Genomic DNA, 288,358 nt, shown 5'->3' with positions numbered 1-288,358 from the left:
ACAGTGCCTGGTGTATCTAGGTGCTAAGTAAGCATTTGCTGATTTGTTGACTTTTCCAGGATACCAAACTAGCTCATCTAAGCTCTCCCCATCCCTTCTTCTTTCCAGCACTACCTCTCTTGTGCTCAGTTGTCTAATCTGTCAAAGGAAGTTAATAACATCTGCCCTACTAATGGAATTAATAATACCTATTATACCTCCGTCTGAATATTCTCAAGAAATTAGAACTAGGAAGCCCCCCCTTTAAATATGAGATGATAAGTAGTTTACCCTAAGATAGCTTTAAATCTAGTTAAAATGCAAATACTACCTCAAGAGGTCAATTGAACTTTTCTTCACTTAATTGTTCACTTCTGTGAATGTATTTCTCAGACGTTTTCTGTAGAAAGGATTTCTGAGAGGACAGAAGAAAGTCTAAGACACTAGGTCTGTTGAGTAAGAAGCAGGGGAGAGGGGCTGGCTGAAATGCTAGATTGAGTTTCTTTCCTAGTTGTCCTAGGGTTGTCCATGCCGATAACCACTTTACCCCTATAACATGGAGGAAGTGAATCCTTGGATTATTTAGACAGTCAGTAAAAAGTCTTCTAGATGTAATGGTTAAAGCATTCTAGGTCATTAACTATTAAATTTTCTTAAATAATTAAAAAATATTAGCCAATCTACCTCCAGAGAAAGAATTATTGGATGGTGTTGGATAGATGGGGATCAAAGCATACTGTTTCACATCAGTGTATTTATGGTTTTATTTGGGTTTTTGGTTTTGTATGAGTATGCTTAGTGTGTTTTGTATGATAATAAAAAATAATATTAGCCATATGCCTGTCTTCCCATAGGTAATTTTAACGTGTGCAGCATATGTACCTTCTTCTGTTGAGGTGGCAGATACCCTCTTTTTCTGCAAGCTTGTCTTCAACTTAGCAAATTCTGACACACACAATTGCTACCAAGAGCTTCACATCCTGTTACCTATCTCATAGTAAGATGAAAGCAGCCTCCAACCTTTGCAGAGCCCTGGCTGTAAATTATTTGGCACATAAGCAACGTGTCCTTTGTAACAAATCCCAGAGCTGGTTAACTTGATTAATAAACAATCAAAACTGCTTCCGGCTGCAATGAATTAAAACCTCATCCTCATTCACAACCATCACCTATCACCATCAAGGATTTCCCCTGGCTCCTACAGTCACTGACAGGGGCTCTTACATCCTCTGTCATCCAGTGCTGGTGAATTAAAAGGGGCATTTATTTGGTAGATAAAGGAAAAGCCAAGTTAAAGCCTCTCCATGGGCAGAGGAGACCATCTGTGTGGTATACCATAATCTATGTCTGAAAGGCCCCTCAGCCTCCCCAATCTTTACCTCCATATAATATGGCCAAATGGTTAGAAATTTCAAATGTATGTATTTAAAGATCTTTTGGATGACTATATATATATGCACATATATATATATGGCATTATCAATGGATATATAAAATATATATAGTCATCCAAAAGACCCCAGTTACAAGGCATATAAAATGAGGTAAGATTACCAAGACATTGGAAATTTCAAACATGTGTATGTATATATATATATATATATCCATATTTTTATATATGTATGTATATATATATCCCCATCCAAAAGACACCCACTAATTTCAAGTCTATATATCCATCCGAAAAACCCCAATTACAATGCATATATGAGTTAGGATTCCTGAGGCATGGTGCTTTTGTAGAGACATGGCCTTTGTCAAGAAGAATCAGAAGGAGCTAGGTTCAAGGGTGACCTTTGCCACATCCTGTGGGCAAGCCATTTAAACTCTCAGTGACTGGGGCCATTTTCTAAGATTAGAAATTGCAGAGAAGGGGCAGATCTGCGTTGGTAAAGGTATAATAAACAAAATGGAAACCTGGATTCAAATCTCTGCTCTGACCCTTAGTGGTTGTCTGATCCTAATGAATCATCGAATTTCTGCAAGCCTCAATTTTCTCATCTATTAAATGAGGATAACAATACTTCCATTATTACCTACCTTGAAGGGTAATAAGGATATTGATTTTGCAAACTATAAAGTCCTCTGTTAGTGCAAGCTGTTAGCAAGTTCATTATTATTAATTATCATTAAGTTAAGGCATTATTTTTACTAAATTAAGTCACTGGCAAAGATAAACCTGCTGACAGTCTCCCATTGATTGGAATAGCTAGCTGTCACCTTGGAGAGCAAAGGTTGGGATGCTGAGGGAACTGGACACGATCAATCAAAAAGCAAGCATACACAAGGTAAGGAACCTTTGACAGTGAGAAAGAAGGAGGGAGGGCTCTCCCGTGAAAGTCCTTTCCTGGTCCCCCTGGCTCCTAGAACCTTCTTGTGTTATCCTATATCTTACATATTTGAGTCACTACCCTATGTGGGGTTTTCTTGCCAAGATACTGGAATGGTCTGCCATGTCCCTCTCCAGCTCATTTTACAAATGAGGAAACTAAGGCAGGGTCACATAGCTAGTAAGTGTCCGGGGCCAGATTTGAACTTGGGTCTTTGTGACACTGTTTCTGGTACTCTATCCACTGTTGTTAGGAGCTTAATTAATGCTAGTTGACTGACTATTCATGTTTTTTTCCTCCTGTTAGAATGGAAGCTCCTCAAAGGTCTTAAAGGCTACTTTTCCTTTTCTTTGTATCCCCAGCATCTAGGCCAGCAACTGGGACTTCATAATTGGCTAATTACTGCTTGTTGATGGATTGCTCTGAAAAATGGAATCGTAATGGGAATATGTCTGATTTCACTTACCTTTCCTCTCCTCAGGCTCCTGGTGAGATCCATGTGATGTGGTGGAGTTTTCCCTTGGGCTAGATCCTCCTCGTCTATTGAATGGCTTCTCATCCTTTGCCCTTTCAGGTACTCCTTCAGTAGCCAGTCTGGAGGGGCTGCTCTGGGAGTTTCTGCTGTCTGTGACCTCAGCCCAGCAGGACAGGATTGAGCCCGAGGAACCACTGGCTCAGTGAGAACGGCAGCTGCATTCAGGATGCTAACCAACCCCCATCAAGATAGAATGACATCTGGGGGCCTCAGAAAGGTCATCCCTGTCCCTCACTCTAATCCCAAATTGGGCAGTATGTGAGGCCTTTCCTGATTCCCTCAGATGTCAAGTGTTTTCCACAGATCTCTAATTTACTTTGTATTTATTGGTATTTATTTATTGGTGCCCATGTTCTCCCCTCCCCTCCCCATGTAGCCCCACGTACATTTAAAATGTAAGGTCTTTGAGGAGAGGGACTTCCATTTTTGTTTTTTATCTTCACTGCCTAGCACAGTACCTGGCATATGTGAGGAACTCAAGAAATGCTCATTACATTGAGACAATACTATTCTGCTGGATATTCTTCATGCCCTCCCCAAACCAAGGTCATTTGGGGGGAAGATAGCTAGAGTGACCCCCTGCCCCAAATGAAGACATTTGACATCGAGCTGGATTCAGAAGGCTAAAAACTGGGAAATAGTATTATTGGTCTCATAGCTAGCCTCCTCCCGTGAAAAGAACTCAGGACATGAGTACACTAGCACTCCTTCTGGGCACAATGTGTTCCCTGAAGAAAGGCTGCTGGGAATCAGGTCAGGCACCTTCCCTCTACCCCAAAGTCATCACTTCTATATGGACCAGCACAAAGCATCTTCTATCTCCTGCTGCCAGTCCAATCTCCCAACTGGCATGTGGAGAACTTTTTGTACCAAAAAAAAAAAAAAAGCAACCCTCCCTTTGACTTAAGTTTTTCTCTTGCTCCACCTGTCCTTTGAGGGTAAAGGAATGGTGCCCCTTCACTCAATGACGAATGTCCTTACACCTTTTCATACCCTTCACATCCCAGGAACTCTGAACTCCTGCAGATAATTATCCAAATCACACCCTTTACTCCCTACCATCTGATTTTGCATTCCTATCTTCTCAACCCACCCTCCCTCCAAAGTTTCATTTAACTCTACCTAGTCCTTTTACCTCACCTTCTGGAATGCTTGTTTTATAGGCAACAAACTGCCCTTCACCTTAAATCTTTTTCTCTCCCATTCTTTCCATTGACTAGCTCTTCCTGACATTTGATTTCCCCCTGATGACACAGACTCACTGGTTACTCTTCAAAAAATGACTGTACATTCACTTATTCTCTTTGACTCAATAGTCCAGATAGAGGACTTAGAATGTTTCTTGTTCTCCTTTATCATTTTCAGTTTCTTCCACTACCTCCATCACTTGGTAATCTCTCTTCCTTTGAAGTTCATGCTATTCATTTCTGCCACCCAATCAAAATCCTAGTAGCCATTGTCTGCAGATCCATAGGTCACTCCCCTTCCTTCTTCAATGAGTGATATCTGACTTAGAATTTTTCTCTTTTCCAACTCTTGTCCTGATACTAAGGAACTTCAACATGCATATTGATTTTCCCTCGCTCAATTCCTCAACCTACTTGTCTCTCATAAGCTACTCTTCCATCCTCCTTCAGTCACACACAAAGATGGTCATACTTTTGATCTTGCTATCATCCACAAATGCACCACTTTCTAGTTCAAGAATTCTGAAATACATTTAAACTATAATCTATTGGCTTTTTACCTATCCCTCTGACTTCTATATCATCCTACTCTTTATCTGCATTGTGACCTCCAAAACCTTGACCTTCAATTCTCTCCCAGATGATCTCTTCCTCTCCCCACTGCAACTAGTTATTCTCTTCTCTTGTCATGTCAACTCCTAGTGAAACAATTCATTTTTATACTGTCCTCCTATCTTGAATACCTAGCCCCCTTATCATAGCACTGATTCTACCTAGCAAAACCTCCATGTTGGATCACTCCCCACATTTGTTACCTTCTTTTCTACATATACTGCTGAAAAAAGGTGGAGAAGATCATTCGACCTTTCAGAGTCCACTACAAAATCATGTTGTATAACCTCAACTAGACCTTCATTGCTGCTAGGTAATCCTACCCTCATCTACACCTTCTCACTAACCCACTCTCCACAGCATCTCTTCTGAACCTGTTCATTCCTCCTCAAGTCTCCTATGGTTCCCTTTTTTTTTTCTTTTTAATTTTATAATTTTTTCTTTATTTTATTCCAGGAACATATTTATACATAAGTTTTCCAAGGTTGCATGACTCATATTGTCTTCCTCCCTTCTTCCCTCTCCCTTCCTGGAGTAGACAAGCAATTCCATTGGGTTATACATGTATTAGCACTCAAAACCTATTTCTATATTATTCATTTTTATAAGAGAGTAATCTTATAAAACCAAAACCCCAAATCATATACCCAAATAAATAAGTGATAAATCATATTTTCTTCTGGATTTCTACTCCCACAGTTCTTTCTCTAGATGTGAATATCATTCTTTTTCATAAGTCCCTCAGAATTGTCCTGGATCGTTGTATTGCTGTTAGTAGCAAAGTATATTACATTTGATCATCCCACAATATTGTATGTCTTTTCCTCCTTTACCCCTTTTCCCCCACTGCAGGAAGCCTTCCCCCAACCTTTTTAATTCTCATGACTTCCTCCTGTTAATTATTTTCTGTTTATCTTATATATAGCTTGCTTTACATACACATGTATTTACATACAGTGTCTATTTGTTTACATGTTGTCTATCCTATTAAATTGTAAAATCCATGATAGTAAAAACTGACTTTTGCCTCATTTTGTATTCTTAACATATAGCATAGTACCTGGGGTATGAAAGGCACTGTATAAATGCTTCTTTCTGCCTTCCCCTATCTCTTGACTTTAGGTGTTCCTTGCATAGCCTAAGGCATAACCATAAGACACAATTTTAATTTTTTCTTTTAAATTAAAAAAATTCTGCTTTCTTTAAAATTGAATAATAGGAATTTCAAGGGGAAATGGTTCTAAATAAATTGAAAAGTTTTCCTGATTTCAATTCCTTTCTAAACCCATCCCTACAACTTACAAAATTTCTGTTACAAGCACCAGCAACCTCCTAGTCACCAAAGCTCAAAACCTCAGAATGATTTTTTTCTTTTTCCTCTTACTTTATGTCCCCAGGTTCAATCAGTCACCTCCTATAAGTTTTACCTCCAGAGAAATCTATTCTCCATTCACTAATATCAAAGTTCAGGATTTTGTAAGGTCTTTTGTGAACTATTTACTAGCATTTTTATGACTTTTTCTGTCTCTCATCCTATCCTCCTCCAGACTATCTTTTACACAGGTGCTAAAATAATTTTCCTGAGGCATTCATCATATCACTCTCCTGCTCAAAAAACTTCAGTGGCTCCTCATTGCTTCTTGTCATCCCACTCTGTCCTTTTAAACTTGTTTCACCTTATTCCTCTTTGCCCACTCTATATTCCAGCCAAACTCAGTTACTAGATGCCTGCTGAACTTGACATTCCATCTTCAACTTCTGTATAATTTTACAGAGCAGGTGGGACAATATCTTCTAAGGTCCCCCTCCCAATCAGCTAGTCAAAAAATAATTATTAAATGTTTATTATTCCAGTTCCAAATCTATGCTCCTATAATCATCCTCTATAAACTAGTCAGCTACCAAGTCATTTCATCACAGAATTTTTACTTAAAAGGGACCTTACAATCATCTAGACCTTTAATTTGTCTCTCCAATGACTTGCCTCATTCTATTCTCACTCTAAATCCTAGCCCAGACCCTCATCACCTAATTGCACTAGCATCTCAGCTGGACTCTTTGAATCTAGCATCTTTTATCAATTCTGTATTCCATTTTGACCACATAAAAAGCTGATTTCACCTGTTTCTCTGCTCAGAAATGGCTCACTATTGTCTAGTCGTCCAGTGGATACACAACATGGCCAAGCAGCTAGAGAGTTGGATGTGGAACAAGAAGTCTAGGATGACATTATCCTCAGACACTTGTATGACCCTACACAAAGTTAGTTCAACTCTTTGGGACTTTCTTTTCTCACTTGAAAAATAGAGATTATATTATTATTCTTACATATCTTACACAATGTGTGGAAAGTTCTTTCTAAATGTGATAAATGTTATTATTACTAAGTTGTAGCATAGTGGAAAGAGAATTTGGGTAGATGTTTGCCTAGACCTGGGTTCTAGTTATACCCCTACTACTATCTAGTTCTATGATTGCAAAGAAGTCATAATTTCTCTTATAAAGATGAGCTTTAAGAGGTTGTTGTGGTACAGTGGATAGAGAGCCAGACTTGAATTCAGAAAGACCTTGGCTTAAGCCCTGGCTCTGATATCTGATACCATTGGTATGACCCAATACAAGTTGCTTGACCCTTCCAGAGCCTAGGAAACTTTCAAATTGTACAACAGGAGCTGTTTTTTTTTTATTGTTGTTGTTGGTAGTGGTGGTTTTTTGTTTTTTTTTTTTTACTCCCTGAGTCTCCCTAATGTCCATAAAATCAGAGAATTTCCATCCTATAGCACTAAAAACTTTTACCATGTTTGAAGGTCTCAAATCATCTGTCTCTCCTCTATATCCTTTGTGGGCATTTAAGGAAACTATTGTCCAGTATGAACTTTATAGTTAGACAAGTCTCTTCATTGAACCATATCCATATCATGTTCATTATTTGCCTTTAATATCTTTTGTTATGACAGCGTTGATCTTCCCCAAGATACCTCCTGGTTATACATGTGAGCAAATATGTGAGTTGTGTTACTAGCCAAAGGGCATGTGGATGGTGGTTAGCAAAGGTATGATTATAATTCAGGTCTATTTTCTCTTGACTCAGTGTATTTTCCTATAGGGGCACTGGAAGGAACCTTGTACTTGGAAGGAGGCATTCAAAATCACAGGACTTGACTTAAAATTCTAGCTCTGCTACTTACTACCTGTGTGACTTTGGACAAATTCCTTAAATTTCCTAGACTTTGGCTTTCTCCTCTGAAACATGATATTTAGAAGCATACCAATATCTCTGTTGAGGAAGGCTCCCCCATCAAGAAATGGTATTTTTTGATTCATTTTTTAAAATTTTATTTAATTGATTAATTGAGTGTGATCCATTTTTTAAAAATCAGTGGATTTCTATGGCACATGAGAATTCTGTAAGGATGGGCATCAGGTCCTCTTAGTAATAAGAATAGGTTTATAACCATGTAATAAAGAATAGTGCCAACATATAAAGAAGCCAACAAAATAAGGTGGGTTATTTCAGAGGGCAGATAACCCAAACCATCACTCAAGCAGAAAGCAGACCTTAGATCAGGGTGAAAGGCTTTAGAATCTTTCTTCCCTTTAGATTCTGTCCTGTTTCAAGGTTGGGCAGCGTCATTCCCGTGTTTCAGATCACAAGCTGGCATGCTCTCGTTGCCCATGGCAACCCAGCTGCACCAGAACGTTAGCATTTGTAAACGTGTGGAGGCTTAAAATTATATTGTTGATTCCGTCTGGAGGGCGATAGTCTGATTTGTACACAGCTCTGAATAAATTACTCATTATCCTTTACAACTATCCAGAGAGAGAGAAAGAGAGAGTGCTCTTCTTTCTCTTTTCTCTTCCTCCTTTTTTAAAAAGAGGCAGCAAATTGTGTCAGCAGGTGTGGAAATAAATGTTAACTAAAACAACCAGACCTGAGTAATCAACATCCCTGTCACTAGCTTGAGAAACATCCAGAGGAGACAGGCAGGCAAAGTCTAACAGATTATTCCAAGGAGAATTTAGGAAGAGTGGTTGAATTAATAATAATTTCTCCCATTTTTATAGTGCTTTACAATTTGCAGGGTGCTTCCCCCCCCCTCTCTGTGGGACATATATGTCTTATTATCCTTAATCTGTCAATAAGGAAACAAGTTCACAGGACTGGAGAGAGAGAGAGAGAGAGAGGGAGAGGGAGAGGGAGAGGAAGAGGGGGGGGGAGAGGGGGGGAGAGAGAGAGAGGGAGAGAGAGAGAGAGAGACGAGAGAGAGAGAGAGAGGAGGAGAGAGAGAGAGAGAGAGAGAGAGAGAGAGAGAGAGAGAGGGAGAGAGGGAGTGAGAGAGAGAGAGAGAGAGAGAGAGAGAGAGGGAGAGAGAGAGAGAGAGAGAGAGAGAGAGAGAGAGAGAGAGAGAGAGGAGAGAGAGAGAGAGAGAGAGAGAGCAGAGAGAGAGAGAGAGAGAGAGAGAGAGAGAGAGAGAGAGAGGAGAGAGAGAGAGAGAGAGAGAGAGAGAGAGAGAGAGAGAGAGAGAGAGAGGAGAGAGAGAAAGAGAGAGAAAGATAGATCTTCTGGTCTAGATCACTGGTATGATGTGTGAGTGATATATCTATTGGTTTTTACCCATATAAATTAAAATGTCTTAGTGTGATTATGAAAATAGCTTTGGCTTCAGAGATCCCCTGAAAGAGTTCAGGGACCCCCCAGGATTTCCAGTCATAAGTCTCCTACACTTTGAGGAATCAGTGCTGTAAGCAAAATTTAGCATTTTCTTCATCAAGAAATGTAGGCAATAAACTTCAGTAGTATTAGGCCTCCCTGACTGCCAAAGGGGGTTCATGACAACTGTGCCAAGCTACTTCTCAGGCATAAAAAGTCAAAAGTGAGACAAGTCCTATCTTCAAGTTACTTACATTCCAATGAGGGCAACAGCAGGTATGTGTGTCACAGGACTGGCACATATAGAGTGCCTCTGATAGAGTCTCCTCACTTGGAAGAAGCTAAGAGTCAGTTCTAGGAAGATTCTGATAACATAATGGAAATACTTTTGAGAAATATTGGATATTCTGTAATTGTTTCTAACCAGCTAACCAAATGGACTTTTTGATTGACTGTGAAGGCATTTAGAAAGGATGAAGGAGAGAAGGCTTCATCAGTTTTCTGTTTGGCTGTGCTCTGCTGGGTTTGATTCCATTGCTGATAGCATCCTTTGAGAAAGAAAAATACTTCAAGGGTGGACCTTCTCACCTCTGAAACCACAGGGTCCCAAGAACGGACCTCTGGCCTTTTTGCCTGCTTAGGACATGGAGCCAATGCATACTCAGTATACATAGATAGAAATATATGTGTCATGTACACAGTAGACATAACGCAGCCTTGCATGGGAATGCCCTAGCAGATGTGGGATGGAGAGAAGAGGGAGGAGAAAGGTCTCCTGTGGAAAGTGATATTGGAACCAAGTCTTGAACGAAACTTGGAAATCCATCCATGAGGCAGAGCTAGGACTACTGAAATAAAGGCATGGGGGAGCACCCAGTGCAAAGTCACAGAGAGAGGAGATTGAGAGATATGTCATAGAAACAGCAGGTTGTCAAGTCAAATTAAGTCATAAAATCCATGAAAGGGTAAAATGTTGGAGAGGGAAGAAGAGGCTAAGTTTCAGAGGTCTTAATTGGGCACCAAACAGAGGGTTTCATATTTTATCCTAGAAGTAATAGAGAGCCATTGAAGTTTATTGAATAAGATAGGGAGTAACATGATCAGATTTGTGTTTTAGAAAAACCACTTTAACAGATACATGGAAAATGGATTAGAGAGACCTAAAGCAAAGAGACCATTTTTGTTGTTATTCAGTTGTGTCCAAACTCTTCACAATCCCATTTGGGGTTTTCTTGACAAAACAGTTCATCATTTCCTTCTCCAGTTCATTTCACACATGGGGAAACTGAGGCAAACAAGGTTAAATGATTTGCCCATGGTCATACAACTAGTAAGTATCTGAGGTTGGATTTGAATTCAGGTCTTCTGAACTCCAGACCCAGTGCTTTATGCACTGTACCACTTAACTTCCTCTAAGAGACCTTTTTGGCTATTTTAATAGTTTACGTGAGGAGTGGTAAAGGTTTGAACTAGAGATTATCAAAAATCCTATGGAGGCTGAAGGTTTGATAGAGCAGGGGAAATGATAACAGTATATTGCCTCTCAGAATTAAAAATCTTTTAAATGGATCCATTCTTTATGGGTTGTCTCCTCTAAAATGATTTCCCTTCCCCAACTCAGTCATAAGTCGCCTCAGCTTTCTCCACAGCCATCTCTTTGCTTCTAGCTTCAAGATTCTAGATCTCAACTCCCACTGTGTACCTGACTCATGCACTGTGTGAGCCACCAACATCTCTGTGGCACAGAGGGTCGCTAGCCTCTTAAATACAAAGGATGAGGATAGTGGGGTGCAAATGGAACCAGAAGGAAGCCTTTTTTTTTTCTTTTGAAGTTGGTCTTGACTTTTCAAACGGGTTAAATTGGATAAGACTTCACAGAACCACATCTGCGCTATCTTTAATCTATCTGTCACAGCTGAAGGCCAGTCACTAGCTTATTAGTATAACAGATCTGCAACTGACACTTCATTTTTGACTTAATGGCTTATTCGTTGTAATTAGAAGTCTTTAGTGTATCAAAAAGTCACTCTTATCTTCAACTACAGGTCTGCTCTCATCTAACATTTTTATTCAAACTAACTAATCAGTTCAATGATTGCAACAAACCCTTCTAGGGAAATTAAATTTCTATTTGCAAGGCATTGATAAAGAAATACAAAAGAATCTTAACAGGTCATCTTTGCTAGAGACCATAGAGTTTTAGCCCAGGTGGAATGTATCTGAAGCCAGATGGACTGAATTCCAAGCCTAGCTCTGCCAAGCTATGGATTCTTGATCAAGACATTTGATCTAAAAGAACTTCTTCACCCCCAAAGCTCACTCACCCTGGGCTATTCTCACATTGGAAGTTCCCTCCCACTCCTTAAGCTTCTTCCTCGGATGGGTTGGTTCTTCCCAGAACTTCCATTTTAAGGAGGAGACCCTAGCCAACCATGTCTTTGTTCCTCTCCAGGCTGCTCTGGACTTTCTAGACTTTCTCTATAATAGCCAAGTACCTTCTGCTACCCTGCAATTGTCCTTTTTCAGATCCCTTTTATGCCTTTTATGTATTATCTCCCACCTCCGGAATGTGAGCTCCTTGAGGGCAAGGACTGTCTTTCTATTTATTTGTATTCCTAGCCATAGCAAAATGCCTGGCACATAGTAAATTTTTTATAGATCCATGTTGAATTGACTTGACTTAATCTCTCTGAGCCTCAGTTTCCTCATCTTTAAAGAGGATGATACTATTTAGAGAAACTCTGAAAAGGGATATGAGAGTTATTAGAAGGGAGGAATCTCCTTATTGTTTTGTCCATTCAAGATACACTTGCATCAATCCTTGCTACTCTACCTTCCAAAGAAGAAACTATATAGAGACCCTATTTAACTTCCCATCTGAAATTGGCATATTTACTACAACTATATTTGGTAATAAATAAGCATTTACTACCAAATACACCTTAGGAAACATAGCAAAGAGGAGTGCAATGGCTCAATTGATATAATTACAATGCATTAAAAACAAACAAACAACTTTCTTCTTCAGCTATAGGTCTACTTTATCTAACCATATAATTTTAGGAACCTAATCAAATCAATCCATTTCAACAAACTTTTGAGGCAAACCTTCTATTTTCTAGGGGAATCAGGCCAGGAAAAGGTATGGTTGCTATTTACAGAAATACTAACTACTCAGACTTTTTTAATAGGTTGAGAAATAATCTCATTATTGCACAGATAGCCAGTTTAGAGTCAAAATTCCTTTCAGGATTCAGAAAAGAAGTGTAGCAAGACTAAATGGGTTGGAGGAGAGGAGGCACACAGTTAGATAACTCAGTAGACAGCCAGGCCCAGGTTCAAATCCTACCTCAAATGCTTCTTGGCTCTGTGACCCTGGGCAAGTCACTTAACCTTCATTAACTGGCTCTTGCCCCTCTTCAGCTTTGGAAAGGATACCTAGTATCCATTAATCATAAGGGTTTTGTTTTGTTTTGTTTTTTAACTAAATAAGCTTTTGATCTCAGCCATCTCAGAAAAACTGGAAGCATTTTAAATTAAGGTTTTTTTTTTTATTTGCACCAAGGGCAATTACTAGGAGGAAGTTAAAAACTGAATTGAAAATGTGAGGCGATGCTCAATTTTATACTAAAAGAGAGAAAGCATGATAGGATAACCATGAGAGGAAAGGACAAGCCCCCAACCATTCCTACAGGAATTTAGGAAGCAAAAACAGGAATCTCAAAGTGTTTCTTACATACTAAATGTCAAATGGAATCATATTAAGTATTCAGAAATACTTAACTTTTTAGGTTCTAAATACTCTGAAATAGAATTTTTAATTTATATTTAATTACATGTTATATAAACATAATATACATTTATCATATATTATATTTATATATTGGATTTATGTACTAAATTCAAAGGGTCTTATTATTCTGAAACAGAAATTTTTATAGCTTAGGTGCTAAGAACTCTGTTTCTTTGGGGACAGCTAGGTGGCTCAGTGGATTGAGAGCCAGGTCTAGAGAAGGGAGGTCCTAAGTTCCAATCTGACCTCAGACACTTCTTCGCTGTGTGACCCTGGGCAAGTCACTTAACCCCTATTGCTTAGCTCCTACTGCTCTTCTGCCTTAAAACCAAAATACAGTATTGATTCTAAGAGAGAAGGTAAAAGCTATTAAAAAAAAAACAAACAAACAACTCAATTACTTTGAATCATCCAGGGTGTTCCTTAGGGTACTCTCTGCCCACAACTTAGTAACCAACTTTAAGTTTTCCTTTCTCTCTTTTATAACTAAGATTTTTCTCAATGTATATACTAGCCTTTTCTGTAGCAACACTCACTAAGGGAGACGCTCCAAAGACGAGCTTACAAATTCCATGGCAACGGCCAGTTCAGCCTCTACCCTGGAGGTACCGATTCGCCCCTGTCCATCAGTGTACAGGTCACGCGGACGGGGAGTGTGGGCACGCTCTGTGAACAAGTGGAACAAACAGGTCTCTCCCTTTCTGTGGGGAACAAGGTCTACTTCCTTGACAGCAGTCAACAGTCCTCTGCTATCCCTCCCCTCACGCCAGGCACCCGTTTCCACAGCAAAGGACTGTGGACCTCTCCTGTCCCCTGACCCTTTCCAGCACTCTGCAGAATTCGAGGAGCCGGGACTCGATTCGGAACGCGGCATCCTTACCTCCGGTCATCGGAGGTCTCTAATCTGCCCAGCGCAGAACTTGATCGCATTTTGTTTCTTGGAGTGAGTCAAGGTACAAAATTAGGACGCTTCGGTCTCACCCTAGCATCCAGGTGCCGCTGAGACCCTGGAGCAAAAGCAAGGGAGCAGAACTCTGGAAGGGGAAGAAGAGTTAGAGGCTTGCTCGCCGGGGTCGGGAGAGAGGAGCCTTGGGGATCTGTGACTCCGTGTAATTGGAGTGACGTGCCCCATCACCTCCCCCGGGGCATCGTAAGCATCACACGTGAAGGGGTGGGGGAAGAAATGCCAGCAGGAGGGCAAAGGAACCTTTGAACCAACCTGTTCTCATCTCCCCAGGGCACATCACCTGATCTCTAGCCTCACTCGCCCATGTTCACCCACCCTACCCTCCGTGCTTCTCACCTATGTCAATGCAATCTTAGAATTGTCTCAAAGAAGGCGGATTGGATTTATTCTGCTTACCTCCGGAGTACAAAGCTAGAACAAGGAAGGAGGAAGGACCAGTGTTTATTTAGTGCCTCCTCTGTGCCAGGCATTGTGCTGACTGCTTTACAAATATTGTCTCATTTACGCCCTGACAACAACCCTGAGAGGTAGGAGCTGTGATTATTTCCATTTTACAGTTGAGGAAACGAAGGCAAAAAGAAGTCAAATGAATTGCCCAGGGTCCCATAGCTAGTAAGTGTCTATTTGAACTCAGGTCTTCCTGACCCCCAGCACTATCCATTTGAGCCAGCTAGCCATAAATGAGCAGATTTTAGCTCAATATGAGAACAATTTAACTGTATGAAAATGGATTCAACTGACACCTTAGATAATGAGCTCCTCATCACTACAAGTGTTTCAGAAACATTGGCTTTTCCCTGAATGATAAATAATAGCTTTGGTTTATACAGCCTCTTTTTAGCAGACCTGTGATTTTATGAAGATAGGAAGCTCCCTGTGGGAGGAATTCTTTCTACCATTTCAGAACAGCATTCATTCTACATTCAATCATTTTAAAAAGTTGCCTGAGACCCTACAAAGTTAAATGACTTGCCCAGGGTCATCTAGCTGAGATACATCAGAGGCTAGGCTCCTGTGTTTATTAATAATAGCAACTACTTCTACATATATATCTACATATATGTGCATATATATATATATAGCTTTAAAGTTTGAAAATTATTTTACAAATGCTAATTCATTCGATCTTCAAAAACCTGGGAGGTAGGTGCTAATATTATCTCTATTTTACAGATGAGGAAACTGAGGCAGACAGAGGTTAAATGACTTGCTTACGTTTACACAGCTAGAAAATGTCTGACTGGATATGACCTCATCTTTCTGATCCCAGTGCTCTATGCATTGAGCTACCTGGCTCCCTTCTTCAAAGTCAAGTCTCTTCTCTATGCTGCCTCATACATAGCTCATTTATGTTTTCCAGATTCTTTTCTTTTATCTCATTTGATTATCATTAACCTTGTGAATTTAGGGGCATGCTTATTGTCTCCATTTTACAGATGAGGAAACTGAGTCTCCTAGAAGTTGTAACATGTCAAAAGTAACACAGTTAGCTAGTAAGCCAAGTTTTGAAGCTAGTTATCTCAGAACTCCAAATCTAGTATTTTTTTTTTACCGTAACATTCTATATACCTTCTCAGGGATACCATAGAAAGGATTCACCCATCAGGCAGAAAGCTAAATCAGGGGATCTCAAAGATAACCTCTAACAACAGAATTCTATAAGTTTAATTTAATTAATTTAATTTAATCAGTTTTTAATTTAATTAATCAGTTCTAGGATGGTGTCAATGTAAATTTTTGGATGACTCAGTTTACCTTTACTTTGGAGAAACCCCCAGTACTAAAAAGCATACCTATTTGTTATTTAAATGTTAAGCACCTTTTTTGTTATGGAGGCTTCTCTATTGGTTGAAAGTTTCCTCTCCAGAAGCTGGGCTCCAGAGTTTGACCTTTATCTTGAATTTGTTACAGCTGACCATTTTCTAATGTCATAGTTGTTGAGTGTTTCGAGGTTTCCGCACCTGTTTGTAGTTAGCCTTTGTAGGCTTCCCAAAGGTATAAAGAGACTCTCAGGTCCAGCATCTCTTTGGAGTTGACTCTTAGCACAGTGTTCTCTCCTAGGGGGGAGCTGGCGCTAAGAGCTGTGTCTTCTCCCAGGGATACAGTTTTTAGAACCTTTGGTTCCGTATGGAGTTTGATTTATGACTCTGTGTGGTGCCCAGATTAATGAGCCTATCCCTTTATTTGCTTAAAAAGTGGGTTTTCTGACTACTTGGAAGTTCTGTCTTTATTTCCAAGTTAATCATGGGTATTTGATGTTTGTTCTCATTTAAAAAGACTGGATTTGAAAGGTATCCTGGTCTAGACCCAGCTTCCTCTGAAGCCCTATTCTTGCAATTCTGGTAACTGTCAACAGGTGCCTTCAATTATTATGGCCCCACGATCTCATCCTACTCCCTCCATCTTAAGCATTTGTATTCCTGTATCCGATGACTTGGACAATCCTTTCCCCCCCTCCATCTCCAGTTATTGAAATCCTTCTTTTCTTTCAAAGCTGAGGCTCAGAGAGGGGGTCCTGTCTTCTGTGCAACCTTTCCTGATTCCCCACAAAAGGAAACCTCCCCTTCCATCAGTCAACTTGAATTTACTAGGTGTTTACGATATATAGTATGCTTCCCATCTTTCATGTCCTTCTTCATATTCTCTATCTTGAATCATATTCTAAATAGTATTCTAATAAATTCAGATATTTTCTTATCTCTCTGATATAGGTTTCTCGATGGCATCATCTTTAGTACTAAATATAATGCCTTAGACTTAAAAGTGTAGGTAATATCAGTTGATAAGACTAAGTGATTGAGTTGGGGTGAGATTTCTATATTTGTTTCTTTTGGGGAAAGGGCTGTGAGATTCCTACATATCTCAAGTTCCAATAGCTTCTTCCCACGTTGAGATCCTTGCACTGGGTCTCTGGAGTTTCATTCAGCCACTTGTGAAAATTGAGTGAACCACATCAACTCCATACTGTTACCATACTGTTACCATTCTGGAGTTAGCTCAGTTCCCTTTCTATCCAATTGTGAGTCTAATCAGTTTCTGTCTTGAGAGAACATTTTATTTACTTATGGGAACTCTGAGAAATTTTGTTGCATTGTTCAAATCTGACCTTGTGTAGCTGGGAAGCTGGACCCCCCCACACACACACCTCTATCCATTGTTTAGAGACCTTCAACTACAGCCTGATGAGAACCTCAGCTGGATTCAAAGATTAATGCAAAGAGCTTTCTCACAATTATACATTTCATGTACACCATATGTCTTACCTGGAAAATGGTCCCATACTGGTCAGTAAGTTATCATTTCCAAGTTCCTTTGAATACAGTCACTTGGGAGGAATGGAACATCTTTTTTTCTGATATTTAGGAAATTTGCACCTGTTCATTCTCCTCCCTCTCAACCAAGAAAGTTTCTAATCTTTCCTCCAATTAGAAATTAGATCTCCTAATTTTATATCCTGGTTTATGCTCCATTGATTGTTTTCTTTTAATTAATTGGTCCTATTAGATTGTTTTTAATACATAAAAAATCTATCTCCCCCTTCACTAGAAGTTCATTATCAAAGCTGAGGAGGCTTGCTCCTGATTTATTATGTGATTGTCAGGCATTATTTATTAAATTGATATGTTTAGAAATTTGAACCTTTGTTTCCTTAGTCACTTCATCTTTTACCCACCACACACTCCAAGGATAAGTTTTGATTATTCTTCTGGTGCTAAGAGAGTTCTTATTTGTGTATCTATTTCACAAAGTAAGAATAATTCACATTGGCTCAGTGCTTTAATTATAAAGTACTTTCTCCACAACCCTGGATAGAGAATATTGTAAATATTGTTATCTCCATTTGGGGTTTTCTTGGCAAGGATATTGGAGTGGTTTTCCATTTCTTACTCTAGCTCATTTTACAGATGAGGAAACTGAAGCAGAGAGTGTTAAATGCCTTGTCCAGGATCACACAACTAGTATCTGAGACCAGATAACTCAGGAAGACTCATCTTCCTACTGCTCTATCTATTGTGCCACCTAACTGCCTCTTGTTGCAGATAGGGAGACTGAGGCCAAGCATGGTTAAGTGACCTGCTCAGGCTCACACAACTAGTAAGTTTAAGAGCCAGAGGTCAGGTTTTTCGGAACTCCAGGTTGATTCCTCTACCCTATCCTGCTTTTTTTTAACTCTTGCCTTCTGTCTTAGAATCAATACTAAGTATTGTTTCCAAAAAATAAATAAAAGAACAGTAGGGACTAGGCAATTAGGTTTAAGTGGCTTGACCAGGGTCATACAGCTAGAAAGTATCTGAGGTTAAATTTGAACCCAGGCCCTCCCATCTCTAGACTGGGTTTTCTATCCATTAAGCCACCTAACTGCCCTATCATACAACTTAAAAAAACAACAGCAACAACATCTCACTTTCAATCTCAGAATCAATACCATGTGTTGGTTCCAAGTCAGAGAGGTAAGGGCTGGGTAATGGGATTCAAGTGTCTTGCCCAGGGTCACACAGCTAGAAAATGTCAGAGGTCAGATTGGAATCAGGACCTCCTGTCTCTAGGTCTGACTCTCCATCCACTGAGCCATCCAGCTGCCCCACCATACTGCCTTTAAGAGGAATTTTCAAAGGTCCCAAGGTTCTGCAATGATCAGGAGTCAAGAGCTCCCTAAATTAACTGGGTCGATCTTTCAATTCTTTATGGCTAGTACTGGGAGAAAGGACTTAGTGACTGCCCTACAGTGAGCCTTAAGTAGTCAAATTTAATCCTTGAGGAGATAGGGCAGCTGATTAACCCTCAGGCCCCTTAAAATAACCAGTAACTATTGGTCTTAAGAAAATCCTTGAAGTATTCAATTCTATTTATTTTTCTGTTCTCTCCACAGCATGGCATATTTTAAAATCCAAGCGAACACAATAAAAACCATAATTATGTTTGTTTCCTAGAGTCTGAAAACAGCTTTGAAGTCATCTAGCACAATTCACGACTTGATAGATGATTCCATCCAATAGTATCCCCAACGGATGCTCCTCAAGCCTTTATTTTTATACTTTCAGATAAACAAGTCAGAGTACACTGACTAAGTGGGTCCCACTCCCTCTGCCACTGGTATAAGGCAACTGATCTCATTACAAGGTGGAAGGAAAAGAGGCACCAGAAATTAAGTCAAAATCCAAATTTAAGAAATCTAGTCTTCTGCCAGGAGAAGCAGAGTGACCTTGGGTTCTCAAAGACTATGACACTGGAGAAGAAGCCTTTACAGATCCTTCTAGCATGGAAACACTGAGTATGAGCTTGGTAATCAACAAACTGTGTCCATTGAACAGAGAGAAACCTGGCTAAGTTTAGAGGGACTTATCACCCATTAGACTATCCACTAATTTATTTTTCAATCAAAGCAACTCACCTACTAAGGTTGCTATCTGCATTAATAGATGGAGCATCTAAATGGTTAAACTCATTGACTAAAAACAATAAAATAGTCATCTATTGAACAAAGAAATAACCACACACACCAGTACCCTCTTCTACCTACATAGGTCTTGCTTTTTTTTCCCCTCACTTTTCCTACTAAATAACAAATTAAATTTCTTTAGATGCCTGGCGATAGCCAGCCAGTGTGTCCATTTTGACTATCTTGGTTAATGCTTATTCAACTGAATTCAAGTCAACAAGCATTTATTAAGCACCTCCTATGTGCCAAGTACTAAAGACAGAAATGAAAACAGTCTCTACCCTCAAGGAGCTTTTATATATATATATATATATATATATATATATATATATATATATATATATATAATTCTTCTAGCCAAGTTGCCTGGGTAACCATCCACATTGACTATACTACTGCTTATATGTCAGACTTAGCTAAGGTGGGATCCTGGCATTTTAAGCTATTGATCTGACTATGCTATGAGCTTTTGTTAGATATGAATGCAAAATATGAAGGATACTAATTAACACATTTTTTGTCTTAACAACTGAATTCTAAGGGAAATAGGTTTAAGATGTTTGTTTATGTTTTGATAATGATATAAAAGACAAACTATTGTTTTGAGATTTATCAGAACATTCACCACAAGAGATAATCTAGATCTGTGCTTTCAGATTTCATATTAAGAAAGAAAAATCTAATTTATAATCTATCTTCAATACAATAGTATTGAAAGGAGATCTCTTTAGTTTCTTTATTGTTGTTTTATTTTATTTTGTATTTTTTTTAATTTAAACTTAATTTTTTCCACAATTACTTGTAAATGGTTTCCAATATAATTTTTTTAATTTAGAGTTTCAAATTCTCTCCCTCCCTCTCCCTACCCCCCCAGAAATGGTAAGCAATATAATATAGATTTTACATGTGTAATCATGTAAGGCATTTACCACTATTAATCCTTTTGTAGAAGAAACTAGAACAAAAAATTAAGAAAGTAAAAAAAAGTTTGGTTTGGGACAGAGTGAGATTGCATCAGTTCTTCCTCTGGAAGCAGTTGGCATTTTTCATTATGAGTCCTTTGGATCATTGTATTGCTGAGAATAGCTGTCATTCATAGTTGTTCATTGTACAAAGTAACTGTAACTATGTACAATATTCTTCTGGTTCTGCCCTTTTCACTCTACTTCCTTTTGTGTAAGTTTTTGCAGGTAAAGGAAGTCTTGACTGCCTCCTGCTCATCATTTCTTACAGCACAATAAATGTCCCATTACAATAAAAAAAAACTATAATTTTCTCAACCATTCCTCAATTGATGGTCATCTCTTCACTTTCCAATTCTTTGCTCCCATAAAAAGAACTGCTTAAAATTTTTTATACATATAGGTGCTTCCTATTTTTGTTTTTTAATCTCTTTGGGATAAAAACCTAGTAATGATTTTACTAGGTCAAATGGTATATACTGTTTTATAGTCTTTTGGGTATAGAGGTCCAAATTACGCTACAGAATGGTCGAATCAGTTCATAACTCTCCCAACAGTATCTTAGTGTCTCAATTTTCCCACATCCCCTCCAATGACATGTCCTATCTCCTTTCTTCCTTCTAGAAGGCAACAAGGGAAATTGCCTCTAGGTGCTACTTCTGTTACTTGTTACTCTTTCCCTTTTAGGGAAGAGGAGAATGCAAGCACTTAGTCTGGCCCCTCTCCTGACCAGACACAAGGGAATGGTATTACCCAACCTTGTGTATTTCCTTACTGGCCTAGAACTTTGCACTGACCTGGAACTGTAAAGAAGCAAACATCTGATTTTATCTTCTCTCTCTCTCTCTCTCTCTCTCTCTCTCTCTCTCTCTCTCTCTCTCTCTCTCTCTCTCTCTCTCTCTCTCTCTCTCTCTCTCTCTCTCTCCCCCTCTCTCTCTGTCTGTCTCTGTCTCTCTTTCTATCTGTCTCTGTCTCTCTCTGTCCCTCCTCTGTCATCATCCAGGTGATGCCTGCTAACTATGAGTGTCCAAGGGTCTGCTCTGAAGCCTGTTCTCTTCTCCTTTATATTCATTTGCTGCTTTCATCAACTCCCACAGCTTCAATGATCATCTCTATGCAAATGATTTTCATTTCTGTTTATGCTGTTCTAATCTCTCCACCAACCCCCAGCCTCCCATCTCCTACTGCCTATTAGACACCTTGAACTGGATGCCCTATGGATATCTTAAACTCAACATGTCCAGAACTGAGCTCATTATCATTCTCCCCTCAAGCCCACTTCTTTTCCAAACTTCCCAACTACTTTGGAGGACATCACCATCCTCTTAGTCACCTAGTCTCACAACCTAGCTGTCTTCCTTGATTCCTTACTCTCCCCCAACCCGTACATCTAGTCAGTGACCAAGTCCGGTCAGTTCCACCTTCACAATATCTCTCATGTTTTCCCTTTTCTCTTCCCTGATGCTATTACACGACTCTGGTGCAGGTCGCTCATGCCTGAACTATTGCAATATAACCTGTTTGGTCTCCCTTCCTTGTCAAATCTCTCCCCACACTGATACACCTTCCACTCTGCTGTCAAATTGATGTTCTTAAAATTTGGGTCTTACCAAATCACTCCTCTATTCAATGAGTTCCAGTAGCTCCCTATTATCTCCAAGATCAAATGCAGGGTGTCCCAAAAGATTAGTGCAGTTTTAAGCTTTAAAAGCTTTCTTTGGCTTTTATAGTCCTTTATAACTTGGCCATTTCCCATCTTTAGTGACTTCCCTCTGAGATTATCTCCAATTTACCCTTATATATCTTGTTTATACAGAATTGTTTGCATGATGTCTTCCCCAATTAAACTGCTCCTTGAAGGCAAGAGATGTTTTTGCCTTTCTTTGTATTTCCCAGGACTGAATGAATATCTGGCAAATGGAAGGTACTTAATAAATGCTTGTTGACTTGATTTGACTTTCTCTTCTCTTAGAAGCTGAGAAATCTATATGACCTCGTGTCCTAGTTTAGCTAACTGGACCTAGGAGAGTAGATCATTTATGTTTCTTTTCACAGAAAAAATTATGAGCCTTATTTCTTTAGGATTATTGTTTAAAAATTTTATCACATTATATAGAAGTAATTTTTGATAGTGTTAAATGTGTGCCACTAATCTAAGACTTCTCTTATACTGTATTTACTAATAAAGTAAACAAGAATTTATTAGATATTACATATGTGTCAGGCACTCTAAAACATCTTATTTAATCCTCACAACAACTGTAGAAAGTAGATGCTATATTATCCCTATTTCATAGTTGAGAAACTGAGGAAGAATTTAAGTGACTTGCCCAGGGTCACTGAGCTAGTAAGAATCTGAAGCCAAATTTGAACTCATCTTCCTGACTCCCAGTTCAGTATCGTATCCACTGTGACACTTTGCTGCTTCCTTTTCTAGAAATTCATTAACTATTTCTTTAATGACACATTTTAGAATTTTGCCAGATATCAATGTCAATTGCACTAGATTATGTAATTTAGAGACTCCATTCTCTTCACTTTTTTGAAAATAGAACATATTACCTTCTACAGACCTGAGGTACTTCTCCCAAATGCCACAGTCTTTCAAATATCACTAGTAGTGTCTCAGTAATTACATCTGCCAGTTCCTTCAGTACCAAAAATATAGTTCATGTGGTCTAGGTCACTTGAATTCTTCAGGCAGGTATTCTCTTACTAGCTCCTTGTTTACATTATCAATTCCCTATCAGCCATTTTTGTTCTATCCCTCCAGTTCAAGGATCCTTTGTTATTTTTGGCAGAGAAGACAGTGGCAAACAGGTACTATTTTGTAGAATTGGTCCAACTTCCAAATTGAGTGCTTTTTTATTGGACAAAATACAATGAGTACAACACACATAAGAGGCACCATAAAAGGTACTTTAAAATAATATTTTCTAAAAATGTCGTCTTTCTGTAACATGCATGTATTCCTTTTGCGTTAAGTCGTCACATGTGAACAGTGAAGCTTCATCATAGAACCACTTTCCCAGCCACAGAACCATGAAGAAAAACAGACTTTATCCAAATTTCCCTCTATTGAATGCTTTAAAAAAAAATGACCACATGCAAAGCATCCAATAAATTGAACCTTGCTACTTTATATTTCGTGTGGGAAAAGAGAAGCCAACAGTTCCATTCAGCAGAATGTAGTGAACATAAGCAACAAATTTGACCAAGACTGTGGTATATTACCTTGATTAAAGGACTAAAGTATTTATGATGTTCATATATGTACAAGTGATGCTGCTCTGCATTTTCTTCCCTCCTCTTCAAATTCCAAGCAACAGAGGATGTCAAATATTGGGGAGTAGGAAAAACACCTTTTAAAACATTAAGGCTACCACTAATTTGATATCACTGATTGTCCCCCATCATTACTGGTAGAAATAAGGGGTCCCAGGAAATAAATCCAGATACTCATTATTGGCCATCAAATGATAAATGACATTCTTGATCAAGTTCCTATGGAAATGGAAAAGGTGCTAAATCAGGATGGGCTATTTTCATACAAAATCTTTGCATTCTAAAGAATTTATATAAGAGAGATGATATAATCTCTTTTTATATATGTAAGTTGAACCTTCTTATTGGTTTCTTCCGTCTGTTCCGCCGAAGCAGTCTTCACATGCTGGGTGAGCAAAGCCTTAGTTCACCAGGGGTCGATGACCCGATGGCTACCCTCACAAGGTTTAGCTGGCCTGTCAAAGCCGTTGCCCGGGGTGTGGCCGCTGCCACATGCTAGTAGCTACTGGGAACCACAAGTGAGAGCTGGGTGTCAGGTGGGGTCAGAGGCTGGAGAGCTGCCCTAGGAGGGCACGACAAGCCCTCCATACCAGAGATACTACCCCTCCCTGAGCACCCCAGCAAAGCACTGTGGAGTGCTCAGGGCGTGTTGGAGCACAAAGGACAACACGGCCACCCAATGCAGCTGAGGACGTCTCCAGGTCTTTTCGTGCCATTGGATCCAGGCTTCCAACGCAGAGAGAGTGGGGATGTCTCTGTGCACCGACTTTTCCACTTAGATCTCCTTCATGCACAAGTATCCTTGTGCACACTCATCTATCCTAACCCCGTCCACCCTCTTCAAGACCTGAGGCGATGGCGGAGTGGCGACGCAACAGGTGGAGGTGACCACTGGCAGTTGTAGTCACTATCCTGCATGTAGGCAGCCCATGGACCAGTGGTCGCTCGGCCCTGTGGGCAGCAGGGACGCTCGGCAGCATCCTGGGCGACTGAGCAGCCCTCTCTAGGACAGCACTGCTCACCCTAATCAAGGGAGGGGACTAGAAAAGGTGTCCCAAACATTGCCTGCCCTACAAACACCCGGTCAGCACACTGCGGCTGGCGGGTCATCCCTTTAAGCAGTTGAAACCAAAGAAAACATAATACAAAGAACTCCTACCAGGAGCATGGAACATCAGGACATTACTTGATAGAGAGAATATATGTAAGTAAACCTCCTGGGTATAAAATATGGCATCCAAATGAATGTCAATTGCCAAAGTTTCCTCTAGGAGGAAAGAGGAATGGGTGATGAGGAGAGGGAGAAGCCAAAGGAGTAAGAAGTATTCATTGTAGTCCAAATGGTTAACCACTGTATTATCTCTTTGGGGTACAAACCCAACAGTGCTATGGCTGGATCAAAGGGCAGGCATTCTTTTAGCACCCTCTGAGCATCCTTTTTCTGTTTTCAACTAATTTTTAAGTGTCTATTCCGTGGCTGTTGACTTTATGTTAGGACCAGGCTCTGCTCCTGGGGTATAGGAGATGATGTCTTGGGCTTCAGACTTTTTGTCTGTTTCCTTCTGAGCTCTCAGAGGGCCATTCCTCCAGCTCACACTTTAGTCTACAAGTGGCCTCAGCTACTTCTCTCTACCCCTGAGCCATAACCAGGGACACTGCCACCACAAATACCCTTAGCCCTTAGAGTCCTTCGGGAGGCTGCAAGTGTCAGCTTGTTCTTCTGCCCTGGAACTGAAACCAGGGATTCCATTCTTCTCCAAGTGACAGCAAGATCCCCAGCGCTTTGCAACAGCACTCACTGGCATGTATCTTCTCCTCATCTGTAGCTACAGTCTGGAACAGTGTTTGGTCAACAGGCTGAGACCCTGCTTCCAGAGCCAGCAGAGGATTTCCACCATCTTCCCTTGATCAGCCACCTGACCCCCTACACCATACATGGGACAAAAACTCCTGAAGCTAAGGTTATCACTAACACTACTACATCCGGGGCTTGCTGTTGATTCAGGGTATTTGCCCAGAAGTATCAGCACTTCAGTCAGACCATATCACTACTCCCAAGATGTCAGCTCATTCCTAATGTCTTCCCAAATTGTCTTAGATAGTATAACTGCTTTACCTGAACTTTTCATTATTTCTGCTCCTCTGGAATTCACTTGGCAACATAATGTTACTTATGGGGGAATTTGGGAGAATTAAGTAACTTTCTGCCTTATTCCACCATTGTCCCACGATTCCCTTAGTCTGCTTTCTGTATTGCAAATTGGATTTTTCCCCCCTTGCAATGTCTTCAGCAAATAAAACAACTTTTTATCAAATCCCCTCAAAAAAGAATCTGACTGGAAAAGTTTGCATTCACTAATAAGACATCCCAGACTTTTTCATTCATGGTTTGAAGTGGAAGCCATGAATGAAAGAATGCTTGATGGATGAATTCTAATAATTAATAAATCTTCATCTGGCTCAAAAAGCTATCTAGTAGAGTTACACTGATAAAATTGGATGCCTTCATAGTGGGATCTTTTTGATCATCTTGGATCTAGTAAACAACCATAACACAATATTGAAACAGATTATTTAAAAGAATTTCCATTGTTCTATAAATTAGAATGATCTAAATTAGCTGAATGGCTTTCCAGCAATCAAAGTTTATCATGAAATAATTTATAAAACCAAGAAATAAAAATATTAGTTAAGAGCTATACCCCCTGATATTACCCGGCAACACAAGTGAGGCAAATGAGAGAGTATGAGGCGGTAGCTGGATGGTACAATGGATAGAGCCCTGGACCTGGAATGAGGAAAACCCAAGTTCAAATCAGACACTTACTAGCTGTGTCACTTAATGTATATTGCCCTTGTTTTCTCAACTATAAAATGGCAATAATAGCAGTTATTTCCCAGAGTTACTGAGAGGATCAAATGAGATATTTGTAAAGCACTTAGCATAGTGCCTGGCACATAGTACATACTACATAAATTCTGGCTATCCCTATTATGGTACGAAAGCATTCCTGATAGAAAGAAACAGAATAATATGGAATATATTCATGCTTGTGAAAAAAACTTGAAGAGTTGGGGATCCCAAATTATGACTGGATGAAGATTACATTAAAAAGCAAAAGGCTAAGAATGTGACAATGCAGAAAGCATTTCAAGCAAATCAAGAAAACATGCTTCAAGATATATTTGCCCAATATGTACCATGTACCCTAGTAGTCTTAATCTCAGAGGCATCAGCTGAGCCTCCCTAAAAAATGTAGCTCTTGCAGTTTCGGGAACAGAATAAAATCTTTGTACATTTTTTCAAGTTTTACCAGCTTCTGGGAAATGTCAACACACAGAGACAGCTCTTAGAATATGTTGGTTTTTCTGTACAAAAACTCAGAGATCCTTAGGCTCACCAAGAGGAAAAGTACTAAGTGTTAGATGATATAGTTGACAGTATAATGGCAAATCCAAAAAGGATTTCCATGGCCTAAAGTTTTCTCTGTCAAACCGATTTTCCATTTTTGTGCACACTTGTAAGCTAAAATCAAATTCTGAACCATACCAATGAAGTTAGCAAAGTATTGCAGTCTTAGGATGACACAGTCTTCCCAACCTTAAAAATGTTAGGTCCAAGATTGCATTGAGAGTGTCATTTGTAATAAGACAATTGTAGAAGAATTAGAAATTCTCACATTTCCCTCAGAGAAGCAATACAAAATATGAAGTAAAAAAAAAAGTTTGATTTCAGGGGTGCAAAATTTATTTTCATAAACAGATAAAAGGAATTTCTGGTTTTCTTCTCAATGCTGACATAAATTCAGGAAGTGAAGTATTGCAAGAAACTTCAGCAATCTTCCTACCCCTCCCTTATCAACTCACCATCTTGCCCTTCTTGGTGGCTCTTCTGAGCCTTTTTATCCCTCCTCAGACCTCCCATGGCACCCCTTCCCACACTCCTCCATCTGAGAATTTTGCCTCATAGTTGATGGAAAATTTGAGGCCATTTACTGTGAGTTCTCTCTGATCCCCTTCTCATTTAGTATCACTCAGATGCCTTCTACTACTCTCCCCTTCACTCTTCCACCTAAAGAGGTAGCCCCCCTCCTTACCACAGTAAACCCCTCTACCTACATAAGCAATTCCATCCCATCCTGTCTCCTTTAACAGATTACTGCCTGTCATCCCCACTCTGTCATTTATCTGCACCCCTATTGCCTACAAACATCCCCATATCTCCCCAGCACCCCAAAAACTGTTCCTCCTATTCCTATTTATTAGTCTTATATGTCCTTGAGAAGGCAATAGATGCCTTTACTTTCTCTCATTTTCTTAACCCTCTGATGTCATTTCCAGTCTCATCAATTGCATCGCAACTGTTTTCTCCAAAATTACCAATGATCTTCTAATTGACAAATCCAGTGGCCTTTTCTTAATTCTCATTCTTCTTGACCTCTCTGCAGCCTTTAACATTGCTGATCACCCTCTTCTCCTTGCTACTATCTTCTCTCTACGCTTTTGGACAACATTATCTCCTGGTTCTCCTTCCTGACTGCTCCTTCTCAATTTCCTTTGCTGGATTTTCATTCAAGTCAACTCACCAATCATAAATGTCCCACAGGTGAGGATGAGGCAGCAAGTACCACTGGATCAGCACATTGCTCAGGTATCTGCCTCCTGGCTTCCTTCAAGTTCCAATTAACTTCCCACATTCCATAGGAAGTCTTTCCTGACCTCTCTTAATTCTAGTGCCTTCCCTCTATTATTTTCTATTTACTTTTACTAATTTACTTATCTCCCCCCTTTAGATTATAAGCTCTTTGAGGACAAGGTCTGTCTTTTGTCTCCTTTTGTATAACTGCTTAGAACAATGCCTGGCACCCAGTAGTTACTTAGTGCTTATCTGACTGACTTTATTTGCACATATTTCTTTATATATATATATATGTATATATATATATATTAAGCCTCATCACATGAAAGCAACTTTAGCAAACTAAAAATAATTTTAAACTTAAGATTGACTATGGCATAACATTTTCCATGATAGTCCTACTGGTTTGTTCATTCTGGTGGGGAGATGGCTTGGGTTGTCTTTGCAAATTCTGCCAGGAGGACATCCATTGTCGTTAGGAAATAATTGACATTTTTAGAGCACTTTGAGGAAGACCAAGAACTTTCCTAACAACTCCTTGAGGTTAGTTGTGCAATATTAGCCCTACTTTGTAGATGAGGAAAGCGATTCCAAGAGCAGTTAGGACTTGCCCTTGACCACACAACCAATTAGCATGGGAGTCCAAGCCTCTACTGAATCTAAATCCACATTTATCCTACTATACTGAACTGGAAAGCCTCCAAGTCTCTGATGACTAGTCTAGATAAATTCATTGACAAGTTGGTAACAGGGTGCTTGAACTTTCTACATACAGAAATTCTCAAAGCCCATTTACCAAGTCCCTGAAGGACTTGGATCTGCAGCAATATTGAGTGCCTTCATTGACATTATAGATGCTGGATGTATTGTAGTGGGGCATAAACATTGTGAAATTTGTCTTCTAGCAGTGTTCAGAGAAGAAAAAAAAAGGCCTTCAATTTTAAGAATCCTTCTGAAAAAACTGGGAATATTTAATCTGGAGAAGAAAAGAGTAGGGGCAAAGAGAGGCTAAGAGAGTCATGATAATCATCTTCAAGGACTGGAAGAGTTGTCATGTAAAAAATTATTAAGTGTGTCTTATTTGGTTTGATGTCAAGAAAAACTTTCCAATAAGATGTTTCACTCATATCCACTCTTTGTGGGGTTTTCTTGGCAAAGATACTAGCCATTTCCTTCTCCAGCTCATTTTATAGATGAGGAAGCTGAGAAAGTAAGGTTAAGTGACTTGTTCAGGGACACACAAAGCTCGTAAGTATTTGAGGCCAAATTTGGACTTGAGTCTTCCTGACTCCAGACTCAGCATTCCATCCACTCTGCCACCTACCTGCCCCTTTCTCAATAATTAGAGCTACATAAAGATGCTATGAGCTGCCTGAGAAGGTAATGGATTGTTGGACCTATTTGGAAGTCTTCAGAGGGTCGGATGATCACTTGCTAAGAATGCTATAGTAGATGTTTGTTTAGGGGTAATGGCTGAACTAGATGACCATGAGATGTCCTTCTACTCTCAAACTGTGATCCTTTGATATTTTGATGATATCATCTATAACTTCAGAGCCATTAAAGGCAGAAAAACTCTATGGTAATCACTATTAATAGTATGATTATTATTTGCTTGCAACTATGGCCTTTTGTACTGTTCTACCACCAAAGGAGTATAATTGTGCATACTATCTTCATGGTGGAGTTGGAGAGGGACATGGCAGGAGATGCACAATTTTCAAATGTATCTCATGTTTTCAACCTGCAAGCTTTCTAGTACTTTACATAGACTTTCCTTTCTGAGGCAAAGCATCTCCTGCCATGCCTATTGATGCTCTTCTCTGGTATTTATAAACTTTTTTAGAAATTTAGAAACTAAAAGTATTAGAGAAAGCTTTGCAAAATAATATGCTTCTTAATGAGGCTTTGTAGACGTGGTCACCATTTTCTGTGGCACTTTTCAGGTTACTTGGGTAAGAATATATATGGGAGAAATAATCACTTTCTTCTGTTACATAAAAGTTTGTATGAAATAAGAATCATTGTCTTCCTTTAGAAACACCAGTAGAATGAGGTAGCCTATAATTTTGCTAAAGGAAAAAACCAAATTAAGACATTTTTAACTTTTAAGGTGATCTTTAAAAATTTTTATGGATTATTAAATTGATTTTTGCATTAGACAAGCATTTATTAAGCCCCTCCTTTGTGCAAAGTACTATGTTGGGTTGTCAGGGATACAGACTTTTTTTTTAAGTGTCACAGTTCCTGTCCTCAAAGACTTTGCATTTCATTTGTGTGGGAAAATATGATCTGAGCAAAATTAAGTATAATATAAATTGATTGAGGCAGGGACAAAGGAAAGAGCTAGAAAACATGCTTGAAGACAATCTGAGTTTGAAAGAGAGAAGACTTTCAGGTAGGGGGAATTCAAGAAAGATTTCCTGCAGAAGGTGATGCCTAAGATGAACCTTGATGGAAGGGAAGGATTGTGAGAGGCAGGGGTAAGGAGGGAGCATATTCTAAGCAGGGGAGTCTGTGGAAAACCTTTTTTTTATGCAGCAGGCAAAAGGAACCCCCTGAAGGTTTTTGAAGAGACGAGTGACACATGAGGAATTTATGAATGACTCAAGAACATTAAGACAACACAGTCAAATAAACAACATATTATTTTTCAATACTGGCAGAAGAATCTGGTTCCATAAGCATCAGCTGATGTCCACAGATATAGGCAAAGCATTCATCTATGCTTGTTCCCTTTTTTGTAATTTTTATCTAGGAAATTCTGAAGAATTTTTCTTTCTGGAAATAAGCAGGGGAAAAGTTTTGCTTAATTGTTTAGAATGCTAAAAGAAAATCCTAAAATAGAAGCAAGTCATATATACTATTGTTTTACAAAGTTGAATAACACATATAATAACCATATATAGGTAGAGACCAAAATGACTTAAAAGATATGATCACGATATATATGAGGACATAATTATTTACTGACCGGAGGGGTAAACTAAATATTTAGAAGATCAGCTTAGGTCATATGGATCATGGTGGCAAATATCTTAGGCTATTGTCACTAATAATCTGCAGGAAGTAGAATCATTTTTCAGCCCAAACTGGCTAGCCAAATGAATTTATTTTATCTCCTTACAAAACAAAAGAGGAGCAGCTAGGTAGCTCATTGGATTGAGAGCCAGGCTTGGATATGGGAAAACCTAGGTTCAAATCTGGCCTCAGATACTTCCTAGCTGTGTGATCCTGGGCAAGTCACTTAACCCCTATTATCTATCCCCTTATTGCTCTTCAGCCTTGGAACTGATATTTAGCATTAGACCGAAAATAAGGGTTAGAAAAGAGAGAAGAAAAGACAAGTAAAGAAAAAACAAAAATCATTATTTCATTATAAAAATCATTATTTCAATGAATATAACTAGATTGGAAAACCCGACTGATTTTATTCAAATGCCACCTACAAAAACTCTTTAGGGCTTTCTTACACGTTTCCCCTGCTCCAAATACCCCACTTCTTCCCTCTCCTGGAAATCTTTTATGCCTGGAAATTTCTGTCTGCTAAATGGCACCTCACTGCCTGAGTCATCAGAGGATAGAAACCAAGATGTGTCTGAATGAATCTCTACACCCTCCCTAAAAAGTCCCTGGACCCTTTTTAAATTTTTTCCAGGGATTGTTTCCAAAAGGAAGCTGTCCTCTGCTTAGTATACAAATAGTGTACAAACTGTAGCCCTGGTATGAGAAGTCAGCTTGTGGCCCCATATGTGTATCTTGGGGAGGAGACAATTTCGGGAGATCAGTTTACAGACCCCAGTCTTAGAAGTGTTGGCACCTATTTCCAGGATAATAGATTGGCTCCCAGTTCCCTACTTCAAGGATTAGGAGCTGAAACTGATAACCCACATCCACAGATAGTAGAGCTGAACTTATTTCCTGTCTTGATGACCACTCTGGTAGCCTTTCCTTGATGTCCTTTGCCTTTCCTTCTGTGTTCCCATCCTTGAATGACCTCTTAAGTCTACAGCCTTCCCTTGGATTAAATTAAAACACTAAAAAAAATGATCTATTACACTTTTAGCCACAGAAGCTACTCTGACTCTCTTGCAGATGCCTCTGGATTTCTTTCTTGACCTCCACTCTCCAAATGACATTCTAGCTCTAAAATAAGAGTGAAAGAAAGGAATGAGCTTTTCCCTCCATTGGTCTGAATACCTTGTTTTTAATTCCATTCAGCTATGCACTTTCCATCTCCTTCCCCTCCCTATTTTACTCCCTTTCCTCCCTCTCTTGCCTTCTGTTCCTTCCACTTTCAGCTGCATCTCAATTTTCAGGAAGAACACAACTCCCACTTTTGCCCCAATGAAAAGAATTCCTCAGATGTAGCTCCAGAGAAGAGAGCTAGAGGTATGTGAGTAAGAGGAGAAAGCTAGGGAATAAGAACTGTTTTATTTTATTTGAATGGTTTTAAGGAATATAATAAGACTTTAGGAATGCATGTGTTGTTTAATCATTTCATTCATATCTAACTCTGTATGAACCCATTTGGGGTTTTCTTGGCAAAGATACTTGCAATGGTTTTGCCATTTTCTTCCCCATCTCATTTGGCCGTGGAGTTCATTAATGGTTCATTGATTTAGCAAGGATCACATAGACAATAAATGTCTGAGGCCGAATTTGAACTCCCGTCTTGACTCCAGGCACAGAGCTCTATCTTTGGGTTACACCTAGCTGACTGGGTAGGAGACAGCCGATAGGAGAACAGGTCTAGGACTGATGGACAAGAGGGCAGACATGGATATAGATTTCTGAAAGGCAAGTGGCTAGAGAGCTAATAAACCCCTCCTTCACATACCCACAACTACGCTCTTCATTTCCTAAAGCTATTAAGTTAGAAGTGAAGTTTGGGGAATATTGCTTTTTGAAGGTCTTTTTTGTAACTAAATTTCATACACTTAATTTTTGATTGGTATTATTTTTGTTTTTATTTTTAACCAGGAAGGTGATTCAATCAATATAAAGTGTTCAGATAAGGAGCTTCTCTAACAAGGCAGACCTGCAAATGAAGAGTTTTGCCTATAGGACATCTAGTTTAGGTGACATGTCCAAGATCACACAGTCAATATTGTATCAGGAGCTCAATTTAGGTCCTAAGCTTTCCTATCATGCTTTTTCTTTTAGGCAGACTTTGTGATTCTACAAAAGAAGCCCCAATCCTAGTCTCTTGGGTAGAAGGGTTCTTTACTATAGGAGAGTCCCTAGAAATTTATTTTTAATATCACATTATATGAAGATTTTCACCTATCTTTCAAAGACAAAATCTAGGAGGAAAAAAATCACTCAACAAAGTGAGTCAGGTGGGGGACAGTAGAATTTCCTGCTCTTAGGAAAAACTGAGGCAGATTAAACTAAACTAAGATAAAAGGAAACTGAAGACAATACTTTTTTTTAATGCCCAATGCCTAACATAGTGCTAGGCATATAATAAATACCTGATTGATTGACAGAGCCATCTTAAGGGCACTACTAATAGCCAGGACACCAGAAAGAAGAAAAATGGCCATGCAATTCTTCCTATGTGGAAATATTATGAAAAGGGCCTCTTTCAAGGCAAATATCAGTTCAGGGAATTGAGCAGAACATGGTAGGATTCTTGAAGAATTTTTTTTTCTTTTGGGGGGGAATGACCATAAAAGTGAGACAGTTCCTAATTTGGCAAAGACCCATTCATTGTATTCTAACAAGGGAACAAAATTGCATCTTAGTATGTCTATCAACTTACCACTCTCTGGAACTTGCTCAAGGTATTCCTTGATTTCAGATTCACTGAGAGAATTCAGAATTGTTACAAAATCTAAGTATTCCTTTCCATAATGTCTTTCATATGTACTTTGTTTCTTTGAATGTTCTTGATTCCAAATGTGACTAAGTAATAGAGAAGGAACTGTGAAAACAAAGGAGAAAAAAGTCAATGGGAGAAAAGCTTTTGGGGAAGGGAAGAATATTCACCGTCATTTAACATCACTGGAAGGTATGGGTCCCCTATGATGGACTTCATCTGTATCCTCAATGATATAGAGCCAACAGGATTCTCATGTTTATTGTCAGAGAAGAAAGGGACAGGAGACATTGTAAGTAAAATGCAGGTTTGCATTTCCTGACTGCAATCTGGAACAAACGAGTACAGGAGATTGTAAGTTTCTTAAAAATAGAGACTGCTTGTTTTTACATGTAATTTGAAAAACTTTAAAATTGTCACCAAAAAATTTTAGTTAAAAAAGAAAAGAAGAGACTGCTTCATTTTTGTCTTTGTATCCTTTGTACCTAACATAGTATCTGGCACAATAAGATAAATAATATAAATAGGAAATAAGAAGGCACTTAAATGCTTGCTGAATCAAATTGAGTTCTGAAGCCTGATAGTTGGCAGACAAAGACAACCATAGAATCTCAGAAGCAACTTAACTTAGAGTAAGAAGACTTGAATTTGGTTTCAACCATTTTAGAATGTTTATAACCTTGAGCATTTTATTTTTCTGTACCTTGGTTTCTTCATCTGCAAAATGAGGCTTAAAATATTTATCCTGTTGCTATTAAAGGCCAAATGATATAAGGTATATGAAAATTCTTTATAAGTAGCTTGATTTTGGCAAGAACTTTGATTCTTCAAATAGACCATATCTAGACAGAATGAAAACGTTAGGGGTTTGGGAGACAAATATCCAAATAAACAAAATCCAAACAAAAATTCGTACCTGATCCAGATATCTGATTTTATCAACTATAGCAGTAAATAATTTCCTTATTTACTTTAGAGACAAATTCATCCTTCAAAAAGCAGAGGAAGCAAAAAAGAGGGGGTGAGGATTCTATTTCTGGATTTGATTCTCACTAACAGAAAGTGGTGACAAAATGGAAATGATAGGAATCCATGGAGAAAGTCACTACTCTGTTCTAGAGTGTCATAAAGGCAAGTGCAGGAATCTCTGACATCTACTCTCTATTATAAGAAAGCTCATTTTAAAGAGTTCAGAGAGAAACAGCTAGATGAATCAATCAACTGAGAGTCAGGGCCTAGAGACAGGAGGTCCCAGATTTAAATCTGGCCTCAGACACTTCATAGCTGTGTGACCCTGGAAAAGTCATTTAACCTCCATTCCCTAGCCTTTGTTGTTCTTCTTCCTTAGAACCAAAACCTAGTATTGATTCTAAGATGGAAGGTAAGGGTTATTAAAAACAATTTTAAGAGTTCAGAGAAAGGAGGGGTGAGATTTTATGAACTATAGTTCTTCAGGGGAAATCATCCAGGAGGAAGGTAAAATGTTTAGAAATGAAATACTTAAGGCACAAAAGTGAACAATTCCAATTTGGAGGGGAAATGGGGTTTGTTTGTCTAAAGAGAATGATGTGAATACATAAGAGAATTCATCAACTAATTTGATTTTTTAAAAATAAATTTATAAAAGCTAGAAACAAGTCCAGTTATTAATAGATGAATTTTTAAAGGATGGCATTATCCTGTTTAAAATGTAAAGAGTGATAAAAAACATTCAGACTAAGCTGAAGTACAAAAGTAGGTCAAAGTCAACAAGGAAGTATTAAATGCTTACTGTTTTGGAGGCCCTATGCCAAATGCTGGAGATAAAAAGAAAGTCAAAAGACAGGCACTGCCCTCAAAGAGCTCACAATTCAATGGGGAAATTACAACATGCAAACAATTAAGTACAAATAAGCTAAATACAGGATAAATAGGAAATAATCAACAGAGAGAAGCCACTAGAATTAAGAAGGGTTTGGGAAAGGTTTCTTGTAGACAGTTGTACTGTACTGTCTTGAAAATAAAGGAAGCCAGAGAAGATAGAGGAGAGAGGTGATGGGGAGAGTTCTCCAGGTATGGTACACAGCCAGTGAAGATGCCCAATCAGGAGATGGTTCAAGGAATATCCAAGAGGATAATGTCACTCAATCAGTAGTACTTGGTAGAATGTAAGAGGTATAAAATTATTGGAAAGATAGAAATGGAGTAGGGTTTGGAGGGCTTTAAATGCCAGAGGATTTTGTTATTTGATCCTAGGGATAATAGAGAACCTGGAGTTATGACTATGTCCTAGTTAAACCTATACTTTGGGAAACTGATGTTTGCAGCTGTATGGAGGATGGACCAGAGTGGGGCCAGACCACTTGCATCAGGGAGACCAACTAGAAGCCCATTGTAACAATTAGGTGTGAGAAGATGAGGACCTGATCCAGGTTGGCAATAGTATCAGAAGAGAAAAGGAAGTATATTTGAGAGATATTGCAAATGTGAAATCTGTAGATTCTGGCAACATACTTAATATGAGACTTGAGAGAGAGTAGTAGAGAATCCCAGACAACCACTAGGTTGTAATCCCCCCAAGGGGTCTGAGAGGACAGTGGTTTTCTCAACAGTAAAAAGGAAGTCTTGAAGGAGAAAGAGTCAAGGAGGAAAATAATGCATTTTGTTTTGGACTTTAGTGTAGGCTATCTACAATATATCTGGTTTGAGGTTTCTAATAGGCAGTTGGAAAGATGACACTGGAAGTTAGTATAGAGGTAAGAACTAGATAAATAGATTTAATGATCATCAGCATAGAAATGATAAATGATCCATGGGAGCTAAAGAGTGAATAGTCAAGAAGGAAAGAAGAAGACCCAGGACAGGATCCTGTGGAACACCCACCTTTAGAGGCTGTAACCTGGATAAAGATCTAGAGCAATGGATGATGAATAAGAGTTGTCAGATAGGTAGGAGAAATAAATAGGATAGAGTATTATTCTGAAAACCTGGAGAGAAGAGATTATCATGGAGAAGAGGTGATTGACAGTGTCAAAGTTTGCTAAAGAGAGGTTAAGAAGGATGAGAACTGAAAAAAAGCCACTTGATCTGGCAGTTAAGGAATCGCTGGTAGCTTTGGAAAAAGCATTTTCCTTGCAATGATGAGGTCAGAAGCCAGGTTGTAGAGAGTTGAGAAAAGGAAAGGAAGTATTGTAGAAAGTCTTCTCAAAGAGTTTAGCCACAAGAGGCAGAGGAGATTTGGATAGGGATAGGTAGGAGTAGTATCTGATTTGCTAAAGTTCTTTCTAAAGTCAATACAGAGAAATGTGAAGTCAAATAAAAACCAAACAACTTTAGTGTGCATGGTTTTCTTTTTTCATTTTTTCATTTTCTATTTTCTCTCTCTCTCTCTCTCTCTCTCTCTCTCTCTCTCTCTCTCTCTCTCTCTCTCTCTCTCTCTCTCTCTCTCTCTCTCTCTCTCTCTCTCTCTCCCCAGATAAACAATTGTTTCACTGGTATTCAATGTGAATAAAAGTCCTTTAAATTTTCCAGACATTTCCAGAATCTTATTATTCAGAATCCTGGATTCTACTACATATTATCTAATATGTCCAATAACTGAAAGCTATCTGAATTTATCCCCTAAAAATAAAAAGAAAGAACACATCTGAGGAACAATAGAAATCAGGAGCGTAAATGTCATCAGTCTGAAAGTTTGCTTCAGATCAAGCTGTCAAAGGAAGAGAGGAGTTGGAATAAAGACTGGGTTTTTTTTTCCTATTAAAGAAACCCTTTTATCTTCTCCAACCCACAGCCTATCCTATGGTAGTATTCGAAGACATGAGATTTATAGAAATAAAGCAGGAAAAAATCCATTACATTTAGAATTAAACCTAATCCCACAAAGATCAAGGTTGTTCATAGTGTCTCAGTAATGTTCAAGCAGTGAAATCCGCCTTTTTATTTTATTGCATAGTGGTCCTATTGACTTGAAGAAAGAATACTTAATACTGCATTCCTCTGGCTTCCATGTGCTTCCTGTTTCTTCCAGTTTTTGTTGTTCAGTTATTTCAGTAATGTTTGTCTCTCTTCGTGACCCCATCTGGAATTTTCTTGGCAAAGGTACTGGAGTAGTTTGCCATTTCTTTCTCCAGTTCCTTTTACAGATGAAGAAACTGAGGAAAACAGGGTTAAGTGACTTGCCCAGGGTAACATAGCTTAGTAAGTATTTGAGGCTGGATTTGAACTCAGATCTTCTGACTCCCAGCCCAGAACTGCATACATTGGGCCACCTAGATGGCCCTCTTCTTGTAAGGACTAAAAAGTGAATTTTAAATACTTGATAGGGTTATCACAAAAATTGGTATGTGATTGAGATGTGTAATATACAACTGAGTTGAGACATTTGATTCCTACTCCTACCTACTCTCCTCACTTCCATGACTATCCAAATACAGATTTAATTTCTATGCTTGTTAGTGATTTTTGATGAGAAAGTACTTCCAGACCTGAGAAGAAAAAATCTACAACACTAATTTAAATACCACACATCCATCCTTACCAGGTCCATAAGCAGGAACTGGTAGCGATGCATTACATCCATATCTGAAATTCATGTTTTGTAATTCAGGTATCTTCATAGGGACTTGGAAATTACGTCTAAACTCAGTTTCTAGACGTCGAGGAAGCAATTTTTTCCAGTCAAGTGGCACATGTATAGTGTGTTTCAGGTGTATTACTAGAAAAAAAATAGAAAGCAACCAATTATATTTAATTGAATTAATGAAATTACATTTTAAGCCCATTTTACACTGCCTTTTGCTATTTCATTACCTGCACTGACATATGACTCCCCTATTTAGATGTGCCTTCTTTTTTCTAAACCCTTATCAGATACTGTCTTTGTATTAGTTCTGACATAAGAGCAGTAAGGCCTAGGCAATTGGAGTTAAGTGACTTATTTAGGATCATATAGGAAATGTCTGAGATCAGATCTGAACCCAGGACCTCCCATCTCAAGGTCCGAGTCACAATTTCCTGAGCCAACAACCCTCTTTTCCATTTTTAGAAATGAAGCTAATGTATCTGATTTACAAATACTATGCAACCAAAAAGCAATCTGCTCTTTCATTTGAAACAAGGAGTCTAAAGCTGATTGGTAGGACTTGTTAAAAGTATGGTACTAATCAGGCCAAAAGCATGAACTTCTATTATTAAGTGTTAGTACTTTGCCCTCTTTATATGATTCTAGTTTGTAGTGCTTGGCCTAGCAAGCTATGCAGCTAATGTGTACTATTGCTCACAATTTTTTTCCCTCAATGGGGAAAATTTTTGTAGTCCCTTTGAAGCCCAGAAAGTTTATTGTCATTATTTTAGAACAAAGAATTTAAGGTAGAGAGTGGTGGCTTAATAGCTAACTTCTCCCTACTCCTTTTTGTTCTAGATTTCTCCTCAGCCTTTCATTTGCATGGGAGACCCCAAAATTATGCTGTAATCCTTTAGATCCACATATCCATTTGTTGTCTTTGCATTTCTTTTTATCCCTAAAATTTAGCAAGATGTCTAGCATATAGGAGGTGCTTAATAAATGCTTGTTATTTGACTTTGAGAATTCAGTCTCAATCTCACAAAAATAGATCTAAGAGAAAAGCTTATTGACAATTAGAAATTAACTAGAATTTAAAAGTGGGTTCCTAACCCTAATTCAGATAGAGTTTTAGACAAAAATTACTTATTTTCTCTTGCTTATTCAATGAAAATGTTTCATGGGGTTAAGTGAAGCAGGAATAATACTGCTCACAGAGGAGTGTGCAAGCCATCCACCTCCCACCCACCTAATGCACCAGGTTTTAAACCTGGGCACAAGCCAAATTCAAGACATGTAACCCTGCCTAAGTCAATAGCAGAGCATCCCATACACACCCCTTGAAGTCTCATGAGTCTGTAAAGTGTGGCCCCCAAGTCCATGACCACTAAAGCCTATTCAAACCTGTGGTGAAGCCCCTAGACTCGAGGGCAAAGTAGCACTCACAGTGCTCTGAACCAATCAAGCCATCAGCAGTCCTTAGAGGTGATTGAAATCAGTAGCAGGAGGTAGTTTTCAAGAAAATTATATGGAGACAAAGAACAAATCATAGCCTCAGTAGGAAACAGTGAGATCAAAGCAGCCTTAAAATAAAAATAGGAATTGGTCTCAGATGCGGTAAGAGCTCAAAAAGGAATTCAAAAGCCAACTAAGAGAGGTGGAAGAAAAATGGAGAAAATAAATGAAAGTAATTAACAGCTTAAAAGCAGAATTGGTCAACATGGAAAAAGAGGCACAAAAATCCAATAAAGAAAAAGCTTCATGAAAAGTAAAATGGACCAAATAGAAAGGGAGGTTTAAAAGGTCATGGAAGAAAATTGTTCCAGAGAAATCAAGAAACAATAAAACAAAATTAAATATGAACTATCTCATTGAAAAAACAACTAACGTGGAAAACAGATCCAGGAGAGACAATCTAAGAATTATTGGAGTACCTCAAAGTCATGATAAAACAAAAAAATCCTAGATAGCATATTGTAAGAAATTATCAAAGAAAATGACTCCTTGATTTTTTTGAAAAAGAGGGTAAGAATCCATAGATCATCTCCTCTAATTAATTCCCTAAAAGATAACTCCCAGAAGTATTGTAGTCAAATTAAAGAGCTCCCAGGCCAAAGAAAAAAAAAACTTCAAACAACCAGAAAAAAACAATGCAGATATCATGGAGTCCCAAGTCAGAATTACACAGGATCTGGCAGCTTCTACATTAAAGGATCAGAAGGATAAGAATATGATATTCCAAAAGGCAAAGAAACTGTGGTTTACAATCAATATCAACTGTCCATCAAAATTGACTTTATTCCTTCGGGGGAAAATATGGTCATTTAATAAAATATGTTTCCAAGTATTCCTGATGAAAAGACTAGACCATAACAGAAAACTTGATGTGTAACTTGTAAAAATGAAGATTTGAACCCCAGACTTCAATTCCCAGAAGTCCTTAGTAGTTCCCAGAATTCCCTAAAATCTCACCTGAGGTCCTCACCCTGGGGCAAGAACAAAATGGGTATTTAAACTGACTCTCTGCCTGCTTTGGCCCTCTCTCCCTGCTTCCGCTTCTAGGCTCACGCAGCTCTCTACCGAGCAGGAAAGATGTAGGTTGCACATGCTTTTCTTATTTTGTATTATCTTTAATTCTTAATTCTAATAATCTTTAATAAACCTTTAAAATATAATACTTTTAGCAGAGAAACTAAATTTTAATTTTAACAGTTTGGCGAACCACGTCAGTTGTGATGAAATACCCTAAATCTTCTGATTCTTTTCTCTACTGTTACTAAGTTCAGCTTTTAATAGCTACTGCCTAGATTTTTTTAAGCCACATTTCTCTGACCAAGGTTTTTTACCCTTGCAAAGCTGTTGCTGATCAGCTCACTCTCCTGCCTGCTTACTGGCTCCTGGCTCTGGCTCCTGGTTTTTGTTCTCTCCTGGTCCCAGTCCTGCCCTCCCTTCCCACCTGGCCCAGCCTGGCCCGGCTCGGCTTGGCTCAGCTCCTGTTGCCTGCTTCTCAGCTCCAGCAATCCAGGCCTGTGCTCTCACTTACCTGGTCCCAACCCGCCCGGCCCCAGCAACCCTGGCCTCTGAGCAGATGGCTCATCACCCCAGGCCCAGCCCCAGGACCCAGGCTGCTGGTAGCAGACCCAATTTCTTCAGGATCAAAAACCAGCTGGTAAAAAAAAAAACGAGAGTGATTTTTCTTTAGGCTACAATTCACCTCCATGTGGACTGGGGGCAGGGGATAACAGGAGAGGAGAAAGAGGGAAATAAGGAAGAGACTTTTCCAAACAGGTTATAAGCATGGCTTTAAAAGGTTATCTTTTCACTGTACTGATACTTTCATTTATCTCACCTGGGAGAAAATTCAATTCCCTGTAATTCTTTGGCCAAAATTGAGATTCCTAAAATCCACCCTTACTGGTGGGGGAGAGGGGAAGGGCGCAACTCAGTGGCTCAATGGATTGAAAGCCAGGCCTAGAGAAGGGAGGTCCTGGGTTGAAATCTGGCTTCAGACACTTCCTGGCGGTGTGGCCCTGGGCAGGTCATTTAACCCCCATTGCCTACCCCTTATCAATCTTCTGCCTTCTGACAATAGGTGTTCTAAATAGATAATTTTTAAAAAATGGAACTTTAAAGAGACTGGAGGTTATATATATATATATATATTTTTAATTAAAACCCTTACCTTCTATCTTGGAGTCAATATTGTGTATTGGCTCTAAGGCAGAAGAGTGACAAGGGCTAGGCAATGGGGGTCAAGTGACTTGCCCAGGGTCACACAGCTAGGAAGTGTCTGAGGCCAGATTTGAACCTAGGACCTCCCATCTCTAGGGCTGGCTCTCAATACACTGAGCTACCCAGCTGCCCCCTGGAGGTTATATTTTTAAGGCATTTCAGACTCCAATGCTTTATAAAAATCTCTGTATTTTATTGCATTTTGCTGATTGTTTTGTTTAAGATTTAACTTTGTGATTTTAAGTTCATATATTACTGCATTCAATACTATTCTGTTATACTGAATCATTTTAATGTACTAGGTTTTAATTACTGTTATATTCTGTTGCTTTTCCCCTATAACCATACTGAACAAACATTATTGAGAAGGCCCATATAAAAGCAGCTTTTCTAATTTTTACTTTGTAAATTGTCACATAGAGGATAGATGGACTTCATCAGAAAATTGCTACAACAACCTTTGAAAAATTTAATGAGCTAAATATCTCAAATTGATTTTAAGGGTTCTTTAGAAATGATTTTTAGAATTTTTTAACAATCTCTGGTCATTTTGCCTGCCCCTAACAGGAAGTAAGACCCATTTTAGTAGCTGAAGTGAAATATGATTATAACCTCCAACTCCCACATTTATAAAAATGTGAACGGAAGCTGGGAAGTTAATCCCAGGGCATATAGTACCCCCTGGATGGCTCCCCAAAAGGGAGCATCTCTCATTTACAACTCTTCAGCTCACTTTACTTTCACCAGAATGATATCTAGATTTCTTGATGATGTTCTAAACCCAAAATAAGTTTTACTTTGTTCAAAAATATGTTTACCAAGGTTGAAACCTTTGTTATATCTGTAAAAATTGTAACAAATATCCATCAGTTCATAAACTTTTAAAAATGCCATACAGCAACTTATGTAAAAATGATAGTGTGCTTGTTTGTTATTGTAATTAATTGGGCTATTGAGAATTTTGGGGATATTGATTCCTACATATTTGTACTACTGTTCTTTATTTAAAAAAAAAACTGTTACCTTGTAAAATTTGCTTGTACTCACCATGGATCATGGCCAGATATGAAGAGGAAATATAGCTCATTTTTGGTGAGAAAGCCTTGTATTCTATATTTTCTTAACTGACACAGTGTATCAATGATTATAAGCTATATTTTAGAATTTTAAAACTCTTATTATTATATATTTCTTGCATGTGCAATATACTATTTCAATTTTTATTTTTTCTTTCCTTTTTATATTTGAAGCACATATCACCAGTATTAAGTTTTTCTTTAACTTTTTGATTTAGCAGTAATATAAGTTTAAAATTTGCTAATGCATGCCCCAAAAGCTTGAGACTATAAAAATGATGCCACTAATTGTTTAAAAAAAATTATGGGACTTTGCTTAATGATTCTGTCTGATTCCAGGACAAAATACACAAAAGAGCCATTGCACAAGGCCAAAGAAACCAATCCAGGAAGGACTGATGTACTTCTAAACCAATACAAAGGACTTGAACCTAGTGTGAAGACTCAAGGTTGAGATGCTTAACATACGTTAAGAAGTAGGCCTTCCTTGTATCCACACTCTGAAAATATTTACAGACGAGTATCCCAAACTTGACTCCTGACCTGGCTCCTATAATCTAGTCCCTTTTCTGTCTTTCATAGTGTGGCAAACTTTCTGTAGTCCTGGCTACTGACTGGGTAAATGCTTACTTGCTTAGATCATTTTAATTGGGCCCTGATTGAAGGACCTATTATAGATTTATTTTTCCTTTACTTGGAATTTTTACACATCTATATTTTCATCCAGAAATTATCTTTTTTTATTTGGATTTTTCTGATGTCTTTTTAATTTCTCTTGCCAATTACTTCATATACCTCATAACTCAGCCATGCATCCCTAAGTAATCCTGTGTTATTCAATCACCCTCTTCACAGGGAAATGTAAAAATATTATTATTTTAAATTTCAAAGTTTACATTCCTTTAGAGAAGAATTTTAGGTTAAGAAACATGCTACCTCTCCGAATCCAGAAACTGAACAGTTTGGAGAAGACACCATGAAGATGCCTCCAGACCAAAAGCTGCACGAGAAGATCAAGAATGAACTTTGGGTGTGGTTGATTGAACATTTATTTGTATGTATACTTTCATGCCAAAGGGGACTGCCCCCTAACTGTTTTTTTTTTTTTGTCAATACATCTAGCAATTATTGGTTTTGTTCTTTTTTTCCTCTTATCCTCAAATTGTTGTAATCTTTAAGTTGATAATGTTTTCATGATCCTTTTGGGGAAACTTTTCCCTATATGATCAAATGGGAAAATGTAAAAATGGAGACTTGAACCCCAGACTTCAATTCCCAGAAGTCCTTGGTATTCCCAGAATTCCCTAAAATCTCACCTGAGGTCCTCACTTGGGACAAGAACAAAATGGGTATTTAAACTGACTCTCCACCTACTTTGGCCCTCTCTCCCTGCTTCTGCTTCTGCTTCTGCTTCTAGGCTCACGCGGCTCTCTACCGAGCAGGCAAGATTTGCACATGCTTTTCTTATTTTGTATTTTCTTTAATTCTTAATTCTAATAATCTTTAATAAACCACTAAAATATAATATTTTAGCAGAGAAACTAAAATTTAATTTTAACAAAATATAAGATTCAAAAGAAGCATAAAAGGTAAATAAGGAAGAGAACATTAAAGGGACTCAATAAGGTCTAATTATTTATATTCTTGCATGGAAAGATATTAGTAACTCTTAAAATTTTTATCATTATATATAGTTAGAAGATGTATGCATAGACAAAGAGTATTGTGTAATTAGAATATGTATGCATAGACAAAGGGTATGGGAGTAAGGTGTTTAGGATGCCATACCAAAAAAAAAAAATCAAGAGGTGAAAAAAAGAGGATTGCACTGAGAGAAATGGGGAGAGGTAAAATGGGATTAATTATATCACATAAAGAAGCTCAGGAAAAAAATTATTTCTGTGGAGGGGAGGATGAGGGTGGTGATAGGCAATGGTAAAGCTTTACTCTCATTGGAATTGACTTAGAAAGGGAATAAAAAATCAGATTCATTGGGGCATAGAATCCTATCTTACACTATAGCCATGATGGTGAACCTATGGCATGTGGGCCAAAGATGGCACACAGAGACCTCTCTCTGGGGATCTAGGCCCTGCCCCCAAATGTAGGAGGTAGGGCACTGAAGCTTTGTAGCAGAGCTTGGCCCTGGCTTGGCCAGTCAGCAGCCAGGCCCCCACCCCTGAATAAAGGTGGTGAGACACTCTAGTCTCCTTCCACCATATCATGGTGGCAGAATGTGGCCAGCCCAGGGTTGGCAGTCCAGCTATACCCCTGTATGCAGAGGGGTGTGGCACTGCATGCAGTCAGGGTATGGGGCCATGCAGTCAGGGGCAGGGCATGGCTTTCCATGGTGGGGCAGAGCACAGCACACAGTCTGGGGGATGGGTGGGGCATGGCACAGGGTCCCTGAAGAATTCTAAAAGGTTTGCCATCACTACCCTATAGATTAGTAGAAGAGGAATAAGAAAGGTGGTAGTAGGGAAGGAGGTAGTATAAGGAAGGGAGAATTGGGGTGAGGGTTGATTAAAAGACCCTAGAATGGAGTAGGAGGGGAATAAGAAGGGTGATGGTATAAAGGGTAATAAAAGGGAGGAGGAATGAGGAAGGTGATTAAAGGAAAATATTTATGTGGAAGGACAGAATGAAAGGAGAAAGTGCAGGATTAAAAAAGAAAACAAGATAGAGGGGAATACACAAATGGTAATCATAAAAGCGAATGTAAATAGGATGAATTCACTAATAAAACAAAAAAAGAAAGCAAAGTGGCTTAAAAATTAGAATCTTAAAACATGTTTACAAAAAACACATCAGAGGGGGCCCTAGGTTCAAATCTGGCCTCAGACACTTCCCAACTGTGTGACCCTGGGCAAGTCACTTGACTCCCATTGCCTAGCCCTTACCACTCTTCTGCCTTGGAGCCAATACACAGTATTGATTCCAAGATGGAAGGAAAGGGTTTTAAAAAAAAAAACACATCAGAGGCAGATAGACACACACAGAGTAAAGGTAAGGGGATGGACAGAATCCATTGGGCTTCAACTGAGATTAAAGAAAATAAGTAATAGCAATCATGATCTCAGACAAAGCTAAAGCAAAAATAGATTTGATTAAAAGAGATAAGGAAAGTAATTTCATCTTGATAAAAGGTAATATAAACAATGAAGTAATATCAGTACTTAACATATATACACCAAATAGTATAGCCTCCAGATTTATTTTTATTATTTTTATTTTATTTAATTGATTAATTTAGAGTATTTTTGCAGGATTACAAAAATCATGTTCCTTTTCCCCACTCCCCTCAACCCCCTCCCATATATGACACATAATTCCACTGGGTTTCACATGTGTCATTGGTCAAGACCTATTTCCATATTATTGATATTTGCACTAGGATGATCATTTAAGGTTTATAACCCCCATCATATCTCCATTGACCCATGTGATCAAGCAGTTGTTTTTCTTTTGTGTTTCTACTCCCACAGATCTTCCTCTGAATATGGATAGTGTTCTTTCTCATAAGTCCTTCAGAATTGTCCTGGATCATTGCATTGCTACTAATAGAGAAGCCCATTACATTCAATTGTACCACAGGGTATCAGTCTCTGTGTACAATGTTCTCCTGGTTCTGCTCCTCTCACTCTGCATCAATTCCTGGAGGTCATTCCAGCTCACATGGAATTCCTCCAGTTCATTGTTTCTTTGAGCACAATAGTATTCCATCACCAACAGATACCACAATTTGTTCAGCCATTCCCTAATTGAAGGGCATCCCCTCATTTTCCAATTTTTTGCCACCACAAAGAGCTCAGCTATGAATATTCTTGTATAAATCTTTTTCCTTATTATCTCTTTGGGATACAAACCCAGCAGTGTTATGGCTGGATCAAAGGGTAGGCATATTTTTGTACAAGTCTTTTTCATGTGCTTATTGTTCTTTTTGACCTCCTTATCTGAAAATTACCTATTCATATCCCTTGCCCAATTATTAATTGGGAAATGGCTTGATTTTTTTTGTATAATTGATTTAGTTCCTTATAAATTTAAATAATGGGACCTTCGTCAAAGATTTTTGTTATATTTTTTTCCAATTTGTTGCTTCTCTTTTGGCTTTCTTTGCATTGGTTTTATTTGTACAAATCCTTTTTAATTTAATGTAATCAAAATTATTCATTTTACATTTTGTAATATTCTCTGTCTCTTGTTTAGTCTTAAAATCTTTCCCATAGATCTGACAGGTAAACTACTCTATGTTCACCTCAACTTAACCCCCTTTTTTTTTTTTGCATGTATTCCTTTCGCTGTGCAGCAATGCTTTCTAACAATTGTTCTTTATACCAAGATGAATCAAAAGTAATGGTCAGTATGTTGGTATTCCACCAGTCAAGAGAAATGCCACAAGGTACTCAGATGAAGACAGATGGCAGTTTCAAAGAGTTTGAAGGTAATGGTTTTTAGTGTAGACTAGACAGGATTCCCTTCTAACTATAGTGAACACTAATTGATTTTTCTTAAGCCTGGCTATGAAGTGCTATTACACTGCATGACTGACTCTCACCTGAAGTCAAACAATATTAAAAATTCTTTCTCTGCTTTATTTGTTCATGGAAAAATTTTAATGAAGCAAAAACAAACAAACAAACAAACAAAATAAACCCCAGGATACAGTCATAGGTATTTGAAGCCCCTGAAATTTGAATGTGCATAACAAATATGTTCTACTACTTACCTAAGTATCTGTACCCCACCTCAAATTCTAATCACTTTATATTAAGTGAAGAAACCTAAATGATATTCACTCTGTTCCTTTCTTTTGAATTCTTACATCCTCTGACTGCCCTCTGTAAAAATTAAAATAGTTGGTTGTCATAAATTGTAGTGATTAAAATAGTGGAAGATTTAAATTGTGGCAGATAAAAGAGAGGATGAGTAAATTGTGACCACAGAAAATATGTATTTCACTACAGTGTCTTGTTTTTAAATCAATATATAAGATGGTCGCCAGGGAAAAATTCCCAATTATTAAAGTATTCCCAAGTCAACTGGGTTTTATAGATATTTTAATTAATACAAATGTGGAATTAAAGAAAAGGAGAGATTGAGTGAAAAGGGAAATAATAAGAAAAGGATAGGCTGGCCCAGGGCAGCCCTGGCCAACCCAGGCCTAAGCCCTGAAAGAAAGATCAGTCAGTCCTTAATCACTCACCACAAGATCTGTCCAAGCAAGGATTCTAGTGACACCAGGCCAGCTTCATCTCAGCTGCCTTCACCAGCTCAATCCTGAATCTGAATATGAATGTCCCTGAATGAATCTGAGCTCCTATTTAAAGGGAATTTTCTCCTATGTCTCCTCCCCTAACTTCTCCCATCTGCCAATCACAGTAGACATTTTCCAAAGGACAGACCATTCTTAGTTCACACCTAAGAAGTCTTAAAATTTTTATTAAGTTTACACCAGAAAACTTCTGAGTAAGTTTCTCACCTCTTTGCTCCTTGTAAATTCACAAGTTGCCTGACGTTCATAGGTACTTATCACCCTTTTGTATAGGCACAGCTTAAGAACTTTTTGCCTTATTATAAGTATGGGTTTAAGTACTTTTCATTGTTCAGAAAAGAGTTTACAACTTTATCTTCCCCTAAGGCATGCTTAAGTATGGTGAAGTAGAGTTCTCATATTCCTGATCAAGTACCTTCACTGCCCAAATGGGGAATGGTCTTAACCCAACCTTGTGAAGTAGGGTCTGGGAAATTTAAGGTTCACACCTCTCTCCTACTTTACTTCTCCTAGACCTCCAGGACCTTTCAGTTCCTCCTCTCCCTCCATAATATTCTCCTATTGAGATCTTTCCAGAAAACATTAACACCAATCCAGACCAAGGGATGCAGTCAGGACCATGAGAGACCCAAAGACATATCGCCCCTTCTTCAGCAGGAAGCAATTTGATGAGCAAGACTATCGCCCATTTTCCCCTTGGACTCATGGCCCCTTCTCTCCCTCCCCACCCCAGCATCTCCCAATCCCATTTTTTTTCTTTTTATATAAATTGGAAGATGGGAATGATAGATCCTGGGACCAGAGTCCCTCTTTCCCCCAATCCCTGCGGGGACCAAAGCCCCATCCTTCCCCCCCTTTCCCCAACACCTGCCTGAGCCTGAAACTGTCACAATAGTAACACCTGGCAGGACTCTAAGACTTCTTTCTTTGTCGGACCTATACAAATAACCTCCCCACATCACTGACCATCAGGTCTGAGAACTTCCCACCACCAGAGACCAAGGTTCCACATCTCAGACCATTACCTTATAAAAAGGTTGTCCCACCCTTCAGCACCCAGGTGGAGACTCTTAGCCTTCTACAGACCATGGGATCCCCCCTTTCTCTCCCTTCCTCATCCTGCCCCACTCCACTGCCATTTTCCTCCCATTCCCCTCTGCCCACTCCTTTCCTCCAGTAAAACCCTTGCCAAATTGCCCAATCTGTTTCATTAATCTCGGGTTGGACCCCTGTCAGCCAAGTCTGACAAAAGCAAGGATTGTCCATTATCACTGCTATTATTTAATATTATATTGAAAAGCTAGTTTTAGCTATTAGAGAAGAAAAATAAGTTGAAGAAATTAAAGAAAGAAATAAGGAAACTAAAGTACCTCTCTTTGTGGATGATATGATGGTATACTTAGAGAATCCTAGAAAATTAACTAAAAAACTAGTTGAAATAATTAATAGCTTTAGCAAAGTTGCAGGATACAAAATAAATGCACACAAATCATCAGTATTTCTATGTATTTCTAACAAAATTCATCAGCAAGAGTTAGAAAGAGAAACTCCATTTAAAATCACTCTAAACAACATAGAATATTTGGGAATCTGTTTGCCAAGACAAATGCAAGAATTATATAAACACAATTACAAAACACTTTTGATACAAATAAAATTAGATCTAAGCAATTGGAAAAACATTAATTGCTCATGGAGAGGCCAAGCTAATAAAAATAATAATCCTACCCAAATTAATATACTTATTCAGTGCCATACATATTAAATTACCAAAAAATTATTTTATAGAACTAGAAAAAAATTATAACAAAATTCATCTGAAAGAAAAAAATGTCAATATCTAGGGAACTAATGAAAAAATGTGAAGGATGATCTTATACTGTACTATAAAGCAGTGATCATCAAAACAATCTAGTACTGGCTATAGAAAAATCAGGATATTAATGCATTATTGGCAAAGTTATGAACTGAGCCAACCATTCTAGAAGGCAATTTGGAAGTATGCCTGGAGGGCTCTAAAACAATACATACCCTTTGATCCAGTAATATAACTACTAGATCTGTATCCCAAAGAGATTTTTAAAAGGGGGAGAAATTACCTACTTGCACACAAATATTTATAGCTTCTCTTTTTTTGTGTTGGCAAACAATTGAAAATTGAAGGGATGTCCATCAATTGGGGAATAGCTAAACAAATTGTGGCAAATATGGGGAGGGAATACTATTATGTTGTAAAAAATGATGAACAGGATATTTCAGAAAAAGCTGGAAGGACCTACGTGAACTGATGCAGAGTGAAATAAGCAGAACCAGGAGAACATTGAACACAGAAAAAGCAATATTGTGGAAAGATCAACTGTGAAAGAGTTACTCTCAGCAATACAATGATCCAGGACAATTTTGAGAGACATGACAAAGAATGCTATCATGTTATCCACCTCCAAAGAAATAACTGTTGAGAGTCAAAATGCAGATGAAAGCATACAGATTTTCACTTGTTTATTTGGTGTTCTGTTTGGGGGTTTTGGTTTTATATGATTATTCACTTACAAAAATGAACAATATGGAAATTTGTTTTGCATGATAATATATGTATGACCCAGATCAAATTGCTTGCCAAGTTAGCTCCAGGAAGGGGAAGAGAAGAGAAGAGAGGGAAGAAGACAATTTATATCATTTAACTTCAGAAAACTTATGTGTATATTTGTCATTACATGTAATTTATAAAAACTTAAAAAATGTTTTTAAAGAATTCTCCAGGAATAATTTTTCTAAAGGTCTAGTATGTGAAGGAGGAGGTACCCCTGGCACTATACTGTTTGCAAAGGAGTTCTGCTTCCATGTCAGAATTATTAGTCCTAGAAGGAAACTTGGGCTAATTACTGATCTGTTCCCCTACATTTCAGAAGTAGAGCAATCAATTTTCCTATAAGAAGAGAAGATGAAAACTCAACACATGATTTCTCATGTAGGAAACAAGGGAAACCAGAGACCTTACTTTTTGATTTATCCATAAAGTCTTCCTGGGAACGAGATGTATACTGATCTGCTATGGCTTTACGAATTTCTTGTATCGAAGCAGGAATTCTCCATGGAGAATTTTCTTGAATCGCTTTTGTAAGCTGTTGAGGCAATTTCCATATTATAAATTCCTAATAAGATAGACAAAATTTCTAACAACATTATTTTCTAATAAAAATGCTGGTAATAAACCTGATAGAAGTTTCATATTCTTTTTTTTTGTGAATGAAATTTTTATTTACACATTGTATCTATAAGCAGATACATAAGTTCTTATACAATTATTTTCCAAAAATGTGCAAGAAATTACTATAATTTTGTTTACAAACCAAAACACATATTAAAATCAATGGACTTTGGATAATTCTCATTCTATGGTGTGCTTAGTACAAATGGTACACACCTGATTTGAAACATACAGAAAAGTGTAAACTACAGCAATCTGGATTGCAAGTATTAATTTCATGGCACTCCATCACCACTAGATGTTTCATATTCTTATTTATGTACTTATGTATGTACATGTGCAGAATATGTTTTCTAATAGGATTCTGCACATCCAAATAGAAAAAAATCATTAATTTCATTTATACAAGTTGTTATCAATTTACATGACTTTCTATTTTTCACACAATTCTTTGGTATTTATATACACTAGAGAAATTGAGTATAAGAACATTGAATCGGAAGACCTGGGTTTGATTCCCTCCCATCTCTGCCACTAACTTGCTGTGTAATCTTGTTCAAGTTCTCATAACCATTCTAAGCCTCCTTAGTTTCCTTATCTATAAAATGAGGAACTTTGCCCAAGTTGTTAATTAACTCCCTTCAAGCTCTAACATTCTAGGCATTATTCATTGTAATGGTAAGAAAATGGGAGCAATAAGGCAAAATTATATGTGCATCAAGACTAGGACCTTCATAGTGATTTTTTTTCTAGGGGGAAAATGTATGTCCTGTTACCAATATTTTAGAAAAATTCTAAGTCATTCCAGTTCTGGCCTCCCATGCCAGGGCAGCAGAGACGTCCCATGGATTTCTTATGCCCAGCTTTCAAAGGCTATGTGGACAACTCTGGCACTTGAGAAAATCACTGAGTCTTGGATTCCTCGGGGACCCCATGGTAGTGGATGTGAGTTCAAATCTCATGTCTACTCATACGACCTTGGGAAAACTCACTAAACCAGAGCCTTAGTTTCTATTTCTGTAAAACAAGGAGTTTAAACTAGCTGCTCTTCAAAATCTCTTCTGGTTATAAATCTATGATTAAAGGATGATTCTAAGAAAGAAGAGGAAGAGGGATTTCTCAATCTTATGGATCTTTAGGAAATATCCTCCACTTCAATATTATTAATATAATATTCTCAATAAAAGTAATAAAAGATTAAGATTATAAACATATTTTAAATTATTTTCTATGACCAAAAAAGTCCAAAATTCCACAAATATTCCAAATTCATTTTCTATCCATTTCTTATAATTTCATATTCTTTCTTTTCTATTCTATTATTTATCATGTCTAGGTCTCTTGATATGTAGTAGGGGTTACTGCTGGGGTTCCTGACAGCCCCATTTAGTTGAAAGGACTTCAGAAACCAACTCATCCAACACTCTTCCTCCTTTTGTAGTACAAGGAAAAACTGAGGTAGATAGGAAGGTTAAGTGACTTGCATAAAGTCATACATACAGTAAGCACCAGAGGCTGTATTTGAACTCAGGGGATCACTGATTCCAGGACCAGGGCTCTTTTTTATTAGGGTATGAATAATCCAACAAAGGGCACTAAGAAGTTATGGCCAGACAAGATACAGAGGAGATTGAGGAAATTAGGAATAGTAAATGGTTACTGGTGGAACATGAGTGAACCACATTGACTATATCTTGTAATTCAAGTCTGTAGCTAGCTTTGTTATTAAGTTATGGGTCTAGTCCAATTTCTATCTTGTGAGAAAACTTTACTCAATTTTGGGATTAAGGAGAAAGCTTTACTGAATTGTTTTAACCTGGTGCTGAATGGCTGAGAAGCTGGACCAGCTCTACCTGCTGTGCTGCTTAAAGAACCTTAACTGAAATTGTATGCAAATTAATTGGCTTTCTTTTATTATAAATTATAGTATAAAAAGAATACAATAAGAGTACAGGGTGTTATGTGAAATAAGAGGGAGGAAAGACCATTCATATTATATTCCTCCATGTAAATCCACATCTAGGATATGTAATAACACTTGATAGCTCTAGAATTTCAATGTTAGGTGATTTTATTCACAATGGATCCAATGGGATGCTCCTTGATGCTATGTCTTCATAAGGGCATTTGAAGCTTCTCTAAGATATGTATGTTTGTACATTTTCAGGTTCATTATTGCTATACAATGAAATTCTACATATGTTTATCTATTATGCATTTACTTTAGACTTACCCGGCAAGAATGGAGACTTTTGTTTCTAAGGCTCGTAGTTGGAGGTTTTATCATTTCCTCTTTAGAATATGGTTTCCAAGAAAACTGTTCTTTGTATAATGTTTCAGTGTTGATGGGATCGCTGAGTTTGTATGTATATCCTAACTGTCTTATATTATCATGACTATAAGAAAAACATTAGAAATTATATGATAATATGATGCCAGATGTTACAACATTGCAATGCCAAATGCTTCTACCAGAAGTATACTTCTAGAAATAAGTTCTAACTTTTAAAGATAGGCTGGATCATGTAGATAAAAAGCCAAATATAAGTAACTCTAGAGTTCCATGAAGATAAATAATCCTGTGAGATGGCTGTTTGCAAAAATATGCCACTTGAAGAGAAAAAAAAAGAGGGAGGGAAGACATTCTAATAAATTTATTTTCATGTATTTAAAAACTGAATAATAAACTGTTGAGAAGAGTCCAATTATATCTATTGGAAAGTCAAACAAACTAGATATTTTAGAAACTAACTTTTCTGACATCACTTTCTTCAACTTTAAAATGGAAATAACACTTGGGATAACTTTGAAAAAATATTTTGTGATTATATGAATTATCTTATATGCAGCAAAGTCACATACTATAGTAATAGGACCTTTAAAGAAGGTCCATTTAATCTTTCTTGATGTCTTTTTATGAATACCTGGGAAGTGTTTTAGTCTTCCTGGAAACCCCCTTGAGATAGCTCTAATTATCTATGCAAATTTATCTGTTTTGCATCCCCATATATATATATATATGTGTGTGCATATATATATATATTTTTTCCCTATATCAATGGATTATAACTTTTTAAGTAGATTAAATCCTTAGTGATTGACAAGATGATGAAACCAAGTTCCAGATAAGGGAAATAACTGGTCCAGGGTCAAGCAAATGTAAAGTAACAAGCAGAGAGATTTGAATGTAAAGCCTCTGGATCCAAATACAAGACTCTTATATGATGCTACGTTGTGGCTATCCTTTCATTGTTGTTACTTATTTATCTGTCTTCTCCATCTTCCAAATTGTACTCTAAATCTTGGAAGGCAGAAGATGTGTAGCTAGCTCTTCCATTTTTCAATCCCAGTGGCACCATGAACAGCTATAAGTACTGTGAAGATTTAGTTTAACTCTCCCCTGATTATGAAAATGAAGTTAATTAACTCTCCCCTGATTGTGAAGTTTAAATTGTAACCCCTGCCTATTTTTAGATTTAATTATCAAAAGTGTAAACACCCTACTTAAAAGTTGAGTAGAGAGATTTGACCATTTTTAGATTTAATCACCAAAAGTGTAAACATCCCATTCACACTTGAGTGGGGGAGGTCTGTGACCCACGTGTGCAATAGTGGGTGATGAATCAGAATTAAACTGACTTCCCCTGGGCAGTCCTAAAGCAAAGCTTCAACTGTGATTGGTAGACGTAAGATTAGGGGAAGGCACAGGAAGTGATGCAAAAAAAAGTGTCTTTAAAATGGAGTTATAACTTCCTGAGTGCAGTTCTACTTGGAGTTTTTACTTGGAGTTCTTCATGCTTTGGTGTTAAAACTAGAGAAGAGTCTGCTGACTGGACCTGAGACCCTGTTCCTAGTGAGGCTGTTCTAAAATCTCTTCCTTTTGACTGACACATGGTGAGTGAAAATCTGACTCTTAACTGCTGGATTTTCTGAAGAAAAAAAAAAACTAACCTCAGGAGAGACTTACTTCCTGAGAGAGACTTCCTCGGGTCCTTGGCTTTGCCAAGGCCTAAGGACTAACTCTCTCTGCCTGGGTTGAGCCAAGGGCCTGGAGTAAATTACTTAGTGCTTAGGCTAGATATCTAACCCTATTTCTCTCTCTGATTTTCTTACTTCACTCTTGCTATATTTTGTAAATAAATTGTGAATAAATATCTTTGGAATAAACCAAATTCCTGGCAATCCTATTTTAAATATAACCCAGTCAAATTCTTTTGAATAATAACCCCTTTTGCTCCCTTACAGCACACAGTAGATGTTCAGTGATGTTCTTATTGACTGACAATTTTTGTTAGTTTTGATGATATGCAACAAAACACAATGAACTAATCAGAAACAACTCACCGAAATGGATCAAGAACTTCTCCTTTTTTAGGTGTGAATACATGCATCATTGTCGTTTCATAGGAATTCCAACTGGTATCCCCAGCTGAAAGAATAAAATAGCCATTTCAGATTTTATGATCACAGGATAGTCTGTTTGAGACCATTAATTCAACAAGAAAAAAAGTTTTGGCAGAAAAACAGTTTTGCTATAAAGGAACCATTTTAAATGCAAATATAACCTCTTAGCTCTTAGTCATAGGGTCTGAAAGCAGTTAAGAGAAAGAGAGAGAAAACAATAGAAACTTGTTTTGTTTTTGAGTTGTGTAGGGGCTCTGCAAAAAAATTCACTCATTTTCATTGTGTGCTGACTCTTCCTAATGTTATTTGGAGGTTTTCTTGAGCAAAGATACTGGAATGGCTTCTCCAGCTTATTTTACAGATGAGAAAGCGGAGGCAAACAGGGTAAATTGAGCAACCTAGGGTCATACAGCTATGGTAAGGGTCTAAGATCAATTTTGAACTCATGAAGACAAGTCTGCCTGACTTGAGCACCAACCACACCTACTGTACCATCATCTAGCTTGCCCTAATGAACAAATTAGAGAATTAATATTGGAAAGAACCTTAGATATCATGCCTCATGCATGAATTATGTCAATACTCTGAATAATACAATTAATATAATATGAAAAATAATAATACATTAAATTCTATTATTAAGAAAAAGATGGAATGTGGACTTGGATTTTCCAAATTATCTATGCCCATTGAAAGAAATTCCTCCATGGGAATTTGATCAGTTGTTTGACTCTCTAAGTCTTTTTGTCTACATAGGTAGCCATAGAATTACATGTGGTCATATATGGACAACTTATGTGGTCCAGGGTCATTATTCTGCCTCTGTTTGAAACCCTTCAAAAAGAGGGAGCTCACTACCTTCTCCCAATGTAACCCAGATGATTTTTGAATAGACAATTGTTAGGAACTGTTTCCATTATCAGGCCCCAATCTACCATATTATAATCTTTACCCTTTATTCTTAGTCTTGTCCATCTAGGACACAAGCAGGGCAGGTATAATCACTTTTCCACATGACAGTCCTCGAAGAGAGTTATATTTCCTTTACATCTTCTTTTTTCAAAGTTTAACACCCCAAGTTCCTCTTACCAATCTTTAGATGGCATTTAGAGGATTCTCAAGACATTTATCATCCCATAGACTCTTCTGAATGTTCTCCAGCTTAATATATTTCTTAAAATGTTGGGTCCAGAAATGAATACAATATTCCAGATATGATCTGACTGGAGCAGAGTATACTGTCATACTATGCATATTTTATAGAGCCTACAGTTTTATATTAGCTGTTTGGACTGCCATATCACTGTTGATTCACACTGAAATTACAGTCCATTATATCTCCCAGATCTCCCTAGCCACCTCTCTACCCATCTTGAATTTATGAAGTTGATTTTCTGAACCCAAATGCACATTACATTTATCTCTATTAATTTTCATCTTGATAAATTCGTACCAATATTATTCTATTCCAGGGATTGGCAAAATGTAGCCTGATGGCTGAATTCCATCACCAGTCTATTTTTGTATAAGCCATAAGCTAAGAATGGCTGGATTTGGTTCTTAAATGCTAATTTGCCAGTCCTTAAAATCAATCAATATCATTTTGCTCTGTTTTGCTTTTTTAACATGACTTTATTTAATTTTCATCTCTAAATTCTCTTCCTATCTCCTGTCTCCTACCCAATGCAAAGGTAAGAAATATAAACCCCATTACAAATATGCATAGTCATCAGGTAAAGCAAATTCCTGCATTAGCCATATCCAAAAATTACATGTGCCTTAGTTAAACCTTCTAATATCTTTATATCTCTTTCCAGAAGTGGACAACATGTTTTGTCACAAGTCTGATGGAACTCTATTATTTGGTCATTGTATTGATCAGTTTCAAAGCTGATTATCTTTACAAATACTATTATTATATAAATTGTACTAAGTTCTGTTCATTTTATTTTACATCATTTCATACAAGTCTCCTTAGGTCTTTCTGAAACCATTTCCTTCATTATTTCTTACAGTATAGTAGTATTATTCCCTATGATATTCATATGCTACAACTTATTCAGGCATTCCCCAATTGATGGGCATCCCCCATCAATAGTTTCCAAATCTTTGTCACGACCAAAAAGAACTGCAATGAATATTTTTGTATACATGGATCCTTTTTCCCTTTCCTTGATCTCTTTAGGGCATGAACCTAGTAGCAGTATTTATGGGTGAAACAGTATGTATGCATGGTTTTAATTACTTTAGGGGCATAGCTGCAAATTGTTGTCCAGAATGGTTGGACTAGTTCAAAGTTCTGACAAGAGCACATTAGTGTTCTGTTTTCCCACAGGCCCTCTAGCATCTGTAATTTTCCTTTTTTGACATCTTAATCAATCTGATGAATATGAAATGGCACCTTAATTGTTTTCATTTGTATTTATTAATTATTTGGAGCATTTTTTCATATGGCTATTCAATGGCTCAGATTTATTCTTCTGAAAACAATCTATTCATATCCTTTGTTTGCTTATCAGGTGAGCAATGGCTTTTTCTTGTATATTTGGCTCATCTTTCTATACATTTTTAAATAAGAACTTTATCAGAAAAAGTTCATGTTTGGTTACAGTAAGGGAAGGGCTACCAAACTGTACATATCCCTTTGACCTAGCATATACTACTATACTAAAGGGATCAAAGAAAAAAAAAGGTCTATATGTACAAAAATATTTACAGCAGCTCCTTTTGTGGTGTGGTGGCAAAGAACTGGAAATTGATGGGATGCCCTTCAATTAGAGAATGGTTATGGTCTAAGATGTTGTAATACTATTGAAATGATGAGTAGGATTCTTTCAGAAAAACCTGGACTTACATGAATTGATTGAAAGTGAATTCAGCAGAACCAGGAGAGCAGCATACACAGTAACAGCAACACAATGATCTAAGACAATTCCAAGGGACTCAATAAAAAATACTGTCTACATCCAGAGGAAGAATTTATATAGTTTGTTTTTTTTTTTTAATATATTTTATTTGATCATTTCCAAGCATTATTCGTTAAAGACATAGATCATTTTCTTTTCCTCCCCCCCACCCCCCATAGCCGACGCGTAAGTCCACTGGGCATTAGATGTTTTCTTGATTTGAACCCATTGCTTTGTTGATAGTATTTGCATTAGAGTGTTCATTTAAAGTCTATCCTCTGTCATGTCCCCTCAACCTCTGTATTCAGGCAGTTGCTTTTTCTCGGTGTTTCCACTCCCATAGTTTATCCTTTGCTTATGAATGGTGTTTTTTTTCTCCTGGATCCCTGAAAGTTGTTCAGGGACATTACACCGCCCCTAATGGAGAAGTCCATTACGTTCGATTATACCACAGTGTATTAGTCTCTGTGTACAATGTTCTCCTGGTTCTGCTCCTCTCGCTCTGCATCACTTCCTGGAGGTTGTTCCAGTCTCCATGGAACTTCTCCACTTTATTATTCCTTTGAGCACAATAGTATTCCATCACCAACATATACCACAGTTTGTTCAGCCATTCCCCAATTGATGGGCATCCCCTCGTTTTCCAGTTTTGGGCCACCACAAAGAGCGCAGCTATGAATATTTTTGTACAAGTCTTTTTGTCCATTATCTCTTTGGGATACAGACCCAGCAGTGCTATGGCTGGGTCAAAGGGTAGATATTCTTTTGTCGCCCTTTGGGCATAGTTCCAAATTGCCCTCCAGAATGGTTGGATCAGTTCACAACTCCACCAGCAATGAATTAATGTCCCTACTTTGCCACATCCCCTCCAGCATTCATTACTTTCCTCTGCTGTTATGTTAGCCAATCTGCTAGGTGTGAGGTGATACCTCAGAGTTGTTTTGATTTGCATCTCTCTGATTATAAGAGATTTAGAACACTTCTTCATGTGCTTGTTAATAGTTTTGATTTCTTTATCTGAGAACTGCCTATCCATTTCCCTTGCCCATTTATCAATTGGAGAATGGCTTGATTTTTTGTACAATTGATTTAGCTCATTATAAATATGAGTAATTAAACCTTTGTCAGAGGTTTCTATGAAGATTTTTTCCCAATTTGTTGTTTCCCTTCTGATTTTAGTTATATTGGTTTTGTTTGTACAAAAGCTTTTTAGTTTGATGTAGTCAAAATTATTTATTTTACATTTTGTGATTCTTTCTATATCTTGCTTGGTTTTAAAGCCTTTCCCCTCCCAAAGGTCTGACATGTATACTATTCTGTGTTTACCCAATTTACTTATGGTTTCCTTCTTTATGTTTAAGTCACTCACCCATTTTGAATTTATCTTGGTGTAGGGTGTGAGGTGTTGATCTATTCCTAGTCTCTCCCACACTGTCTTCCAATTTTCCCAGCAGTTTTTATCGAATAGTGGATTTTTGTCCCAAAAGCTGGGATCTTTGGGTTTATCGTATACTGTCTTGCTGAGGTCGTTTTCCCCCAGTCTATTCCACTGATCTTCCTTTCTGTTTCTTAGCCAGTACCAAATTGTTTTGATGACTGCTGCTTTGTAATATAGTTTGAGGTCTGGGACTGCAAGGCCCCCATCATATGTGTTTTTTTTCATTATTTCCCTGGATATCCTTGATCTTTTGTTCTTCCAAATGAACTTTGTTATGGTTTTTTCTAAATCAGTGAAGAAGTATTTTGGTAGTTCAATGGGTATGGCACTAAATAGATAAATAAGTTTGGGTAGGATGGTCATTTTTATTATATTGGCTCGTCCTATCCATGAGCAGTTAATGTTTTTCCAATTGTTCAAGTCTAGTTTTAGTTGTGTGGCGAGTGTTTTGTAGTTGTGTTCATATAGTTCCTGTGTTTGTCTTGGGAGATAGATTCCTAGGTATTTTATTTTGTCTAAGGTGATTTTGAATGGGATTTCTCTTTCTAGTTCTTGCTGCTGAGCTGTGTTGGAGATATATAGAAAAGCTGATGATTTATGTGGGTTTATTTTGTATCCTGCAACTTTGCTAAAGTTGTTGATTATTTCAATTAGCTTTTTGGTTGAATCTCTAGGATTCTTTAATTAGACCATCATGTCATCCGCAAAGAGTGATAACTTGGTCTCCTCCTTGCCTATTCTGATGCCTTCAATTTCTTTATCTTCTCTAATTGCTACTGCTAGTGTTTCTAGTACAATGTCAAATAGTAGAGGTGATAATGGGCATCCTTGTTTCACTCCTGATCTTATTGGGAATGCATCTAGTTTATCCCCATTGCAGATGATATTAGCTGTTGGTTTTAGATATATACTATTTATTATTTTTAGGAATGACCCTTCTATTCCTATGCTTTCTAGTGTTTTTAATAGGAATGGGTGTTGTATTTTATCAAAGGCTTTTTCTGCATCTATTGAGATAATCATGTGGTTCTTGCTAGTTTGCTTGTTGATGTGGTCAATTATGTGGATGGTTTTCCTAATGTTGAACCAGCCCTGCATCCCTGGTATGAATCCTACTTGATCATGGTGAATGATCCTTCTGATCACTTGCTGGAGTCTTTTTGCTAGTATCCTATTTAAAATTTTTGCATCTATATTCATTAGGGAGATTGGTCTATAGTTTTCTTTCTCTGTTTTTGACCTGCCTGGTTTTGGAATCAGTACCATGTTTGTGTCGTAAAAGGAGTTTGGTAGAACTCCCTCTTTGCTTATTATGTCAAATAGTTTGTATAGTATTGGGGTTAATTGTTCTCTGAATGTTTGATAGAATTCACAGGTGAATCCATCAGGCCCTGGGGATTTTTTCTTAGGAAGTTCTTTGATGGCTTGATGGATTTCAATTTCTGATATGGGATTATTTAAGAATTCTATTTCCTCTTCTGTTAGTCTAGGCAGTTTGTATTTTTGTATATATTCATCCATTTCTCCTAAATTGGTGTATTTATTGCCATATAATTGGGCAAAGTAATTTCTAATGATTGCCTTAATTTCCTCCTCATTGGAGGTGCTGTCCCCCTTTTCATCTTTAATGCTGTGAATTTGCTTTTCTTCCTTCCTTTTTTTAATTAGATTGACCAGTACTTTGTCTATTTTGTTTGTTTTTTCAAAGTACCAGCTTCTTGTCTTATTTATTAAATCAATAGTTCTATCACTTTCGATTTTATTAATTTCTCCCTTAATTTTTAGGATTTCTAATTTGGTTTTCTGCTGGGGGTTTTTAATTTGATCGCTTTCGAGTTTTTTCAATTGCATTTCCAATTGATTGATCTCTGCTCTCCCTTGTTTGTTAATATGAGCTTTCAGGGATATGAATTTGCCTCTGATTACCGCTTTGGCTGCATCCCAAAAGGTTTGAAAGGATGTTTCGCCATTGTCATTTTCCTTGATGAAATTATTAATTGTTTCTATGATTTCTTCTTTAGCTAAACGGTTTTGGAGTATCATATTGTTTAATTTCCAATGGGTTTTAGATTTGGTTTTCCATGTACCATTACTAATCATTATTTTTATTGCCTTGTGATCTGAGAAGGCTGCATTCATTATTTCTGCTTTTTTGCATTTGTGTGCTATGTTTCTGTGACCTAATGTATGGTCAATTTTTGTGAGTGTGCCATGTGGTGCTGAGAAGAAGGTGTATTCCTTTTTATCCCTATTTATTTTTCTCCATATGTCTATTAATTCTAATTTTTCTAAGATTTCATTCACTTCTTTTACCTCTTTCTTATTTATTTTTTGATTTGATTTATCTAAATTTGATAATGGTTGGTTTAAGTCTCCCACTAGTATGGTTTTATTGTCTATTTCTTCCTTCAATTCTCCTAGTTTCTCCATTAGAAATTTGGGTGCTATATTATTTGGTGCATACATGTTGATTAATGATATTTCCTCATTGTCTAGAGTCCCTTTTAACAAAATATAATTACCTTCCCTATCCCTTTTGATCAGGTCTATTTTTGCACTGGCTTTATCAGATATCATGATTACCACTCCTGCCTTCTTTCTATCAGTTGAGGCCCAGAAGGTCTTACTCCATCCTTTAATTCTGACCTTGTGGGTGTCAACCCGCCTCATGTGTGTTTCTTGAAGACAACATATGGTAGGGTTTTGGATTCTAATCCATTCAGCTATTCGTCTACGTTTTATGGGTGAGTTCATCCCATTCACGTTCAAAGTTATGATTGTCATTTGTGGACTCCCTGGCATTTTGATTGCCTTCCCTAATTCTAACCTTTTCTTCTTCGGCTCTACCTTTTAGTCCAGTGATTTACTTTGAATCAGTCCCCCTTGTCCCCTCCCTTGATGTTTCCCTTTTTAGTCCCTCCCTTTTTGTTCCCTCCCCCTCCCCCCTCTCTTTCCTTCCCTTTTTGTTCTCCCTCTCCCCCTCCCCCCCTTGGTTTTCCCTTCTCCTTACCCTTGTTGGGTAAGATAGAATTCAAGATCCCAATGGATCTGGATGTTTTTCCCTCTCAGAGTTGATTTCCCTGAGATTGAGGTTTAAGTAACCCCCCCCCCTCTCTTCCTCTCCTTCTTATAGGAGTTTTCTTCCCCTCCCCTTCCCCTGTGAATCTTTGTGTGAGAACCATTATTCTATTTGGTCTTTCTTTACCCCCTATTTATACATTACATTTTCCCCACATATTAGTATACATAGGTTGATATAAATGTAGTCCTTATAGAAGAGAGTTTGAGTAAAAGAAGATAACATTTTTCCCCTTTCCTTAATATTTACCTTTTCAGGTATTCCTTGCTCTTTGATTTTCGGTATCAAACTTTCCACAGAGCTCTGGTCTTTTCTTTGCAAAAAGTTGGAAGTCTTCTATTTTGTTGAATGCCCATACTCTCCCTTGGAAGTATATAGTCAGTTTTGCTGGGTAGCTGATTCTTGGTTGGAGACCCAGCTCTCTTGCCTTTCTGAAGATCATGTTCCATGCCTTACGATCATTCAGCGTAGAACTTGCAAGGTCTTGTGTGATCCTGATTGGCATTCCTTTATATCTAAATTGTCTTTTTCTGGCTTCCTGTAGGATTTTTTCTTTTGTTTGATAGCTTTGGAATTTGGCAATTACATTCCTGGGAGTTGTCTTTTGGGGGTTTAGTGTAGAAGGTGTTCTGTGAGCCCTGTCAGTGGATGTATTGCCCCCTTGTTCTAGAATCTCTGGGCAATTTTCTTTGATTATATCTTGTATCACCATGTCCAGTTTGGTGTTTATTTCTGGCTTTTCTGGGAGTCCAATTATTCTTAAATTTTCTCTTCTCCCCCTGTTTTCCAGATCTATCTATCACCTTGTCGGTGAGATATTTTATGTTCTCTTCTAATTTCTTGGTGTTTTGGCTTTGCTTTATTAGTTCTTGCTTTAAAGCCTGGTTTTCTTTTACAGTTTGGTCAAACTGGTTTTGTAGATGCGTGAATTTCTTTTGCATCATTTCCCACTTTTCCTCCCAGAGGGCTTCCATCTTTTTGGTCCTTTCTGATTCAAATTCTTCATGGGTTTGTGGAGAGTTTCTATTTCCTTTGGAAGATTTTGGAGAATTTTCTTGTATATCTTCTTCTATCTGCTCTGTATTTTGTATTTTGGCTCCATAGAATGTGTCCAGAGTCGCCCCTTTCTTCTTATTTTTCTTGGTATTTTGGGGCTTCTGTGCTTCTGTGGAATTTGTCATCTCTGAACGTGGAGGATTGGCTTTTCTTGTCTTTGTCTGGTGATCAGAGGCTTTAGTCCTGGGCAGATGTTGGTTCTATGAGCGTTCCCTGGGTTAAACTGAATATGCCTCACTGGAACTGGAATGGAAGGGTCGGACCACGAGGCCACACTCTCCCCCTGGCTCGATTTCCGGAAGTTGCCCTGGCCGTGAGGCTGTTTCGTCGGCCTGCGGGGGGATGGGCTGCCGCTTCCCCAAGCTCCGAGAGCACAGACTTTCACTGAGACTTGGATAGCAGGATCCAGCCCGTGAGGCTGTCTTGCCCGCCCTGAGGGTTGCTGTTGTTTTGACCAGCTCTCTGCAGCGGAGGCCCCAGGCAGTAACTTTCACCCGACCGACCAGCTCTTTGCAGCGGAGGCCCCAGGCAGTAACTTTCACCCGGACTGGGACTTGGGTAGAAGACCCTGAGGGTTGTTGTTCCTCAGACCCTGCTCTCTGAGCCCGGCGCGGCTGCCGCTTCCGGGAGCCTTGGACTCTGCGCTCCTACCCCTGAGGTCCGAGGGATCTCGGGTTCTGGCTTTTGAGGGGAGCCGTACCTTTTGAACCGGGTCCAGGTCCAGGAGGAGGGTTCCCAGGGTCTGTGCTGTTGATCGTTTTGAATTTCGGCGCCTTAGGAGCTTCTAGTTTGAGATCGGTGGGGAAGGGTTTTCTGGAGATCTGAACTTCAGCTTTCTCTAAGCCGCCATCTTAACCGGAAGTCGAATTTATATAGTTTGAATGAGGATTACAGCATACATTTTAAATTTTTATTTTTATTTTTTAAGGGAGAGAGTTTGTTAAAAGCCTGACTAATATGCAAATGTGTTTTATATAACTGCACATATATAACCTATATCAAATTGCTTGCCTTCTCAATGAAGGGGGAAGGAATGAAAGAAGAGAATTTAGAACTCAAATTTTGAAAAAAACAAATGTTGTTTTAACCTGTAATAAAAAAAATTAAAGAATAAAGAAATGGGAGAAAAAACAATTATTCTTCAAAGGGAACCATAGGCTTTGCCAGACTGTCCAAGTGGTCCATGACCCAAAAAAAGGTTCAGAATCCCTCTTTTAAATCTATGAAGTTATGATTTTACTTCCTGAGATTGTACATAAAACTGTATAATTATATGGCACATGGTAATACTTTAAAGATCTTTTGTTTTCTTGGTTTCACTTCCTTCTAACCAATAAATCAACCCCTCTGTGAACTGGGAAACAGTCTCAGAACTGGGACCACTTCCAGATTTGTCCAATCCATCCCTAAAGCATGAATTTAAAGTGCCCAAAAAGCTCATGCAAAGTTTTTGAGAACCCAGGGTACCATCCACATAATTGTGTATTCTCCCAGCAAAGTTCCATTATACTTTTGTTCCCACTCCTGACCTTCTATAAGCCTAGGGTGTATAATCCCAGCGTTCATCTTGTCACGTTTACCTCTTTTCATATTTGAAAAAGATAAAGATCTAACGTCAGGGCGCTATTTATTGAGCAAAAGGATTTATTACACTATAATACGAATGAGGTAGGTGTTTTGTTACCTCACTGAGGCATTGTTTTTGTGACTTTTCTTTTTAAAGGAGACAAGACTGTAGGAAACTTGGCATCTTGGATTGATTTTCTTTTTTCTTTAAATTACTCTAGTCCTTTCCTTTTTTAATCTCTCATTAGTCAAATTTAACCTTTTGTTTCTTCTCTTAAGGCTGTGGTAGTTAACCTCTACCCCAGGACCATCTATGGCTAATGATACAATTTCAAGAGAATATTAAGAAAAGTATCAAGATTTGTCTTTTTTCAGGAAATAAGGAATATGGAAATGTATATTGTATGACAGCAGCACTGATATAACCTATATAAGACTATTTACTATCTCAGGGAAGGAAGAGAGAAGGGAGGGAGAAAATCTGAATCACAAAATGTCAGATAATTATAAAAAATAATTTCTTCATGTAATAGAAAAAAATTTAAAGTTTTTAAAAAATTAAAGTATTGATAGACACACACTCTCTCACCAAGTGCATCAATTCCATAGGTCAGGGGCTGCACTTCTTTGTTTTGGTCTGGGTTTCCCCATCTCCTGGCACCAGCACATACAGGCACAATAACTATATGTTGAGATGTATTTCCATTTACTCCCAGCCCTCCTTGACCTCCATTAATGAATTCCATGGATCATAAAATCATAAGATAACAGATTTAGAATGCCAGCAATCAGAGAGACTATTTAGTCCAAGACTCTCATTTTATAAATAAGGAAAAAAGTCACAGTGGTATTAAGTGATTTTCCCAATGTCATTCAGATAAGATAAGTAGCAGAGATTTCTCCCATTGTTCCACTGGGCTTCTTAATGGAATCAATTCAATTTTCAAAAATTTATAAAACCAATAAAGAAGCAGTATTGTTAAGATATAGGCAAACCATTCCCCAATTGACAAATGGTCAAGGGACATGACTAGGCAGTTTTCACATGATGAAATCAAAACTATCAATAAACACATGAAAAAGTGCTCTAAATCCCTCCTGATTAGAGAAATGCAAATTAAAACAACTCTGAGGTACCACTCACACCTAGCAGACTGGCCAATATGGCATCAAAGGAAAGTGATAAATGTTGGAAGGGATGTGTCAAAGTTGGGACACTAATGCATTGCTGGTGGAGTTGTGAATTGATCCAACCATTCTGGGGGCCAATTTGGAAATATACCCAAAGGGATTTAAAAGACTGTTTGCCCTTTGGTTCAGCCATACCAATGCTGGGTTTGTACCCCAAAGAGATAATAAGGAAAAAGACTTGTACAAAAATATTTATTGCCACTCTCTTTATGGTGGCAAAAATATTGGAAAATGAGGGAGTGTCCATTGATTGGGGAATGGCTGAACAAATTGTGGTATCTGATGGTGATGGAATATTATTGTGCCCAAAGGAATAATGAACTGGAGGAATTCCATGTGAACTGGAACGACCTCTAGGAACTGAAGCAGAGTGAAAGGAACAGAACCAGGAGAACATTATACACACAGACTGATAAATTATGGGACAATTGAATGTACTAGATTTTTCTACTAGCAGCAATGCAATGACCAGAACAATCCAGAGGAACTTATGAGAAAGAATGTTATCCACATCCATTGAAAGAACTGTGGAAACAGAAATGCAGAAGATATAGGAACAATATTCCTGCTGAGCTGGTCTTGTACAGGTGCCTAGGACAAAAATATATTTCTTTTTGGTCTGTATAGAGATGGAAATAAATAGAGCCAATTGTAAATAAATTATTAAGTTGATGAAAATTTGTATTACTATTATTATATACCCTTTTCTCCATTTCTTCCTGTCTCTTTGGAAGTTCAAGATTCTCCTTCCTCTATTCGAGAGGAAATTTTAACTGGATATTATATTACATAGAATACAGATTGTTTATATTATAATGTAAATGTATCATATATTTGTTACCTCATTCTAGCATTTATTTGCTTTTTAAGACTTTTCTTCTTAGCAGAAATGTTTCACACTGGACATGTGACACCCAGACTTGGTTCTCCTTTGTTTAAAATGCCTCTTTTTTCCACATCCAGAGAGAGAACTGTGGAACCAGAAATGCATTAGAAAAATCTATGCTTGATCATGTAGTGCGATAGGGATCTTATTAGGGTTTTGTTTTTAAGAGATCCCTCTACTACAAATATGAAAAACATAGAAAAATGTTTTGAACAATGATACAAGTATAACCCAGTGGAAAAGCTTGTCAGCTTTGAGAGGAGGGAGGAAAGAGTGAGAGAGGGAGGATTATGAATCATGTAACCATGGGACAATATTCTTTTTTATAACTTAAAATTTTTAATTAATTTAGAATTTTTTTCCATGGTTACATGATTCATGCATGTTCTTTCCCTCCCCTTCCCTCCCCCTTCCATAGCCAATGAGCAGTTCCAATGGGTTTTATGTGTGTCATTGATCAAGACTTATTTCCAGATTATTAATATTTGCACTAGGGTGATCACTTAGAGTCTACATCCCCAGTCATATACCCCATTGAACCATGTAATCAAGCAGTTGTTTTTCTTCTGTGTTTCTACTCCTACATTTCTTTCTCTGGATGTGGACAGTGTTCTTTCTCATAAGTCCCTCAGAATTTTCCTGGATCATTGCATTGCTGTTAGTACAGAAGTCTATTACATTTGATTGTGCCACAGTGTATCCAGCTCTGTGTATAAGGTTCTTCTGCTTCTGCTCCTTTCACTCTGCATCAGAGTTCTAGGAAGTCCTTCCATTTTACATGGAATTCCTCCAGTTCACTATTCCTTTCTGCATAATAGTATTTCATCACCAACCGATACCACAATTTGTTCAGCCATTCCTGATCAATGGATACTCCCTCATTTTTCCAATTTTTGCCATCACAAATAGTGTGGCTATAAATATTTTTGTACAAGTCTTTTTCCTTATTATCTCTTTGAAGTACAAACCCAGCATTGGTATGACTGGATCAAAGGGCAGACAGTCTTTTAAAGCCCTTTGGGCATAGTTCCAAAATGCCAATGGAAACATATTCTAAATTAAAATTAAAAAATAAGTAAATAACATGCCTCTTTTTAAAAAATTTATTTAGAATATTTTTCCATATTTAAATGATTAATGATTTTTCCCACCCATCTTCCCTCCCCACTCCCGGAGATGACAAGCAATTCCACTGAGTTATGCATGTATCATTGTTCAAAACCTATTTCCATGTTATTCATGTTCTCAATAGAGTGATCTTTTCACATCAAAACTCCAATCCCATCCCCATTGAACTACATGATTAGCCATATGTTTTTCTTCCACATTTCTGATCATTGCCTTGCTGCTAGTAGAAAAGCCTAGAATATTCGATTGTGCCACAGTGTATCAGTCTCTGTATATAATGTTCTCCTAGTTCTGCTCCTTTCACTCTGCATCAGTTCTTGGAAGTCTTTCCAGTTCCCATGGAATTCCTCCAGTTTATTATTCCTTTGGGCACAATAGTATTCCAATCACCAACATATACCATAATTTGTTCAGCCATTCCCCAATTGAAGGGCATCCCCTCATTCTCTAATTTTGGCCACCACAAAGAGCACAGCTATGAGCACTCTTGTACATGTCTTTTTCCTTATTATCTCTTTGGGGTACAAATCCAGCAGTGCTATGGCTGGATCAAAGGGCAGACAGTCTTTTAGTGTCCTTTGGGCATAGTTCCAAATTGCTCTCCAGAATGGTTGGATCAGTTCACAACTCCACCAGCAATGCATTAGTGTCCCAATTTTGTCACATCCCCTCCAACCTTTATCACTTTCCTTTGATGCCATATAGGCCAGTCTGCTAGGTATAAGTGGTACCTCAGAGTTGTTTTAATTTGCATTTCTCTAATGAGGAAGGATTTGGAACACTTTTTCAATGTGCTTAGTTATAGTTTTGATTTCATGTGAAAACTTCCTATTCATGTCCCTCAACCATTTGTTGATTGGGGAATGGTCTGATTTTTTGTAAATTTGACCTAGTTCCTTCTACATTTGGAAAATTGAACCTTAAAATGCTTCTTTTCAATAAATCAACAAGTATTAAGTGCCTGTTTAATGCACAGGTACTACAATGAGTGGTTTGGGGAAAGGGAGAGGAGATAGGGAATAATACAAGCAAAAAAAAAAAGAAATACCTGCCTTCATCTGTACGTATATAAACACATGCAAAAGAAAATCGAGGTAATTTGGTCTGGGGTTACTCATAGAAGGACAATCAGAAAAGGCCTTATGTGGTGAGGGAGAATAATATTTGAGCTGAGCTTCAAAGGAAACTGGGAATTCTAAAAGGTGATGAGAGGATTTATTTTTAATACATACTGAATTATTTCTTTATCTGGTTTCTGAATTAGAGGCTTAGATTAGTTCTTTGACCTTTGTATAATTTCTTTGTTCTTAAGAATTCTAGACAAGAGCACAGTAAATAGAAAGGGGAGATAAAAAATGCTCACCTTTTCTTAGTAAATAAGAACTAGTTTAAACTAGGGGTAATTTGCTAATGACCTAACACTAGATTAAAGGACTACCCATTCTCACCCAGGGGGTGAGGAAGGGTTAGAGTTTTGATGGACCACCTCCCTATTGGCTATTTACCAATTAAAGATGTCTTAGGGATGATGTCTTAGGGATGTCTGGAGCTGAATAAGGAGCTCCCACTCTCTATTTATGGGTCTGTGAGAGGGGACTTTGGAGTCTTTGATCACAGAGAGAGATCATTGACCAATCAAATTATTGGTTAAAAATGGGGAAAGATCTACTTGTAAAAAAATATATTAATAGCTTCACTTTTTGTGGTGGCAAGAATTGGAAACTGAAGAAATGTCCTATCAATTGGGGAATGGATAAACAAATCGTGGTGTATGATGGTGATGGAATACTATTGTGCTGGATGAGCAGGATGATTTCACAAAGAGCTGGAAAGACCTACATGGACTGATGCAGAGTGAAATAAGCAGAACCAGGAGAACATTGTATACAGGAACAGCAATATTGTGGATAGACTCTCAATAATACAAAGATCCAAGACAGTTCAAAGGGATTTAGGACAAAGAATGCAATCCACCTCCAGAGAAAAAGCTGTTGGAGTCAAAATGCAGACGAAAACATACAATGTTTCAGTTGGTTATTTGGGTTTATGTTTTGGGGTTTGGGTTTATAATATTACTTATAAAATGAACAATATGGAAAAATATTGGTTAATGATAGCATAGCCAAATAAATGGATATTCTTACTCAGAAGCCAGTCTCTCACAATTTTTAGTCATTACAATGGAAAAGATAAGGGAGTGCATTCGAGGTGAGACTGCTGAGGCAAAGGTATAGGACAAAAGAGATGGAGTCTTGGGAGGGGGAAAGGAAAGAAATAAGCATTTATATAGTACCCACTGTGTTCCAGACAATGTGCTAAGTATTTTTATAAGTATGATCTCATTTGACCTGGACAACAACCACCCTGTGAGGCAGGTGCTATTATTTTTCTTCTCATTTTTCTGTTGAGGAAACTAAAGCAGACAGCAAGGAAGTGACTTGCCCAAGGTCACATGGCTAGTGTCCAAGGCCAGAATTGAACTCAAATCATACTGACTCTCAGCTCCATGCATTTGTGTCACCTGCTGTCTCATCTGTTGGGGGATAAGACTGGGTGTAATAAGGGAGAGTCATTCATAATAAGGCCCAAAATGTTAGCCGAAGTCAGGTTGTGAAGGAATATAGATGCCAAACAGAGGATTTGGTATTTGAATATCAGAGGTCATTGGGAACAAACCATAGGAGTTTTTTTTTGGTTTGTTTTTTTGTTTTTATTTTTTTGAACATTATTTTATTTGGTCATTTCCAAACAATATTCATTGAAAACAAAGATCATTTTCTTTTCCTCCCCCCCCCGCCCCCACCTCTCCCATAGCTGATGCATGATTCCACTGGGTATCATATGTGTCCTTGATTCGAACCCATTTCCATGTTGTTGGTATTTGCATTAGAGTGTTCATTTAGAGTCTCTCCTCAGTCATATCCCCTCAACCCCTATAGTCAGGCAGTTGCTTTTCCTTGGTGTTTTTACTCCCACAGTTTGTCCTCTGCTTGAGGATAGTTTTTTTTCCTCTTATATCCCTGCAGAATGTTCAGGGATATTACATTGACACTAATGGAAAATTTCATTACATTCGATTATACCACAGTGTGTTTGTCTCTGTGTACAATGTTCTCCTGGTTCTGCTCCTCTCGCTCTGCATCACTTCCTGGAGGTTGTTCCAGTCTCCATGGAATTCCTCCACTTTATTATTCCTTTTAGCACAATAGTATTCCATCACCAACATATACCACAATTTGTTCCGCCATTCCCCAATTGATGGGCATCCCCTCATTTTCCAATTTTTGGCCACCACAAAGAGCGCAGCTATGAATATTCTTGTACAAGTCTTTTTCCTTATTATCTCTTTGGGGTACAAACCCAGCAGTGCTATGGCTGGATCAAAGGGCAGACAGTCTTTTATCGCCCTTTGGGCATAGTTCCAAATTGCCCTCCAGAATGGTTGGATCAGTTCACAACCCCACCAGCAGTGAATTAGTGTTCCTACTTTTCCCCATCCCCTCCTGCATTCATTACTTTCCTTTGCTGTTATGTTAGCCAATCTGCTAGGTGTGAGGTGATACCTCAGAGTTGTTTTGATTTGCATCTCTCTGATTATAAGAGATGTAGAACACTTTTTCATGTGCTTATTAATGTTTTGATTTCTTTGGCTGAGAACTGCCTGTTCATGTCCCTTGCCCATTCATGGAGAATGGCTTGATTTTTTGTACAATTGATTTAGCTCTTTATAAATTTGAGTAATTAGACCTTTGTCAGAGGTTTTTATGAAGATTGTTTCCCAATTTGTTACTTTCCTTCTAATTATGGTTCCATTGGCTTTGTTTGTACAAAACCTTTTTAATTTGATGTAGTCAAAATTATTTATTTTACATTTTGTAACTCTTTCTAATTCTTGCTTGGTTTTAAAATCTTTCCCTTCCCAAAGGTCTGACATGTATACTATTCTGTGTTCGCCTAATTTACTTATAGTTTCCTTCTTTATGTTCAAGTCATTCACCCATTCTGAGTTTATCTTGGTGTAGGGTGTGAGGTGTTGATCCAAACCTAATCTCTCCTATACTGTCCTCCAATTTTCCCAGCAGTTTTTATCAAATAGTGGATTTTTGTCCCAAAAGCTGGGATCTTTGGGTTTGTCTTAGACTGTCTTGCTGAGGTCACTTACCTCAAGTCTATTCCACTGATCCTCCTTTCTGTCTCTTAGCCAGTACCAAATTGTTTTCATGACCACTGCTTTATAATATAATTTGAGATCTGGGACTGTAAGTCCTCCTTCCTTTGCATTTTTTTTTCATGATTTCCCTGAATATCCTTGATCTTTTGTTCTTCCAAATGAACTTATTTATGTTTTTTTCTAATTTGGTAAAGAAGTTTTTTGGTAGTTCAATGGCTATGGCACTAAATAAGTAAATTAATTTGGGTAGGATGGTCATTTTTATTATGTTAGCTCGTCCCACCCATGAGCAATCAATGTTTTTCCAATTGTTTAGATCTAGTTTTAACTGTGTGGAAAGTGTTTTGTAGTTGTGTTCATATAGTTCCTGTGTTTGTCTTGGCCAAGATTCCAAAGTATTTTATATTGTCTAGGGTGATTTTAAATGGTATTTCCCTTTCTAATTCTTGCCGCTGAAATGGGTTAGAGATATATAGAAATGCTGATGACTTATGCGGGTTTATTTTGTATCCTGCAATTTTGCTAAAGTTTTTTATTATTTCGAGTAACTTTTTGGTTGATTCTCTAGGATTCTTTAAGTAAATCATCAAATCATATGCAAAGAGTGATAGCTTGGTCTCCTCATTGCCAATTTTAATACCTTCAATTTCTTTTTCTTCTCTAATTGCTACTGCTAGTGTTTCTAGTATAATGTTAAATAATAGAGGTGATAATGGGCATCCTTGTTTCACTCCTGATCTTATAGGGAAGGCTTCTAGTTCATCCCCATTGCAGCAAACTATAGGAGTTTATTGAGCTTCAGGAATGTGACATAGTCAGAGCTCTGCTTTAGGAAGGTCACACCTTGGAAGTTTTAAAATGGAGAAGAAAGTAATTTTAAATAGGAAGATTATCTTGGAGAATATTGCAATAATTCAGACAAGAGGTCCCAGAAATAAAGGTTTGAACTGGGGCAGCGAGGTGTCTCAGTGGATAGAGAGCCAGGCCTGGAGATGAGAGGTCCTGGGTTCAAATATGGTCTCAGACACTTGGCCTCAATTACCTATATTCCTTACTGCTCTTTTGTCTGGAAACTGAGAGATGAAAGAAAAAGGTTTTAAAAAAAGGCTTGAACTAGGGTAGTGGAGGGAACAGATTTATGAGATTTATGCGATGCTGTGCAGATGGAATGTACTAGACTTGACAATTGACTGAATATTCAATGTAAAGAAGACAAATGGACTCAGGATGACTCTGAGGTATCAAATCTGGAGAAGTGAAAGGCTAGTGGGGATAAAATTCAGTTGAGATGGCCAAGAAAAACCCAGTTTGAAGTGTCCAATATGCAGCTCATGAGGACATGAGGTGTGTGTGTGTGTGTGTGTGTGTGTGTGTGTGTGTGTGTGTGTGTGTGTACACATTTATACAGTTGATCTTAATTGATCTATGGATCTGTATTTGAAAATTCTCTTACTGGCTAAAATTTTTTTGTCACTCCAAGAAACAATATTCAAAACATGTTTTTTTAAACCCTCACCTTCTGTCTTAGAATCAATACTAAGTATCAATTCCAAGGCAGAGAAGTCTTATGGACAAGGCAATTGGGGTTAAGTGACTTGAGCAGGGTCACACAAGCTAGGAAGGGTCCATATTTGAACCTAGGACCTCTCATCTCCAGGCCTGACTCTCTATCCACTGAGCCACCTCACTGCCCCTACCCAAAGTACTTTTATGGTCATCTCTTCCCAGATTAAAGTGGAAAATTTTTTTGAGTCACCAGATAAGCAACTTCCTAAGTTTCTCCATATCGAAGATTTTTATCATGACACCAACTGAAGTCAAACAAGGAAAAGTTCTGCTTTCATTGGAAGCCCAAGCACCCTGTCCTTTTTGCATCAATTTAGTGTCAGTTTTTCACATTTCTGTGTTGTTTTTTTTTTTGGTGATTTCACTGTTTAAAATGTCCCCAAGCAAAGTGCTAAAGTGCTGTGTAGTGTTCCACAAGGAGGCTATGAAATGCCTTACAGAGAAATTAGATGAGTTTCATTCAGGCATGAGCTATGGTGCTGTGGCCATGAAGTCAAAGATAATGAATCAACAATACGGTACAGAAAAAAGAAGAGGAAACTTGCCATTCTGTACATGAAGCCATTCCAGAAAGTGCTAAAGTAAATGGGACCAGAGGCTTGCAGGAACCTAACCCTGTATTTCTCCGAAGAGCAAAAAGTTCAACATTCTCTGATTCAGTGTTTGTGGTGACTGAATAGACCAGAATTATAGGGAATGACAAGAATCAATTGTATTCTCTATATATACACACATTTAGAATGAGATCTACCTGTGTGTGTGTGTGTGTGTGTGTGTGTGTGTGTGTGTGTGTGAGAGAGAGAGAGAGAGAGAGAGAGAGAGAGAGAGAGAGAGAGAGAGAGAGAGAGGAGAGAAAAAAGAATAGAAAGGATAGAGGAAAGAAGAGAGAAGAGGAGAGAGGAAAGAGAAGAGAAGAGAGAGGGGAAAGATGATTGGAGAAAGGAGGGAGAGAGGAGGAGGGAGAAGAAGAGAGGAGGGGAGAGGAAGAGAGAGAGAAAGGAGGGGAGAGGAAGAGGGAGGCAGAGAGAGAGGAGGGAGGGAGAGAGAAAATGTGTGTGTTGAGAGATAGGTCATCTGTATAGAAATGAGAATTGAACTGAACTTGTGAGGGCTGATGAGGTCACAGAGAGAAAATGTGAATTGAGGTAGGGAAAGGAGGGTTCTAGTCTTCTACTATTTATGTTTCCAAAGCTAATCACTCCTTTCTTTTACTTCTAAGGTATTCAGCTGAAGACAAGGCTCTGAGGTACCAAAGGATTCCCATCCCCAACTCCCAAACAGGAGGTAAATTCAATGAAGACTAGAAGCAATTTTTTGTCCTAGTTTCTCCAGATCCCACAAACAGTGTGAGACACAGAGCAGGCCTTAATAAATGTTAGTTGAATTGTGTTAAGAAATGTTATCATTGCCTTGAGTTTGTCTCCTCCCAGCAAATTTCCAGCTCTTGCTTCTGACCGGGACTCCCCCAGGCCATACCTTTGCCTGCTCCTGCTTGCTATGAAGCAGAATTCCCTGTGCTTCAAAAAACACAGAATCACTACTTGCCCTAAGGCTGGGCCTAAAGGAAAGGCCATGAACAGTCCATTAACTTGTCTATCTCAAAAGATCTTTCCAGAAATTGATTTTTCTGTTTGGCCCCATTCCTCAATAGTTAACACGCTCCCACCTCATCATATTCTCCTTATCTCAATATTTCTGGAACACTTATTTATTATTATACAAACCTCACTCCTCACCCCCAGCTCCTACTCCCTTATTTTTATCCCCCATCATTTCAAACTTGTTCTCCAAATGTTCATTCTACTAGATCTACCTGCCCTTCCCTGTACTCTATGAAATGCCCACTCTATAGTTAACAAATGTGTTTCCTTTTGAAATCTTTTCCTTTCCCATTCCTCCCTCCATTTTCTAAGTTCCACTGAGCCTCAACTCCTCCCACCCCCAAGACAGGGCTTCATCATTAATTCATCAGCGCCATCATCTCCTCCTTTGAAGTTCATTCAATACAAATTTATTGTTCAATCGAGATTCTGGTAGCTGCTATTTACCTACGATCCTAGCCCAGGATATTCTTCTTTTCTCAATGAATTCAATGACTAGCCCACAGTCTTTCCCTTTACCCCAAACTCCTGTCCTCATACTAGGGGACTTCAACATACATAAAATTGATACTTCTCCTTCAAATACTCTAAACTTCCCAGTTCTCAAATCTACTCAGTTCTCATCATCTCCTCCTCTTCCACTCCAAATCAGCTACATCCAAAGATGGTCATACACTCAAAGATCTTGTCATCATTCATAAGTGTTCCATACTTCCATGCTCATGAACTCTGAAATTCCATGATCATTCTATCTTTGTCTTACCACTCCCTAAATCCTATTCTTTATCCTTACCATTACCTTTAATTCTTCTGTCCCCTCAATTCTTTCCCAGGTCATCACCCCTGCACTGAGTGCATTCTTCTTTCCCTATCTTAACTCTTTGGTGCAACAAACATCTTCTGTATTTCCCTCTGCACTTAAGCCCATTGCCCACCCTTACTCTAAAACCCACGGAGCACGTCTTGGGGCAAATCTAACCTTGGGTTACTGCCATCATCAACCAAAAGCCAGGCAAATCCTCTTAAGCCTCCCTAGTCAATTGATTGTACCAGTCATCATATAGTCTCTTACAAAACTTTTTATCTCTTCTCAAACTTCTCATGGCATTTCCTTCCTCCCACCATACAAGATGAGGACTTTGCCTTATACCTCACCAAAAAAGTTGAGACCATTCTCAAAGAGCTCCCTCTTTTCTCTCCTTTATTTCATCACTCAGATATTTTAATCTTTCCTCACTATCTTTTTCTCCATCCTTATCTCATGTGAAGAGATGATCCTTTTTCAAAAAGCCTTCTCTATATGCAACCTACTCCCAATTCCATCCCATTTTCTTCAACAGATTGCTCTAATATTCATCCTTTCTCACTAATACTAATCTTCAATTTCTGTTCATTTACCAGCAACTTCCTTGCTACCTGCAAACCCCATCACTCCATGTCTCCCTCATCTCTAAAAAATGTCACCGGATCCTACCCTTATCACTACTATCACCTTATATCTACCTCTCTTCCTCTTTGTAACTAAATTCCTTGAGAACGCCATCCAATCAACACTTCCTCTCCACTATTTGGCTTCTAAACTTTTTAAAGTCTAGTTTCCAACTTCAACATTCAACTGAAATTGTTCTCTCTAAAATTACCAATTATCTCCGAATTGCCAAATCTTTCTAGAAGTCTCTTCTCAATCTTCACCCTTTTTGACCTCTCTACAGCCTTTGACACAGCTGATCACCCTTTTCTGGATGCCCTGTTCTCTCTATGTTTTGTGACACTACTCTCACCTGGTTTGTCTTCTATGTGACTGTTATGGATTATTTATCATTTATTAATAATGTTTAAACTGGGGCCAGAACTAAGACGATGGGTTTAAAAGCAACCCAGCTGAACTTTCTCAACATTCCCCTCCAAACAACTTTAAAATAGCACCTCAAATCAAATTTTGGAGTGGCAAAGCCAATAATAACAGTTCAGAAGGAGACATTTTTCTGGCCATTGAAAACTTAGGTTAGCAGTAGAAGTTTGTGACACCAGGGTGGAGGGACTTTCCAGGGACCACACAGGTGACAACAGCAACTGCAGCAGTAGGTTTAGGAGAGAATGTGAGAGATTTGGAGAATTACTCAAAGAGATTATAAGGGACCTTTTGCTGACAGTGCTGGATACAGATGGAACTGATAGGCAACTCTATTGCAGTTCTAAGTCCCAGTTTCAGGGCTGAGCACACTGAGTGGGGTCCATCAAAAGAGAGCAAAGGTCCTAGTCAAATATCTAAAGTAAAAAGAGAACTTGCAGGGCACAAGGGGCTCTGGGTAAAGATCAAGGTGCAGACCAGGAGAGCAGTGAACATGCCTCTCCCAGGATATCACACCCATTTAGAAGCACCAAAAACTTGAAGGCCCCCAGAATTAGCTCCCAAAACAAGTAGAACTTTCACAAAGTCCAAAGATTAGGACATTTACTCTCCAAATGAAGAGAGTAAAATTTTAATATAAATTTCAAAGTCAAGAAATAGGCTGGGAAAGTGAGCAATAAAAAAAAAAGAATCTGACCATAAAAATAAACTACAGTGACATATATAAGCTTGGAAAAAGATAAAAATGTAAAAATATCTATAAATAAAGCTTCCAAGAAAAATGCTCATTGGACCCAAATCTAGCAAGAATTCCTAGAAGAGTTAAAAGATAAGAATGATAGGGGGGGAAAGAAATGGATTTGAATGGTACAAGAAAATTATGAAGCACAAAAATATACTGAAGAAAATAACACTTTAAAAAACAGAATTATCTTAATGGCAAAGGAAATACAAAAATTCACTGAAGAAAAGAACTTCTAAAAAACAGAATTAGTCAAAAGGAAAAAAGATACACAATCTCACTGAAAAAAATAATTCCTTCAAAATTAGAATGGGAGGGGCATCTAGGTGACTCAATGGACTGACAACCAAGCCTACAGACAGAGGATTTTGAATTCAACTCTGACTGCAGACACTTCCTAGCTGTGTGATCCTGGGCAAATCATCTACCACAATTGCCTAGCCCTTACATCTCTTCTGCCTTGGAACCAATACTTAGTATTGATTCCAAGACAAGATATGGGTTAAAAAAAAGAAAAAAATTAGTATGGGGCAAGTGGAAGCTGATTCCATGAGACATCAAAGACAATAAGCAGTCAAAAGAATGAAAAAATAAAGTGTTAAATATCTCATCAGAAAAACAGCTGATCTGGAAAATAGATCAAGGAGAGAATTTAAGAATTATTGGACTCCCTGAATATCATGATCAAAGAGAGCCTAAAATCATATTTCAAGAAATTATCAAGGAAAAATGCCCAGATATCTGAGATGCAGAGAATAAAATAGAAATCAAAAGAATCTACCAGCCACCACTGAAAGAGATTCCTAAAATGAAAAATTCCAAGAGTATTATAGTCAAATTCCAGAGCTTCCAAATAAAAAGAAAGAAACAATTCAAATATTCTGGAGTCACAATCAGAATCCCATAAGATTTAGTGGCTTCCACATTAAAGGAGTAGAGGACTCAGAATATGGCATTCTGTAAGGCAAAGGAGCTGGGATTAAATCCAAGAATAGCCTAGCTAACAAAACTAGATGTAATCCTTCGAGGGAAATAGCAAAGTCACCTAAATTGAAACAGAATTGAGTAAAAGCATAGCAATTAGTTGGTATTATATAAGGAAATCTGTACAGGAGTGATTCAATGGAATATTAAAGTATAATATGTTTGGGAAATAAGATGAATTTAAGAATAGTAGCAATGGTTAAATGAAGTGAAGAATCAGAGCCTATCATAAAAAGGCTGGTTTCAAAGTTATGGTAGGCTTTATCCAAGTCCACTGAAAGGGGTGAGGGGTGGAATTGGCAGAGAGAAGGTTTAAATAATTAGAGATGGGAGAAAATGGGTAAAAAGGTAAAGAAACTGGCAGTGTGAATGGAGTGTTTGAAAGTCAAGGATTTAGAGTTTTGGAAGAAGGTTTGAGAAAGTGTTTTATTCCATTGAGATAAGAAGGATTTGAGAAAATTTTTTGAAGAAATGTCAATTAATAATTTCAGACAAATAATATTCTCTTCATGTCATTTTTATCAAATGGAAGCTATAAAAATAAATCTGCAGCATAAAACTGAGTATAGCATTACTAAAAATCTGTCCTTGAAGGACCATTAGAAGGGTATGTTCCAATCCTTAGAGTTTCATGGGCTTCAAAAAGGGGGAATGGGAATGGGAGACTGCCATCACGTGTCTTTGAAAGTGAGCTAACTGAAAGCAGTTGACTCTAAAATTTGAAGTGCTGGCAGCTTTTAAGCATTTAATGGCCCTTAAGAAAACGAAGGTTTTCAATGCTACTATTTGTGATTAAAAAATTCAAATTTGATTTGGCTGAAGTTTGGCCTGAAACAAAATCATGTGATATCGTTTACAATGAGACACGTTTTCCTATTAGGATAATTGTGGTAAATCAGAGCTTATTGTGAAATACATTCACTATCTGGAATTAAGACAATATACTTGGAAACTGCATGGATCAGGAGGAGCTGAGTTCAAATTCACTCAGAAATTTCTTAACTCGTGACCTGAGCAAATCATTTCACTTCTGTTTGTTCCAGCTCCCTCATCTTATAAATTGAGATAATAATAACCCCTGTCTCCCAAGGTGGTTGTGAGGAATTTGGAAATGCTCCTGAAACTAATATGTTTATTTTCCATGAGCTACCTTACTATACGGATTTACTGGAAATAGAATAAGACTATTTGTAGGAAAGAGCCATTTAGGGGTCTACAGTCCAGACACCTTCATAGTGTTTTCCCTGGCTGACTGCTGAGCTGGCCATCACAAACTCTACCTGAAGCAGCCTGGTTTAATCCAGCCTTGTGGTCAGCTTTTGCTACCAAACCTCCTAAAACATCCTGCTTCTGGGTTCCACCTGTCCCTGGAAGAGACTGCCCATTCTCCATCCCCCAACCACCTTGTCTTGGGGGATGCAAGCCCAAATTTTCCCTCCCCCTCTCAGGCTATGGAGGCTTAATTCTGGATGTCCTCTGACACATTGTCTAACACTTTCCCTTTTAATAAATGACCTTTTTAACTCAATGAGGACTCCTTATATTTGAGAAATGGATTATTCATTATTGAAAATATCAAATGACTAACTGTAGAGTGCTCAATACAGTGCCTAGCATGGTAAGGGGGATATAAATTTTTTGTTATTTTTGTAAAGTGTATATTTACTCTATGCTTTGTTTTCAATGTAATGTAGAATAATACCAGATTGATAGATGGTGATTTTCCATGTAAAAGGATTCAGAAATGCCTTCAAATAAGTGGATATTATTTGGCAAAAAAAAGTATTATTTTTTAAAAATCCATTTATTATTTGTTGTTAGGCTTCTAATTTTTCTTGATTGAGAATTTGGGGAAACAATTGTATAAGAAATGCTGTTAACATGAAAAATGATACCAAGAGGGTCGTAATTATATTAGGAAAGTAATTTCTCTTTTCATTTGGATACAATTAAATGATTAATTGAGCTGCTAAGGAATATAGTCATAGTGTTTAAAACTGCTAAGTATTTAATTGAGTCTATTTTGCTTTCAAATGGATAACAATAACAGCTTACTATTGATGGAGGAAACTACAACAGACCTCTTAAGTTATCCCCATCAGTGAGCTTCCTTGGGACTTTCTATTTGAGAAAGGTAAGATCTTTTCAACTATGAAAGGATACTAAAATAACAAAGTGGTTTGATGAGAAACAAAGATCACTCCCAGTCAAAGTGAGGACACTTAAAGGTTTGCTTATAGTAAAGGATGTGTTTTATCTAATAGGTTATTTTGCCACTGATTGTGAAAAATATGAACTTATACCTGTAATAGTATGTATTGAAGATACATCTTTGAGCCAAGTCAGTAACAAAAGATGTTAATTACAATGATTTCATTTTGCCTTAAAATTGATAGGCAATAATAGATATCACTATGTGTTAGTCTAGGGACTTAACGGTAGCTAGCATTTTTCTGGAGTTTTCTAGTTAATTAACTATCATATAAACTTACTGTATATGTGAAATTCCAGAATGTGGTTATTCTTAAATGTACAAATGAAAGATAAATAAGATGCCCTTATATATGCTTATTGTTAAATATTATTGTAATATGAAAAAAATAATATCCTAGCCTTAAGCTGTGTTTAGTAAAAGTCTGCTATTTCAGATAAAGTCTCTTGGGACTATAATAATTTGATGTTTTTCTAAGTTTTCATTTCAGATATGATTATCTGAATTATCATTAAATCAACAATCACATGATTCAAGGGGAATGCCGTGCATTAATCAAGGGAAATTCAGTCTAAGATATGTGGCAGGTAGATAGATGTGTGTGCTGAGTTGGAGATGACCTTGTGAAGGCAAAGGGAAGAGTTTCTAAACTCAGTTTCCCCATTGTGCCATTTCTTTTCTGAACAAGAAATTTGCCCATCTGGTTAATTCTGAGCCTTTGAATAACGTGGAATTTTATTGTATGATTGGTTATTAACTAGGCCTCTTAGATAGAATCAAACTGAGCTAAGGGAGTTTTCCCCCTGTTATACTTATGCCAGGTCAATCTGTGTCCTTGAAGGGATAGTCCTGATATTATTAAAACCATGTCCCTCTTTTTCCTTTCATAAAAACATTTCTATAATCAGGGCCAGTAAATTGTAGAAGTTTTTGTTGTTTTCATCTAAATTAATTAGTTTAATTTTTAAATTTAATTTAGAAACTAGATTAATACTAAAGTATTTGACTTAGTATAGAAGTATGCAAGATCTGTTTTTTGTCTGAACCTAAGGACCACTCCATATCCTAAGCATGAGTTTTTAGGCTTGCCCTATGAAAGATTAATTAGGCCCTTAAAGTATCTCATTCTTTCAGGATAATATGAGGATAACATATACCCTCAAAGAGGAATATGTGATAAAGACGTAAACTTTTTTTAAAATTTTAATGAAGTAAACAACTTTGAGAAAGCAACAAAATTAGACTATTTTCTCTAAGAACTAGGAAGTATATATAATGATGGACTTTCAAATGTTTCTAATGGTTTTGAGTATATTTTACTAATAAGTTCTGAAAATTAGAATAATAATTTTACCTTTAGAATTGGATTAATAATTGTAAAGAAATGTTAACATCATTTTTTTTAGAAGGCTCATTTTTACTTGTCACACTCTCCTGGATCTGTTAAAGATTCTTTCTTTATGTCATATCTTGGATATCATATTATTGTCCACATTAGATACAGATTTCAGTAAAGATAGAAAGAGCAAGAAAGAGGCATGTAAAAACTGAAATTTCCATAGTTTCAGGTTAATATGGATTCCTAATTTGTGTTCTTCTTATATCTCTGTTGTTAATAAGATTAGCTCCATAAGATTTGAACTAGTTTTTATCACATGAACTAGTATTAGAAAAGCAAATTTAGGAGATTGTGCTTAGCATTAAGCCCTTGTTACCTGCAGATTTTAACAGAATTTTCTAAGGAGTCTCTACAAGTGATTTGAAACCCAGAGAAACAGATCTCCTAGTAGGAGCCCTTGCAAACCTGCCCTGAGAATGAGACCTATTCCAGATTTTCTAAGAGAACAAATAACTACATAAAACCCAATTGGGATTAAAAATGTAGCTTTGATTAAAAAGAAATTGGGAGTGAGTTAAAGGACACTTGTTGTTATTTAATATTGATGATTGCTGTTACACTTTATACAAGAGGGGTGTGCCCAAAGTTCTTTTAGTTCTTATTTGGAGATCAGTAGCAATTCCTCCTACAAACCTTTGTTTAATTGAAAGCCTGACTTCTGTTTTTATTAACCTCATCAAAACCTGATGGAATAATAATGTTCACTGTTTGACATTTCTCAGGTAGAAGACAAGGAAGTTTGAAGCTCCCCCAAATGATTTAGCTATTATCCTAGTTAACCATACAATAGAATTATTTCTCTGACCCTGGTTTTCTTGGTTACCTTAATGATATGTAAATTCCCCATCCATTGTGAACCTGATTTAGTTTACCTATTTTTTCAGTCATTTCAGTTCCATCCAACTTTTTATGACCCCATTTAGGGTTTTCTTAACAAAGATACTGGAATGACTTGCCATTTCCTTCTCCATCTCTTTTTACAGATGAGAAACTGAGGCAGAGTTAGGTGACTTACCCAGGATCATGCAGCTAAGAAGTGTCTGAGGCTAGATTTGAACTCAGGAAGATGAGTCTTCCTGACTTCAGGCCTGACACTTTATCCATTGCACTACCTAGCTCCCTTCCTGATTTACCTAAAGTATCTGTTTAACAGGGTTTATCTTCTTAAGGGATGTATTTGATTATAACTCTTCTTCACTAAATTTGTTCAATTTTAAGACATTGAAGGAAACATGGGAATATGATATTTTTGTGATACTCATGGCCACAGCACACGTTTTCTTCATAAATTTAAGCCACTAATGATTATTTGATTTGATTCTTCTGATCATGAGACATTGGGAGAAATTTGTCATGGATCCTATTTCTCCCTAAATGAATTAAATCAAACCTTAGACAAGATGGATAATAAGAAGGATGTTGCCATTGATTCAGGTTATTTTAATGAACTCCCTTTGATTCATAACCCAGCTTTTCTGCTTCTATAATTATAACTTCACTAGTAAGAGGATGTTGGGCTTTAAGCCCAAAAGGGAGGATTTGGGATTATTTATCATTTATTAATAATGTTATCAATAATAATATTTATCAATAAAAATTAATAATATAATGAATAATTAATATTATACTATAATAATTTGGTGATAATCATTAATAACCATTTAAAAACAATAACAATTATTATTTGAATTCAACTTTATAAGATTAGAGGTTGCTTGCACCAAAATGTCTAATCTCAGTAAATTTGGGTCCCTACACCCAGGTCTTGTTTCAGGTCTACTCAAGCTTGTGTTTTGGGTTCCCTTCATGTGACTCATATGTAGAAACCTTTGTCAAAATCCTATATAATGTAACCCTACCAGAACCTGGGAGAGAGAGTCACTCTTTTTTCCCCCTCTCTACCAAATGTAACCTAATTTCCTTCTAAAATTATTTCAGGTTTTGGCATTTGTTCTCACCAACAACACTCTCCACATTCTCCTTTGCTGAATTTTTCTCTAGGTCATTCATACCTACAAGCTATAGTTGACCCTCAAGGTGTGCATTTCTGAGCTCTTTTCTCTTTTCCCTCTATATTTTACTTGAACGCATGATGATTTCCACCATCTGTGTATTTAGCCCTAACCACTCTCTTGCCAACTGACTCTTGAATAACTTGAACTGAATATCCAGGAAACATTTCAAAGTCAATATAACCAAATTAGAGGTAATTATCTAGGGAGCACAGTGAGTTTAGTGGCACTGCTGGCCATGGGATCAATAATAACCTGATTTCAAATCAGACCTCAGATATGACTCTGTATCAATCACCTAAGCTGTACCTCAGTTTCTTCAATTCTAAAATGAAGATAATAATAGCACTTACCTCTCAGGATTGCTGTGAGGATAAAATGAAATAATTTTTAAAGGCACTTAGCACTGTTCCTGGAACATAGGTACTTAATAAATGCTTATTTTCTTCCTTTCTGCCTCTCTAAACCCTCCCCTCTTCCCATCTTTCCTATTCCCTGTCCAGGACAAACCATCCAGATAATGACAACTTCTATGTCATAATACACTGCTTACTCTTTCTTACTCACTTCACATATCATATCCAATCTAGTGCAGTCTCGTCAATTCTTCACCACATCTCTCCTAACAGACTCCCTTCTCCCCTCTCCCACAGCCCACCCCCTCTCATCAGGCCCTCCATCACCTCACATCTGGACTACCTTCAAAAGACTTCTGGTTGACTTTCCTGCCTCAAGTCTTTCAGCACTGCAGTTCAGCTACCAAAGCAGTCTTCCTTTAAGGAGTTTGATCATTCATCCTCTCCTCTCTATTTAGTATGTTACAGTGGCTCCCAATTTCTTCCAAGATCAGATATAAAATCCTTCTCCCTTTGGCTCTTAAAGTCTGGGCCCCCTTCCTAACTTTCCAAGTCTTCTTACAATTGATTCCCCTTTCCAAAATTGAGTGCTACTGTTTTTTTGGCTGTTCCTCATACATCACACTATTTCCCGATATCAGCACCTTTTCATTGGCTGCCCTTATACCTAAAATGCTCCCCCCACTCCCCTCTTCTCCAACTCCTGGCCTTCCTTGGCTTTATTCCGGACTCAGCTCAACTCTCACTTTTGGCAGGAGGTCTACCTAGTCACCTTACCTCATCCGCAACCCTCCTAATGATAGTGTCTTTCTTCTGAGATTCCTTTGTATTTGCACTATATTTTAGATGTTCTGGAAAGCACTTTGACACTACAGATATGTGCAAAAACATTTATAGCAGCAGCTCCTGTCCAGGTAGTCAGATATTAGAATTTAAAGGCAAGTCCTCCAATTAGGGAATGACTAAAAAAAAAGTGTTCAGGAAGGTAGGTGCTGTGTGGATGGCGACCTAGGCTTGGGAGTCTGGAAGATCTGAGTTCAAATTTCAGCCTCAGACATTTACTAGCTCCTGAGCAAGTCACTAAACACCTATGTGCCTCAGTTCTCATCTATAAAATGGGACATTTTGGAAAAAGGAAATGGCAAACCACTCTAATATTATTGCTAAGAAAAAAATAAACCCCATAGGCAAATGTCGTTGGAGTCACTGGACACAACTGAATGACTGAACAAGAAAAAAGTGTAAAATATGAATGTAATGAAGTATTATTGTGCCATAATAATGAAATGAATAATTTCAGAGTAAACTGAGAAGACCTTTAAGAACTGATAGGAGAGCAAAGTGAGCAGAACCAGGAGAATAATTTTTATAAAAATAATATTATAAAGAAAAATAATCTTGGAAGACTGTAGAACTCTTAACAGTGCAATGATATACCATGAGTCCAAAAGAATGAAGATGAAACATACTACTCACCTCCTGCCAGTGACCTGATAAACTCAAAATGCAGAAAGAAATTTTTTCAGACATGATTACTGTGGGAATTTAGTTTGCTCAACTCTGTAGATATGTATTGAAATTTTTGTCTATTTCGGAGTTTGTTTCTTTGTTTTTAATTTGCTCAATTAAAGAGGGGGATATGGGAAGGGACAAATTTATTTTTTAAATCTTATTTGGTAAAACAATTAAAAAGGGAAAAATTACTCCATAAATAGTACAAAGTAATGCCAATGGGTTACACAGCTTAGTGACACTTTTTGTTGAGCTGAGTTAGTAACATAGCTTCCTGAGACAAAAATATTGAGTGTCTTTTCCTCTACTCACAGTTGGTCATAAATAAAGCCTACATAAGCAAAATTGTTGAGTCAGTGAAGTTTTTCTCTCAACCTCAGAAGTCCTTAACTAATGTTTTAATATCATAGACCACCCCCCCCTTTGGCAGTCTGGTGAAGCCTGTGGAATAATGTTTTTAAATGCACAAAATAAAGTACAAAGAGTTACAAAAGAAATCAATTATATTGAAATTGTTACCAAGATACATTTTTATTTTAACCTTTACTTTCTGTCTTAGAATCGATGCCATCCCTTCCAAAGGAATTTGTTTACTTTTAATATCTACTAGATATTAATATCCACTAGAGTGATTACACTAATGTGAATGAGTCTTAGTCAATTATATATATATATATACACACATATATATTAGTTACTTCATCCAGTCATTGTTTACATTTCAAGCCTTTTATACCTGTTTGCCTTTGTAATTGCAGATATAGACTTCAACAAAAATAATGCAAAAAGTTTAGAGGAGGAGGAGAGCCCTTGAAATTAAATACTCCAGAGCAAAGAACCCAAAGATAAAAGTTGTTTCCTCCCCCAAATATTTCTACAACCCAAGAATCTAGGAGACTCTGGAAGAGCTCTGAGTTGAAGACCTGAATACAAATTCTAACTTTGTGACTTAACTCCTTAAGAAAGTATTGCTAGTTTCCCCTACCAGTTCTGAATCTATAAAGAGATGGGTTTCTCCATAACCCTACTATTCCTCTCTCTGCCCATGGAAATATATCTTTCATTAATGCTCAGGCCCACAATTCTGTTAACTTAAAGTTTTACAACATCCCACAGCTCCATAGATGTTGGAGCTTCAATTACACAGCTAGACAACTGCAACTGGGTATTTTGGGTCATTAGAATGGCAAGGATGAAGTTGAATGCACAGTAATCAGGCAGCTAGCATCACAGCAGGAGCAGGGACTCTCCTCCCCGACGCCTGTAGATCAAATAGCTGAATTCAGGAAAGCTGCTCACATATGTATGCATCTCTGTACTAAGAACACCACATCTGTTACATACAAATTTACTTTTTAATAACCACGGAGTCTCCCCTCCCCCAGCCAAGGTTACAATTAGAGGCACAACCCTGCCTCCTTACTACTGCAAAACCTTTTGCTTTGGGATTTATTTGTATTCTACCACATAGTATAGTCTCTATGGGTGCCCAAATATAGGTCTGCTTTCAATGACCAGGACCACGGGGATTTCAAGTGCCTCGATTATTATCATTATCTTCCTCCCTCCCATTACTAATTCACCAATGTGGGTCTTATTTCAACTGTTTATACAGTTGCAAATTGACAGAAGGGAGAGAGACACAGCGAGACAGAGACAGAGAGACAAAAACAGAGACGGACAGAAAGAGAGAGAAACAGAGAGAGACAGAGACAGAGACCGAGACACAGACACAGACAGAGAAGTTACGGAAGGGGATGAGATGATCTCTCCCTCTTTAACGCTCTGGTATCCCGGAAGGCTATGCTGTCTTTTCAAAGCTGCCAGATTCTTTTCCTGCTTGCTGGTCGTCTCGTTCTCCTGGCATATTTGATCCTGTCCTCTCCTTTTTAGACTTATCATAAGGGATTGAAAGCAGCTAAATGAACATTTTGGGAAAGAGGATTCCAGCCGGAGGGTAGCTATGAATGGGTCATGTCACACACAGTCATTCTCCGCCTCTCTCTCAGTCAATTCCGCCCTGGCTTGGGAGGAACATTGGCTTAAGCTACTTTCCAGGCAATTTCCCTCATTTTCTACTCCAGGAATGATTCTCTCCACCCCCGACCCCCCATTTCTGTTCTGACGAACAGGGCGCCAGGCTGGAGTTGGGGGCAATTCTCTTACCTGGCCCGAACATGGCTGAAATGGATTTCGGGAAATTCGAAGTTTCCCTATTTCTTTTTGCTGGGTTCAGGAAGTTAGGATCCTTTTCCCGGATTCATCAGCTGCCGGATGAGCTCTAGGGGCCGGCAGCTTTGACCTGAGATGTTATTGTGACCTGTTGCCTTGGATACCCGGCGACATATCCCCAGGACAAGGCTCTACGTGGGCACAAGCGGTCACCATGCATTGTGTCCTAGGGAGCTTGTTTGAGCTGGTGGCACGTGGACTGTTGTGTACAGTTGGGTGGGGAGGGAGCAGCCTGGGGGGGGGGGGGGGACTAGTGAGAATGGAGGTAACAACACTGCTGTCCTCTCTACCTAAGCTCTCAGCCCCGTCCGGGTTTTGAGGTCATTGGTCCTATCGAACTGAACATATTCTAACCTAAACCAAGGCAAAGCTTAGAGATGGGAACATCTCAAGTGTGGTCAATGGAAAAGGTCTGGGGAGAATTTTTTTGGATAAATCCTTGCAGCCATTTCCCATCTCTATGTGCTGCCAGACTCTTCACTGACCCCATTTGGGCTTTTCTTGGCAGAGATACTGGAGTAGTTTAACATTTTCTTCTCCAGCTCATTTTACAGAGGAGGCAATTGAGGCAAACAGGGTTAAGTAACTTGCCCAGGGTCACAAAACTATTAAGTGTCTAAAGACAAATTTTAATTCAAGTCTTCCTGAATCCAGGTCCCACACACTGCCCACCAGCTGCCCTTCCTGCTCTGTAGTTAACAAGTTAAACATCTTGGTGAAAAATCTGTCACAGCCTTCACCCAACAAGAAGCTTCTCCTGGCTGCCCTCCCTCGTGTTTGCAAACATATGGTCCCATCATTTCTGGTGTATGATATAAGAGAGACAGGCACACTAATATTGCCATTGACCACAGAGAAATAAGTTGATTCCCAGGAGATTGTCCATGTCTTAGCCAAAGTTACAAGACTACAAGTGTAATGTGGTATACGAGAGTGAATGAATTTGAATCCTGCCTCTGATGTTGATTAGATGTGTGACTTCAAATCTGTGGCTCAGTCTCCTCATCTAAATAAAATGGGACAATTGCCTCTAGTTCTCACTTTCACAGAATTGATACAAGGATCAAATGAGATAATGTAGGTGAAACTGTGTAATCCTTAAGCTCTCTGTTAGCAGCTACTAGCTAATATTGTGTTATAAATAACATTTGTTAAATGCCTACTATGTGCCAGCACCATGCTAGGCAATAGGAGATACAAATACAAAGAATGAAATAATTCTTAGTTAGAAGGGGCTTAGATTCTAACAAAAGAGGCAACAAATACATATATAAATACAGTGGCATAAATACATATAAAGTAGTTAACTACAAGATAATTTGGGAAGAAGGGCACAGGTGGTTATAAAGACCAAGAAAAGCCTCATGCAAAAGATGATGCTCCAGTTGCACCTTAAAGGAAGAAAGGGCATTCTTAAAGAGAAAAAGAAAAAGAGAAAAAGAGAAAGAGAAAAAGAAAAAGAAATGGAAAAATAGTGAAGAGTGCTGAATGAAAGGAGAAATCTCTTTACCAGCCCTGTCTGCCACTAATTAGTCTGCCACTAATTAGCTATTATGGCTAGTCAGCCTTTTAGGGGTCTCAATTTCATCATCTGTAAAACAAAGGAGTTGGACTAGATCTTCAAGGTTTCTTACATCATAACATTCTAGGATTCTTCTTAATTTGCAGGACGGGCCATGACTAACTCCTCTTGAACACAGCAGTTGCAACATTATGTTACCCTTTGGAATGATCCATCATATGTTTTTTAAAAATTAATTGAATCAGAATGAAAATTTCTGAGGGCAACCTATGTAATTATTACTAAAAGGTGAATCACACACACACAGGATTTAAAATGAACAATGTAACAGACAAGATATTTCTTAAATAGGAGTAAACATCAAAATTAGTATCTCAAGTCTAACGATCACTTTAGGTTGGGCTTTCCAATTTATAAAGAACTTTTCTCACCTTAAACTTATGAGGTAGGGGATGAGAGTGTTGTTATCACCATTTTGTTGGTGAGAAAGCTGAGACTTAGGGGAATGAAGTATTTGTCCATAGGCACATGCCTATCAAAGATAGTCCCAAACCAGGTGTGAGTTCAGAAGCCCAACCTTCTTTCCAGTACACCATATTTCCCCTCAAAAAAACATGCAGTTATAAAAATGGGGCAGAACAAAAATTCCTAAAGGAATCCTCTCCATATTACAGTATTTAGGACATAAAGTATTTATGACACTTCACAAATTTGAATCATTAATGAAAACATTAGCAGAGAAAAATCTTCCTGAGATATTATTAAAAGGAAATTGTAATTCAAATTGGATTCTAGTCCCACTTTTGCTACTGAGTAGTTATGTTAAATTGGCCCCTCTTCCCCATACTGTGTGATCCAATGATAACTATTCTTAAGAGAAGCCACCCTATCTCTCTGTGCTCTTATTTAATTATTTAATATGTGTGCTTATTTAATTAATTAATTTAGAATATTTTCCCATGGTTACAAGATTCATGTTCTTTCCCTGTCCTCCCCCAAACCCTCTCCCTTAGTTGACACACAATTCTGTTGGGTTTTACAAAATGTGTCAATATTCAAGCCCCATTTCCATACCATTAATATTTGCACTAGGGTGATCACTTAGAGTCTATATCCCTAATCATATCCCCATTGACCCTTGTGATCAAGCAGTTATTTTTCTTCTGTGTTTCTACTCTCACAGTTCTTTCTCTGGATGTGGATAGCATTCTTTCTCATAAGTCCCTCAGAATTGTCCTGGATCAATGCATTGCTGCTAGTAGAGAAGTCCATTACATTCAATTGTGCCACAGTGTATCAGTCTCTGTGTACAACATTCTCCTGCTTCTGCTCCTTTCACTCTGCATCAGTTCCTGGAGGTCGTTCCAGTTCCCATGGAATTCCTCCAGTTCATTATTCCTTTCAGCACAATGAAATTCCATCACCAACAGATACCACAATTTGTTCAGCCATTCCCCAATTGAAGGGCATCCCCTCATTTTCCAATTTTTTGCCACCACAAAGAGTACAGCTATAAATATTTTGATACAAGTCTTTTTCCTTATGATCTCTCTTTAGGGTACAAACCCAACAGTATTATGACTGGATTAAAGGGTGCTCTGGGCATTTTCACTGGCTGTTCCCCTATATGTGGAACTCTCTCCTACCTCATGTTCATTTCTTGGCTTCTTTACCAAAGACCTAGCTTTTACAATAAACTTTCCTTAATCTTCCTTAATCTCAATCTTTCTCTTTGGAATAATATTCAATTTATCCTGTCTATATCTTATTTGTGCATCATTATCTGGGTCTACAATTTTATCCACCATTAAGACTGAAAGGTCTTTGAAAGCAGGGACTGCATTTTTTTGTCTTTCTTTGCATCCCTCAGAGCTTAGTAAAGTACCTAGTAGGTACTTAATAGATACTCATTGACTAGACTTGACTTGCTAAAATTCGAAGAGGACAGGAAAAAATATGAGTGACTTAGTCCCACACTGCTTAGTAGAGTTTCTTTGATAGGGTCCCTGTAAAATGATTTTGGGGTCATGAGACAACAATAACAACAATAGTAACTAGCATTTATAATGTACTTTAAGGTTTGAAAAAGCACTTTACATATATTCTATCAGTTTATTTTCATAAAGGAATTAAGTGGGATTTATAAGAGCTTTCTTTTGTTTAAACCTTTATCTTCCATCTTAGAATCAATACTATGTATTGGTTCTAATGCAGAAGTGTGGTAAGGGCCAAGTAATTGGGGTTAAGTGACTTGCCCAGAGCCACACAACCCTAGGCAAGATCTGAGGCCAGATTTGAATCCAGGACCTCCCAACTCCAAGACTGGTTCTCTATCCACTGAGCCATCTAGCTGTCCCCTATAAGAGCTTTCTAACCTTAAGTCAGATAGAAGATAGGAATGAGAAAAAAGACATGGAATCTCCTTAGAAGAAGAAGAAAGTTTAGCCCGGAGTGATCTACTTATTCAACATCAACTGGGTGCTATGAATAGGAGAATTATGAGTTGGCTTTTTAAAGGAGTGGTTGTCTAGCCATTGTAGCCTAGAAGAGCAAAGTCAAAATGTCCAGCAAGTGCTGAGAAGAGAAGAAATGCAGAAAGTAGTCATAGTAAAGAGAAATTCAGCACCCATGAGACCATTAGAGACACAGGAGTGTGAGAGCAGCAGAGCATTCTCTAAACAAGGGCTACTTAAGCCTATTAACAGGGAGAAACCTGGTAGAGGCTCTTTGTCATGCTTTACATGGAGCAGGAAGCCCCGATGAGAATGATGTGGTAGCATTACCAGAAACATGAGTTACCCTCCATCTATATGCCCTATAGATCCTCTACACATGTTCCCTAGGTGTATCCACTTTTCATACTGAAGGTCTGTGCATTTGTGGGAGAGCATGACCTATTTTTTGGAGGAAATGTCCTAGTGCTGCTTTTATTGCATTGATTGTCCTCTCTATCTCATTAGTAAAAGCAACTACATCAATAGGGGCTTTTGAGCTATGGCTCTTGAGTGGATATGGATACAGAGGACACCTGAACCCTAGGTAGCATTTGGGGGGGGGGGCTCAAGTGAAAAAAAGGCATTATATGTTATTACAAAGCTATTAATAGGTCTTGTTGGGGCAGGTAAATAGCACAACTGGCTAGAGTGTCAGTCTTTGGAGTCAGGAAGATTTGAGTCCAAATCTGGCCTTATATACTTCCTAGCTGTGTGACCCTGGGGAAGTCACTTAATCCCAATTATCTAGCACTTGCCACTCTTCTTTCTTAGAATTAATTCTAAGACAGAAGGTATGGGCTTTTCAAAAAATAGATATTGTTTCTAGACCTATTGAGCTATGTGACTGTAGATAAGTCATTTAACCTTTCCAGGCTTTCATTTTCTCATCTCTAAGATAAAGTGATTGGATAGGATTGGATGAAAGGAGATCCCTTCCATTTGTAAATTTTTATTATTGTGGCTCTAAACTATAATTCTGTAATAGCCTCTAAAATAAGATAGCAAGGCTCACAATAGACTTATTTTGAAATTGATAGAGCTAATAAAAATGGCTTCATTCATGAAAAATATATTCTAAAATGAATGGGAAGGTCTATAGAATGTCCAAAGAGCACATGTTAACAATAGCTTGCATTTATAAAGCAGCATTACTATCCTGTGGTTCATTCCTTTGAAGAAGCATTTCTGTTTCAATATTTATTTGAGAGTATCATGTTAGCCCTTGCTATTGTGAACTGAGGACTGTTTCTACATATGTCATCTGGTTGTCCAAGGCAACCCTTTTAAACAATGAAGTTGATTTGTTTTCAAGTTCTGGAAATATCACACCAAGGGATACCGAGTAGCCCAACCATAAATTCCTATTATAGTGGCATTTATTTACATAGCACTTCTACTTCACCAAGTGTCTTTATTCATCAGCCTTCTCTTCTTTTTGTAAGCACTCTGTATTATTTACATGGAGAAATGTATCCGTAACCTCTTATTTTCTATGAAAGAATCCTAGAACTTTATGAGGTTGTGCAGTGTGACCCCCTGCCTCCATATCACTCAATGATGCAAGAGAGAGGAATATTCTTTCTTACCAACTCCAGAATTTCCACAAGCTTCCCAGGTCCAGTCCAAGAGCCTGAGAGACAACCTGGACTCAAAGAGGAAAAAGGGGTTCCAAAGACCCATCTCCAGAAATAGGTTCAACCATTTGCCACACAAAGCTCAAAGCAAACCTGCTTGTTTCTGACATAGAAAATAAACTATTTCTTTGAGCTTGTATGAACCTCCTCTCTCTCTCTCTCAGGAGCCCTTACTGCAACAGCTGTAGCCAAAGAGTCCCTTCCCTTCTCAGCTACCTTTTGTCTCTTCCACTGTGGCTAGTTTCTCCTGTTAGTGAATTTCTCCAAGAACCTCCACGTTAAGGAAGGGACAGACTAGCTATCTTCTAGTCTCTGGTCTTTCACACCATGCCCTCTCCATGGTACCTCCTTTCACACTCCCCTGCCCCACTTTTGCTCCTTCTTCTGTATTGTCTTCCTCAATGAGAACATAAGCTCTTTGAGGACAGGGGCTCTTTTTCTGTTTGTACTTGGATCTCCAATATTTAGTATGATACTTGACAAATTGTGAGCACTTCAATGCTTGTTGACTTGACTTTTCCACCCTACCAATAGCAAGAAATACTATTTATTGGTTTATAATGTTATCTTGCTGTGAGTATACACAGGGTATGACTCTGAGTCTGATTTTTTTAGATACGTACAAAAAAATGGATCCATCCAAAATATTAGAACTAGCAGGTTCCTTGTAAGGCTATATCCCTGTCATCCAGTCATTGATTCAATTTTGTTTTCGAATGCACCTTTCAAAACTGCCTTCAGTGCAGATGTCAATTGTGGAGTCCTTAGACCAGGGAGGTCAAACCACGCTGACCATAAAGCCAAGATTCCCAAGTGACATGGCACTATTAGCCCAGCAGGGGAACTTTGGATTTGATCATTGTTGGGACTCTGCTGTGTAGAAACTGAGTTAAACTGGGAGCCTAACTGCCCCCATTTCCCTTTCCCAGAGATCAAGGTGAGGGAGAGGGATTATGCTTCCCGATACCTTTGAAGTAAGTATTTCTTTGTAAAAGAAAGAGAGGAGGCAGCTAGATGACTCAATGATTGAGAGCCAGGTCTAGTGACCCAGTGATCCTGGGTTCAGATCTGACCTCAGAAACTTCCTAGCTGTGTAACCTTGGGCAAATCATTTACCTCCCATTGCCTAGCCCTTACCATTCTTCTACCTTAGAACCAATGTGTAGTATTGATTCTAAGATGGAAAATAAGGGTTTTTAAAAGAGGGGACGGAAGGGAACCAAAGAGGAATGCTTTCAGAGTTCAGGTCTTTTGAATTTTCTTTTTCACTAGGGCAAATCTTTATCCACTAAAGATGAATTTATGTTTTGAAAATGACCAAAAGCAACTTACTTGAAGCTGGCTAAATGAAGAGGGTGATGAAGCTGAATGAGATGATTCTCTACAGAAAAACCAGGTTCATATACACACCAACTGAGAGCTAGAAGGAACTTTAGAGACCAGGAATTCAATCACACCATTTTGCAGATGAGAATACCAAGGATGGAAGAAATACACATAGCTTGACTAAAGCATAGGCTGTTATAAAGCAATAGAGGGAAACTACAGGTAAAGACAGCTACTCTATCACCAGCCCTGTACACAAGTGGTATAAGTCAGGGACAGCTAGGTGGCTAAATGGATAGAGAGCCACACCCAAAGATGGGAAGTCCTGGGTTCAAATCCAACTCAGACATTGCCTAGCTGTGTGACCCTGGGTAAGTCACTTAATTCTCATTGCCTAGCCCTTACTGTTTTTCTGCCTTGGAACCAATACACAGTATTAATTCTAAGATGGAAGGTAGAGGTTTAAAAAACAAAGAAAGTTTTTGCAGTGAATAGCAGCACTTGTATACTGCTCTTGGTGGCATGATACCTGTAAAAGTAATGACCCAAGAGCATCAAAAAATCTAGGTTCTGCCACTTACTAGTAGCTATCAGTTATACGATGTGTTCAAAAAGCCTTACTACAGTTTTTTGCTTTAATACTATCTCCTAGAGATAAAGATACTACTAATACTTCTTGGAACATCCTGCATAGTTATTTAGGAATTTCAAAGTGCTTTTGGCACATTATTTCTTCTGATCCTCACAACAACTCTGTCAGATTAATATAACAGGCATTTCTGTCCCCATTTTATAAATGTGAAAATTGGTTAAGTTTCAGGATTTGAATTCAGGTCTTCCTACTCCAAGCCCAGAATGCTAACCACTACTTTACCAAACTGTGTACCCTTGAAGATACAAAGGAGGGAATCAAACATTTTTGTTAAATCCTCACTTTAAGGAAACTAGATAGGATATATTTATTTCTACAAGACAAACCCATTTTTCTACTGATATTATATAGCACAGTATTTTGCAAATTTTGCCTGGTTCTCTATCCATTGAGCCACCCAGCTGTTCCTGACTTATACCACTTGTGTACAGGACTGGTGATAGAGTAGCTGTCTTTACCTGTAGCTTCCCTCTATTGCTTTATAATATTTATAACATTTTTAGTGCACTCCATCCGCTAAGTCACCTAGTCATCACTAAGTCACAGTATTTTGCAAATTTCTCATTTGATCATCACAACTTTGGGAGGTAGGTGCTATTATTATCTCCATCTTATATTTGAGGAAACTGAGGCAGACAGAAGGCAAGGTACTTGCTTAGAGTCACACAGCTAGAGAGTGAATCTGAACTCAGATCTTCCTGATTCCAAACCCAGCATCCTATTCACTGTGCTACCTAATGGCTTTTTTTGGTCCATTCTCAAAAACTGAGAATCACCAACCTTATCCTAAAAAATAATTTTCTGATAGGTTAAGAATTACCATGGTATTTCAAATGTTTCTCCTTTTTTTGTTTTGCTTTCCCCCTCTAACCTCCGTAGGTCCCTATTTTAAGAACCCTTCATTGTGCAATATAGAGTATTATAAAGAGTCGATAATTTGGTATGTGGAGGCTGGGGTTCAAATCTCAGCTCTACCATTTACTCCTTGATTGATTTTGAACAAATTGTTTTAGTTCTCCAAGCCTCAGTCTCCTTATATTTTAAAAAGAAGAAGATGATACTAATTAAATTGCTCAGGACTATTGCAGAACCAACTGTGATAGATAATACATCTAAAACACACATTAAACATTTTGCAAAATACCTGGCATAAGCATTAAACAAGGCTGTGCTCCCTTCACTGATATTATTCTTCTGTGCCCACTTAGCCACACTTGGTTTCAGAGAACCCGAAGAGACAGTTCATAGAATGCTAGGTTTCTTTAGAAGATTAAAAAAACTTGTTCTAGGACATTATAATTTGGTTGAAAGCACAGAAGGTCAATAAAATAGAACACTTTCCTAGCTTTTTAGTGGTTTTCTTTTCATTTGACTTTTAATAGAGGTTCAAAGCTTTCTTTATCTCTAGGAAAACAGGGAAGGGAAAACATTTGAGCTTTGAGTGCAAAGGTGTTCCCATTGTTTGGTACCAAGGTTAGTTTTGAATTGAGTGAAAAAGGAATGTGGAATGTTATTTCATTATTTAATCATAAGTAGTACACAAGATACAATATACATTCAAAAATGAACAAATTGGTTACTGAATTCAGTAACAGTCAAATACTATATGGTTGGTAAAGACACAGAAAAAAGTGGGCCATCCAAACTTATCAGTCTAGTCCCATAGCATCTAATGACCTTGGTAAAAGTGATTTAAATGTATTTTGGAAGGTGAATGATACATTGTGCCAGGCCCCATGTATTACAGATTTTTGAGACTAAGGAACCACTTGGGTCACTGTTGATCTATTGTTGTTTTATTGGTTAGCCTTAGTCATGTCCAACTCTTTGTGTTTGGGATTTTCTTGGCAAAATTACTGAAGTAGATTGCCATTTCCTTATCCAGTTCATTTTATAGGTGAGAAAACTGAGGGGGAAAGTTAAGTGACTTGCCCAGGGTCCTACAGCTAGTAAGTATCTGAGCCTAGATTTGAACTAGGGAAGATGAATCTTCCTACTACAGACACAGCACTCCATCCACTAAGTCACCTAGCTGCTTCTTGGTCATTTAGTGAACTGGAATCATTAATGTACTATTCCCTATTTGTCCTTTGAACAAAGCTTACTAATAATGGGGGCCAAGGAAAATCCAGAAGATGTCTAATTTTTGTTATAATTTATTGGTTTTATTTCTTGGAAAAGTTTTGTTTAGAGGTAGAATGGAGGAAGTATTGCAGGTATTGGCTCAGATCATTTGGGAGAGAAAAAATAACTTGATAAAAAGAGGTCTACCAGGTAACCTAATTCATTACTGGGGGCAATTCTTTTGCTCAGTTGGCTAATCAATATAATTCTCATTACTTAGGCATTTTCCTTTGGTTTTCATACTCTCATTTTCATTTTTGTAATTTTCGTTACTCATTTGGAGCAAAATATTTTCTATTAATTGACACTTTTTTGTCATTGTTTAACCAATCTATGAGCTACAATCTACAAATCTTAAGTCAATTCATGTGGTGTGATATAATGGAAAGAGAACTGGGTTGGAGTCATGGCACCTGAGTTCAAATTATACCTCTGCCACTTCCTTTATGACTTGGGACAAGTGATATAACCTCTCTGGGCCTTCATTCCTTTTCTATATGCAGGCAGTGGGTAGAGTTCAGGAAAAGAAGTCAGAAAGACCTAATATTAAATCTGTCTTTGGGCCCTTATTAGCTATGTGACTCTGGGCAAGTCATTAAACCTCTGTCTGCCTCAGACTCTTCAAATGTAAAATAAGAATAATAATAGTAGTTGTTTCACAGGGTTTTTGTAAGAATAAAATGAGATAATACTTATGAAGTTGCCTGGCATATAAGGCTTTTTCACTTTCATTGTAAAATAAAGATCTTTTCACCTTTAATTTTTTTTATCTCCCCACTCTTTTTTTCTACTTTTCTTTAAATTTCTGAAAGGTGATCCTTTTATTGAAGACAAAAGATTTAATAATTGGAAAACTGGACAAATATGTATGTAAACATAACTCATTTAGATTATATTTTGCTCAATACAGTAGAACATAAGCTTCTTGAGGCAGGAATTTTCATTTATGTCTTTGTATCTCCAGTGTCTAAAAGAGTGCCCAACACGTTGTAGTATGTTCTTAATAAATGCTTGTTGAATTAAGTAGAAACTTCTGTTTTTTTCTCAAGTACTCAGGAGTTCAAACTTCAGCACATAAATGCAAGCAAAGAACTCCATTAGAATTCTGTGAAGAGCAATTATCCCCGTTGGTTATTATATACCATTTTCTTTCAGTTTCCCCTAAAGACTCATTGTCATGGAGCTCTGTATTTATTTTGCTTCTATCTCCTAATCGCATCCCAACAAATGTTTCTCCTGGTTGTTCAATTTCCCATCAAGTCAAAAGGGGTCCCCAACTGTTCAAGAAACTCATAGTTTGACCAAGTCACTCACCACAACACACTGACTTGCCCACAGCAGGCTGTCAAGTAGATATTTGCTGAATTATCAATCCACAGTGGGAAGAAAGGCAACCGATTTAATGATTATCATATTAAGTACTAAGAAAAATCATTTAATTGAATGAGGATGAGTGCATTTAAAGTACCAATGGAAAAAAAAACTGCCATTAATGTTATCCAGAGTGTCCAACTTGGCAAAGAAAGCCAATGGGTTATGGAAAAATTTTAAAACAAAATTATTCTCTGATCACAAGTGTTCTTCATTATGAACTTCATTAACAATAACGTATGTAACTGATTGATTGGTTGGGTTTTTTTTTTTATTTTTAGGATGGTTGCATCCTTTGCTTTGCATGGTTTCAAGCCCTCCCAGGATATACTCATCACTTCTAATCTCATCACCATGCCACTAACTCAAGACTTGATTAACACGCTTCCCTCATCTTTCTCTGATTAGAGGGCTAGAGGATTGAGTGCCAAACTTCTCTTACCATCTTCCTCTACAGAAAGAGAAACTGGACTCTCAGCTCACTCTAATTGGCATCTACTGCCCTACCTACTTTCAGCTCTATGAAACAATATGGGGTCCAATGGGTCCATCTCATACCCCAACCTTCCTACCTCCCGGTTGGCTCCCTCTTTAGATTTTAAGTTCCTTGAGGACAGGGACTGTCTTTTTTTTCCCCTTCTCATTGTTACCCCAGGGCTTTGTACAATACTTGGTACATAGTAGGTGCTGAATAAATGTTTATTCGATTGGATTGGATTGATCTTAACTCTTTGAAATTCCAGGGTAGCTAGGAAATGCAGAATTATGGGGAAGGGCTATTTAAAAAAAAAAAGCATTGTGGTAATGATAACTTTGTTCCATTCAATATATACCATTTCAGATTGCTACAAGCTCTTTCAAAGTACAAGAATAACTATTATGAACTGTTGTGAATGAAGGAGGGAATTAAAGTATTGATTGCAGTATTGGATCTCACCCAATTTTGTAGGATTTCAAGATCATTCATTTCAAGCTGGAAGGATTCTTCAAAATCACCTAATCCAACTTCCTCACTTTACAGATGAGGAAATTGAGGTCCAGGTAAGTTCACAACATAAGTAGTAAGAATTTGAACCCAGGCTTTTTTATTCCAAATAAAACATTCCTCTCTTTTTACTATACTACCTCCCAGGCTACCCAGGTCATTTTGAACCTGGGAAGATCTGAGAAGTTCACATTTCAGATAGGATACAGTTACCTTCTACATCAAACTAACCCTTCAGATTTGGAATATCAGCTGGATATTTTACATGAGCAACACAAAAATCAAATTCTAATTTCTTGGTGCTAAAAAGCTTATCACACTCCTGGGTTTATAAGACCAGAGCACCAGTCACCACTGTGGTTACCATAAACCTGCCAGGTTGGGATTAGAATAGGAATGTCTCTCTGATCTTCTTTCTAGCACGGTGATAATGTCCCTCACTTTGATGATTTCCACAAAACAAGTTAGAAAATGTTCCAGGTTGTCCAGCCACAAGGTAGAGAAAGCAGGCTGTGATTGCCAAAAGCAGAAGAATGCCCTCAGGCCTGGTGAGCATGTCCATAAATGTTTTGGCTGTTCAAGCTGCTAGCTTATCACATCTCATAGAAAAAAAAATTTTTTTAAGCCCCTCTCTGAGGGTCTAATGATGGTGGATGAAGAGGGACTGTCTCCTCTTAAGGAGAGAAAGAGTATAAAAAAGAGGGAAAGGTCCTCTCTTGTCACCATCCCCCATTGATGATCACAAAGTTCAGGTTTGTGCTTTTCAGTCTGAAAACAAACTCTGAGAATTTTACACAAATCGGATAAATTTGTTAGGTCTCTCTTCGGCTTCCAGAACTGCAGAAATAGGAAATTCTGCTAGAAGAGGCTCCATCAAAGATGATCTTGGTGACAGATTGCAGGTAAAAACATCATCTATTGAGCCTGAAAAATAGCAAGGGATACATGGTTTTATTGTACAGAGATTGAGGACCCAGGAGCATGTCTTAGCCTCTCATGTGAGAGTAATTTGAAGCAACAGTAGAATGATTCAGACTTGTTGAAAAACTCAGGGGACAAAAAGAAAAAAGATTCTGTCCTTTGTGTACAAAGACGACATGCGTGGCTAAGAGAGTATGTGCGTATCATTATCTTTCCAGAGGCTGAGATGGAATTATAATGAATGAGTTAGATACACTCTGGCACCAGGTTTAGCCAGGTGACCAGAAAGCACTACCTTTTTTGAGAAGAGAAGCTGGGCCTGGGAGCACCTTCAGAGCTGAATCCCAGAGCAATACACCCATCCCCAAAGGTGTTCGCTGAATAATCTGCACTTGGTTTTATACAGTCCTCCAACCAAGGTGAGTGACCTCAAAAAATAGACTTTTGTGGGGGCAGCTGGGTGGCTCAGTGGATTGAGTGCCAGACTCAGGGACAGGAGGTACTAGGTATAAATCTGGCTTCAAACACTTCCTAGCTGTGACCCTGGGCAAGTCACTTAATGCCCATTTCCTAGCCCTTACTGTTTTTCTGCCTTGGAATGAATTAAGAGTATTGATTCTAAGACTGAAGGTAAGGAGACAGAGAGAGAGAAGAGAGAGAGAGAGAGAGAGAGAGAGAGAGAGAGAGAGAGAGAGAGAGAGAGAGAGAGAGACAGAGACAGAGAGAGACAGAGAGAGAGAGACAGAGACAGAGACAGAGACAGAGACAGAGACAGAGACAGAGACAGACAGAGAAGGGTGGGGAAAAGAAAGAAAGAAAGAAAGAAAGAAAGAAAGAAAGAAAGAAAGAAAGAAAGAAAGAAAGAAAGAAAGAAAGAAAGAAAGAAAGAAAGAAAGAAAGAAAGAAAGAAAGAAAGAAAGAAAGAAAGAAAGAAAGAGAAAGAAAGAAAAAGAAAGAAAGAAAGAAAGAAAGAAAGAAAGAGAAAGAGAAAGAAAGAAAGAAAGAAAGAAAGAAAGAAAGAAAGAAAGAAAGAAAGAAAGAAAGAAAGAAAGAAAGAAAGAAAGAAAGAAAGAAAGAAAGAAAGAAAGAAAGAAAGAAAGAAAGAAAGAAAGAAAGAAAGAAAGAAAGAAAGAAAGATATTGATTCTAAAACAGAAGGTAAGGTTTATAAAAAACAAATTAATGAAAAAAATTAAAGTCCTTAGCTCAGAATCTGGCCCATAATAAGCACTACAAAAATGTTGGCTACTATTATTATTACTTGCCTCTGTCTGCCTCAGTGTCCTCAACTGTAAAAAAAAAAATCACAATATTCCAGGACTGCTGAAATTCCAGGATTGTGATGAGAATCAAATGAGATAATATTGATAAAGTCTTTAGCACACTGCCTGACACACAGTAGGCACTGAATAAATGTTTATTCCCTCTTATTCCCCCTTTACAGTCACACTAGTTGCCCAGAGGTGCTCAGGGAGCCCATGTCCTCCTGACTGGAAAACAGATTCTCTTCCTCTCTCCCTTCTTGGTTACATCTATAGTAGCCCTAAATGATAGATGTTGGATCAGATAGATTGGAACAGCTCTTCCAGAGTTGCTCCACTCTGAAGTGGCTCTGAAGATAGCATTTTCCCTACCAGCCAGCCAGTTGCCTGTCTTATCCTGGATATTTGCTCACAATATAATTTCAGGGAAACAGTGAAGGCTTTGTTAAGCCCCACAACAGCCCTACCTCACCTAACTAGATGAGGAAAATTTTACTGTGCCAAAGGGAATAGAACAGAGTCTACATTTTACAAAGAGAAAAGGAAAGAAGGTACATTTCTTTTTTAGAGAGTAAACATTTCCTACTTCTTGTTTTCTGTACCTTATTTTCTATATGATGCTTTTGCTTCCAGCCAATAAATTTTGCTTTTTATTTTTCCCAATGCATTGGTTCCCCACTCCCCACAACAATGGTTTTCTTGTTATGTAATTTTTAGGATCCCAAAAGGTAAAAAATAAAACTGGGTCTTAGAATTACTAACATACCTCTGGAAGTAACACTGAATTTCCTATCTGAGAAACTGCTTCTTCTGATGAGAGGTTCACTCATCTTTTCCAGAAATAATTTTATTGTCTCCTTCTTTTCTGGGCTGGTACTAGACAAATTCAGGATTTTTCCATTAACATTAACTGTGGAATTGCTGAGGCCAAACCAGTAGAAGAAATCAAACAAAGCATCAGCTTTGAATTCATACACAAAATTCAAGTCTCCTCCATTAACCACTTCATTTCCTGGAGGAAAAAATTTCTTGACCACATCTTGAAAATTAAACTGTAAAAAAAGAAGAGAGAAAAACATTTCTTTGACCTTCCAAAATATCTCCCCAAATGCTGACTTTTGTGATGGTTGAAAAATGAAATGATGAGGAAACAAAGGTTCAATCTTCTAAGTGTATCAATTTATTAAGCAAGCATGACAATCGCCCAACAAATTGGGATCAGGCATCTTCTGTATCTTAGGGCTAGACCCCAAATGCAGGGGGAGACAGTTACACATTTAAAAAACTAATCAAATAAAGTTGATTAATTAAAAGGAAAGAATGCAAGCTAGATAATCTAATTTCTGGGAGGAAATATTGGGAACTTCCCAAATTGGAAGGGAGAAAAAGCAAACAGGTTCCAGTCCCTGAATTCAGAAAGAAGTGTCCCACTCTTCCCAAGTGTCCATATCCAAAGGAACATGGAATCAACAGCCAAGTGAAAGAATGGGGCCACTTTTCAGATAAGGCACATGGGTTGCTTGAGATATGCAATCAGGAGAGAGTGCCTTGCATCCATCAATCCTCACAATTCCCACTACCACCTGCTATCTTAATCTCAATTCCCTCATTTTTCCTCATATTGTAGAGATTTAAAAAAAATAGGAAAACAACATCCCATGCAACTGTATTGTCTCTATTCTCCCATAATTGAGAATGTTTCAAATATTGTTCCATGCCTGTGTCCCTATCTAAGCATTTCTTAGGAATGTGGAAGTCGACATTCTTGGGGATGTTTGCATAAAGCAAATAATTCTCTATCAGATCCAGCTACCAGTATGATTTAGGTGTTAGGAGACTAGAGGATTGTATTCATCTAGCTGAACCATCTATTGTGCTATATGACTTAATAGCAATTTATTGAGCCTTTGCAATGTGTGCCACTTTTATTATTACAATTATTCATCCCCAAATGAATTCACATTAAGGTCTATGGTGTAGTGGAAAGAGCAACAGATTTGTAATCTGAAGAACTGAAAGTCAAATGTAACTCCTTAGGTGTTGAAGTGAATAAAGTGCTGGATTCCGAGTCAGAAAGTCCTCAATTCAAATCCTAATTTTCCTGTGCCTTTGTTTTGCCATCTGAGATTGAGGATGATAATGCCTTTCTAACAAATAGAAACAGGGCATCTAAGAGCTGCAATCAATATAGTGAAGGGTCTGGAGTCAAGAAGACTCATATTCTTAAGTTCAAATCTGGTCTCAGATACTTACTAGCTGTGGGACCCTGGGCAAGTTAAGTTACTTAATGATGTTTGCCTCAGTTTCTCCATTCGTAAAATGAGCTGGAAAAGGAAATGGCAAACCACTGCAGGAAAATGGGGGTCACAGAGAGTTGAATATGATGGGAAAAAACTAAACAATCTACTAGAAATTTTAAAAACAAGCAAGATCCTTAAGATCTGTGGGTCTCAGCCTCCTCATCTAGAATAATAGCAACCACCGTACAGGGTTGTTGTGAGGACCAGATGAGGTAATACATGTAAAGCCCATTGCAAATGCTAACTACTAATATTATTAAATTCCCTCCCTACCATTTACTTGCTGTGTAACCTTGGACAAATCATTCAGTGCTTTCTGAGTCTCTATTTCCCCTCTGTAAAACCAGGATAATAACACCACCTAGCCCACCAAACTTACAGTGCTGGTAATAGGAAGATCAAATGAGATCAGTAATAGAAAGTGCTTAGTAAACTATAAAGCCCTGTGGAAATATCCCTTAGAAACTAGCACAGTCAAGTTCTGAAGATAGGATGCTTAATTGAATGATGCTACCCTCCTGGATATTCCTGGCTTTTTATTATCAGAATCAGGTGTGACCTAGAAAGGAAAACTGCATTTTGCTGAAGGAAAGCACATCCCCAAGAATATGTTTTCACTGTACTGATTATAGCACTGTTCTTAAAACTAAGTCTACTGTACAGTACTAGAATTTCTTTTTGCTTTTCACAGTGGCAGATGTTAGTATCCCATCTTCCTTCTGCTCAGCCTTTTAAAAATCTGTTTTTAAAATTCATATCACCTTTCTTCTAAGAAGTACTAAATGCTTAAGATGTCAACATCTCATTTATGCTCATAAATTCCTGTTCAGTAGAAAGGAATTGTTATCCACAATTTTAAGTGGTAAAACAGAAATACAGGAAAATTAAATAACTTAACTAGTCCCACACAATAAGTTAAGGTCCTAGGAAAAGACCCAGGAGTCTATTCTTGATATTTCTACAAGCTGCATTCTCTTGCTAACTATTGTTATTTTGTAAGTTAACCATCTCTAACTCTTCATGACCCAATTTGGGGTTTTCTTGGCAAAGATTTCCTTCTCTGACTCATTTTGCAGATGAGGAAACTGAGGCAAATGGGGTTAAGTGACTTGCCCAGGGTCACACAGTGAGTGTCTGAGGTCAAAGTTGAACTCAGGTCCTCTTCACTCCGGGATCAGCACTCTACCGTACCACCTAGTTGCCTCTAATTCTTAGTAGCATTAAATTCAGTTTAAAACAAACCTGAAGTCTGTAGCTTTCTCCAATCACTGAGGAAATGACTGTATCCATCCCATGCTCAATCTGTCTTCTGATCTTGGGGTGTCGTGTATTCACAAGAAATGCATATGTTTTTTCTAAAAGCAGAAATCATAATTTAGAGAATTGTAATCCTCTGTCTGTTGATTTAATCCCCAGAAATGTAAGCACAATACTTGAAGTTGAGTGGGAAAATCTGCCCATGTTAGATATGATCACCAAGGGTGTAAATCTCCCACTTAATCATGAGGTGGGAGGTCTGTGACCCATGTGTGCAATAGTGGGTAATGAATTAGAATCGACTAATTGCCTTCTGGACAGTCCTAGAGCAGAGTGTCTGCTGTGATTGGTAGATGTGAAATTTAGGGGAGATGACACAAGAGAAAAAGATCTTTAAAAAGAGGACCAGGGAAGGGATTCCAGATGGAAGAACTCTGACTTGGAGTAAAGACTGGAGGACAGACACTTGAGGAGAGATTGAAAGAGGAACTCTACCCTGGAAGAACTCATGTAGGAGACCTCAGACTGACTTCTTATTAGATGGTCACCTTTGGTGAGTGAAAGGCTGACTTAGTGACCCTGCCTTTCTGGAGGCCTGAAGCCTCCAGGAAAAGCCCATCGTCTTGAGACTCTTTTCCCTTGGCTGAGGCTTGGAATTTCTAACTGGTATCAGTGGAAGTCAGAGCTCTCTCTCTCTTTCTCTCTCCCCCCTTCTCTCTCTTCCTTAATATCTTCCCTCTATTGTAAGTAAACTACCATAAATTCCATTTACTTTTAGTAATTCATTTTGGGATTTAGAAATTAAATCCCTGTATATGTAAACCTATATAAATATTCAGAGTCCAACCCTGTAACAAGACTTATAAAGCACCTTCCTTCACAATCTACCAAGCCATTCTTCCCAATGTGATTAGGTGTTGTGTGATTTAATGACACACCTCTTTTGCCCTTACCCCACTGTATATGACAGTGTTAGTGTATTTTAATTAAAAATTAATGTTCCTTTAGAATTCTACATCACCTTTTGAGAATCTTTTCTGGGGCAATATAAAATGAGGTTCAGGAATTACTGTTTTATTTTTTTTATTTACCAATTACATGTAATAACAAATTTCCCCATAAGTTTTCTGAAGTTATATGATCCAAATTGTCTCCCTCTCTCCTTCCCTCCCTTCTTCTAGTGCTGGTAAGCAACACAATCTGGGTTATACATGTGTTATCACACAAATATTGCTCACTTTTGTAAGTGAATAATCTTATAAAACTAAAACCTAAAATATAAACCAAGTAAACAAGTGAAAAATCATACTCTTTCATCTATATCTGACTTCAACAGTTCTTTCTCTGGAGGTAGATCGTGGAATTACTGTTTTAAGGGCTAAAGTCTATAACCTTAGTTAAGAATTTAATTTAAGCTGAATCCTATTCTTAGGAAGTGACATAAGAAAAGCCTAGATCCAGTCACTATTCCACTCTATTTGACAAGTATTTGTTAAGCATCTACTATATGCCAATACTATACTCAGTACTGGGGGTACAACCTAAAAAATGAAAAATTCCCTGCTCTTAAAGAGTTTACTACATCCTACTGAGACATTAAGGTATTAAAGTAAGGGATTGGGGAAAGTCTTCATTTTATAATCTTCATGTATCTTGAAAAAAAAAAACCTTCTTTCTCCTAATCTCTCATATGGATAATAAAGTAAGTCCTGAGTATTCACGGAATTAGTTAAGTGCCCATATCCTTACATCAGCCTATCCCTCCAGTCCTTATGTCTTCCTCCTCTTCTCTTGAATGAAAATGCTCACTTCAAGCAGTGAGATGGCTCAGTGGATAGAGAGCCAAGCCTAGAGATGAGAGATCCTGGGTTCAAATATGACCTTAGACACTTCTTAGCTGTATGATCCTGGGCAAGTCACTTAATCACAGTTGCTGAGCCCCCATTGCTCTTCTACCTTGGAATGGATAATATCAATTCTAAGACAGAAGGGAGAGGTTTAAAAGAAAAAGAAAATGTTCACTCTGAATTCAAGCCATCAGAATTTTTTAAGAAACAAGATTTAGATGATGTTTCAAAGGAGGAAAAAACCTCCAGTATCATATATACCCATATATACATATATAAAAATAAGCTAATATATGTATATATATAAACAAGTAACTATATATAATGTATTTTTAGCAAGTTTCAAATTTTATTTTTATTACTATAGTATGAAGGTTCTTAAAGATCCCACACAACATGATGTGGCATGCAGAAGAAAAACTAACATTCAACATAAACCATTCCCCCAACACAAACTAAAAAAAAAAATGCCTCAATAAGGAAATATTTGCACTATTTTCTATAATGCCAGCCAAGATATGCACAATCAAGAGAAATAGAAAACATTTGCTAAACTATCTGTAACAAATACTTATGTACAAAATATTTATATATTATATATATATATAAACAAATAAACAACAAATAAACAAGTGAAATAATTGTATTCTTGCATCTGCATCTGATTTCTCTGGAGGTAGAGAGTGGAATCACTGTTTTAAAGGCTAAAGTCTATAACCTTAGTTAAGGATTTATTTGTTGTTATTTGTTGACAAATGACAAGTGAATCCATATATATATATATATATATATATATGTGTGTATGTATATGTATCTTGGCAAGTACTTTAAATTGGGTGTTTCTGTCTGGGGCCAGAATTCTTGGGCCAATTCTACTCTTTTGAAATATTTCAAGTTATCCAGTGAATTTGAATGATTAATAGCCTGAGATCTCTTACTCTCCCACAGTGCAGCATCTGTCTCTTTTTCCTTGACCGCTCAGACGAGTCATCTAGGTGGACACAAAGATGTGTCAGCCACGAAGTGCTTTTGCACAGTGCATTAATTTCCTATAGTAACCCTGCAAAAGACCAGCGAGCTCATTCAATACCCTGATTTCTAAATCTCCTCTAACAGGATTTAGCACGGCTATGCATTTTTGACAGGTCCTATGTATTTCTGCCTGTCCTTTGGGGGCTGATGCAAAAGTGGCAAAGGCCTCTTATTTGTTCTTTAGTTCCCTCCTGAGAGAGGTAGGCAGGGGGTGGACTTGATATATCTGTGAATTACAGCTCTATAGAAATGTCTGGCTTTCTGGTCATCATCAAGCCAAAAAGCCTCAGCAACTAAGCTTTGCTAACAGAAATTGCTCTTCGTAGTGGGTTTGTTCCCTGCCTCTGATGTCTTTCCAGCAGAGAGAGCATTATAGTAATGAATTATGAAGTGAAGAGAGAGTTTCAAGAATCTCAATGAAAACGAATGTTTGATGGGTTTTATTTAGAAGAGGTAGATCATCCCTTTCCATCTTGTACCAAACGTAAAATGTGATCAAGGCCTTGAGATAGCCCACCTTGGAATTCTGAACAAGGAAGCTGTGGAAAGTGCTAGGTTTGAAGTCACAGGCCCTAAGGTTGAATCTTATTTCTTATTATTATTATCTGAGGGATTTGGGGAGCTAGGTGGCACATTGCATAGAGCACCAGCCCTGGAGTCAGCAAGATCTGAGTTTAAATCTGGCTTCAGACACTTAGGAGCTATAGGTAAGTCATTTAACCCTATTTGTCTCAATCTTCTCATTGGTAAAATGAGCCAGAGAAGGAAGTGGCAAAACCACTCAAGTATCTTTGCCAGGAAAACCCCAAATGGGGTCAAGAAGAGTCCAATAAAAATAATCAACAAAACAACAACTCTTAATCTCTGGGCCTTGGTTTCCTCATATATAAAATGGCAGTGTTGGCTTTGATAAATGCTTGATTCTCTTCCAAATTTTATCTTTGAGCCTATGTTATTCTCATACCAAGAGACTCTGGGGGACGTGGCAATAGAAGGAAAAAAGTAGATTTTCACATTGAAACTCACTCTTAAGTTGGTTGTCAATTTGGCCTGCAACAAAGACAATATGTAGAAGAACTATTTTTTTAAAAATCTGGAAACCACAACACAGAACCTATCAGAACCCTCCCTGCAGCTGGTTATTCTCTGCCATCTTTCCTTAACCAGTTGTGTCCACTTTCCCTTTGCTCAGAGGTCTAGGCAACTGAGAAAATAGAAGAAAAAAGGAAGAAACAAACAACTCCTATTTTAGGATCACTTCATTGTGTTTTGCTCATGTTTTACCTTCAAGTGGCCCTTCAGTTCTCCTTTTAGGCCTTTCCCTTTGTCACAAGAAAACCTCATTTCCTAGTCCCTGCCTTGATCTCTGGGCCACTTTGTACATCATAATTGTCCCCATGTGAGGCTTGTGTCCAGCACCAGCATCTTCAGGTCTCCTATTTGACCAGCCATGGGATCCACTGAGCTAGTGACCCAGAATGATAGAATCCAAGTTAGGGATAAAGCATAAAGGAAGAAAGCATGGATGAACTATTTTCCCAACCCACCTTTTGAAGTATCTCCTTCTGTTCGGACGAGAATAAAGAACAGCATTGGTCTGCTTAGTATAGTTTCCCGATAGTCTTTATAATCACAATAGTTGGTCAGTTCCACATACCTATTTTAAAAAAAGGCAGAAATGATTTAAAATGTCTTGTCATTTGACCCAGAGTGAAAAACAGTGATGAATAACTTGGCCTAACTCAAAAGTGTCGAAAATAAAACAATAAATTTAATTTGGAAAAAAAGAAAACTTTTTCCTTTTGCCTCTTTCACCCCTGGAAAAAAAAAAGCAGAAATGGAAAAACTTATTGTTGTTTCTAGTAAATGGTGTCACAATCTGAGAAATGGAAATATTGCTTAAGGATTTTAAAAGTTTTGAGAATCATGGAATCTTGGAACTAGAAGGAACTCTACTGTTTTCATCTTTCTTTTCTATCCCCAAAGCTTTGTAAAATATCTATCACATAGGAACATCTTAGTAAAAGCTTGTTTAATGACTGACTGGCCTCTTAGATCATGCCATCCACTGCTAGGATCCTCCCACTCACTTTTGGGTTCTTCTAAGATCTCCCCAACATGTAGTCATCCAGACTCACAGGAGTGGAAAAAAAAAAAACAACAGCCATTTTATTTTCAACCAGCTCTAATTTTTAGGATATTCTTCCTTATATTAGAGTAAAAAAAACTGTATTCCTGTAGTTTCCACCAATTAATCCTCCTTTCAGCTGCCAAAGGGACCAGCCTAAAGCTCAGGGCTCACTACGTCATCCTCTACTCACTAAACTCCAGTAGCTCACTGTTTCTTCTAGGATCCAATATAAAAATACTCTCTTTCGTGTTAGAACTTGACTCCTTTCTACATTTCCAGGTTCTTACACATTATTCCTTTACACTTTGATACAAGGACAAATATGAAAGAGTCTCTCCTCCAATATCTTTGTTTCATACTGGGAAACGACAGTTCAGTATAGGCAGAATAATACAAGGTAATTGGAGGAGGGAAACCAAGAGCTGGGGCAGGGGAGCATCAGGAAAGACTATATGAAGGAAGTGGCGCTGGAGCTGAGCTTTGAGGAAAATGAGGAGTTATAAGCACTGGAGGTGAGGAAGTGCATTCCAGGAATGGGGTCAGCCTTGGCCAAAGGATGGAGATAGGTGAAAGATTGTCAGGTGTGAGGAACAGAAAGGTTAGTTCAGAGAAGCCACAGAGCATCCAAATGGCTTCTAGAGGCACCGACCGAAATAAGGTTGTGAAGGACTTTTAAGTGCCAAACAGAAGAGTTAGCATTTGATCCCCAGTCACAGGAATTCTCTGAAGTTTATTGAGGTGAGTGCTGTCATCTAAGTGATGGACTGGCCAAACAATGATCAGGAGGCGCAAAGTCTAGTCAGGAAGATTCAGTTCAAATCTGGCCTCAGATGCACATGTTGTACTATCCTAGGCAAGGAGACATCCTTTCTCTCTGCCTCTGTTTTCTCAACTGTAAAATGGGGACAGTAACAGCACCTACCTCCTAAGGTTGTAATGAGGATCAAATGAGCTATTCCTAGTGTGTTTAGTACAATGCCAGGCACAGAGTAGATACAAAAGGAATGCTTGTTTGCTCCTTTCCTTTCTTCCTTGATCTGGGTACCATATTTCTGGTAATACAGCCTAAGATTATATTCCTTTTTCCAGCAGCCACGTAAACTATTTGGGGCATACATTAAGTCCATGGTTAATGAAAATCTGTAGGTAGTTTTGGTGGAGGTGATGGTGGGTTATGTTGGGGAGGGATGGAGGACGGGTAAGGGAGGGGACAGTAAGTGTGGGTACAGGGGTGTTTGGGGGGGGTGCATGTCTGTACATGCACATACATGCATGTTTTAATCCAGATGTTTCCCCATCTTGTTTTGTATAACTGGGTTTTAACCTAGACACAAAAGTATCCTTATTGCATGTAATTTTGTTCATTTGAGCGCAACATATCAACCTGTTAAATTCTTATAAAATCTTGATTCTTATAAGGAAACTGGGCTGTAATAGGATAGAAAAGAGACGTCTGGCTACAACATTCCTGGGGAAAAGGTTCTGAGCACAAGTCTCACCCCTGGCTGAATGCTGAGTGGGACCAGCAGTGGGGACTGATTGAAGCTAGTCAGGGAGAATTTAAGGGTGCCAAGCAAGTAAGTAAACTGTTGGTGTGTGGAGAAAGGTAATGGGCATACAATCAATCTTGATGTAAATGTGCTTAAGAATCTAAATACTTAGAGGAAGAGGTCTGAAATATGGGAGCTCTGGAAGAGGAGAGGAGAAAAAAGGAGGGGAAGAGTAAGGGAAGGGAGAGGGAAGGGAGAGGGAAGGGAGAGGGAAGGGAGAGGGAAGGGAAGGGAAGGGAAGGGAAGGGAAGGGAAGGGAAGGGAAGGGAAGGGAAGGGAAGGGAAGGGAAGGGAAGGGAAGGGAAGGGAAGGGAAGGGAAGGGAAGGGAAGGGAAGGGAAGGGAAGGGAAGGGAAGGGAAGGGAAGGGGCTGTCATTTATCTATGATTTCCTCCTATAGTGTCATAAAAATTCACAGGAGCAGGGTCCATGACTTGCTTACACTAGTATCCAGGAAAGTGTATACTAGAGTAGAGCAAGCAAAGATAGGGGAATCTGCAGGAGCAGATTCCATCCGGAGCAATTTCTCTGAAATAAGTATAGCTTGTCTGCTACTCCATTCTAGAAAAAAAAAATGAGTATGAGGGAAAAGCTGTTGGTTGTTGTCTTTTGCCCTTGAAGAGACCCAAAATGACATCCCTGGTGAGGTCTATTAACTCCTGCATAAATTGAATTTAAGTAAGGCAGAGTTGCACAAAGTCACCAGCCTCACTTGCTAGTCAGCCAAACCCAGGGACAAGACAAAAGTCAGGATGTAGTGGATGGCCTTGGTGACTCCAATGTCTGACCAAGTTCTAAGCACTGTACTGTCAGAACAAATTGTTTTCATCTACCCCTTCTGCTAGGGGAAGTCTTTACATGCTTGAGGCACACATCCTCCTGACTCACTGACCAATTTGAGGCCCATCTATTACCCTCACACTGGTTTAGCCCGCCTGCCGAGAAGGCTTACCAGACTGTGGCCACTGAGCATGCTACAGCTTCTTGAAGTCACAGGTAAAAGCTGGGTGGCAAGTGGATACCAAATGAAGAAAGCAGCCCTGAAAAGGGTTCAGCAAGCCCTCACACGAGAGATGCTAGTTTTCCCTGAACACCCCATTAAGCAACCAAACATTTCTGCCATCCAGTATATAGACACATGAATTACCTTTACCACTACCAATGCATTCATCCTTCAACAGATCTGTAATCTTATTAACCTGTCCAAGATCTCAACCCATCTAAGCTATTCATCCTGTGAGACACTTGTCCACATCCTCCCATAAAACCAATATCATTGCACATTTACTTTGCTAGCCAAATTCACTGAAACTTCTTAAGCTTTCTGCTGAAATCAGCCTGCCTTTACTCTCCTACTCTGCACTATATCCTGTTTCAGTGTTCCTTTTGAGAGGGTTCCTTTCCAACTAGATCAGTTCTATTCCTATAGAATGAACTATCCCTTCAATCCTGATGTTCTGTCTGTTATTTTTTCATGGAACCAATGAATAATGTTAAACAGAGCATATGTGTATTTGCAATAGCTTTTCTGTCATCTTTAGATTGGATAAACATGACATTTATCTTCTTTCATCAAATCACTATAGTACCAATGCTTCTGAAATATGCATTAACTTATCATTTCGTCAGTTCTTCAGATCAAAACATCCTTCCCTGATCACCACCCCCTTAAATGTTCTTTTTTCCCTACATCAGAATTTAAGTACCTTGAAAATGAGGATTCTCTCTCTCTCTCTCTCTCTCTCTCTCTCTCTCTCTCTCTCTCTCTCTCTCTCTCTCTCTCTCTCTCTCTCTCTCAACCCTACCTTCTATCTTATAATCAATACTATGTATTGGTTCTAAGGCAGAAGAGCAGTAAGGGCTAAGCAATGAGAGTTAAGTGACTTGCCCAGGGTCCGTCACACAGCTAGGAAGTGTATGAGGTGAAATATGAACCCAGGACCTCCCATCTCTAGGCTTTGCTCTCAATTTGAACCACCCAGCTGCCCCCAATTATCTTTCCTCTTATCTTTGCATCCTTAGCTCTTATGCATAGCACTTATTAAAGGCTTTTTTTTTCATTCATTCACTAATCCAAGTCATTGTAATGAAACAATCCAAATACTAGACAGGACAGGGCCAAGAATAGACTGCTTATATAATAATAGCTATCATTTATTTATTTAGCTCTCTAAAGTTTATGAAACATTTGATCACATTTGATCCCGTAGGATCTGTAAGATCTTAAGGCAGGGTGTTATGATCAGCATTTTATAGATAAGGAAACAGGTTGAGAGAGGTTAAATTGTCTTGCCAAGAGTCATACAGCTAGTAAGTTAAGTGAGACAGGATTTTCACTCAATTCTTCCTTACTCCCAAGCCCTTCACTCTAACTACTATACCACCTAGCTGCCTTTAGAGCTTATATTTTTAAAAGCCCATAGCATTTACTATGGACACAATTCCCTAAATAAACCATGTCTACATGCAACCAAACAGACTGTTCCCCTACACGTTCATGGGCATGGTTGGCCAACATGCATCCCAGCCCACTAAGGAAGTTCCCCATATGGCTGATCTAAGTGCAGTACATATGTATACACGGATTGGGCTGATTGTGGCCAACAGCACTGGCTTTCCTTGGCCCATGATGCAGTCAGTTTGTTTCCTACATGTAAACATGGGCAGAGAAAGCTTGGAATGGCTTGTTTCTTGTTTGCTGCCTTTCCAGGGTTTGACAGGAAAATCATAGCCTTCAATTCTTGTTTGAAGAGATGTCTCCCCTATAGAGGAACCTACAGGTCATAGGTTCCACATTCGGGTAATTCCTCAGCTACCCAGCTCTCAGGGACTATGATAAAGTATGGGTCGGTGAGAAAAATCAGGCCCCTGCTACAGTATTTTCCAGTTTGGTTTAAATTACCCCTTCCTTTCCTTGGAATTCTATTCCATTAATAATTTTTTCTTTATTTTCATAGTGTTTGTGAAATTGATCCTTAGCTATCCTTAAATACCCCTGATTTCCACTCTTTCAGACTTTTGAAATAAAATAATACTCTATTTTGAATTTGTTTGTAATTTGTCTATAAATTGATTGGTTGAAACTCAGAATGCATTTTTCCCAATGTCATGCATAAATGATTAGGTTCTTAAAGTATGACCCTGATATTGTATATATGAGGTTTTGTTCCTCCCATCCTGTAATTTTCACAAGTACTACTTTCTAACTGTGGATGACATGGGGGTACAGGCTTCCCCTAGACACCCCAATACCCCAAATTGTGTAGAGTACATAAAAGACTCATTTTTCCTTGTATTCCTCAAGTACTTGGGAAGGTGATTTTGAGCCCCTCTGGCCTCTCCCTTCATTCTTGATGAGCACAGATAGCATCTCCCAGCTTGCTCCTGATAAGCATTTATTTTATATCCCAGATATCTGATTATCCTCTAAACTGGAGAATTCTCCTCCTTTTGACTTATAGGCATATGACATGACCTTTGGGTTTCAGAGACCCAGTAACTTGCCTCTATCATCCTTTCTCTAGTCACATAGGCCCTGTTGTCAAAAGGGTATAAAATCCTCATACCCCATCTCCTCAGGGAGGCAGTGCTCCAGCTACATACACACTGTCTCCTGACCTCTCAACATGACTTCCAAATTAATATATTTCTCTTTTTATTTTTAAGCTAAATTTTGGAGTCTTGCATTCTTGCAAAGGGTAACCTGTCCAGAACCTGGGTTTTCACCTCAGAGCTCTCCCTCAACATGAGGACTCTGGAAATGAAGACCCCTTGTAATAAGTACACAGTTTAGAAGAAAAAGACAAAAACTGAACCTGTTCTAAAATAAAACATGGTCAGTCTCAATGAAGAACTTATCAAGAGCTGAGAGAATACTAATTTCCTCCTAATCTTTTATGGAATGCTTATTAATAAACAATTTTAAAAAATCCTTACCCTCTGTCTTAGCATGAGTTCTAAGACAGAAGAGTAGCAAGGGCTAGACAAATAAGATTAAGGGACTTGCCCAGGGTCACACAGCTAGGAAGTATCTGAAACCAGATTTAAACCCATGTCTTCCCAACTCTAGACCTGGCTCCCTATGCACTGTGCTGCCTACCTTCCCCACAAATTTATTTATTTTAATGTATACCAGGATATGCCTTCCCTATTTGGGAACTAAATTTAATGGAAAATGGAGCTTTTCTGGCATGTTTGGGAGGAAATGAGGTATTCTAGTTAATCAAATAGTCTGATTAATAGAGTATCTCTCAAAGAATCCAAATACAAATGATCTTCCTGTATAATTGAAAATGTTACCCTAAAAAAAGAACTACATTTCCCCGGGAGCCCACTGACTTCCTGTCATTACATAATTCCTGTAGATAGGGAATAAATATCCAGTGGGCAGTCCTACGTGCCTCTTCCTTTGGCATGTAATGATGGTGGTGATTGGGGATTTTGAAAATAGCTAGCCAGCCATGGGCATGTGGTCTTTATTTTGCATCCTCTTATTCCTTGATTCCTAATGATCATTTAATAAACCTAAAATATAATATTTTTATTATTAAGATATAACTTAAATTTTACATTCCTTTGATGATTCAGAAAGCATTTCTGGGTATTTCAAGGCCTTAGTGAAAATATCCTTGTTATTGGACAGACAAGTTCATTAATGGAAAATTTCTAATTAACAGAACATAGGATCACAGTTTACTGGAAGTAGCTAGCACTAATCCCTACTAAACACATTCCTCATTTAAATTCAGATGAAATGCAACAAAAATCTCCTTAGTTCAAAGGTTTCCAAGCCCTACACAATGGCCTAATTTTCAGCACAATAAAATGACAGTAAAACAAAAGGTTGTAAGCAAGTCCTTAGAGTTCATTATAATGAAATTTGACCTTTAAAAAAAAGTCTGGAACGGAGACCAGAAGAACAAAGAAGTAAGACCTGTAGCAATCTAGGCTTCCTGCATTTATATGCTTTAGGTTATTTTAAATGTGCATTGATTGAATACATTATAGCCTAATTCTTTAATCTTTAATCAGTGAATATTTCTGAATTAAGAATGCAAATATTGCTTCCATGTATTTAATATTTATTATATTTGCTGAAGCTATCATTAGTGATCAAAGTAAAGACCCAAAGAGAAGGACCCATTAAAATGTCTCTTCTTATGTGGCTTTTAACTTGGTCCAAAAGTACTTCTGGGCCATACTTTTCTATGCTTGGCTTAAGTCCAAAGAAAATAACAAGAAACACTTATTAAACACCTAGTACATGTAAAACATTGTTAGATATTAGATTCTATAATATATTTCACTCTTAAATTTGAGAAAAAATCCATATTTTTATTAAAACCTGACTTCAATGGATCTGTGATTTCAGTGATGTGGGTAATAACATCCAATGGTACAGACTATCACAAATCAATCAGTCAACAAGTGTTTATTCAGGATTTATAATACATCAGACACTGTGTTATATACTAAAGATACAAAGAAAAAAGCAAAAATAGTCCCTTCCTTCAAGAAACCTGTATTCTAATGTATATAAATAAGCATATAAACTATACATACAAAGTCCTGCAACAAATGTGTTTGAAGTGAACCTTTAAGGAAGCTGGGGTTTCTGAGACAGATATGAGGAAAGGGAGAAATCCAGACACTGAGGATAACCAGTTGGAAGACATAAAGGCAGTACATGGGGCAGCAGTAGAGAAGAACAAGCACATCAGCATGACTGGACCATAGAGAGAGTAGCGGGGAGTAATGTGTTCAAATACTAGAAAGATGCAAGTTGTAAAGAGCTTTAAATGTCAAAAAGAAAAATTTATATTTGATCCCGAAAGCAAAGGGAGCTTTTGGAGTTCATTGAATAGAAGGCAGAATCAGATCTATATTTTAAGAAAATCATTTTGTAGCTGTGTTAAGATTAATTGAAGTGAGTAGAAATTTAAGACAGGAGACTAGAAGCTGATCATTCAGGTGAGAGATAAGAAAGGCCTGATCTTAGGTAGTGTTTATGTAGATGTAGAAAAGGTGACAGAAGGGGGGAATATCTTGGAGTTAGAAATTACAGGGCTTGGTAAATGTTTGGATATATGGGGAGAGTAAATGAGGAGTTGAGGGTGACGTCTAGGTTGTAAAGCTGGGTGATAGGAGAGATGGTAGTGCCCTCAATAGTAATTAGGAGTCTAGAAGAGAGGGCAGTATTTGGGAGAAAGGCAAAAGTTCTTTTTTATATATGTTGCATTTGAGATGCCTATGAGACATCAAGTTCTAAGATGCCAACATGTAGCTGTAAATGTAAGGCTGGTGCTCAGATGAGAAACTAGGGCTGGACAAATAGATTAATTTGAGAATCGTTAGCATAGAGATAATCATTGAACCCATAGGAGCTGATGAGGTAACCCAGTGAAAGAGTAGTACAGGGAGGAAAGAGAAGAAGACTTTGGAAAGAGCCTTTGGAAATTGCCACAGATAGTAGGCATGACATGAAGATAGCCCAAAAAAGACTTAGGAGTAGTCAGAAAGAAAGAAGGAGAATCAAGAGAAGAGTCATGAAAACCCAGAGAGGAGGAAGTATTCAGGAGAAGAAAATGGCCAATACTATTAAAAAAAAAACTGGAGAAATTTAAAGATCTGACAGCAGAGAACACAACAGTTGCAAGAGCTTCTCAGTTCTACTAGAGAAGACATGCTTTGAGCCTTATGGAATGGGATCATCACTCTTTATCAAGGAAAACCAGACCATGTCTACAGCATTCCCCCAACCTGCCTTCCTGACACTTGTAAATTGTGGGGAATGGGAAGGGAAGGGAAATACATCTATGAACTGCCCCCCCTAACTCTACTCCACCCCCAATGGCTACATAGTCTGTTTGTAAAAAGTACAAAGGACTAACACAGCCCATTTTGTAAGAATTTTTAATGTTTTGTAAATATATTGGTCCATGTGTTATATTTTATAGCCTTTCTAGTTCCTGGGCTTTAGTTCTTTCCCCTCTCGAATATATCTGTATGCTGTAGTTATACATTAAAGTTATGACATGTAAAAAAAATTAGAGATGGGAATTAAGAGATTGCTGGTAACTTTGGAGAGGGGCAATTTCAGTTAAATGATGAGGTTAGAAGCCAAATTTTATAGGGCAGTTGAGGAGAGAGGAAGAGTAGAGGAAGCAAGGGCAGTGAATACAGACCACTTTTTCAAGGAATTTATCAGAGAAAAGGGGAAATTTAGGACACAATAGCTAGAAGGGATGGTCAAATCAAGTGAGGTGTTTTTCTTTTTTTAAAAATGGGGAAAACTCGGGCATGTTTTAAGGCAGGATGAAAGGAACACATACTAAGGAGATATTGAAGATAAGAGGAAATATGAGGATGATAGTGAAGGCATTTAGTTGAAGAAGATGGAAAGAAATTAGTACAAGGGTGTATACAAATTGGCCTTGGCAGGCAGAAAGGACAGCTCATCACTATGGACTAGAAATAAAGCAGATATAGTGGGAAGTCCAAGAACATGAGGTGAGGATGAGGGAAGAAAATGGAGCCCAACATTGAATTCATTGAGAAAGTAAGAAGAATGTTCTGAAAGTTAGTAGAAACCACTACCAGAGTCTGATTTAGTATAGAATGAATCTCCAAAATGAAGAGCAATGAAGAAAGAGTCTGAAAGTGGCAATGAGAAGCAAGAATTATTCCAATTCCCTTATCATGACCAATGAGTGAGCAGGGGTGGGGTGTAGGTGTGAAAGTGCTGTCAGTTCTGGAAAAGGAATGTAATATTATCCTATGAGAACCAGGTCTCAATGAGTGCCAGAAGATGAGAGGAAGAAGAGAAGAAGTGGTATAATATGAAAGGAAGTTTGTGAATTTGGAGCATTGTGTAAGAAGTAAAAAGATCTGGAATTGGACATGAGGGAGGAAAGAGAACATGGAGGAAGGGTTGATATGAATAGGAATAAGGTAGTAGCTAGCTGGGGTTGAAGATGGAAATTGTTCTTCAATGGCCAGGAAATGAGTATCAAAGAGATAGGGAAATAAGAAAGACCAAAAGATGCTAATTTGGGGGGAATGAATCTAGACAAATTGGAGTCTAGGGGCAACTAGGTGGCACAATAGATGGAGCACTGGGCCTGAGGTCAAAGAGACCTGAGTCTGAATCCCACCTCAGATTTTTAGTGGCTATTTGACCCTGGGCAAGTCACTTAACCTCTGTCTACTTCAAGTTTCTCAACTGTAAAATGGGGTTAATAACAGTCCTTATCTAGAGGGATTGCTGCAAGGATCAAATGAGATAATATTTGTAAAACATTAACCACAATGTACATAATAAATACTAAATAAATGTTTTCTTCCTTCCTAGGCAGAGTAACAGCGACCTTCCCATCCTGCGTAACTCTCATCCCCATCTTCTCATTAAAACTTCCATAAGACAGTCTGAGGACATCAATGGACCACATGAACTCTCAATCAGCTCTCTCTAGCCCTTGCTACACAACAGGCACAACCACACAGCATCCCAGCATCCTTATACCACTTTTCTTGAGCAAGTCTCCTTTAGTAATATGTGACAACCTACTAATGACCAACATGTGTCTCTCCATTGACCTTTGGGTAACCCACAACACAAGTACTTTAGAGTCTGTGGTATTGCATGGCTCACTGGAAGAATACCAGTGATACAAAGGAAGGACCTCGGAGCTCCGGGTCATTAAAAAGCATTGCACAATCTCCCAAAGGCTGGCCAGCCTACTGGCAGCATCCTCTTCAATCCTGGCTCAGTTCCCTGCCTCTCCAAGGTGTCTGTTCAAAATTTACTGAGAGAACAATGTTACACATGTATTATTACTCCAAATGCATTTTCTATTCTAAACAACAGGTATTCTTCTTTTGGTACGTATGCCATCAAAGCACACAGAACGATGTTTTCATGATCCACTCGTTTTTCTCTATGTGGAGAGTGTGACAAGAGAATTTCTGGCTCTAGCTCAGGACTCTTGCAGAACTATAACGAGAGAAAGACTGTGATGGAAAAGAAATTCCGGCTCCATTATGATCAGAAGAGAATCCTGACTCAAGGTCCATTCTGAGCTCCCAAAACATTGCTCTTGGAAGTTCAAAGGTCCCATGGCTTTAAAATGAAGGCTAGATAAGAAGCTACAGCTTCTAGTTTGGCCAGTTGGTGAGTGTCTTTATATTCTCCCTTCTGTTACTCATTTCCAGACATATATACCCTTCTCTTTCCCTCATGCTTTCAGGAGAATTCCATTTTTCTATGCTGTTTATGTATTCACATTCTATATAAGGCTACAGAAGTTGATGCTGTAGGCTCTGACTTTTCATACAAATGAGCCTTTGCTCTGAGTGTAAATGAAATCTAAAGAAAACTGTGTGTTGATTCAGTGATTGGCAGCAATACCTTGCTAATAGGTCCCTCTGATCATTTTTATCACAATAGTTAGGTCAAACTCCTTTGAATGAATTTTTAAAACCACACTTGGTAAAAAGTCATGTAATTAAGGATTGACTAAATCACTCCCGCTCACTTGTTCCCTGGTTTAGATGTACTCAATGAGCACCATCACTACAGAGAATATATCCTGTACACAGAGGGACAAGGCACTAGGAATTAAAAAAGGAAGCCAGTCCCAATGCTTCCTTGCCTTCAGGGAGCTAAAAAATTATAGCAAGGTTCACTCATTCAAGGATCAACTAGTATTCAACTCTGCTAGCAGTAAAATGTTCCACTGACCCAAAGTACATGCCAATATTTTGGAGGGCTCCTGACAAAATGTGCTGGTGGCTTAGAGGCCTGTGGAAAGGTAACATCTGGAGGATGAGACGATGAGAGTTTTCCTCCCCCTTTCTATCAGTTCCTGCTTCATCTTGTCATGGTTATAGGAAAACACCTGGGCAAGATGGTGATTAAAAGATACAGATGAATTAAATAAGAAAGTCTCATTATAATTCCAACAAATGAGGAATACTTAACAAGGTCATCTCCTCAAGGCTGTCTTTTTCAGGCTCTGTGACATCTCCAAGATAATCTAGAAATATAAAAGCTACTATGTATTCCCTATGACCCTGAGAAATTAAGAACCATAGCTCATATTTATATAGAACTTAAAGATTTGAATAATATTTCGCATATATCATCTTACACTAACTCTGTAGGAAAGGTGCTATTATTATCTCCATTTTACAGATAAAGAAACTGAGGCTTAAGTGATTTACCCAGGTTTACACATCTAGTAAATATTAGAAATGGGACCTAAACCCAGTTATATCTGGCTCCAAGTTCAACATTCTATCCATAATACCAAAGGAAAAAAAATTACAAAGGGGCTTCTAGGTGGCTAGGCCTGGAGATAAGAGGTCCTCAGTTCAAATCTGACTTCAGACATTTCCTAGTATGACCCTGTGCAAGTCACTTGATCCCAATTGCCTAACCCTTACTGCTCTTCTACCTTGGAACTTACTTAGTATTGATTCTAAGACAGAAATTAAGGGGAAAGAAAGAAAAATGAGGGGAGGGAAGGAACGAGGGAGGTGGAGAGAGAAAGAAAGAAAGAAAGAAAGAAAGAAAGAAAGAAAGAAAGAAAGAAAGAAAGAAAGAAAGAAAGAAAGAAAGAAAGAAAGAAAGAAAGAAAGAAAGAAAGAAAGAAAGAAAGAAAGAAAGAAAGAAAGAAAGAAAGAAAGGAGAGAGAGAGAGAGAAAGGAAGGAAGGAAGGAAGGAAGGAAGGAAGGAAGGAAGGAAGGAAGGAAAGAAAGAAAAGAAAGAAAGAGAAAGAAAGCTACAAATAGGAATTATCCTCATGGAGCTCATTTAAGCTCTCTAAAATATAATGAATAATATTACTAACACATTCCTCTGTGACTATAACCTACCATTTCATCTCTCCCTGTGCTTCACTCCTCCTCAACCTATTTCTAATCCTGACCATGATCACTAGTCCCTCCATTCCTCAAGTTTCTGCTTCTTAAGCCATCACTTCTTCTCTGGCTTCATTTTGCTCTGTTCCTAATCTTGACCCCAGAATTCAGCTATAACCTGTCCTCTGTTCTCAAATCCCCCCACCCCATCAAGCCATCACCAGTCATTCCTTACCAAACCCAACACCCAGCTATCTTAGCTATCTTCCTTCTTGTGTTTACTTACATATTGTTGAACTAGAGGAAATCTCACAACCCTGATGAGAGGACCCCTAAAAAGTCATGATATCTAGTCTCAACTGAGTCCTCACTTCAAAAAGGCAATTCTTTTTTTCTTTGCTAGGACTGCCTCTATTGCCCTAGTTCTAGCAACCATTCCTGAGGGTTCTGACTCTGTAGTCTAAGAACCTAACCAGGCTCAAATTCTACTTCTGACACTTATTACCTTCATGGCCTTCAGCTTAACATCTATAAACCTCAGTTTCTTCATCTGTAAGATGAGGTGGTTGAATCATTTGGCTTTTAAGGTGCCTTATGGTTCTAGATCTACAATCTATGATGGGTTCTATATTCAAGCCTTCCACAACACTGTTTTCTGCCCTCCCTTCAAAGAATCTTGCCTCATCTTTTTCTGAGAAAACTGACACTATTCACCATGAATTCTCTTATCTCCTCTAATTCACATCTCAAAACAGCTTAAAAATATGCTCCATCCTCACCTCCTATGTTCCAGTCTCTGATAAAAAGGTGATCCATCTCCTTACCAAAGCCAACACCAATCATCATTTTTCTGTTATCAGTGTTTCAAGAGACCTGAGCCACAGCCAGAAATTCTCTTGTCACATTATTCACACAAGGAAAAATAAATAATGAAGAAAACTTAAAGAAAATTAAAGAAAGATGGGAGTAAGCTGCCAGAAGAAATAGGAGGCTAATGTCAGGAGAATGCCAGAGTTTGGAAAATAGCAATTTGGATGATCCACTGAGTGTATGAAGCAAAGTAATGTGGCTAGAAAAATGGGTGAAGCCAAATTGTAAAAGGCTTTTTATATACTCTGAATAAAAGTTTATATTTTCCTCTAAAGGTATTAGGGAGCCTCTGAAGCTTCTTGAGCTGGAGAATGACCAGATCACTTTTGTTTTTTAGGAGAATTATTTTTAGAAACTATGTGAAATGTGAATTGGAGAGAGGAGGATTTGGAAGTAAAGAAACCAATCAGGAAGCAACTGCAATAGTCCATGTGATGAAAGCCTGATGAGCATGATGGATGTTTAAGTGGAAAGAGGGAGACAAATATTAAAGAGGTTACAGAAGTAGATTTAGAAACTGACTGGATGGAATTGTAGGGGAGGGTTGAAGAAAAATGTTCCAATTCTTAATTGTATAGCCACTCTACCCCTTTTGTCCTATTTGTGTCCTATGCATTCACACAACACACTCTCTCTACCACCACCATCTCCATGCCCATGATTCTGAATGTCGATTACCTATCTTTCTCTGTCTCTGCCTCTGTCTGTCTCCTCATGACTCTACTTCTATAGAGTTATGGCAGCTGGAAGAAGCTTTTTGTTAGGACTTTCATTCAATAATTGCCCAAAGCTGTCCTGCTCTCTGTCCTGATTATGTTACTCACTAACTCTACGGCATAATTCTTCCACTACTCTTGGCTATAATATGGTAAGGTATTAACATTGCAAATCAATCCAACAAAAATAGTAGAATTTTCTCTCTATTTTAGGCAGACATTACAGCAGTTGCTCTGGCCAAAGAAATTCCCTATCTATGTTTGTAGGTTTAGCAAAGCAAGGCTAAATGGCAATGTTGCTTATGCTAAAGTTGTAGGTATTGCCCAATGAATGCCCTTACATCCAGAGGGGACAGTAGAATATGGGATTAAGTCCAAAGGACTTGAGTTTTAGGTTCAGGTCTATAATCAAACTATCTGGAGTAGCGTGAGCAAGTGCCTACCGTTATTGATTTTGATTTGAAGAGAGCATGATGCAGTGGCTAGAAAGCCAGTTTTGAAGTCAGGAAGACTTTTATTCAAGTCCCACATCTTGCCATGGTACTCTGGGCAAGTCACTTAACTTAGTGTCTCAGGTAATTCTCTAAGGAAGAAGTTCTTAACTTGGGGTCCAGAAACATCTGAAAGGTCTGTTAGACTTCAGGGGACCTATCAACTTGGAAATTTTAGTTTCACCTATATTTCAATATAATTGTTTTCCTTTGTAGTCCAATTTAATTCTGTGCTTTAAAACATGATTCTGAGGAGTCTATATTTCACCATACTGCCAAAGGGGTTCATGACATAAATAAAGTTTTTTAAAACTCTTGCTTTAAGACTATAGGTGTGTCTCTGAATTAGTAGAAGAAGAAGAAGGAAAAGATAAAGGGTAAATTAAAGAAGAGAAAAGGGAAGAGGAGGAAGAAGAGGAGTATATAGTGTGCTTTATTTGTATATCAGTGTAGAAGTTCCTAAGCTAAGAAGAAATTTTTTGGAAAAAAAAAAAGAACTTAGAAGTAAGACAAAAGAACATACTCTGGAGTAATAAAGTACTCATTTGAAAAGACCAATATGATTTCTTTAGAGAGAACATGTACAGATATTTCTTTAGAGACACTAATCATCACAATATCCCTAAGAGATAGGTCAGTGAGAGAAAAATGTTCCTGTATCAGGAAACATTTATCTAGTGAGAAGAGCCAATGCAATCATTCTTTTCTGTCTGTAAGAGTGACTCATGCTGGTAACTCCCTCTAGGAGAAGGGGCTAGCCAAAGTTTATGCACTCCCTGGACCTGTTCCAGACATCTATCTGTGAAGAAAACAACTTTCTTCAAACTATTTCTGAGTCAGAACTCCAACATGGCCCATTTTCATTGCATGGAGGCAAACCAACTCATCACCTCCCTTCATCTTAACTTGAATTTTCTTCCTTACTAGCCTATCCTTAGATGCTCTTCTCTTCCTGGCTCACCAAGCACCCTCTCCTCCATCATTGGGTACTTCAAAATCCTTTCTTTTCATTAAAAATGTTTCCTAAGTGGAAGGAAGCTTGATCTTTGCTCAGTTTGCCCTCTCCTTCTCCCTCATGCCTCTCTTCTTTCAAGTACCAACTACTCAAGCAGTTTAGTGTTCATTCCACATTTTACTGACCATTCATACTTTATTGCTTTTAATCAGGATGGGGAATGAATCTTATATTTCATTGATTCTCAACTCCTCCCCTTTTGAGGAAACCCCTCTACCAAGCTGTTCAGAAGCTTCTCTGCAACTTAGAAAGTTGCTTAGAACACAGAGAGATTAAATGATTTACCTAGGGTCACACAGACCCTATTTGTCAGTCAGGAGCTCTTTCTGTCTTAGAGAAGATCTCTGTCTACTTCTCCATGCTATCTTTGAACAATAACCCCTTTTTTCATTGATCACTCAGTAATCTGTCCAATTTGTTCTTCTCATTGTGATTCCTTGGTTGTTTAAATTGTACCTTTCTAGTGAGCTGACATTTGAGTTTACTATGAAAAGCTTATCTAATAACTAGCTCTTCAGCGTGAAACCAAAATTCCATGTTCATATGCTACCTGCAAAAGCCCCAGTTTACAGAATCAGAATTGATCGCTTCTCCCCTCAGGCCAAATCCTGGGCAATTTAAATTTCTGTAATACTCCCCAGGCCTAAAGCAGAGTGGGCATTTCTCAGCTGCCTATATTCCCCCCAAAGGAACTCACTCCTTTTGATTCCAGCAATCCCAGTTAAAGATCTACTCCCAAAGAGTCTATTTTGTTCAGAGATTTGATTGAGAAAAGCCCCAGCGCAAGGATGCTTATCCACCCAATTTTCCAGACCATTTTATTAGTGCTCTCCCAAAGGACTGCGACCTGCACCTGCAAAAATGTAATGCAAAATACACGAACTGTTATTGGGGAGGAGAGGCAAAGCCGCTGCTGGGCAAAGCAAGAAATCAGGAGATTTAGAAGCTGCAAGTGGGCAAGCTTCAGGAGGGTAGGGGCGGCTCAACCTCGATGGCTGAGAAAAGAGAATAAAGCTGCACGTAAGGGAGGCCGGGGTTCTGGAGAAGCGGAGACGGGATGTGGGCATGGAGCCTGGGTCACCCACCTCTTTATGTAGTTGCTGACTCTGTAGAGCTGCCCGTCCAGGCGCACGAAGCCGTCGCAGAAGACGTTGAAGCCCCCTCGTGTCCTAGGCCCCAGGACTAGGAGCTGGTCTCCCAGCAGCTGGAAGAAACCCGGCTGCATATGCAGGAGCTGCTGCAGGGGCAATAGGGCCAGCTCGCAATCACAGGTCCACAGGCTTCGCAGCTCCCCAGAGGAGATGGAGGTCAAGCTGGGCCGGGTCGGCTGGGAGCCTTCCTCTACCTCGCTGCAGGCGGCCAGCTGCACACACCCCGCTACAGCCATGCTCGCTTTTCACCCCGAGCCCCTCGGTGCCCCTAAAAGAGCTCACCACCGCCCTAACCAAGCACGAGCCCACAGTAGACTCAAAACCCCGGCGGGGATAGGAGTCTCGCTAGTTCACTTTTTACTCTCTAGTTCCCACCCTGACTCTCCTCCCCTTTCTTCTTGACCCTGATCTGAAATGGATGCGCTACCAGTTCCTGCAGGGTGGACTTGGGGATATTTGTCTGTTTCCTCTCTTCCCTTGGCAAGTCCGCTTGGCCACTCTTAGGCTGTCTCCTTGGCCACTGCTGGGATGCTGTCTGCTTCCTCCCCCTCACCTCGCGGAGTAAACTGCCCACTTAGAAGGGGAAAAGGAGACCAGGGTTTGCCGCTGTCCTTTTATCCCCGCTAGGCTCGGCCCCCTTGCCCCTGCCCAGCCCACAGGAAGGACCCTAAATGTTGTGATTCCAGTTATCATGGTCTCATAACTTGGCACGGGCTGACCTCTCAGTACGTGCTCTCAGCCAAGGGTTATTCATCTTGCCCTGTCTGCAGTCGCGTACCGCTAGGCTTTAGGGCCCCACCCCTGGCTGCAGGAGTCTAAACTTCCCCCGGGTCCAATGCACCCGTGCTCCGGCATCTGGACATCTGCGTGTGGGAGGAGGCATCATCTTCCCCTTTGGCCAGAGCCCAAGAAACCACGCCCCCACAATGAAGAATGGTGCAAGGCTCTCCACTACTTGTTTCCTTTCCCCCTTCCCTCCTCAAACTTCTCCAGTCCTCATTTATTTCATTCAGTCCTAACAAGATTTCTGCCTTTTTCCCTTTTCCGAACTCTAGCCTAGTCAGTTCTAGCTAGAAAGTTTGTTTTCCACTCGGCTCCTTTTCTCCAGGACTCTGGCTTCCAGTTCACACCCTGACCCAGATTCAGTTCCCTTCTGCGGACCTTCCTTCCACCAAAAGGAATCACAAGTCACTCTCTCTTTCATTCAACAATCAAAGTGTTTCAGGCTTTGTTCTAAGCTCTAGGGATACAAAAACAGATAGGAAACAATCCCCACCCTCGAGGAGCTTATACTCTATTGAGGAAAACTACTTGTATGCCTAAAATCAAAAGCAAAATAGAATCAAAGTGTCTGCCTGCAATGGGTGGGGAGGGAAAGAGGAGGGCGAGGAAGATCAGGATAGGCTACTTGAAGAAAATGGCATTTGAGCAGAACTTAAAGGAAATAAGGAGTTACAATGGTTTTGGAAGGGGAAGAAAGAGAACATTGTAGGGAGCATTCGCAGAAATGGGGAATGGAATACCCTGTGGAATGAACCTCAAGTAAGCCAATCTGACTGAAATGTGTGAATGAAAAAAAAAATGAAAAGGCATGAAAAAGACTTATTCGAAACCCTTTACAGTTCCAAAGCCCCTCACTAGCAATTTTGCTGGTATGGAAGCAATTCAACAAATATCTATTAAATGCCTAGGCATTGAGGGAGATGGATCAATCAAAAAAGCATTCATACGCTATCCACAGCCAAAGAAGGAACTGTTGGAATCTGATTGTAGATCAAAGCATGCAAGCCTTCACTTTATTTCCTTCATGCATTTTAATTGTATGTCTGATATAGTCAGAACATGGGAAATATGGAAATATGTATTGCATGAAAGCACTGGTACAACCTACATCAAACTCTTTATCCCCTCTGGGAAGGGGGAAAGGAGGGAAAGAGAATATGGATCAGGAAATGTCAGAAAACAATCATCAAAAATTATTCTAAATGTAATTGGAAAAATTACATTTTTAAAAAAGCATTCATAAAGCACCCATGATGCACCAAACATTGTGCTAGTTAATCACTAAAATGAAAGAATCCCTGCCCTCAAGAAACTTATATTCTATTGAGAGAATGGAATGAGAGATAAAGTAAAGTAAAGCCAAGATCTTATATTTTTCACCCTGCAACTCTTTGCACTTTACTTTATCTCTCATTTAATTCTCTCACTATCAAGGGATTCAACATGAACATGAATAACCAGGTCTGATCTCAATGAGCATACAATCTATTGGTAGCAATAGGACATCTGTTCAGCAAAATACAAACTTGAATAGAACAAGTACAAACAAGTAGTTTAAAGTCCTATGAGAACAGATGAGGAAAGGAATCATTTTGTGGGGTCCCCTTTGCTTGACTGGAAATCCCTCTTTCCCATGCAGAAGGAAATCTCTAAAATTGTGCTCTTAAATTTTGCAGAGGATTGTAGATTTAGAGCTGATAGAAATCTTGTTAAGACCCCTCCTTTTTATGGGTGAAGAAATGTAAAAAGGGAATTATTTGAATAGTAAATGATAACTACAGACCAGGCAATTAATCTTCTTCCTTTCTCCCTTCCCCTCTTCTTCCTCCCTTCTTCCCTTCTAACCTCCCTTCACCCTCCTTCTTCTTTTGGTCTTTTAAATCCACTCAGGTTGAGTTTTATGATTTTATATTATCTCAAATAAATATTCTTTCTCTTCTCTAAATTTAGTAAGAGGTTTATTGGGGAAGAAAGGAAAGATCAAAATGGAAAGAGAGAGGGTATGGAATTTCCCTAAAACTAGAATGAATCTTAGGTTGAAGGATGGTCTGATAGGTCTGGAAGTTCATTCACTATCACAACAGAGCAAATCAGAGAGAGCTGGACTTTGTCCTTCTTTCTTCTGTCTTCCAAGCCAAAAGGCTTCAGGCTTCAGTCTCCCAAAGACCAGAGACATCAGACCTCTTTTGTCTTCCAAGCCAAAAGGGACCACACACACCTTTCTGTCTCTCAAACCAAGAGTTCAGACTTCAGTTGGTCTGCTCCCCTTCCTCCAACCACTTCTCCTGGTCACATTCAAAACAGAATGCCCTCATTTGAATGACAGGTCATCAGTCCCAGTTATTCCTGCCTTGTTGCAAGCTTTCCCAATTTCTCTCTTCCACAGAAATTGAAACCCAGTTGATTTGTCCAAGGTAACATACACTGTTAGTAGCAGAACTAGAATTCTGGTTCCAGTTCTTCTGAATCCAAATTCAGTGTTCGTTCCATGGTTCCATGCTTATTATTATGGGGGACAGCAATAGTAAATGTAGTTCTAAGAGCACATGCCCCTCTCCTCCATATTTCATCTTCCTACACAGTGACCAAGCTCAGCTGCAACATCATTGCAATAAATAACTTCCCTATAACTTGCTATTAACATGCTCACTAATATGGATAGAGACTGGGACAGTTCCTAGAGGAAGAGGAAGAAGAAGAGGAGGAGAAGGACTTTAATAACCCCTTAGATATATTCCTTACAAAGCTATAGTATTATAAACTCAGCAAGTATAAAAATGAAAGGCAGAGTTGTAGCTTCTACAGTCACCTGAAATTCAACATAATTAAACTGCCCTCATCAACTTTGGGTCTGGCTCATTCAGTTCTGTATCCACCTATCTCCATTATCATTCAGCCATCTTGACCATAGGGATACACTAAGATTTCTTTCAAATGCTTTTCTGTGATTCAGACATACTCTGTCTGCAGTGTCCAGCTCATCTACCAATTTAGAAACCCTGTCAAAAAAAAAAGGAAATGAGGTTACTCTGGCATGACTCCTTAATGATGGATTCATCCTGGCTCAATCAGATTCCAAAAACTTTAATAATGCATTCTAGAATTTGGCAAAGAATCAACATTAAGTTCACCAGTCTCCAATGTGAAGAATATTCTTCCATTTCTTTTTTGAAAATTGGTAGACTTGACATATGAAAAACTAGGGTATTTTTACTTTGGTGTGGACAGGTCTTTGGGACAAGGGAGTGATTCAAGAAGAGCGTTCTCTCCATCTGGAAACTAGAGCCTACCCTCCGTAAGCATTTTATCTGCCCCCTCCCTATTTGGCCATCTACATTCTCTGCTTTCCACCTATTGCTATTGCTCCCAGGAACTGTAGTCCAACTGGCCATTGCTCCTATATAGGACACAGCAACCACTCAGAGTCCCTGTGACTCCCCAGATCCCAAATTCTCTTCCCCAGCTCCTACTCCTCTATCTAAGTCAGGCCTGGAGATGGGAGGTCCTGGGTTCAAATATGACCCCAGATACTTCCTGACTGTGATCCTGGGCAAGTCACTTGACCCCCATTGCCTAACCCTTACCACTCTTTTGCCTTAGAACCAATGATTAGTATTCATTCTAATACAGAAGGTAAATGTTAATATATATTATATTATATGCATATATGATATACATATAATACATATATATACAATACACAGTCCAAACTTCCTCAGATACCCATTCCTCATGAAAGGAAACCAGAAAAGGAAAAAAACCACCCAAACCAACAGATTCTACTGTTCAGTCATACCTCCAACCTCACTTGGCCTCTGCCCCATGTGAATCTTGAAATTTCTCAGACTTGTGAATGTTAAAAATTTCCCCATTGGGGAATTCTCCATTGGGACAGTTCCCTATTGGGAACATTCTCCATTTGGACAGTGAGAACTCTACTTAGATCAGAAATATGAAGACCTCTACTCCACCCATACTTAAGACTGCTATAGGGGAAAAAACTCCTTGCTAAACAATGAAAAGTACTTAAACCCATACTTAAGCCAGGCCTATTTTTAGATCTAATACAAAAGGTCGATAAGTACCTATAAAGGTCAGGGAACTTGTGAATTTACAAGGAGCAAAGACGTGAGAAACTTACTCAGAGCTTTCCTGGTGTGAATTACTCAAAAATCCACACCTTCTTAGGTGTGGACTAAAAATGGGCTGTCCTTTGGAAAACATGTACTGTGATTGGTAGATGGAAAAACTTACGGGAGGTGACATAGGAGAAAACCCCCTATATAAGAAAAGGACAGGCTGTTGAAAAGGTTATATAGAGTCTCTTGAGAGACAGGCTCTAAGGAGGTTGTTGAGAGAAGGACAATCTCTAAGGAGGTCTCTCAAGGGAGGCTGACTCTGGCTGGAACTCCCTCTGGGGAGACTCTGTCCCCCTGAATCCTCGCTTGAACAGATCTTATGGTGAGTGATTAAGGACTGACTGATCTTTTCTTTTAGAGGCTTAGGCCTGGGCTGGCCAGGGCTGCCTGGGCTGACCTATTCTTTTCCCATTTATTTCCTTTTTCTCTCTCTCTCTCTTTCTTTGATTCCTCATTGTATTATTAACTAAATTCTCTATAAAACCCAGTTGACTTGGGTATATTCATAATTGGGAATATTTCCCTGGCGACCACCTTATATTTGATTTAAAACAAGATACTGTAGTGAAAACATATTTTCTGCGGTCACACATTTACTCACCTACTCTTATATCTACTACAGTTTAAGTCCTCAACCATTTTAATTGCCACACCCACTGTCTCCCAAGGCAACAAATCAGTAAGTATTACTATGTACCAGGAATTGTTCTAAACATTGGAAATACAGATTATAAACAAAACAAAAGATGGTCTTAGCTCTCAAGGAGCTTTTATTTTAAAGGGAGAAGTTAATATTTAAAGGAATCTGAAAGGGAGAGGGGGGAAGGAATCTGAGTGACTTGAAAAATCTATAGTGGAGCCCACAGTGGAATGAAAAAGGAAACATGACTGGGCTTTTTCCCTGGAAGAGAGATTCCAAAAGGAACTGATCAACAGAGGAAAAGGCCACAGTGGCAATGATCTCCCAAGGTTATCTTCCATATACAATCTCTCTACTTTCCCCCTCTCTCCATATTGGCATATGAGGCAATTTTATCAAAGCAAAAGCTACAGCACACATACACACACACACACACACACACACACACACACACACACACAGATTTTTGTATCTGTGGTCTGTAGCACCTCTTTTTCCCCATGCCACTGATAGATACCCCTGTCCTCCAGGCCTGTGACTCCTACACTGCTGTCCATGCCTCCATGATTTTTCACTGGATAACATCAGCTTAGCAATCCCATCTGCTATATGCATCAGCAATTTTAGTATCTTCAGAGGTAGTACATCTGATCCTGATGGCTTCATCTCAACTGGTGTGCTTTCTCCTCTTGGGATCATAGATGGAGAGCCAGGAGAGAATTCTGAGACCACTAGGTCAAGATCCCTCATTTTACAAAAGAGGAAACAAACTCCAGAGAGGTCAGGCAACTTGTCTGAGGTTACTCAAGTCCTAAGAAGTATAGCCACATTTCCAATTCAAATCCTCTGGTTATAAATTCAGCTTTCTTTCTACTGCCCCTCAGGCCTTGGACTATTTTCCTTCCTTCTCTTCAGCTTCAGTTCCCTACTAACTATATGCATTCCCTTGTGAAAATGTGAAGATCAGCCTCTGATATAGAAGAAATACCCAAATGAATCTATGTTCTCATTTATGTGGATATTCCCTTCAACAATTCAGTTTACATCTTCCCCACCCTACCCTCCAACATGCCTGCCCATGCTACTACTACTGAGTCAATGAGTGAGCCTCTACTTTTAGCCTAAGTGAGATAGGGAAACCCAGTCTTAAAAACAGGAAGGTAGGAAGGTAGGAAGGAAGGAAGATAGGAAGGAAGGAAGGAAGTGTTAGATTTAAAATGGTTGAGGTCTTAAACTGTAGTGATTAAAATAGTGGAAGATATAAATTGTGATAGATATAAGAGAGGGTGAGTAAATTTGATCACAGAAATATGTTTCACTACAGTGTCTTGGTTTTTAAATCAAATATAACGTGGTCACCAGGGAAATATTCCCAATTATTCAAATACCCAAGTCAACTGGGTTTATAGAGATTTAATTAATAAAATGTGGAATTAAAGAAAAGAGAGAGAGAAAAAGGAAATAAGTATGAAGGGCCTTAAGCCAACATGGCCTAGACCTGAGTCTTAAGAGAGAGAGAGATCAGTCAGTCAGTCTTTTAACACTCACCACAAGGTCTGTCTAAGCAAGGATTCTAGTGACACCAGGCCAGCTCCATCTCAGCTGACTTCACCAGAGAGAGTTCCAAAGGGCCTCTCTCCAGAGCCTCCAGAGGGACAGAGTCCCCTCAGAGGAGCTCCAGAGAGATCTCCTTAGAGATTGTCCTCCAAGAGCTTCCCTTCTCCAGAGCCTCTCTCAAGAGATTCTTCCCAAGCGATCCTCATCAGAGATCCTCCAAAAGGATCTTTTTTTCTCAAGAGATTCTGCTTCTTATATAGGAGGTTTTTCTCCTATGTCATCTCTCCTAAGTCCTTACATCTACCAATCACTGTAGACATTTTCCAAAGGACTGCCCATCTGAATTCCTGCTAAGTCGACAAATCTCCTCAGTAAGTCTGAACCAGTGAAAACACAGCTGAGTCAACTAATCTCATTAAGAGAAAACTTGCCCGACCCTTTTAGGTACCTAGCATCTCATTGTATCAATTCTAAAAAACAGGCATGGCTCAAAGAACTCCTTGCCTTATTATAAGCATGGGTCCAAGTACTTTCTTTGTTTAGCAAGGAGTGTTCTCCCCTAAAGCAGTCTTAAGTATGGGTGGAGTAGAGGTCCTCCCATAGCAAGGATTTTTCACCCCTAAAGCAGTTTTAAGTACAAGTGGAGTAGAGGTCCTTCCCATAGCAGGCAGTTTTCTCATCAAAATGGGGAATGTTCCCAGTCCAATGGGGAAATTTTTAACATTCACAAGTCTGAGAAATTTCAAGGTTTACAGAAGGAAGGAAGACTTAGAATTTCATTTTCCTTCCTTCTCTAGATCACATTCTTCTACCTTTCAGCTCCTGACCAAGGTTTAGATTTTGAAATTCTTTCTCTTCTCTTGAGCTCCTAAGGAAAATGGAGCTGAAGCAAGGTGTGTATGGGTTGTGGTGGTGGTGTTGGGGTGTAGCTATAGAAGGGTAAGGGAAAATAAGTCAGAGAACTTCTGTCCTACCACATAAGCTTATATGGATTCATATGAGTACATTGTGAATACATTACCTTCTACTCCTTTTGTCCCAACTTAGGCTTTTCTCTGGGAAATTTCTGAATACGAGTTGACATAACTGTTATCTAAGCTTCCACAGATGTGGGTAAAAGGGTCCCCTAGTTCCTGTACAAGTATTCCAGGTAACAATTTCTATAGTATATAGAACTATCTTTATATCTCCAGACTAAACATAGAGGCCATGTAAAAAATTTACTCAAATGTGTGTTTGTATTGATGAAGGTATTCTCTCCAGTGATGCTGATTTTAAATCATCCACTACCCCTTCCCATTCTATAAACTCTTGTCCATATTTTCCTTGAAAGTTCACCATAAGGGATACATCCAATGTTTTGCCTCAAATTCTTTTGTTATCCTGTGAATATTAATGGAATAGGCAGGTTATCCAAAGGTATAACTTACTCCTGCCACATGACTGACCCAACTTCTTTATATTTTTGATAGGCTCACTTACACCTCTTTACCCTTGTTATTTCTGGTTTTTAATATATTTCAGCCTGCTCATTACTATGTTTTACCTCCTGATTCATTCTGCTGTCATTTGAATGTCTCTCAATTTCAGGTCCTTGGAGACTATAGCATACCTTGATCCTCCCGCCCCCCCAAATCAACAATGCCATTGAAAAAATATTCATATTAAAAAGTCTTTGTTTTATGGCTAAAGTTGGAGTCATTAAAAGAATATTACAGTTTCTGTAAGGCAATCTAGGCAACTCTCCAACTCTATAACTCTGGGCCCAATCCATTATGCATCTTTAGTGCCTGCCTAAGATGACCTCTGATATTGATTCAATAGGGTGAGCTCTATTCATTTCTATCTAATTGTACATCACACTCTGGATATTGGCATTATTCATCTACTTAGTTCTTCCTGTGTGAATTTTAGGCCAAACTCTTCTGAAGAATTATGGATCTCATTTAGGAGATTCTGAACATTCTGAGGCTTGATACAATCAGCACCATGTCCCCCTCAAACAGAAACACCTGGAGGATTACGCTTTACAGAGAATTCCTCTTTAACTTGAACTCTGCTCTAGGGCTTTCTCCTAACAGTGACAAACATCTTTGCTATACCTCTCCTTATTTCACACTTCATTTGATATTAGTGACAGACGGTCATCAAACAAGGTTATCCCTTTGTTATATCTTTCAGGGAATCATGTATAATTTTAGCTTATGATAAGAAATACGTCACTGGAGGAGAGGATTTAAGGTCATGTTTTGTCCTGTTGAATCAGATGTTCTTTTATGCTCAATAAATAATAAACCATGGGGAATCTTGTATTTTTAATATTTCTCATTTGTGTTAGGAATAAGATTTGTCCTACTATCAAATCAGGCATATGACAAGTATTCTTGCCTAGAATACTTGTGTAGATTGTTACATGTATAGATTGTTCTCCTAGGGAAGTTAGATGGAGCAGTGGATAGAGAGCTGGGCCTGGAGTCAGGAAGACTCATCTTACTGAGTTTAAATCTGTCCTTAGATTCTTACTGGCTATGTGGACCTGGGCAAGTCACTTAACCCCATTTGCCTCAGGTTTCTCATCTGTAAAATGAAAAGAAAATGTCAAGGCATTCTAGTATTTTTGCCAAGAAAATCCCAAAAAGTCACAAAGAGTAAGACACAACTCAAAAAGAACAGATAATTTTTAAAATCTCATATAAATTGAAAATTAAGTATATAGTTCTGCAATTGTTGGTTTTTTCTCACTTATCTTTTGAGGCAATAATGTCTGAAGTTTTCCTATACTTTTAGTGTCCTCCCCTTCTTCAGATGCTTTAAGAAATCAATTCCTACATAACCTTATAATTGTATTGCCACCTGTACAAACCCTCTAAAAGGATTTAAAACTAGATTTTATGCTAATATGAGAATTCTAAGGTAATATTATGATTGCCAATTTAAAATATTATAGCTCTAGTCAAAATGACTTTAAATAGCATTTATTAATAAAATAATGTAGATAGTCCCTATGATAGTTTAGTAGATATGAGATATCAAGGTTTAATGGCTCTTGAAAACCCACAGTTAGGATAGGGCTTGCAGGCCTACCCCCACAGGCCCAGTGGGCTTATCTGACTCTAAGACCAGTTAAAAAATAAAGATAGGGTTTTATTCGAATCTCAGTAAGCTAGATGGGAGGATTAGGAAATAGGATGCCCTAAATCTAAATTTTCTAGCTAACCCAAACCCCCTTCTAAGAGCCCTGCAAAGAGGTATCTTCTGGTCTTCCGGATGCCTAATTCACTACTCTGACTATCTAAGATTATCCCCAGCTATCTTACTACCTGACTAAAATCCTCCCAGATAAGTTTTGGTAAGGTATATAGTTCTTTAGATCAGGTAAGCTGACCCTTTATTTCAGGGACCAACCCTGGCCAGTTAGGCCCAAGATGGCTATAGATCTTTTGGTCTTCCTTCACTGACTGGCCAGACACAGAACTAAGAGCAGTTGGAAAAACTCTCTCAGAATGCTGGAATCTTGAGTATATGAAATAGTAGACAGACTTTTTCAAACTGGACACCAGGATTGGTAGCTTCATCTCCACAGGGATAAGAAACCAAGCCCCTACTTCCCTCATATAGATGGCAAGCAGCAAGAAGTTGTCGCTTCTAGCTCTCCCAGAAACAGGAAACCAAAAGCTCATAATTCTTTCTCTGTCCACTTTTTATAATGTCTCAGATTCCAGAACTGAGCCTATATTATTCCATGGCATGCAACAAGGTCCCTCTTTGCAAATTCTCCTCTCTGCTGCCTGTTTGTAAACCATTTCTTTTCTTTCCTCATTACACTTACAAAGAGTTGGAAAGGGTGAAAGTAGAGAAATGTAAGAAGAGGGTGGAGAAAATGTCTAGCCTATCACACTAAATGTTGCTCTGGTGTCCAGCTCAGCCCCAACAGGGCACATTAACCCTCAGTCAGAGGACCCAGTGATGTCTTATGCAAGGGTTCCACCTACACAGCAACCTCTTCGAAAGGAAGGCCTCTCTAGAACTAATCTCTCCAGAAGCCAGGAAAGGAAGGCCAGCTACTCCCTCACCCAAGAAGCAGTCCAAGAGCCAAAGTCAAGGTCCAAGCCAAAACTCAAGTCCAAAGCCACCTCCAAAAGTCAAGTCACCAGGAGAAGCTCCAAGCCGAAAATCCAAGCCAAAGGTTCCCTAGACAGGAAGTTCAGGACTTTTTATAGTTCTTTTCTCATATCACTTCCTTGTCCCTTATTCTCTTCACAGGAGCCAATCATAGCTTCCAAATTGCCTAGCACTGCCCAGGGGGGATGTGTCTGTGGAATCCACCTTTCATCCTCTGAGGGAGTAAATTCTTATCAAAGGATTCACAGGTTTATGACTGATTGAGTTAAAAGGGTGGAGCTCTCTAAGTAAGTGACTTGTGAATTCTCTTACTTGATGGCTAATGAGTTGTTAAGTTGGGGTTTCTTGATTGATTAACTAAAAATAAACAAAGAGAATAAAGAATTCCCTTTCAAACCCCTCATTGTACACTTATCTCAGTCTAGCTCCTTTTCTCATCTTGTCATCTTCAATGCCATTTTTCACTTCTCCATGAAGCATTTCTAGGACTGTGATATGATTCCAAAAGGGATTAAGAATGAGTTGAATGATCTGACCAAAGGTCTGACCAAAAGAATAGTCATTAATAGGCCAGTTTCCACTTAGAGGTCCCTAATGGAGGACCACAAAGATATGGCCTTGATCATATGCTGTTAAATATTTTATGGGGGGGAGGGGGGTGGGGGCAGCTGGGTGACTCAGTGGATTGAGAGCCAGGTCTAGAGACAGGAGGGTCCTAGGTTCAAATTTGGCCTCAGACACTTCCTAGCTGTGTGACCCTGGTCAAGTTGCTTAACCCCTATTGCCTATAGAAGGTAAGAGTTTCAAATATATATATATATATATATATATATATATATATATATATATATATATATATATATATATATATATATATATGTGTGTGTGTGTGTGTGTGTGTGTGTGTGTGTGTGTGATTTATGAATGCAAAGATGGTATATTTGTCTAATTTTCATATGAAAAAACTATGAAAGAGATAGTAAAATTTTGTCTGATCTATTTATGAATATGTGTCTGAGTGCTCAATGGAACTTTTCTATTTATTTCCCAAGAGTTCTGCCAAGAGTATTATTTTTGTTGTTGTTGTTTTTTAAACTTTTAATAAAACTTTCCTTTCTTTAATTTCATGAATTGCAAGTTTCCAAAAGGAGTCATCACTCTGGGTGGTATTAAGTAATGGTTTTGCCAGATTTTCTTAACTTCTAGCTTTTAAAAATCCCCTAAAGAGAGCATGGACCTTCCATGTTGTAAGAGCCCATGACACAAAGGTTATATGTAAGATTAACATTACAAAAATAGCTTTTTTAGCATCTAATTAATTTCTAGTAATCTACCTATAGTTCTTTGCAGCCATTTTACACACTGCAAAGAACATAAGGACCCAGAGGAGCAATAGGAATAAGTAGACTTCACTACTAACATTACTGTGACTTCTGGGCATTGGGGAGCTGAGAAAGTATCAGTATTTAAATGGTCATTTACAAACTGAGTCATTGGTAGAAATTACTTTGTGACTTTGTTACTCAGATCATTTCACTCAGTTAAAGAGACATCGAAGTATTCCAAATTGAACTCTTAAACTAGACCCTGAGCCAGAGAATGGGCCAGATCTTCTGTTCCAGGGCTACAACAGAAGCACCTGTATGATCTATCTGAAATTTAACCTTAGAATGAGCTAGAAATAGAACCCCAGAGGTCCAAGGATGTTTTCCCTATCCTGATCGCTTGGCATTACTAAATCCAAACTAAATCCAAACATTTAATCACAACTGAACTAGAATGGAAAAGTTTACTGCTTTCATTTCCTACTTATGTCACTGGACTTATGCTCTTTCCCTCCAAAGCTCTCTACTTCATCTCTGAACAAATTTTTCCCAACCCTTTAGTAGCTTGCAAATTCATTTCCCCATTTGCTGTGTTTTAACTAATTACTGGAATATTCTGTAGAATCAAGATGATTAGAGGTTAGGATGCTTTAACTGAGAGATATGCCATGTGAATTTGGCAGTAGCAGGAGATACACGGGGAGAGAAAAACAAGTAATTTTGCTCATCACAACACAGGATGAGAACATTCATTCATTTTAATAAAGTGGTTCAACTTTATTAGGTGCCTTTTATGTGCAAAGCACTGTGGTACACACTGGAGAAAAACTGACCTCAGGAAGCTTACAGAGATGTGAATACTCTTCATTAATGATGATGATTTACAAAGATATATGGAAGACAGGAAGAGAACAGTTAGAAGGATGATGGAATTTTGAATCTCTGGATAAAAGTTTTTCATTCAATATGGTAAATAATTGAGGTTCACCTCTAAGATTTTAAAGAAATCTCATAATGAAATCTCAAAGCATTATTCAAGAAAGCCCCCAATTTGTCAGGAATATGATTTTTTATATAGTGCTTTAAGGTTTGCAAATCAATTTTAATAAATAGTAATTATATATAGAAATAGAGTATTTCTTTTGGTCCTCACAACACTCTTGTGAAGGAGGTGTTTTCATTATCAACATTTTGCCAATTAGAAAACTGAAACTGAAAGAGTATAAGTAATTTGGTCAAGGCCACACAACTAATAAGTGTCTGGCGGGATATAAACTCATTTTTCTACTCCAAATCTAAGATTCTATTCACTATATTATATAGCTGCTTGAAAGCAGGACAATATAGAAAACTGGGGCATCTATAAAATTCCTTCCATATTGGATATTGTATGGATCTTACTGATGTTTTTGAACTAGATAAGAAATGTTAAACATGGAGGGAGGGGATATTCTCAATATGATTACCTCCCCAAGATGAAATGCAATTAATTATAGCTAGGTCCTGCTATAATTCAATACCTGTCATTTTGCCAGACATGACTTCTTTCCTTCATTCATGTTGTCTTTTCCATTTAAAATACTCTGTCTGGCATAATTCTAAGCTGCCACAGTCTTGCACTAAATGTAAAATTTCCAAAAGAAAGCAATTTCCCAACATGTTTTCTCTCTGGTTTAGTAACCAACAAAGATAGTGCTATTTTGAGGCCTTTTTAGTTCTTGTTTAAATCTCCAGGGCCAGAAATTATTTGAACATTTTCCCAACACTGAGACTACCTCTGGGAATTGTAGAAAAAAAAATGAGCAAAAATGACAATGCTATTTACAATAGATCCATTCTATGAAGTGAAACATCTCCACATGGTGGCTGATGAGTGCCTGGTGTGGCTTCACTTCAGTGGAATGCTGGGCCTCACCCAGTAATCCCTTTAGAAAAATCATCAGGAACAAAAAATTCAGAAGAAATGGGGATTAAAAGCACATGTTATTCCCCTCATCACAAAGAACAACTAAGAATTAGCATTGACTTAATCTTCCAAACAAAGGGTTGGAACTCAGGAAAGCTGAGCCCCAGTCCTATTTGAACTATATTTTGGCACATGAAGTTGTAGGAAAAGAAAAAAGTAAAAAAAAAAATCAGTCTTTCCTTGTTCTTTTCTAGTCACTTACTCCATATGTAAAGGTTATTTGAACCAAATTTTTATTTTCCTTCACACTGTGTTGATATCGTAGAACTTAATAAGGATTATGTCTTATCTATCATCTAAGTAACTATAGTGGAAAAGGTGCTAAACTTAGAATCAGAGGTCAGAAGCTTTATTCTTGACTGCTACTTACTATCTATGTTGTGCCCCTTTATATGAACCCTTGGTCCCACTTGCTTTCTCCAATATATTGCATTATGCATTATATTATCCACTTTGATCCTCACTCTCCCTCTTATTTTTAATCTCTCTCTGTCTACTAGATTCTTCCCTGCTCCCTACAACCATGCCCAAGTCTCCCCCATCCTTAAGCATATCTCTCACTTGATCTAACCATCACTGATGGCCAACCACCTATATCTCTCCTCCCCCTTTCCCTGCTAAACTTCTTGGGAAAGTCCATTTCTTCTTTTGCCGCTCTTCTAAGCCCTGCTCCTGGACCCATGGTGCAACTGAAACTACCCTCTCCCAAGTATTCACTGATTCCTTCATTGCCAATCAAATGGCCTTTTCTCACTCCTTATCTATCTTGACCTCTTTGCAGTATTTGACACTATTCATCCCCTTCTGTCTACAAATTCTCTTCCCTCTAGTGTAACCAGTGACTCATGTGTGCATATACTCCATCAGTTTACTCAGCTAAAGCAACACCCCCACAGGAGAAAATGGAAATCCTGATTCTGGGAAAGTCATGATAGATAACATGTGATGGAAATGCCTTGGAGAGATTGTGGAGCATGTGTAGACATTCTGTAACTGGTTCCAGATGGCTATCTGTGTGGTAAACAGGAGGTTCTTTGATTGGCTTCAGAGGCATTCAAAAAGCAGAGACACTTTCCACTCTTTCTTTCTCTTCAATTGTGTCAGGGATTCCTTTGATCATGGTGTCTGGAGAAAAAAAAAAACATTATAAAGTGAGAAGCCTTTAGTGTCTGCTCTCTCTGAGACTATGTGTTCCTGAGAAACAGACTTTGGTTTTTGGCCTCTGCATTTGTTCTTCTGAATTTTAGGGGAAGGTAATAGAGTCTCTGATCCTGTGAATTTGAAAGGTCTGGAGGGTGTTTTGATGTGGTCCAGTCTTCAGATTCTGGCTTTGCAACCAGTGAAACATTGATGTCCCAAAGGAGGAACAAGGAGTGACCTTCAAGGGTGACTTTTGGAACCCAAGGCAGGAGAAGTTGACACAAGGACCTGTTGGGCTGCATCTGGATAAGAATTTGGTGGGATCACTGTTGTGTAGGAACTAAGTTTTGAGTCTAATCACTCCAGAGACAAACCTGACATGGGGGAGAGATGCTGGAGATATTGGGAATGGTATGATGTTTGTATGTTTGTTTTTGCTATATCTTTGTAGTGGGATATATGAGGTGTTCAGGGAGGACCAGCACCTCTGCGATGAGGGCTCGGGGAATCTTTTTCAGGGCTGCTTATCTTCTTTTGGTGTCCACCTCTCACCTAACTCTCACCGGTTCCTCCAAGAAGCTAGAGCATCCACAGCCATCACACTTGAGTAAAACAGTCACAAAAGACAGGATAAAACAGCTTGAAAGTAACTAAAAGACTTCAGATCCATTGGTGATTTATAAGGATGTCTAACACAGTATCTGAAGACTTCCCCTGGTAGAATGGGTAAATGAGAACAATTTGTTTCCATGGCCATGAAAGCAACTGAAACAGGCCCCGTGGAATGCTTAGAGCTTGGCCAGATGTCAAAGACATCATTGCATCCTGAGCCATTGCCAGTTCTCCTGACTTTTGTCTTACAATTTGAATTTGATGACTGAGAGAAGGAAAAAGGCTAATCACTGTACAACTCTGCCTCACTTAAATTCAATTCCCTACAAGTCAATTCATGGCCTCATTAACCTTCTGGATGGGGGAAAAAAAAAAGAAGGTTGAACAACAATATTTTTGTAGTAAACCCTTTTGTAAAAGTAAATTGGTATTAAAATATTAAAAGGAAGTGGGACATAAGTTATAGAAACCTAACAATAAGGAGAATACAGCCAGTGTGGGACTAGAACCAAAGACAATAGAGAAGAAAAAGTTTACATTTCTCTTACATACCTTAGAAATCCACAGGTAATAGGGAGCCATTGTAGCAAATGTAGCAGCCTGGTGCTAAGAGGGAGGACTCAGAGCTTTTGCTTTTCCAAGTTACCAAGGTACATCTATTTCCTGGAAGGAGGAAAATTAATATTGAATTATATTATTTATGAATAATATTCCTATGTGAAATCATTTTCCCCCAGCCTTCTAAGGTCAGGCTAAAATAGCTTACTTCCAGGTGACTCCCAATACTACTGTCCCCTCCCAGCTACCAAACTGAGCTGGGACCTTTTATCTTTAAGATCTTAAAAGGATTAAAGGCCAGACTGATCAGCCTTGTTGAAATTTGTCCCATTTGAAAGTACAGCAGGGAAAAGGTGTGCTGGCATCTTTCTTATGTAGGCAAAGACCCACCTCTGTTGTGATGAAGTAATGAGGGAGAAGTTGAGGTTTCTAAGTCCCCCTCTTCATTAGCTATTTACCAATTAAAGATGTCATGGAATGTCCAAGGGAAGGGCTGATTAATGAGCACCCAAACTGTATTTATAGATCTGTGTGAAGGAGCTTCCAGGTCTTTGATCATCAAGAGGATCACTGACTTATTAATTTATTGGTTAAATGCTAGCCTAATCAATATATTTATTTTCTTGCCCTCCACCCCCACCCCTTAATACTCTCCCTCTTCACTTCTGCCACATGAGGATCTGGCATTTTGATCATATCCTTATATCTAACTTCACACAGTAGAGACTTTGGGGAATTTTCCCTTGGATGACTTGAGAGATCTGGGAATCTCTCTCCCTCTTTGTCTTTCTGTCTCTGTCTCTTCCCTCTGTCCTCTCCCCTTTCTCCTCTTCTTCTCTTCAGCTTAGATATCTCATTCTCAGTGGGTACGTCCACTCACATTGGGTATTGTCTGGTTTATTCTCATCTAAATAACTTGTCTGGTTTCTGCTTGCCATAGGCTTGGATAAATGGATTTATTTGCCATTTGCTACAGAACTGGCATTTGATAGAAAGGAAATCAAGCTTTGGGTATATAGCTTGGGGGTATTTCTTTCCATGGAGAGATAGTGATCAGGAGTTCTGCTTGAACCTACAAAATGATCTCTCTTAGTCTAACAATATTTAGTGGGGCAGATATATATAATTCTAGCCTATTACCCCATTCTCTTTGAGAAGAGTAGAGGGATCAGCCTTTGGCTCCAATTTTGTGCCTCTTAACCTGGCAGGAATCAGTCTCTCTTAGAGAAGAGTGGGTAGAAGATATTTAAGAAGTATCTATTCATCCTTCTCTGTCAGTCACAACTAGACAGGAAACCCAAAACAGGAAACCATGTGGAAACCCAAAACCTACATGAGCAAAATGTACACATGCATACACATGTGCCCCCTGGTGTGAGGGCTTACTGAACCCTTTTCAAGTCTGCTCATCCACCTTTGATCTCTACCTGTCACCTAAATCTCACCTGTGGCTCCAAGAAGCTGTAACATGGGCAGCAGCCACACTCTAATAAATCATCTGGGCAGAAGGGCTAAACCAGGGTTGAAGGTAACTAATGATCCTCAGTCTTATCAGTGAGTTAGGGATATGTCTACCCCCAAGCAAGTGAAGACTTCTCTTGGGGGAATGAGAAGATGAGAACGATTTGTTCCAGTGGTCATGAAGGTGCCTGAAACAGATATGGAGGGCTTAGAGCTTGGTCAAATATCAAAGAGGCCAAGGTCATCCACTGCAACCTGAGCCATTGCCAGTCATCCTGACTTTTGTCATGCCACTGGACTTGGATGACTGAAAGAGAGAAAAAGGCTGACAATTGTGAGCAACTCTAACTCAATTAAAATCCAACTTGCACATGAGTCAAGACATATCATCCTGTGATGTCGCTGGTTCTCTTTGAAAACAAAGGACAAATGACAACAATAGATTATGGAGAGGTCATGATTCAAATGTGATTCCTGCCACTTTCTTGCTACCTATGTGATTCTGGTCAAATCATTTAACCTCTTTGGGCCTCAGTTTCTTTTGTAAAATGAAGGGATTGAAGGGATTGAACTACATATCCTCTCTTTCTCTAAATCCATATTCCCATGATCTTAGTTTGGTAGATTTTATACTGGACTTGGAGTCATAGTATCCAAGATTTACAAATGGAACTGTGAAACTTACTTCCCCCTCACCTGTTAAATGGAAATAAAAATGCCTGTCATACCTCACAGGGATATCGAATGAATCAATGAAAATATGTATGTGAGATGGATTGCCAACTTTAAAAGTTGTATAAATGTAAGCTATTTTCTGGTCCCAAAGTCCTCCAATCTCTGCTTAGCTGGGAAAGTCCACTTAGAATCATTTGTTCTCACCTGGACCCACCAAGCTTTTTCTGTCTCTGCTAGAGTGTCAGGAGCAAATTATGGTCCATTCTGATGGCTGAGAACCTTTTGCCCCTGCTACCAGAACACACTTGCCATCCTGCTTGCCCTTCATCCTGATGACTAGCTTGGTACTCAATATGACAAATGATGTTGATGCCCAGTGGAGACTGACCCTTGAAACTCAGGAAGATCACATGCGAGAGAAAAGGTACTTCATTTATGAGATAGAAATCAAGAAATTATATGGACATTTAGATGGTGTTTATAAACCTCCTGAAAGGTACTTAGAACCTGCTGAATAAGCCAAGAACAATCCATCTCTTTTATTGTTCATTTGCTCAAGGCCATGAAGGACATTACAGGCAATATGAGACATATGAAATGGCATTCAAAGACTTGCGATGAAGCTTTTCTCATTCCCTGGGATGAAAACCAGTCAATTAAATGAGTAGGGGAAAAATAAAAGAGGGCACCAAATTCCACCCTCATTAAGCAGCAATAATTGAATTTTGAGTGAGAAATCTTGAGTCTCAAAAAAGTACCTCTGTTCTACATATCCCTTCTTTCTTTTGGGTTAGTCAATTCTTTTCTTCAGTTATATTTGTTATTAGAAGATTTGGGAGAGAGTGCCAAATGGTTCAGTAGATAAAGAGCAAGGCCTGGAGATGGGAGGTCCTGGGTTCAAATTTGACCTGGTCAAGTCACTTACCTCCAGTTTACCTAACTTTTAACCACTCTTCTGCCTTGGAACTGATACCTAGTATTGATTCTAAGAAAGTAAGGGTTAAAAAAAATATTGAGAAGTAAATGTGACCAGCACATAATGAGTCACATCGTCCCTCATTTCTCCATCATTCTGTCTTACAATAGAATATCAAAACTTTCCCAAAATGACCCAATAAACCTTTTTTATTTTAATTCAATTTTTAATAAATTATAATTTTCAGATGATTAGTTATTATTATGCAGTTATGTTCTAGGGCATAGGGGTGATACATAGTCTCTGTCTTGTAGTTTAGGAGAAAAAGGATGATAAGATCCTATATAAATGCAAAAATTACCTAAGTATATGAAATTTTCAAATCATATAAGATTCTTTGAAATATGTAACGGCAGATTTTATTCTATCCAATGGCCTTTTAGTTATTCATAGTGAGACACAAAACAGGAAGATTAAGTTGCTGGCCACATTTGTTCCCATCATGGGGGAAGTCCAGAAGAGTTCAAATGAAGGAGAGATTTCCTATAGATGGTAAAGCCATCTAGATTTTCTTATGGGCAGATGACAATGTACTACTCACATTGAGCTCCAAAACAGTAGAGCCTCCTAAATAAAATCTATAATCACACAGAAGAATTTGACCTAACTATTTACTTGGGAAAAATGGAAAAGCTCAGGAATACCTATTGCTCATACTATGACATATAGTTGGATAAACAGCTTATCAGATAGTCCATTGGTACATTTATCTAAGATACACACTGTGGATGGACAATGAACTAGACCCAAAATTGAACAAAAGGGTGAGAGCAAGCTAGCTTGCCTTTGAGAAATTGCATAGTACTTTTAATGACTCTTTGTTTCTTCCAAAGACCCTCCTAAAGACAAAGGTTCTTCTGATGATATTGTTTGGCCTCAAGTCATAAAATAACATAATCTCTGAAGAATTAAAATAATGGGTTACCCAACATGTAATGGAAAAGCACATGGTGGGCACATGAAAGCTGCAATATATTGCCAATTCCTTATTCAGGAGAAACAGTATAAAGAATGATGTCACAGATAGATCTAGGCCTGGAAAAGGAAGTAAGTCAATCATATTGCAAGAATTTTGGGAGTCCATGTATTCTACTAATATGTATAGAATGGTAAGAGGTCTAGAGGAAGGCCCCAGTTCTTGGGATGGACCCCTTATGAATAAAGATGAAAAAATAAAATTGATAATGATGATAATTTACCTGATATTTGAATAAAAATATTTTAAAGTTTACCAAAAGGAGTTTGATAACTCCACTGATGGTGCCCAATGAGAGACAGTACTCTAAGAGGAAAGGCTTCAAGACTTTCTTCCCCTCTAAAAACATGTGGCCCTGAAAAATAATCTTCTGTCCTTGACACTCTCTTTCTTCTTTTCTATTATAGGTTCAAGAAGAATCTCTGAGTTGGTTAGGAGTTGGAATCCAGGCCAGATGTTGCTGCCCAACCAGCATTAATGGCTCAACCCAAGGAACAAAGAACCATCTTCACAAGCCTTCAGCCCAGCAAAAGATTTATCCATGCTACATCTTGATGTGAAGTTGGTGGGACCAATGCTTTATAAAAGGCAAGCTAAGTTTTGAGTCAACTCTGCTAGAGACAGAGATGGTGTTATGAAATGTATACCCAGAGTTATTAGGAAAAATGTTGGCAGGTTTATTTTCATGATATCTTTGAAGTAAAAAGATCTCTTCTTAAAAGCTAATTGATGGTAAGCAGTTAAGTGGAGCTGGATGCTAGTTACAGGCCACCTGATATAATCAGTGAAGCATCCCACTGATGGCAAGAAAGAAGAGACACCCACCTAAAAGGGCAATGTAGTAATAGGTTTGACCTTAAGAAAATAGAGACAGGGCATTCTTGCTAACTACCTTGTCTTGGTTTTTTCCTGGTAACCACACTGCCCAAAAGTACTGTGATCTCTATTTTATGCATAACACTTTTTGAGAATACTAAGAAGTTGGGGTGGATATTAAGATAGATATCAGTGGGTTAGGATCCTTGATGTGCTCTACCTAAAAGGGGGTTGTGATTATGTCTGAGAAAATCTTCTTCCCCTTATCCTAAAGGAAAGAGGAGAGAAGAAATCTCTTAAGAAATAAGGAGTGAGTAAACTGAAGGGAGGCTGCCAAGAGCTTGATCAGTAAAGAGAAAGTTCATCTCCATCACAATGAGAAAGCAGAGGAGATGAAGTGAGAAAGCAGCCACTGCCATTCACTCCTGACAGGACCTTTATGCCCATAGTTTAAATGATGATGCAATGTGGATAGAGGAGAGAAATTAGTGACTCAGGTAGTGGAACTCTGTGACAGAGGCTGAACAGAAGTCCAACAGGGATCCCAAGTACCCATTGTGTTATGGAGACTATACTTCCATCCTCTATCCCTGCCCTCTACCCCTCTCATTCTCTCCCTAGGGAAAGACAAATATGCTTTCCAAATCCCTATTCAGTAAGGATCTGGTTGCTTTCTGTTTCACCACATGATTTAAAAGAAATTCTTTTCTCAAAGACCATGTGTTCATTCATGACTATATTAATTTGTGTGCATTAGGGTTGAGGGATGGAGTGAATGGAGCAAAGAGGGAAGCAAATGCATTGGTGAAATAGTCAGGGAGAGAGATTAATAAAATTTATTAAAGCTAGGAGGTATCCCCTGGCAAGATTTGGAGTCTGGGAGCAATAATATATATTATTGATGTATATTTTATAGCTTCCCAAAGGCAGAGAAAGATCAAGTGAGCATAGACCAAAACCCAGGCACAAAAAAGCCTAAACCAATCCCTGTGGGGCAAAGGCAAGAGTTAGTCCTTCCATGGTCAGTTGCTTCAAGTACCTTCCATCCCTTTGTTCTCACAAAGAAACTCAACCTCCAGTTGGGGTGGAGCTGAGGGCCTTAACTGAGAATTAATCCTGTTATCCACCCTCCAGGGAGGCTATTTAAGACTGTGTAACTAGTTTTCTTGTTTACCAAACATTCACTTTCTGGTTCCTCCTCCTCTCCACGCACTACCTACCATTGCTAGAAGTATATACTCTGAGAGGTACTAAATGTAGATAAGAAAGCTGAGGTTTGGAGATCATGTCTTGAATGTCTAAAAATGATCTCTAAACCAAGTCTTTCAGACCCTATCCACTACAGCACATTTGAGGTAGTAACTAATTCAATTTAACAAAAATTTGCTAATACACCTGGAACTGTCTTGGGCAATGTTAAATTTATGGTTAGACTGAATATATTTAATAGGTTGCCAGGGATTTAATTTACTAAATCCCCAAAATGAATTATTAAAGTCAGAAAGGAATTTATGGTATTTTATTTACAATAGAGGGGAAATGTTAAGGAAGAGAAAGAGAGAGAGAGAGGAGAGAGAGAGAGAGAGAAAGAGAGAGAGAGAGAGAGAGAGAGAAAGAGAGAAAGAGAGAGAGAGAGAGAGAGAGAGAGAGAGAGAGAGAGAGAGAGAGAGAGAGAGAGAGAGAGAGAGAGAGAGAGAGAGAGAGATTTGTATCTGTGGTCTATAGCACCTCTTTTTCCCCATGACACTGATACCCCTGTATCCAAAAGCTTCTAACTACAGATGTATACAATATTTCACTTTCTAAGAGGAAATTAAAATAGTTAGAGATAAGAGGGAAATAGAAAAGAGAGAAAGCAAAACCAATGTTTTGCTAGGCGTATTGAAAAAAGCCAAATTAGGCAGCAGTCACCTTTGGTATAAAAGTATACATTTACAATATATGTTCAATCCCTTTCTGCTCAATCGATTGCACCCAAAAGTTCATTCTGGATCTTTTTGATGCAGTGTATGTTTATGCAAGCATCTTTCTTCAAAGAGTTCATTCTCTGGATTCAAGGAGTTAGCAAACTTCTTTTCCTGAAATTTCTTCTCAAACAAAATTCTAAATCTTGGATTTATTTTTTATAAAAATACAATACAATCTCCCCTAAAGAGGGTGTTTATCAACACCTGGATCAACTCAAAGTGGTTGAGTTATGGGTGTATAAGCTAATTATCAAAAGAAAAAAACAAAAGCATAAAAGAAAAATAGAGGGAAAAAATTAAGCTTTTGAGAGAAATAAAAAAGTCAAAATCAGAATCAAAATATCAGAAACTATGTATATAAAATTTCTGAATTAAAAAAGAATAAATTCATAAGAGGTCCTTGTTATTAGGATCCAATTAAAGTAAATTTCTGTCCTACAAATCTGTAGGGGGAAAAACTACAGTAATGTTATATTTACCCATTATAAGTCAGGACTGCAGGAAGTTGCCATATCTTAAGAGAGAAAAATACAAAACAAAACCTAAATTTTTGTGTAAAAAGGTAAGTGTCAAAAAAAAAAGGTAAGTGTCATTTCCTGCTCTGATATTTCGTTTCTCAGGGATAGGGGAGCCAGAATATCCAATTGTTAGGTACTTTCATAGAAAGTATTTTATAAGGAGTGTAGTTCAAGGAGTCCTGCGACTTAACATTTGTCAAGCACCATAATCTTGAGTCTCACACTAGGTTCAAGTCCTTTCATATTGGCCTAGAAGTCCATCAATCCCACATGAATTGGTTTCTTTTTGACCAGTGTGCTCTTTTGGTACTTTTCAAGTGAAATCCGTGCTTTTAAGGCACTATGTAGATATAGTCTCTGCTCTTTTTTTATCCCATTTCCTAGAATCAGACACAATTATTAATCATAGTCCCATAACATTTATCAATAAATGGCAGGTTTCCATAGTCTGAAGCTTTTGGGTATGCATTTATATGCTAAGCCAATGATGCAAAAATAAAAAATTAGCTAAAAGAAAATCTTTTTAATATAATTACATTGCTTCAAATGCAAAAATTAGAGAAAGAAAAAAATAAAATACTGTATGGCACAAATAAAGCGCAACAAAATAGTACAGATCCATCAATAGGGAAGTCTTATCATAATCAATACTTAAATACAATCTATATATTCAATTATTCATTATCAACAAAGGCTATTCATTTTACATGGCTATAATGAATCCATGAGTCCCTCTCCCCAATTTTAATAGCTGTCGGTGTAGTTAATAGGACTTGGAATAGTCCATCATAAGCAGGTTCAGTCAACCCAGTATGTTTGAAATTCTTTATAAACACACTATCACCAGGGTTTAAATCATGAAGCGAGAAGTCTATGGGGCCTGCTTGAACAGCAGATCCAGAGTTATGGAGTTCTCACAATTTTGTTTTTAATTGTCTGATATATGTAGCAATGGTTGTATCCCCTCCAAACAATGAGGTATAGACAGGGGTAAATGGTTGTGCCTGAATAGGTGGATGTCCAAATAGCATTTCAAATGGTGAGATGTATTAATCACCTCTGAGTCTGCTTCTGAGATAAAATAAGATCAGAGGTAGAATTTCAGGCCATTTTAAATGAGCCTCCATGCACAATTTTCCAATCATAGTTTTAAATTCTTTATTCATTCATTCAACTTGGCCAGAGCTCTGGGGCTGATATGGTGTATGAAATTTAGGAGTTATCCCCAAACATGAATAAATTTGTGATAAGACTGAATTGGTAAAACGAATTCTTCTATCCTAGTCAATATGAGCTGGTAGGCCAAAATGGGGAATAATTTCTTTCAAAAGGACTTTGACAAAAAACACAGATGTGGTCCAAGCAGTAGAGAACATTTCAGTCCATCTGGTCAGCTGATCAGCTATGACCAGACAAAATTTATACTGTCCAACTTTTGGCATAGAGATAAAACTGATTTGTAAATGTTCAAATGGTGTGTAAGTGAGAGGACATCTACCAAAGGCTTTGCCATGAAAGGCATGTTGATTAAAGACCTGGCAGGTAGGGCATGCTATACATACTTTAAAGGCTATAGTAGTTATACCAGGGGCTATCCATACTCTTTTAACATAGTCCACAATGTCATGGGTGCCAAAATGACCATTTTTATGAATAAGTTGGCAAATTTGTCGATAAAAACTTCTAGGGAGTAGGGGTTTTCCTTCAGATGACACCCATACTCCATTAATCTGTTTTTCTTTAAATTTTTGTTTTCATTTTCCCACTTCCTTGTCATTATAGGAAAGGGATAGAACAAAATCATCAGTAAATGTTAGAGGCAAAATTAATTCAGGTTCTTCGAAGGCTAATAGTTTGGCTGTGATATCTGCTTTGTTATTTCCCCTGGAGACATGGTCATTGCCACCTGTATGTGCAGAGCAATGAACTACAACTATGGCTTCAGGCAGCTAGAGAGCAGAAAGAACTTCATTAATAGTTTCTGCATTAGCTATAGATTTTCCAGTTGAGGATAAAAATCCTCTTTGGAGCCATAGCATTCCAACAGCGTGACATAAGCTAAAGGCATAGTGGGAGTCTATGTAAATTGTGACTCTTTTATCCTTTGCAATGATACAGGTGTATTTCAATACTGTGAGTTCTGCACCTTGTGCTCTTATATTTGAGGGTAAGGAAGCTGACCAGAGAGTATCAAATTCATTAACTACTGCAACTCCTGTATAGCACCTGCCATCTCTCATTAAATTAAGAACCCTTTGTAAACAATATGAAATCTGAATTATCCAATGGGGCGTCCAGTAAATCATTACAAGGTTTATTAGCAATAGACACTAAAGATGTACAGTTGTGTAAAGGTTCTCCAGAAGTTGGCAAATTGGGAAGTAAGGTTGCAGGATTAAGTGATCCACAGTGTTTTAGTGTGATGTGTTCATTGTTTAGTAGTGTTATTTCATACCTAGTAATCATTTGGTCAGTAATGTAAACCTTAAAATTTCCCAGACCCTACTTTATAAGATTGGATTAAGACCATTCCCCATTTGGGCAGTGAACTCTACTTAAAGCAGGAATGTGAGAATTCTATTTTACCTACTTGGGTCTGCCCTAGGGGAAGATAAAGTTGTAAACTCTTTTCTGAACAATGAAAAGTACTTAAACCCATACTTTTCTTAAGCTAAGTACCTATAAAGGTCAAGCAACTTGTGAATTTACAAGGAACAAAGAACTGGAAAACTTACTCAGAGCTTTCCTGGTGTGAATTACTCAAAAATCCACACCTTCTTAGGTGTGGACTAAGAATGGGCGGTCCTTTAGAAACATCTACAGTGATTGGTAGATGTAAGGACTTAGGGGAGGTGACAAAGGAGATTTTGCCCTTAAAAATAAGAGCTCAGGGAAGAGTGGGGAGGTCATTCTGAATCATTCAGATTGGAGAGACTCATTCTGAGGAGACTGATTCTGAAACATTCAGATGGAGGAGGGAGCTGGTGAAAGCAGCTGAGATGCTGCTGGCCTGGTGTCATTAGAAATCCTTACTTAGACAGACCTTGTGGTGAGTGTTAAAAAACTGATTCTTTTCTTAATCTCTCTCTCCTTCTTTGATTACTCATTGTATTGTTAATTAAAAATCTCTATAAAACCCAATTGACTTGGGTATTTGAATAATTGGGAATATTTCCCTGGCAACCACCTTATATTTGATTTTAAACCCAAGACACTGTAGTGAAACATATTTCTGTGGTCAAATTTACTCACCCTCTCTTATATCTATCACAATTTATATCTTCCACTATTTTAATCACTACAGTTTAAGACCTCAACCATTTTAAATCTCACAGTAAATGCCTGTGTCCTATGCCTTAATAACAATGCCTCAACCTCGTGTGGGCACATTATGGTCAGAGAGCATCCTGATACCAGATTGGCTGATTTGTTTACTATTAAAACCATGGCAGTTACTCCTTTAAGGCATGGTGGTGCTCCAGCAGCTACTAGATCTAGCTCAGTTGAATAATAGGCTACTGGGCATTGAGCAGGTCCCAAAAGTTGAGTTAGAACACCTGAAGATACCCCTTTCTGTTCATTTATATATAGGGTAAATGGTTTACCATAATTTGGGATGCTTAGAGCAGGGGCAGATAGAATAACCTGTTTTAAATTTGAAAAAAAAAACGCTGCTAGGTGTTCTATTTCAATTTAAGTCCTTCAGGGACTGAATTTTTTTGTAAGTGATACAAGGGGCTTAGTGATTTCCCCACAACAAGGGATTCACTGCCAACAAAATCCTGTTGCTCCAAGAATTGCCCTCAATTGCTTTTTAGTGGTAGGAGATATTAATTTTGGGGTGTTTTTAATGTGCTTAGGAGAAATTACACAGGCACCAGTAGTTAGAATACATCTCAAGTATTCTACTTTTGGGACACACCACTGAACCTTTTCCTTCAAGATCTTGTGCCCTCTTTTATGTAGTTCTAGGAGGAGGTGCTTACTCTCCTATTGGCATGCTTCAGCATTTGTTGAAGCCAAGAGTAGATCATCTACATATTTTATAAATTTGCTGTTTTTAAATTTTATATTGTCAGTATCTTGACTTAGAATTTGTGCAAAAAGTCCTGGAATTTCCACATAACCTTGAGGCAGACAAGCCCATGTCCATGAAGCTCTTCCATGTGAAGGCAAAAATATGCCTGGAATTTTCATGTACAGATATGGAAAAGAAGGCAGAGCACAAGTCTACTACTGTAAAGTATGTAGCTGTGCTAGGAACGGAAGAAATAATAGTATTTATATACAAAGACAAAAATGAAACTGTCCCTGTACTCAAGGAGTCAATATTTAGCCTACATCAATATATTAAGATAGTGAATTAGTGCCTAAAAGAAATGAAGGAAAGAAACAAACATCTTTTTTTAAAAAACCTTTACCTTCCATCTTTTAATACCAGTTCCAAGGCAGAAAAGCAGTAAGATCTAGGTAACTGGGGGTTAAGTGACTTGCCCAGGGTCACACAGCTAAGAAGTGTCTGATGCTAGATTTGAACCCAGGATTTCCTTTCTCTAAGGCCTGGCTCTCTATCCACTGATTCACCTAACTGCCTCAAAACAAGAATCTATTAAACATTTACCATGTGGCAGGCACTGTGCTAATCACTGGGGTACAAAAAATACAGGCAAAAAGATAGTCCCTGCCTTCAATGAACTTACATTCTAATGAGGGAAATAACAAGCAAAATGAAGCTGGGAATTGATGGAGAGAAGAGCAGACAGGCTTGGGATAAAGGAACCTAGCTCAGAAGCATGGTTTGGAAGAGAGATGAAGTACACAAAAAATTAGAGTCACTAAAAGGAATTCACCAATAAAAGAAAGAGATGGGATTAATAAGAAGGTTAGTCTGGATAGAGAGAGCTTAAAATATAGTTGGATGTTCCACAACAAGGAGGTCCTAGGAGCTAAGGAAAGTTCCAGGATGAGGCAGAATGGAAAATAAAATGCAAAGGGAAATTATATATATTTGGTGCCTACTCTTATATTTAAAACAAAAAAGTACCAAATTAGCTTGGTCCTAAAGCCTGTAGGGGGCATATAGATAGTTCAGTGGATAGGACAGCAGACCTGGAGTCAGGAAGACCTTGGTTCGAATCTGACCTCACATACTTTTTAGCTGTGTGACCCTGGGCAAGTAACTTAACTTTGCCTCAATTTCCTCATCTATAAAATAAGCTGGAAAAGGAAATGGCAAACCCTTGTATCTTTGCTAAGAAAATCCCAAATGCAGTTACAAAACATGACTTGTCTAGGGCCAATCAAACAGGAAGTATAGATTTGCTATCTATTATAATTAAGTACCAAGAATTTACTAATTCAATAATGGTGAACCTTTTAGAGACAGCTCCAAGCCCTATCACTATCCCACCCCCCAGATGGAGTGTTGTGCCTGCTCCCCCCAGACTGCATGCCATGCCTCTCCCCACCATTGAGTGTTGCACCCTGCCCCCACCCCTGCATACACACACACACACACACACACACACACACACACACACACACACACATACACACACACAAGAGAGGGAGAAAGTGCTTCTGTTGTGCTGCTGGGTGGGTGAAGTAAGGAATGTCCTCAGCAAGTGTAGAGAGGGGAAGGAGAGTGGCCCAAGTACTTCACTCCCCTCCAGCTCTGCTGCCTATGAGCCACCCACCTTACCCTCTGTGTATTCCCATTGGCTGCTGGGCAGAGGGGCAGGGATGTGAAAGAATGTCATCAGGCACAGTAGAAAGGGGGAGGGGAGCAACCCCACCCAAGTCCCTCTGCCTTTCTAGTAACAAATTTGGAGGGGGGGAAGCAGTGGCCAAGTGCCCACACAGAGCACTCTGTATGCCATCTTTGGCACCCATGTCATAAATTCACCATCACTATACTAATGTATGCACAATAATCTCCCAGAGAGCTGTGACAAGGAAATCACTTTAAAAGACTGATATATATTAATTTAAGGTCACCAAGGAATTCAGCTATGTAATTCCTAAATGAAACTCAAGTCAGCCGTCAACCTTTTATGGAGGTTTTAATTACAAACAGGAGGAAGAAAGGTATGAGAGAGAGAGAGAGAGAGAGAGAGAGAGAGAGAGAGAGAGAGAGAGAGAGAGAGAGAGAGAGAAGGGAATAGGGCTTAAATACCCCCTTTGTTTAGGCTGGGCCAAAAGGCCCAAGCCCTTAGATAGCTGAGGCAAAGAAAAGAGATCAGTCCCTATCACTCACGTGACCAAAATGGAGAAACAGTCTCAGGGGCCTCCACCTCCAGCCTCCTTCAGAGCAAAACTTCTCAGAGCCAAAACCTCTCCAACCACCTAGTCCTCAGACCCCCTCTATCTTTAAGGAAACCATCCAAGTTCCCTCCCCTCAGTTCTCACATCTACCAATCACTGTCCATGTCTTCCCTGTGCCAATGGTGGCTCTAGCTTAACCCAGGACCACCTAGAGGTCTGTAACTTTGCACATGTCTGTTGAAGGTCATATTCTCAAATAATTAAATCTTGATCCTTGCTGCAGCCCTTCCTAAATCCTGTTAGACTGAGTAGGGTGGAGATTGTAAGTTCCAAGACCTGGTTCTGTCATTCCAAGTATCTCTATTGTATCAATTCTAAAATCAATCATGACTCAAAGAACTTCCTGTTCTATGCTTAAGCATAGGTCAAAGCCCTTTCCATTGTTTAACAAAAGGTCTCTGTCCTAAAGTAGTCTTAGGTAGGGAGGACAAGGATCCTCCCATGCCAAGGGGGTTCACATTCCAATAGAGTTCTTACTATCAGTAGGAAATTTTTTCCAAGTATGAAATTTTCCAATGGTGAAATTTCCAACATTCATAAGTCTAAGAAATTTTAAGGTTTACAGAGCAATGTGCATTCTTTTCCCAATTTAATGTCAAAGCATGTCCTGATGCAGTGACCAAAGCCAAATATACATGCAACATTGTGATCTTGCCCTAGAAAATGGTGGGTAACTCTTTATATCAATGGGACTTATGATGAAAATATGACTGACAAGAGGCATACATACATATATACTACAGCTAATTAATATTTGATAAATAGTAAATAGACCCATATAAGCAAAAATTCATACCCACAAATCTGTCAAGTGATTATCCAACACTCTGGACTAAAGAAAATACAAAGCAGTGGCATGGTGCTTTGAAAAAAGAACTGGGTTCAAATCCCAGTTTTGCTACTTACTTAATGCCTGAGTTACCTTGGGCTTAACTGAACTTCCTTGGAATCTCAACTTCCTCATCTGTAAAAAAATGGAATTGGACTAAGTGATCCTGAAAGTCCCTTTCAGTTCCAAATCTATGTTCCTGATAGGGAACAGGAACATCTAGGACAATACAAATGAGAGGTGTTCTTCAAAGTTCCCTCCTGAAGACAGATTTTGATTAGTCACTCCAGTCATGTCGATTCTTCATGACCCTATTTGGAGTTCTCTTGGAAAAGATAATGGAGTAATTTGCTATTTCCTTCTCCAACTCATTTTACAGATGAGGAAACTGGGGCAAACAGTATTAAGTGACATGCCCAGGGTCACACAGCTAGTAAGTATCTGAACCCAAATCTGAAATTGGGAAGATGGATCTTCATGACTCTGGGACTAGTATTCTATCCACTATGCTACCTAGCTTAAAGATCATAAACATTACAAGCAGGCAATTAAACTAGGCTAAAAGACCAACCACTAATGCCAAGTAGTGAGTCAAGGACTATAATTAAAGTCAGGAAGACCTGAATTTAAATCCCTCATGAAATACTTGCTAGTTATATGTTAAAGCTGCTTTCCTCATTTCTAAAATGTGGACGATAATAACTCTATATAGAAGCAACTGGTGGTGCAATGGATAGAACACTAGGCATGAAGTCAGGGAAGTCCTTAATTCAAATCTAGCCTCAGACACTGAAAAAGTCATTTAATCACTGTCTGCCTCAGCTTCCTTAACTGTAAAATGGTAGTCATAATAGCACCTATTTTACAGGATTGTTGTGAGGATCAAATGAGATAATATTTGTTAAAAAGAATGCCTAGCACAGTGCCTGGCATACAGCAGGGGCTTAATAAATGTTTATTCTCTTCTCTTCCCTGCTTTACAGGGTACCTGCAAGAGCCAAATAAGAGGATAGATGAAAAATACTGGGAAAATTTTGAAGTTTTATATAAAGTTTTAAAAGTGCTATATAAATATGACCTAGTAATATGAGTCTAGCTCTTTCCTCAGTGAGGAATTTCTAACTTTATGTTTATCATGATTGTAGCCTGTTGAGATGCCTTCAGAATCTGACTTTTTTTATCCAATGAATTACATATCCCTTTCCACTTTGTGACATCTACAAATTGGATAAAAATCCAATTCAGAACCAAGGACAGATCCTGGGGGTTCTTCACTAGAGAGCTACCTTCATTTTGACAGAAACCTATCAATGCCTGCTTTTTAAGGCTAACAATTCAATCAGCAACTAAATATACCTAGCTATCATTCTAACCTACATCTCTCCAACTTCTCCATAATGATAGTATGAGAGAATTTGTCTATGTAATAATAATAATAATAATAGCTAGAATTTACATAGCATTTTTAGGTTTGCAAAGCACTTTAAATATAATATTTCATTTGACATTCTCCTGATCTGATCTACCATTAAAGTGACCTAAAGAAAGATCAATTTGATTGGTTTGTGATAAAGCTATGCCAGTTCCTAATGATCACCAATTCCTTTTCCAAATGCTCATAAACCACCCCTTTAATAACACATGGTAGAGGGCAGCTAGGTAGCTCAGTGGATTGAGAACCAAACAGAGTAGGGAAGTCCTGGGTTCAAACTTTGTCTCAGAAACTTCCTAGCTGTGTGACCCCGGGTAAGTTACTTAACCCCAGTTGCCTAGTGTGAAGAGTGAATCAAACTCTATCAATCAGCTAATTTTAAGTTAATCAATCAAAAACTCAAGTAATCCTACTTGGTACCTTACCAGTCACTAAGTATGAGGTTCACAAGTCACTTGCTAGAGTGGGTGACAACTCTAGAGGCCACTGCCACACACACACCATTCCCCACCCACCTCCTTGGCAGTGCTAGGTAAATTGAAAGACTGGAATTGGTTCCTGTAAACGGGAAGGGACAGGAAGTGACATGGAAAAAGGACTATAAAAAGTCCTGAACTTCCTGTCCAAGGGACTTCTCTTTGAGGCTTCTCCTTTGGAGTTCTTCTTTGGAGTCTCAGCTCTTTGGATCTTTTCCTTTGGACTTCTTCTTTGGAGGATGGCTCCTTGAGGCTTTTGGACTTCAGATTCAAGTTGGAGCTTTGGGTCTTTTGACTGGAGTTTTCAACTTCAGGACTTTGACTTTCAGCTTTGGAACTTCTTGGAGTTGGAGACCTTCTTGTTGGGTTCACTGCTGCCTTGGTGAGCTTAGCTCACAAGGGTTTTTCTGCATTGGGACCTTGCCTGGATCCTGCCTGGCTTGCTGGTGAGTGACTAGGATTCCCATGTGGAGACAGGAATTCTGTTCTGGGAGAAAGCTTCACTTCACTGGATCAGCCTTTAGGGTAAACTAGGCAGTCTCTTTACCTCTTTTCCTTTCACATTTCCCTATTTTTACTAATCTTCCAACTAAACAAAACTTTTAATAGTTTGATAGTTTTCCTGATTTAAGGGATAATAATTGGTAACAACTTTTTAAATAACTCTCTTATTTAGTCAAAATTCCAATTTAACCATTATGCTAGCCCTTATTGGTCTTCTGCCTTGGAACCAATACACAGTATTGATTCTAAGATGGAAGGTAAGAGTTTTTTAAAAATAATACATTCTAGTATTTTATAAGGAATTAGAACATACTATGAAAACTCCATCATCTTTTTTTTTAATTGGCATAATCCAGGCCCATATTCATAAGGATACCTCTAAGAAGTTGGAATATGAATCTGTATCACTATTGACTATAGTCTCCACCAAGATGTCCCCTAAGATTATCCATTAAAAATAATTTAATTATGATGTAGTCATTTAGTCATGATGAACCCTGCTGAAAATTCAGCTAATCACAGTCAGCTTACACAGGGTTTTTGTAGGGAAGGTATGAGAAAAAATGTGTAGAAGTACTTATTGACTATGAAAAATGATATATGTAAATTATGAATAATTTTTTATGTGGAGGAAGCCCTCAGGTCAATATTAAGTAGCTTTTAAAAGGAGGCATTTACTAACATAGTACAACATAAACAGGTGGTATAAAACATCACCCCAAAAGTCTGTGTCACACTCTCTCCCAGGCATTTATAGGAGCCAAGAGGAAGTGGACATGGGCTGAGAAAGAACATGTTGCAAAGGGGTAGAACTCAGCTCTTGGATGCAGAAAGGCCTTTACTCCCATTTGTGAGGTGCTTGAAAATTTTCCCTTAAATATGTCTATCTATATCTATTTGTTCTTGACTCCTGATGCAGAAACTGCTGCCAGCTGAAAACACTGAAGATTCAGCTTGTAGTGGAAGTGGAAATAAAGGATCCTTAAAAACTACATCTAGACTACCAATAAATAAAATGGGGACATTAGGGATCAGTTCTCAATGGTTCAGTTACATTTTTTATCCTTTTCATTGATGGTGCAGGCATAGTAATTAACTTTGACTAAGAAGTAAATGAGAGGAAATACAAGATAATGGATGAAGAGTTGGTCTTGGTCAGGAAACCTTGGTTCAAGCCTCCTCTGTGATGTGTAATGGTTATACCCTCCAATAAGTCTTTTAACCTCTATTTTCCTGGACTTCATGATCTCCATCAACTCATCATTACCTAAGATGAAATTAACTCTGAAATTCCCACTACCTCTGCACTCTATGTCCCCAGAGACCTTCTCTCCCTCTGATTAGAGAGGGTGGACATTGGAGAAAATCTCTCAATTATTGTCCCGTCTCAGTCCTGTCTGATTTTTCATGACCTCATTTGGCATTTTGAGGGACAAAGATAATGGAATGGTTTGCCATTTCTTTTTCCAGTTCATTTGTTAATGAGAAAACTGAGCCAAACAGGGTTAAGTGACTTGTCCAAGGTCACACAGCTAGTAAGTCTCTGAGGCCACATTTGAACTCAGTTCTTCCTGCTTCCAGGTCTGGTGCTCTATCCACTGCACCATCCAGCTGCCTATTCCTCTCAGATCCTCCACCATTTGAGGACATCCAGAGATTTCACCTCCTCATTTCCCATACATTTCCTGGCTGTCATGATCTCCAGAAAGTTATCATTACCCAAGATGAAATCAACTTTGAAACTCTCACTTTTCTCACATTATTTCCCAAACGAGCTACAGGACTTTATTATGCTCCAGCTGGGGACCTTCCCCCTCAACCCTTCCCTTTTCAGCTTCTTTTTAATATGTTGTCCTTCTCTCTCCAATAAATTATAAGCTCCCTGAGGGCTGGGACTGTCTTATGCATTGTTTGTATTTCAGTTCTTAGCATAGTGCCTGGCAAACAGTTGTATCATAATAAATGTTTATTGATTCTGGCTCAGACTCTCAATGCTCCAGGCATCTCTTTAAGATTATACTGCAGAGGGTGCAGCTATGTAGCTGGGCCTAGATATGGGAGGTCCTGGATTCAAATCTAGCCTCAGATCCTTTCCAGCTGTGTGACCATGGGCAAGTTGCTTAACTCCCATTGCCTAGCCCTTACTGCTTTTCTTTCTTGAAACCAATACACAGTATTGATTCTAAGATGGAAGGTAAAGTGTTCTTGTTTTTGGTTTGTTTGTTTTTTTTTTAAGATTAAATTGCAAAGTCATTTCAGATTTGGCAGAGGGAGTTTCCACACTATTAATCCATTTCTATCAAAGAAATCACAGGTCTGATTCTTACTCCTCCCATACAAACACAAAAGTATTCATAACTAACATCTGTATCGTATTTTGTAAGTAACAAAGCACTTCTACATAAATGTTCTCATATCATCCCTACAAAATCCCTGTGCAAACTAATTGTTATTAGCTTAATTTTCAGCAGGATTCATAGCACAGAAAGCCTTTCTTTTATCATGCCTTGGAGAAGTACCATTAATTTCCCAAAACTTCTGAATCTGGAGGTCCTGAGAAAAGGAATATACTCTTTCTGTGGTTTAAAAGAAGAAGGTTACACACTTTAAAGAGAATCCTGTAACTAAGTCTTTTATCTAAGGCACTGATACCATATGCCAATGCTGAGGAGAACCACACTGTTCAAGTACATTTTTTACATTTGTTAAATCCATAAAATTCTGTATTGAAACACTGAAATAAGTAATAAAATCATTGAAGGAAACACAGAGTCACTGAACACTCTGATAATGATGTCTGTCTGTGTGATAATGCTTCCCCTTTGAATTCAGGGACTCTCATTTTAGTGCAAGATCTGACAATGATTTTGCATTTCTCAAAAATGAAAAATGGCCACGTCTTTGCTTATACATGTGTTGATTAGTTTTATGGTTGCAGAATAAGTTTCCAGTTAGAATGGTTCTACTATACACAGAGATTTTGTTTCTGGTGGTAGCAGGAAATTCTACAAATCTCTTCCAGCAGACCCTTTGCATGCAATTCAGGGGGAGGTGCTCCTGAAAAACAGGATTCTCTTATTCTCTGATTGTGACAAAAGTACTTTTTCAGCTGCAGACTCACTCCTGCCCAATAATCAATTAATCGCTGTCCAAATGGTGGTCCATGGATATAATGGACAATGATTGTGCCTTAAGGAATGAAATAAGAATTCAGAGATCTATGGGAAAAGCAATGCAGAGGGAAGAAAACAGGACCTAAAGAACCATATATACAATAATGCAACACTTCAGAAGAGGACTTTAAATAACTACACAACTCAGATTTTTTTAAAAGTATTGGCAAATAGTTGCATTAGCCTATGAAACATAGCCTTTTAATTTATGGAAGAGGCAATTAATCCAGCATAAAGTTGCATGTACTATTAATTTGATAACTCTTCCAGGCTGTTTTACTTAATTGTCTTTGGAATTGTCAGCATAGTGTAATAAATCAAAAATTAGCCTCAGAGTCAGGAAGACTTCAGTTCAAGTCCTACCCCTGACACAAACAGCTGTGTGGCCCTAAGGATATCACTTACATTCTCAGGGTTCCAAGTAGCTCTCTAAAATTATAAATTGCAGCAAAGGTACTAAGCTGCATTGGGAAAGGGAATTTCCTCATCAGGGAGTTCCATATGTCAATGAAATCACAGGTCCACTCTAGATGGGGAGAGACTTGATTTGGGGGTATTTTATAAATGTATATAAATACAAAAAAAATTTTTTAACCCAAAATATTTTTAAGGAAGATTTATAATTTGTGATTAAGATTTATGACTTTATGAAAAGAACACAACTAGAAATCAGGTAGGTTGACCTCCTTTCCTAGCTTTGTCAGTGGCTTTGTGATCACTTGTTTTCTTGAGCCCCATTTTCTAGTCTGTAAAAGGCATACAGGAATACTTGTCTTACCAACCTTGAAGGATCATGTGAGATCATAGATACCAAACTCCTTGGACAAAAGTATTTTTTTTTTACCAGAGCAAAATCAAGCTAGAATTGTGAGTTGCTTAGGAACAACCTTGGACAGGTAAGCTGCAGGCTAGGGAGTGGAGTTATCCAGTTCTGGGTCTCTGCCCCTTATCTTGTCCAGACTCTAAGACAATGGAACAATTAGTCCTTTGAGACTGAGCTCTGGTGAAGCTGACTTCAAAGGGGCCACTAGGACAGAGTGAAAGGCAATCAAATAGAAACAGACAATAAAACCTAATTTCCTCCTGGAAGAAGAGTCCCATATGGTCTGAAACAGGGAGAATCTCAAACTCATTTGGGGGGAAAAACACCCATGGACATAAAAGCACTAACTTGATTTCATCTGTGATTTATTTCTGTTATTTCCTGAGCAGACAGACAGAACCAATGCAGAACCATCAGTTAATCCAAGGGAATTGATGATAGGTCCTTAGGAGCATATGAAACCTTCCACGCATTGTCCTACAATGACTATGAGCAGACTGGACAGGATTTTTTTTTAAGCTATTTTCAAAGTTTTTTTCAGTGATGAGTCAAAGTTTTTGTAGAAGAGGGAATTGTTAGCAACAAAAGCTTTTCAGGGACAGTGCCCTGACCTTTGTGTCCTCCCAATTTGTGAGCCCCAAATTTCTATTGACCAGAAGCTGAGCCATGAGACAGGGCCATCTCTAGGCTCAATAAATCATTTTTGATTACTATAGTCTTTGTTAGTTATAAAACACTTTATATCCATTATCTTGTTTGACACTCACAACAACATGTAAGGAAGCAAAGTTAGCCCAGTGACAAAAGTATTGGACTTTGTCAAGAAGACTTGAGTTCAAATCTTATATATCATATTCTTTTTTAAAATTATTTTTAAAAACCCTTACCTTCCATCTTGGAATCAATACTGTGTATTGGTTCCAAGGTAGAAGAGTGGTAAGGGCTAGGCAATGGGGGTCAAGTGACTTGCCCAGGGTCACACAGCTAGGAAGCATCTGAGGTCAGATTTGAACCTAGGACCTCCCTTCTCTAGGCCTGGCTCTCAATCCACTGAGCTACCCATCTGCCCCCTTATATCATATTCTATATATTTAAAACATAAAGAAAATAAGGGAAATATGAAGTGATGGAAAGAAAGTAAGAATAATAATTACAATTAATATATTTTTTAAAAACAGCCACAAAACCAAAAGAAAAAAATTTCCAAGTAAAACAAATCCAAAGAGAACTCAAAAGCAAAGGATGCTTATATTAGCACACATATAATTTACATATTTTAAACAAATTATAAACAATGTGGAATTTATGGTTCTGTACATAATCTTTTTTATGCATTTTTAAAATTTTTTGTTGGTGGTGGTTACTAAGTATAAAATAAAAAATAAATTTATAAAAACAAACACATTTTATATGAGATTCCTAATTAGGTATATGACTCTGGTCAAGTCATTTAAACCCTCCCAGTCTCCATTTCCTCATATTTAAAATGAGAGATTAGAACCAAAATGAGATAATGCACAAATTATTTGACAAAACTTAAAGCACTTTATAAATCCTATTTATTATTCTCATTTTGACATAAAAAACTGAGACTGTGAATGATTCTTTTGGCCATAGCCCAGACCTTTCTGACTCCAAGACCAAAATTCTTTACTCAATCAGCTTTCCTTCCACCTATATTGCCACACAAAGTCTGCTTCTGCTTTCCACATCACTGAGACATGGATAGAAGGCAGGCTGATCCCATTCTGTCTCCATATCCACAGACACAAACTCCCTTATAGCTAGTAGGCTGTGATTGGCTGGAGAATTGCCATGCAGGCTTGACAAAATGGGCATGGATTAGCCATTCTCCAATTGATAAATGGGCAAGGGACATGAACAGGCAGTTCTCAGATAAAGAAATCAAAACTATTAATAAACACATGAAAAAGTGCTCTAAATCTCTTATAATCAGAGAGATGCAAATCAAAACAATTCTGAGGTATCACCTCACACCTAGCAGATTGGCTAACATGACAGCTATGGAAAGTAATGAATGCTGGAGGGGATGTGGCAAAGTTGGGACATTAATTCATTGCTGGTGGAGTTGTGAATTGATCCAACCATTCTGGAGGGCAATTTGGAACTTTGCCCAAAGGGCAATATAAGACTGTCTTCCCTTTGATAGAGCCATAGCACTACTGGGTTTGTACCCCAAAGAGATAATAAGAAAAAACCTTTGTACAAAAATATTTATAGCCACACTCTTTGTGGTGGCAAAAAATTGGAAAATGAGGGGATGCCCTTCAATTGGGGAATGGCTGAGCAAATTGTGGTATATGTTGGTCATGGAATACTATTGTGCTAAAAGGAATAATAAAGTGGAGGAATTCCATGGAGACTGGAACAACCTCCAGGAATTAATGCAGAGTGAGAGGAGCAGAACCAGGAGAACCTTATATATAGAGACTGATATACTATGGCACAATTGAATGTAATGGACTTCTCTACTAGCAGCAACGCAATGATCCAGGACAATTCTGAGGGACTTATGAGAAAGAACGAAACTCCATGTAGAAAAGATCTGTGGGAGCAGAAACACAAAAGAAAATGACTACTTGATCACATGGGTCTATGAAGATATGATTGGGGATGTAGACTGCAAGTGATCACCCTAATGCAAATATTAATAATATGGAAATAAGTCTTGATCAATGACGCATGTAAAACCCTGTGGAATTGCTCATTGGTTATGGGAGGGGAGTGGGAGGAAAGGAGGGAAAGAACATGAATCATGTAACCATGGAAAAATATTCTAAATTAATTAATTAAATAAATAAGCTTACATTTTAAAATGGGCATGGTTTTAAAGAGGAAAATAAATTACAAATGACAAACATATAATTTGTGGGGTGTAAATCAACTGAGAAAAGGTAGTCCCATTGATTTTCTTGGGTGATTAAATAAGAAAAAGGTTACAAAATGAGAAAGTACATACGCATATATAAATACACATTTATATTCATCTAGTCATCTGCATCAGAAAAACCAAATAGAAGAAGAAAGTATATTAATCATATTAAGATAAATGGAACCTGCTCATTAGTATAGATGATAGGCAAGCATTGTCCAATGGACAAGCATTACAGATGAACATGGAGCTGGGCTCAAATTAATATAATAATATAATAATGAATAAGGGAAGGAAACCAGGCTAGATGGCATCTTAGAGATTATGCTATGATCTCCAACTTGCTCATTGTCCTAAAATTACATCATTTTAAGACCAGTATTCCCCAACCAATGTGATGTGGTTAGAAATCATGGGGCAGCATGATACCACAAGACAACCTGAAAAGCAAGGTGCATGCTGGATAAAAGTGGGCTGGAAATTCTTGTGTATCAATCAATTAATCTATTAACAAAGATATATCCGATATGTGTTGTGCTTGTATCTACAGAATTGTGGAGGAACCAGGGGAAAGCCTCTAATATTCTAGTGGATTCTCTATGAAACATTTTTGGAAAGGAATTACTAAGAGTGGCACAGAATGAGCAAGCATCGATGGATTGTGATCCACTCCTGGGCTGATAAGATTACAGACCTCCTGAAGTAATGAAATATATATATATGTGAGCTCCAGGTCTTTTAAGGAACCAGATGAGAGGAATCATCTCCTTCTCCCTACCTCCTACAGCTGTCTTCAAGGATGCACCCAGCAAGTCTTGGTTCAAACCTTCCTGTTTGGTCAAAGCAGTTTAGAAGGGTCCTGGGAAGAGTTTTACCCTACCCTGCTATTTTTCCTTTGTCCAATTTAAATAGATTTCACTTGTTGGAGGCAAGGCAAACCCCCTCTACATTAGGTAGGTCTTTGACTTTAATATACCTCTTCAGAAATGCTCTTGACTGTAGCAACTCAGTGCTCTGAATTTTCCCCGAGCTTAGAGTCAGAGGCATTATATCAAGCATGCAAAGAGCAGAGGACTCCTTGGTAGCCTGGTCTGGGTTTAATAAGCTCTAACCAGTCAGATCACTCCAGTGAGCACATCATACACTCCTTTCTTCCTTTAGCATTGTAGGGGATGGAGGGGAGAGGGGTGAGAAAAGGAGGTGGGACACTGGAATGAGAATGAGCACCATTTTTCAAACTTGACTTTGGTTCCAAGGACATAGAATTTATTTTTTAAATTAGGTCTCAGTGGACATTCAGTCTGCATAGCAAATCCTGGTGTAACACATGACATTGAGCATTAGTCATCTCCCTGCTGGGAAGGAGGTTAGGAGTGCAGCAATATGGTGTCTGCAGAGCTGGATTTGGGTTAAGTGAACTACATAAGAAAACAGAAAGACTGTTGAGTTCAATCTTTCCTTCTCCACAGACCTCCCTTTAAAATCCTCAGGGCTTCCTTGTCTTTAAAACAATTACACTGGGAGGCCGTGTGCCTAGAGGATAGAGCACTGGGCTTGGACTCAGGAAGACCTGAAACAGAGTCCTACTTCAGACACTGACTAATGCTGGAAAGAGCATAATGGGCTTTAGAGTCAGAAGAGTTGCCCTGTCACTTATAGACTGTGTGACTTTGGAGATTTTAATTAACTTCCCCAAGCCTCAGTTCATTCATCTATAAAATGAGAAGGTTAGACTCAGCTACCTCTAAGGTCTCTTTTGGTTCTAATTCTATGATCCCATGACCCTAGGCAAGTTTATCCCCAGTCTTCTTTTCTATAAAAATAAGGTTAATAAATAGCACTTTACCAGATCATGAAGATCAAATGAGGATTATATGCATAAAGTGCTCTGTAAACTTTCAGTCATGTCAGTCTCTTCATGACCCCATTTGGGGTTTTCTTGGCAAAGATACTGGAAGGATTTGCCATTTCCTTTTCCTGCTCATTTTACAGATGAGGAAACTGAGGCAAATGGGATCAAGTAACTTGCCCAGGGTCACATAGCTAATAAATATCTGAGGTCAAATCTGATTTGAAACCCAGTGCTCTATTCATTATACCACCTAGCTTTCCTTTGCAAACTCAAAAGCATTGTATATTATATGAGCTATTATTACCAAAAAGGACTTTCTTGGATGCCCAGACTACAAATCCCTCTCTGCCCTTCCTTTCATTCTTTTTTTTTAAATAATCCTTACCTTCTGTCTTAGAATTGATACTAAGCATTGATTCCAAGGCAGAAGAGTGGTAAGGGCTAGACAATTTGTGGTTAAGTGACTTGCCCAGGATCGCACAACTAGGAAGTGTCTGAGGCCAGATTCAAACCCAGGACCTCCCATCTCCAAGCCTGATTCCATCCACTGAGCCATCTAGCTGCCCCACTGCCCTTCCTTTCACCAACACACATCTAGAAAAATAGCTTACATTTGTCACCTTCACTTCCCCAGCATCCATTCACTCTTTAAATCTTTGTAATCTAGCTTCAGACTCAAAGAACACTAATGAACAAATTTTATTAGTTATGCCAAATCCAATGGCCTTTTCTCCTGTTTCTGGATCTTTCTGAAGCATTTGACACTGCTGTTCGCCTCCTTCCTCCTAGTTAGTCCTAGGTATTAGTTCCAAGGCAGAAGTGGGAAAAGACTAGGAAATTAGGATTAAGTGACTTGCCCAGGGTCACACAGTTGCTGAGACCAGATTTGAACCCAAGTCCCATCTCAAAGACTGGCTCTCTATTCATTGAGTCATCTAGCTGCCCCCTTACTACATCTGAAACACTCCTTTGGAAAAACGAATATAGGTATGTATTTGTATAATATATATGTGGTCATCTTTCTCAGATCTCCCCATACCACCAATCATAACAGTGTGATCACCATATAAAGTCATTTACCTTTCTGGATTTTAGAGACAACTGAAAATGACTTCTAAGATCTCTTCTAGATCTAAATCTATGATCCTTTGATTATATTTATTCAGCACGTACTACATGATAAGCACTGTGCTAGTCACTAGACACACAAAGACAAAAAGAAACAGTTCCTGCACTTAGGGAGCTTGTATTCTAAAAATGGCAGGAATAGGATATACAGTCCATTCTGCTATAATGTTTTTCAAAAACCTGTTTGCTCTAATGTGTAAAGATAGAACTAACTCTCCCTTTGCCTATTTTTAGTTAATTAAATCAAGAACTCAAAATACCCCTACTTAACACTTAAGTAAGAGAATTCACAAGTCACTTACTAGAGAAAACTCTTATGTCCAAATGACACTTCCTAGCCCTGGGCAGTGCTAGGCAAATGAAAGACTGCAATTGGTTTCTGTGAAGAGAGGGAGAGACAGGAAATGACATGGGAAAAGGGGGTATAAAAGAAGAGCCCAATATGGTCTGAGCTCTTTTTCCTTACTTGGTTTTTGGAGAGATTCTTCCCTTGGATTCTTCCTTGGCGAGTAGAGCTGAAGACACCACCAGGACTTCTGGCTGAGGATTACCAGGAAATCCACATGGAGATTACTCTTGGGGAAGCCCCTGCCAAGGGCTGAGCACCAGAGCAGCACTTAGGGTTGGTAGGCTAGACCAGACTTTGTTTCCTTCTTATATTTCCCACTTTCACTATCTCTACCTTGTTGTAAATAAAAGCTGTTATCAATCATTTTTTTTTTACTTAAGGGCTACTATTTTATAAATGGCAACCACAATCTTATATTTTTAACTTTTATATTTAGTCAAATCAATTTTAATTTTTACAAATGTGATTGATATATTAGCTAATATTTTGAACATAATAGTATTTTTGAGTTTGGTTCTATCAAAATTATTCAGGAAATATCAAGAATGTGAAAAGTTTATCACTTCACAATGATCTACCAGTTGCAACCCCAATCCCAATGCCTATTTCCACAAGAAAACTCCAGGCCTTTGTCAAGATAGAGAACCATATTTATTGTATATCTTCTGGTGCAGTAAGAGCTTAGAACACAATAGGGCCTTCCCATAGGGGCTGAGGATGGAGCCTTGGGATATACTCAAAGCTAGGAGGTATGAAATGGATGAAAATCCAGTAAGGACAAAGAAAGAGAAGTCAGAAAAGTAGAAGGAGAACCAAGACTGAGCAATGTCTTAAAACTCAGAGAGAAAAAGGCATTCAAGAGAAAAGGGTGGTCTCTCGTGTCAGATGCTGCTGAGTTTAAGAAGCCAAGGATCCAGAACAGCCATCACATTCATGTCTTCAGAATTCTATTCATTTGCCAAGGCCCAGATTATCTTCTTTTCTTGATTTTCCAGCCAATGATGACCCTATTCTGAGCTCTCTTAGTCCTTTGTATTTCTGTTAAGCACTTATCATATTCTACCTTATAGTATAACTATTTGCATACATGTCTTATCCTTTTTACTAGATCATAAGCTCCTTGATGGCAGAAAGTCTATCTTAGCACTATACCCCTCTCAGTACCTTGTACCTAGTAGACATTTAATAAATAAACATTTAACTCTCTAGTCATTTTCTAGTGAATTTCTAAAGGTTTAGGCAAAATTCTGATAATAAATCACAATTACATCAAGAATAAATCCATTCATTCATTCAACTCACTTTTTAATTCATTCAACTTCTACCTGGATTCATAACAAAGATAGTTTTTAAAAGATAATTTATATTTTTCCTCAAGTAGGTGTAAGAGGAATCATTCCATTTAAACATTCTTCAGAGAGCAGAATTTGACAAAAAGCAAGAAAGATTAATTCTAGATACAAAGGAAAATTTCCTGATGATAAAGATTGGTTTAGGAAAAATTACAAAGAAAAGGTATGATAATAAGAATTTATTTGGGACAGTGGATAAAGGCCTAGGCCTGGAATAAGAAAGACTTAAGTTCAAATCAGGCCTCAGATACTAGTTGTGTGACCTTAGGAAAGTCATTTAACTTCTTTCAGCTTCAGTTTCCTCACCTAAAAAATGAGGATAATAATAGCACTGACATCAATGCTATTGTAAGGTTCAAATAAGATTTTTTTTTCAAAAATCACTTAGCACCCAGGACATAGCAGCCCCTTCACCACACACTTCTCCACCTTGTTATTTCCATGTCTACTAGAAATTTGATCTGAAACTAGATGACATTTTAAGGTCTCTTTCCACATAGTAACTGTAATTCTATGCTGTATGTGTGGTTTTCCTTTGAGGTGTCAAGTAACCTAGAGACATGAAAAAGAATTTAAGAAAGATGGGAAAAAAAGATCCAGAGAAACTATTTTATTCTAGTCTAAATTTACAGGGAGCAACTAGGTGGCATAGTGGATAGAGTGCTGGCCCTGGTGTTAGGAAGACTCATCTCCCTAAGTTCAAATCTGACCTCAGACTATTACTAGATGTGTGACCCTGAGAAAGTCACTTAACCCTATTTGCTTCAGTTTCCTCATCTGTAAAATGGATTGAAAAAGGAAATGGCAACCACACCAGCATCTATACCAAGAAAACCCCCAAAGAGATTCACAGAGTTGGATGGGACTGAAAAATAACACAACAAATTTATAGGATCTAGAGCTGGAAGGGACCTTAACTTATCACCTAAGTATACTGACTCATTTTATGGATGAGGAAACCGAGATGCATAAAATTTAAGGACCTTTCTTGGACCAGACAAGTGGTAGATGACTGAATCAACATTCAAACCCAGGTCTTCTGTTCCTAGTTCACTAAGACACTAGGTTTCAGGATCATAAGGTCATGCAAGGTCTGAAAGGGACCTAAGAGTTTGTCTAGTCCAACCTCCTCATTTTACAGATGAAGAAATTCCAAGGTGTCTTTTATCAAGGTATGACTTCCTTCCTTATCTCTTTTGACTATATCAATTTTTATTTTTACTTTGTCTGAGGTCTTGAATCCTACCTTTCATTTTCCCATTGATCCACTATTCTGCTTCTATTCCAGGTTGTTTTGATGATTGCTACTTTATGATATAGTTTGAGATCTGGCAGGGCTACTAGGTCATCTTCCTTCATTCCCCCCTCCCCCCATTAATTCCCTTAATATTCTTGGTCTTTTGTTCTTCCTGATGAATTTTGTTATTATTTTTTTCTAGTTCTAGGAAATAATTTTTGAGTAGTTTGATTGGTATGGCACTGAATAAGTTAATTTAAGTAAGATGTCATTTTTATTATATTGGTTTGGCCTATCCATTAGCAATGAACATTTTTCACATTATTTAAGTCTGATTTTATTTGTGTGAAAAGTGTTTTTTAATTGTGTTCATATAGTTAATGGGTTTATTTTGGTAAGTATTTAAATTGTCTACAGTTACTTTAAACAGGATTTCCTTTTCTATCTCTTGCTGTTGAACTTTGTTGATGGTAAATAGAAATGCTGAAGGCTTATGTGGGTTTATTTTGTGTCCTATGACTTTGCTAAAATTATTATTTCTATTAGTTTTTTGGTTGATACTCTGGGGTTCTCTATGTATACTATGATATCATCTGCAAAGAATAATAGTATTATTTTCTTATTTCCTATTCTAATTCCCTCAACTTCTTTTTCTGCTCTTATTGATACAGGTAGCATTTCTAGTACAATATTAATGTAATAGTGATAATGGGCATCTTTGCTTTACCCATGATCTTACTGGAAAGGGTTCTCATTTATCTCCATTATAGATAATACTGATTGTTTAAGATAGATGCTTTCTCATTTTAAGAAAATCTCCATTTCCTCCAAAGTTTTCTAATGTTTTTATAAGGAATGAGTATTGTATTTTGTCTAAGGCTTTTTCTGCAACTATTGAGACAATCACCTGGTTTCTGTTAGTTTTGCTACTGATATGGTCAATTATGTTGATACTTTTCCTAATACTGAACTATTCCTGCATTCCTGGTTAAAAAAAAAAAAACGACTTGTTCATGGTATATGGTCCTTGTGATATAATGTTATGATCTTCTTGCTAGTATTTTATTTAAATTTTCTTGTTTCAATATTCATTAGGAAAATTGGTCTATAGTTTTGTTTGCTTTTCCTGGTTTAAGTATCAGTACCATATTTGTGTCATAAAAGGAATTTGGAAGAATCCCTTCTTTTTCTATTTTTCCAAATAATTTAACTAGTATTTGAGTTGTGTTCTTTGAATGTTTGGTAGAATTCACTTGTGAATACATCTGGTCCTGAGACCTTTTACTTAGAGAATCCTTTGAGGGTTTGTTCAATTTCTTCTCCTGCAAAGGGGTTTATTTAAGTATTCTATTGTTCTTTTGCTAATCTGGGCAGTTTATATTTTTTAAAATATTCATCTATTTCACTTAGATTGTCATATTTATTGACATATAATTGGGTAAAATAACCTCTACTAATTCCTTTTTTGATACGTATATTTGGTTTTTGTTTCTTTTTAAAATCAAATTAATCAATTATTTATCTGTTATTTATTTTTTTCATAAAACCAGCTCCTTTTCTTATTTAATAAATATTCAATCATCATCCTACTTTTAGTTTTATTAATCTCCCATTTTATTTTCAAGACTTCCATTTTGGTCTTTAATTGGAGTGTTCTTTTTCTACTTTTTTTAGTTGTATGTCAAATTCATCAATTTACTCTTTTTCTCATTTTTTGATGTAAGCATTTAGAGATATAAATCCCCTCATAAGTACAGAATTGGCTTCATCCCATAAGTTTTGGTGTGTTGTCTTCTTGTCATTCTCTTTAATGAAATTATTATTTCTATGATTTGTTCTTTGACGCATTAATTCTTTAGAATAAGATTATGTCTTCAGTTAATTTTTAGTTTTTTGCTAACCTTTGTTGAATGTAATTTTTATTGCATTATGGTCTGAAAATGATGGATTTAATAGTTCTGATTTTCTACATTTGGTTGTGAGATTTTCATATCCTATTTTATGATGAGTTTTTGTTAAGGTGCCATATACTTCTGAGGAAAAAGTGTATTCTTTTCTATTTGTATTTGATTTTCTCCAGAGATCTATAATATTTAACTTTTCTTAAGTTCTGTTTAGCTCCTTCACTTCTTTCTTATTCATTTTTTGGTTGGATTTATCTACTTCTGAGAGGGGAAGAATTATGTCCCCCCACTAGTAAATTTTTACTGTCTATTTCCTCCTATGACTCATGTAATTTTTCATTTAAGAATCTGGAAGCTATGCCATCTGGTGCAAGTATGTTTATTATTAATATTGTTTCATATTATAAGGCGACTTTTGTCCCGATATAATTTCCTTCCTTATCTCTTTTGACTATATCAATTTTTTACTTTTGCTTTCTCTGAGATCATGAGGGCAACCCTTGATTTTTTTTTATTTTAGCTAAATTGTAATTGATTATGTGCCAGCCCCTTACTTTTACTCTGTGTGTGTCTCCCTGCTTTAAATATATTTCCTATAGATAGCATATTGTGGGATTTGGGGTTTTAATCCACTCTGCTAGTGGAGGACAACAAAAGAATATGAATCATTTAACCATGGAAAAATATTCTAAATTAATTAAATAAAATAAAAAATTTAAAAATAAAATAAAATCTTAAGTACTTGAGCATAGAATAGTATACCTGTAAGATCTGTGTGAAAGTAAGGAATTTAAGACTACTAAGTAAGAGATCAAGAACATTACAAACTGTAAGATGAATGACTATGGTTATATCAAATGAAAAAAAAACATACCTTTTTCCCCCCTGGAGGATTATGCTCAATTTTTCTGGGTATATGATTCTTGGTTGTATTTCTACATTCTTTGCCTTCTAAGGTATCATATTCCATGCCTTCTTGTCCTTTAATATTGTGTGAAATAAAATTATCTAGGGGACCTCTAACTCAGGCCAATCCTGGAAGACTCACCCCAGTGGATTGACATAAGAATCATAGTCATGTACCTGCTGGTCTGATGCCAGCATCCTGACATAGGCCTGGCATAGTGTTGCCACTGAGACCAGGGCAGAGGACATGACATTTGAAAGCCATTGGCCAAAAGAAAGATCCAGGACTGGGAGGAGCTTAGATTTGAAAAGCCAGCAGAGGAAACTGAAGAGGCCTCTTGGGATTTCAACTGGTCTCTGGTCTATCTCTCTCTAGATTTGCTCTCTCTCTGACTGCTTATCTATCTCATCTTGCAATCTCTGACAAGCAGAGGTGTAAAGGGTACCATGCTTGCTGCAATGGGTAACCAGATTTTTACCTAAAGTTAGAATGACTGAAACCTATGTCTCTTTTTTTTCTCTTTCTGAATAAATGCTTATGAATCTAGTAATGTTTCCAAGACTAATTTTTATTTATAACAATACAGAAGCTGCCAGGTCTTGTGTAATTCTGCTTGTGGCTCCACAATAGTTGAATTATTTCTTTCTGGTTGCTTGTACCACTTTTTCCTTGGCTTCAGAGATTTTTTAACTTTGCTATAATAGTCCTTGGATGATATATTTTAGTGTCTTTTTTAAGAAGTGATGAATGGATTCTTTCAGGTTCTATTTACCCTTCTTGTTGAGGATATTAGGGCAATTTTCCTGATGATTTCTTATAATATGGTATTTAGGCTATTTCTTTTATCATAGCTTTCAAATATCCCAATAATCCTTAGATCGTCCCTTCTGGATTTATTTTCTAGGTTGGCTGCTTTTCCTGTGAGGTATTTCAGATTTTCTTCTATTTTTTCCATCCTTTTGATTTTATATTATTTCTTGGTGTCATATGGAATCATTAGCTTCAGTTTGGTAAATTCTAATTTTTATGATGTTATTTTCTTCTTTGATCTTTCCCCATCCTACTCTTTAAGGAGTTATTTTCTTCTGTATTTCATTGAGGAGCAGGTGGAGTTGCCTCCATTTCCATTTGACTCATTCTAGTTTCCAAGTTGCTGAATCTTTCTATCAATTTTTATTATTTATTATTCTATCAATATTTATTATTTAAAATTTCTTTTCAAGTTTTACCAAGTGTTCTTTGGGAACCTGACATCCTTTCTCACTTTCCTCTGGGTATTTACATGTTTTCTTTTTGTCATTATTGTGCTCTTCTGAGTTTATATTCTGATCTCCGTCACTAAAATTACTTTTTAAGGTTAGGTTTTTTCTTTGTCTTTTGCTCATTTTTCTATTTATTAATTTTTCCCTTCATTACCTTGTTCATCTATTGTAGTTCTGCTCTGCTCCTGGGATAAAGGGAGCACTGTTTAAAGCTAGCAGTGTAGCCTTCTCTGGTGCTTGGAGTAAGACCAGCTGTCCTTGGGTATATACTTCAAGGTGATGGGGCACTTGACTTCTTATCGAGAGGCTTACAGTTGTTTTGTCCAGCTGAACCCCACTTCCCCTGCTTCTGGTTCCCCTGTTATGTCCTATATCAACATGTTCCTGTGTCTGCTGGTTCATTACTTCAGGCTAAGTGGACTACTCCCTGGTCTACTATTTTGTGGAAATGTTTTGGTCCAAGTTCTGCCAGTTCCCTTGATGCCACTCTCTGAGCTACTCTCCCTACTCACCTTAGTGAGATATGTCTCTCCTGCTTTCCTTTATTTTAAGGTGTTTTATTTCCTATTTTTGTGTACTTGGAAGGTTTGGGTAAGCTGAGCATCCCTTACTTTGACACCTTAACTCCCAGCAGGCAACCTTAAGTATATCCCAAGCCTTTCTAAAGAGAGGCTTTGGAAGAAGATTTTGCTCCACCTTCCAGCCCGCCAATCAGAAGGAAGAATCAATTGAGAGTATAGCAGAGGTGTAGAATATCAAGGCAAAAGTCATCTCCTTGGTGATAAGATTTCAAGAGGAGGGAACATCTGAGATTATACAAAGCCTGGAGGTGCAGCTAACAAAAGGTACTACAGAGTCAGTATCCAAAGGGACCTTTATGATCTAGAACATTGAGCAGAATTTAATGGCATGAATATAAAGTTTGTGGCTTGGTTATAAAACAAAATCAACTTCACAAGCACAAGATGAGGCAAGACATGGTTTAAGAAGGATGTTGATGAACTTTGTCTAGAAAAGGGCACTTAGGATGACAAAGGGCCTTGAGTCCCTACTATATGAAAATTAGCTGAAGAAACTGGACATGCTTAGCCTGGAGAAAATAAGACTCAGAATAGGCATGATAGCAGTCTTCATGTATTTAGAATTAATCATCATAGAATTATGATGTGGAGGAGGAGTTAGACTTGTTCTGTTTGGTTCTGAAGGACAACATCAGAAGTAATAGGGAGGGGACTTCCGGGTAAACATGGCTGCAATCTAGACGTGAATTGTTTCCTCTCCCTGGCACCAAACTAAATAGACTACCTCAAAAGAACATAAAAATCATCTTTGGAAGAAGAGAGGGACTCTCCAGTGTAAAATTGAGATTTGAACTCTGGACTTCAATCCCCACAAACCCTTGCTCCACTTCCCCAAAATGCTTTGAAATCTCACAGAATTCTGAGGTGGGTGAGATCGAGAAGGTATTTAACCTGATTGCAAGGGCTTTTGAGCTTCTCTTGGACTTCTGTTTTGGGGCAGACATGGCTCTTTCCATAATGTAGGTGAGGTCTTGTCTAGGCCTCTGGCCTAGGCACGTGTTTTTTCTTATCCTGTATTTTCTTTAATCCTTAACTTTAATAAACCTCATAAAATATAATACTCCTTGCAAAGAGAAACTAATTTCTACCTGCCTCAGTCTTCCCTAAATTTTAATCTTTACACCAGTACCCCACAGAAACGAAGGTATGTGAGGTTTGAACATTGCCACACTATAAGGAGGAAAAGCTTGCACAAAAACGTGAACTGAGCCGCCCTTCCCCTTCCTCCCCCACAGAACCAGAGTAGGGGCTCAGTGTGTTCACCGGGAAAGTGAGTGAGTGAGGAACGTCTCTGTCTGGGGGGGAACACCAGGGTCCTTGGGATCTAAAGACGGCTAGGGAACAACCTCTCAGGGAGGTTTCATGGGAGAACCCTGCACACTGCAGAGTGCACAGACCATGGGTCCACTGCAAACTGTGGTCAGTGTAGAGTCTCAAGAATCTGTAAAAACTGCCTAAGGCCAAAGTGTTGCCCCTCGCTGTAGTGAGGGGGGGCCAAGCCAGGCTCCCTGGAAACTGATAGGGAATACCAGAGATCCACCCCTCAGAGAGTTTTTACAGGATATTCCTGTGCACCGGTGAGAAGAGACCACAGAGCATGGGGCGGGAGTACTAATAAACAACAGAGTCTGGGAAGAACTAGTCTGAGGCAACATAAATCCACAGAAAACCTGCCCATATCACCCAGACCTCAGACCAAAAAGAAAAGGGGAAAAAACCACCGAAGGGATGGCTCACACAGCCCAAAATCAAGCCTCCAAGAAGAAAGGGGGGAAAATGACTATTGAAAACTTTTATGGCTGGAATATCCAAGGAAAAGAAGAGAAAGATGATGAAATTCAAACAAAATCAAATCATGCATCCCCCCCAATGGAAATTATCCACAAGCTCTGGAAGAACTCAATTTGGAGCTTATCCAAAAGGTGGAAACCTTCTGGCAAGAAAAATGGGAAAAAAACTCAGAAAGAGGTCAGCAGCCTGACAGACAAGACCTCACTATTGGAGAAAGAGCTGGAAGCCTCTAACAGAAGGGCAGACCAAGCTGAAAAACAAAACCAATCCCTAAAGACCAGAATTAAGCAACTGGAAGACAGTTATCTTGCAAAACAGCAAGAATTAATAAAGCAAAGCCAAAAAATTAATGAATTAGAAGAAAACATAAAATATCTCACTGACAAGGTGACAAACCAGGAAAACAGAGGAAGGGGAGACAACTTGAGAATCATTGGTCTGCCCGAAAAAACAGAGATAAACAAAAACCTCAATGCCATACTACAGGAAATTATAGAAGAGAATTTCCCCAATGGTCTCGAGCAAGAGGGCAAAATAGAAATAGAAAGGGTTCATAGAACACCCTCTATACTAAGTCCCTAAAAAACAACCCCAGGAATGTAATCGCCAAATTCAAGAGCTTCCAAGCTAAGGAGAAAATCTTACAAGGAGCCAAGAAGAGTAGTTTCAGACATAGAGGAGCCCCCATAAGGATCACACATGACTTAGCAGCAAGCACGCTAAGAGACCGCAAGCATGGAACACGATATTTAGAAAGGCAAGAGAGCTGGGTCTCCAACCAAGAATCAACTACCCATCAAAACTGACTATATACTTCCAGGGGAAAGTATGGGCATTCAATAAAATAGAAGATTTCCAAGTATTTACTAAGAAAAGACCAGAACTTAGTGGAAAAACTGACATCCAAACACAGAGAGCAAGAGAAACATGAATAGGTAAATATGAAAGAAAGGGAAAAGGAGAAAAATCTTATCTTTTTCTTTAAGTCAAACTCTCTTCTATAAGGACTACATTTATATCAAATTATATATATTAATATGTGGGGAAAATGTAATGTGTAACTCTCAAAGATTGTATGCATCATAAGAGTAGTTAGAAGAATTACACACAGGGAAAGATTGGGGCATCAAGACGATTTGGTGAAAGGGGGGGAAAAGAAAGAAAAAGGGAGGGGGAATCGTTGATGATACTAAGATTTACTTCAAGAAATAGAGGGGGGAGAAACTAAATAGAATAATCTTTCCCACACAAAGATACACATGGGAAAAGGAGGGGAAGAATTCTCATATGAGAAGGAGAGGAAGAGAGCGTGAAGTGGTATTACTTAAACCTTACTCTCAGTGAAATCATCTCTGAGAGGGAAGAACATCAGATCCATTGGGATCCTGAATTCTATCTTATCCAACAGGGTAAGAGAGAAGGGGAAATTAAGGAGGGGGTAGGGAGTATAAAAAGGGAGGGAAGGAGAGGGGGGAGGGGAAGGGAAAAAAGGGAGGGTCCAGAAAGGGAAGCATATCAAGGGAGGGGACTAGGGGGACTGATCTAAATAAAGTAAATCACTGGTTTAAATGGTTATAGCTAAGGAAGAAAGGTCAGAATTAGGGGAGGATATCAAAATGCCAGGGAATCCACAAGTGACAAGCATAACTTTGAATGTGAATGGGATGAACTTATCCATAAAACTTAGACAAATAGCAGATTGGATTAGAACCCAAAACCCTACCATATGTTGTCTTCAAGAAACACATATGAGGCAGTTTGATACTCACAAGGTTAGAATTAAAGGATGGAGTAAGACCTTTTGTGCCTCAACTGATAGAAAGAAGGCAGGATTTGCAATCATGATATCTGACAAAGCCAAAACAAAAATAGACCAGATCAAAAGGGATAGGGAAGGTAAATATATTCTGTTAAAAGGGAGTAGAGACAATAATGAATTATCACTAATCAACATGTATGCACCAAATGGCATAGCACCCAAATTTCTAATGGAGAAACTTGGAGAATTGAAGGAGAAAATAGTAAAACCATATTAGTGGGAGACTTGAACCAACCAATATCAAATTTATATAAATCAAACCAAAAAATAAATAAGAAAGAGGTAAAAGATGTGAATGAAATCTTAGAAAAATTAGAGTTAATAGACATATGGAGAAACATAAATGGGGAAAAAAGGAATACACCTTCTTCTCAGCACCACATGGCACATTCTCAAAAATAGATCATACACTAGGTCACATAAACATGGCATACAAATGCAGAAAAGCAGAAATAATAAATGCAACCTTTTCAGATCATAATGCAATAAAAATAATAATCAGTAAGGGTACATGGAGAGCCAAATCAAAAATTAATTGGAAATTAAATACTACAATACTCCAAAATTGGTGAGTTTAAGAAGAAATCAAAGAAACAATTAATAATTTCATCAAGGAAAATTACAATGGTGAGGCCTCCTTTCAAACCTTATGGGATGCAGCCAAAGCAGTACTCAGAGGAAAATCCATATCCTTGAGTGCATATATTAACAAATTAGGGAGGGCAGAGATCAATGAATTGGAAATGCAAATAAAAAAACTTGAAAGCAAACAAATTAAACCACCCCAGAAGAAAACCAAACTAGAGATCCTAAAAATTAAGGGAGAAAGTAATGAAATCGAAAGTAATAGAACTATTAAACTAATAAACAAGACTAGAAGCTGGTACTTAAAAAAAACAGACAAAATAGACAAAGTACTGGTCACTCTAATTAAAAAAAGGAAAGAAGAAAGGCAAATTAACATCATCAAAGATGAAAAGGAGGACCTCACCTCCAATGTAGAAGAAATTAAGGCAATCATTAAAAACTTCTTTGCCCAACTATATGGCAATAAATATACCAACCTAGGTGATATGGATGAATATTCAGAAAAATATAAATTGCCTAGACTAACAGAAGAAGAAATAGAATTCTTAAATAATCCCATATCCGAAAATGAAATCCAACAGGCCATCAAAGAACTCCCTAAGAAAAATCCCCGGGGCCTGATGGATTCACAAGTGAATTCTATCAAACATTCACAGAACAGCTAATCCCAATACTATACAAACTATTTGACATAATAAGCAAAGAGGGAGTTCTACCAAATTCCTTTCATGACACAAACATGGTACTGATTCCAAAGCCAGGCAAGTCAAAAATGGAAAAAGAAAACTATAGACCAATCTCCCTAATGAATATAGATGCAAAAATCCTAAATAGGACACTAGCAAAAAGACTCCAGCAAGTGATCAGGAGGGTCATTCACTATGATCAAGTAGGATTTATACCAGGAATGCAGGGCTGGCTCAATATTAGGAAAACCATCCACATAATTGACCATATCAACAAACAAACAGACAAAAATCACATGATTATCTCAATAGATGCAGGAAAAGTCTTTGATAAAATACAACATCCATTCCTATTAAAAACACTCGAAAGCATAGGAATAGAAGGGTCATTCCTAAAAATAATAAACAATATATATCTAAAACCATCAACTAACATCATCTGCAATGGGGATAAACTAGATGCATTCCCAATAAGATCAGGAGTGAAACAAGGATGCCCATTATCACCTCTATTATTTAACATTGTACTAGAAACACTAGCAGTAGCAATTAGAGAAGAAAAAGAAATTGAAGGCATCCAAATAGGCAAGGAGGAGACCAAGTTATCACTCTTTGCAGATGATATGATGGTATACTTAAAGAATCCTAGAGAATTAACCAAAAAGCTAGTTGAAATAATCAACAACTTTAGCAAAGTTGCAGGTTCCAAATAAACCCACATAAGTCATCAGCATTTCTACATATTTCCAACACAGCTCAGCGGCAAGAATTAGAAAGAGAAATCCCATTCAAAATCACCTTAGACAAAATAAAATACTTAGGAATCTATCTCCCAAGACAAACACAGGAACTATATGAACACAACTACAAAACACTCTCCACACAACTAAAACTAGACTTGAGCAATTGGAAAAATATTAACTGCTCATGGGTAGGACGAGCCAATGTAATAAAAATGACCATCCTACCCAAGCTTATTTATCTATTTAGTGCTATGCCCATTGAACTTCCAAAAACAATTTTTACTGACTTAGAAAAAACCATAACAAAGTTCATTTGGAAGAACAAAGGGTCATGGATATCCAGGGAAATAATGAAAAAAAAATACAAAGGAAGGTGGCCTTGCAGTCCCAGATCTCAAACTCTATTATAAAGCAGTGGTCATCAAAACAATTTGATACTGGCTAAGAGACAGAAAGGAGGATCAGTGGAATAGACTTGGGGTAAGTGACCCTAGTAAGACAGTATATGACAAACCCAAAGAGCCCAGCTTCTGGGACAAAAACCCACTATTTGACAAAAACTGCTGGGAAAACTGGAAGACAGTGTGGGAGAGATTAGGTTTGGAGCAACACCTCACACCCTACACCAAGATAAACTCAAAATGGGTGAATGACTTGAACATAAAGAAGGAAACTGTAAGTAAATTAGGGGAACACAGAATAGTATACATGTTAGACCTGTGGGAAGGGAAAGACTTTAAAACCAAGGAAGACATAGAGTCACAAAATGTAAAATAAACAATTTTGATTATATCAAATTAAAAAGGTTTTGTACAAATAAAACCAATGTAACCAAATTGAGAAGGGAAGCAACAAATTGGGAAACAATTTTCATAACAAAATCCTCTGACAAAGATCTAATTACTCAAATTTATAAGGAGCTAAATCAATTGTACAAAAATTCAAGCCATTCTCCAATTGATAAATGGGCAAGGGACATGAACAGGCAGTTTTCAACCAAAGAAATCAAAACTATTAATAAGCACATGAAAAAGTGATCTAAATCTCTGATAATCAGAGAGATGCAAATCAAAACAACTCTGAGGTATCACCTCACACTTAGCAGATTGGCTAATATGACAGCAAAGGAAAGTAATGAATGCTGGAGGGGATGTGGCAAAGTAGGGACATTAATTCATTCCTGGTGGAGTTGTGAATTGATCCAACCATTCTGGAGGGCAATTTGGAACTATGCCCAAAGGGCAATATAAGACTGTCTTCCCTTTGATAGAGCCATGGCACTACTGGGTTTGTACCCCAAAGAGATAATAAGGAAAAAAACTTGTACAAGAATATTCATAGCTGCACTCTTTGTGGTGGCCAAAAATTGGAAAATGAGGGGATGCCCTTCAATTGGAGAATGGCTGAACAAATTGTGGTATATGTTGGTGATGGAATACTATTGTTCCCAAAGGAATAATAAAGTGGAGGAATTCCATGGAGACTGGAACCACCTCCAGGAAGTCATGCAGAGCAAAAGGAGCAGAACCAGGAAAACATTGTACACAGAGACTGAAACACTTTGGTACAAGAGAATGTAATAGACTTCTCCATTAGTGTCAATACAATGTCCCTGAACATTCTACAGGGATCTAGGAGAAAAAAAACACTATCCAAAAGCAAAGGACAAATTGTGGGAGTAAAAACACCGAAGAAAAGCAACTGTTTGACTACAGGGAATGAGGGGACATGAATGAGGAGAGACTCTAAATGAACACTCTTATACAAATACTAACAACATGGAAATGGGTTTGAATCAAGGACACATGTGATACCCAGTGGAATCATGAGTTGGCTAGGGGAGAGGTGGTGGGAGGGGGGAAGAAAAGAAAAGGATCTTTGTTTCCAAGGAATGTTGTTTGAAAATGACCAAATAAAATAATGTTTAAATTGGGGGGGGGGAAGAAGGGGGAAAAAATCAAAACACTTAAAAGTGTACAAAAGAGAACAAAAAGTTGAGAGGAAGACAAAAACAGTTTTGTAAGTTATGTTGACTTTGTTAAATCTCAAAAGAAAAAGTTCTATATAATGAAGCTTCATTGTTTTGTACATAATCTGTGATATATATATATATATGTATGATCATATTCATCATGTAATTCATAATAAAATGGTTTGTTTTTTTAAAAAAAAAGTAATGAGGAGAAATTATCAGAAGACCAGCTTCCTAATAAAGTTGTCCAAAAGCAAAATGGAATAACTAGAAAAGAAATGTTTCCCTTACTTGGAGGTCTTAATGCAGAGACTGAAAAATAATTTCCTGGATATTGTGAAGATGGGATTAACTCTCCCCTGCCCATTTTTATATTTAATCACCAGTGATGTATACACTCTACTTATCCTTAAGTAGGGGAGGTCTGTGACCCATGCATGTGAAAGTGGGTGACAAATCAGAACCCTCTGACTACCCCCTAGGCAGTACTAAGCAAAGCTTTAGCTGTAATTGGTCTATGTAAACTGGAAGGAAGGCACAGGAAGTGACAAAAAGGAAGGGTCTTTAAAAGTGTCAAGAACTTCCTGTTATGAAGTCTTTCCCCTTCAATTTAACCTTGGAGGAGCTCTGGCTGAAGACTGCTTCTATTAGGACTACCATGTGGATGAGTGAGAAAGGCTGACTCCTTTCCCTGGTCTGTTCTGAGAGGCATTGACCTCTGGAGGGGCCCCTCATCTTGGAGGAGGCTTCATGGCTAAAACCCTTGTTTAATTGACCCCTCCAGTGGGGCTTCTGGAACCCTTCCATAGTAAAGCCAGGGCTTGAGCAAATAGTCCATGTGATTGAGAGAAATGGGCAAAGACTGAAGAGATGAAATGCAAAGAAGAGCTCACGAGAGCAGATAGAATCCTCCAGACCCAGACCCATTAGGGGAGGGGAGAGGATTCTATGGAAGGTTGGAAAGGAGGAGCAGTTGGCCAAAGCTGTCTTCTACACACTTCTTCTTTAGTGCTCTGGTCACTTCACCACTTGAACTTCACTTCTCTCTGGCCAACCTCTCCAAAAGAGGAAGACTGAAGAAGTACTTGGCTTTTATACTTCTTGATCTGGCTGAATTGAAAGAGTCTGGCCCAGTGAAGATCTCAGCTGAATATAAACTGTTTTCCCTTAAGGGAGGTTAACTTTATTTCTGTTGAAGGGACTTTGAATTGAAGCCTTCTATCAGAGATAGGGGATTATAGCTTAGGGAAACCTTTTTCCCTCTCTCCTTTTAATTTCCCTATCACCTCTTTCCCAAAAGAGAATAAATTAGACTTTCAACTATAAGAAATTGTTTTTCAACATTTGTAGTAGGAGGGAGAGTTTAAAATATTCAAAGAAGAAGATTAGGGAGGGTTGACTCACGGTCTGTTAAGCAAAGACTCCATTAAGCTGCCTAGGAGGGAGAAAAAAAAGGAAGGTGTGCCTTGGAATTCAGTCCCCTTACCTCAACCTGCTTCCTGGGATAACATATATTCTGTCCCCATCTCTCAGTATTTCCCTCTACTACATCTACCTTGTTAAGCTAAATTTCTTACTCTGCCCTCTTTCTCATTTCTCTACTTTCACTCTGGTGAATTTGGTAAAAAATCATTTGGAATTAATTAATTCCAGATGATCACACTCTGATAAATTTAGTCCAACCCTTTAATTTTAACCCCTTACATTCTGCCCCTTACAGTATGATATAATGGAGATTCATTTTGTGTATGAGTTGGAGTAGCTGACAATTAGACCTTTCCCACTCAAAGTTTGTGATGCTATGATATGGCACTTGCAAGATGTGCCATACTTCTACAGCTAAAAAAAAGAGGAAGATAACATTCCAGCTGTAGTACATAGCACAAGCAAAGACAAGGAAGAAATCAGTAAGAACTGCTTGAACTTGAATAATTCTATAGTCCAGTTTCGAAGAAGCTAGGTAGCCCAGTGGATAGAGTATTGGGCCCAAAGTCAAGAAGGTGCATCTTCCTGAGTTCAAATATCAGCTCCAATACCTCATAGTTGTGTGACCCTAGATAAGTCACTTACTTAATCCTGTTTGTCTTAGTTCCTCATCTGTAAAATGAGCTGGAGAAGGAAATGGAAACCAGTCCAGTATCTGTGCAAGAAAATCCAAAATGGGGTCATGGAGAATTAAACATGGCGGAAATGACAACAGTACTCCAGTTTTTCTGGCACTTTGGGGAATTGGAGGGAAACAGTGGGAGATAAGGCTGAGGCAGAGCTCTGGGGAAAGTATTTGTGCATCCAAGGAAGATTATGAAATGGCATCACACAAAATGTGTCTTACACTGGAGATGTTCAATCTTCATTGAATGGGTGAGCTATCTCAAGAGCTTGGTATGATCCTTCAAGGTCTTCAAGCAGAGGATAGATATTTGCTTATCAGGTATGCTATAATCAGGATTCATTTTGTATATTGATAGGACTAGATGGTTGCTAAGCTCCCTTTTAACTCAAATTCTCTGATTGTAACATATGCAACTTGACATCTCAAAATAAAGACCAGCATATCATGGAGAGCACTCCATTTCTATCATAAAAATATGACTTTATTTTTTTTAAGTATTGGTTTTTAAAATGTTCTTTCTTGCATCTATACTTTTTAAACTACATCTACAATGTTGCATGGGATCATAGAGACCAAAGCCAGAAAGAATCTTAGAAATCATAGGTCCATTGTCTTCAATGTTTAGAAAAGGTATCAGAGATTCAGAGAGTTCAAATAATTTGTTTGAGATTACATAGGTAGCATAGTGGGAACTTGAACCTGGGTCCTATGACTTCCAAATTTAGTGGTCTTCCATTGCATTGCCTATCTTTAGCCCTTGCTTTTGATTAAGGATTGTGGAAAGCATATTTACTTAATATAGCCATATTGGTGAACCTATGACATGCATGACAGAGCCTGCCAGAAGGGGCTGCTCCCTTTCCCTCTCCACATGCATCTGAGGACATTTCTCTGCCCAGCAGCCCAATGGGAATACTTCCTCCTGCCCCTGTCTGGGGTAAGGCAGGGAGCTCACATGTGGCATGAGGGTTGCAGTTTGGGAACTTGGTCTCTAGGGTCTCTAAAATGTTTGCCATCACTGTTATATAGATTATATCTCATGATTACAGCTTCATGACAACCCCTTAAAGCGAGCAATGTAAATATAATTATTGTCATTTTACACACAAAGAAGCTGAGGGCAGTGAACCTGAGTCACTTTCCTGAGGTTATATATGATTAGTAAATAGACCAGCTGGTATTAAAGCCCAAGTTTGCTGACTCTGATGCCAGACCTCATTCTCTGAGACCATAAATTCTCAAACTTTTTGGTCTCAGGACCCTTTCACACTCAAAAATTATTAAGAACCCTCCCCCAAAGAAGCTTTTTTTGTGGATTATATCTATTGATATCTTCCATGTTAGAAATTAAAACAGATTATAAAATATAATTATCAATTAGTAGAATTCTAACTAAACATTCTATTTGAAATATATTATATGTTATATTATAATAAAGCACATTATATATAATATTTTTAAATGTTATTATATAATAGAAAATAGTTCTGACCTCATGGACCATCTAAAAGTACTTAGGAACTCATGGGGGTTTCTGGACTGTTGTTGTTGGGTCATTTTTTAGTCATGTCCAGCTCTTTGTGACCCTATTTGGAATTTTCTTGGTAAACAGATAGGGGTGGTTTGCTATTTCTTTCACCAATGCATTTTACAGCCAAGGAGGCAAATAAGATTAAGTAACTTGCCCAGGATCCCACCACTAGTAAGTGTCTAAGGCCAAATTTGAAGTTAAGGATTGCTAGACTAGACTCTGAGAACCTCCACGCTAGTGCAATATCTCTAAAAGGACAATCAGAAGTTGCATGGTAGGTATAAGAGGCTACCACATATAACAATGAGGACATGCTCAACAGAGGAGGTCAAAGACATCAGGAAAGACATCTGCCACTCATTTGTCCCAAAGAGCCCGTCAACTGCCAAATCTCATCATTTCTACCTCATAGGTCTATTGCCTCCTCTCTGTGCCCATCTCTTACCCTAGTTCACTCATCATTCTTGCCTAGCCTATTACAATAACTTCTCAATTGATCCTTTTGTCTTATGTTTCTCCCTCCTCTAAACCACCCTCAGCATATCTGCCAGTGATTTTCCTCATAGATCAGAACATGTCCGTCCTTACTCTGTGAACTCCAGGGACTCCCTATTGCTTTTCAAATTAAATGTGAATTCCTTTGCTTTGCTTTCAAAATCCTTTACAGCCTGGCTTTGATTGATTTTTACATCCCTATTATTTATTATTCCCTTTACCACATTCCTTTGTTCCTCACACATGAAACTCTTATCTCCAGCCAACATACTTTAGCACTTTCCCCCGAATATGCCTAACTGAGCACTATAACATGTTTAAAAGCATGGGAGCAATACACATGTGCAAAGCAAAATCCCTCAAAAGACCAAACATGAGCTTATGTAGCTGAGTTTTCTGGCCAGACAGCACTCCTGAAACTTCCAAGGCTAGATTGAAAGTAAGACTGTGCTGATGAGCCATCAGAAGCCAGGCTTTTCCCCTTGCTTCACAAGAGCAACTCAGTCTCACCTCACTTCCTGACAAAGATGTGCCATTGCTTCAGATCACTATGGTAGAAGTTTTCACTGTTGCCTGGCCTCCATAAACATGGGAGCTGTCAAGACTTTTAAGATTCCACAGAAACTAAGGAGAACATTGGAGGTGATCATGCTCTAGCACTCTTCTCTATCCTTGCTATGTCTTTCAATAAACCTCATTTGAAAATATGTTTGAGTTCCAAAGGACTTATGATAAAAAATACCATTCATCTCCAGAGAAAGAATTGATGGAATCTCAAGGCAAATTGAGGCATACTTTTAGAAAAGTTTTTCTTTTGTTATTCTTGGGGGGTGGGGTTGGTCTGCATTTTCTTTTGCAATGTGACTAATATGGAAATGTTTTTCATGACTGCACATTCAATTGTTGCCTTTTCAAAGATGGGGAGGAGTGGAAGATAGGGAGAGAATTTGGAACTCAAAAAGAAAACAGGTTAAAAAAATTTTTGCATGTAATTGAGAAAAAATTTAATAACAAAATTAAAAATATATATATTATATATAATGTATTTGACTCTGGTTTGCTTTTGCATGTTTTGGGGGTAATACTTTTACCTGTCATTTGGAGAGCATTTGCTACTAAATGTTGGATAATGAGCAAGAGAGTCTTATTACCTCTCTGACTTCTGAAAATAGGCTCTTAAACCAATGCTAATGATTTTAATTTCTTAAACCTCAATTGCCTCAGCATCTATCAAATGAAATTAATAATACTTGATTTACATGCATCCTAGGATTGCAGTAAGGATCAAATATGTTCTGAAATATGAAAACATTCTATTACCAAAGTATAGTATAAAATTAGTTATTATAATCATCCTACAGAATGTAAACTTCTTGAGGATAGTCACTGTTTCCTTTTGTTTCAGTATCCATTCCACAATTCCCATAATAGGCACTTAATAAATGCTTGTGGGATTATTAACATATGAAGATGGAGGACACAATCATAAATTTGTATGCATAAAAGTGTCTCTTAGCACTTGTATGTGGGGAGACAGGAAGAAGGGTGTGGGAGAAAGAAGATTAGAATGAGAAGCATTTGAAAATTATTCCTTCAACTTTGCAGCTAGACTATTTGTCTATAGGGCACAGGTAGGGATGAAGCACAGGCTCCTTTCTTTTAGTTATGTCTCATTAAACTGATTGATGCTCTCATGTTACTGGATTTTGTTATAGCATAATGATGAAGGGTCTTATGGTCATGCCTCTCAATTTTCAAGAGTTACAAAGCCCTGTCCCATTCTAAACTTGATCAAGTTCAGCAATCTGTTTTGATTGGTAGACTATCCTCCACAGAAAAGTTTCCCTTTTGACTTTTCCTAATACAGCAGTTACACTTGAAGTTTACCTGTCAGGATCCCTCTTTTTCCTTTTTTTAATGTTCTTTTTTATTCTGAATTTAACAAAACAAAAATCTTTCCCTTCAAAAATATTTCCATATAAAAATTAAAGCATAAAAGGAGATTGATTACCTGTGAAATTGTGGATCTCTATTACATCTAGCTTGCTTTTTCTTTTAAAACATGTAATTAAGGGGGCAGCTGTGTAGCTCAATGGATTGAGAGCCAGACCTAGATATGGGAGGTCCTAGGTTCAAATCTGCCCTCAGACACTTCCCAGCTGTGTGACCCTAGGCAAGTCACTTGGCCCCCATTGCCTAGCCCTTACCACTCTTCTGCCTTGGAACCAATCCATAGTATTGATTCTAAGACAGAAGGTAAGGGTTTAAAAAATGTAATTAATTTGACATGCTACTTTCAAAACTATCGTCATTTGTATTTTCTTCTAAATTTCCTTCTGTTTTCTTCTGTGTATTATTTCAAATGATTCAGTGATTCTCTTTTCTTTCTTTTGGCAATACAGTTTTTAATCCTTAATTTCTGTCTTAGAATCAATACCAAATATTGGCTTTAAGGCAGAAGAATAGGCAATAAGAGTAGGTAATTGGGGTTAAGTGATTTATCAAGAAATAAAAATACAATCCTTTTAACAAATAATCTCAGTCAAGTAAAGTAAATATTTTTTTTTTAAATTGCCATGTACAAAAATACACATCTCCTGCACCTGAATTCCTTCACTCCTCTGTCAGGAGATGAGAAGCATGCAGTATCATGTGTCCTCTGGAGTTATATATTGGTCCTTGCATTGATCAGAGTTCTTAAGTCTTTCAAAGATGTTTTTCTTTACAATGTAATTGTGGCTGTAAAAATTGTCCTCCTCCTCATTTCAGCCTTTATTAGTTCGTCTTGCATTTCTTTGAAAATGTTCCTTTTGTTTTTTCTTGGAGTATAATAATATTCCATTACATTAATTTACTGTCATTTGTTCAGTCAGTCTTCCACCGGTGGGCAATCTCTTTATTACCAGTTCTTTACTACAACATAAAAATCTCCTGTAAATTGTATAGGATACTGATGGTGAACCTCTTAGAGACCTTGTGCTGTGCCCCATCCCCCATAGAGTGCTGGGCACACCTCATTCACACACACACACACACACACTCAAGGGAGGTAGAAAGCAATTCCATTGGACTGCTGGACAGAGAAGTGGGTAAGGTGAAAAAATGTCAGGTGCGATGGAGAGGGGGAAGGGAGTGGCTCTGCCCAAGACACACTGCATTGCTATTAACAAATTCTGTGGGGGTTGGGTGGTCAGGCAGTACACATGCCCACAGAGAGCTCTCTGTGTGCCATAGGTTCGCATCACTGGCCTAGGAACTTTTTCATCATTCTTTTATGTTTTTGAGATATAGCAAGTGGTGATGTTTCTGAATTATTACACTCTTTAGTGAATTTTAGACATTGTTTCAAATTACTTTCCAGGATGTCTGAATTATTCACAGCTCTATCAGTAGCAGCAATATACATGACTTCTCTGAGATCCTCCAACAATTGTCAATTTCCTTCTTGCCAGTCTGATAGGGATCTCAGAGTTATTTACATTTGTATTCATCTAATTATCAATGATTTAAAGCATTTCCATATTGCTTACATTTGAAAATTATCAATATCCTTTGATCATTTAACTGTTACAGAATGGCTCTTATTCTCATCTATTTAAATCTATTCCTTATATGTCATCAATGCCAAACCTTTATAAGGGAAATGTATTGCAAAGTGTGGGGATTTTTTTCAGGATAAACTCATACTGACTGGAAGACCTTGTAAATTTCCTAGGGCCAGACACTTTGGCATTTTCATTAGAATCCTAGATATTTCCCCAGACAACAGCTGCTGAAAGCATTGTCTGCTTCGAGAGCTGAAGACAGACTAGATGCAAGAAGAAAAGGCAGATCCAGTCATAACAAGCAACCCAGAAGAAAAGCTATGCCATCCTTAAGAGAACCATTCTGAGGACGCCAGCAAAAGGACTTTTAAGAGTTGTGAATTATCCTTTATTACATGTACATAAAGCTCAAGTTCAATTTCTTCTGTATTCTGTATGCATTTATGACAATATTTGTCACAGAAATGGGGGAGAGGAAATTTTATATCAACTAAGCCTATCACCTAATATAGTTGTATAGCAGCATAATTTTCAAAAAGCTCATTATTTGGCTGGCTAATTGTTATCAACTGATAATCATAAGGGGAGGTACACAAGGAGGGGATTATGAAGTAGAGCATTAAAAAAGGAATACTTTTAGTCTCTCAGGATCTCCTAAAATCCTGCAACTAAAATATAGCAACTGAGTTCTGCTATCCCAGCTTACCAGTAGCAGTGGGGATTGGGAGAATAGCTCCTGAGTATGTGCTATGGTCATTTAATTGGTAAGGAGTGCCTCTTTTTTCAATTCATCAATTCAATTCAGTAAACATATATTAAATGCCTACTATAGGCTAATATTTGGGAAATAGACAGTCATTGCCCTCAAGAAACTTACATTCTGTTTTGGGAAGAGGGAAGTTAATACAACTTGTACATACTTAGGGAATTAGAAAACATATACAAAGTATCTAAATAAATACAAAATAATTTGAGAAGGAAAAGAGAGCTAACAATAGGGACAATATTGGGAAAAACCTGTACAGGAGAGAGTAATTAAGCCATGCTTTGAGGAAGCTCGGAAATGTACAAGACAGGTGAAGAGGGAGTAAATTCCATTGTATGTAATCCCATCTATCCAGAAGCAAGGAGGGAGATGGAATGTCAAGTTATTAGGAACTCTTAGTAAGCTAGTTTGGCTAAAATGAAGAATGTGTGAATATGAAATAAGGCTGAAGAGGAATGTGGGAACCAGGCTGAAGTGTTTTAATGCCAAGTTGAAGATTTTGTATTTTATATTAGAGACAAGGAGCTACTGAAAATTTTTTCTGATTCTTCTTTTTTGTTTCTATTGGAAAAATAAATCTATCCTAAATCTTCATGAGCATGATAGAAACATGCTTAGAATAAATCAAATTGGGTGATATTGCTTAAATTAATTTATGTAATCTGAATATAATAAGAAGAATTTGAACCTTCTTCAACTTCAGGATTGCTGCCCAACTTAAAATATGTAAAATATAGCCAAGTTGGAAACAATTCAATTATCTCTCACTTACATATTTCATAAGGTATATTCCCTCCCCATCCTACCTTCCCCTCACACTCAAATTTTATCTGAGGAAAGGAGTAGTTGCTTTAAAATGGCTAAATCAAGGAGTGGGGCCAACCTGTCACTTTAAAATTCAAAACCCACATAAAGCTTGGATGCTTTTTAAAATTTGAGCTTCCAATTTCACTAACAGACCAGGGTGTCTGCAAATACAATGTTGTCAGTCTAAATTTCCTTTTTTATAAGAAAAAATCTAGCTTCTGTCTTTTTCAGCTGTTAATTTTTCCTAAGCTATATTTGGAGACTACCTCCCACATACCTCTTTGTTGCTGGGTAAATCCCCATTTGATCTTTCCATCACTAGAGAGTCTGTCTTTTGGTGGCATAGGTTGGCAAAGCTGGCAAAAGGCAATGCCATGCCTCTCCTTTCCCACTTCCAGACCCTCTGAATAGTGGCATAACTACAGCTGCAATGGGAAGCACTTATTGGTATATTTGCTTATTTATTTGAATACTGTGGAGTTGAAATGGGATTTCAGGAAACAAGTACATACATTTTTATAAATGAATTCAGGAAAAATAGTTTGCAAATGTGTATCCTATTAACCTCAAAACACTTTATGACTTAAATTTCAGGAATTTATTAGATTGAAGCAATAACTCAAACTATTCCTCAACTTTATTCACAGGACAATGGAAAGAACACTGGTTTTGTCAGATAACCAGAATCCAAATACTCTGCTTCTTACTAATTGTGTCACCTTAGGCGGTTCACTTTTACTTTTTGGGTTTCATTTGTCTCATCCATAAAAATTTACCTGGTGGACTAAATGACCTCTTAGATCCCTTCCAGTTTTACATTTATAATCTTAACTATTCTCAAGTTCCTCATACAAGAGCATTGGACCTAACAGGAAAAAGCAAGTGGATGAAGAATACCTAGAGTCCCAATTATGATATATGGCTGGATGGGCAACCCATAAACCCACAACACAGTATAATATATAATCTTATATAGACACTGCTGATGGGAATAGATTGGCCACAGAACAGAATAAGAGGGAAACTGGTTGGATTAACTTTGGGAAATGACAGGATACATTTAGTGACACTGAAGTTACCTCTGGAAACAAAGATCTATCTTCAAAATGACAATATTTTTCTTACAACACTTTTTCTAAATTAGGCTGGAAATACTTCCTGACTGGAGAACTTAAGGTACATGTACCAAAAAAAAAAAAAAACAGAAATCATATCAATATAATCCACACCACTACATGTGGAAAAGATTTGCAGATTAGTAGGCCAGTTCTATGGCAGAATTTATTTACAGAAGGCAGTGGGAGACAAGAAAAATTTTCCACCCCTAGAAATTATTTCATGGGTGTGTCTGTTCCAGATTACATCAATTTATCCTTGGAGGATTTTCATTGACAGAAAACAAGTAAACTAGACCCCAATTGAAAAATACATGTAGATGCATAGTCATTTTCCAATTATTCCAACAGAGGCAAGTAGAGCCTGGAGTTTATGCAGACTGAGGTTTCTATAAGACGATAAAGGGAGTAAGGGACTTCCCATTTGTCATTTTTTTAAAGCTAAAAAACCTAACATTTGTCTGCATTAAAAAAAATAAAAATAAGAGGCAAAAGAAATGTTTGGAGCTGGAGAAAATGTTGGCTTTCCTAGCAGGTTTCCAGCCCACTCAAATCAGTCACCATGGAGACTTCTGTTTGCTTCAGGAATGACTCAAGGGAGTCAGGGATAGAGCCTTTGAAATAGAAGCAGCCCTGCATAAAGAAGAATTTAGACTCAACTTCTTGAATAAGAAATATTTTACTCTGGTTAACATGTGCTAGATGGGAGCTTTGGATCACTCTTCCTCACAGAAAGTGGTCTTTTTTACCTAAGTAATGGCTTCAGGGGACAAAAGTCAGCTTTGGATCATGGGATACTTCCATTTAGAGAGAAGTATTGCAGCTAGGTGGGCTCAGGGGATAGAGTGCTAGGAGTCAGGAAGACTTGAGTTCAAATTTGACCTTAGACACTTATGAGCTATGTAACTGGTTAAACCACTTAACCTCTGTTTGCCTTAATCCACTGGAGAAGGAAATGGGAAATCACTCTAGTGTCTTTGCCAAGAAAACTCCACAGGGTCACAAAGAGTCAGACACAACTGAATGGCTTGAGCAACATTGATGTATTCGCTGAAACTGTGGATGCTTAAGAATAAAGACTCTAGTGCAAGAGGGTCCTGGAAAGCATTAGAAACCCTAGGGCTCTTGGGAAAGCTAATTTTTCAAGAGTACTAAGCTTGAGATGGGTAGAATCCAGAAGGTTTTTTTTTGTTTGTTTTTTGTTGGGGTTTTTTTTTGTTTGTTTGTTTTTGTTTTTTTTTTTTTTTTTTACAAATTGGGTGGTTTTTTGGGGGGGAAGGGATAGGATTTGAAGTAAAACTAAAATTTAAATGTATACCAATAGAACCTGGCTGCATGGTAGAGTAGGAAAAGCCTTGGTTTTTTTCAGAAGATCTGGGTTCAAATTCCAGCTTAGATGATTGTTACCTATCTAACCATGAGGAAATCAGATAACCCATCTGCACCTCAATTTCATCATCTATAAAAATAAGATAGTTGGATGGTCTAGGAGTTACTAATTCTCTATGTATGATCTCTATTATAATGCTGATTAGTCTTGATGGGAAATAGTGCAATAGAAGTGATTTGAAATTCAGGAAATTTAGACTCATTTGAAATGACCATGGGTCTTATCTCAATGTTACTGGATACCTAAAATTAGACAAAATAGCTCACAGAGGAATTGAGAGAAAGTGATTCTACATACAATACCCTGAATTATATCAGCTGAATAATCCTAAAATTTTTAATTTGGGATAATAGTGGGAATGTGAAAAGATCCAGACAATAGAGGCATGATACAAATACCCTCTCTGTCTACCAGACTAGGGATTCAGAGTACAAACATTGTTCAGGCAGCACAAGCACAGGCAAACCAAAATTATAAAAGGTCATTCCTCCAGCCCAACTCCCCTAGTAAATTGGTCTGTGGTACATAGTTCTTTCTGTGGGGGCCCAAGGTATGCAGGGGCTGCTGGTACACTAGGTACTGTAATAGGGAGGTTTTTGGAGGGAAAGGGAAGGTTAACAGGTGGATCACACTAATAAAATATATTAAAAAGGAGTTTATTAAACCAAATAGGGAAAAGGGGAATCAGGGAACCACCCAGAATTTAACACACTAAGGTACTATGTTTTTTAAATTTAAATTAATTTATATAGTCAATTTAGAACATTATTCCTTGGTTACAAGAATCATCTTATTTCCCTCCCTCCCCTCCACTCACCCTTCCCGTAGCTGACACCCAATTTTACTGGGTATTACATGTGTCCTTGATCAAAACCTATTTCCATGTTGTTGGTGTTTGCATTAGGATGTTCATTTAAAGTCTACATCCCTAGCCATATCCCCTTGACCCATTTATGTTTTTCTTCGGTGTTTCTACTCCCACAGTTTTTCCTCTAATGTGGATAATGTTTTTTCTCGTAGATCCTTCCAAGTTGTTCAGGATCACTGCATTCATTGCCACTAATGGAGAAGTCCATTACATTCAATTGTACCACAGTGTATCAGTCTCTGTGTACAATGTTTTCCTGGTTCTGCTCCTCTCGCTCTGCATCACTTCCTGGAGGTTGTTCCAGTCTCCATGGAACTCCTCCACTTTATTATTCCTTTTAGAACAATAGTATTCCATCACCAACATATACCACAATTTGCTCAGCCATTCCCCAATTGAAGGGCATCCCCTCATTTTCCAATTTTTGGCCACCACAAAGAGTGCAGCTATGAATATTCTTGTACAAGTCTTTTTCCTTATTATCTCATTGGGGTACAAACCCAGCAGTGCTATAGCTGGATCAAAGGGCAGACAGTCTTTTATCACCCTTGGGGCATAGTTCCAAATTGCCCTCCAGAATGGCTGGATCAATTCACAACTCCACCAGCAATGAATTAGTGTCCCCACTTTGCCACATCCCCTCCAGCATTCATTACTTTCCTTTGCAGTCATGTTAGCCAATCTGCTAGGTGTGAGGTGATACCTCAGAGTTGTTTTGATTTGCATCTCTCTGATTATAAGAGATTTAGAGCACTTTTTCATGTGCTTATTAATAGTTTTGATTTCTTTAACTGAGAACTGCCTATCCATGTCCCTTGCCCATTTATCAATTGGAGAATGGCTTGATTTTTTTGTACAATTGGTTTAGCTCTTTATAAATTTGAGTAATTAGACCTTTGTCAGAGGTTTTTGTAATGAAGATTGTTTCCCAATTTGTTGCTTCCCTTTAATTTTGAATGCATTAGGTTTTTTTGTTCAAAAACTTTTTAATTTGATGTAATCAAAATTATTGATTTTACTTTTTGTGATTTTTTTCTAGCTCTTGCTTGGTTTTAAAGTCTTTCATTTCTGAAAGATCTGACAAGTAGACTATTCTGTGTTCACCTAATTTGCTTATGGTTTCCTTCTTTATTTTCAAGACATTCACCCATTCTGAATTTATCCTGGTGTAGGGTGTGAGATGTTGATCCAAACCTAATCTCTCCCATACTGTCTTCCAATTTTCCAAGCAGTTTTTATCAAATAGTGGGTTTTGGGCTTATCATGGACTGTCTTGCTGAGGTCACTTAACACAAGTCTATTCCACTGATCCTCCTTTCTGTCTCTTAGCCAGTACCAAATTGTTTTGATGACCACTGCTTAATAGTATAGTTTGAGATCTGGGACTGCAAGGCCTCCTTCCTTCACATTTTTTTTTCATGATTTCCCTGAATATCCTATATCTTTTCTTCTTCCAAATGAACTTTGTTGTGGTTTTTTCTAATTCAGTAAAAAAAAATTTTGGTAGTTCAATGGATATGGCACTAAATAAGTAAATTAATTTGGGAAGGATTGTCATTTTTATTATGTTAGCTCATCCTACCCATGAGCAATCAATTGTTCTCCAATTGTTTAGATCTAGTTTTAATTGTGTGGAGAGTGTTTTGTAGTTGTGTTCATATAGTTCCTGTGTTTGTCTCAGCAGATAGATTCCTAAGTATTTTATACCATCTAGGGTGATTTTAAATGGAATTTCTCTTTCTAATTCTTGCTGCTGGAATGGGTTGGAGATACATAGAAATGCTAATGACTTAAGCGGGTTTATTTTTTATCCTGCGACTGCTAAAGTTGTTGATTATTTCAACTAGCTTTTTGGTTGATTTGCTAGGATTCTTTAAGTAAACCATCATATCATTCACAAAGAGTCTTGGTCTCATTGCCAATTTTAATACCTTCAATTTTTTTTTCTCTAATTGCTACTGCTAGTGTTTCTAGTACAATGTTAAATAATAAAGGTGATAATGGGCATTCTTGTTTTACTCCTGATCTTATTGGGAAGGCTTCTTTTATCTCCATTGCAGATGATGTTTGTCAATGGTTTTAGATATATGCTATTTATTATTTTTAGGAGAGGCCCTTCTATTCCTATACTTTCTAGTATTCTCAATAGGAATGGGTGTTGTATTTTATCAAAGGCTTTTTCTGCATCTATTGAGATAATCATGTGATTTTGGTCAATTTGCTTGTTAATATGGTCAATTGTGTGGATATTAATATTGAACCATCCTTGCATTCCTGGTATGAATCCTACCTGGTCATAGTGAATAACCCTTGTGATTACTTGCTGGAGTCTTTTTGCTAGTATTCTATTTAAGATTTTTGCATCTATATTCATTAGGGAGATTGGTCTATAGTTTTCTTTCTCTGTTTTTGACCTGTTTTGTTTTGGTTGCAATTTTTTTGTGTGACCATATTTGTGTCGCAAAATGAATTTGGTAGAACTCCTTCTTTGCTTCTTCTGTCAAATAATTTGTACAATATTGGGATTAGTTGTTCTTTGAATGTTTGATAGAATTCATTTGTGAATCCATCTGGACCTGGGGATTTTTTCTTAGGGAGTTCTTTGATGACTTGTTCAATTTCTTTTTCTGATATGGGGTTGTTTAGGTAATCTATTTCTTCCTCTGTTAGTCTAGGCAATTTATATTTTTGTAAATAATCATCCATATCACCTAGATTGCCATATTTGTTGCCATATAATTGGGCAAAATAGTTTTTAATGATTGCCTTAATTTCCTCTTCATTGGAGGTAAGGTTTCCCTTTTCATCTTGGTTACTGTCAATTTGGTTTTCTTCTTTCCATTTTTAATTAGACTGACCAGTATTTTGTTTATTTTATATGTTTTTTCAAAGTACCAGCTTCTAGTCTTATTTATTAAATCAATTGTTCTTTAACTTTCAATTTTATTAATTTCTCCTTTGATTTTTAGGATCTCTAATTTGGGGTTTTTTAATTTGTTAACTTTCTAGTTTTTTAATTGGCATGCCCAATTCATTGACCTCTGCTCTCCCTAATTTGTTAATATATGAACTCAAGGTTATAAATTTCCTCCTGAGTACTGCTTTGGCTGCATCCCATAGGTTTTGAAAGGTTGACTCATCATTGTCATTTTCTTCAACGAAATTATTAATTGTTTCTATGATTTGTTCTTTGAATAACTGGTTTTGGAGAATCATATTGTTTAATTTCCAATTAATTTTTTATTTACCTCTGCATATACCCTTACTAATTAAAGCTTCCTGAGGCGAGAGAAGCTTTAAGGTAGGAAGATAGAGGAAGGATAGAAGTTTTGGATACTGCGAGGGGGGTGGCGGAGCCAAATTAGAGATATGAGGTGGCAGGAATGAGTCAGAAATGCAGGCCTTATTAATTATCAATGAGCCACAGCAAAACTCTGATCAGTGGACTACTCAGAAGGCTTATACCCGTCCAGTGATCCAAATTTAATACCACATAGGTCGGAGAGATGATAGAGAAAAGAAAGTGCCTGGCCAAAGGCCAGGTCCCAGGTGAGAGAGATAGAGAAGAAACGGAATTAAAGATGGAGCTTGGCCTCTGGCCAAGCTCCAGCAAGGACAGACATCAGTGGGAGCTGAGATCCAATAGGAAGAGAGGGAAGAGAGAGGGCAGAGATTTCTGTGGCTGCTTTTAATGTCTTTGATATGCAAATATACACGATACATAGGGATGATTATCATTGGTTAATGACAAGGTATAGGTGTGGTTTCTCTTAGCCAGGTGAGCACAAAGAAACCTGTTTTCCTGCCTAACCTGGGGGAAGCTGGGGTCAAGGGTCAGAGGCTTTCCTAGCCAAGTGCAAGACTGAGCATGCTCAAGACTGAGCATGCTCTCTTCTAAGACAATCTGTACATACTGTTTCCCTTGCCCATATCTAGGGGTGGACTGCTACACTAATTATTTTCATTGCATTGTGATCTGAGAAAGTTGCTTTTATTATTTCTGTTCTTCTGAACTTGTTTGCGATGATTTTATGCCCTAATACATGATCAGTCTTTGTGAATGTACCATGTGCTGCTGAAAAGAAGGTGTATTCCTTTTTGTCCCTATTTATTTTTTTCCACATATCTACTACCTCATTTTTCTAAGATTTCGTTCACTTCTCTTACCTCTTTTCTTATTTATTTTTTGGTTTGATTTATCTAGTTCAGATAGAGGAAGGTTCAGATCTCCCACTTGTATAGTTTTTCTATCTATTTCAACCTTGAGCTCCACTACTTTCTTCTTTAGAAATTTGGATGCTATGTCATTTGGTGCATACATGTTGAGTACTGATATTTCTTCATTGTCTATACTGCCTTTTTATCAGGTAGTTAATTTCCCTATCTCTTTTAATTAGATATATTTTTACTTTGACTTTGTCAGATATCATGATTGCAACTCCTGCCTTCTTTTTATCAGTTGATGCCCAATAGATTTGGTTCCATCCTATTACTTTTACCCTATGCATGTCTACCTTCCTCATGTATGTTTCTTGTAGACAGCATATGGTAGGGTTCTGGTTTCTAATCCACTCTGCTTTTTGCTTTCATTTTATGGGTAAGTTCATTCCATTCACATTCAGAGTTATGATTACCAGCTGTATATTTCCCAGTATTTTGATGGCCACTCCTATTCCTGCCTTTTCTTCTTTCACTATTTCCTTCTACACCAATGTTTTGTTTTTAATCAGTCCCCCTAATTCCCACCCTTATTTTACTTCCTTTCTACCCACCTCCCTTCTTATTCCCCTCTTATTTTCTTTACAGTCTTTTTATACCCCCCACCCTCTCCTTCCCTTGTACTGCTTCCCTCCCCACCAGTCTGTTTGTTACCCTTCTACTTTTCTATAGGGTGCAAATCAATTCTCTGCCCCAATGTATTTGATTGTTCTTCCCTCTTCGAGTCAATTTCAATGTACATAAGATTTGAGTATTTCCTATCTCCTACCTCTTTACCCTTCCAGTATATTGGTGTTCTCCCCCCTCCCACTATGAGCTTCTTTGTGACATATTAATTTACCCCCTTTTGTTTCTTTTCCCATTTCTTTTAGTATTAACCTCTTTTTAAACTCTAGATGTATATATGTGTGTGTATACACATATATATGTATTTATGCATACATATATCTATATACATATTTATGTCTTGGAATATCATCCTATACAGTTTATCACTGTTCCCTCTAAGTGTAATTCTTCTACCTTCCCAGGTGATTATAACAAATTTTAAGAGTTACCAATGACATCTTCTTATAGGGATATATATCATTTTAACTTATTGGGTCTCTTAAAAAAAGTTTTGGGTTTTGTTTTTTGGTTTTGTTTTTCTTTTTTCCCTCTTTCTTAATTGCCTTTTGATGATTCTCTTGAGTTCTGTGCTTGGGCACATCTCTTTGCCTCATCTTTCATTTTCTTTGCCTCATCTTTCATCTCCTTTGGATCATCTTTCATCTCCTTTGGATCATCTTTCATCTCCTTTGCCTCATTTTCAAGCTGGTTAATTTTGGCTTTCAAGACACTATTTTCTTGTTTTAGTTCAAGTGCCTCTGTTTCTAGATGACTTATCTTAGTTTTTAAGTTCTTTTCCCAGTTGTCTTCAGCCTCTCTAAATTGTGTTTTGAATTGTATTTTGAGTTCTTCCAGAGCCTGTATCCAATTCACTGTGGTTTCTTTTCTTTTTTTTTTTTGGCTTGGTGTACCCTCATCCTTCTCTATTCCATTTGCTCTTTGTTCATTGCCTGTATAGAAGCTGTCAAATGTAATTTATTTTTTTCTTTTTCTGTTGTTTGCTCATATTTACCCCTTACTTACTCCCTGCATTTGCCTGAGCTCTTGCTCCTCTCATTTTTTTTTGTGGTTTTGGGCTTTTCTTTCAGCCTTTACCCTTGGAGTTTTGTCAGCAAATCTCTCAGAGCAGTCTGTGGGGGAGGGGTGTTGAAGCTTGAGCTTCCCTGACCTGTGAAGGCTTTGATGGGATAAAGTACAGCTGAGTTGAGCTGGATGTGCTCTGAGGCCAAAACCTCGGGAAGGGTGGAGGGCAATATGGAGTTTCTCCACTGCTGCAACTAGGCTGCCTCCTCTGTGCTCTGTGCTTCTTCTCTAACTGCTTCCCCACCACCTGTATTTGACATTCTGAGCCTAAAGCAGCTTTGCCCACAAGGTACTCCCTCCAGACCAGCACCTTTGCCCATCCAAAGATTCCAGCTGCTGCTAGTGGCTTTGCACTCTATATGGGGGAGGGGTCCTGGGACCTTCCTTCTTCCTTCCCCTTAAACCGGAGTGTTCTCGAATTTGAACTTTTGGGGGTGTACCTTTTAAGTTGAGTTCAGTAGGAGGGTTCCTTGGCTCTGTCTTGTTGTTAGGTTTGATTTTCAGTCCCCTAGGAGCATTTAGTTTGTAATTGGTAAGGAAGGGTTTTCAGAGGTCTAAACTTTCGCTGTCTCTATGCTGCCATTTTGACTCCACCTCCCACACTAAGGTTTCTAATCTAAGCTTAATCTAACTAACTAAAACATAAATAAAAGATAAAGTCCAAAAGGGGTGGATTCTCTCAAATTCCAGAGTCCTTGGTAGGGTCAGACTGAAGAATCCAGATGTAGGGTCCTTACAAGATCTAGGAAGGGAGGAAGTTCATACCCTACTCACAACTATCCACCAACACACTCAACCTTTCCTTGAGGATAATCCAAATCAGACAGCTTCAAAAATGATTTCTTCAGGGATACTCTTTGACACACAGCCTCTCTGTCTGAATCCCAGCTTGATAGAGACAGTTGTCAGTTCCCCCCAACTGTCTTAGAATCCCGACCCAGCCAGCTTTGTAGAATCTTGGTTTGAGGGCTGTCAATCAGCTTTGCAAACTTTCCTTGCTACAATACAATGACAACATGAAAATTTGCCTTATTGCCCAGATTTAATTCTTTACCTTTTCTTTGTGTGCTTTCATACTGCTGGGTCATCACACAGATTGTATTCCTGCTACGTGCACTTTGATAACTGTAAGTACAATTACATCTCTAGCCAACTTGGGATTTGTTTATGCCTCTACATTTCCATCAGTAAGCTCCCCTGGCTTCTGACTAACTACAGCTCTGCTTACCACTCCAAGAAAGGCCAAAATCTGCTCTGTTGATAATTCAAGTAGATAAGTTCATAGAAGGACCCTTTGAGATCCACAGGACCACAGACTTAGAACTAAAAGGGACCTCAGAGGTCATCTGACCTTGAAAAACACAGAACCACTAAAGTAATTTAAAAGTCTTTAATCAGGACAAGGGAGAAGGTTCTTATGGCCACCATGAAGAGTCACACGCACACTCAACACCAATGACACACTGAGCTAAGCTCTGAGACTCTGGAAACAATGTCTCCCTGGGAAAATGCACCACAAGTGGGAGTCTCCACCATGGGAATTTCCAAGGTATTGAAGAACTTGGAGACTTTGGGGAGTAAAGGAAAGGAAGGACAACTGATTGGCTTACATGGAGACTAAGGAAGGAGAAGTTCAACTGAACTAGATGGGAGAGTCTTAGATACAATGGGAGAAACTTCAAAGACAAAAGAATACTTAAGAATAAATTATATTTACTATTCCTGTCTAGGCTGAGATCATTGGGTACTTGAAGGTTTACTGTTCAGTCTAGGACAAACCTACTACCTCTCTAGGATGATTGAGGAGTGCCTCAGTGTTTCATAAACAAAGTTGTCAGACCTTAGGAAAGTCCCTTAATATTTCTGGGCCTCAGTTCCCTCTCTTGTAAATGAGGGCATTAGATCAGATCCCTTGGGGTTCTAGAATGATTCATTATGAAAGCCTTGCCAAGTGAGCTAATTAAATATTCTCTCAACAGATATTCCATAGCACAATGAACAGTTCTGCTAAATTGAAGGCCTGCTATCCCAAAAGTCTTGATGTCATTTTAAGCTTTAGTACCTTAAAATTTTCCCAAGACTTTTTGAATGCCATGTATTTTCCACATTAGACTTGACAGGAGCCCAAAAGGCTTATGAATAAAGAATGAGGAAACAGATCAGAAACAGAGATCCAGGACACAACATATTTCCTCTTTCATCATAACAACAGGTCTAAGCATTTGGCTAAGTCAGATAGCCTTCTCCCCTACTTCTCCAGGGTTGGCTTCCCCTTTCCTTTTCTTTTGCTCCCCTACTCTTTTCCTCTCCTCCTTATCTCTTACTCTCTCTCCACCCCCCCCTTTAAATTATCTTTTCCCTTTTCATCCTTTCTCCTCCCTTCCCTCTTTCTTTCCCTTCCCCTCTTCCCCTCTCCTTTTCTCTTTCCCTTACCCCTTGACCACATGTTTCCTTTTATTTTTAATTACTAATAGGACTTTTGTAGCATTTAAGTTGAAATGAAACTGCAGAGCAAAAAAAGCAATGCTAAGGATTTAAAGCATGCACAAAACATTATCCTCCCTGTTGGGCTTGAAGAACTGTTTTTTTTTTTAAGGGGACTTGCTTTGCATGGGATTTATTTAAGCGTTGGGCAGTCAGGGTTACTGCTGCTGCTGAAGCTGAGCTCAGTCCCCTAGGTGACTGCCCACTCCCCCCCCCCATTCCCATGACCAGAGTGAGCAGCTGGACAGCCATAAGTGCAGAGCCATCTGTTTTGCAGTATAAATGGAAGATGTGGGGGCCCCTCCTCCCCTTAGCCACCACCCTTCATCTCCCAAGACCATATACTTCCATCATTGAACATCTCTGCTATAGCCTTGCTGGCTTCCCCCAAGGGGAGGGGGGGCAACCCTTGTGTTACATACATTGCCCTATCTATCAGATTCTACATACAAACTTACGAAAGGGAGGAGGGGAGAAGAGAGAAATGGAAGCTGGGGAAGGAGATAGGAAAGAAACTGAATAGAAGCTAGCCTCTAGCCATCCATTTTCAACCCTAAGAGCTGTCTTGTGGGCTCCTCTCCCTTTACAGAAAAATTAAACAGCTGCCTTGTTTGATGTAATGATTTCCCCCCTGTGAAATATCTTCCTTTTAATTCTCTGTAGCTTTTCTCAGAGGTTATTTGCTGGGTTTTTTTTTTTTGGTTTTTTTTTTTAGTTTTCAAGTCTTCCCTTCCCCCTTCTGGCAGTCTCCTGTATGGTCTCCCTGAGTCAGTGCTCACTCTGATTCTTTCTGCCTCTACCTCCCTCCTCTTCTCCCTCTATATTCATTGACCTAAAGTGCGGTGAAGGTGAATGGCCTCAGCCCCTAGCTCAGCTTGGCGGCTCCTCCCTCCCTTTCCCCATTCTCGGTAACATGTGCTGTCAGCACTAATACACTGCACCACTGGGAGAATCCCAGCTTCAGGGTCTGACATTCCCTCTCTGGTTCATGTTGTCATCCCGAGGACGTTTAGAAGTGAGCATGTGCTCACTTCGGTGCACCTGCTGGGGACAAAAGCCGAGCACCCTGTAAATCCTGGGTAGGCTGGACTTTATAAGCAGCGGGGCTGCAGCACTCCGTGCTGGTAGCTTCCCAATACCACTGGTATCAAAGCACCGCCCTGGGAGATTATGCTTCACCTACTGAGAAAGACCGGCTTGCGCGAGTCCCGAAGCTGGAGGTGTACGGTCCCACACACTAGTCTTACTAAAGCCAGCTAGCTCGAGCAGAGGCTGGACTCCTTTGCAGAGGACCGATAATCTACCCAGAAGCAAAGGGAAAGGGGCCAAAAATCTGCCTCCCGAAGAATTAAAGGAACAGCAAAGAAAACCAGAAACTTGAACTGGGGACTGAGAACAGAATAGATTGGAGATGCGGCTAATAACAGGAGAAAATCCACTTTTGAAAGAAGTGGGTCCTTAAAAGAGAAAAATACTTTTAGTCAGCCCACTATGATCTATTTACTATCTACTAAGAACGACTTTTTCGTTTATAGGACATCCTGTAGAAAGAGTGATGGATCTGGCAGCAGAATAAATGGGTTCGAGTGCTGGCTTTTCTACTTGCCACCTATGTGATTTGGGGCAAGTTATTTCTCCCTTTACCCCAGTCCTTCATCTGTAAAGTGAGGGGGGTGGACTAATAACAATGGTTGATTGTTGTCCTTCCTAGAAGAGGGCCAAAATGACATCACTGGTGACCTCTTTTAATTAGTGCCTAAATTCGATTTAAGTGAGGGGGAGGTGCACAAGGTTGTCAGCTTCACTCTCTCTCTCTCTCCCAGAGTCATTGAAGTCCAGAGGCAAGACAAAAGTCTAGATAACTAGTGGTAGCCCAGGATGCAATGGATGACTTTGGCTTCTTCAATGTCTGACCAAAATCTCAGCGTTCCACAACACCTACTTCAGCTGCCATTATGGCCATTGGAACAAACTGCTCTCATCTGCCCATTCCATCAAGGGAAGAGTCTTCATATGTCTGGGGTAGACATCCCTCTAACTCACAGGACTGGAGCCTTTCGATTACTCTCACCCTTTAGTCTGCTTGCCAAGACCCATTTACTGGTCTGTGGCTGCTGAGCATGCTGCAGCTTCTTGGAGCTACAAGTGAGAGCTGGGTGGTAGGTGGACACCAGAGGAGGAAGTCAGCCCCCAAAAGGGCTCAGCAAGCTCTGAACACTCATACACCCCATACTAATAGTAATTTATAATAACTAGAATTTCTATGGTGTTTTTAGGTTTTCAAAGGACTTTATTAATATTATCTTATTTGAGCCTCACACCAGCCCTGGGAGGTGAGTGTTATAATTAGTCTCATTTTATAGAGGAGGAAACTGAGTCAGACAAAAATTAAATGACTTGCCCAGAATCACATGGCTAGGAAATGTCTGAGGTTACATTTGAGCTCAGGTGTTCCTGACTCTTCTAAGTTGAATACTCTATCCATTTATGCCACCTAAATTCTGAAGTCTTAACTATATGTTTCCACAAGATAGAGGTGGAAGGCATCTTAAAGGGCATCTAAATTAAGGTTCTTAACCTTTCTTTGTATCATGAACCCACCTTGACAATCTGTGAAGACTATGAACTCGTCAGATGTTTTCAAATGCATAAAACAAATATATAGGATTATAAAAGAAACCAGTTCAATGGAAATGCAGTTATCAAAATATTTAAAAATATATTCACAAACCCAAAATTAAGAACCAATGTTCTAAGTTAACCCCTACATGCAACAAATGAGTAATTAAAGCCCCCAAAGGTTGGATGTTTGTTGAAAGTCACATTTGAACAGAAGGCTTCTCTGCCAGCAGGTTTGGTGTTCTATGCATAACATTACACATTCCTTTTGTTCCTGTGATTGCACCAGCCCACAATGCTTTCTTCTTGACTTCTCATTAGTCACTACTGCTCCAAAAGTCCACCACTCCCTTAAAATAGAGCCAAAAACTGATCTACCTATCCAAAAAGTCAAATTCACTCTCTCTCTCTGACCCAAGTGTGTTGAATTAAATGTCCCTGAAGTTCCTTCCAACTCTAAGATGGTTGGAGTGACTTTGCCCTTTCCCCTCTAATCTCAGCCTCATGGTACAAACAAATAACTGTATCCATGCCATTCCAACTGCTCAGGGTCTAAGATCAGCTCCTGGGGAGACCCTGGCCCCAGAGACATAGAACCTGCTATGTCACTTGGATGACTCAATCATAGGAGGTTGTCCAGTGAAACACAGTAGAGGTTTGTAACTGTATTCTATCCACTTGCCTATTATTTAGGACATCCAACCCTCAGTCTAGAAGGGACTTTAGAGGCCATCTATTCCCTACTCCTCTACAACATGTCTCCATGGAAACACTGCAGAAATGTCTCCCTACCTTAAGTCTTTCCCCAATCTAATCCATCCTCCATTTAATTTTCCTAAAGTTCATATTCAGACCATGTCATCCTCTCTGCTCATTAAGCTCTTGTGGCTCCCCAAGTGCCTCCAATATCAACTATAAAATCCTGTTTGACATTTAAAGTCCTTTTTGCCTGACCCTTTCATCCCTTTCCAGTCTTCTTACTCTTTATCCTTACCATCCAGACACTTTAGGATCCAGCTTCCCAAATTGATTCTCGAACATGACTCATCATCTCCTAATATTCTATTTGCAGTATTTTTATTATATTATTATTTTACAATAATAAATGTTATTAATAGGTTATGATGCTAATTAACCTAATATTATATATTACAGTATATTTTATTTGCAACATATCTATACTAGCTGTCTTCCATGTCTGAAATGTTCTTCCTTATCTACACTAGCTGTCTTCCATGTTCTTACTCCTTGTCTTACCCTCCTAGCTTCCCTGGACTCCATAAAGAGTCAACTTTAATCCCACCACAGTGTCAGAGGTCCTTTTCCAGTTCCGTATGTCTCTTCCTTCAAATATCATCATTCTTTTAGACTCTTTACATCTTGTATATGCCTAGTTATTGGCATGATATTAGAATGTGAACTCCTTGAGAACCAAAAAAACATGTTTTTGCCTTTCTTTGTATTCTTAGTGCTTAACAGTTCTTAATGAATGCTTGTTGACTGACAAAAAATATTTATTCAGCTTTTGCTTGAACTTTTCTAGTGATTCCAGTATCATCCATTAATTGGGAGTTTCTTCCCATCTTATTTTTTTAAATTGTATTGAAGGGATTCATTTGCAAATATTGCAGATAAGGAAAAGGAAGATTAGGTAAAGTGAACCCACAGCAGGCTTTTCTAAAGACTAACTAAATCCTACTCAATTTGACAAAGAGAAAGCTAGTAACTAGAAAGAGGGAGGTAAGAGTTTAGATATACTTTGTCCTGGTTAAATATTATCTGGAATGTTGTGTTGAATTTTGGATACTATGCTTTAGAAAAGATATCAGCATATAATGGAAGGTGACAAGAGGACTAGAAAATATGAGCATATTAAAGAAATTGAGGTTGTTTCTCCTGAAGATATCTTAGGGATGACATAATTAGTTTCTTTGAATATTTGGAAGGTTTTCATGTGGGAAAAGAATTAAACATATTGTACTTGGATTGTGAAAATATAACTACAAGTAATGAATGGAAGTAGGAAAGAACTAGATGGAGGGAGGGGGACTTTTTATTAGATGCTTCATCAGGTAAAGAATTAGCCTTCCAGTGGAAGTTAATGACCAATTGTAGAGGATGTTTAAATGTGCACTAGCTTTCTCCAAAGATATTATACATTGCCAGAATAATGTGATTCAAGTTTATGAGTGGAATGTTAAATATTTATATGTTTGCTTTGCATTTTTAGCAAATGTTTTGGTTAAGGTTAATTGGACATTGTTGTTTTGTTAATAGTAAATACACCGATGGGGGCTCATTAGCTACAGTATTACTTGGAATTGCCATTTAACCCCCCCAGGTCTGAGTTTACTCATCTGTAAAATGAAAATGTTAGTCTCTAGGATCTCCAAAGTTCCTCCCAGACCTACTGAGGTGGTCCTGGGATCCTACACTTTTCTTACAAAGGATTCAAAGGAAGAGGAGAGAGATTAGAATGAGAAGAAACAACTGTGGTATAAAACAAACAAAAAGGAAGTTAGTAGTCATGGATCATTTTTAAATTGTTTCAACACAGAATTTTTAAATTAACGTTTTTTATTGAGCCATTGTCTCCCATGAGTTTCAAACCCACATTGCCAATTGTTGATGGGAAATTTCAAACTGGATGTCCTAGAAACACCTCACATTTAAGATGTCCAGAACAGAACTTATTGTCTGTCTCTGCAAATCTGCCCATTTTACTTTCCATATTTCTGTTGAAGATATTCTTCTAGTCTCCTAGGTTTATAATCTTGGTGTTTTCCTTGACTTATCACTCTACCCTTGTCCAATATAATCAATCATTTGCTAAACGTTGCCATTTCTACCTCCAAGACATCTCTTGAATCCAATCTCTAAGGAGAGACAGACTAGCACAAATTGGAAGTAGGGCAAGTCAAAGCTTATGTGCCAGTCAGAGTGGAACTAAGTCCATGAGTGAGCCAGTACTTTCAGCCTAATTGAGATAGAGAAACACATTCTTAAAACAAGGAAGGAAAGAAGAAAGGAAGGATGGAAGGAAGGATGGAAGGAAGGATGGAAGGAAGGAAGGAAGGAAGGAAGGAAGGAAGGAAGGAAGGAAGGAAGGAAGGAAGGAAGGAAGGAAGGAAGGAAGGAAGGAAGGAAGGAATTATTGAAGCATTTTTTTTTCATCTACAGAAGAGGCCAAATGGAATCACTAGCTTGTGAAAGTTATATATTGAATTTGTTATATACTTAGAAGAAAAGCAAGATCTATGTAATAGAGGGTCAGTTTTATGACTAATCATCTTCTTTTTTTCTATTATATATGTGGAAATTCTCATTTAATTTGGTGTTGTTATGACTGGAATAAAACAAACAACTTTTTAAAAGAACTGATATAAAGTAAAATTAACAGAATCAACAGAACAATTCCCAAAGTGACCAGAGCAATGTAAATTAAAATGATCCTGAGATATTTTAGAACTCAAACCAGTACAGTACCAGAGGATGACTTCAGCTGCCTAATAGTGAAACTTCCCTCTTGCCTATAAGCAAAGAGGTGATGGACAACAGGAGCAGAGAGGCACACATCTTATATAAAGCCAAAGTGTTCATTTGTTTTGACTGAGAATATTTATTTATTGCAAGGGAAAGTTCTAGGGCTTAAGGGGGCTATACTGGAAGCCATATGGATATTTTAAAATATAAAAAGGGAAAGAGCATTAATAATAATCTGTTTAAAATTTTTTAAATATTTAAAAGTGGAGGAATTTTCCTCAAATCAAGCTACACCCTATCTACCATCTCCTGTGTCAAAGAGAGTTCCAGGTTTTTAGTATCTATTGGAAAGAGAAAACCTCCCTGACCATGATTTAAAAACATGTTGGAGTCCTTTTCCTTAAACCTGGTTTTTAAATGGATTGGGGTTCAAGTTCCTTTTTCTGAAATCCTGGTTAGTTTTTCCCCCAGCATTTAGTGCATTTTAGCCTCTCCTTATCTAAAGTGCTCACATTGCAAATATGAGCAGCAGGAACAGGGATTTAAATTCTGGCTTGATGAGAATTTGAACTGAAAAACTCTGCCCACTGCCACTTTATAAGACGGGAATCATCAAGCTAGCTGCAAATACCTCGAGGGGTCTTTGCAGTTGTTCAACATAAATCAGCAAAATGACAGGCAATTGACTTTGAAGACAACTCTTACATGGCTGAGTGGCTGAAGCTGCTAGCAGCAGATGAGGGCATTTTCCTGTAAACATGCTTGTGATTAGGATACTAAATAAACAGTAGATTGGGTTCTCTCTGTCAGACTCCAAAATACTCTGGATTTTTTCATTAGGTGGAAATGAACACAGAGCTCCGTTTAGTAAAGCGTACAACTTGGGAAAATAAATTTGTACTTCAAGGGTGGAGGAATGTGGGGATCTGGGCATGTTTATGTTTCCTCTGATTACTGCAGGGTGCCAGAGGCTGAGCAGGAAGAAGCCCTTACCTTGTATTAGGAATCTGTTGAGGAAAACATAGGACCAGTCAATGCTGTCAGTGCAAAGCTGTCAAACAGCATCTGCCACATCTCGTGCCTCTAAAATCTACTGCACTGACAACATGAAATCATGGGGCTGCCTTCAGGCTGGACCACACCTTCGTATTTCCAGCCAGTTTGAGGCTCCAGCCCATTTAAAAATATTTCAAAGAATGAGATGGTTCAACCTCCCTTGGATAGATAATTTTTATTAAGTGCTTTCTATATACTAGGCACTGTACTAAGTACTTGGGATACAAATATAAGAAAATGAGATTTTGCCTGTTCCTGAGAGGTTTACATTCTAATGGGAGAAGACATAAAAGGGAAAGTGGAAAGGAGCTGAAGGAGAATATTGCAGGATGGGCAAGGCAGCTGCCCCACCAGCTGATGGGAGGTAGAGGAGGCCAGAGAGCAAAACTGATCTGGGAGTGGGCAGAGTGACTCAGGCCATCCAGAGGGACTCACCTGTCAGGAGAGCAAAACTCAGAAGATGTCATTACTGAAGTTGAAAAGACAGCCAGAAAGGAAGTAGAGCAGTCTGATCTCATTCTAGTATCTAAATGTCAAAAATATTTTGTGGTACCAAACCTAAATCTTTCTTGCCCCAACTCAAATCTATTTTTTCTTCTTTTCTTCTTGAAAGAGATGCAGTACAGCTACTCATTCCTGACCTTCTTGTTGTACCAAGCACCCAGTACTCCGTCTTCTCTATTTGTGCCTTCAAATCATGCCTGGAATGATCTGCTTCCTTTTTTGCCACCTTTTAGCTTCCCTGGATTTCTTCAAAACTCAGCTCAATGGGAGAGATTGGGGTTAGATCAACATCTCACACCTTATACCAAGATAAACTCAGAATGGGTGAATGACCTGAATATAACGAAGGAAACTATAAGTAAATTAGATGAAGACAGAGTAGTATACATGTCAGATATTTGGGAAAGGAAAGATTTTAAGACCAAGCAAGAGCTAGAAAAAATCACAAAATGTAAAATCAATAATTTTGATCAACATTAAATTTAAAAGTTTTTGTACAGACAAAACCAATGCAACCAAAATTAGGAGGGAAGCAACAAATTGGGAAATAATCTTCATTACAAAAACCTCTGACAAAGGTCTAATTACTTAAATTTATAAAGAGCTAAATCAATTGTACAAAAAATCAAGCCATTCTCCAATTGATAAATGGCCAAGGGACATGAATGGGCAATTTTCAGTTAAAGAAATCAAAACTATTAATAAGCATATGAAAAAGTGTTCTAAATCTCTTATAATCAGAGAGATGCAAACCAAAACAACTCTGAGGTATCACCTCACACCTAGCAAATTGGCTAACATGACAGCAAAGGAAAGTAATGAATGTTGGAGGGGATGTGGCAGAGTCGGGACATTAATGCATTGTTGGTGGAGTTGTGAATTGATCCAACCATTCTGAAGGGCAATTTGGAACTATGCCCAAAGGTCACTAAAAGACTGTCTGCCTTTTGATCCAGCCATAGCACTGCTGTGGTGGCAAAAAAAAAAAAAACTGGAAAATGAGGGGATGCCCTTCAATTGGGGAATGGCGGAACAAATTGTGGTATATGTTGGTGATGGAATACTATTTTGCTCAAAGGAACAATAAAGTGGAGGAATCCCATGGAGACTGGAACAACCTCCAGGAAGTGATGCAGAGTGAGAGGAGCAGAACCAGGAAAACATTGTACACAGAGACTGATACATTGTGGTACAATCGAATGTAATGGACTTCTCCATTAGTGGCAATGTAGTGATCCTGAACAACTTGGAGGAATCTATGAGAAAAACCACTATCCACATTCAGAGGAAATGTGTGGAAGTAAAAGCACCAAAGAAAAACCACTGCTTGAATACATGGGTCGAAGGGATATAGTTGGGGATGTAGACTCTAAATGAACATCCTAATGCAAACATCAACAACATGGAAATAGGTTCTGATCAAGGACACAAGTAATACCCAGTGGAATTGTGGGTTGGCTACGGGAAGGGTGGGTGGAGGGGAGGGAAAGAATATGATTTTTGTAACCAAAGAATAATGTTCTAAATTGACAAAATAAAATTAAAATAAAAAAACAAAACAACTTAACTCAAAACCCACTTTCTTAAGAGGCTGCCCCACATCTTGCTTCTAGAGCCACAAAGTTTTTGGAATTGGAAGAGATCTTATAGAATCTTGAGTCCAACCCCCTCATTTTATAGATGAGGAAACTGAGGCCCATAGTCCAAAGTCAGACAGGTAGTCAGAAGAGTCAAGATTGGAATTGAAGTCTTCTAATTCTAACTCTAGTGCTCTTTCATACCTACATCAACTTGTATATTTAATTTTTTTTCTTGATTGGAATTCAATAGAGTTATTCATATTGGGTAAATAGATTAAAGGAGTTAACAATACTCATCACTCATCAAACACATTCTTCTACTACTGTACTTGTAACAGTCTAATAATCACTTTGACCAGTAGGGAAATTCTACTAAGCAATGCTGTCCCCCGCAGTCATGTGACTGGTCAAGGGCTATCACTATGAATTCACTCAGCTGACTGGATAAGATCAAACTAATAAGGAGATTGCACAAATACCAGCCAAATTGTGTTTTTTAATAATGGCAAAGTCTGACCTTTGAAAGGTCCAATAAGGTACTTCCAGAGCCTTCAGGAAGCCTAAGAATTTAGCCCCACAACAGCCTAATGAAGCCATGCAGCTCCAGGTTACTGGCTGGTACACAGCTACCTAAAGTTGAGTGCACCTCTAGAAATAGACAGACTAGAGTCCAAGGAGACCAAGTTGGAATCTCAGCTGAGCCCTGTCCTAAAGCCTTCAGTTGAGACACAAGAGTAACCCACCTTATAAAATCACAGGAGCAATTGACATTGAAAATCCTTCACAGCCTCGTTACTTCCTGCCTTTACAATCTTATACTTAACATCAATCTTGTAACCATGGAAAAATATTCTAAATTAATTAAATAAAATTTTCTATAATTTGGAAAAAAATAAAAAAATTAACTTCCCTCCATGCACTCTGTGATCCAAGTATCCTGGCCTTCTTGCTGTACCAAGCACATGGCACCCCATCTTCTCTTTTTGTGCCTTCAAACCATGCCTTGAATGTTTTCCTTCTTTAGTATCATCTCTTAGCTTCCCTAGATTTCTTCAGAACTCAGCTCCAAGCTCACTTTCTCAAGAGGCAATTGTCCCACATCACTCCTGCCCTCTATGCCTTCTCTCTGAGATTACTTTCCATTTACATGTACACATTTTTCATGTATCTAATTACTTACATGATTTCTCCTCCATTCAGAGATGAACTACTTGAGGGTAAGCATTGTTTTCCTCTTTCTTTGGATTACCAAAGCTTAGCACAGTACCTAAAACATAGTAAGTGCTTAAGAAAGAATTGTTTTTGATTTTTAAAAATTCATTCATTTGTATGTTTATTGTTACATCAAAATACCCAGGGAGCCCCCTCCTTCCCCATACCTCTCCTCGTTAGAGAAGGCATCATTTAACAAAAAGATACATGTTTATATAAAACTTTGTCTTACTTATTGACTGACCTCTATCCAGTTTTTTACATCCCTCACTACCCCTTCCTTCTGGTTATTCTCTCCTTCCTAGGTTTTGTTGACACTGATCTCATCTGGCTGACCATTCCTCAGTTTCCTTTGTTAGATGATCATCCATTTCTCACACACTACGTGGGGCTAAATGATGGGGCTCCATCCTGGACCCTCTTCTCTTCTTTCGTTATGCTATCTCTTAGTGACTTCCTCAGTTCCCATGAATTCAACATTAATTTCTCTGTAGATATTTCCCAAATCCACATATCTGAACCTCATTTGTGTCCTAAGTTGTTGTTGTTTTTTCATGATGAAATGGAATGTGATTTTTTTTACTTTATTTTTGTCAAAAATATTTTATTTGGGGGGCAGATGGGTAGCTCAGTGGATTGAGAGCCAGGCCTAGAGACGGGAGGTCCAAGGTTCAAATATGGCCTCAGACACTTCCCAGCTGTGTGACCCTGGGCAAGTCACTTGACCCCCATTGCCTAGCCCTTACCACTCTTCTGCCTTGGAACTAATACACAGTATTGACTCCAAGATGGAAGGTAAGGGTTTAAAAAATATTTTATTTTTTCCCAACTATATGTAAGAACAATTTTTAACATTCATTTTTTAAAATTTTGAGTTCCAAATTCCCTCCCATTCTCTTTCCCCTCCTTCATCCTTGAGATGGTAAGCAATTTGATATAGGTTATATATGTGTGATCATGCAAAACATATTTCCATATTAGTCTTACTGTAGAAGACATAAAAAATGAAGAAAAGAAAGTGAAAAAGAGTGTGCCTTGATCTGCATTCAGATTCTATAAGTTCTTTCATTATGGGTTCTTTGCAATTGTCTTAGATCATTGTATTGCTAAGAATAGCTAAGTCATTTAAAGTTGATCATTGTACAATATTACTGTTATTGTTCAGCTCCCTTCATTTTGCATTTTTCATCTAATTCTTTCCAGTTTTTTCCAGAATAATTCTGCATTTTTTATAGAACAATAGGATACCATTGCAAGCACATTCAACATATACAACAACTTGTTCATCCATTCTTAGTCTTCACTAAAAAAGCTGCTATAGATATTTTTGTACAAATAGGTCCTTTCCCCACTCCAACCTTTTTTTAAAAATTTCTTTGGAAATAAGACCTGGTATTGCTGGATCAAAGTGTAAACATAGTTTTATAGTCCTTTGGGCATAGTTGTGGGACTCATCTCTAAACCAGCTCTCTGTGTGCAGTGAGATCACTGATTTCATAGGATCATAGATTTAGAACTAGTTAGTCTAAGAACCAAAATCGATCCTAGATATTGTTCCCAAGACAGAAGAATGATAAGGGTGAGGCAATTAGGGTGAAGTGTCTGCCCTGAGTTTCAATCATGCATCACCAACTATTTGCTCTATATCTCCAACTGTATGTCCCATAGTCATCTCAAACTCTTCATGTCCAAAATTTAAATTATTATCTTTCTATCTTCCACAGCCTTTCATCCTTCCCTTCCCATAACTCAGGTTCAAGATCTCAGTCATCTTTGTCTTTTCTCTCTTCCTCTTCCCCATATCTAAACCATTGCCAAGTCTTGTGAATTCTACCTGGATAGCATCCCGTGCATCTATTTCCTTCTTTCCAACAACATGACCACCATCAGAACCTAAGCCTTCATCACTTCTCACCTGGACTACTGCAATTGACTCCTAATTGGTCTCCCTGGTCCAATCCATAGCTACCAAATTGATATTCCTAAACTGATTGTGTTACCTGCTCATGAAGTTTTAATGGCTTCCTATTGTCTCTAGAACAAAATGTATTTATTCTACATGGAACTTAAAGGCCTTTATATTCAGGCTTTTTGCAAACCTGGTTCATGTTACTCCTCTTCATGCACCATACTTTCCAACTGAATTGAAGTTCCCCTACATGACATTTCAGACCCTACTTGTATTCCTTTGCCCAGGCTATCTCCAAGGTCTGGAATGTTCTCCCTCCTCATTTCATCCTCTTAGAATCCTCAGCTACTTTCAAGGCTCAGTTTGGGTGCCAAATCTTACTAGAGGTCTTTCTTGTTCCTCTCTGTTGTTAATGCCTCTCTCTCTCCTGTTATGACTCCCCAAAAGTGTTTTATATAAATTTGTTTGCCCCTTTTTTTATATATAGAATTCCCCCCCCCAAAGTTGGTTCTCATAGGGTGCAGACTGGGTCATCTAGAGGGGCAACTATTTACAGGTTGAAAGGTACTTCCTAGATCTACATTCCCAGAACTCTAGATCACAAGTCTCAAATAGCAGGCTTATCTTTAATAGTCAGTCAGGTGACAAAATAAATTCATAGAAAAATCATTTACTAAGATAACAAAAAAAATAGTAGCAGTTCAGGAAAGTGAGAGCCAGACCCAGAGATAGAAGGTCCTGGGTTCTAAGCTGGCCTCAGACATTTCCTAGTTCGGTGACTGTCACTGAACCCCCCTTGCCTAATCCTTATCACTCTTCTGCCTTGGAACCAATACCAAGGTAATACCAACCAAGGTAAGGGGTTGTTTGGGTTGTTTTTTTTTTTTAATAATACCTATATAATATAATACACGCACACACACACTAAACCTGGGTTGTACCCTCTGCCAAAGGTACTCTGTCACTGTGGGAAGACTGGGTACTAACTTGCAACACCCTAGGGAGTGAGGCATATTTGTAGCTTAGACAAAGTCAGCCACCCCATGTCCTTTGGCTTTTAGCGTATCCCCAACCTGGGCAGCACTTTTGTTGGGCAGGCTGCTTCCCTAGACCTGATCTTCTCTGCAACTCAAACATGACTTCCTTAATGAAGGGGCTAAATCTTAGTATTATTGCTACCTAATACAGTGGTTTGTCCATTGTAAGTATTTTTAAATGCTCATTCAATTGAATTTATAGTGAATTGTATTATTATATTAATAGCTTCTCCATGCCATGTGATATGGTCATATGTAGACAGACATATATTTTCAAGTCCCTAATGAATGCCTCCATGATTTAAAAGCCAATGTGTTCATTATTTTTAATATTTGAAACCTAAATGGGAGTTGACAAACCAACATACTATTGAACAGTCTATCTTCTGAAAAATAATCTCTTTCCTAGTAGCCTATTAGTGAAATCAGTATGATAGAAATTCTATCATAGTATCTATCTGTAAAATTGAAAAAGCTGATAAAAAAAAGAATCATTGATGGGGTCAAATTGGATTACCTGCTATTAGTTACTGATTTGGATTACATTTTTAATTTTAAAAATCAAAAGATCATAGTTCAGTTTGACTTTTATTTCTCTCCAAATCTCTCTTCCCAAATAGCCTCTAAATGACAATACTAGAAGACACCAAAATACAAGATGTGGGTCTACATCCAATTTAGTCCTTAGTCCTAATAATGGGGAAACTAACCATATTAGCAAGTGGGGAGAAGTGTAGAGGCCATTTATTAGCAGAATCAGCAAATTTGTGAAGACCTGAACCAAGTCTCGTTCCTACAAAGGTTAGGCTCTCCCAAATGTACAAATGGCAGATACCTTTTAAGTTGCCACCATTTAAGAATTAACAACCTCCCAACAGAGGAACCAAGACAGCTTATTATATGAAATAACCAGTGGGTCAATAGGCTACTTCTGACTGTATCTTTGATAAATTAGCACAGTTGACTGAGCATAATCTGGCTCCTGATTAGCAGCACTAAAAGGCTTACACTGAAGTGTGCTATAATCGAGCCTCATTTTGTGATTTATCCACAATCAGCTGAGCCTTTCTCCCTTGCACTCACTAGTGGGGTGGGACTGTCCCTCCCAGAGATAACTCAGCATAAGGGGGGGGGGGCTTTCTGTGGACATCTGTACCCTTTCCCTGGAGTCATGTGCCTCTCACTACATATCAAAACCAAATGTGACTTATCTGGGGGACTTTCTTTTATTTTGCCCACTTACAGGATAAAAGAATCATGGAATTCTTCGTGGCAGAACCAAGACTGGATTCTAGTTCTCATGACTTGTTGTCGGTGCCCTTGTAAGCACCTCAGTGATCTCTCCAAGACCCCTAAGAATAGACTTGTGTGTGGGGGAGACTGAGTCACCCAAACCCAAGCAGCCAGCAGAAAATATTCCATTGACTCATCTTTCTGTCATCTCTCCCTAGTGCTCTCACTCTCTCTCTCTCTCTCTCTCCTCTCTCTGAGAAATGGCCTAGATTTTTTTCTGTTAGAAAAAGGGCCCAAGATTCAGCATTTAATTATCATTCTACACTATTGTTACTTTCTTTTCTATTCCCATGCTTCCTCTTCCCTTTCTCCCTCAGTTTTCAGTTTTCTGTGTCCTTCCCTTGTGAGCAAGCCCCCCCCCCAAAAACGCTTTCTCTCTGGCCCAGGGCATGCCATCCTACAACCTTGACACCTAGCACCAGTCTCTGGGAACCTTCGCCCCTTGCTATTTGGCTATGCCCGGCTGCAGAAGCCCTCTTTTGTATGCTCTTGTAGCATCCCTACAAGGCCACAGAGTGGCAGCATCTCAGAACATTCCTGTATCAGGGGGCTGCCTCCTCCATAAAATAGGCTGGTGTGTCTGTCTGTGGCCGACTGCACACCACTGGATTAATGGGCAAAGAGGTCCACAGGGATGCACAAGGCTAAGTAATGAATAGGGTTTAGCGCTTATGGAGATGAGGAATAAATAGAGATCTATAGACTTAGATACAGCATGCCTTGGAAACACAGAGCAAGAGATGCTGTACTAACAAAAGCCTCTGGAATCTGACAGCTGCTTTGGCTCTCTCTCTGGAAGGAGTCATCGTGACCCCTCCACCCTCAGTGTTTTGATGTTTCAACCGGCTGTGAGCCCTGATTCACCCCTAACCAAATAACAGCAATCCCCAAGAGCATTCTGCATTTGCTGGCCAGGGTAGTAATGGCCTTGATCCCCCTGAAGGCTTTGGTCTCTCCAGGATATTGGCTATTAGCAGGGTCGTTTAAAAAGGAGAAGGGGGAGGGGATGGGGGCCATCTGCTGATTACACCAGGCCTGAGGAATGGAAAAGAACATTTAAAGGGGAACGGTCCAGCTATTTACGAACCGAATAAATATTTTGTCATCAAAATGCTATGCTTTCAAATCAAACTTTAGTATCTGGGTCCTTTTCATAGGACAGTTGCTAAAATCAGGAAATTTGTTTCAATCTTCACTTTTCTTCTCTTGAGTGTGGCCACCAAGGGAGCTCTGTGGTCAAGTCCCTGCACTTCTCCAGGCCTGGATGATCTCCAAGCTCCCTTCTCACTCTAAATCTATGATGCCTGTAAAAGGAATGTTCCCCGAACAGCTTCCACTTTTATATAATGGCTGAGATCATGTGGAAAGCAAGCCAAATGTTTTGACCACAAACAGGACCAGCCCTAGACAAAAATCATAGGATCATAGATTTATGAAGGGACCAAAGAGGTTATTGAGTCATTTTATAGATGAGGAAATTGAAGCTCAAGGAGGTTAGAAAAGAACTTATAGACCATCTAGTCCAGGGAGGAAACTGGGGCACAGAGGGATTAGTTATCTGTCTAGGTCACACAACTCCAAAATGAAACAGGATTTGAAACCATGTCTTCTTGACTCCCCATCTAGTACCCAGGTCACTATGCCATGCTAAAATTAATCTTTAATTTTAGAACCTTGACTCCCTTCTACTCCACCTGAACTCAGTCCTACCCCTTGTATAATTGGAAATCTGTTACCCTAAAAACTACATTTCCTGGGAACCTGCTGACTTCCTGTCATCACATACTTCCTGTAGACAGAGGATATTAGGCAGTAGGGTTGCTGCTCTTGGGCTCTTTTCTTCCTGTCAGTGACTGTGGCAGTAAGTGGGAATTTTGAACAGGTGATTAGCCATGACCATGTGGCTTTTTATTTTGTTACCTTTTTATTCCTTTACTTCTAATGATCATTAATAAATCTCTTAAAATATATTTTTATTATTTAGATTAATTTTAGTTTTTATACCCTCAACCTCTCTTTGTGACCAAATCAAATGTGACCAAATATTAGGCACCATGCTAAACATTGCAGATACAAAAAAAAAAAAAAAAGATTAGCCCTGCCTTCAAGGAGCTCATAAACTAATGGCCATCTCTTGTTAGTCCTTCTCAATTCAGTTCTTTCTCTGGACCTTCCTTTATTGTATGCCACTGCTATAAGCTGCCTATCTAGATAAAGTGAAACTAACTGAACCATCTCAGGTCTGAAGAGCTGGAAGAGGTTACTTTTGGATAGGAAGAGGACAAAGGACTGAATAGTGGAGAGAGCAGCATGTGACTTTGGTTTCACTCTTGACTAATCTGTTGCTTTACTAGGAAAAGAATTATCACTGGCTCTCAGATTCCTTATTGAAAAGATTAAACTGATTTGACATCTGCCTTCTCCTTCAAAGCACCAAGAATCTCAAGTTGTCATCTCTATCCAGTGTCTATTCTCCACTGTATTGGAAATGCTTCCAGTCCTGTCATAAAAGTGCTTATTAGAAAAAAGGACAAATAAAAGAGTAATGAGTGTAAAAGTAAAGAATAATACAAGGTAATATGAGCTAAATGCTCACTGAACAGTAAGAGCACAGCATCCTTAAGTAAGATAGAGGCTTAGGACAAAGACACTATTCATGGTGAATGGGAGAATGTACATTTCAAAGGCAAGCAAAATATCTGTGAGCTCAAATTTGCCAACTGACCTTGACACAGAAGGTTCCTTATGTTGAAAAATCAACTGAGATAGGCACTTAGGCACTTAAATGATTAAGTAGAAATTGGTAGGTTTTTAGGTGATTCAGTTATTGGGAACTTGGGCACTTAAGTACTTCGAGTTAGAAGTAAAGTTAGGATTAAATTCCATTTGAACTGGATTGCACCAACTTGAATCTCTTTGGGATAAAAGCTTAGACAGAATGCTTTTGAACCAGATGAAAACAGTTTGGACTAGTGTGAATGGCTTTGGACTGGTTTGAACAGGTTTGGACCAGTTCAGATCAAAATGAAATAGTTTGAACCAATTCTAACCAGAGCAAATCTGAATGAACCAGATTGAACAGCTTGACCAATGTAAGCTGGATGGAACTTGAAATAAGGCACATATGAAAGGAAATACTCAGGTACTTGTACTTGGGTAATTAAGTATTTTATTAAATACTTAGGTATTTGGTACATAAATATTTAAGGATATGGTATCCAAATACTTAAGTAATCAAACATTTAGATACTTTTAAATCCTGTAAGCATGTATTAGGGAATTGAAAATACATGTATGTCTTTAGCTTTGAAAATCTATCCATATAAAGAATAATACAATTCAATTTAAATTCAGTTTAGCAAATATTTATTAAAAACTTATATATGCAAATTATTATATTAGGGAACTTTAGTTCAATTATTTTTTTAAAAGATTCTAAGTGCTATAAACCAGTTCAAATCAGTCAAAACAGATCTCCAACTGGCTTAAGCCAGTCAGATCTGGTTTGGGCCAATTTGAGTCAGTTCTGGCTAGTTTTGACTGATTTGTCAGTTCTGATTGGTTTGAAGTAGTTCCAACTGATTTAGTGTGGTTTGACCCCGGTTTTAAAAGCTGGACTGAACATGTCGAAACCTGTTTTGACTGGCTTGAACTGATTCTAAGCAGTTTCAACTCATTATGACTGCTCTGATGTGGTTTCAGCCCATTCTAATTGGTCTGAAACGGTCTGACTAGTTTAAGCCAGTCAGACCCTGTTTGGGTTGGTTTGGGCCTGTTTGAACTGGTTCTGACTGGGTTGAACTGGTTTAGAGTACTTAAAAACCAAACCCGTAGCTGAGCTGAGATTTGAACATGAATCTAATTCTTTTTTCCATTATACCACATTGCCCCTTTACTCTGACCTAAAAACTATCTGAATTATTTTATCTTGTTTTAGTTTCTTTTACACTGCCTTTTCTTAGATTTCATTCTTGGTTCAAAAACCAGATCCTAAGGGGTTAAGAAGCAAGAGGAGAGAACATGGAGAAGGAAGGATAAATTAGGGTTTTTTTTCACACTGGAGACATGGACATGTTTATAGAAAGACCACATTCTACAGACCTAATATGATACCTTCTGTACAGAGTTGGACTCAAAAAGAAAAAATAAATATTTTTCAATTAAAAAAATTTAAAAAAATGTTATCAAGTTTATTTACTCATTATAACTACTAAATGCAAATTATATTTTATCTTTGTAATAGTACAGTAGAAAACTTCACTTTACTCAAATAAGATGCTAAAAATGGTATATGTCAGAGAACTTTTCATTCACTTATATTCAAAATAGAGTAAGAATGTTCAGACATTTATTCACTTATTTAAAAATATAATTATAAGATAATTCTGTTAACAATTCTGGTACAGATGGAATAATAGCAAATATGTCATATTTGTCCATATTTATCCATTGATACTTAGAAACATCTAGATCTTTAAAGTAAAATGAAAGTTGCTTCAGTTGATTAATAATCATACTTTTAAATTCTATTTAATTAAAAGATAGCATTTTAATTGGAAATACATCAAATGGTTGTTTTGTAAAACTATTGTGCATAATTATACTTTTTTGTCTTTTAGGATGAAAGTATGGACTTAAGGACCTTTTGTTGATTTTGAGTAAGTATTTTTAAACTATAGACAAATGGAGTCAACATAGTGGAGTACCAGTCAGAAACCAGCTGGTTCTCTCAACATTCCCCTCCAAACAACTTTAAAATAATGTCTCCAGAGAGGATTGAATGGGAATAGAAAGGAATATACCTTATTTTCAGCAATACTTAAGGCTCCTATACAAAATGCAGTAAGCAGAAATAACAAGTACATCCATAATGCAATAAGAACCATGGAAAGAGAAATCAAAATGAATTGGAGACTAAATAATATAATGCTAAAAAGGGTGGGTCAAAGAACAAATTATAGAAAATTCATCAATAATTTTATTAATGACAATGAGGAGATAACAGAATTTATAGGATACAAAGTAAGACTTAAAAGAAAATGTATATCTCTAAATGCTTACATCAATAAAATAGAGAAAATGCAGAGTAGTGAATTGGGCATGCAACTTAAAAAACTAGAAAAAGAACATATTAAAAATCCTCATTTAAAAACTAAATTGGAAATCCCAAAAATTAAAGGAGAAATTAATAAAATCATGAAAGTAAAAGAACCATTGAACTTATTTTGAACTAATAATAAGTAAGATTAGAAGTTGGTTTTATGGGGTGGGGGGAACAAATAAAATAGACAGTGTTGGTTAATTTGATTCAAAAAAGGAAAGAAAAAATAAAATCAAATATCAAAAATGAAAAGGCTGAACTCACCATCAGTGAAAAAGAAATTAAAGCAATCAGCCACTATACCAATCACTCTGACAATCTAAGTAAAATGGATGTATATTTACAAAAATACAAATTTCTCAGATTAACAAAAGAAAAAATAGAATGCTTAAATAATCCCATATCAGAAAAGGAAATTGAACAAGCCATCAATGAACTCCCTAAGAAAAAATTCCCAGAGTCAGATGGATTCATAACTGAATTCTATGAAACATTTAAAGAACAATTAATCCTAATACCACACAAACTATTTGGGAAAATAGGCAAAGAAGAAATCCTACAAAAAAAAATTTTAATGAAATGATTATGGTCCTGTTACCTAAATCAGGAAGAACAAAAACAAAGAAAGAAAATTATAGGCTAATTTCATTAATATAGATGCAAACGTTTTAAATAAGATACTAGCAAGAAGAATACAGCAATATATCACAAGGATCCTTCACTATGACCAGGTGGGATTTATATCAGGAATGCAGGGCTAGTTTAATATTCATAAAACTATCAGCATAATTGACCATATCAATAACCAAATTAACAGAAATTACATGATTATCTCAATAGATGCAGAAAACACTTTGATACCAAATGGGTGTTAAAAATATTAGAAAGTATAAGAATAAATGTGTCTCTCTCACTTCTATTTCCCTCCTATCTCTATCTCTATTGTAATTTCCTCTTAGAAGATGCAATATTGTATACACCTGTACTTAAAAGATTTTTAGGGATATAAGATGATTATGTCAAATGATCCATTGAGGAGACTAGTCTCCCAAAGGATCACAGGGGAATTGTGAAGATGGGATTAACTCTCTCCTTCCTACTTTTAGATTTAATCACCAGAAGTATTTAAGTGAGGGGAGGTCTACAAACCATGTGCTAAAGTAGGTGACGACTCAGAAATGACTGACTGCCTCCTGAGCAGTTCTAAGAAAATTCTAAAACTGTGATTGGTCCACATAAAATGGAAGGAAGGCATAAGAAGTGACGCAAAGAAGGGTCTTTAAAAGTAGTTTCATCTTCCTGTGACAAGCTATTTCTCCTTCAAACTTGGCCTTGGAGGAGCTCCAGCTTGGGACCTCAGACTGCTTCTGGTAAGACTGCTCTTGGATCTTCTCCCCTTGGACTTTGGATTGGTGAGTGGAAAAAGCTGACCTTCATTTCCTGGCTTCTGGAGAGATTAACAACAGAGAGCCCTCCCTCTTGAGGAGGCCATGTGATTATTCACCACCAGGTCCTCTGGCTAAAAGGCCCTCCAACTAAGGGCCCTGAGGTGGCCCTTAGCCCAGCCTGAGTTGAGCCAAGCACTGGAAAAACATTTAGGGTCATTAAGCTATATTTCTTACTCTACCCCATTTCTCATTTCTCTACCTTACTCTTCCCCTCTATTTTGTAAATGCAACTACTATAAAGTCATTTTGACTTGAGATATATTAATTTCAGTGACCACATTTCTCTTATATTTAGTACAACCTTAATTTTTTAACCCTTACACTTAAAATGATAAGTAGTAATTGCCTAAAACCTTCCCTAAGTACCATCTACAATGGGGATAAGTTAGAAGCCTTCCCAATAAGATCAGGAATGAAGAAAGGATATCCATAAATCGCCATTATTATTTAATATAGTATTAGAAATGCTAGCTTTACCAATAAAGAAGGACTCTTGCCTAAACTGAAAAATCAGAGGAGTCTTTATTACAAAATATAGGATAGTGTTAAGTAACAATTTGTTTAAAAAAAACACTTAAGGTTTTTGTGTACTGCAAAGCTCAATATAAAGTTAATATGTTTAAAAATCTAAAGTTAGTGTCTATTTGGGACATAGAAAAACAAATGGAAGGAAAGCCTTTCTGAACCTTAAAAGATTCCATGGAAAAGCTGCCAAGAGTTAGAGGCACATTATTCAGGTGCTGGGGGAAGGAGAAGGCAAAAGGCTGTAAACAGCCCAGAGTGGAAAATATTCATCAGAACGGACCAAACAGAGTTCCTTTCCACAGCCATCTGAAGAAGCTTTTTGTGTGAAAAGTCCAGTTGTGGATCTGGATATAAAATTTAGCAGATTAAAAAATTCAATACCCCAGAGGCAAGAAGGAACTACCATTGTCAGCTAATCCAGTGGAATTCAGCTACTTGAGATATGGCACCAAGGGGAATAAAATATTGGAGAGCAGTAAAGCTGCTCTTTAGGACAGAAAGAGCAATGAAAACACCCAACCTTGGATCTTTCCAAGACACCTCAAAGAAGAGTGTTGGATTTGGAGTGAGAAGACCTAATATCCATTCTGCATCCATTCTTTTTACTAGAAACCTATAGTTTCTTCATCTGTAAAATGAGATAATAGGATTAGAAGAACTGTAAAATTTTCTCCATATTCCAAAGCTATAAATACCAAGACCCTGAACTAGAAACAGAGGATGGTGACAGCAGAACAATAACAAAAGGAAAGCTGTTAGGGAAATAGAGCCTGACACAAAGTGCTAATGAGTCAGTCAATTCTGGCCTTCCCCTTTGCTGGAACCCCAGCTCAGCTAACATTGAACGTCAAAGAGATTTACACAAGAACAAAATGTCTCTATGAACTTTAAGATAAGTTCTTACTGTGTAAATAATGTCCAATGTCTAGGGACAATGTGAGAATATATAATCTCTTTTATTTTTAAAGGGAAGCAGTGGATACATTTTTTATTTGAAGTTCTTCTTTTATACTAAACTGTTCAGCATATTCTTAACCTTCTCCAAAAATTGAATGGAAAGGGGGAGGAGGAGAGGGAAAATAAAGGAATAAATATTTTTACAAATATTATCTCATTTGATCTTCATTCATTCATTGCCCTGCAATGTAAGTGTTATTGAGGAAACTGAAGAAAACAAAAATCAAGTGACTTGTCCATGCTCATTATTTTGTTCAGCTATTTCAGTTGTATCCACCTCTTCCCCATTTGAAGTTTTCTTGGCCAAGATACTGGAATGGTTTCCTTCTCTAGCCCATTTTACAGATGAGGAAACAGAGGTAAACAGGGTTAGTGATTTGCCCAAGGTCATATAGCTAGAAAGTAACTGGGGCCTTAATGAACTCAGTTCTTCCTGACTCCAAACCTAGCAATCTATCCACTGTGCCTCTATACACACTGTCCACATTCTACTCCAAGTCTTCCACAAAGGGAAAAAAAATGTCAGACTGAGTCTAGTGCTATCTGGCACAGAGAATTCAAAGTATGGTGGACACACCAGGAAATAAAAAAAGGATATAGAGGTTGGATGTCACAGGTGCCATACACATGATATTTTGGCCTCTCTCATAATCTTGTTTCAGAATCACATTTGAGTGTGATTTATATGTTGTTGGGAGTACAAACTGCCACTTTTTGCATATTTTCTCCACAGGTATATAATCCATTTCACAAATTACTATTGATTACCATTGTATCATGTTACACAACAGGAGATCTTTAAAATGTATATTTATAAAACGATATGTTTGGGGAACAAAGATAAATATTTGGGAAAACTCAAACTATTAGTAAGTATGAAGCCTTTCTTCCCCTGTTAGTTTAGTTTGAGGATTTATGGTTGATGAACTTTTTCTAAGATCAAAGAGATGAGGGGGGATAAAAAAGCAAGCAAAATCCCTTCAAAAAATATCATATCCATATTAACCTATCAATGAGAAGAAGCAAATGCAAAATTTAGTTTGGAAAGAAAAGTGGGATAAACATATTCCAAAGGAAAATCTGTTGAATTCTTATTTGTCCTTCTTGAAATCATTTTTTCCTGTTTTGTTGTTGTTGTTGTGTTTTACTGAGCCTTAAAGTCTACCAAAAACTACGTTGTGAGAAAAGCTAAATATAGAGTAAATTTTTTGTCAAGGAGAAATTGGAAAAGTAAACTGAAATGTTTCACAGGCTTGAGGAAAGCCATAGTCCATTTCACATATCACATTCACTATAAAGCAAATGGAGATAATATCTTTAGGCTTCATTTGGGAATACAGTTTTGTTGGTATTGGACAAGATGGACAGAAAGAGACCGATTTACAGAAGAAACAGTTGCTTAGAGTTTGGCCTTGAATTTGACCAATATATTTCACATTCCTATTCATATTCAACAAAACAATGCAAAGCCTCCTGAGTATAATTTTGAGGCCATCGTTGCCCTGTCTGTAGTAGTAGAAATGATAAGGAAAGGGTAGATTCAGAAGACATTAAAAGTAGGTATCAAAAAGACTTGGTGAGTCATTGATGGAAATAGTCAAGTCCAGATGGAGTTATTTGTTTGCAATGGAAAGAGGTGCCAGGAGTAACTCCCAGTATGGACAAGCGGTTTTTGTTCAGTCTTGTTTGACTCTTTGTGACCCTGTTGACCATAGCGTGCCAGTTCCTGTCCATGAAGTCTTCTTGGCAATGATACTGGAATGTTTTGTCATTTCCTTCTCCAATAGAAAGTCAGAGGTTAAATGACTTGTCCAAGGTCACATTTATTATTATATATTAATATATATATTATTATACTATTAAGTGAGGTCAGCTTTGAATTCTTGGTCTTCCTGACTCCAGGTTCTTTCCACTGAACCACATGACTGCCTAGGTATTCAGTGTACTAAATGTCTCCTAATCCCCAGGTACTGAAAAATTTCAAGAAAGGAGCTGCCACACTCCTGGATGATTACAAAACCTTTCCCAGAAAGCAGATGGAGGCCTCAAATTCTCTTTTGTCCTAGGCAAAGACAGACTGATAACAACACCATATATCCAGGAGATGAATAATGATAGTGATTGCTAATTCCTACACTGCCATCCCCAGAAAGGGTCCTGTTACTGACCCTATATGCTAAGACTTGGATGAGCCTCAGTTTCTTCATCTATGAAATGAAAGGGGAGGGGGATACTAAATCGATCTCTTGAATACCATACAATTCTACAACCCAATGACTCTTTGGGGGGTGGTTATTTTGTTTTCTTTCTTTGTTTCAATTTGCTTAATTGCACCTTTTCTCTGATTGCTGGCTGGAGAATTCAGCTCTAGGGGGTACTCTGAGCAAAGTCAAGCTGTTTTGCTCCTCTGACTGGCTGTTGCTGACTCAGCTTCTCCTCCCCATGGCATCTCAATACACTGATCAAAGTACAGGGAAATTATGCACAGGAAGCAGCTAACTCAACCTCTTTCTCTTTCTATGATGATGCTTTCAGGTTTCTAACATTTGGCCTGCCTGTCTCATTTTTTCCTTTTTTCCCAGACAATCTAAGATTCTTCAAATGATTATTTCCTTAAGGATAGAGCCATTAGGACTTGATGAATTCCTAATTGTTTCATTGTTTAATTTGCCCTGGGGAGTGAGAGGGAAAGTGAGCTTCTGAGGCTGCAAGAAGTACTAAATTTCAAAATAAATTTCATCTAAATAATAGAAAAGATAAGTGTCCTGTATTCTCTTTCTCTCTTCTCTTCCTCTTTGATGATTCTGTAAGCGGGAACCAACTCTCTGAGGAAAAGAGAAGTTGAGCCTTTGTTTAGAACTTCGTATCTCCCTATGGAAGGTTAATCTATTTTCAAATCACTGAGAATGAGTGATTAAATCCTAGTAGTTAAGGAGTTTCAATTTGGTAGACAGGGTTATTGTGGGTTTGGAGTCACCCATTTGTGCTGGGCCTAAGAGGAGAAACCAACAAACCTGCAAAAGCTCTTTTTTCTATATGTAATAATTAAAAGTATGAGGTTGATAGTAGCTTAATAACTTTATTAAATCAAAGTAGTAGTAGTAAAGAGTGGGAAAGGTAGGAAAGAGTAAAGAGATACTTAGCTTTCTAATCTATTGGCTGCCATGATGAATCTGTAGCTAAACTCCAAAAAGGGTCCCTTTAGCTCTCCATGCTCCAGTCAGAAGACCACTACTTCCTCCTAGATCTCCTCTTATAAGCTCTTTTCTCCACCCACTAGCTCTCACACATCACATCTAAGGAACCAATCATAGCTTCTTAATTTGCCTAAGCTGCCCAGGTAGCAGTGCCTGTGGAATCAGTTTCCCCTCTTGTTAGTTCCTTGGTTCTTTAACTTCCTTTCTCTGAGGGCTTGTCTATACCTGAATATACTCAGTAGTCTTTGACCTCCAGGTCACTGAGAGATGATGTTTAAAAAGGTGACATAATATAGAGAGAAATTTGCTTCCAACATATAGAGATCCAAAAAGAACCTGGATTGGAAAGCCAAGGTAGATTTTAGTCCCCATGGGGGAGTTTGGGAGGGAGGAGATAGAATTCAAAGAAGAAAAAGGAGAGTTGTGTCAATTATTTACTGGCTACTATGAGTCTCTTATAAGTTTTAAAATGCAAAATGAGGTTATAAAAGCTGTCCCATACTCATAATGAATGTTTCCCCCTAATGCTTTCATAAGAACTAGAGTTATTTGACCAACATCTGTTGAAACCTAGAGGAAATTTTACAGGAGGGTGTTGAAAGGAAAATTCCTGCTTCTGGCTTTTACCCTGGTTAAGGAGGTAAAATTCAGGACAAAGAAAATTAAAAGTTTATTAGAAGAATGGCAAGGTAGCAGCAATACATTGATGTGTTTATCACTGAGGATCCTGAGTGGGATATAATCTGTGCCTTTCTCATAACAAGTGTTTCTTTAAGCCTTTTTAGCCAGCACCCCACTATTTTCAAGAACTTGGAGAAAAGTTATTGTTTCCCCTTAGGCCTTTTGGAACATGAATACTCCATTCTCAAAAACCAAAACCTTTGGGCTACTTTAAATTCCAAAAACCTTAAGGGGTTGAGCAGTTTTCTGGAGGCCAGAAGTCTCCATCCATGGAAATTCCCAAAGTTCTTTATCTCTTGTCTTGAAGGTGAAAAAGGGTTTATGTTCCCTTTGAACAGGTTTACCTTGTTACATCTTTACAAAGGATGGGAGGAGGGAGATAAGGAGGAAGGTTTTTGTGATTGGAAACTCTATAAATTGGTACCCTAAGTTCAATGCATTGGCATTCCCTAAGCATCCAAAGCTGGGAGTGTTCTTTTTCTTGAAAGAATAAACTCCTATTTTATACTCTGGCTTAACTCAAAGTTTGTGAATTTATTATAGTGGTGGGGTCCACTGTTCCCAACCCATTCCACACAATCCCTTTCCCTTGTGGTCAGTTTATGTTGGTAAATTTTGTAATGAGATAAAGACAACTCCAAAAGATTCACATCAACAAAAGAGATTGGGCTCTTGCATCTTATTTCCTCTCTTAGGTGGGTGTAGATGACAATTTCCAAATACAACACTACTGAATGATGACTAATTCTTGAAAAACAACAGAGAGTACAAAACTAAGTCAGCATGATTTTTAATAAGGGCCCACACTTAAGGGTAGCTCTAGTTGAATTACTTTTACTTCCTCTCCTCCTCAATTTCATCACCTTTCCCCATGAGTCAAAAGTATAATATAGTGGAATAACCATGACCTAGATTTAGGGTCAAGAGGCTGAGCTTCAAGCCTTGGGAATGCTAATGACTGCCCAAGCAATCTTTTACAAGCCACTTCTTTCCCTGGGATTCAGTTGTTTTGTTTTGTTTTTCACGATGAAAATGGTAGGAGATTGGGCCAGACAATCACTAAGTAACTTCCAAATCTAAATTCTATAAGCCTAGAATATCTGTTGTTTTCTAGGGATTCAGGGAATAATTAGACTTGGAGTCGGTCCTCAAGTAGGTTTAAGTCTAAATAAACACACTAGAAAAGCTAACAGTGTAAGACAGTATATCATCGGAGGCAGATGAGTGGTACATGTTCAGAAGAGGCCAAGTAGGAAAACACTTTAGTGATCATCCACTCTAATTCTATAATTTTTCAGAGGTCCAAATAGTGAAAGTATTCGAAGTGGAAGCCTTGATCATGGGCACTTTTATTTTAATAGGTCATTTTAATCCAGGTCTTCTAGTTTTCTTTCCATTTCACAATACTCTAACTAACTGAATTAATGCTATGGGATATTGGGGCAGCTAGGTGGCACAATGGATAGAGAGCCAGGCCTGGAATCAGGAAGACCTGGGTTCAAATGTGACTTTAAAAACTGCCTAGCTGGGTGATCCTGGGCAAGTCACTTAACTCTGATTGCCCAGTCCTTGACATTCCTCTGTCTTAGAATTGATACTAAGATAGTAGATAAGAGGTTTTGGAGGTTTTTTTATGCTATTGGAGATCACAGGAAAAAGAGATATCTGTAGACACTAAGGGGTAGTGAAAGAACATTAATTTTAAAAGATGGTCTTGAGCTTGGCTTTGGAATTGAAGCTGAGCAAGGATAGAATTTGACTCAATAGAAAATGGAAGTAGCCTATTTTAAGTGTGATTGGATTGGGTTGATCAAAGGCATAGTCATTTAATATTTCCAGTATTACTACATAATTTTTTTTAAATTTCAGATTGATTTTCATTACCATGGGACTGTTTTCTCTGAGTCAAAATCAATAATTTATTAAATACCTACTAAGTGCTAGGCACTATATTAGATGATGGGAAACAAAACAACAATACTGTGAACCCTGAGCCTAATTCAGTCAGTGTTGATCCACTGCACTGGAGACTGAAAGATATCCAACTGAAACTATTCAAGCAAAATAAAAAAGATTTTGACCAGATTCTCCCTCTTGACTCAACATTAGCTTCAAGTGTTCAATGCCCTGGACTGTAGGGCTAAACTCAAGAAGACTTTCTTAAAATCATAGAAGATACCAGCTAGAAAGGATCTTAGAGATAGTTGAGGGCAACCCTTTGCATAACTTTACAACCTACTACTTTTTTCTCTACAACATTGGCATGAGTGATTAGAATGATATCAGAACCCTATAGAGGAAACAGAGAGGTGAAATGAGGGTGATTGGAACATCAGAGATATTAGAAAGAGTAGAAAGAAACAGAAAGGGAAGAAAGGAATGGACTCAGAGCTGGGAGCCTACCCTACACCTACTCCAATTGCTATCTCAATTCACAGCAACCTTCCCACGGATCCTACCAATGTTCCCTTTTTAGTACTCTGAAATGGCAGTACCCACCTAACCTTGTTCAAGTCACTAAACTCTAAAAATTTTCTAGCAGTCTGATTTATGCTAATAAAAGCATTTCGGAGAACACAGATAATGGAGGTTCATACTTTCTAGACTTAAAAACCATGCCCCACATCCAATACTTTTCCTCCTCTTCTTCATCCCCCTTTTTAAACCTCCGTTTTATTTCTTTATTTCTCAATTAGAATATAAACTCCTTAAAGGCAGTAATTTTTTATTTCCAATGTTGTAAAAATTAAAATTAAATGTTGATATAAAAATGTCATATTTTAGGAGATCATTAGATTTCCTAAAAGATCATTAGAAATGAAGGAATAAAGAGGATACAAAATAAAGCCCATGTGCTCATGGCTGATTAGCCCATTTAAAATCCCTGAGCTTAGTTTACCACCATGCTGGCTGTAAACTCAAGAAAGAGCCCCAAGAGGACCACCCACTCACTAATATCCTCTGAAGTACATAAGGACAGGAAGTCAGTGGGCTCCTGGGAAATGTAGTTCTTTTTTAGTGTAACAAATTTTCAGTTATACATTGTTAAGTAAATGTTTGTTTCCTTCCTTCCTCCTCTTTCTTCTTCTTCTTGAGCCTACAGGTCCAAGAATGCTGGAGTTCCTTCCTTGACTAGGCCCATACTAGGCATGTACAGAAAACCATAACTTCATTCACTCTTGTCTCCCCTACTTCTCTACTGACTAGTGATTCTTCCTTCATCACAAGTGTTGCCATCACAAAAATTCATTAGTAAAGATCTCTGTGGTTTCTATAGGGTAGCTTCTGGATTTTTTATTCTTCAAGTACTTAAAGCCCAGAACAAATTCTTGCTCACTATATTAAAACCATTTTCAGTTTTCATTTTTTAACAAAAAAAAAATCTTATTAGGAATCACATGTGACCTATAAACAATTCAATAACCTTAGATGACATATGAGTCTCCTCCCTATCTAATGAAAGTCTTTTTATCCTTGTATTTTTAGATGCTAAAAAAGCTTTTGGCTGAAGGAGAAAACAGAAGATTAAATATCCAAAATACTAAACACAATTAAAGTAGTGTACTTTGATATAACCTCCAAGAATCATTTACAACTCAAAATTCTCATTTACATAATACTAGATGGATCAGTGGATAGAATTTCAGGTCTGGAGTGCTGAGGACCTAAATTCAAGTCTGGCCTCAGATCCAAGCTATGTGATCCCAGGTAAGTCACTTAACCTTGCATGCTCCAGTTTCCTCATCTGTCAAATGAACTAGAGAAGGAAATGACAAACCACTCCAGAATCTTTGCCAAGATAATTCCAAATGGAGTCACAAAGCATTCAATATAACTGAAATGACAACAATTAGGGTTTTTAAACATTTTCTTCATGACATTGTGAGGTAAATAGGACAAGTTTTATTGTTTTCATTTTGTAGAGGAGTAACCAGAGACTAAGGTCTCACCAATGGCCATAGATCTAGTAAATGATGAAGCAGAAACTTAGTATAGGAGAGAAGTGAAACAACATTGAACTTGGATTCAATCTCTAGGATTTATGAACTTGTGTGACCAACATGATGGCAACTGAACAACAACAAAAGTGAAAATGGTATGGATTTGAGTCAAGGAGTCCCATTTCAAATCCTAACTCCAGCACTTGCTACCTATATGGCCTTGGCAAAAATCATTTCTCTTTTCAGGACCTCAGTTTCCCTTTCTGAAAAAAGGAATGTATGTGGGTTAGATGGCCTATAAGGTGACTTCAAGCTCTAGGACCTATGAATTTAATTCACTCCAACAAACATTCATTCAGCACCTGAGTATAGTACTAGTTTTTTCTAGGGATTTTTGTTGTACAGTCATTACAAACATTCTACTCTTTGTGAGTCCATTTGGAGTTTTCTTGGCAAAGATACTGTTCTAGGTTGCCATTTCCTTCTCCAACTCATTTAAAAGATGAGGAAATTAAGGCTTAACAGGGTTTAATGGCTCAATTCCTCTACTCCTATAAGGCTCTAGGATTGTCCAGACTAGGTCCAGTCCCATATGTGTCAGATCCTCATTTTGGCTCATTGCCCCGACCCCTAGTTGCTTCCAAAAAATCTCCTAAATTTACCACATGGCTCATGTCCAAGTTTCCCCAAATATGGGTTATAGTCTGACCTCCTTTGGTGGCATTCAAGGTTCTAAATGAAGGTTCTATTTCACATACCAACTTCTTACTCCCAACTCCACCCCATCACACATATCCATCTCACAAGCAGAGAAAATACATAAGATACAAAAGATTCGTGGGACCCACCAATGAAGGATTGGATCACAAAGTTATATTTCATCTGGTAGAGATTGTCTCCTTCTAAAAGCTTAGGAACCCCTTGAGGACAGGGATGATTAATTGTAAGCATCTTGAAAGCAAGAACTGCCTTTTGCCTCTTTTTATATCTTTAGGGCTTAGCACAATGCTTGACAACTTAGTAGTAGTAGTGGTAGTGGTGGTGGTGGTGGTAGTCTCTTGGTGACGGAGAATGACTATTGTCTGTGCAGTTTCATCTACGGTGTACCCTCATGTGGCTTTGGAGTCCAAAGGCTGAGGCGCAGAGTTTGTGGCACATGGGGCATGGGACGCCAGTTGTTACGGGAGGTGCGGTTGTGGCCTGGTGTCAGCATTCACGCGCAGCGGCAAGACATCGACGTCGCTCATCTTCAAAGGTGGCGGCAGCATGGTTAATGTGGGTTCGCCAGCTGCTTCTGTCAGAGGCAGCGAGTTCTAGTTGCTTTGGTGTGATGCCAGCCTACTTCAAGTTAGACTTTAGCTGATCCTTGAATCTTTCCTTTGGTCGGCCTTGTTTCCTGAGTCCAGCTGACAGTTCACCATAGAATACCTGTCTTGGTATTCGCTGTGGGTCCATGCGGATGACGTGTCCAGACCATCGTAGCTGGGTCTTGAGGACCATGACTTCGATGCTGGTGGAGTTGGCTCTGTCGAGGACTTCCTGATTGGTGATTCAGTCCTGCCATCGGATCCTCATGATTGACCGGAGGGAGCATTGGTGGAATTGCTCCAGCTGTTTCATGTGCTTCCGGTACAGTGTCCATGTCTCACAACCATACAGGAGCGAGCAGAGGATCACTGCGTTATACACTTTGAGCTTCGTTGCAGTGCTTACACCTCTGTGTTGGAGGACTTTGCAGCGCAGCTGCCCGAGTGCCTGGCTGGCCTTTTGGATCCTGGCATTGAACTCGTGGTCTAGGGACCCGTCGTTGGCGATGGTGCTGCCCAGGTACTTGAAAGTGTTGATGTTAGAAAGCTGCGTGCTGTCGATTGTAATGCACGGCTGGTTCGTTGGCCTCCCTGTGCAGGTTGGAACAGCACCTCTGTTTTGCTGAGGCTGATAGTCAGGCCAAACAGTTTTGTTGCAGTGGAGAATCTGTCCACAATGGTTTGAAGATGATTTTCTTGGTGGGCCATGAGAGCACAGTCATCTGCAAAGAGAGCTTCCAGGATGAGTCTCTCTGTTGTCTTTGTTTTTGCAGTCAGGCGGCAAAGGTCGAATAGTGAGCCATCCAGTCGGTATTTGATATAGACTCCCAGGTCTAGATCTATCACATCATGTCGTAATACTTGGGTGAAAAATAGGTTGAATAGTACCGGAGCGAGGACACAGCCTTGTTTCACGCCATTGGAGATTTTGAAGCAATCAGAAGTCTCTCCACCAGGTAGGACTTCCCTTGTCATGTCGACATGAAAGAGCTGGATCAGTTTGACGAATTTTGCTGAGTAACAGAGCTTGCTAAGGATCACCCACAATGCGTCCCCGTTCACTGTATCCAACGCCTTTGTCAAGTCTATGAAGACAATGTAGAAACTCAGTTTCTGTTCAAGGCATTTTTCCTGCATTTGCCTCACCATGAAGACCACGTCGATGGTGCTGCGATCTGGTCGGAAGCCACATTGTGATTCAGGCAGGTTCTGCTCTGAAACAGATGACAGGAGTCTGTTGAGTATAACACGGGCGAGGATCTTCCCGGCAGTGGAGAGTAGTGAGATGCCTCTGTAGTTGTCACAGGCTGCTCGTGAGCCTTTGTTCTTGTATAGGGCTACGATGGAGGCATCTCTGAGTTCTGGGGGCATGTCTTCCTCCTCCCATATGCTGGTCAGCACTATGTGAAATACCTGGAGTGCCTTTCCATTTAAGGCCTTGTACACCTTGGTTGAGATCCCATCTTTACCGGGTGCCTTGCCTGCACTCATTTGTTTAATGGCTTTTTGGACTTCCTCTATTGAAGGAGGGACATCAAGTTGTTCAATGGTGTGGTTTTGGGGGATCTGGTCAAGGGCGCTTTGGTCGACTGAAGAGGGTCGGTTGAGAAGCTGACTGAAGTGTTCTTTCCACCTGTTGCTGATGCCTTGTTTATCTTTTATGAGAGTGTCACCGTCAGAGGATAGCAAGGGAGTGGTGGTGGGTTTTAATGGCCCATAGACAGTCTTGAGGGCACTGAAAAATTGTTTGTAGTTTTTCATATCAGCAAAACGCTGGATTTCTTCTGCCTTTTTTTCCCACCATCGGTCTTGCATCTTCCTGATCTCACGCTGTGCCGTGGCTTGCAGAGACTTGAATCTGTCCTTTTTAGGAGCAGAGTTTGGGTTATTTTGCCATTCTATAAAGGCTTTGTTCTTTTTGCTCAATAGGTCTTCAATAGGAGTGTTGTTCTCGTTGAACCAGTCCTGGTGGTTGTGTTGTTTTGGGCCTAGGACTGCCTTTGATGTTTCCTTCACTGGGTCTCTGAACTGGTTCCATTTCTCAGTTGAGCTTCCAGTGAGTGGTCCCTTGGCAGACAGCTTGTCGTCCAGGCAGGACTGGAATGTTTGCAAATAAGATGGATCTCTAAGACAACTCATGTTGTAAAGTGTACAAACTGTCTGGGTGCGTTTTGGATGGCGAGGCACAATTTTGGAGCTAAACCCTCAAACTAAGGAACTTCTAAACTTATGGTTATCTACAAAATAGCTCTCAAAACTAGAACAGGTGGACACAAATAGGACTCTTCTGACATGCACTTCTGTACAAACATCTTAATACCCTACTTACTGGCATTTTCTTATTCTGGGAAAGCCAAGTCTCAGGATTTCTCTTTTTAGGCCTCATGAAAACCCATCCATTCCTCTGTCATCTACTTCTGGGGCAAGTCATTATCCATTGCTTCTGAGGTTAGAACAAAGATGAAGACAGTTCCTCTTCCATCTCCCCCATTTCTTCAGTCCACTTTGCTTTATTTTGGAAGAAGACACAAGAGAAAAAGCAGATAGATAGATAGATAGATAGATAGATAGATAGATAGATAGATAGATAGATAGATTAAATACAGACAGATAGAAAGACAAACAGGTTTAGAGATCTAGAGATGATATATATAGGTATCTAACAAAAGTGAAAGCACTAGACCAACTTTGAGTGAGTTAATTCTTAGCCAATCATCAGGAGGCAGTCCAAGTTCATGAAAACCAATTAGTCCAACACCAATGGGTATATTCACATTCCATAAGCATGTACCTCTAAATTGTTGTAAATAATGGCTTATACCCTGTCATCTTACCAAATCAATTGGTGATGAGAGACTTAAATTGATCAGTGACTCTCCTAATCCCTCATAAAATAAATATAAATGAATTCAATACTCAATAAAGAGAAAAAGAATATTCAAGACTAGGAGATGAGGAAAGACATGATGTACAGAACTGTGATTTGAAGGAAATTAGAGATTTTATGAAGGGGAGGTGAGGAGAGAATATTCCAGCTATAGGTCTCCCTTGAGTGAAAAGGCAAAGGATATAGAATGCTGGGTGCAAGAGAACAGGTAGCAGAAGAATTTAATTGGAACAGAGAATGTCTGAAGGGAAGTAATTAAGAAAAAAAAAACGGTAGTAGGAACCAGCCCACTAAAAAGTGAGGCTATTAAATCTTATATTTTATCCTAGAGGCAATGAGGAGCCATTGAGAATTCTTGAGAAGGGAGAAGCATCTGTGTCTTGAGAAATCAATTTGGATGAGCAGCTAGGTGGTTCAGTGGATAGGCAATCAGGCCTAGGAATAGGACATCTTGGGTTCAAATCTAACCTCAGACATTTCCTAGCTTAGGCAAGTCACTTTACCTCCATTGCCTAGCCCTTCCCGCTCTTTGGTCTTGGATTGCTTTTTGTATTGATTTTATACTTTGTATTGATAATATGAAAGATAAGGGTTTTTTTAAGAATATCAATTTGGCAGCCATGTGGAAGATAGATTAGAGAGTGAAGAAACTGGTGAAAGGGTAATTGCACATCCCTTTTAAAAGGACTAACTCTCTATTCATTATTTTGATCTAGTGTCTTAAGAGAGCATTTAAAGAAAGAATGATGTGGCCCTCCTTTTTCTGAGTAGGTTAATAAAATAACAAAGATTTCGGACATCTCATCACATGCTGCAATGAAATGAGCACTAACCAGGGAACTAAGAGACTGAGTTCAAGCCCTAGCTCTGTATGAACCCTTAGCTGAGCTAGAAGGCAAGGCTGGGCTCAGCAAGCAGGAAACCTCAAAGGAATTATGTGGAAACTCTGTGAAATGCCACCTTAATTCCATAAGATTCCTTCCTGACACCAGATAGAGTCTTTATTTATAAATGACACAAATCCTGTATTACCATTCTTCAGGTTTGACACAAGCTGGAACCAGCAGAAGTGGATTCATCTTCATCCTTTTCTCCTTAACTACCTAGAGGTGCCTTTTGGACTTATAAGATCTCTTTCCCTAAATGGAGCCAGGCCCAAGGCATTAACTAGTAATGCAACCTGAACAAGACATTCAATCTCTGAAGTGTCTCTTTCCTTAGCTATTAAATGAGGGGGTTGGACTTAATGATCTCTTAAGTCACTTCTGGATCTAAAATTCTCCAATCTCTGATTTTCTCTCTACATTCAAGTAAATCTCAGCCAAGAAAATCCTCAAAGTACTTTGCTGTCAGAGTGAGAGAAAGTCATCCTGGGAGATGTCCTGCAGAATCTGGGCAGAGAAACGAATGGCCCACATTTCCCATTACTAGAATGAATATCTCTGCTCTTCTCAGAAATGAAGAAAAATCACTTTCCTAGCACTTGGTTTTTCAGGATTCTTGGAGTTTAAAAAGGAATAGATATGCCAAGAATCTAAGTACATTTAAAGTCCCATTATTTGTTTTATTCTAATATAATCTATGCTCTTCAAGGGTAAGGACTATTTAATAATCAATTAACATTTATACCTACGGTGTTCCAGGCACTGAGCTAAGCACTGGGAAGAAAAAAAGAGGCAAAAGATGGTTCCTATCTATCCTCAAGGAGCTCACATTTTACTAGAGGAGACAAATATAAATAAACAAGCTCTACATAGGATAAATAGGAAATAATTAGCAGAAAGAAGGCACTAGAATTAAAAGGAGCTGAGAAAGTTTTTCTGGGAAAGAAGATGAGATTTATGTCAGCTACATCAAGTTTTATCAGTTTGTCTTTGCATCCTCAGAGCCTGCTATTAGGTGTTCGGTGCCTGGTATATAGGTGTTCAAGGAAGATTAGCACATCTGGAACAGGGGCTCCCTAAGCTATTTTCAGGGCTGCTCCTCCACCTTTGATGTTCACCTTCCACCTAGCTCTCACAGGTGACTCCAAGAAGCTGTATCTTGTGTAGTAGCCACGCCCTGGTAAGCCATCTAAGTAGATGGGCTGAATCAAGTTGAGGGTAACCAACAGTGACCCATCAGTGAGTTAGGAGGGTATCTGTCCCAAGCATGTGAAGACTTCCTCTGGCAGAACAGATAGATGAGAACAGTTTATTCCAAGAGCTATGGAGAACTTAGAGCTTGGCTAGAAATTGGAAAAACCAAGGTCATCCACTGCATCCCAAACCATCACCAGACAGCTTGACTTTCATCTTATCCACTGGATTCTGATGACTTTAAAAGAAAGAGAGGCTGACAACTTTGTCAAGGACAAACAACCACCTAGTGTTACTCCCTCCTCAGGGAAAATAATGATAGAAGGCCCAAACAGCTAGAAACCTAACAAAACCTAGAAGGAAACAATTCCTTATAGATTTGGGAATAAAAAAAATGCTTTGATCATTGGATAAAGTCTGGTGACACCTCACCAAAAAAATATCTTGTGATGCCTCTGAGTAGAAATGGCTTAGGGAAGGGAGAGAGGGTGGAAAGGTATGGGGAAAATTATACTGCCCTGCCACTGGAATGCAAAGGCCCACAGCTATATCAATAAGACAACTAACACTTATAAAGTAACTTCTAAGACACTGGCTTAGCCCTAGAGATACAAAAAAAGACAAGAATAAAAAACAAAAACAAAGCCCAGTCCTCACTTTCAAGGAGCTCACAGTCTAATGGAGGAGACAACATGGAAATGAATATGTACAAAAAAGATACAGACCGGGATACTGGACAGAGTCTCTGTGGTGGAATAACTGAGGAAATAATCTGATTTATTAGCAAAACAGTTATAATAAGTGGTTCAGTGGACTCCTTAGTCCAAAGACCTTGATTACAAAGTGAGACTTCTGTATTAAAAACAATTAATAAAATCTAAGAGTAATTAATTAAAAGAAAACAGTTAATCAGGTATAAAATTAAGTAATTTTATTTCTAAGTGGAGGAAAGAATAAGGATTTTCCAAGTTAAGGGGGGAGGGAGAACAAACAGATACAATTCCCCACAGGTACCTGTATTCAATCAAAGGAACATGGAAACCATAGTTGACTAGCATGAAGCCAGTTTTCAGGTAAGATTTATGGGTTGCCTGAGATGTATAATTGTGACAAAACTCCTTACATCAGTCTTAGGAACTTACTGAGTTTCTGGTTGACATAACCTACGTCCTTAGTTAAGGGTCTCTAAGCAACAGGTAGAGGTGGTCTAGCTTTCCAGCCATTCAGGACAAGGTTCAAACAATGCAGTAAAGTTTTCTCACAATTCTCATAATTGAATGAAGTTTTCTCACAATATGAAAATTAGACTAGCCAATAATTGAAAAAATAGAAAGGGAATAGACCCATAATTGAGTCACAAGATGGCGTCAGTGTAGTTCACTCAATTCCCACAATTTCAAGCTCAGAAAGAAGGCACTAAGATTAAGAACTAATCAAGATATTTATTGTGTTCCATCATCTGTCTTTGCCCAATGATCAAAGTACTTTATTCCTGGTGAATTTGATTAAAGAAAAGTTCCCACCTAGTTTACACTTTTGATTAATTGATTCAGCGGAGCTGTGAGGATTGAAGAGGAAAGTCTTTTAGACTACATTAATTGAGGTGGGGGTTTACACTAGCATAGTGCCTTGCACATGGAAGGTTCTTTAATAAATGCTCATTGGACTAGATTGCCTGTTAGACAATTCATATCACTGTACAATCTACTAAGTTTCCCTCTGATGCTTCAGAATCAAGGGAAAATGATCTCAAAGGGATCTCAAAGTCTTCAACTCAAATTCTAATAGGTCTGTCAGGTCTGAAAGTCTTCAGGAATGAATCTGGTTAGGGCAGAACATAAATTCACATAAGGGCAGGAAAGATAATCTCCTTGAAGGCAAGCACTATGACCAAATTTTGTCTTCTGTCTCCAGTGCCTAGCCAGGTGCTTAATAAATTATTGCTGATTGATGAATTGATTGTTTGCACCACTGATTAGTGCAGTCCTAACCCAGAGGGAAAAGGGAAAGAATCCAAAAGAGGATCTAGTAAAGATTTTTTTTATATTAATTTGGGTCAACAACCTGGGTTTCTCATAAGTGCCAAAATCCAGAGAATTGAGATGAATAGGAAGCCAGTAAAAGGTGTGGTGAGTACTAAATATCATTTATATAGCATTGTAAGATTTGCAAATAAAATATGAAGATCAGATATGGGGAGTTTCGAGCCATTGTTTATGACTCAACTTGTCTCCTTCAAGCTTTGGACCAAGAGGGCAACCATGCTCATTCCCTTCTCTGACCTGTTTTATTGCCTGGCTCAGAACTATCAGACTCACTGTAAGCTGATTGATGCCATAAAGGCCATGAATTTGAACACAGGAGATAAATAAAATTTGCCAACTGACCATACTTGAATGATATGACCAGAATATTATCACAGAAACTGGTTCCCAAGTTCAATATTGCTGTTCAGAGCAACAACATCCTACTAAACACAAAGGGTGGTGACATAGATGTCATCCTCAGTCAGCTTCTCATTCTCTCTCTTTCTCTCTCTCTCTCTCTGTCTCTCTCTGTCTCTCTCTCTCTCTCTCTCTCTGTCTCTCTCTCTCTCTCTGTCTCTCTCTGTCTCTCAGTCTCTCTCTCTGTCTCTCCCTCTCTCTGTGTCTCTCTCTCTGTCTCTCTGTCTCTTTCTCTCTCTGTCGGTCTCTCTGTCTTTGTCTCTGTCTCTCTCTCTCCATCTCTGTCTCTGTCTTTCTCTATCTCTGTCTCTCTGTCTCTCTGTCTGTCTCTCCCTCTCTCTCTCTGTCTCTGTCTCTCTCTGTCTCTGTCTGTCTGTCTCTCTCTGTCTTTGTCTCTGTCTCTCCGTCTCTGTCTCTGTCTTTCTCTATCTCTGTCTCTCTGTCTTTCTGTCTGTCTCTCTCTGTCTCTGTCTCTGTGTCTCTCTGTGTCTCTGTCTCTGTCTCTGTCTCTCTCTCTCTCACATACACACACACACACACACACACACACACACACACACACACACATTCACTAAATTCCAGTGGCTCATTATTACCTCCAAGATCAAATATTAAATCCCTTCTTTGGCTTGCAAAGCCCCTTCCTACAGTTCTAGTCATCTTATATCTTACTCCTCTCCACATGTTCTATGGTCTAGAGGCACTGACCACTTTGCTGCTAAGTAATAATTCCTTCCTTTGGAGATTATCTCCAAGGTAGGAGATGATTGTTTAGTTGTTTCAGTCTTGCCTGACTCTTCATGACCCCATTTGGGGTTTTCTTGGCAAACAAACCGGAGTGATTGGCCATTTCCTTCTCCAGCTCATTTTATAGATGAGGAAACCAAGACAAACAATGTTTAGTGACTTGCCCAGAGTCAAACATCAATTAAGTGTCTGAGGCCAGATTTGAACTTAAGAAGATGAGTCTTTCTTTTTTTTTTAAACCCTTACCTTCCATCTTGGAGTCAATACTATGCATTGGCTCCAAGGCAGAAGAGGGTGGTAAGGGCTAGGCAATGGGGTTTAAGTGACTTGCCCAGGGTCACACAGCTGGGAAGTGTCTGAGGCCAGATTTGAACCTAGGACCTCCCATCTCTAGGCCTGGCTCTCAATCCACTGAGCTACCCAGCTGCCCTAAAGATGAGTCTTTCTGACTCTAGAGTAGCACTCTATCCACTGTGCCACCTAACTGCCAAATTAGAAAGCTATAAATACACACACACACACACACACACACACACAGAGTATGTACATAAAAGTTTATTTGAATATAGTTGTTTTTTATGCTGTCTCTTCTATTAGAGTGTAAGCTTTTTTTGTATCTTCGGAAATTAGCACAATCTCTAGCACATAATAATTGCTTAATTTAATAAAATTATTAAGTTGACTACATTTTATAAATAAGAAATACTATTTATTAAATGCTTATTGATTTGAAAAGGAATAAAGCATTTATTAAAGTACCTACTATATGCCAGGCACTGGAATAAAATCTTTACAAATATTATCTCATTTGATCTTCACCCTAGGAGGTAGGTTCTATTATTATCCCCAATTTATAGTTGAGACAACTGAGGCAAAGAGAAGTTAAATGACTTGCCCAGGGTCACACAGCTATTAAGTATCTAAGACCAAGACTTGGCTTTTCCTTTCCTACCTGCCCAAGGACCTAGCACATTATCATTTATTACTACCATTATTTTTTAAATCTACCCTGGATTCAGCCCCCTTAATTTACTCTTTGCTTGGATCTGAGGTTTGCTCCCTGAGATTTTATTTTTCATATATAAGGGAAAGAAGTCTTATTGTTGGCCCCTTTTTAACCTTCCATGCTAATTCAAGGCTCTTTGTTCTTGAGCAAAAGGGAAAAAAAAAGAAAATGCAAGAAAATAAAAAATTTTGATCACAAAATGAAAAAAGATCAAGAAGAGTGACATAGAAATTATCAAGTAACCAATTAAAAAACAGAGAAGGCATACAAGTTATGTAAAGACAGAAACAGGTAGAAATAAAGGCAAATGGAAAAACAGTAAAGACAATTATTAAGAAATAAGAGGCAATGAAATGTGTAAACTAGCAAGATGTAGTTTGTGCTTTCCTATATTTGTATCCTCAACACTTGGCACAGTGCCTGGCGTGAAGTTAATGCTTAATAAGTGCTTTATCATTTATTCAGGCAGGCAATTTTGTAGCAGAATTACCTATCTATCTCTTGTATTATCCTAGAAAGTCTTACTGGAAGAGTAACAATCTTCACTTTCTCAAAATTGCAAGTCTGGTAATGTTAGCTATTATGTAAAGAAGGAACATTACTAGGATTAACATTATTTTACCTCACCAACCAAGAGATTAGAAGAGAGTGATTCTGCATATCACCCCCCCCCCCAACTTACTCGTTGGTCATTTATTCATTGACTGGCCCTCCTTTGAACTTAACAAGTACTTACTTCATCAAATGCTTCCCCTAGAATTTTGGAGAATATTTGAGACATTCAAGAAGAAAGGCTCAACTCATCCTATTATATTAACATTTGAATGATCAGATTCTGAGGATCAAAAGTTGCTCAGAGTAAAAAATGAAAGAAAGAGCAAAGTTAAAGCCAAAATGATCCACAGATGTTCTGAAAATGAGTTAGAAAAATAGACCACTGAGGTAAATAGTCATTGATGGATTTAGTCACCATAGTTAATGAGGACTTAATGGTTAGATAGCATTTCCTCTTATTCAGAAGTCTTTTTATGCTGGTTAGGGGATGTCATGGGAAGCCATTCAGTTTGTGGCCACCATGTTGGCTTAATAGAGTTCTAGACTTTGGAGCCAAGAAGACTTGGATTTAATTCCTCCCAAAAGAGCTAACTAACTTGGTGGTCCTGAGTAAGTCGCTTAATTTCTCTCAACCTCATTTTCTTCAGCTCTATTATCTCATCTTCCTGAGTTCAAATATGACCTCAGACACTTCCTACTTGTGTGATCCTGAGCCAGACATTTAACCCTGTTAGCCTCAGTTTCCTCATCTGTAAAATGCTTTGAAGAAGAAAATGGCAGAACACTCTGACACCCACCTGTGCCAAGAAAATCCTAACTGGGGTCACTGAAACAACTGCACAACAATAGGAACACCCATCTCACTACATTGTTTTAAAGACCAAAAAGGATAATGTATGTTGAGAGCTTTGCAAATCTCACAATGCTATTTAACTGAGATATATTGTCATTATCTGTTAGCACCACCCTTTTTAATAGCCCTCTCCTATCATGGGAGAGACCAAACATTCCCAGAAACCACAAAAATGTCCTGTCAGGTCTTGAAGGTAGGAAGATGACAAAGCTTCATTTGGCTCTTGGAGGGAGGGATGGCCAATTTCCAGATCTGCTAGTGATCTACTGGCAAGCTGTGGCCCAAAGCCTCAACCTGGGAAGGTACAGAGGAAAAAGTCATTCTGCCAGAGGGTGCAGCAATCATCAGGGATTAGGTATGGGTCAGGTGATTCAGGGACATCCACACAGGGTGGGGTCTACCCAGGGAGGGATTGAATCAAGGGCCAAGAACCAAGATGAGCTGAGTGATCTGGCAAGAGATACAGCAAGCTCACCAGAGGTGAGCAAGCATGAGCAGGGCTGAAGGCTTCAGTTAGTGTGTTTGCTGACACACACTTCTTTTTACAGCCCAATTCTGCAGACAGCCCAGGACCCTTCAAGGATGCTGAGTGAAGCTGTTCACACCCAGACAGACACACCAGCTTCTTGATACTGAATTTATCACTAAACTAATCGTTTTTAGATCTCCAATGAATTTGTTCATCTCAGGAGAATTACTTTACAGATATTAACTTTAAGTTTCTTCCTGACTTTCTTACCTTGCGAGCTTTCATCACACATGTGGCAGAGTGGATAAAACATTGGTCTTGGGGATGGGAAGATGCAGATTCAAATACCCCATCAGAGACTAGTCATTCACCCCTGAGCACGTAGCTTAAGCTCTCTGTGCCTCTGCTTCTTCATCTGTAAAAGGAGGGAAGATGTGGGCTCAATGACTTCCATAATTCCATCCAGCTCTAAATCTATGGTGCCAGGATCCCATATTTACATAAAATCATAATGTGTGCCTGTGTGTCTATATACATATGTGTGTGCACATATGAATAGACACCAAGACTTGATCTGAGATTTCACTTATTTTGTTAATAACGAGAAACCTTGTTTGGTTGGTACCTTCCCTGTAATTTATAAATTAGAGAGTTGTCTATATGAATATATATATATACACACACACATATGTATACATGAGCATAAATTGATCTATATGTATATATATGTTCCCACATATAGATGTACATATAAACTAATATTAATATACAATATGTATGTGATTCTATATATATATATATATATGTAATATAAGAGCAAGTAGGTAACTAGAGTCAGAAAGGATTGAGTTCAAATTCAGCTTCAGATATATAATGTAGGGATTAGAAAAAGGGATAAAGATAATAGAGAGGAAGAGGGAATAGGGTTGTGAGAGTGAAGAGATTCTCCTCCTTCTCCTCCCTTCCCTTCTGAGGGGAGATAACCAAATCCTGTCTCCTTGAAAGGGAAGTATGTCTCCCCAGAGAATGATATCTGGGAGATGGATGACAGGAGACTAGAGAGAGAAGCCTCAGTGAGTTGACAAGATACCCTCCTCTGAGGCGCCTTGAGAGGTAAGGTGATTTTCTTATGCCTCTGCTTCCCCCAGGGACATCAACTGTCAGTCCTTTTCAGGATCTTAGGGTTACCCAACTGTCAAGGAGAGATGTCAATTCCTTTGGTTCAGATAATCTTGGATCCCTAAGATCTAGAAGTCAACCCCCTTTTTGGGGAGAGGTATGACCCTCCCCAAATCTTCAGTCCCTCTAAATATGATGTTAGAGATTGGCACAGACCCATATCTTGAACAACAGGTGATTTATTGGGGTTTGGGCAGGGAAGAGGTGTCACAGGTATCAAATAGGAAAGTGGGAAAATAGGGAAGCCCAACAGTTACCCCTTCTGGCAAAACTGGCCCTTCAAAGTCCAGGGGTTCAAGGCTTCTCAGCCTTGATCCCCCTTTTGCCAACTGCCTGTTAGTCCCTACCCTTAAATTGACTAAACTTGAATGTGGGAGTCCAGGGACAAGTAAGGGAGAGACAGAGAGAAAAATCTTTGATGAGGATTTGTGGATAGCTCTCTTCAGAAAGTCCCAATCTACAGCCCCACTGAGGACTTTAGACTGCTGTCAAGAAGAGTTTGGTTGGAGGTATTCAGGGATTCAGGAAAGACAATTGATCTTCAAGGGAATAAGTTTCTTATGAGCTTCTGGGAATCCACCTCACTCCTCTCCTTCCCCAAGCCAGAAGTGATTTGTCCATTGAATCTCACAGCCTCTGTTCCTTCCTTAGAACTCTCACCTTCTTCTTTCCCCTCCCCCGCTCTTTCTTCAGTAGGTCCCTTCCAAGAGATGATCTCTTGTCCATGTAAAGTCTCTCTTCTCTTCTCTTACAGACATTTACTACCTGTGTGACTTTGGGCAAGTCACTTAAACTCTATTTTCATCCATTTCCTCAGCTGTAAAATAGGAATAATAACTGTACCTACCTTGCAAGGTTGTTGTCAGGATAAAGTCAGATAATAATTATAAAATGCAATATGGTACCTGGCATGTAGAAAGAGCTATATAAATGTTAGCTATTAGAATATATATTATATATTTGTTATATATTATATTATATGCTTATGCTATATATTATATATTAGAATATATAACATATCTGTATATATACATATGTGTCTATATATATAAAAGTATGTCTATATGTGTGTGGTAGGTAGAACTTTATATATATATATAAATAAAATAAATTTCTAAATATTACCTAAATTTATAAATATAAACTAAATTTATAAATAAATATTTATATGTATATGCATATATACAAAGTTCTATCTACCACAGTGCCTGATCATGAATGCCATGAAAATATTCCTAAGTTATTGGAGGCTGTGCCAATCAAGTGTATGGCCTATATAAGTGGAAAGGCTTTGAGTAAGGACCCATCAGTGTCTCATATATCTGCATCTGTTGTCTGAGGACTCATCTAATTTTGAAAGGCTAAGTGACACAAAGTGAGAAATTGGGAAAGCAATCATGAAATGCCTCTTAAGGTATGTCAAAGTTATGCTCTGCCTCATTAGAAGGAAAAACTTCACTAATGAAATCATAGCTCTTTTGAGGTCTCATTTCTAGAGATATATCTCGATATAGATAAATATATGATAGTGTGCCAGATCAGGAGTCAAGAAGACTTACCTTCCAGAGTTCAAATCTAGCCTAAAACACTTAGTACCTGTGTGACCCTGACCAAAAAATTTAATCCTATTTGCTTCAGTTTCCTCATCTGAAAAATGAACTGGAGAAAGAAATGGCAAAATACTCCAGTGTCTTTGCCAAGAAAACTACCCAAACAGTGGGTCATGAAGAGTCAGACACAACTGGAAAATAACTAAACAACATACACACAGATAGATAGATAGATAGATAGATAGATAGATAGATAGATAGATAGATAGATAGATAGAAGTTAGGAACTGGATCTGTGACTTCATTTGGATAGGAATCTCCCAGTGAAGAATTCCCTCAACCAAAACAGGTCAGGACCATCTCTACATCTATCTATCTCTATATCTATCTCTATACAAATAGATATATATGTACATATATATATATATATATATATATATATATATTTGTTCTCAACTCTTTCTAGTGAAATGAAGGGCCATCAGGTCTTACCATCTGCCATGACTTCACACCCTCCAGATCTTTGACAATGTCTTACTCACATAACCTAAGGATTCCTGGGCCTTTCCATATACCCCACCCACCCACCCAATCTAATCTTCTCTCATCCTTAACTTTCTGAATCCTGCTGCTGAACTTTCTTTTGTGTGTGGTCTCTCCATATTAGAGTTCAAACAGGGACTATATAAATTGTTTTTATCTTTATCTTTAGTGATTAGCACAGTGTTTGGCTCAAAAGAAGTCCTTAATAAATACTTTTTCATTCATTAATTCATTCAATAAGAACCTAAACTATGAAATGTCCTAGATTTTGAGTCTTCCTTTTAGTATAGTCATTTGATTTTTACACAAATGCTCACCAGTCTAAAATGCTCATACAATGTCTCCTTTGTTAAGAGCTGTCAGCCTTCATCTCAGGGCACCTTTCTCACCTTAGCAGAGGCTCTCTATTCATCAAATTGATAACTTCTTTGTAACAGATACTATTTATAGATCAAGTAAAATCGCCAGACTCTTAAAATATTCAAGTTGTCTTCTCTACTCCATCCACTGTATAATAACTTTTTTCTCCCTTAATGTCATTGTTAGTTTCCAGACAACTGAAATTCTGGCCCAATAAGCACATCTCCAAGGCAACCCACCTCTCTCACAAAAACAGAACACTTATCAGATGAACAAATTAAAATTAAACACAAAACCATGGCTTTCTTGCTGCTTTCAGCTTTGGTCTCAAACACCTTCATACATCCACAAAGCTCCTTCACTCAGAAGACTTGAGGGATGAAAGAGGAAATTGTTAAGGGGTTGCCAAATGCAGTCTTAATCCAATACTATTCCAAAATAGTGCTCTGTACACAGCAGCTAATGCTCAATAAGTGTTTTTATAGTGAGGGATGCAAGCTGCTTCAAGCCTCTTTCTACTCTGGTCCATCCTGCATTGAGCTATCAGAATGATCTTTCTAAAGCATAGGTTTGACAATGTCACTCCTTCCTATTCAATAAACTCCAGTGCTTCCCTCTTATCTCTAGGATCAAATACGAAATCCTCTGTTTGACATTTAAAGCCCTTCATAACTTAGCCCCTTAACTACCTTCCCACTATTCCTTCCTTCCTTTCTTTACTTACTTTCCACCTTCCTTCTGTGCAAGTACTCTACCATCCAATCAATGGTAACACTGGTCTCCTTGCTGCTCCTCAAACACTCCATCTCCCAACTTCATGTATCTACATGGGCTACACCCCATGCCTAGAATTCTCTCCCACCTCACCTCCATCTCTTGACATCATTGGCTTCCTTCAAGTCTCAGCTAAAGTCCTGCCTTCCCCAAGAAGCCCTTCCCTATCCCCTTTAATTAAGATAAATCTGAGATGATCTTCAATTTATCCTGTATATAGCCTGGGTGTACACTGTTGTTTTATTGGTGGTAATAAGGACAACACATTTTCTGCTGATAGAGTGGGTTTCTGTTGAAGTTTAATAAGTGAAAACAGTGTAATTGCTCTCAACTATATTACCTATAATAAACTAGATATACCTCCCTCACTGTTATCTGAAAACATCAGGGGTCTAAGATGGCTGCTTTGGGCTTGCATTAAAAATTCATCACAGTTGACCTAAAGTCCTGCTTTGCATACATTATCATTCTTGAGCCTCCCAACAACCTGGGAGGTCAGCACTGCTGGTCTAATCATTCCCATTTTACTGTAGCACCATTCTGAACTCACTCTCCCAAGCCCAACAGGCATGGCAGGTCTGTCAAAAGCTACTGCTTCTCTCCTCAGGGTTCTTCTGTAGGTAACTTTGATTGCCAGCATCAATTTCTTTTCTTTTTTTAAACTCTTACCTTCCCTCTTAGAATCAATAATGTTTATTGGTTCCAAGGCAGAAGAGCATTAAGAGCTAGTTATTGGGGGGGGGGGAGGTGTTAAGTGACTTGCCCAGGCAGTGTCTGAGACCTCCCATCTCTAGGTCTGGTTCTCAATCCACTGAGCCACCCAGCTTCCCCTTCCAGTATCAATTTCCTATTATTATCTCCTCAATATAATTTGATTAATTAGCATCAATTAGCTTTTACAACAATAGATGGCAATTAAATGGCATTGTAAGGACTTTACATGTTCATTCATTTGATCTTCACAAAAACCCTTTAAGGTAGGTGTTATTATATTCACTATTTTACAGATGAGGAAACTGAGGTTGAGAGCAATTGAGTGATTTGGGGGAGACAGGGTGCAAAGCCAGTGAGTATCTGAGGCAGGGTTTTGTACTGGCATCTTCCTGACTTTAAGTCCTCAAATGGCTGGAGTGCAACAACCTCCCAAACGGGAAGTACTCTTCTTGCCACCATGATCTCTGGGAAAGGGTGGATTCAAACTCATTCTCTCAACCGAGTTCAATTCTGGGCGTGGCTCAGCTGATAGACAAGTAGCTTCTTTGCTTGCAGCATGTCTCAGCAGCCAGGTCAATTCACTGATGGTCTGGGCCAAGTAGGTGGCTCCCCAGGGCTGACCAGCTCTTCACTGGGCTTGGCTGCTGTAGCTCCCAGCTCAGATAACAGAAGGACCTTCGGTGCTTTTCAATTGTTTTGAAGCTCACCAGATGGTCACCCAGTTCATTCACTATCTAATACTCATCAAAGATGAGGGAATAAAAACCAAACACAATAGAAACAGAGCAGAAGCATCATGAGATCACAAGCACATGCTGGCTGAATGAGGAGAGTGGGCTGGAGGCCCTTCGATCCCCAAAGAGGACCAGAGCAATGCTTGCCTCCTACAGCACCAGAGAAGAGAGCACGTTTATCTGTGCAAGTCTTGCAGCTGAGCAGTCGATTAGAAGGCTCTTTTGTCCCCAGTAGTAAATCAATGGGAAACACAAAGGACAGATGTGTATGTCCTCAAGCAAGGAGGGAAAGGGTCACATCATGCATTTTGCAAAGTGAAAGAAATAAAAAGAATTGGGCTGACATCCTGAGCCAAGGTTCTGACTTTATTTTGTGGGCACAAAATACAGAGTCAGAGGAAGCAGGCACACCAAGCCTCCATATTGGACCTTTGTCCCCATTTACACTACAGACAAGTAAACTGAGGCCCAATAACATTAAAGTGATGTATCCATAGTCGCACAATGAACATGTGTCAGAGATGGGATTCAAACTCGTCTCCTGATTATAAATCCCAAATTCTTTGCACTGCATCGCTACATGTTTTGTTCAGTCATTTTCAGTCGCATCCAACTCTCTGTGACCCCATTTGGGGTTTTCTTGGCAAAGATACTGAAATGGTTTGTCATTTCCTTCTCCAGTTCATTTGACAGATGAGGAAACCGAGGCAAACAGGATAAAGTGATTTGCCCAGGGTCACATACAGTCAGTAGATGTCTGAGGCTGGATTTGAACCCATGAAGTTGAGTCTTCTTGATTCTAAATCTAGTGCTCTATCCACTCTACCACCAAGCTGCCCCCACTACATATACTTATACTATTAGATGATTTAACAGGACTTAGTCTGCTTTCTGATATTAAGATATGGAGAGATTTTCCTTCTATCCTGCCTCAGAGGAACTTGAACATGCTTTACCCCCGCTTTGTTGAACAAAGCATGTACCACAATAAAATCTCTTATTGGCTCTGCTTTTTCTCTTTTTTCTTTTCTTAATCTCTTACCCTCTATCTTACAATCAGTACTAAGTGTTGGTTCAAAAGCAGAAGAGTGGCAAGAGTGGTAAGGGCTATGCAATGGGGGCTAAATGACTTTCCTAGGGTCACAATTAGAAAGTGTCTGAGGTCAGATTTGAACCCAGGACCACTTGTCTCTATCCATGGAACCACCTAGCTACAGTCTCTGCATTATCTCTAAATGAAGACAACAGATGAACTTGGGTTCTTGAAAGCACTCTTCTCACTAACACCATAAATAAGTGTTTAGACTTGGGAATTTCACCAACATAATCAGCACCCTGGTGAGGTCCCTGCTGCTCATCCTTTAGAGCCGCACCATCATCTTCTACATCTCAAGTGCATGTGCTTTCATTCTGGGATTTATACATTCTGTTGCATTAAAAAGTCAGGCTTTGGGAGCAGCTAGGTGGCTCAGTGGATTGAGAACCCAACCCAGAAACAGGAGGTCCTGGGTTCAAATCTAGCCTTAGTCACTTCCTAGCTGTGTGACCCTGGACAAGTCATTTAACCCCCATTGCCTAGCCATTATCATTCTTCTGCCTTGGAACCAATACACAACATTGATTCTAAGATGGAAGGTAAGAGTTTTTGGTTTTGTTTTTAAGTTGTGCAGTTGGGTAGCTCAGTGGATAGAGAGCCAGGCCCAGAGATAGAAGAGCCTGGGTTCAAATCTAGCCTCAGATACTTCCTAGCTGTATGACCCTGGGCAAGTCGATTCACCCCCATTACCTAGCTTTTACTGCTCTTCTGCCTTGGAACCAATACATAGTATTGGTTCCAAGGCAGAAGGTGAGGGTTTAAAAAAAAAGTCATGCTTTGTGTTTCAAGCATCAGACACATGAATCAAGATCAATTTTGCTTCTCATTACCAATATTCCCTATGATGTATTTTCTAGTTCCTTCCCAAACCTCAGGGATAAAACTCACTTCAGATTCGAAGGAAAACCTAATCATCCAGGCTTTCGGGGTGTATCATTGCTTGAGGCTTCAACCAATTGAAGTCAGAGGGACGTTGTCTTGCCATCAACAGAAAACCATTCATACACTCTAGTCACATGCTCCCAAGTACACTTTTCTTTGGAAATCTTTTGCTTTGGCTCATTCTACTGCCAATAAAAACCTCATTAAATAGCCAATGTACAAACAAGCGCTTCTTGTTCAATATCTGTCACACTCGAGGTCTAAGTAGGCAGACTCACAATAGACCCATTCCCCACATGTCACTGAAAGAGACAGATCAGTTTCTAACATCAGTCCTGTCCAAAACACACAGAGGGCTCTCGCCAACAGGGTCGGCAGAACACAGGAAATGCACCGTGCACAATATTTGCAGATTAACGCGGGCATCCTCCCCCCGCTCAGGTTTCAGGGGCTTGTACTGATACTCTGCTTGTAACCGCATGGCTGAGGGGGAAAGGTTGGGGGGAAATATGGACCACGATTCGGATTCCGAGTCAAAAGATTAAAAATCATAGCCCAAAGGAGACAGAGCCGAAGGGTTTTCTTGGCAGTCATCCTGATTTTTGTCTGCCTACTAGACATTGATGACTCTGGAAGAGAGAGGGGGGCTGACAACTTTATGTAATTCTGCCTCCTTGAAATCCAGTTTCCTTGCAAGTTAAGACATCATCCGTGATGTCATTGGTCCCCTTCGAATGAAGGACAAACAACAATAAATGTCTACTGACTGACTAACTGACCTCCCAGGATAAAACGAGTGATTCAAAGATAGAGTGGTCTCTAATGTCCCCTCTGGATGCAAATTTGTAATCATATGATTCTTTCAATTCCAAATACAGACAGTTCATTCTTCTTTGGGAAAATTCAAATTATTGGGAAATGGTTTCCTTATTCAAAAGCCAAATTTGTCTCTTTCCAGCTTCTACTCACTTTTCCTCCCTTTACTCTCCTGAGCTAAGCAGAACAGGTCTGATCCTTCATCCATGAGGCAACTCTAGATCTTTCCTTTCCAGCTTAAATATCAAAATTCAATCCGTTTTCATATGATATGAACTTTTGGACTACCAACATCCTGTTTGCTTTGGACAACCAGATGAATCCCTTTTTTTCAAAAATTTTGCCAAGACCTCCACAGAGCCCCTGTCTCTGGCCTGGTCAGTGGTTTATTAGGACATCTAGGAAGGGATTGGAGCTTTCATAATGAGTCTGATCTCACAATCCCACGGACTAAATGGGATCAATCTTGCCCCAACCACATGAAACAAGTTCTACGAGTTCTGGGCTTGGGAAAAAAGCTCAACATTCACCTTTGACTATAAAGGGAGGAGGCCCATATCTGTTCTAAATGAAATTCTAGGCCCCAACATGTCACAGAGGAAGATTATGTCCATATTCCATGTGATGGCTATGTTATATAGGCAGCCAATTCTCAGCACAACTCAGGTGAGAAAAAGAATACTTAGCGGTATATACCCATTTGGACATTAAACATATTCAGGCATGGGTTTACACCAGAGGTATGTTAAAGCTAGCTTGAAATAGCTCTCCAGAGTTTATTATATTATATTATATTATATTATATTATATTATATTATATTATATTATATTATATTATATTATATTATATTATATTATATTATATTATATTATATTAATTATATTGTATTATTATATTTATTATATTATATTATTATATTATATTTATTATATTATATTATTACATTACATTACATTATATTACATTATATTACATTACATTACATTATATTATATTATATTATATTATATTATATTATATTATATTATATTATATTTTATTATATTTTATTATATTATATCGTGTTATATCGTGTTATATCGTGTTATATCATGTTATATCATGTTATATCATATCATATTATATTATATTGTGTTATATTGTGTTATGTTGTAATATTATATTGTTATATTTATTATATTATATTGTTATATTATATTATGTTATGTTATATCATATTATGTTATGTTATATTCTGCTATTATATTATATTCTGTTATGTTATATTGTTATATTGTATTATATTATGTTATGTTTTATTACATTATATTATGCTGTTATATTACATTGCATTACAATATTATATTATATCGTTATATCATATTATATTATATCATATCATATTATATCATATCATATTATGTTATATTATATTATGTTATAATCCTATTATTATATTACATTTTCAGGATGAACATTTAACACCTAGAAATCAGCAGCTGCTACAAATTAGACCTTGAATTATTGTTGTATTAGTTATGTAGACTCAAGAAAATATTAATAACTAAGATGAAATTTTAAAAGGTTTCATGCATCCTTTTTTTTCCAAGAGAGACACCCTGGTGGTTGTTAACCCGCTGGTCTGGACAAAGGTAGATCACTGCCAATTGTTTTGATGACTCCCAGGAGGTCACTGGATTCACTGTCTGAACCCAAACTGTGTTCATAAAGTTCGTAGAGGTTCCAGGTTCTATCACTGAGGAGACCAGAAGAATGAGGGAGTCTAATAGTTTACTCCCAATTTTCAGACGGTATAAACTTGTAGTCCTTCACCATTCTGCTTGTTCTGGAGGGCCAGATGAATCAATGCTCTTTTTCAAAATCTTTTCCAAATAGGTTTTGAGTGATAATACATGTGTTACCCAGTGGAACTGCTTGTCAGCTCTGGCTCCTTGACTTTAAAAAATGTCATCACCGAGTAACAAGAGTGGGCCAGATACAGTATTCTCAAAGCTGCTCTGGCTCCAACCTATTCCTCACCCCCAAATACACCAATACGCGCATGTAAGCTACATCATGGCACAGCAGAGAAATATGGGAAAAACTGGAGGATTCACCACAGCGTTGGCTTTAACTGGTTTCAAATCAGACAAGGTCATCTCTAAGGTCTTGTCTCACTCTAAAGCTATGGCCCTTTGATTTACTGAACATACCTGAAGGCAAGTCATTTGGTAGTGGTCCCTAACATAATGGGTTGAATGTGGCTATTTTCCCAGTAGAATATAATTTCATTTTCCAGTAGAATGGAGGCTCTTTGAAAACAAAGACTTCTAAGATAGGTATGGCGGTATGGGTAGAAAATTGTTGGTTCTGAGAGTATCTTTTTATTCATCAAGCACAAAGTGTTGAATGCAATAAGTACTTTATAAATATCTCTTGAATTGAATTGTGTTGAATCAATCTACACTGATTAATCTCTGGCCAGAGCCAAAAATCTCCAGAAATTTATTGAGCAAGTCACTTGTTTTCCACAGCAAGTTCTGACAGGAGTTTCAAAGGATCTTATATAGTTTGCCTTGATCCTTTAACACTGCAAAAACCAGGACATCTCCAGATTTGCAGTTTGAGAAAGGAAAATATTGCAAAAATCTCCTTGAAGGAAACCCTCTATTTAATCTAATAGACTTATTTCCCCTGGCATAGGAGATGCCTCAGCATGTAGCCTGTCTGAGGAGGAAGATTCCGAGGGAAACTACCTTGCCTAGGGCCATACAAAATTGCTTAAGACATCTTTGGCATCTTTTACTGGGCCAAGAACTTTAGGAGACCCTATGCCAACTCTGTGCAAAAGTCTAGATAATTCTCCATGTTGTCTTTAAGGCAAGACAGCTGTCTCTGACCACTACCAGAGCCAGGGGGAGTTTACTTTCCAAAGAAGAGCACATGCACTTGAAAGCACTGCCAGTCACTCAGAGGTCCATTCCAATTGCAGTTGAAGTTCTGAGGGCTCTAACCTCCTGCTGGATCTTATAGTCCACAATAAATAGTCCTGCCTTTGCTGGTCATAGTAAATATTGGAATGGGGATATAGGGTCCCCTGGACACTCCAAGTCTCTAGAGGAATCTCAGGTCAAAAAAGTATGAGGAATTCCTCCATCCTGGACCCCAAGAATGCTGGTGGTGGAAAAAGGCTGGCCCTGGTGGCAACTACATAAACAAAGGATTCTTGGAGTGATACATTCCCTTCTGTTTGTATTGATTTAGAATCTTGAACCCTAGAGACTACATTTCCCACAATCCCCTTTTCCTGTAGTGCGTCGTCATTGGTTAATTTTGTCTGTTTCTGTTTGGAACATCTTTTCCCTCTGTCTATGGAAGCACTGTCTGGAGGTAGCAGCATGGAGCTAGACGGGGCTTACTTTTTTCTCTAGTTTTACTTTTCCCTTTGCTCTAAGTAAATTATAATAAATAGTATTAAAATAATATTTGGAGTATTGAATTTTAATTTTAATCTTTACATGTTTTAGATGAATTTCCCCTAGTTTTATGATGAGGGTTTTAGCACGGAGGTGTACCTTCTATTGTCACCTCAAATATCACTAGATTCTCTGAGATAAGCAATTCACTCATCTTTATGACCAAGGTTTAATATGTCATAAATAATGTATAATGTGCTTCTATCCCATATGCCAAGGCACCTCACATGAGAATGTCACCTACTTCTCCATGGTTGACCCCCTCCCCACCTTCCTTTCCAGGTCATGTAGTCTCTGTTCTTTTAAGGTATAAAAATCCTGGACCTCTTCTCCTCAGGGAGGCAGACTTCACTGCACCTGCCCCTGACCATTCACTCAATAAATTCCTCTATTTTAAAGATTCCCTGGAGCCTGGTAATTCTTTAAGCAGTGCCTTCCCATGCCAGATAATATCAAGCTCTCCCACAATAATTTGTTTAGAAGGCATCAAACCACATGACGATACGTTCTTCAAGTGTGTTTACACATTCCAGTGATTAAGTCAATCACAAAGAAGTAGGTAAAATCCCCTTCTAAACAACCAATCAATCAAAAAACAAATATTTGCTAAGCACCTACTGTATACCAGACAGGCTGCTAGGCTGGAGATAGAATTAAAAAAAAAAAAAGGTTAATCCCTACCCTCAAAAAATGTACACTCTGCTAGAAAGGGGCAGGAGGAAGTCAAACCAGAATCCAAATAAGTATAAACCAAAGGCGAGATTGTGTCAGCAACCAGGTCTCCTTCCCAACACCACAGTCTGAAAAGTTGAAAGGGTGAGAGGGAAGACAAGGGTAAGAACTGCGATTTAAAGCCAAGGAGATCTGTGAAGGAGGTATACTACCTAGAATGCTAACAAATTACTGTTTATCTGATTCAATCTACCAGGACTCTATAGCAACGGAATGTATTCCTTGTCTTAATGCACTGCCATAATCAGAGGTTAGATCCACCATGCCCTGTTCAGCTCAAAGAGACCACTGACTCAGTCATAGAAATTCCATGATTTCTTTTTAATTTGTAGATAATTAATCTTATGTATTTCTATATTTGTGGATGTATAATTTGCAATCACCTGCTTCTTTCTAAAAATAAATTGTCATTTTGTGTCAAAATGTGGGCAGCACTGAAGCTTATCATAATTATTTTTTAAACTGGAGGGAAGGGGCTGGGAATCGCTTTCTTTGTTAAAGTCTGAAACACTGGTTGTGGTGTCCACTCTGACGAAGTGGATAGGAGGCATAGTCCTGAGCTTCCTTCTTCACCAGCCAGGAGCGTGAAAGCTGGTGGGAATGGAGAGAGAGGGAACAATCACTGCTAGGACAGGAATAATTAATACTGGCCAAAGACTTATGACCCTGGAACAACAGTTGCAAATGGCGCCTTAATCCATCTGCTACTAGGAAGTGAGCCAGCATATATTAAATGCCTACTGTGTGCCAGACATTGTTCTAAGCCCTTTATAAATATTATCTCATTTATTTGTCATCATGGAGGAAGGGAGAGGAGGGGAAGTGTTGTAGGAAAATACATCCAGTTTGTAGCTGGGACTCACCCCAAAAGATAGAAGGCTAAAACAAAATCCAGAAGAAAAGAATTTTATTTGAAGAAGAGATTTTTTAAATAGTATAATAGCTTGGTAGCTGGTGGAATAGCCTGGGAACTAATCAGATAGCCTTAATGCTGATGGATTAGCCCTAGGACTAGTAGAGTAGCCTCTCTGGTGCTGATGGAAGAGCAGCTCTCCAGAGGTGGAGCAGTAGCCCCATGAGGTGGATTAGCAGTTTCCTTGCCCTGGGCTGATGGAGTAGCAGCTCCAGGTGTGGAGTTGCAATCCAACATCCAATGTGTGGATCGGGGTTTGCATATTTATTAGTGTCTGGGGACTAGTCATCCCCCATTCTAGGGAAGTTTCCATCTTTTCCAAAACCCTGAAAAATGAGCATGGCCAAATTCAGGTGGAAGTTGGGTCACAGGTGAGCTGGGGGTACCAGAAAGGGAATAAGGAACATGTGCAGATTTGGGGGATTCTTCTGGAATGTCAGTCTTTAGTTTACGCATTCCATGTTTCCCTATGGTTCCACCTGGCATCATTTGTCAATGTGGGAGACATCTTACTAGCCTTCTGGAATGTAGGGAGGGGATACAGCACAATAGAAGACTACCATAGGTAATTAATGATGCCTAAAAGTTTGGAACTATGTTAAATAAAGAACAATATGAGCAATTAATAATGTAGAACAGGCATAAAGCTGATGTCCAGGTTAGAACATTACAGATCCAGTATAGGCGATTGATGATACAGAATGGATAACTGATCAACAGTACAGATTCTGCAATTCGTGCTTGACTAATGTTGGAACCACAGATCTTGCAGTTCATGTTTAACTAATGCTAACTGGTGAGAAATACAAGATCCCAGAGCATGAGGGTCCCATTTCCATCACCACTTCTCACTACCTGATTCCATCAGAAGGATGAAGAGAATTTGGCTTAAATATTTTTCATATTAAGGTGAAAATTCGTTTGTACATGTAATGGGGGGAGGGAAATAAAATATAAAAATATTTTTTAAAATTATCTCATTTAATTTTCACAGTAAGCCTGTGAAATAGATGTTAATTGGTATCCCCATTTTACAAATTAGGAAACTGAAGCAGAGAGTGGTTAATAGACTTACGTAGGGTCACAAAGTCAATATATTTCAGTGGCAGGACTTGAACCCAGGTCAGTCTGGTTTTGAAGAGAGCACTGTATTCATTAGGCCTTGCTACCTATCAAAACAAAGTAGATACAAAACAAATATAGATAATTTCAAGGGGGAAAATAATAGTTGGAGAGGAGAGGTTCCCAAAAGATTTCATGTAGAAAATGTCATTTGACTTGAACTTTGAAAAGACTCTAAATAAATTTAGTAGATATCAGTTTATTTGTCCTAATATGACAAAAACTGTTTTTTTTTTTCATGATAAGTCAATCAACAAGCAAGTATTGACAATTAAATGTCAACAAAGAACTTAGTGTCTACTGTGAGCTGGGGATACATAGAAAAGCAAAAGGCAATCTTGCTCTCAAAAAACTCCAAATCTATTGGGATACAACATGCAACAACTATGTAGAAATAAGATAAACAAATAATAATCAACAGAGAGACAGCACTAGAATTTGGGAAGATCAGAAAAAAGCTTCCCATAGAAAGTGAGACTAAAAGGAAGTCAGGAGGCAGAGATGAGGAGAGTGCATTCCAGGAAGAGAGAAGAGCCAATCAATGTACCTGGAGTTATGAGTTGGAATATCTTACTTGAGGAATAACTACGAGGCCAGCATCACTGGATTAGAGAATGATAGAGTGCACTGGGAAGATGTAGGGTGTATATGAAGACTAGGAGGGGTTTTGGGGTGAGAAGATCAGGAATGACTTTGAATGTCAAACAAAATACTTTATATTTGATACTGGAGGTGATAGGGAACCATTAGAGTATACTGAAGAAGGAGACATGGTCAGGAAGATTATTTTGATGTCTGAGTAGAGGATGGACTGGAGGGACAAGAGACTTGAAGTATGGGGACAAACTAGCGGGTTATTGAAATAGTCCAGAAGTGAGGAGCTAAAGAGTCTGTACTGGTGTGGTGGCCAAATCAGAGGGGATATGGGGGTTTATGACAGAAGTTAGAAAGATAAAATCAACAGAACTTGGCAATAGATTGAATACAAGGGGTGAGAAAGAATGAGGAAATGAAGAAGAAACCCAGATTTCAAGTCTGGGTAACTGGGAAGATAATGGCATCCCAGACAGTGATAGGAGAGTTTGGAAATGGAGAGAATTGGGGTTGAGTGAGGAATAGGAGATAATGAATTCAGTTTTAGACATACTGAGTTTAAGATGATTATGAGATACTTGATTCTAGATGTCTAATAGGAAATTGGACATGTGTCAGGACATTAGAAGAGAAGTTAAAGATGGGTAAAAAGATCTCAAAATTCTTAGCAGAGATGATAATGAAATCTATGGGAACAGATGAGATCACCAAATGAAAGAGTATATAGAGGTAGAAGAGAAGCAACCATGGGGACACACTGTTACCTGCAGGGTATGACGCTGATGAAGATCCAGCAAAGGAGACTGAGAAGTTGAGAAGGTTGGAGGAAAATTAGAATAGAGTAGTTTCTCAGAAACCTACACAGAAGAAAATAGTAAGAAGAAGAGAGGGATTAACAATGCCAAAGGATACAGAGGAGACAAAAAGGAGGAAAGATGGGGAAAGATCATTAGAATTGACAATTAAGAGATCTACCTGCTTGGGTGATTCCATTCCATCCCATCTTCTCCAGCAGACTGTCCCCTCTATCATCCTTATTCTCTCACTTATCTCTAATCTCTCTGTCTGCTGGTTGCCTTTCTATTGCCAGCAAATATTCCCATGTCTCTCTCATCTTCAAAAACCCTGATTTGATTCATCTACCCCTACTTAGTGTTTTCTCATATCTCTTATCCTTTTTTGGCTTAACTCTTGAGAATGGTGTCTTCAATAAATGCTTCACTTCCTTTCCTCTCACTCTTTTCTTAATTTTCTACAATTTGACTTCCAACTACTTCATGCAGGTAAAATTACTCTCTCCAAAATCACCAAAGATTTCTTAATTGCAAAATCTAATGACCTTTTTCTCAGTTCTCATCTTTCTTGACCTTTCTGCAGTCCTTGATGCTGTCAACCAATCTCTTCTCATTGATTCTCTCTGGATCTCTGAGACACTATTCTGGCCTGGTTCTCCTACTTCTATCTTATCACTTCTCAATCTCCTTTGCTGGACCTTCAAGGTTATACCAGATAACAGTGGGTTTTCCCCAAGGCTCTTAGGTTCTCTTTTCTCCACACTGTCACTTAGAAATCTCATCAGTTCCCATGAATTCAATCATCATTTCCATGCTAATGATTCTCCAATCTATTTATCTAGCCTATCCCAACCCATCCTCCATTTCACTGTCAAATTGGTCTTCCTGACCATTTCACCACCAACCCCTCCAACAAACTGAAATCATTCTCAATCACCTCCAGAATCAAATATAAAATCCTTTGATTGGCAAAGCCCTTTAGTCTCCCCATCTCCTACCTGTCCAAACTTCTTTACTTCTCTCCCCTCCTTACACCACATATTCTTCAATCTTGTAACACTGGCCTCCTCACATAATCACTCCATCTCCAAACTCTAGGAATTTTCACTGGTTGTCCTCCATACCTGAAATTTTCTCTTTCATTATCTCTGCTTCTCTGTCTTTCTTTCAATCCCAGTTAACATCCCATAAGAAGTCTTCTTTGTCCCATTTCATGTTAGTACTGTCCATCTGCTAATTATCTCCATATATATAGATATTGGTATAAATATAGATATGGAATTCTTGCTTGTACATCATTATTTGCAAGCTGTTTCCCCTATTAGACTGTGAGCTCCTTTAGAGAAGGGATTTCCTTTTGCCTTTGTTTCCCCACTACTTGGCTCAGTGCCTGACACACACGAGATACATAATAAATGCTTATTTCCTGATTGATCATTACCTCATCCTCAACACTCATTGATCATCTTCTTCAGTCAGTCTTTTCCAGGAGCTATAGAGCTGAACCTGGGTGGATTCTAGCTACAATAATTAAATTCATACAAATTTTATATTGCAGGTGGATCTGCATGGGATTGCCATGTTTATCAACTGTGCTCAAGTTGAATTGACAATAGCCTAGTATTTAGAAACATCCCTAAAAGATCCAGATAGCATTCGGTTTTTTTGTTTTGTTTTGTTTTGTTTTACTACATCCTCTAAGGACAGACAGCACCACTAAGGAAAAGAAGTAATCATCCTCTGATCGTTGCCAATCATTGCCACTGAAGTAGGTTCACAGTATTTTAATTTAACTAGTCAGTCTACTGGTTCAAAGGCAGTGTTAACTAAATGGGAAAGAGAGGTAAGTATGGCAGTGGAGTGTGGAGTTAACATCAGTTTGGGGGAAAGGAGGCTTTGGGATTTTCTATCATTTTTAGGTGATACTGATATGATGTGAAATAAATTTTCAGCAATAAAAAACTACAATTTTGAAAGTCTGTTGTTTTGAATTTATGTTTTATTTATTTTATTTTTTTTAATGGCACTCTATGCAATAGTCGCCTAATCTTTATCTCCTAACTATGGAGACTAAATCTTTCTAAGTCAAGGAACATATGATTTGATGGTGATATTTTAACTTTGTGGATGGACATTGGGATAACAAGATCTTTTAAGAAATTGGAAAATTTCAGCATAAAGTCATAGATATAAAGCTGGAAATGGCCTTGTTGTCGTTCAGTCATTTTTCAGGTGTGTCCCCCTTGGGGGATTTTTTGGCAGAGGCATTAGAGTGATTTGCCATTTCCTTTTTCCAGTTCATTTTTGAAAGGAAAATTGTTTTGTATTACTTTTACATTATTGATCATAAACCATGTAATCACATATAATCCTTTAGATAAGTAACTGCAATTATAATTTTTAGAGTTTGAGCCAGTTACTAAACTGTGTATATGATATCAATTTTAGGAATATAATGTTAACTATAGAATTAGAAATATAATGGTTGATGTATTGGAATATTATAGCAATTAAATATTAAGGAATAAAACTAGGTTTTTGTAGTTATCTAGGAAAGCTGAAATCTATGCAGAAGGAGCTGGGTTCATTGGTAGTAAAGAGTATACAGCTGGCTTGATAACACAATATGAAAACAAGCTTGGTTTTTTTCAGGTGCTGTTTGATTCTTTAAAGATTTATACCACTATAGGCTTCCTAGAGTATTGTGGCCAAGAAAGGTTACTATGACCTTAAGAAGAATGATAGTTAACCTTGTACTGAACACTTAAGACTTCATAGAAAATGTTCCAAACCCTTGCTATCAAGTACCATTGCATGTTTCTTAACATCCTCTGTACCTTCTTCTGTTGTAATGACTTGTGCTAATTAGCTATCAAAACCCTATAAAACATATTGTTGAACATCTATATGGGGTTTAATCATAGATCTGAGTGTAGTGAGATCTTCAGCTTTAATTTAACACAATTAAAATATGAATCTTCAGCTCAGAATTATGGCCCAGAGATTTCCTTATTTCTAACATTTTACATATAAGAAAACTGAGGCAAATGGGGTTAAATGACTTGCTTAGGGTCATACAGCTAGTAAATGTCTGAGGCCAGACTTGAACTCATGACGATGAGTCTTCCTGACTCTGGGTCTAGAACTATTCACTGCAATCCCTTGTTGCCAGGCTACATTCTATATTCCATTTTTTCCCCTCATAATTCCACATATTTAGTATAGTTTAATCACACCCACCAGGTACCTCTTCATCACCATCTAAGTGATTTTAAATTCTTCATAGACTTTATGGGTTTCTAGCTTGTAGTTATACAATAATACTAGCAGAATATTATTATTAAAAACATGAATGATTGTTTGGGGAGACTTTAAAGTTTTTTCCAAAGGCAATCTAGCCTGCTGTTGTTACCTTATTTCAATCTAGTCACAGTTCACTCATTTGCACTGTCTGTTCAAAATATATAGGTATGTACATATTAAAGACCATCAGTATAGGTTGTCCACCTAACTTGGTGCCATTACCCATATAATGAGCATTTTTCATCCACCTTTTTTTCCAATGTGGATGATTAGGTCAAACTCATTTGAAGAGTAATTGATTTCTTTCCAAAAGCTCTGCAGTATTCTATGGTCTGAAGCAAGCAGCACAATGTCACCTGCAAATAAAAGCATTTGAAGGAACTCATCATCTAAGGTGAGTTTTCTATTTGAATCCTTTGATGATTTTCGATGGTAAACATTTTTGTTGGACATAATTCTCTCCAGTTTGTCTTGCTTGATACTAATAATCAAGGGTGCCGTTGAACAATTTCATTTCTGTTTAGTTTTTTAAAGAATCTTCCACAATTTTGATGTATGATTGGAAATATCTTGTTGGAAGACAGTTGTTAAGATGATGATTTATTCAACCAAATTAAAAGATGCCTCTATACTTAACAAACAATAACTAAGGTGAGATCTTTTGTTCTATACTTTTTTCAATTTATTATCTTAAATGTTATTTCTACTTTCCTACAAGCACCCCTGTACATGAACATAATATTCCAGATAAGATCTAGCCAGAGCAGAGGAAAGTAAGACTCTTCTTTCCTTACTCCTGGATATGATGCTTCTCTGAAAGTAACCCTAGATACCATTTTTTTCTTGGCTCCTGACACATACTGAGCTGCCACTAAAGTGGATCTTTTCAGACAAGCTACATGCCTACAGAATCATAACTAGAAAAGTAAAGTTTTGTCACAGGTGTATTGAATTTAGAGAATTTCAGATTTGGGGCTAAGGTCTCACTAGCCCATGAAAAACATTTGGACTGCTGACACTAGGCTCTGTCATTCAAGAGCAACTGAGGAACTCAGAACCAGGCAACTCTTCTTCACTTATCCACAGTAGCTATAATAGCTAATATTTCTATAATGTTTACTATGTGCCAAGCACTATGCTGAGCATTTAATAATTATTATCTCATTTTAATCTCATAATGATACTGTGGGGTAGGTGCTAATATTGTTCCCATTTGTCAAATGAGGAAACTGAGGCAAATGGATTAAGTGACTTGCATAGAAGCCCCCAGCTAGTAACTATCTAAGGCCATAATTGAACTCAAGTCTTTCTAACTCATTGCCCCAGTTACCTGACCCACTATCTACAATATTCTGGCTATATCCTTCCCAATACAAAGAGAATGAGACTATACCCAAGTCTACGAATCTTCCTGCTGAGAACAAATTGGGTACCTGGAGGAGATCCCGATTGAGAGGATAGAGTTGCCTCTCAAAATTGTGATTCACTATGCTTCTGAAGATCCCTTTCCCAGCTAGCATCTCCACATCCCAAGGTGGAAAGGAGACTTAGATAAGACAAGGAACTGTAAATGGAAGACCCAAGGATCCTCAAGGGGCTTCCTTTCCTTTTTTTTTTTAATCATTCTGTTAATCCATTCTAGGATTTTGTCAAGAATCCAAGCCAAGTTCACTGACTTATAGTTTGAAGTTTCCATGTTCCTTCCCCTCCCTTTTAAAAAAATTAACAATGGGAATATTTGTCCTTCTCTATGGTGCTCCTCCCTTTCTCCAGAAGCTTTCAAAGATCACTGATGTAATTCAGCAATTACAAACTCTGAGTTCTTTCAGTGCCTGAAAATGTAGTTCATCTGGCTCAGGTAAGTTAGGATTTCAAAAATAAAAGTTTTACCAAAAAAAATTAAAAGTGTTACTAGGGACATACACAAACACTTTATTTTTAACCCTCTGCTGCTATCATGGTGTCTGCTACATATGTCATCTCTGCTGATATTATTGTGTCTATGATGACTTCTGGGGCACTTCATTGCTCTGCTGGTCCTAATGACCTGGTGGGAATAGCATGGTATATAGTCTCTCCTGGGCAGTGTTTGATCATACCACATTTTTTTCCCTTCAGAGCCACCCATTAGCCATCACAAGTCCAATTTGCTGAAGTTCAATGCCAACTTTTCCCTGATAAGGAAAGGCTAGCCACTCTTTAAATATAGCCACCATGACTAGCTTCAAAAAAAATAGAAGGTGTTCAACCTAACAATATCTTTTCTTTTTGTCTTCCAAGTCAGATTCCAGCCTTAGAAGTTCCAAACAACTATGTTATTTGGGACTAGAGGTTTCCAAGATCCCCTATGGGTTAGTATACAAATGAATTTGATCCAGAACAAAATATAAACTAAGAAGGCAGACCATTTCCACCATTATTACACATATATAACACAGAAAACATATTGCTTCAGTGCTATATAAATAAACCTCACTGTCTTCCTACAATAAACTGATCATCTGCTTCAAGTCTTTCTTTTTAAAAACCTATTCTATTTTCTTTGAACTGGCATACTCCTGTGTAACTGTATTACAGTCATGAGTCACATTTCATCAAATCTCAATGATACTTCTGTGGTCAAATTAGATTCTTTGCCTTAGGTTTGCTCATTCATCTTGCTTGTCATGCATTCTTTGTTTATATGAATAAATGAATAACACATTTTATGAGAGCTAAGAATTGGAAACAAGGCATACGTCCATCAATTGAGGAATGGCTAAAAAATGTGTGGTACATGAGTCTAATGGAATATACAGTGCTGTAAAAAATGTTGTGTGATGAATACAGAGTAAGATGTAAAGATCTATATGAATAAAGAAGGAATCCTACTAACGTCCTTTTACAACATAAAATACCTAAACCAGGAAGAACAAAGACAGAGAAAGAAAACTATAGACCAATTTCCCTAATAAATATTGATGAAAATTTTTAAAACAAAATACTAGTAGGGATATTATAGCACCATACCACAAAGATCACATATTATGACCAAGTGGGATTTATACCAGGTGTACAAAATTAATATCGAATTGGGAAAGGATTTCCTCTTTGCCCTCCCCCAAAATGTTTTAATTTTAAGACTGAAACAGTTTCCCCCACAATGGTATTGAACTTGGTTGGATCTCCCTGCTTTTGTTAAGATCTTTATAAAGAATAATAGGATTTATGGCAGGGCTGAGCAGCCACTTAACTCACTTGAGAGATTAGGTAATAAAATCAGTAAGCTCTAGACAACCATTTTGGACTATCCATGACCCAGCCATGTGGCAGGCCTTTGGGCATCCTTAAAACCCATTTCTTGCTATGATGAAGTAAGAAGGAGGAATCTGCCTTCTTGGTGACTGTTTATCAATCAGAAATCTCCAGGGAAGGGACTGAATAATGATACCACAAAGAGTATTTTTTTGGGCTGTGTGCCCCCCTCTCTCTGGTCAAGTTCTCTGAACTAGCTCTCTCTTGCCCAGTTGCTCTTATTTGACCTGGTTCTCTGTTGGTCTGCATTGGCTATTACCCAGCTGTACATTCTTGAATATTCTATTAATAATTTTTTTTTAATTCAGAAATACAGGCTCTGGAGAATTTCAGTCATTACATAGGAATTCAGAGATGGTTCAATATTAAGGAAACTATTGGCATAATTGGCCACATCAATAACAAAAACCAGATGATTATCTCAATGGTTATAGAAAATGTTTTTTATAAAATACACCATACATTCTTATTAAAAAACATTGGAAAGCATAGGAACAAATGGAGCTTTCCTTAAAATAGTGAGTCTCTATCTAAAACCATGACCAAGAAAGGAATGATGAACTGGAGGAATTCCATGTGAACTGGAAAGACCTCCAGGACTGATGCAGAGTGAAAGGAGCAGAACCAGGAGAACATTGTACACAGAGACACTGTGGCACAATTGAATGTAATAGACTTTTCTACTAGCAGCAATGCATGATCCAAGACAATGCAGAGGAATTTATGAGAAAGGACACTATCCACATCCAGAGAAAGAATTGTGGAACCCAAACTCCATTAGAAAAATATATGATCCACCACATAGTGTGATAGGGATGTGATTAGGGTTTTGATGTTAAAGAATTGCTCTACTGCAAATATAAATAACATGGAAATAGGTTTTGAACAATGATCCATGGGGAACCCAGGGGAACTGCTTGTCAGCTTTGAGAGAGGGAAAGGAGAAAAGCGAGAGGGAGGGGAGTATCATAAATCATGTAACCATGGGAAAATATTCTAAATGAAAATTTAAAAAATAAAAAAATAAATTTCACTGATCCCAAATAAATAAATAAAGCCATGAACAAGTATTTTCTGTAATGGAGATAAGCTAAAAGCCTTTCCAGTAAGATCAGGGGTAAAACAAGGATGCTCACTATTACCACTATTATTCAACATTGTTCTAGAAATGCTAGCTATAGCAATAAAACAAGAAAAAGGAGTTGAAAGAATTAGAATTGACAATGAAAAAACAAAACTATAACTCTGCAGATGATATGAACTATTCTTAGGGAATCCTAAAGAATCAATTGAAAAACTACCTGAAATAACTAGTAACTTGAGCAAAATTACAGGATACAAAAAACCCACATAAATCATCAGCATTTCTATATATTACCAACAAAGTCCAGCAGAACAAGATAGAAAGAGAAATTCCTTTTTAAATAACTACAGAAAATATAAAATACCCAAGAATCTATCTGCTAAGACAAATCCAGGAACTATTTGAACACAATTACAAACCAGTTTTCACTCAAATAAAGACAGATCTAAACAATTAGAGAACTATCATTTGCTCATGATAGAAGGAAGAGTGGTTTGGGAAAAGTTGTGGTCAGAAGCAAAATATTTTATTTAAACCCTTAACTTCCACCTTAGAATCAATACTATTGGTTCTAAAGTAGAAGAGTGGTAAGGGTGTTAGGCAATGAGGGTTACGTGACTTGCCCAGGGCCACACAATTAGGAAGTGTCTGAGACCAGATTTGAACTGAAGATCTTCTGTCTCTAGGTCTGGCTCTCAATCTCCTGAGCTACCCAGCTTCCCCCAGAAAAATACTTTTGAAGAGGGGCAGGTGAATAAGAGAGGAAGAAAAGATTGACATGGGGAATATAAGATGGAGGGAAATATGCAATTGGTTCTCATAACTGTGATTGGGATGAACTCATGCATAAAGCAGAACCAGAGGGCAGAGTGAATTAAAAAACAGAATTTTGCAATATGTTCTTTACAAAAAGCACACTTGAAGCAGAGAGACATACGCAGGACTAAGGTAAGGTAAGGGTCTAGAGGAGAATACATTAAGCTTCAGATGAAGTTTAAAAAAAAAAGAGATAGAAATCATGATCTCAGACAAAACAAAAGCAAAAATAGATCTAATTAAAAGCATCTTGCTAAAAGATACCACAGGCTATGAAATAATGTCAATACTAGACACATATGCACCAAGTGATATAGCATCCCAATTACATCAAGTTTTAAAAGTTTTGCCAAAACAAAACGAATGCAGCCAAAATTAGAAGGAAAATAGAAAACTGGGGGGGGGGGGGGGGGGGGACAACATTGCATCAAGTTTCTCTGATAAAGACTTCATTTCTCAAATATAGAGAGAACTTAGTTAGTTGTAAGAATACAAGTCATTTCCCTAACTGATAAATGGCCAAAGGAAATGAACAGGCAGTTGTCAGACAAGAAGATCAAAGCTACCTATAGTCATGTGAAAAAATGTTCTAAGTCACTATTAATTAGAGAAATACAAATTAAAACAATTCTGAGGTACTACCTCACACCTATCAGATTGCTTAACATGATAGAAAAGAAAATTTGTGAATGTTGGAAGGGATGTGAAAAAATTTGAACACTAATACACTGAGTAGAGCTCTGAACTCATAGAAGCATTCCAAAGAGCACTTTGGAACCACACCCAAAGGGCTATAAAACTGCAATATTATGTAATGAACAACTGTGAAAACTACAGCTAAGTCTGTATCCCAAAGAGCTTTTTTTTAAAGGGAGAAGGACTTATATATATTTTTATATATATACAAAAATATTTATAGCAACTCTTTATGTGGTGGCAAACCACAAAAAATGTGGAAATTGAAGGGATGGCCTTCAATTGGAAAATTGCTGAACAAGTTGTGGTATATGATTGGGATGGAATATGATTATACTATAAGAAATGACAAGCAGGATGCTTTCAGAAAAACCTAAAAAGACCTAAATGAACTGATAAAAATAAAGAGAGCAGAACGAAGAGAACATTGCACGGGTGTCCTTTCTATATCACAACTTTCCTCATCACAGTTTTGGTTTAGTACAAGTTGGCATAAGAAATTAAATAGGAATTTTGAAGGAGTTTTACAGAAAAGGCAGATGACATGTAATGTGGATGACACAGTAAAAGTTTAGAAATTCAAAAACTAATAAAATATAAGTATAGTATTATATCATATCAACATTTTTACCTTTTAATATCATAAATGTATATAATTTCTTTAAGTTAAAATAAGTAAAAAGTTAAAGTTTGTGGAAAGAATGTGAAAGCTAGCAGATGACAACCAAAGGCTAGAAATGCAGGTATATCTTTAAAAGGTTAGTAACTCATAAATGTATAAAAAATACTGTAAATACCCCATAAAAGAAAAAGTGAAAATTTCAGACTACTTTGATACAAAGGAAGGCTTAAAAATTTTTACAATGATTTTCCAGATGACTCCTGAAATGTGGAAAGGATATTTGTACACAGTTAACAGCAATATTAATGATGATCAACTGCAAAGGACTTAGCTAGTCTCAGCAATACAATTATCTAAGACAATTCCAAAGCACTTTTGACAGAAAATGCTATCACTCTTCAGAGAAGAAACTGTTGCAGTTTAAAGAAAGATCAAAGCATACTTTTTTTTTTACTTTATTCTTTGTTGTTTGGAAGGGATGGCTTTTTGTTTTGTTTTTCAATTAGTATTTTCTTTTGCAACATGGCTAATATGAAAATGTTTTGTGTGATTTTACATATATTTTGTTGTTGTCATTTTCTTGTTTATTAGTTATGTACCACTCATCGTGACCTTATTTAGTTTTCTTGACAAAGATACTGGTCTTCTCCGTTTCATTTTACAGATGAGGAAACTGAGGCAGAGTTACATGACTTGTCAGGACCACACATCTGGCGAGTATCTGAAGCCAGATTTGACCAAGCCTGGTGCTTTATCCACTGTGCCACCTCTCTGCCTATTACAGATGTATAATCTATATTAGGAAGGAAAGACGAGGAGAAAAGAATAGGAAACTCAAAAACTTTTAAAAACTAATGTTAAAATTTTTTGTTTACATGTAATTGGGAAAATTTGTTTTAATTTAATGTAAAAAGAGATCTATATGAACTGATGCAGAGGGAAGTAACAGAGCCTAGAAAACAATATACATATGCATAATACAACCATTATACAACATATGACAGCATAAATGGGTAGAGCAACACTTTCCAAAATCAAGAGTAAATGTAACAAAATTACTTGAAGTTGAACAATGGAAAGGTTAAGTAGCCCCTTGGAGCAACTGACTCAATCCCTGACCAAATATAAGCTCCTGCTGAGTTTGCCCTTTGCCTAGGGGAACACTGGACTCGTGCTTTTACCTTGTTTTGAAAAGTTATGAAGTATAAATCAATACTGTTCTCTTTCATTTGGCTCTAAGGACCCTAGACACAAAGATCATAGCAAATTTTTGAGAGTGAGTTTGTTTTCCCTAGTTTATTCTCTTTCTTTGTCTCTCTGTAACTGTCTCTCTTTTTCTCTGTGTCTCTGACTCTGTCTATGTCTGTCTCTCTTATTCTCTGACATACCCACAACTGTCCCTCACATCCCATTCCCACTAATAAAATAAACATACAAATCATAAATTGCCACAATCAACCATATTTTTATTGAAGACTGACTTGAACAAAAAAGAACAAGCACATTTTAAATTTCGTGGATGCTCTTCCAGGCAGAAAATGGAGAGGAGGAAGGAAAAGGAAAAATCAGCAATAATTTGCCTACCTGGAGAAAATTCTAGTCTTAATCCCAGGATGATCTCTCATATATGGTGAATAGAGGATGTAGCAACCACAAAGCAGTGGCAGCTAAAAGTCCCGCTGCTATACTATCTCTAACGCGGATGGCTCTCAAAAATTCACACATCAGGCATCTGAGCTAATCTATGCACATTTGGCCTCATGTGAGACTTTTCCTGGGGAAGGGAAATGTACTCTCTTTAAGGCATAACTCAGTCCCTGAATCAAAAACAACATTCTATCCCACAGGATGATCCCAGCTGCTTTAAATACTTTGCCAGAAAGGCTGCTATGCTACAAGAATAAAAACTTTTTGGTTTGTGCTATAATTTGGGAAATGATTTAGGCCTGAACTCAAGAGTTGTCCCCTGAGGATCCACTAGAAAGAATACCTTTTTTCTCAAAGATTATAGACTAAGAGAAAAATCTAGCTGTTCTGGGCATAAAGCACGATGTAACAAAGGGGGAAAGTTAGTTTTGTGTGGTAAGCAGGACCCAGCCAGTCTCTGAAACTACAGTACCTGTAATTTTCCTACCTGCATATTATTTGTGCCCTGAGATTTCTCACATGTTGTTTTCAGATTCACTCAGAATACCAAGGGCTAAGGTACACTTTGGGGAGATTTCTCTCACTGTTAACTAATAGCTTCCACCAAAGAAACCCACAAAACTATTGCACAATATCTGCTCCCAACCCTGCATTTTACACATACCATCTTCCCACTTTTTTCTTTAAAGCCCATGAATAGTCAGGGAATTTTAATATGAATATATTCACTTTTATGTACAAGCTTGGTCAATCACATCCACATCATTTCAATGGAAGGCAGGTTCTTCACAGCTGAGAAAGGTTAGAAGGGCTCCCTACAGAAGCCCATCTCCGATCTTCCCAGTTCCAGTACAGATTGATTAACCCTTAACCCACAGGAAAAATCAGCCCTGGTATTAGTAGGGAAACTTGGCTTCTTAGTTATCACAATATATATTTCACCTTTAGAAGACCTTTGGGAAAAATCATCAAAAACCCAACAGGACAAATCATCTTGTTAACAAATAGTTCATCTGTTAAGCAAGCAATGAAGCTGATCCACAGCACATAGGTCATAATATTATGAAAGGTAACTTGTATAAGAATTTAAATTTAGGTTTTATGCTAAATATGAGAATTCTAAAGTCTTATTGTGGTCACCAATTTAAAAATATTACAGCTTAAGTCAAAATGATTTTTAGCAGCTTTATTTACAAAGAGGTAGAAAGAGTGACAGTGGGAAAATGTAGATAAAGAGACAGATTCAAATAAGCCTACAAGACCTTCTCCTGAAAAGACAGGCTTAGCCCCAGCAGGGCTTCCCCAAGTTGTTTCCATGTGGATTTTCCCAGTAATCCTCAACCAGAAGTTTGAGGTGGTGTCTTCAGCCAGGGTTCCATTAATGCAGCCTGTTCCAAAGCCAAGGCAGGAATCTCCAAAACCAATCTCTCCAGAAGCCAGGAAAGGAAGGCCAGCTACTCACCCAGCAAGTTGATGAAAGATCCAGGGAAAGAGTCTTCTCCTTCAGTTCAGCTCATCAACGCAGAGAGCCCAAAGATGAACTCCAAAGGAGAAGAAGTTCAAAGGAGAAGTCCCCTGGACAGGAAGTTCAGGACTTTTTATAGCCCTCTTTCCAAGTCACTTCCTGTCCCTTCCCCACTTTACAGGAACTAATCACAGTCTTTCAATTTGCCTAGAACTACCCAGGAGCAAGGCAGTGGCCTCTGGAATTGTCACCAACTCTAGCAATTGACTTGTGAACTCTCATACTTAGTTCCTAGTAAGGTACTAGGTAGGGGTACTTAAGTTTTTGATTGATTAACTTAAAAGTTGCTGATTGATAGACAAAGGGAGTTTGATTCACTCTTCACACTTGGGCACTTAGATCTATGGTTTCATTGATCTATGGCTATTACTTCCTATCAAAATCTGTCCATGCCTGCCCAATTCTTATCCATGTTTTCCCATAAATCCTCCATAGGATAGCTATTGTAATAATTAAAATTATGAGGCTGATATTTGAGGCTTTATAACTTTATTAAATCAAAGTAGTAGTAGTAAAGAGAGGGAAAGGAAGGGGAGAAGTAGTGAGGTGCCTAGCTTACTAATCTTTGGCCACCATGATGGACCTCTGGCTAACTTTGACAATGGTTCCGTCAGCCCCCACACTCCAGCCAGAAGACTCCAAAGACCACCCGGTCTCCACTTATAAGCTCTTTTCTCTGCCCACCAGCTCTCACCTATCACATCATAGGAATCAATCATAGTTTCTTAAATTGCCTGGGCTGCCCAGGGGGGCAGTGCCTATGGAATCAGTTTCCTGTTTCATTAGTTCCTTGGTTCTTTAACTTCCTTTCTTTGATGGTTTATCTATACCTGAATTTACTCAATGGTCTTTGACCTCCAGGTCACTAAGAGGTGACATTAAAAAAGGTGACATAATGGAGAGAGAAATTTGCTTCCAACAATATATATTGAGGCTTTCTAGCCTAATCCAATCATTACAAGTTAGACCATTACCCATGAAATCTATGTCTTGGGTCAGATACACTTATTTTCTTCAGTCATTATATCAAGAGAGGGAGGGAGAAAGGAGAAAACATTCCAACATGTACTATTTAAAATAAATTATAGAAACACAATTCCCTCCTCACATAAGATGAGTGAACAGTCAGTGTACAAGATATGCAAACATTTTGGGTTTCATAAGATGGTCCATTATTCTCTAATACGGAGAATGTAGCTCAGTTCTTTTAAACATGGTCCTGGAAGGTCAGTAAATCAGCTGGTTTTGCTTAACTGTTTTATTTGTTACAAAAGAATATTCAACAAAGAAAAATGTAAGTGTAAAAAATACAGAACAATCCCTGAATTCTGAAAAGCAAACTGAGTATACAATACTTTGAATGATTTACTGAGAAGATACCAATTAAACACAGAGACTAGACATTTATCTCAAGGTCTCATTTTGAAAAAGACAACTTTTTGTTCCTTTAATGCTGGCATCACTATTTCCTCCTCTTGCATTTAGCCCAGTATTCTGTACCTAGTAGACATATATATGGGGAAGAAAAGAGAGAGGAGGTGGAGGAGGAGGAGGAGGAAGAGAGAGGGGGGAGGGAGGGAGAGAGGGAGAAAGAGAGGTGGGAGAGAGGAGGAAAGAGAAAGAGAGAGAAGAGAGGAGAGGGGGGAGATAGTAGAAGAGAGTGGAAGAGAGGGAGATGGAGTGGGAGAGAAGGAGAGAGGGAGATAAAGAGGGAGAGACAGAGACAGAGCAGAAAGGAGGGAAAGAGAGTAGAAAGGAGGGAGAGAGAAAGAAAGAGAGAGAGAGGGGGAGAGAGAGTGGAAGAGAGGGAGATGGAGTGGGAGAGAAGGAGAGAGGGAGATAAAGAGGGAGAGACAGAGACAGAGCAGAAAGGAGGGAAAGAGAGTAGAAAGGAGGGAGAGAGAAAGAAAGAGAGAGAGAGGGGGAGAGAGAGTGGGAGAGAGGGAGAGAAAGAGGGAGAGACAGAGACACACAAAGAGAGCAGAAAGGAGGGAGAGAGTGGAAAGGAGGGATAGAGAGAGTGGAAAGGAGAGAGAGAGAAGAAAGAGGGAGAGAGAGAGAGAGGAGAGAGAAAGAGAGAGAGGAGAGAGAAAGGGGGGGAGAGTAGGAGAGAGGGAGAGAGGGAGAGGCAGAGACAAAGAGAGACAGAGAGAATTGAAATGAAAGTAGCAAGACTTCTGTTTGAGGTAGCCTCATATCTTTTCATCTGGTAACTATTATTCTTCCATCACCTTTTGGGGACTGTGGCCTTCTGATAGTTCTGAAGTTAGAACTATTTAGAATAACCATATCCACACATGGCCTCTGGGATTAATCTGAAAATTACAATCTTCTTCATTACTTCTTCAACCCCTAAGACATGAGTCAAGAACCTTGCTAACCCAGTGTCATATGGTATTGCGCTCAGAGGAAGTGGATGAGGGCAAGTCCCAGAGAACTCCATGTTGCCCAGAGTGGGAGGTAGGGAGCAAATCCAGGTCATCTCTAGACTGGATAGCCCTAGGGAGCTGAGCCTATACTAGCCATTGAAGCAGGGTTGGTGCCCAAAGGTTGAAAACCAAATCAGATGCCCATTTTATTAGTGAAATAAGAAAACAAATCCCTCCCTTCCCAAGACAGTTGACAGACTATTTCCCAGGCCGGCCTGCCTTTACATGGCCCCAAAAGGCCCCAATTTTTCTAAGTGTGGTTTCATACTAATTCTACTACACCCACAAATTCTGAAAAGTATTTTGACAATGAGGTCAGTGGGACATTTGAAGGCAAGATTTTGTCATCCCACCAAGAACTGCAAGGAAGGATAATGGTGGGAGCTTTTACTGCCCTGGGAGCTTCAGGCAATAACAGCCCTGGTTGCTAGGGCAGCCAATCACTCAACAGAACACACTTACACCAAAGGCTAGAATCTAGGCACTGTCCAGCTCTGCTCCTTGGGAAATTAAATTTTGCCTTTACCCTCCTAGTCACAGGACCATAATGGCTCAGAGTGGGAAAGGACCTCAAAGGTCATCCTGTGTAATGTTCCCTACATGTGGCAATTTGGAATTATGGATGGGAAGAGTGACTTAAATGTCCATTCTTTGACCTAGTGTAAAGCAATACCCCAGGGAGGTCAATGAGGAAATAAAAAGTCCCAGAAGCCCCAAATATTTAAAACAGGTGTTCTTAACCTTTTCTGTAGCATTTTGTAGCATTTAGAAATCTGGTAAAGCCTCTGGACCTTTTGAAACAATCTTTTAAAATAAAATGTGGAAGATTGTAAAGGAAAACATCTATATTGAAATATAGTCAAATATGTATATTTATATATACATATGGTTGGTTGTTGACCTTCTCATCAGAAGAGGACCAAAATGCATTGCTAGAGGTATCTTGACTGAATTTAAGAGAGGCAGAGATACACAAAATTATCAGTCTCATTCTCTCTTCCAGAGTCATTCAAACCCAATGACAAAACAAAAGTCAAAAAAAAAACTGGTGATGGTCTGGGAGGCAGTGAATGATCTTGGTTTTTTGATGTCTAACCAAGTTCTATGTACTCCACAGTGCCTGCTTCATCTGCCTTCATGGCTGTTGAGACTAATTGTTCTTATCTGCCCATTCTTCTGAATGTCTGAGGCACACTCACAACTCACCAACAGGTTTTAAACCTGTCTATATCCTCAACCTTGGTTAACCCATCTGTTTAAAGCAGTTTTACTGGGGTAGAGTCATTGTAGATGCTACAGCTTCTTCACCCATTGAAAGCTGAATGACAAGTAGACATCAAAGGAGGATGGGCAGCCCGGAAAAGGGTTTGGCAAGCCCTCACACCAAAGATATTAGACCATCCTATGATGACTTCAGAGAAGCATAGAAAGATACAAGTGAGCTGTTGTAGAGAGGGCAGAACCAGCAACAAAATAATTGAAACTAAATACTTTGAATTTGAATTTGAACTGAATCATTGAAATTACAATGAACAAGATTGGCTACAAAGAAAAGACAAGACCTCAGTCACTTCCTAGCTGTGTGACCCTGGGCAAGTCACTTGACCCCCATTGCCTAGCCCTTACCACTCTTCTGCCTTGGAGCCAATACACAGTATTGACTCCAAGACAGAAGGTAAGGGTTTTATTAAAAAAAAAAAGAAAAGAAAAGAAAAGACAAGAAGAGAGTCATCTCCTGCCATTTCTACTCCAGCAAGACTCAGAGGTCAATGACTATGGAACATAAAATATTGTATCAAACTTTCAATATTTTGCTTAGTTTTGGTTAATTCTTTCTTTTATTATTTAAATAAGAGATAGCCCTCTGGGAGTGAACAGGAAAGGTTTCATTAATATAAGCAGTGTAAAAGTAAAAGTTATCAATAAAAATTTGTTTTTACAAATCCCTGAAAGTGGTAATCAAGCTACTACTTTAAAATTTCCAGTGATGGTAAACCTCCTACTATATAAAGCAGGCTCTCTTTACTTTCAAACAATTCTAAATCTTGGAAAGTTTCACCTCATATCAGATTGAAATTTGTTAACAATTTACACTCATTGTTTCTCATTCTGTGATCTAAAAGGCAAGTAAGGCAAACTTAATCCCGTGCTAATTTGATAATTCCCAGGCATGTAGCCTTAGAGGGGTGAGTCAGAACATAGGAGAGTCCAAGAAGATTGTTCTTACATCTAATCAATCAATAAATATTTATTAAATGCCTATTCAGAACCAGGCACTGTGATAAACACTGGAAAAACAACAACAAAGAAGGCAAAAGACAATCTCTGTCCTTAAGGAGCCTACAATCTAATGTGGGAAACAATATGTAAACAGATAAATACAAAAAAAAAAAGCAAAACAAATAAAGAATATATAGGAAATACAATAGCACCTGTGAAGATTAAGTTAACTCTCCCCTGACTATGAAAGTGAAATTAACTCTCTCCTGATGGTGAAGATTAAATTAACTCCCCTGCCCATTTTTAGATTTAATCACTCCACTTTAATCATCACATGTGAGTGGGAGAGGTCTGTGACCCATGTGTGTGATAGTGGGTGACGAATCAGAATCAACTGACTGCCTCCTGGGCAATCCTAAACAAAGCTTTAGCTGTAATTGGTAGCCATAAAAGTGGAGGAAGGCACAGGAAATGATGCAAAAGAAGTATCTTTAAAAAGGAGTTACAACTTCCTGTGAGAGAAAGTTCTCTCAATGCTTCTGGAGTTCAGAGTTCAAGCTGGAGGCTGGTGAAGAATCTGCTTATTGGACCTGAGACCTTGGACTTGGTGTGACTGTTCTTAAATCTCTCCCTTTGGACTGACATGTAGTGAGTGAAAAAGGCTGACTCCTTTTTTGGATTTCTGAAGATACTAGCCTCAGGAGAGACCTACCCTCTTTAGAGAGGCTTCCTCCATCCCCAGGGGTCTCAAAGCCGAGGCCCCTCCAGCCAAAGGCTAATAATTAGCCTTGCCTGGGTTGAGCCAGGGGTCAGAACAAAATACTTCGTGCTTAGGCTATATATCTTACCCTATCCTCTTTCTGATTTTCTTTTTTACACTCTTTCTATATTTTATAAATAAATTGTTAAAATAAATCTCTTTGGAATTAATTAAATTCCTGGTAACCTTATTCTCAAATAATCCAGTCCAATCTTTTATTAAAAAAAACCCTCATATTTCTATCCCTTACAGACCTTATTTTGTGACAGCTCAACACATGTGAACTCAGGTATACCTGATTGTCAATCAAAAAAATAAAGGTAGAAAAATATGTAAAATAAAAATGCTTAATTTATGTGCTAAATTTGTGCTGTTTTCCCAGACAATGTTGGATCTCCCAGCTGTTTGCCCCAAATCCTGCTCATTCTCACTCTGAGAAGCCTTAGTGTGAGTCATTAAATTGTTTTGCTTCAAACATTAGCTCTTGTCAGCCAGGAGTTATCTCTTGTAACTAGTTGTGTCTGCGTCATAGTGGCACTGTTCTTTGTTTTGTTAATGCTATTTAGTTATTAATAATAGCCCCAGAGTACAAAAGTAGTGATGCTGGTAACTCTGATGAGCCTAAGAAAAATTGTAAAATGCCTAGTATAAGAAATACTTATTAAATAATGAGGTTCACTATTATGTGTGATTTTCAACTTATAGAAAAAGTCTTAGAATGTACTGGTCAAGTAAAAAAAGGTCATGCTGTAGGTGAAAGAGAGAAAGCACTGGTATTAAGAAGACTTCGGGAAGACTCCCTGTAGAAGGTGGGATTTTATTTGGGGCTTAAAGAAAGCCAGGGAGATCAGAGCAAAGAAGGGAGAACAATTGCAGGCATGGGGGACATTTAGAGAAAATACTAGGAGCCAAGAAATAGAGTATCTTGTTCATGGAACATCAGGGAGACCAGTCACTGAAGCAAAAAATATGTACTAGGGAGTAAGGTATAAGAAGACTAGAAATCTATGAGGAAGCTGGGTAATGAAGTTGAATCTGCACTGTTCTGAGTACAGAGTTGGCTTGGGAGGTCAATCACTCTAAAGGACTTCAG

At 38.2% G+C, this 288,358-nt stretch overlaps 3 protein-coding genes and 1 long non-coding RNA gene across 4 annotated transcripts in view; all 4 read right to left on the bottom strand.

The window, feature by feature from the left end:
* The window catches only part of LOC100026292 (WD repeat-containing protein 49-like), a 223,135-nt gene extending 214,350 nt beyond the window's left edge, over window positions 1–8,785 (bottom strand). The window contains exon 1 of the mRNA XM_056825130.1: window positions 2,776–8,785. Coding sequence (XP_056681108.1) covers window positions 2,776–2,868 — 93 coding nt within the window. The 5' untranslated portion in view covers window positions 2,869–8,785. The remainder of the gene's footprint in view (window positions 1–2,775) is intronic.
* Window positions 8,786–31,010: 22,225 nt separating this feature from the next.
* On the bottom strand, window positions 31,011–90,818 carry TEX26 (testis expressed 26). Its single transcript, XM_007495273.3, has 7 exons — window positions 90,266–90,818; window positions 56,383–56,467; window positions 54,272–54,434; window positions 51,829–51,952; window positions 38,724–38,900; window positions 34,148–34,309; window positions 31,011–31,161 (listed from the first exon to the last, which is right to left on the bottom strand). The coding sequence occupies exons 1-7, from the start codon at window positions 90,276–90,278 to the stop codon at window positions 31,100–31,102; spliced, it is 786 nt and encodes a 261-aa protein (XP_007495335.2). The 5' UTR covers window positions 90,279–90,818; the 3' UTR covers window positions 31,011–31,099.
* An 8,645-nt stretch (window positions 90,819–99,463) lies between these two features.
* Window positions 99,464–130,677, bottom strand: MEDAG (mesenteric estrogen dependent adipogenesis). Its single transcript, XM_001376883.4, has 5 exons — window positions 129,776–130,677; window positions 112,606–112,715; window positions 108,165–108,277; window positions 105,389–105,674; window positions 99,464–103,364 (listed from the first exon to the last, which is right to left on the bottom strand). The coding sequence occupies exons 1-5, from the start codon at window positions 130,075–130,077 to the stop codon at window positions 103,231–103,233; spliced, it is 945 nt and encodes a 314-aa protein (XP_001376920.1). The 5' UTR covers window positions 130,078–130,677; the 3' UTR covers window positions 99,464–103,230.
* A 12,482-nt stretch (window positions 130,678–143,159) lies between these two features.
* On the bottom strand, window positions 143,160–281,339 carry LOC103092442 (uncharacterized). The gene is made up of 3 exons (XR_468159.2): window positions 280,269–281,339; window positions 252,881–253,025; window positions 143,160–145,498 (listed from the first exon to the last, which is right to left on the bottom strand). It is a non-coding gene; the product is annotated as an uncharacterized LOC103092442 (long non-coding RNA).
* Window positions 281,340–288,358: the final 7,019 nt, after the last annotated feature.

This window comes from Monodelphis domestica, chromosome 4, assembly GCF_027887165.1.
Source record: "Monodelphis domestica isolate mMonDom1 chromosome 4, mMonDom1.pri, whole genome shotgun sequence".
In the NCBI taxonomy this organism is placed as follows: Eukaryota; Metazoa; Chordata; class Mammalia; order Didelphimorphia; family Didelphidae; genus Monodelphis; species Monodelphis domestica.
Note: the sequence above shows the minus strand (reverse complement) of the source record. Positions and strands in the feature narration are given on the sequence as shown.

Bases quoted from the DNA above. Each gene is read 5' to 3' on its own strand.
- TEX26 (XM_007495273.3), bottom strand. The intron at 51,953-54,271 runs GTAAGTCTAAAG...TTGCCTCAACAG, and splicing joins AAAGTCTCCATTCTTGCCGG to CTTACAAAAGCGATTCAAGA. The intron at 31,162-34,147 runs GTAAGTTGATAG...GCTTATTTCCAG, and splicing joins TGAGCAAGTTCCAGAGAGTG to AAAGAAAAATTCTTCAGAAT.
- MEDAG (XM_001376883.4), bottom strand. From the start codon at position 130,077: ATGGCTGTAGCGGGGTGTGTGCAGCTGGCCGCCTGCAGCGAGGTAGAG. The intron at 108,278-112,605 runs GTGGGTTGGGAA...TTCTGCTTTTAG, and splicing joins AGAAGGAGATACTTCAAAAG to AAAAAACATATGCATTTCTT. The intron at 103,365-105,388 runs GTATGTTAGTAA...GCTATTTTTCAG, and splicing joins ATTCAGTGTTACTTCCAGAG to GCTCAATAGATGATGTTTTT.